The sequence below is a fragment of the Macaca nemestrina genome, chromosome 8, assembly GCF_043159975.1.
Source record: "Macaca nemestrina isolate mMacNem1 chromosome 8, mMacNem.hap1, whole genome shotgun sequence".
Taxonomy (NCBI): Eukaryota; Metazoa; Chordata; class Mammalia; order Primates; family Cercopithecidae; genus Macaca; species Macaca nemestrina.
The window spans coordinates 117,370,805-117,659,162 of NC_092132.1; the positions used below are offsets into that span (position 1 = coordinate 117,370,805).

At 38.2% G+C, this 288,358-nt stretch overlaps 1 protein-coding gene, 2 long non-coding RNA genes and 2 pseudogenes across 6 annotated transcripts; 3 read left to right on the plus strand and 2 right to left on the minus strand.

Moving 5' to 3' along the window:
- Positions 1-29,697: 29,697 nt before the first annotated feature.
- On the minus strand, positions 29,698-196,379 carry LOC105476597 (potassium calcium-activated channel subfamily U member 1). 4 transcript variants are annotated; one of them, XM_071068397.1, is made up of 27 exons: positions 196,119-196,379; positions 192,985-193,104; positions 174,663-174,724; positions 173,435-173,525; positions 172,321-172,432; positions 171,287-171,362; positions 169,946-170,021; positions 164,380-164,550; positions 162,719-162,810; positions 160,349-160,459; positions 143,077-143,182; positions 141,867-141,949; positions 140,335-140,404; positions 139,756-139,908; positions 136,115-136,227; positions 135,687-135,758; positions 131,001-131,090; positions 130,768-130,865; positions 111,452-111,569; positions 65,870-65,966; positions 62,142-62,189; positions 60,637-60,826; positions 47,062-47,136; positions 43,402-43,541; positions 34,650-34,844; positions 32,780-32,893; positions 29,698-30,301 (listed from the first exon to the last, which is right to left on the minus strand). In XM_071068397.1, the coding sequence occupies exons 1-27, from the start codon at positions 196,311-196,313 to the stop codon at positions 29,897-29,899; spliced, it is 3,273 nt and encodes a 1,090-aa protein (XP_070924498.1). In that variant the 5' UTR covers positions 196,314-196,379; the 3' UTR covers positions 29,698-29,896. The 4 variants fall into 4 exon arrangements, with proteins under 4 accessions (XP_070924498.1, XP_070924497.1, XP_070924495.1 ...); XM_071068396.1 differs by having other exon boundaries at positions 34,791-34,844; positions 62,142-62,366; XM_071068394.1 differs by having other exon boundaries at positions 62,142-62,366; positions 196,119-196,378.
- LOC105476596 (uncharacterized) lies at positions 47,796-63,898 on the plus strand. The gene is made up of 4 exons (XR_011607109.1): positions 47,796-48,207; positions 60,611-60,689; positions 62,372-62,485; positions 63,515-63,898. It is a non-coding gene; the product is annotated as an uncharacterized lncRNA (long non-coding RNA).
- LOC105476618 (large ribosomal subunit protein uL13 pseudogene) lies at positions 81,140-81,515 on the plus strand (annotated as a pseudogene).
- Positions 85,359-86,481, minus strand: LOC139355779 (translationally-controlled tumor protein-like; annotated as a pseudogene).
- A 4,857-nt stretch (positions 196,380-201,236) lies between the features above and the next one.
- On the plus strand, positions 201,237-222,269 carry LOC105476598 (uncharacterized). The gene is made up of 3 exons (XR_011606545.1): positions 201,237-201,769; positions 221,506-221,746; positions 221,983-222,269. It is a non-coding gene; the product is annotated as an uncharacterized lncRNA (long non-coding RNA).
- The last annotated feature ends 66,089 nt before the right edge of the window (positions 222,270-288,358 follow it).

Consider the following 288,358-nt stretch of genomic DNA (forward strand, 5'->3'; position numbering starts at 1 on the left):
CCCCATAGGCAGCTGGCAAAGTTTGGCAGCCATAGAAGGAAGGGAAAGTCATACTGAGAAAACCCTAACCATGATATCAAGTATGCAGTACCTGATTAAAACTGAGGTTGAAGCAAGAGAATCCAGAATCTCTGCTCCTTCCATACATATTATACCTATTAACCAGTAGTAGCATTGCTTGGGGGAAAGTACTGCTTGGGGGAAAGACAGCATAAAGAGAAATAATCTATGTAGTAGAGCGAAACAAGACCTACAAAAAAACTAAAATTGAAGTAGAAAAAAAGGCTTCAACACCCCATGCCCAACATTGACCACAAAATTACACCCCATGCCCAACATTGACCACAAAGTTACAATAGCTGCTGCTGGAGGAATTTGAGGTCCACAGGGCTTTCAGAGTAACTATTTCAACAACAAAACCCAAATACACTCAATTAACTAAACTCCAAACTCTTTACCTGAAAGAAAAATGTATGTGCTAATTTTCAACACAAAATTTTTGCAAATAATTTTCAACACAAACTTAGCACATAGGCCTCAGCCTCTGCTGTTCTACATACAATGTCTAGCATTCAGTCAATTACTTTGATTATTTTGAGACAGAAAATAATCAAAACAAAAGTAATTATCAAAAGATACAGCAGTCAAAGCAATTAGAGGTGGCCTAGATGTTGGAACTATCAGATGAGGACTTCAAAATTACAATGATATATATGTTAAAATAACTCATGGAAAAGATTAACATTGTACACAGATAGAAAATGTCAATAGAAAAAGGAAAGCCAAAGAAAGGAGTCAAATAAAAGTGCTAGAATTTAAAAAACCACAATATGAAAGATAAAAAAACTCAATGATTGGTTTATCAAAAGTTTGATACATGAATGGAAAGAATAAGGGAATTTAAAAAAGAGACCAAAGAGATGATTTGATCTGAAACATAAGGAGAAAAATAGTTAAATAAAAAATATACAAACAAATAAAAACTGAACAGAGTATCCAAAATCTGAGGGATAATATTAGATAAATAGCATATGTGTAATTGGATACTGAATGGAAAACAGAAAACGAGGCAAAAGGAATATTTGACGAGATAATGGCTGAAATTTTCCAACTTTAATGAAAGACAACAGACCATAAATTTAAGAGTTTCAGAGAACTGCAAGTAGGGTAAACACACACACACACACATACACACACACACATAGACACACACACATAAACCCCTAGTGACATCATAGTTAAACTGCTGAAAATCAAAAATAAAGAGAAAGTCATGAAGGCAGCCAGAGAATAAAGAAACTCCATATCCTGAGGAATACAAACAAAAATTACAGCAAACTTCCCGTAAGAAACTATGAAACTCTGAAGACAATGTCTTTAGAATACTGAAATTAAATAAATAAACATTATTTTTGCCTTCCAATATTTTATTGGATGTCCCAGACAATGCCTTCAAGAAAAAGGTGTAAACATTAGAGAGGAATAAGTAAACCAAGCTTCATTCAAAGATGACATAAATATTGATGTAAAAATACCCAAGGAATCTGGAAAATGTTAATATAACTAATAAGTGAGTATGACAACATCACAGATACAAAGTTAACATACAAGAATCAATAGTACTATATTCTAGCAACAAAAAACCTATAATTCAAACGTTAAAAGTACCCATTACCACTACATCAAAAATTATGAAATACATGGGGATATATATGGCCATGATTTATACTCTAAAAACTACAAAAAAATGTTGAGACAAATTAAGAGTGAAATAAATGAAGGGGTATATCATGGTAATAAAACTTCAACAGGTTTAATTATACATATAATCAAGGTCCCTGAAGGGAGGTAGAGAACAAAAAATTCAAGAAATAATGGTTAAAATTTTTCTAAATTGGAAAAAAAACTCTAAACTCACAGATATGAGAGACTCAATGAGTCATCAATTACAAGAAACAGGAAAAAAGCTATATTAAGACATTTCATAATAAAATTATTCAAAACCAGTGACGAATAGAAAATATTAAAAGCAGCCAGAGAGGAAGAAAATTTAAGGAAAAATATCATGTAATGATGGCCACTCACATATTCTACAATCCTGCTATAACATTTTTGATTTCTGGATATATATTCTTGTGATATTATTGCACATGTGTACCACATCAGTAAAAATGTATAAAACTGTTTACAATGATAAATAAAACAAAACAAAAATTTAAATGTCCATTGACATGAGAAGTGATTTTATTGTGATATATTCAGCCATTGGAATACTATACAGCCATTGGCATAAATGAATGAGAAATAACAAAACATCACAAATTAGTCTTAGAAACATAATGTTGAGAGAAAAAGGAAAGTGTTAAAACAACACAATAGAGTTTAAAACCCACCAAAACTAATTTTAAAAAACCATTTCAGATACACCTTTAAATGTGATAAAATTGTATAAAAGCTGTGCAGAAATAGATGCAAGTTATTAAAATTTTTTAATTCTTGGGTTGGTTGGGAGGCTCAAGGATACTGACTATATTTTGTGTTTCATAATACTCATATCACTTATACTACTTTAAATGTATTCAATATCTTTAAAACATGATACAATGTAGAGAAATAGACTAAATTTATATATGTCTCAATGAATAGATCTATAATATGCTTAATAAAAATAGTAAAATTCCATTTTTGCATATTAAAAACACTGACAAGTATACATAATTCACAAATATATATGTGTGTAAAAGTTAAAAATAAATTAGAAGGTAATACACTAAATTCATGATAATGGTTACCTTTATACACATTTATTAGGAGGACAGGTTGGGATTAGGTTCAGGATCCAATAAAATTTAAAATTTTTTCTGTAATATCTTCTTTTATTTAAAAAATTGAAGTACAACAAAATGCTGATAACAGTCACTTACAAATGATGGAAGCGTAAGTGTTTTCTGTACTATTTCTAAGATTTTATTCCTCAAAATTAAAATCATAATAAATTAAAGATTCTATGAAAACGGAAATCTCGAAGTGTGGTTCCTAAGCCTGGAGTCTTTTTATGTTCTTTTTGTTCTCTCTTTCTCTCTTTGATGGGCCTTCCTTTAAATGTTATTATTCCTTAAAAATCTCTAAATGTCTCCATTAATATGTAGGCTTATGTCACTATCTTTTTTAAACAAACATTAACACTGGATAGGAAGAGGCCATTTATTAAAATGATTGTACCCTGGGGAAAAGGAAATTTTCAGGCCTTTAAAAAATTACTAGCCTTTGCCCTTGCTTTGATTCTAGTTCCTAAGGCTCCAGAATGCCATTGTGGTCCCCTGGCCAACCTGGAGGCTTACAGTGATAAGGTAATAGCCAGAGTCCCTCTCTCATTGGCCCCAGTGGGCATGTGGACTCACCCCCACATGTAGTTCCTGTGTGTGTAGTTGGAACAGACATACTTGAGAATTGGCAGAATTTGCTCAATGGCACTCTGGACCCATGGGTGTGAATGCTATCATGGTAAAAAGTGCTAAGTGAAAGTCTCTGGAATTTCCTCTCCCTACCAAAGTAGTAAAGCGGGAATAATCCCTCATCTCTGAGAGAGCTGCAGAAGCTAATGCCACAATCAAAAGCTCGAATGAAGTAGGGATTAGCAATACCTATTTAACTCCCACTTAACTCAGAGGGTGGCTTCCTAGAAATTGTATCAGCCCCTCAGCAGGTGACATCCCAGGGAGTTGTGCTGGCACCCAAGTGGGTGACTTCCCAGAGAGTCACACTTCACCCAAGTAGGTTTGTTTCTAGTGATTTTCACCTGCACTCAAGGAGGTGGTTTTTGCTCACAAGTTCCACCCGTTGGCACCTTAACAACTTCTCTGGCACCCAGTGGGCCATAGCCACATCCAATGATGCCCACAGTTCAGCTTTGGGGGGCCTTGTGAACTTCTCCTCAGACCTATGAGACAGGTAATGCTTACTTCCTAAATATGCTGTTCTTCTATTTGTCAGACTTCTCTTTATCCCTCTTAACAGTTAATCCTTTGGTATCAGTTTATAATTTATTTTATTAAATCTCTTTTTAAGTTAGGGGTAAGACTTCCGTTCCCTATTGGACTCTGACTCATACAAGAAACCTCCAGATGTTTTGTTTATACTGAAAGCACAATTTCTGATAAATTACACTTTTCAGGGAATTTTTCCCAGTTCATCCATGTTGCCAAATTCATTATATAAACTTGTTCATAGCTCCTTAATATGTAAGATCTATACAATGTTTCCTTTCTGAGTTCTAATACTGATCATTTATGGCTTTGCTATGTTTTTCTTACTCAGTTTTGATAGAGTAAACCAATTCGACAAAGATATAACTTTTGGCTTTGAAAATTTCTTTGTTGTATTATTTTCATTTTATTACTTTCTATTCTTTATAATTTATTTACTATCAGTTTCTTTGGTTTTGAATACCTTTTCTTTTCATAACTTATTGAGAAAGATACTTAGACTCTTAATTTTTAATCTTTCTTTTGAACGTAGCTATTTAAAATGATAAATTTCCTAAGTATAGCTTTAGCAGCATTTCTTAAATTTTGCATATATTTCATTGTAATTCAATTCCCAATGTATTCTAATTTCTTCTTTTATCCTTGCGTTTGTGGATTTTTGGAAGCATATTGCTTGATTTCAAGGCATTTCAGAGGTTTTCTAGTTTTTTAAACATTGATTTTTAGTTTAATTTTACTGTGCTCAGAAAATATACTTTAAATAATTTCAGTCCTTAGAAATTCATTGAGATGTTCGTTATGATCCAAATATGATCAAATGGTAAATACCCCACATGCCCTTGGAGAAAATGTTTATTCAGCAGTTGTTGCATATCATGTTTTATATTTTTCCATTAGGTTGATTTATTCTATTTTGCTACTTAAATCTTACATATCTTTACTGATTTTTTCTCTTAAATCTATCAGTTACCAGGATATGTTTGTTAAAATGTTTTACCTTGTGTATTTATTTAGTTTTTCTGTCTCTGCTGTCATTTTTTGTTTTAAATATTTTAAGAACATATTATTAGGTAAATATCATTTAGAATTAGAATTTTTAAACATTCTCATTGGATTAACATATTATTACAAAATGTCCCTGAATATCTTTATTAATGTTTCTTACCTTCAAGTTTGTGTTATTTGCTATTACTATACTATGCCAACTTTCTTTCTATTATTTTTATGGTATAAGCTTTTCTATCCTTTTTTTCAATCTTTTTGTGCCATATATTTAAGCTGTGTCTCATCGGCATTACATACCTTGGGATTGTTTATTCAATCTGAAAATTTTTATTTTTTGAGTAAATCGTTTATTTTTATTTTTAAAGCCTACCATCTTGCTATTTGATTATTAGTAGCTTTTTTCTTTTTTCTTTTTGTCTTTTGCCTTCTTTTGACCAATCAGTTTTTTCCATTTTGTTTTTTATAGTTCATTATGTATTCTTTTTATTATTCTTTTAATGCTTACCCAGTGAATTATAATGAGTATCTTTCACTTAATAAAGTTACTATGAATTAGCATTTTCACCAGTGTTCAGTCATTTTCCAGCAATGCACAAACGTTAGATATCTTTACCTCCATTTAGCAACTCCTATTTTTTTTATTTTAAATCTTACAAGATAATTACTATCATTTATCTTGGTCAGTATTAATTTGTGTTTACCACTTTTTTGCTTTTCATTCAGTACTGTATTTCCATATTACCATTTATGGTCTCTTCTTTTGATTAAATAATTCCCTTTAGTGTTTTTTATAGTATAAGTCTGAAGGTGATGAATTATTTCACTTTCTGTATTTCTGGTAATGTTTGTATTTTGCCTTTATTTATAAAGGATATTTTCACTGGGTATAGGACGCTGGGCAGTTAGTTTTCTTCTTTTTCAAACCTTTAAATGTTTTATTCCACTGACCTATGACTTTCATTGTTTCAATTAAAAAGTCAGCTATACATTTTATCATAGCTTCTTTGAAGACAATGTGTATATTTTGTCTGGATGTCTTTAAGATGTTTTATTTTAGTTTAATACAAAGACATTTTACCACGATGTGTTTAGGAGTTTTTATTTTTCATGTTTGAGGTACAAAAAGATTCTTGAATGCAGGGGTCGACGTCTTCAGTTTAGAGTAATTCTTGGTTAGTATTTCCATAAAATTCTATCCCACTTGCTATCTCTTTTCTGCCTTTCTGGGGGCTCTAATTCCATTTCAGGCATTATCACCATGTCTCTTACGCATATTTATGCATGTTTTCTTTTTTTCTTCATGCTATCCTCTGATTTTATTCTGCTAACATATTTTGCAGTTCTCTAATTTTACCTTCTTTTTTACCCAGACAACTGTTAAATGTGTCTCTTACATTTATAAATTTACTTCTTGTATTTAAAATAGTTTTTGGATAAATGATCATTTTCTGGTAAATTTTTCCATCTTGTCATCCAATGTCTTGAACGTGGTAATTAGAGTGACTTTAAAGTCCATGTCTTATGTGTGATATCTAGATCGCCTGTGGTCCATCTCCATTATCTATTTTTTCTCGGTTTCTGGTTTATTATTTTTTTTTTGAGTTTATCTGCTGCTGCCATTCATGATAATTATTTACTTATTTATTTCTTGCAGGGGTAAAAAAGGAATAAGAGATGGTCAACATTTTTATAACTCAGAAAAGAAAAAAACAAAGCTTGCCTCCCTACCTAAAGGGTAAGTAAAGGCAGAGATAAGATTGAGACTAACCATTTTTATTGAGTGCTTGATACTGTGTATACAGAGCATAGAAAAGCTCTGAATAATGTTAACTTCTAGCAAAGAGAATTTATCTTATTTTTTTTTATCATAGGCAGTTACAGTAGGGATTGATCACCTTCACATAGTCAGGGAACAGGAGACATTGAACTGGATTTCGGATGTTGTGAGAACTGCTCCATTCCTAGTTTGATGTAGTCCTAAAGTAGGGCCTTTCAAGGACCCCAGTGAAAACAAGAGATGGTTTTGGGGGTCTATTCCCGTTTCCAGGATTTGAATGCCAATTTTCATCTTTCTAGCACTATGAGAAGGACAAAAGCTCTGCTTAGCTTTCTAGTTTTTTAGCTAATGCTTTCTTCTTAGGTCTCAGCCTCTCATTCTGAACATATTGGGAATAAATAAATTCCTCAAGGAGAAAAGCAGCACAGGACCTGCTTTCCAGTTCTCTTCTCCTGAATCTAGTCCCCTCAAAACCTGGCTACCTTGATAGCCCACTGTCCAATTGTTTTCTTTCTCCCACGACCACGAGTCCACTGAAAACTAAGAGCCTTACAGTTCAACCTGATCTCTTGTCCAGTACCACGTACTAATTGGCAGATACCCTAAGGAAAAAGAGGCAGAGAATGGTGCGCTCACCTGAAAGTTTTCTTTTTTCTTGGATCATAGCCTTTCAAGGTCTTACCAACTTCGTTGCTCTCTGATTACTTCAAATAGATAATTTTAAAAATGCTTATCTAGTTCTAATTTTTTTCTAGAAGTGAGGGTTGGTCTGCTACAGCTACTCTATCACAGCCATAATCTAAACTTTAAAAGGATAATGTTGTCATATAAATACCCGAATTGCCAGTTTCTCTTAAAAATTAAAAAAAAAAAAAATCTAGCAACACCGAGCCCGCATTCTTGCATGACAGCAATGGCTAGAGGCAAGTAGCCCCTGTCCTTTTCATTTCAGTTATATGCTCTCCAGTACTTTTTTTTTTTTTTTTGTCTGCCTAACTAAGGGATCCCTGAGAGTAAAAAAAGAAGAGGGTGCATGATCAAACTTTGAGTGATTCCAATACCTAATTGTGTTGTAGAAAAGGAGAATCAAAAGTAATGTGGGAATGCATAGCCAGAGAAGTGAAAGAAAAACTAGACAATTGTTATATCATGGAAGTCGAGGGAAGACAGTGTTTCAGGTTGGAAGAGGATCAACCGTATTGAGTCCTGCTAAGGCTTCAAGTCAGGCTAGCACTAAATATTCTAGTATCCTGAGTGACATAAATGTCATTGGTAATCCTAGGAACAGCATTCTTAGTAGATGTATAGCCAGGTTGGGTGGTTTGAGTAGTGAATCAGAGATGTTGAAACAAAGTAGTGAATGTAGACAACTAGTTACCAAGTTCGTGACGGGAAGGCAAGAGAAAGGATAGGGGCAGGAGAAAATACGTGTCACTGAGCAATAAATAGAAGAGTGGTCCTTCTTTACTGCCTCCTTAGCACATTAGCTGGCTTTTCCCACTTTTTTGCCAGATGAAATGCTGCAAAGACATTTTCTTGAAGGCAAAGAAGAGTAAAAGAGCTGGTCAGCATTTCCATAAAGGAGGAAGCAAGGCTCGCTGGGCTATCTGGTGGCTAATTTAGTTTGCTAGAGAAAAGAGTAAATTAAGGCAGAAAAAAGACTGACTCCCACCATCCACCTGACCCGAGGAGTCACTGCATCTGTGTTGTATGAAGTCATCTTTCCTGCCTTTAAAAAAGGCAGCACTCAGAAGATAGCAGCACAGGGACTGCCTTATTTTTTCTTTTCAAAAACAAGAGGAGGGCTGGGACATTTCCCCCCTAGCTTCAGGGATCTGTTAATTGGCTCCCCAGTAAAATTACAGAGGCAGCCTGCCTGATAATGATTGTAAATGACAGAGATGATCAGGTTTACCTTGGGACGTCCCCAGGGGACTTGCAGCTAGTTTAGTCTGAACTTAGCATCAGCTGCTCAGGTTCCTTTCTTCTCAGCATGCCGTGGCTGGCCTCATCCTGTAGTCTTTCAAACCTAATTAGTGTTAGGGCCTTTCCTCGCTGGCTCCCTCCTGTCCCCAGCAGCCCTTCATTCTTCTCACTCCCTCCTTTCCTTCTCACTGTTCAGAGCGCCCTGTGCATGCAAATCAAGGAACTGACTTGAGATGTCTTTTAGAGCTCCGGCTCTTGTGTTTCTTTGGCCTGGAAGAAACAACTCAAGTTTTGAGCTGTAAGTTGTTTTTCCTCCAGGAAAATATACATCAACCTGATTGAATTTTAACCTCCCTTAACTCCTTTATGGTTTGAAGGTGTGCAGCTTGAAAATTTAATAATTAATTGGAGGTGTTGGAAGCTATATGTCTTAGATAGAAGTTAACATGCCAAATAGCAGCATGTTGGTGGAAGTCGTTTCATTAAAACCAAACCTCCAGATCTTTTTAATTTTTCAGAAACCACTGTGTGTGTGTGTCTATATCTATATGTGTATGCATATTTGTGTATATTTGTGTATGTGTATGTGTACTATATGATACATATATATTGCATATACACATTCACATGTATATGTTACTATGATGAGGTAGTTTTCATTGAAACCAAACCTCCAGATCTCTTTAATTTTTCAGAAACCACTGTGTGTGTGTCTGTATTTATATATGTATGCATATTTGTGTATATATATTAGTATATGTATGTGTGCATGTGTATTATATGACACACATATGTTGCATATGTACATGCACATGTATATATCCCTTGAAAATATTACTTTTCAAACTTTAATGGATAAATCATTTATCAATCTTGTTAAAATCCAGATTCTGATTCAATAGGCCAGGGATGGGGCCCACTTTCAGGTAACATAGATGTTGCTGGTTGGGGGACCATATTTTGAACAGCACATCTTAAAGAGATTTTTACGTATTGCTTCCAGCTTCTTCATCTTACCGTAGTTGCCCTACTCTTCAGTTCTGTTCAAACGTTGCTCCGGTATTTCTCTAGGCTACTTAAACAATCCATTTGATAGAGGATGTTTTCCCTATTTCTCAAAATAACAAATGATTAGCTATTGAGCAAAGCGGAGTCTTGATTTGTGTTCTGGTTTCCGTTCCAGACAAGTATGTTGGGAAATGTGAAGACTGATGCAAAATTCCTGTAGACTTTTGTCAGTTTACTCTGCCATTCTTTCTCTAATTTACTATAATAAATTGAATGACTAGCTTATTAATTTTTAAGATTTCATCTATTCCTACATATGCATGTAAAGTTACAAATTCACTTCTTTCTACTAATTTATATATATGTAACAATTTATTTTATTGTGGTCAAAAACACATAACATAAAATTTACCACCTTAACCATTTTTAAGTTTACAGTAAAGTGTTATTAACTATATGCACATTGCTGTGCAACAGATCTTGGGAACATTTTCATCTTGCAAAACTAAAACTCTATACCCATTAAACAAACTCCCCTTTACCCCCTCCCCCAGTCACTTGCAACCATCGTTCTACTCTGTAAGAGTTTGACTTTTGATACCATATATTTGTGGAACCATGTAGTATTTGTCTTTTTGTAGCTGGTTTATTTCACTTAGCTTAATATCCTCAAGGTTTGTCTATGTTGTAGCATGGATACAGTATTTTCTTTCTTATTAAGGTTAAATAATATTTCATTGTATGCCTATACCACCTTTTCTTCATCCATTCATCTGCTGATGGACATTTAAGTTGCTTTCACCTCTTAGCTATTGTGAATAATGCTGCAATAAACATGGGCACATGCAATATCCCTTTGAGATACTGTTTTCATTTTTTTTTTTTTTTGGGGTAATCAGAAGTGGGACTACTGGATTATATGGTAATTCAAGTTTTAACTTTTTGAAGAACCTCCACACTGTTTTCCATAGTGGCTACAACATTTCACATTGCCACTAACAGTACACAAGGGTTCCAATTCCTCCATGTCCTTCCCAACACTTGTTATTTTCTATTTGTTGCTTGCTTGGTTTTTTAAAGACAGGGTCTCACTCTGTTGTGCAGGCTGGAGTACAGTGGTGCAATCATAGCTCACTGCAGCCTTGATCTGGGCTCAAGCAATCCTCCCACCTCAGCCTCCCAAGTAGCTGGGACCACACCAGGTGCACAACAGGTGCACACCACCACAGCTGGCTAATTTTTGTTTGTTTGTTTTGTAGAGACAGGGTCTTTCTTTGCTGCCTGGTCTAGTCTCAAACTCTTTGGCTCAAACGATCCTCCCACCTCAGCCTCCCAAAATGCTGGAATGAAAGGAGTGAGCCACCTTGCCTGTTGCACAATTCATGGTCTACAAAGTGATGTTTCAGTACATAAAATGTATAGTGATTAAATTAGGGTAATTAGCCCATCCATCATCTCAGACACTTATCATTTCTTTTTTGTATTGGGAACATTTAAAGTACTCTCTTATAGCTATTTGAAAGTATATAATAATGCACTGTTAACTATAGTCATCCTACAGTGCTATAAAACAATATAATTTATTCTTCCTATCTAGCTGTCATTTTGTACCTTTAACCAATTCCTTTCTACCCCACTCCCACCCCCTCCTTTTCTTACCCTGTGGTAACTTCTATTCTACTCTTTACTCCTGCATCTGAGTGAGAACATGAGGTATTTTTTTTTCATGGTTTATCTCACTTAAATTAACGCCCTCCAGGCTCAATCATGTTGCCATGAATGACAGGATTTTATTCTTTGTAAAAAAAATGGCTGAAGAGTACTTCATTATGTATATCTATCACATTTTCCTTACCTGTTCATCTGTTGATGGACACTTAGGTTGATTCCATATCTTGACTTTTGTGAACAGTGCTGCAAACAACATGGGAGTGCAGCCATCTCTTCAACATACTGATTTCCTTTCCTTTGGATATATAACCAGCAGTGGGATTGCTGAATCATATGGTTGTTGTACTAGTAATTTTCTGAGGAATCTCCATACTGTTCTACATAATACGTATGCTAGTTTATATTCCCACAAACAGTGTATAAGAGGTCCCTTTCTCCCTACATTCACCAGCATTTGTTGTTGTTGTTTGTGTTTTTGATAGTAGCCATTCTAAGTGGGTTGAGATGATATCTCATTGCGGTTTTGATTTACATTTCCCTGATAATTAGTGATGTTGAGCATTTTTTCATATATTTGTTAGCCATTTGCCTGTCTTCTTTTAAGAAATGTCTATTTGGATTATTTGCTGTATTTTTAACCTGATGACTTTTTTTTTCTCTTGAGTTTCTTATATACTCTGGATATGAATCTCCTGTCAAATAAATAGTTGGCAAATATTTTCTCCCATTCTGCAGGTTGTCTTTTCACTGTGTTGATTGTTCTCATTGCTGTGTAGACACTTTTAAGTTAGATATAATCTATCTAACTATAGATATAATCTATATTTTTGCTTTTGTTGCCTGTGCCTTTGAGGTCTTATTTATGTAATCATTTTTCATACCAATGTCCTGAAGCATTTATCCTTTGTTATTTTAGTTGTTTTATAGTTTTGGGTCTTACATTTAAGTCTTTACTCCATTTTGAGTTGATTTTTGTATAAGGTAAGAGATGGGAGTCTTGTTTCATTCTTAGGCGTATAGATATATAGTTTTCTCAACACCGCTTGTTGAAGATACTGTCCTTTCCCTCATGAATGTTCTTAGTGCCATTGCCAATAATCAATAAGCTGTAAATACATGTATTTGTTTCTGGGTTATATATTTCATTTTACTGATCTATGTATCCATTTTTATACCAATACAATGCTTTTTTTGTTTATCAGACATAGTTTTGTAGTATATTTTGAGGTCTGGTAGTATAATGCCTACAGCTTTGCTCCTTTTGCTCAGGATTGCTTTGGCTATTTGGGAACTTTTGTGGTTCCATACAAATTTTAGATTTTTTTTTTCTATTTCTGTGAAAAATGTCATTGGTATTTTGATAGAGATTGCATTAAATCCCTAGATTGTTTTGGGTAGTATGATCATTTTAACAAAATGAATTCTTCCGGTTCATGAACGTGGGATTTCCATTTGCTTACATCTTCAATTTCTGTTATCAGTGTATTATAGTTTTCCTGATAGACACCTTTCACCTCCTTGGTTAAACTTATTCCTAGGTTTTTCTTTTTTTAGCTACTGTCAATGGGATTGCTTTTTTGATTTATTTTTCAGCTAGTTTGTTGGTGTGTAAAAACACTACTGATTGTTAATGTTTTTGTGTCCTGTAAATTTACTGAATTTGTTTATCAGTTCTAAGAGTATTTTGGTGGAGTCTTCAGGTTTTTCTATATATATTATTATGTTGTCTGCAAACAGGAACAATTTTATTTCCTATTTTCCAATTTGGATGCTCTTTATTTATTTCTCTTGCCTAATTACTCTGGCTAGGACCTTTAGTACTATGTTGAATTAGAATGGTGAGAGTGAACATCCTTGTCCTAGTTTTTAGAGGAAAAGCTTTTATCTTTTCCCCTTTAAATATAATGTTAGCTGTGGGTTTGTACTATGTGGTCTTTATTGTGTTGAGGTACATTCTTCCTATACCTAATTTATTGAGAGTTTTTATCTTGAAAGAATGCTGAATTGTATCAAATATTTCCTTCATCTATTGAAACGATCGTATTGTTTTTGTTCTTCATTCTGTTGATGAGTTATATCACATTTATTGATTTGCATATGTTGAACCATTCTTGCATCCTGGAGATAAATCTCACTTGATTATCGTGTATAGTCTTTTTGACGTGCTGTGGAATTCAATCTGCTAGTATTTTTTTGAGAATTTTTGCATCTATGTTCATCAGAAATATTGGCCTGTAGTGTTGTTGTTGTGTCTTTATCTGATGTTAATATCAGGGTTAAGGTGGCCTTACAGAATGAGTTTGGAAGAATTAGCCTCCCTTCAATTTTTTGGAATAATTTAAGAAGAATTAGTGTCAGTTTTTTAAAAAAAGTTTGGTAGAATTCAGCAGTGAAGCCATTGGTCCTGGGTTTTCTCTTTTGGGGACTTTTTAAATTTTTTTTTTAGATGGTGTCTCACTCTGTAGCCCAGGCTGGAGTTCAGTGGCACTATCCCAGCTCATGGCAAACTCCACCTCCCGGGTTCGTGCCATTCTCCTGCCTCAGCCTCCCAAGTAGCTGGGACTACAGACGCCTGCCACCATGCCCGGCTAATTTTTTGTATTTTTAGTAGAGACGGGGTTTCACCACGCTAGCTAGGGTGGTCTGGATCTCCTGACCTCGTGATCCGCCTGCCTTGGCCTCCCAATGTGCTGGGACCATAGGCGTGAGCCTCTGTGCCTGGCCCCTTTGTGGACTTTTTATTACTGATTCAACTTTATTACTCATTATTGGTCTGTTTCAGTTTTCTATTTTTTCTTGGTTCAATTTTGGTAGGTTGTATGTGTCTGGGAATTTATCCATTTACTCTAGATTTTCAAATGTTTTGTTCTGTAGTTGCTCGTAATAGCCTCTAGTGATTCTTTCTATTTCTGTTGGTATCAGTTGCAACATTTTTCTTCATTTCTGATTTTATTAATTTGAGTTTTTTCTTAGTATAGCTAAAGATTTTTCAATTATTTTCAAAAAAAATTTTTTTAATTATTATTTTACACTTTTAAGTGCAGGGGTACATGTGCAGGTTTGCTGTATAGGTGACTTGCATGTCACTGGGGTTTGGTGTACAAATGATTTGGTCACCCAATAGTGAACATAGTTACCCAATAAGTAGTTTTTCCACCCTCATCCTCCTTCCACCCTCCCCACTCAAACAGGCTCTAGTGTCTATTGTTCCCATCTTAGTGTCCATGGGTACTCCGTGTTTAGCTCCCACTTATAAGTGAGGACATGCAGTATTTGGTGTTCTGTTCTTAAATTAATTCACTTAGGATAATGGCCATCAACTGCATCCATGTTGCTGCAAAATACATGAGTTTATTCTTTTATGGCTGCATAGTATTCTATGGTGCATATATACATTTTCTTTATCCATCCCACCATTGATGGGCATCTAGATTGACTCCATGTCTTTGCTATTGTAAATAGTGTTGCAATAAAGTATGTATTTATGATTTTTTTGGTAGAATGGTTTATATCCCGTTGGGCCTATAGCCAGTAATGGGATTACTGGGTCAAATAGCAGTTCTGATTTAAGTTCTTTGAGAAATCCCCAAACTTATTTCCTTAGTGCCTGAACTAATTTACATTCCCACAACAGTGCATAAGCATTCCTATTACTCTGCAATCTTGCCAGCATCTGCTATTTTTTGACTTTTAAATAATAGCCATCTGAGTGGTATGAGATGGTATCTCACTGTGGTTTTGATTTGCATTTCTCTAATGATTAGTGATGTTAAGCATTTTTTTTCATATGCTTGTTGTCCACATGTATGCCTTCTTTTGAGAAGTGTCTGTTCATTTTCTTTGCCCATTTTTAAATGGGCTTGTTTTTATCCTGTTGATTTAAGTTTCTTATGGATTCTAGATGTTAGGCCTTTGTCTAATACACAGTTTGCAAATGTTTTCTCTCATTCTGTAGGCTGTTTATTATGCTGATAATTTCTTTTGCTGTACAGAAGCTCTTTGGTTTAATTAGGTCCCACTTGTCCAGTTTTGTTTTTGCTGCAATTGCTTTTGGGGATTTCATTGTGAAATCTTTGCCAAGGCCTATGTCTAGAATGGTATTTCCTAGGTTTGCTTCCAGGATTTTTATAGTTTCAGGTCTTACATTTAAGTATTTAATCTGTCTTGCATTGATTTTTTGCATATGGTAAAAGGAAGGGGTCCATTACCAATATTCTGCATGTGGTGAGCCAGTGATTCTAGCACCATTTATTGAATAGGAAGTGTTTTCTCCATTGCTTGTTATTGTCATCTTTGTTCAGGATCAGATGATTGTAGGTGTGCAGCTTTATTTTTTGGCTTTTCTAACATGTTTCATTTGTCTATGTGTCCATTTTTGTATCAATACCATGCTGTTTTGTTTACTGTAGCCTTGTGGAATAGTTTGAAGTCAGGTATGTGATGCCTTTTACTTTGCTCTTTTATTTAGGATTGCTTTGCTATTCAAGCTCTTTTTTGGTTTCGTATGAATTTTAGAATAGTCTTTTCTAAATCTGTGAAAAAAATGATGTTGGTAGTTGAATAAAAATAGCATTGAGTCTGTAAATTGCCCTTGGCAGTGTAGCCATTTTAGCAATATTGATTATTCTTATCCATAAGCATGGAATGACTTTCTATTTGTTAGTGTCATCTATGATTTATTTCAGCAGTGTTTTGTAATTCTCCCTGGAGAGATCTTTTACCTCCCCGGTTAGCTGTATTCCTAGGTATTTAATCTTTTCGTGGCAATTGTGAATGGAATTGCATTCTTGATTTGGCTCTCAGCCTAAATGTTATTGATCTATAGAAATGCTACTGATTTTTGTAAGTTGATGTTGTATCCCAAAACTTTAATGAAGTTGTTTTTCAGTTCTAGGAGGCTTTGGGCAAATACTATGGGTATTTCTAGGTATAGAATGATAGCATCAGTGAAGAAAGATAGTTTGACTTCCCCTCTTCCTATTTGTATGCCTTTTATTCCTCTCTCTTACCCAATTGCTCTGGCTAGGACTTTCAATACTATGTTGAATAGGAGTGGTGAGACAGGGCATCCTTGTCTCAGTTCAGTTCTCAAGTGGAATGCTTCCAGCTTTTGCCCATTCAGTATGATGTTGGTTGTGTGTTTGTCATAGATGGCTCTTGTTATTTTGAGGTATGTTCCTTTTATACCTAGTTTGTTGAGGGTTTTTAACATGAAGGGTTGTTAAATTTTATTGAAAGTCTTTTCTGCATCTATTGAGATGATCATGTGGTTTTTATTCTTTGTTTTGTTTATGTAATGTGATAGTCTCAGTTTTGTTTATTTCTGCTGTGATCTTTATTACCTCTTTCCTTCTCTAATTTTGGGTTTGGTTTGTTATTATTGTCTAGTTCCTTGAAGTGCCTTCTTACATGGTTTATTTGAAATAGTTCTACTTTTCAATGTAGGCATTTATTTATTACTATAAACCTGTCTTTTAATACTGCTTTTTTGTGCCCCATAGGTTTTTGTATGTTGTATTTCTATGTCAATTTGTTTCTAGAAATTTTAAATTTTCTTCTTAATTTCCTCCTTGACTCATTGGTTACTCAGAAATATGGTGCTGAATTTTTATGTATTTGTATATTTTTGAATATTCTTGTTAATGATTTCTATTTTGTTTCCATTATGGTCAGAAAAAAATACACGGTATGATTTTAACTTTTTTTTAATTTTTGAGACTTGTTTTGTGTCATAACATATGGTTAATTTAGGAGAATATTAAAGAGAATGTGTATTCTGCAGCTATTGGGTGAAAAGATCTATAAATGTGTTAGGTCAATTTTGTTTATGGTGCACTTTAAATTTGGTGTTTTTATGTTCATTTTCTGTTTCAATGATCTGTCCAGTGCTGAGAGTGGGATGTTGAAGTCCCCAACTATTATTGTTCTGGAATCTCTCTTACTCTTTAGATCTAATAATATTTTGCTCTATATATCTGGGTGCTCTGGTGTTAATGCTTATAAATTTTCATTTGTTATATACTCTTGCTGAATTGATCCCTTTATTGTTATGTAATATTCTTCTTTGTTTCTTTTTACAGTTTTTGATGTAAAGTCTGTTTTATCTGACATAAATGTAGCTACTCCTGCTTGCTTTTGGTACCCATTTGATATTCCAAGAAATATCTTTTTTTATCACTCCACTTTCAGTCTATTCATGTTTGTATGGTGAATTGAGTTCTCATAGGCAGCATATAGTTATGCCTGTTTATTTTTTCAACCAATTTGGCTAGTCTACGTCTTTTAATTGGGAAATCAATTTACATCAAAGTTATTGATAGGGGAGGACTTACTCCTATCATTTTATTGTTTTCTGGTTGTTTTGTATATCCTTTTAAAATTTCCTCCTCTATTATTGTTTATCATTGTGGTTTGGTGGTTTTTCTATCACAATAAGGTTTGATTCCTTTTTCTTTTTTCTTGTATCTGCTTTGCAGGTGAGCTTTAGATTGTGTGTGTGTGTGTGTGTGTGTGTGTGTGTGTGTGTGTGTGTTTTCATGATGATTGCTATTGCCTTTTTACTTCCAAATGTAGGACTCTCTTAAGTGATTCTTGTAAGACTGGTCCAGTGGTGATAAATTCTCTCAGTCTTTGCTTGTCTGGGAAACACTACTTCATTTCTGAAGAATAGATTTGCTGGGTGCAGTGTTCTTGGTTGGCAGATTTACTTTCTTTCAGCACTTTGACTGTATAATCCCATTCTTGTTTGACCTGTAAGGTTTCTGATGAGAAAGCTGCACTAGTCTAATGGAGATTCCTTTATAAGTGACTTCACATTTTATCTTGCCATTTTTAGAATTCTTTGACTTTTGAAAATTTGACTAGAACATGCTTCAGAGAGGATCTGTCTGAGTTGAAGGTATTTGGAGATTTTTGCTGTTTCTCAGCAGATGTCTATCTCTCTCCCTAGACTTGGCAAGTTTTCAGCTATAATTTCATTATGTATGCTTCCTATGCCTTTTCCTGTCTATTCTCTTTCTGGAACTCATACAATATGAATATTTGTTTGCTTATTGGTGTTCCACAAATCTTATAGGCTTTCTTCATTCTTTTAAGTTTTTTTTTTTCTTTTTCTTTTACATCTGCCTGTGTTATTTCAAAAGATCTGTCTTCCAGGTCAGAAATTCTTTCTCTTGCTTGATTTAGCATTTCATATAAGCTCTGGACATTTTTATTTTATTCATTAAGTTCTTCTGCACTAAGATTTCTGCTTGGTTCTTTCTTATGGTATTTATCTCTGTTGAGTTTCTCATTTAGATCATGGATTTTTTTCCCTGATTCATCAAATTGTCCATCTTTATTCTCTGGTGTTTTACTGCATGTCTTTAAGTTTATTATTTTGATTTCCTTTTGTAGCATTTTGTATATTTCCTTTTATTTGTGATCTGTTACTGGATAATTATTTTGTTTCCTTGGTAGTGTCATGTTTCCTTGTTTTTTCATGTCGTTTCAAGAGTGTTACTCATTTGGAACTGGATTTTTCTTTATTACATTTCAGTTTCAAATTTCTGTCACACATGGCATAAATTTGAATATTACATCAGCACATGATATGAGCTTGGGGCTTCAATTTCTCATGACAGGTGTTTTTCATACCCAGATTCCAAAGCAAAGATAAATGTTCTTGGTCCTCTTTTGGCCAGTGGAAGGAGGCTTTCTATTGCTTCTTGCTCAGATGGGCTAGTCCTTCCCAGCTTAAAGTTATATTGGTTCTCAGTTCCCATCTCATCTTATGGCTCCTCCATGACATCATAATCCCAGCCACTGACTAAACAGTCTTACATATTAGTCCTGTATCTCCTACAGACACCCTCCCTGGCTATGACTTCCCTCTTGCTTCTGCCTGGGAGTTTTCTTTCTTTTTAAATAACTACCATAGACCAGGTGTGGTGGCTCATGCCTGTAATTTCAGCACTTTGGGAGGCTGAAGTGGGCAGATCACTTGAAGTCAGGAGTTCAAGACCACCCTGGCCAACATATGAAACACCATCTCTATTAAAAATACAAAAATTACCTGGGTGTGGTGACACGTGCCTGTAGTCTCAGCTACTCAGGAGGCTGAGGCAGGAGAATTGCTTGAAACTGGGAGGCAGAGGTTGCAGTGAGACGAGATTGTGACACTGCACTCCCCTCCAGTCTGGGTGACAGAGCAAGATGCTGTCTCAAAAGAAAAACAAACAAACAAACAAACAAACAAGGAACTGCTATATATATATATTTAAAAGTTATTATAGTTTACCTAGCATTTCTGAGTGTTTCTAGCAGACAGAAAATCCATTTGAATCCAGTTAGTTATACTTCTGAAACCCTAAATGCCACACTGGTCTTTGAAAAATATACAGTTGACCCTTGAACAACACAGGAGTTAGGAGCCCCAACCCGCCACACAGTCAAAAATTCACATATAAATTTTGACTCCCTTTAAACTTAACTATTAATAACCTACTCTGGACTGGAAGCCTTACCAAAAACATAAACAGTTCATTAACACACATTTTTATATGTTATATCTATTTTGTACTGCATTCTTACAATAAAGTAAGCTAGAGTAAAGAAAATATTATTAAGAAAATAATAAGGGGCCGGGCGCGGTGGCTCAAGCCTGTAATCCCAGCACTTTGGGAGGCCGAGGCGGGCGGATCACAAGGTCAGGAGATCGAGACCACAGTGAAACCCCGTCTCTACTAAAAATACAAAAAATTAGCCGGGCGCGGTGGCGGGCGCCTGTAGTCCCAGCTACTCAGGAGGCTGAGGCAGGAGAATGGCGTGAACCGAGGAGGCGGAGCTTGCAGTGAGCCGAGATCGCGCCACTGCACTCCAGCTTGGGCGACAGCGTGAGACTCCGTCTCAAAAAAAAAAAAAAAAAAAAAAAAGAAAATAATAAGGAAGAGAAAATACATTTACTACTATGTGGGAGTGGATCATCATAAAGGTCTCTTCCTTCTCATCTTCACGTTGAGTAGGTTGAGGAGGAGTAAGAAGAGGGATTGGTCTTGCTGTCTCAAGAGAGGATGAATAGCTGTATACAAGTGGACCCATGCAGTTCAAATTCGTATTGTTCATGGATCAGCTGTAAATCACATCACTCACTCCAGTACTTAAAATTGTTAAAGAGCTTCTCATCACACTTAGAATCAAACGTAGTCTTTTTTGTCTATAGAGTCTTTATTACTTAGGTCCTGCCTGTCTTTCCAGTCTCATCTCATGTAACATTTCCTCTGGTTTATTCACTGTGCTCTAACAATGCTATTTCTTTCTTATTTTCTGCCTCCTTCAACTAGAATGTATGCTTCATGGAGAAAGCAACTTTGTCTTGGTTACTGCTCTATCCTTGGCATCCAGCACAGTACCTGATACATAGTAAGTGAAAAAAAATGTGTTGAATAAACGAAGATGGAAGTAATGCTCAGCATCTTCTAGTTAAACTTTATCCTTTTGCAAACAGTAAAATGAGCTCAGGAAGGTTTTAAGACCTTGCCCAATATTAAAAACAAACAAACAAAAAATCTGTAATGAGATATCCAAAGCATGTACTCAGGTCTCTTGACTTCCCTCTCCTATGTTCTATCTGGTGACTACTCTGCTGATCATAAAAAGTCTGTATCAGGGATTTTGAAAGATAATAAATAGACTATAGAGTGATCCATGTCCTCCTTCCCACTTACATGAGGAATTTTGTGAAATATATGCATATATAAATTTTTCTGTGGAGGAAGTCTGTAGCTGTCATCCAATTTTGAAAGTATTAAAGTGCCAAAAAACTTAAGAACTTCTGGTCCACATATTGTTTGTGAACTAAATTCCTTGTATGTTTTCCCTTGTCTTCATGTCAGTTCTTCTATTAACAAGAATGAAACAATTATTATGAATTAAATATCCACCATATTGCCAAAGAACCTGGTGTTTGTGATTTGTATTATAAAAATGTTGTCACTTATAGGTGAAGAGTTGGGGTCTGGAGCTATAGAATTGTGTGGCACATAAATTTCAGGGTACTCTGCCAACTACATTTATCAAGGCTGACAATATGAATACTTACACACTGGCTGTAGTTGCAACAGATATTTCCTTAGCCAGATTTCCGGTACTCATTTCCCTAAAATACTGGATTTTGAATATCCATAGGGCCAAACCATACTTTCTTTCTCAGGAACATATTGTCTCTACTAAACCTGCTATGTGTACAGACTGGCCAGGGAAATAGGGAAAAGGGATTAATACTGTATTTGCAATAGATTCTGGTGGCACTTCACCCCAGGCCATGGACCCTCCTCCCTTCCCTGAGCACAGTCCTTCATTCAGAGACACCCTCATCCTCAGTCCTTGATAGTTGGAATGGAGTGGCCAAAGCTGAGCCCATCAAATACTTTTAAAAATTAGGATTGAGATTTAGAGACAGTCAGTTAAAAATTTGATATGCCTAGAACTCTACCTATAAATTTGGAATTGCAGGAAGATATATCTTGCCATATATATGGAAAAGCAAAGTCTATCTGAAAAAGGGGGAAGGATGAAGATGACTTTGGTAGACTTCAAAAAAATTGTTTTAATTTCCTTGGTTCCTGACAAGTTTCCTTACAATTACTCTATTTTCCACATAGATTGAGTTGATTTCCTTACAACTAAAGCTTAACTGATGCAAAATTGTCTTTCCTCTGGATGGATATTTTTGTGTTTCTTTAGTTTGTTTTACTTTCTTTATTAGTATATTTCAAAGTATAATGTTTACAAGTGCTGGAGTGAAATAAACCAGGTCTGGATGTTGATTCAATCACTTACTAGCTGAATGGAATAATTTGGACATACTTATACTAAATATATTATTTGTTCTTTTATCAGAAATTCATATTTAACTGGGCATGTTTATTTGATCTGGCAACACTATCTGTGACATAGTTTCTTGCCCTGTAAAACAGAAGCAATAATACCAAATCAGCAAATATATTGTTAAAAATGTCAAGGATGTTATAAATGTTATGTAAAACAATTTATGAGAAATGGTTAATTATTTTCTTTCTCCTCCCACCCCCCTTCTACCTGTGTTGTATTGATAATGCAAGGACCTTGCTTACAAATTTCATCATTGTAAGACAACCAATTGGGAGTGAATACATCCTAGATATCCTGAACTTTTATTTACAATGTAAACAGTAACCTCTAGGTGAAATGACTTAATTGTAAGATAAGGTTTATAGAGCAGTGGATAGGTTTGTTTTGGATTATGAAATAGGGAAATGTTTCAGACCTTTTATGCAATGATGTCTCTGTTCTTGAATTAGAGATTTTGGAAGGTTACATACTTTAATCTATCTTATTTCACTCAGGCATCCCATCCCAGGATACTCTACATTCATTTTTATGAAACCTCTACTATGTTCCAGGCATATGCCCAGGTTTTATAGACAAATTGTTTTCCAATTACAGTCACATGTCCCCATCTGGTGCTTCTTAGCTCCTATAAAAAGAAATGAAATAAAAATACAATGGAATGGGGGTGGAGCAAGATGGCCAAATAGGAACAGCTCCAGTCTCCAGCTCCCAGTGCGAGCGACACAGAAGACAGGTGATTTCTGCATTTTCAACTGAGGTACTGGGTTTATCTCACTAAGGAGTGCTGGACAATGGGTGCTGGTCAGCTGCTGCAGGCCGACCAGCGAGAGCTGAAGCAGGGCGAGGCATTGCCTCACCTGGGAAGTGCAAGAGGGAAGGGAATCCCTTTTCCTAGCCAGGGGAACTGAGACACACAACACCTGGAAAATCGGGTAACTCCCACCCCAATACTACGCTTTACCAAGGGTCTTAGCAAACGGGCACACTAGGAGATTATATCCCACACCTGGCCGGGAGGGTCCCACACCCATGGAGCCTGCCTCATTGCTAGCACAGCAGTCTGTGATCTCTTGGCAAGGCAGCAGCAAGGCTGGGGGAGGGGCGCCCGCCATTGCTGAGGCTTAAGTAGGTAAACAAAGTCGCTGGGAAGCTCAAACTGGGTGGAGCTCACAGCAGTTCAAGGAGGCCTGCCTGTCTCTGTAGATTTCACCTCTGGGGACAGGGCACAGCTAAACAACAACAACAACAAAAAGCAGCAGAAATCTCTGCAGATGCAAATGACTCTCTCTGACAGCTTTGAAGAGAGCAATGGATCTCCCAATGCAGAGGTTGAGATCTGAGAACGGACAGACTGCCTGCACAAGTGGGTCTCTGACCCCTGAGTAGCCTAACTGGGAGACATCCCCCACTAGGGGCAGACCGACACCCCACACCTCACACGGTGGAGTACACCCCTGAGAGGAAGCTTCCAAAGCAAGAATCAGACAGGTACACTCGCTGTTCAGCAATATTCTATCATCTGCAGCCTCTGCTGTTTATACCAGGCAAACAGGGTCTGGAGTGGAACTCAAGCAATCTCCAAAAGACCTATAGCTGAGGGTCCTGACTGTTAGAAGGAAAACTAACAAACAGGAAGGACACCCACACCAAAACCCCATCACTACGTCACCATCATCAAAGACCAGAGGCAGATAAAAACCACAAAGATGGGGAAAAAGCAGGGCAGAAAAGCTGGAAATTCAGAAAATAAGAGTGCATCTCCCCCTGCAAAGGAACGCAGCTCATCGCCAGCAATGGATCAAAGCTGGACAGAGAATGACTTTGATGAGATGAGAGAAGAAGGCTTCAGTCCATCAAACTTCTCAGAGCTAAGGAGGAATTATGTACCCAGCGCAAAGAAACTAAAAATCTTGAAACAAGAGTGGAAGAGTTGATAACTAGAATAATTAATGCAGAGAAGGCCATAAACGAACTGACAGAGATGAAAACCATGACATGAGAAATACGTGACAAATGCACAAGCTTCAGTAACTGACTCGATCAACTGGAAGAAAGAGTATCAGCGATTGAGGATCAAATGAATGAAATGAAGCGAGAAGAGAAATCTAAAGAAAAAAGAAGAAAAAGAAACGAACAAAGCCTGCAAGAAGTATGGGATTATGTAAAAAGACCAAATCTACATCTGATTGGGGTACCTGAAAGTGAGGGGGAAAATGGAACCAAGTTGGAAAACACTCTTCAGGATATCATCCAGGAGAACTTCCCCAACCTAGTAAGGCAGGCCAACATTCAAATTCAGAAAATACAGAGAATGCCACAAAGACACTCCTCGAGAAGAGCAACTCCAAGACACATAATTGCCAGATTCACCAAAGTTGAAATGAAGGAAAAAATCTTAAGGGCAGCCAGAGAGAAAGGTCGGGTTACCCACAAAGGGAAGCCCATCAGACTAACAGCAGATCTCTCGGCAGAAACTCTACAAGCCAGAGGAGAGTGGGGGACAATATTCAACATTCTTTTTTTTTTTTTTTTTTGAGACGGAGTCTCACGCTGTTGCCCAGGCTGGAGTGCAGTGGCACGATCTCGGCTCACTGCAAGCTCTGCCTCCCGGGTTCCCGCCATTCTCCTGCCTCAGCCTCCTGAGTAGCTGGGACTACAGGCGCCCGCCACCGCGCCCAGCTAATTTTTTGTATTTTTAGTAGAGACGGGGTTTCACTGTGGTCTCGATCTCCTGACCTTGTGATCCGCCCGCCTCGGCCTCCCAAAGTGCTGGGATTACAGGCTTGAGCCACCGCGCCCGGCCCCAACATTCTTAAAGAAAAGAATTTTCAACGCAGAATTTCATATCCAGCCAAACTAAGTCTCATAAGTGCAGGAGAAATAAAATCCTTTACAGACAAGCAAATGCTTAGAGATTTTGTCACCACCAGGCCTGCCTTACAAGAGACCCTGAAGGAAGCACTAAACATGGAAAGGAACAGCCGGTGCCACCCATTGCAAAAACATGCCAAAATGTAAAGACCATCGAAGCTAGGAAGAAACTGCATCAACTAACGAGCAAAATAACCAGTTAATATCATAATGGCAGGATCAAGTTCACACATAACAATATTAACCTTAAATGTAAATGGACTAAATGCTCCAATTAAAAGACACAGACTGGCAAACTGGATAAAGAGTCAAGACCCATCAGTTTGCTGTATTCAGCAGACCCATCTCACATGCAGAGACATACATAGACTCAAAATAAAGGGATGGAGGAAGATCTACCAAGCAAATGGAGAACAAAAAAAAGCAGGGGTTGCAATCCTAGTCTCTGATAAAACAGACTTTAAACCATCAAAGATCAAAAGAGACAAAGAAGGCCATTACATAATGGTAAAGGAAAAAATTCAACAGGAATAGCTAACTATCCTAAATATATATGCACCCAATACAGGAGCACCCAGATTCATAAAGCAAGTCCTTAGAGACTTACAAAGAGACTTAGACTCCCATACAATAATAATGGGAGACTTCAACACCCCACTGTCAACATTAGACAGATCAACGAGACAGAAAGTTAACAAGGATATCCAGGAATTGAACTCATCACTGCAGCAAGCAGACCTAATAGACATCTACAGAACTCTCCACCCCAAATCAACAGAATATACATTCTACACAGCACCACATCACACTTATTCCAAAATTCACCACATAATTGGAAGTAAAGCACTCCTTAGCAAATGTACAAGAACAGAAATTATGACAAACTGTCTCTCAGACCACAGTGCAATCAAACTAGAATTCAGGACTAAGAAACTCAATCAAAACCGCTCACCTACATGGAAACTGAACAATCTGCTCCTGAATGACTACTGGGTACATAACGAAATGAAAGCAGAAATAAAGATGTTCTTTGAAACCAATGAGAACAAAGATACAACATACCAGAATCTCTGGGACACATTTAAAGCAGTGTGTAGAGGGAAATTTATAGCACTAAATGCCCACAAGAGAAAGCTAGAGAGATCTAAAATTGACACTCTAACATCACAATTAAAAGAACTAGAGAAGCAAGAGCAAACACATTCAAAAACTAGCAGAAGGCAAGAAATAACTAAGATCAGAGCAGAACTGAAGGAGATAGAGACACAAAAAACCCTCCAAAAAATCAATGAATCCAGGTGTTGGTTTTTTGAAAAGATCAACAAAATTGATAGACCGCTAGCAAGACTAATAAAGAATAAAAGAGAGAAGAATCAAATAGATGCAATAAAAAATGATAAAGGGGATATCACCACCGACCCCACAGAAATACAAACTACCATCAGAGAGTACTATAAACACCTCTATGCAAATAAACTAGAACATCTAGAAGAAATGGATAATTTCCTGGACACTTACAATCTCCCAAGAATAAACCAGGAAGAAGCTGAATCCCTGAATAGACCAATAGCAGACTCTGAAATTGAGGCAATACTCAATTGCCTACCAACCAAAAAAAGTCCAGGACCAGATGGATTCACAGCTGAGTTCTACCAGAGGTACAAGGAGGAGCTGGTACCATTCCTTCTGAAACTATTCCAATCAATAGAAAAAGAGAGAATCCTCCCTAACTCATTTTATGAGGCCAACATCATCCTGATACCAAAGCCTGGCAGAGACACAACAAAAAAAGAGAATTTTAGACCCATATCCCTGATGAACATTGATGCAAAAATCCTCAATAAAATACTGGCAAACCGGATCCAGCAGCACATCACAAAGCTTATCCAGCATGATCAAGTGGGCTTCATCCCTGGGATGCAAGGCTGGTTCGACATACGCAAATCAATAAACATAATCCAGCATAGAAACAGAACCAAAGACAAAAACCACATGATTATCTCAATAGATGCAGAAATGGCCTTTGACAAAATTCAACAGCCCTTCATGCTAAAAACTCTCAATAAATTCGGTATTGATGGAATGTATCTCAAAATAATAACAGCTATTTATGACAAACCCACAGCCGATATCATACTGAATGGGCAAAAACTGGAAGCATTCCCTTTGAAAACTGGCACAAGACAGGGATGCCCTCTCTCACCACTCCTATTCAACATAGTGTTGGAAGTTCTGGCTAGGGCTATCAGGCAAGAGAAAGAAATTAAGGGTATTCAATTAGGAAAGAAGAAGTCAAATTGTCTCTGTTTGCAGATGACATGATTGCATATTTAGAAAACCCCATTGTCTCAGCCCAAAATCTCCTTAAGCTGATAAGCAACTTCAGCAAAGTCTCAGGATACAAAAATCAATGTGCAAAAATCACAAGCATTCTTATACACCAGTAACAGACAGAGAGCCAAATCACGAATGAACTTCCATTCACAATTGCTTCAAAGAGAATAAAATACCTAGCAATCCAACTTACAAGGGATGTAAAGGACCTCTTCAAGGAGTACTAAAACCACTGCTCAGTGAAATAAAAGAGGATACAAACAAATAGAAGAACATACCATGCTCATGGATAGGAAGAATCAGTATCGTGAAAATGGCCATACTGCCCAAGGTAATTTATAGATTCAATGCCATCCCCATCAAGCTACCAATGACTTTCTTCACAGAATTGGAAAAAACTGCTTTAAAGTTCATATAGAACCAAAAAAGAGCCCGCATTGCCAAGACAATCCTAAGTCAAAAGAACAAAGCTGTAGGCATCACGCTACCTGACTTCCAACTATCCTACAAGGCTACAGTAACCAAAACAGCATGGTACTGTTACCAAAACAGAGATATAGACCAATGGAACAGAACAGAGTCCTCAGAAATAATACCACACATCTACAGCCATCTGATCTTTGACAAACCTGAGAAAAACAAGAAATGGGGAAAGGATTCCCTATTTAATAAATGGTGATGGGAAAATTGGCTAGCCATAAGTAGAAAGCTGAAACTGAATCCTTTCCTTACTCCTTATACGAAAATTAATTCAAGATGGATTAGAGACTTAAATGTTAGACCTAATACCATAAAAACCCTAGAAGAAAACCTAGGTAATACCATTCAGGACATAGGCATGGGCAAGGACTTCATGTCTAAAACACCAAAAGCAACGGCAACAAAAGCCAAAATTGACAAATGGGATCTAATTAAACTAAAGAGCTTCTGCACAGCAAAAGAAACTACCATCAGAGTGAACAGGCAACTGACAGAATGGGAGAAAATTTTTGCAATCTACTCATCTGACAAAGGGCTAATATCCAGAACCTACAAAGAACTCAAACAAATTTACAAGAAAAAGCAACCCCATCAAAAAGTGGGCAAAGGATATGAACAGACAGTTCTCAAAAGAAGACATTCATACAGCCAACAGACACATGAAAAAATGCTCATCATCACTGGCCATCAGAGGAATGCAAATCAAAACCACAATGAGATACCATCTCACACCAGTTAGAATGGCAATCATTAAAAAGTCAGGAAACAACAGGTGCTGGAGAGGATGTGGAGAAATAGGAACACTTTTACACTGTTGGTGGGATTGTAAACTAGTTCAACCATTATAGAAAACAGTATGGCGATTCCTCAAGGATCTAGAACTAGAAGTACCATATGACCCAGCCATCCCATTACTGGGTATATACCGAAAGGATTATAAATCATGCTGCTATAAAGACACATGCACACGTATGTTTATTGCGGCACGATTCACAATAGCAAAGACTTGGAATCAACCCAAATGTCCATCAGTGACAGACTGGATTAAGAAAACGTGGCACATATACACCATGGAATAGTATGCAGCCATAAAAAAGGATGAGTTTGTGTCCTTTGTAGGGACATGGATGCATCTGGAAACCATCATTCTCAGCAAACTATCGCAAGAACAGAAAACCAAACACCGCATGTTCTCACTCATAGGTGGGAACTTAACAATGAGATCACTTGGACTCGGGAAGGGGAACATGACACTCTGGGGCCTATCATGGGGAGGGGGGAGGGGGAAGGGATTGCATTGGGAGTTATACCTGATGTAAATGATGAGTTGATGGGTGCTGACGAGTTGATGGGTGCAGCACGCCAACATGGCACACGTATAGATATGTAACAAACCTGCATGTTATGCACATGTACCCTAGAACTTAAAGTGTAATAATAAAATAAAATAATAAAAAACAAATATTTTAACAACCTTAAAAAAATACAATGGAATAACAAAAAATGTGATGGGGAGAGAAAGAGGGAAATATATACTAGTTTACTGTTTGCCTGTTCTGGGATAAAATAACATGTATGATTCTTGATTGAAGGGGGTCTCTTTACTTCTTTCCTACATCTGAGTAATTCTCATTTTTATCTTGATTGCCTGTATTTCCTCATCTGGGGAATCCAGCAAGAACTGGAGGACTTCCTTAATGCAGCACAAATTAACATATTTTCTACTCAAGGGAAACAGAGCAATGAACTTTCCTTACAGAAGCATTGATCATATATTTCTTTATTTATCACACAAGATCCAGTGGGATTAGACTTTTGTCTCATCTGAAACAGTGTGGCCTTCATGAACCACTAAGCAATGGGTAGAAAAATGACATGCTCCCATTTTTATTTTCTTTGTTCAAAGTTAGCATCTCGGGAGATGATTTGTAAGCAGCAAGTTAAGAGCACGTGAAGAATATGGGCAGGTCTATAGTGGCTCTGAATATGCAAAGGGGTCCTCATCAGAAATCTCATCTGAGATTTTCTTTCCATTTTTTTTTGCATTGTCACCTAAAGGTTTCTGGGATGTTATAGAACTGTTTGTTCTAATCTGATTCCGTGCTGTTTGCTTAGCAGAATAGACGGAGTTAGTTCTTGACGGGTAAGAATAGACTGGTGAATACGATGTCTCATCAACTGAATAAATGGTGGGAGGAAAATTTGTGTCTGAATGTGTCTCTGTTGTCTGTGATGCTTCTTTTATAATTTCATATGACTTTTGTGATGAGAACTCTTCATTCCTTTTATAACAAGCAGTGCTGAAGGGTATGGCACAAAACACAAGATCTGAGGGCAGCAGCTTGAACTCATTGGCTGGCCGGGTGATCACAAACCTGTAAGACAAGTCAAAGATAAATGCTGAGCCTCTGCAGCTGGCCAGTGTGGTGACAGGCAGTGACCCAAATAAAGAGGTCATTTTGCTGGGCGCAAAGAGGAAACGTTTTTGTTTTGCTTTGCTTCATGGGTTTCTGATTAATAGTAAATATCTATTTAGTACTTACTCCTGTAGCACAGTGCAAGAGGAGAGGTTCTGGAGTAGGAATGAGGGGGCTGGCTTTCATCCCTGCCTCTGAACCCAACCACTTCTGACTCTGGGCATGGTGTCCTCCCTCTCTGGGCCTTGCTGCACTCATCTTTTGTTCGAGTGGGAAGAGGGGGAAGACTGTGGTTTGGACTGACAGATGTCTAATGGCCTTAAAAACAGGTCTATTTGCTTTTAAAAGATACTATACTCATTAATTCAGCTGGCACAATATTGACCTCGTAGCCAAGCTTTGTCAACAGAAAGATGACATATATTTCAGGTATTTTCATCCTGACTTAGACCTACTCTAACCTAATGCTTATGCCACCAACTTTCACACAGAATGTAGCCTGGCCAATGGAGAAAAACATTAGAAAAAAACAGTTTCATTTGAAACCTGACTGGCAAGCAAATAGCGAATGTCAATGAACCCTAAAGAATACCCAGAAGCCTTAACACAGCATCAGGTACACAGCAAATGCCCAAAAATGTGAGTTGAAGTAATGAGTGCAACAGTGCTTATGTGGGAACATTGAGGCAGGGTAGCCTTGTATGACTTTCATCCCGCATTGCCTCACTAGTGCCTCAAATGATCACCTCTTTCCTAGCATAGATCTCAAGGTACCACTGAACTTCCTTCACTGAACGACCTACCTACTTTTATCTTTCCCACTGAGTCCTCTGTAACCTCAATTCTATTCTTTAAAAAAATGTGCTGAACAAGATCACATAATCTGTTTAAAACAAAAATATCAATTTTCCCCCTGAGGTCAAGTATTAATATAAGCTGTATATTTTCCCAGTTATCATGTTGCAAGGGCTATACGGAGGTGTTTCGGGGAGGAGTGGAGTTCAGGCAGAGAGGGAGAGAGAGAGCTATTTCCAGAACATCAATCCTCCCCCATTGTCTTGGTGGTGGGTGCTATAAAGCCATGGCACCTTCCTTCCCCATCCATCAGAGTCATCTGTAGACCTCCATGCTTATTTTGTCATTTGGCACTTGACATGCTCTTCCTTTCAAATTTTAGTGCAGCTATCTTTTTACATGCCTGCAGTGTCTATGTGGTTTACAACTCCAGCATTCAGACACGTTGCTATGACTTCCAGTACCCAATGATCTTTACCTCCAAACCACTTTCCTGGCCATGTCCTAGCTGTTTTAATTCCTAACATCGTTCCACTTCTAAAATGTTACATTTAAATAAATCACTGCTGACTACAACTTCTCATCATACTTTCTCTCTCACTCCCTTAACTCTGAGTACATCCACTATTCAATGCATTGAGATTTCCAATCTTTCTTCTTTTACTGTATGGTCTAGGATTTCTTCACAAATCCACAATAAGCTTCCTCTTCCACTCCTCTCAGCAGTTAATCTAAACATTGACTCCTTTCTCAACTCCTGACAATATTTCTTCCATCTTTCTCTCAGCAATGACTGTGCACTGAGAAATCCTAGTGCAAAATAAAAATTCCCATAAACACAGCCCTCACCTAGAGCTACATCTGCCTTGGCATCTCTTCTTTTCCTCCTTTTCTTCTGTGGGCCAAAAAAATCATTGCTGTTATTTTCTATTCAAGACCGCTCCACTTTGAGTAATTTGGCTTCCTTCTCCTTTCTCCTGGAACAGGTTCCATCGATCTATTTCCACTCTATTCCTTTCAGTTTCTACTTCCCTACTGAATCCTGTCCATTCCCACTGTGAAGATCTTAGTCTGGGCATACACGATTGTGTTGTCTCTAGACTGTAACCTCTCCTTTCCCTTTCCCCTCCACATACATTTCTATCTTACTCAGGGCTGTCAGAGTGGTCTTTCTTTAAATTGAAAGTCGAACATATCACCCCTATGATTTATATGTAAAAAGCATCATGGCTAGCAAAGTAGATCTCAATCAATATTTACCCAATGAATCCAGCAGAAAACAAGTACATCTTTCAAATGTGGATAGTGGCGTTCAGCTTTAGAAAGTTGTACAGACATGGATGAGGAGTAAGTTACAAAACTGAAATGAGCTGATTTAAAATCTAGCTCCACATTTCAATTTTCACTAGGGGACAGAGACTCCATTCTTCTTACATGGTCAATATTAATTGGACCCTAATTATTCAGGTCCCTCTTGTTTATACCCATTCCTTCTTATTCTTACATAGTTCTTTATTTCCCATGCACCCTTCCTTGCAACTATGGACCCTGAGCTCTGGAATTCTCTTTCACATTGAATAAAGTAGTTTTGGTTCTTATGCTTGAATGGGTGGATGGTGCTTTCTAATCTAGCACACTTCCCTTTTGTTTTCTGGGTTGAGCTCCTCTTCATCAATTATTCGGTATAAGCCAACACACAGGATTCCAAACAGATCTAATGAGCCACAGAACAGTTGTCCAAAGGTGTTTCTTGGCTGGAGAGAGAAGAGACAAAAATATGTCTGCTGGGCACTTTGATCAAGCAATTATAAGCACTCACTGGAGTGTCGTTTGCTTTACCTCGTAGTAGAAGCTTGGAAAGTCATTTCCTAATATCTTTGTGGCAGCACTGCCAGGTGGATAGGTAATTAAGAGAATGATTAGTTCTGAAACTCTAATCCCAGCGATTGTTTTTATCATTCTGGCTCTTTCAAGAGCTTCTGGTGTGACATACTGTTGTGCTTGTCCTTATTACCATTGCCATTCTGGTAACCACTATGAATTAACAATGAGCCACAGATTGGAAAATGGAGCTTTTGAGATATATAATGAGTTGGGATGTTAAATGACCTCTTGAGAGTCATCTTATCCTACTGTAAAACAGATCCCAGTCCCAAATACTCATCTGGACCTTATTCTCAGGCTATACCCAACAAGATCATTATGAATAGACAACAATTTCAAGCCCCTGCAGCAGTAAATGGGCTCAGCAAGGTCAAAAGGGATCAATCCATTCAGTTCTGTAATTCCTCAGGATAAAGAACAAAGGGAGGACATGGCATAAATGGAGAGAGGAGGGAGAGGAGTGGGGACAAGTCTACCATCCTCTTTGATGCCAAAAGGAAGTTGCTAGCAATAGTTTCCTGGGCTTATATACACTTACAAGTCCACGTGTAGGTGAGCAACCCAGGACTACGGAAATGTAAAGGACCAGACTACATCGAAGGAACTTCTGGAACGTAGTTCACACCTGAAATGCTAATGCACAGAACATGGGTCTTGCCCCTTTTGGCAGCACACATCGACATGCACCAGGTATAGTGTTCTACCCAGGGGTTTTGCTAATGTCCTCTGAATCAACAAAAGATGTTTCCTTGGAAAAGCCTGCCCCTAGCAGTTAACACTGGACAACTGAATGCAATGCCAATTAAAACCAAACCAGAAGGCACCACGTAGATTTCTCATTTCTTTGCTAGACCCTACTGTGATTCCCAAATGCCTGGATGCCCTGTTGGAATTTTCCAGAATTATTATCTTCTCCCTTGCTGTAATCTACTGTTTACCAGCTCCCTTGGCTAAGAAAATGCAAGTATTTTCCACTGGATAGCGCAGCCAGATTCTTAGACCCATGTACAAAGTCTTCTGCCTGATTTCAGCTGACCTTATCAGATTTCTTTAGCATTTTAAGTATGGGCAGAGTAGGCAGGCCCGGGGTCAAACTGCTGTAGCTGGGTCCCTGCTCTGACACTGATTGACAATGTGGTCTCTGGCAAGTCCTTGCTTCTCTGAGCTCCAGTTTCTTGATCTGTTAAACAGAATTAATAATAATGCCTACCATATAAATCCATGGACAGATTAAGTGGAAAAAATACTAAAAAAGACAAGCACAGATAAAATACTCAATAAACATTAGCTGTTATAATTATTATGAATACCCTTGTCAAGGTACAAAGTTGCCAGGCCTCTCTGATGCTCCCTGTAGATTCGGGTTATTTATCTAGAAGATGGGGATAATAACAACTGCATTATCTACTTCTCATAATTATTATAAAAAATAAATATAACATATGAACACACTGTGATTTGTAAAATACTCTATGAATAACATAAACTTGTATTCGTTTTTTGTTATTTTTATTGTTATTATTTCTGTGCTGTGGGACATCTATGAACCCAAATAGCCTGGACCATTTTCAGAAGCTCAGAGAGGAAAGGAAGTGAAAAACTGAATTCTGAGAAGAGTAGACTCACGTTAACGTCTGATAAAATGGTTTGGTGTAAGGACAGAAGCCCCATTTTACACCGGTTTCTTCCAGACAAGAGCGTCGTGCAGCTATCTGCCACACCATAGACTTTATCCTTATCTAAATGTTGTTCCAGCTGAGAACTTACTCCTCCTGTCACCAGCATCTGAAGCAATTCCAGGACATGATAATTGTAGAAGGCCTGGAAAACAAGGACAAGCCACATACAAAGTCAGAAGAGCCAATATGTAAACCGTGGAGGGGTATAGGCTTGGAGATTTAGCGGGCATTGCTGTTTAACATGGACCTGATGGTGTAGAACAGTGTTTCTCATTATCATTATCTAATGCAGCTGAAGGATGGCAGTTAAACCTAACTGTGCTAGGTTAGGCCAAGTGCAGAGAAAACAATACTGACCCAGTTCCTGTTCCTTGGAGATTACACAGCAGATGAAGAAGAAATTGGATAATGATACTGACACCAGGGATTCCCCTCTTCCCAAAATGACCAGAGGAGGTATATATGTCAGGCCACAGATACCCCAATCATCATCAATGTATATTTAAAAATACATATATTTACTGAGACATTCTGTAGATTTTCCAGTGGGGAACTAATGATATTATTGTCATCTACACTTGAGCCTTCTGGATGTGAATTTACTTTTAATCCTTTTGTTTGTGACCTACTTAAGGACACATATCGACATAGGTCTTAGTAGTATTTGGATTTCCCATAGCTCTCATTATACTTTAGAAATTATAGGTGTTTAATAATTAAATGGATAGGGTTTCAGAATCTTTGGCATCCAAATTAAACCAGAGGAAGACATGGCAAACTTCTTATTTTGAAATGAGCTTGAGTCTGAATAATCCCAGCCATTTTAATAAAGTCTCTTTCTCCAGGATTGCTACCACATTCAGTATGGATCAGGCATTAGCATACATGGAGAAGTCATTGGAATATATTACCCACTAGGCTTTATTTTTCATCCTTCATTTTATCTAAATTAGACTTTTGCTTTATTAAAAATGAGAATTTCCATTTATATATTATCTAAATGCAATCATTTTGTTTTTATAATAAACATCAGGAATAACTTCAATTGTTATTCATTTACCATTTATTTTCTCTACTTTCAAAATCAGGGATCCATCTTCTGAAACCTGGATTATCATAGGAACCTCTTTACTTCTTGTTCTGCCTTGATTTTCTTCTCATCTGCATCCCACTGTTTACAATGCTTCCACAGCAATTCCCAGAAACACAAATCAGATTATGACCTCCACTTCCTCAACCTTTTAGTATCCTCACATAAAACCAGGCCACCAAGCCCTCTGTCTCCACCGTGGCCTTCAAAACCTTCGGGATCTGATGTAGTCCTTCTTCCCAGGCTTGTTTCCTCCATGACATGTTCCCTCTGGGGCACGCTAGTCTATCTACAGGTACTTAAGCCGTTCTTTTACCGCTTCATGCCTTTGCTTTTGAACTCTGGTTCATCAGCTTCATGACTCTTTTCTGGGTCTTCAAAGCAGAATGAAATTTCTCTTTCTTTGGGATTCCCTGGGCATTGGGTTTTACTTAATTTCATTCTTCTATATTTCACAGTTTTTTAGTTAGTTAGAAACACTTGAGTTTGAATCTTGGACTGCCGTATTCCAGCTGGGTGCCTTTGGGCAATTCATGTGTTTTGTTTGTTTGTTTTTGTTTTTTGTTTGTTTGAGACAAGGTCTCACTCTGTTTGTTGTCTAGGGTAGAGCGCAGTGGCGCGATCTTGGCTCACTGCAACCTCTGCCACCTGGGTTCGAGCAATTCTCCTGCCTCAGCCTCCCAAGTAGCTGGGATTACAGGCATGCGCCACTCTACCTGGCTAATTTTTTTTTTTTTTTTTTGTATTTTTAGTAGAAACATGATTTTGCCATGTTGGCCATGCTGGTCTCAAACTCCTGACCTCGAGTGATCCACCTGCCTTGGCCTCCCAAAGTGCTGGGATTGCAAGCATGAGCTACTGTGTCTGGCTGATTGTTTTTTCAGCAACAGTTTTATAATCTCTAAAGCTGACATGGCAATACTTACCTTCTAGCATTGCTTGCAGGATTAAGTAAAATATAATGCACACATTGCTAAATTCTGTTTTCTTTATCATTGCTTCTTGTGTATCTGGATCATCTGAAGTGATATTAATGAGTGTAGATTTCTGGGATCCCAGATCTCCTGGATCAGAATATATGGACAGGAGTGGGAATCAGAATTTAAAGAGCACCCTGAGTGGTTCTGACACTGGTTGTCCTCAGATCAGACTGAGCAATAATTCCTGAAGATGATGTGCTCCTTCAGAAGATAGGCTATGTCTATATAACACTCATATCCTCAGTAGTGCACTGAACAAGGCATGTGTTTGAAAGCTGTAAGAATATTGACTTCAATGGATAGGTAATTTTAACAAATAAATATTGCTGGTAAAATGTAGACGTGATTGGGACAAGTTGACTTAAGGAATAATATAATCTATATGAATTAGAAGATAATAAAAATAACTTCTACAGTATTTTTTAGGTTAAAAGATGACTTCGCCCTAGTCCCCAGACTAAAGGAATTCCCTGAGTGATGTCTTCTTCCTTATGTTTCTTCTTTGCTACATCCCACTACCAGCTGGGAGGGTGCTTATGGAATAAAGTCCCCGACATCCGGGGGGTGGGGGGGGGGTAGTGGAGGACATAAATTCAGGTTGAACCACAATCCGTTTAAGAACATGTGGCCATAGTGTAGAGTGATCAAACATAATGTGTTAGAATAATTCTCCATTGATTAAAGAAAAGGTGTAAATTCTAGGGTTATCTTGGTGTCAGTAACTCTAGGGAAACATGTGCTTTACATATTTAACTGAGAGAGGCTTAGCTTTTGAATATATCATTTCTTCAGTTCTGACACCAAAAGGATTATAATTCTATACTGAGAAAAATAATGGGATTTACATGTCACCCATATTCTGTGAGCTCATCTCCTATTCTTATTATTTGGGGTTTCTGGCACAGACCTTTCTCAATATCTCTTTCTTTCTATCTTCCCTTCCCTTCTCCTCCCTCCCTCCCTCCCTCCCTTCCTTCCTCCCTGCCTCCCTCCCTCCCTTCCTTCCTTCTTTCCTCTCTCCCTTCCTCCTTCCCTCCCTCTAGTTCTCACTCCCCGTCTTGTTCTCTCTCCATCCCTCTTGTCTTTCACAAGAAAATCCGCAAGTTCAAGGGCACTTGAAATATCTCAGACTTTCAAATTTGGCCAATGTTTCTAATATCGTCTTGTTTACTGGAACCTGGACTTTCAATGTTAGAAAATGTTGATGCCCATAATGTTGTAACTTTTAGCTACTATGAATGCTATGGTCCCTGTCATAACCTGGAATATTACCTAATGGTGTAGATGCTAACATCCTAGCCAAATGCTGCTTTTCATTCTGAGAATTCTCAAAGACCTTAAGATCGAACATTCTTCGGGAAATAACTTCTAATCTAAGAGTGAGATTATAGGGTAGGAAAATTGCAACTAACAAGCCAAGTGACCTTAAGAATGTCAAATAATTTGTGTGGGCTTCAATTTCCTTACAAGTAAAGGAAAGTGCTCCCCAAGTTCACATCTAGTTTTGAAAGTCTTTGATTGTAGAACCAGATAGGAGTCCTGCATATGGGCCTGGCTGCTCCACCATATTTGAATTTTTATAGCATTGAACTGATAGAGGATTAAAAGCAAATCTGAATTACAACCTATAGGCATATTTCTTCAGCTAGTCAGGAGTTTAGGGTAGTATACCGGGGTACTTGAAGCCATTCTAATGTCAACTGTATCAGAAGGTGGCAGAGAAAAACCCATCATTTTACATTGAAAAAACTAGCACAGGTCTATCAAGGGATAGAATTTTTTAAATTGCATGAAAATTTAAACAAAACCTTAGTATTTCTAAGCAGTGACAAGTTCACAGCACATGACTGTGGGCTTTGTGGCCTTCTTGGGACTTGCACATTTATTCTTGGTGTTTATTAGGGGCAGTGGAGAGAGAAAGGTGGAACAGCACTATGGAGGTGTCTGAGTACACATGGGAAGGAAGAGGGCCCTTAATATCCGGTTGAAAATACAGTTCACTGGGATTGAAGTAATGGCTGGTGTTCTCATCTTGTTTCATAAACTGCTGAAGTATTAGCAGATACATTCAGGGAGCCTGTCCTGAATGCATCTGCTCTTAGCCTTGACCTTCTGTGTAGTATAGGTATCAGGGAAACCATCGTTGAGAGTCTAATTGTAATCTCTGTAACCTCTATGTTGCAATGGGACACAGATCTCTTGGTGCATTAAGCTGGGCTGCAGGTTGGAAGTGTCAAACCCAGAATACAGTCTTTGTGGAGGGATATTATGGATAAAAGGGACATGCAAAATGGGGCAAAATGACTGACTCCTGCCTCCCACACCAGACTTCTGGCTGGAAATTGGAAAACTGTCTCAGAATAGAGGAGAATAGGATTCTGTTTATGTTATGCCTCTCTGTTGGTCCTGCATCCTAACTTCAAGGGAATGAATTCCAAAATCTTCTTAACAACAGAAGTCTCTTGTGCAATTGAATCTTATGCAGGCACCTCTAATATACCACAGATGAAAGTGGAGTTGCTCTGATGGAGGGGAGAGGTATGGGTGGGCAAGGCAGGGTGGGCACATCTCCTTCTTTCTGCACAGAGCATTGTCAGGGAAGGAGCCCTCTAACCTAAACTTGAAAATCCCTGTGTTGCAAGGACACTGATCATTACAGAAATAGATCTCTGGAGGGGCAGTTGATTGTGGCAGCAAGGAATGACTCTGGGATCACATACACTTGGATCTGAAAACCAACTCGTTACTTGTAAATGATGCAGCCTTTGGCAGATTATTTACTCAGTTAAGCTTCCATATTTGACAGGAGAATTAAACCAGGTAATGGAGGTAATGCATTTAGTGAACTCCTTGGCTCTGGGTAAGGGCTTGAAAGATGTTACTCTTCTTTTTTTTTTTTTTTTTTTTTGAGACGGAGTCTCGCTCTTTCGCCCAGGCTGGAGTGCAGTGGCCGGATCTCAGCTCACTGCAAGCTCCGCCTCCCGGGTTTACGCCATTCTCCTGTCTCAGCCTCCCGAGTAGCTGGGACTACAGGTGCTGCCACCTCGCCCGGCTAGTTTTTTGTATTTTTTTTTAAGTAGAGACGGGGTTTCACAGCGTTAGCCAGGATGGTCTCCATCTCCTGACCTCGTGATCCGCCCGTCTCGGCCTCCCAAAGTGCTGGGATTACAGGCTTGAGCCACCGCGCCCGGCCCGATGTTACTCTTCTTAAGATCAATAGCTATTATTCTTGATATTATCTCAACAAGAAAACTCATCAAAATAAATTGCCTAGAGACCTATATAGAAAAAGGTATGATCTGGGGGAGGAGAACTGTGGTCATCAGCAATGTCTGCCTTGGGGGTCTGTGGAGGTCATAGCTCCAGGACCCACAACTGCCTTTCTAAGTTAATGGGGAGATCAAAGTCATTGCCTTCCTACCAACCCTCTGCCAGGAGATGCTCCAGCACATACAGAGAATAAGTGAAGTATTTGAGAATGTATTCAGGAGCCACTATAGTGACTCCAGATGTTGTTACTGGAAGGTGATAAATGTTCTCTTCCTCTCCGAGGGTATTTCCATGTGCCCAGGTGGTAAGATCCAGAGTCCACCCAAGATCAAATGGTCCCCAGAATAAAGGAGACAATGAGATTGGAGGCTCAGTCTTGATCCTTGGGTCTTTCTTTGGTGATGGAAAGCCACCCCCACACTGATAAGGGCACATAGAACCAGTAGAATCAGGTGCAGAGAGAAGGGAAACAAGAGAAGGAAAACAAAAATAATCAGCATTCACAATTATTTTCAATGGCCTAGTTCAACTCATCATTAAATAATGTTACAGTGTGTTCATTTTGCTGTGGCGTACATTATTAAAGATTCAAGAGCTGGGGCAGAAAACTGCTAGGTAGAGATTTAGAGGTTCAAGATTCAGTTGGCACCCTTGACATAGAAGATGCCTTCTTCCCTGATGCTCCATTGCCACCCCTGCCCAAATTCAGTTGAACAAATGCCAGTCCTAAAATAAGTACTTACCAAGAGTTCTGAAGGCAAAGCTGTTGATCCACTGTGTGTTGTGACCTCATGTGATGACCGCAGTTTCAGGTCACACTGTGTGGCCTTTATTCTCTATGTGGCACATTTTGTTTTCCAGCAAGAATCTTCCTCTTCCACCAAGTGAAGACCATTGACCCAATATCTGAAGGCAGCCTGGGAAGAAGCTGCACTCTTTAGACCACCCAAGGCCAATGTCACGATCAGGTGCTGAGTGGTGGGAGGAATTAGGCTCGTGACCAAATCTGTATTCCTCATACTGGCTTGTGCTTGTGTGTTCATTTGTTGTTGTCCCTACTCTTCCAGCCCTTCCCTGTCCATCCTGCCCTTCTGACCAATTCTAAATAGAATCTGTGGCTCTGTTCCTGCCTGCGTGAGCTGGTGGTGTTTAATTAAGTCTCAATTTTAATTTAAGGCATGAAGCTGCCTGACATCTAAGGATCTCTGAAGAGAACTGGGACCTGAAACCCATCTGAAATGTATCTGCAGACAGGTCAAGTTCATCGAAAGTCACCTCCTGCCTGACACTCCAGTCATTAATTCCAGGCGAGTTAATTGACGTATCAGTGACAGACAGTGATATAACACTTTCTCTGACAGAGCCACCTTCTCAGAAAAGTAACCTGACTTGACTTCCTCCAGTACCTCCCTGGCACAGTGAAGGCTGAGCTGCTTAACTCTTTAGGAGCTTTGCACTCTACTAATTTATTTAATGTTAAACTACCATTTAAGTGGTATTCTCTCTCTAAGAGCTTGATGGGGTGTATGAGACCCCTACCACGGCTTAGACAGGCAGAGTCCAGGGCAACACAATCTCATGCCAAATGGCACTGATGTTAGGAAGGGGATGGATATGCCCAGCCATGCTCCCTTACACTTGCAAACTATGCCTTGAGGCATTCCTGAAATTCAGGCGTGATGCCTCTTCATGTGGACCTCCAGAAGACACAAGTTCATCAACTGTGCTCAGATTCTTCTGCATATAAGCATCTGCATATTGACATCCAGCCACTCTGCAGCTCTTCCCTTGAAAATCCCAAGTAGGAGGAGTGTGGGAGGCAGTGGGTTATGTGGCTTTCCTTTGGAAGAGTTCTTGCAAGTCATTCACCAATGGCTACACACCGATCTCATGAGTCTCAGTCAATTTGAAACTCCTTTAACACCCTGGGGTGTACTCTGTAGAAAGTAGAAAAGTTCCTCTTCAAAGCTCATCTTGGTTTAAAAATAAAATAATAGACACTAGGAATAATAGCTCCTTACTCTAAATCCTCCTATCAACTATTACTTCTTACATTTTCCTCCAGTTAGTTGTTTTGGCTTACTCAGGCATGCCTGGACAGACCCAGGCAAGTCTTAGCTCATAGTTTCTGTACCTTCCTTATGTGAAAATGCTATTGCTTCCTTAAACCTGTCGTAAGCAACTTCCTCTTCTTCTTCGTTTTTCCTTGCACTTACTTATTTAGGAAAGTTTTAGGTTATCAGCAAATTGGGTATCAGTTTAAGACTGTGATGATAGTTCTGGCCAATGAATGCAGGACACAGCAGTAAGGATGACCCAAATGCGTAAGGGATAAATATGTCTGCTTTTCCTTTGTTCAACTGTGCTCTCACCATTGTTCCATCTGCCATTGAGCACCCTTTTTGCAGAAAGTAAAGATTGCCTTGCTGAGAGATCTTTTGTCTCCATGTTGACTTTTCTTCATGGCACTGATTATCTATTTCTAACAGCTCCCACCTCACTGCTTCTGAATCCTGTGTTCTCTTCTCTTCCCCAGAGCTGGGCTCACCTGCCACCTTCTCAGCATGTTATTGAATCTTGCAATTCCTTCCCCAAATTCCACATTTCCTATCTCACATCTCCTTAGCCCGTGTAACTGGCATCCCTCTGTGTTACTTATTTATGATGCATATGCCAATACCCTCCACTCAGAAGGCCCCATGTGGGTGAGGCTTTTGTCATTCTCAAGCTGCAGATTCCCCAGCACCACCCCCCAACAGTGCCCTGCACAGAGTAGGTGTTCAGTGGGCATTTGTAGGATGAATTAATTCCATCCAGGGGGAAAAAATTTGCCAGGTGGCTAAAGAGGTGCTGAAAACTAAAGAACAACCATGTAGTCAACAATGCTCCCCATGAGAGGAGGAACATGGAGGGAGATTTGACTTAGCTTTGAACAAAACTCATCAGCAAAGGCCAGAGCTTCTTCCTTGAAACTCTGGATCCCTTTATGGCCAATTTCCACATGAGCTGTTGGAAGGATTTTAGAGAGAAGGGAAAGTAGTATCTCCTGAGCTCTGATCCCAAGGGGCCTGGTCTGCAGTGATGCCTTCGAAGCTGAGAGGCCGGCACTCACTTTTCCTGGCATCAGGGGTTCTGGCTCCAAGAGCCTCATGTTTTTAATCTTGAAAATGTGAAAATGTTGCTTCCCACACCAAGTAGTTATCAGAAAAGATAAATTAATGTGTGGGAACCAGCTTGTTTTTGAAAATCAAAGAGAACTTAGAACTGAGAGGTGTTATCATCTACTCAGCTCTATGCCACCTGCTCACTTCTCTGCAGAGGGCTTGGTTTTGTGGGCTCCGTGGCTTAACTTTTCTTACCGTGGCCAGGAGAGAATCCAAGAAGCTGCCAGAAAAAACAGTGCCTGTAGAAAAGGCAGTGCTGAGATGCAGATTTGTTTCTTGGAGGGACCCTTCCAGTCCACCAAGCTGTTCAATAAAGTGAATGTTGGAAGGATTTTCTGCAAGGCAAGAGGCAAAAAGGAAAGATAATCAGATCAAGTTAAGAATATAAGAACTGCCATCCATGCAGGCCAAGGGGCGACCACTTGATCAAAAGATCTGATGTCTTCTTTGGGGTCTCTGTCGGATCTACCCCTATTTCAGTACATTTTTTTTTTCTTTCCTTTCCAAATATCTTCCTTCCCACAAAAGACATAGTTCTGTTGGGTACATTCACCATCAAGGGGACATTGCTGGAGCACAGGCTCAGTTTCTCAAGAAGTGTTCTGATTGTCATCCTCGTATAACTCATCTTTCAAACCAGGATATTTTGGGGGAGCAAAAGGGAGCATGCTCAAAAACTGCCCTGGTATCATAGGAATGAATAGGAACACATGGTCACCCGTCACTTAAGCCTAGTGCCTCTCAAAATTTAATGCACATATGAATCACTTGGAGATCTGGTTGCAATACAGATAGATTCTGATTCACTGAATCTAGGGTGAGGGCTGAAAGTCTACATGCCCAGCCAGCTCCCAGATGCTGCTGAGGTTGCCGATTCATGGATGGCACTCTGTGTGGCAAGGGCTTAGGGAATCATCCTAACTGAGGCCAGTATAGCAGTAGCCAAGTTATCTATCAGCATGTCTGTACTGGCCCCAGGCTCCAACTCAGACCCCCTGTAGGCAGCCTCTGAGGTGAATACAGACATCGTTGTGGTCCATGAGAGGAGAGGCACAGGCTGCCTTTGTTCCTAGACTCTTTTAAAAAAAATTTTTTTTTAGTAAGTCTCATTTCATCACCCAGGCTGCCCAATGGCACAATCACTGCAACCTCTGCCTCCCAGATTCAAGCAATTATCATGCCTCAGCCTCCCAAGTAGCTGGAATTACAGGCATGTACCACGATGTCCAGCTAATTTTTGTATTTTTAGTAGAGACAGGGTTTCACCATGTTAGCCAGGCTGGTCTCAAACTCTTGACTTCAAATGATCCACCCACCTCAGCCTCCCAAAGTTTGTTTTAGACTCTTGCTTCAAGAATGTTTGTCTCAAGAACAGCATTGGAAGATAGAGATGATGTCTCCCACAGGAGCAAAGGGAAGGCATGCTTACTGCCTGTTATAAAAGACTCTGGTTTCCTGAGCTCAGGTTCCTATCCTAAAGAGCAATCCACTGTGGGTACAGGTGTTACTCTTCAAGTCACCCGGTGGAAAGCAGGGCTTGGGCAACCAACACAAAAACGAGGATACTCTGGCTGCTGTTATTACTCTGAGTAATAAACTGATTGGTTTTGTTTTGTTCTCTGATCCAGGAGTCTTATATCTTCTGCCAGCATCCATGAGACTGGGGTAGGTGCACCTGTTGGTTTGCAAATAGGATAGCCTTAGACTTTCCACAGTTCTTGACATTACACTTCTTGAAATGACCAATCCAAACAAATATGCTGGACACACAACTCGGAATCCATTGCTTACTATGTCTGGATTATCCCCTAATGCCTTAAATTATTCCTCAGTATGTTTGGGGGAAGTGACATTAATGAATGAAGTAATATTAATGAATCATTTTCTTCTGAGAACAGCATTATTTTTATAAAAGATGAGCAAGGTATGACTAATATCAACCCCCATCTCCTGTGCACTTCTACGTTCCTCTTCTTGCATTGTGAACCCTCCACACACAAACACACACGCACACTCACAGGTGCGTGCGCGCGCACACACACACACACACAAATATCCCACGAGCCTTTGTCCAAATCCTGCTGTATCATCCTAAACTAGCGGCCTCAGCTTTCCTGGCCATTTCCTTCAGATTCCCATCCGTTCTGTAACAAAGTGGTACAGAACATCAGACCTGCAGCTCCCATGTCAATGTGACCATTTCCAGTCAGCTAGACAAGAACCTGGACAAGCTAGCAGGTGGGTTGTTAGGTTAACTTGATAAGGGCTACTTGCTGCCAGAAACAAAGCCTGTAAGTCCCCAGAGAGTGACCAGATGCACCTCTGGGTCAGTGAGAAACTGGCTGATTTCTTCCAACAACTCTAACTTACACTCTTCTTTGAATTAATGCATTTGATGTATACAGTTGGTCCTCCATTTCCACAGGTTTTGCATTCAAGGATTCAATTAACTGCAGATGGAAACCCATGGATACAGAGGGTTGACGGTACTACACCATTTTATATAAAGGATTTGAGCATCATGGATTTTGGTGTCTGCAGGAAGTAGGGCAAGGGGAGGAGTGGAGAGTGAGTTATGGAACCAATGCCTCACAGATACAGAGAACCAACTGTATACAGCTCAACAGTTAGAGATGGTTCAAAGGGGAGGAAAAAAGTAAAATATAATTAAAAACTGCAGCAGACAGCTTCAAGGTGGTTCCAAATAGGCAGGCAGGTGCTAGGATCCAGGGGTCTAGGATTTTCAGAGCTGAACTGCAACAGCCTCTGCTCCATAAAACGGCCAGGAAAGCTAGGTAGCAATGAAGCAGTGACTCACCTCTCACCTTCTACACTGTCACTCCCAGCTCACATGGCGGTGACACCTACTGATTCCTCTCTAAGTTCTCCCACTTTGCAGGACTAAGAGCTCTAGATGTTCATCTAATTTGGGATAAATCCCACTGGTTTTGGTAATCTTGCTCATAAAATGCCAATTATGCATTTTTCTGGTTAGTAAAATAGGTCAAATCACAGCTAGGAGCAGCTTTTAGTGATCATCTCTGAATTGGTTCAATCTGCACTAATGGCACCGTTCTCCTCTTGCCTGAGATTTTCTCCTTTTCTCTTCAACTATACTCAGTAGTAAATCTCAGTGTGTCCCCTGGTGCCCCAGCAATGCACCTTACCAAATGCACTTGGTTACCCTTCCCTGCCTTCCCTCCCTTGTCTTCTGTTCCCAGAGCTCCTTGTGCCTAGGGAAGTTTTGTACAGGTGCTGGTGACAGATAACAGCATATTCTGTTAATTCTTCAAGAGTTTTTCTTTTCTTTCTTTTTTTTTTTTTTTTGCCTATTTTAGGAAAGTATCACTCAGGGCTGGGATTAAGGTGACAGGGGGGAAATACAGGGGACACAAAATTTGGGTACACCAAGGGTGAGCACCTTCTCTAAGTCTGTACCCCACGTGCCTCTCCTGCATTACACTGTCCCAGTGCTGGTGTCACTGCTGGAAAGGAAGGCATCTGACCTAAAGTCCTGTGATGGGTTTGACTAGTCAGTACAGGGAGATTCTTTCTAGCAGTCTTCAAATCCGTGGCCCCTCCCTCTGAATAAGACTAAGCCAGTTGCTGGTCCCCCTCTCTCTCCTGGTAACTAGAAGAGTGGAAAAGGCAGATGTCATTTCTGAACCTTGACACCAGATACACTGACGTCCCCAGTTGGATCAAAGCCCAAATGTAACATCTGGGCAAGCACTTGAAGCTCTGAGTCCCATTCTGGTTCCTGAGTCCTTTGTGCATTCTAAAAAGATCCTTGGAACATCAGTTATATATCACAAAAATTTCTCCATTGAATTTTGCCCTCGAAACACCACTTACTCAGTTCTATAAGGATAGGGACTTTTCGGCAGTTTGATTTCTCATTATGTCCATTTGTGTAACTTGCAGTCTCCTCTGCAAAGAAGAAAAGAGGTGATAAATGCAAGCACAATGCCTTACGAAACGTCAAAAATGTAGAAGAATATCATGTAACTTTGTGCTTTATCTTAGCAAAGTTACTTTCATGTGCAAATCCCAAATCCTTTACTATGTTTAGACAAAAAATTATGATGTGGGTCTCCTCAGCATCTCCTTTTGATAAATGTGGGGAGGAGAGTGTGCGTGTGTGTGTGTGTGGGGGGGGATCTTTCTTTTCTTTTTTTCTTTTTTTGCATGTTTTGAAACAGGGTCTTGCTCCATCACCAAGACTGGACTACAGTGGTGCCATCAGAGTTCACTGTAGGCTCCAACTCCTGAACTCAAGTGATCCTGCTGCCCAGCCTCCTCCTGAGGAGTTAGGACTCTGGCACATGCCACCATACCCAGCTAATTTATTTTTATTTTTATCTTTGCAGAGATGGGGTCTTGCTATGCTGCCCAGGCTGGTCTCAAACTCCCAGCCTCAACTAATCCTCCTTTCCTGGTTTCCTGAAGTGCTGGGATTACAGGTATGAGCCATCATGCCTGGCTATGTCTGTTCTTTCTAAATGGCGCTTCATATGACTTACAAAAAAGGCAAAGTTCTCCCAGTAGTTGCTTATTGATGTCACAATTAAGATATGCTTACTCTCCACTGAGTGGCTGTGCTAGGTAACAATTCAGTCAGGCAGTAGCTCAAACCACATCAATTTGCCTGTAGTATTTTAAGGAAACTGCAAATATATGGGTGGTGCTGTCCCCATGAGTGCTTTAGGACACATTATGAGTGGCTGCTGACTCCGGGTATTCTCTGCTTCTTTAGCTCCTCCCTGGGCTGAGGCATTGCTTTGTCTCTGCAGAACTGGCTGCCTGCCTGTCTCCATATGGAAGGCTGTGGGGTTTCTTAAAGACTGGGCTGGGATGTCACTCAGAACCCTTGATCTCTGTGCTCAGGTTGTAGACACGGTTCCCTCCTGTCTTCGGAGATAAGGCACTGCAGTAGCCTCTGTGAGCTTCGACCCCAAAACAGGGATGCATGGCACTGGCCTGAAAGAGCTTTATCACACGGTGAGTTTCAGAAAGAAGTATGACATCAGAGGTTTAGTCTCCAACTTAAACTAAAAATGTAAGAGGAAAGAAACGGAATAGAAGGTTGGGTGCAGTGCCTCACACCTATAATCTCAACACTTTGGGAGGCTGACACGTGAGGATCGCTTGAGTCTAGGAGTTCAGGACAATCCTGAGCAACATAGAGAGACCCGTTCTCTAAAAAATTTTTTTTAAAAATCAGCTGGGTGTAGTGGTGCACAGCTGAAATCCCAGCTACATAGGAGGCTGGGGTGAGAGGGTTGCTTGAGCCCAGGAGTTCAGAGCTTACAGTGAGCCATCATCGTGCTACTGCACTCCAATCTGGGCGACAGACCGAGAACCTATCTCAAAAAAAAAAAAAAAAAAAAAGTTGGTGGGGAAAATGGGAAAATAGGGTGCCATTAAAAAATAATTAAAAGAAAAACAAAGAAAAACACTACAATGGCATTGTAAGTTGTGCTTACAACTGTTGGTTACTTTCTTAAAGTTTTCTGAGGATGTAAGAGGAAAAAAATATTGTAAACCTTCAAGATCTACTTGTAATTAAGATTCCTTGCTGCTAAGAAGAGAGCAAAATCTTTGGAAGGTCCTTTGTTCCCCGAATGGGGTAATTGGTAGGGGTAAGAAGTGGAATGAATGGAGGTGAGCTCTGTGCTTAGGCCCTCTGAGAAACAGACAATGGGAAGATGACAGGGAATGGAGTCACTGAGGTGGAGACCAGGAAAAGGGGAAACCCAAAGAGAGGTTTGTTTCCAGAGGAAATGCTACATACTACAATATTTCACACCTTTCCCATCTCGCTACTGAGATGGAAAAGAAGCACTTCTTGTTAATGCAGAGTAGAGCTGAATATATTTCTGATTTCTAGTAAATTTCTGAGTAATGTATGTAGGATAAAAACTGAAGCTCCTCATGAAGAACCCAAGACATTTGGTTTATGTCTAGAACCATCAGTGACCTCCAGGATTTCACAAAATTGTTCAGTTTTTGGTGAGGAAATGGAAGTGCAGAGGGCTAACTGGATTCACACAGCTATTAAAGAGGAAGGTTCACATGGCTGGTTAGAGATCCTAATTCACTGATAATTCTTACTCTTGATGGGATCTAAATACCTGAAATTATTTTTCCTTAAAAATATGTCTGAGATTTCCATAATGCAAGAAGACTTGGGGGAATTAAAGTTCTATTTTATTCTCAGATTAAGATGCCTTATCTGTTTCATGCACCCTCTTTCCCTTTTCTTCTCCCTTCTCTTCTCTTCCTTTCCCTCCTTTCCTTCCCTTTTTTCCTTTCTAATTTCGTTCTTTTCCTTTTATCCTTCCCTTCTTTCTCCCCTTCCTCATTCCCTCCCTCCTTCCCTCCCTCCCTCCCTCCCTCCCTTCCTTCCTTCCTTCCTTCCTTCCTTCCTTCCTTCCTTCCTTCCTTCCTTCCTTCCTTCCTTCCTTCCTTCCTTCTTTCCATTTCTTCCCTCTTTCCTTTCCCTTCCTTTCTCTTTCCTTCCCTTCCCTCCCACCTTTCCTTCCTTCCTTCCCTCCCTCCCTCCCTCCTTCCTTCCTTTCCTCTCCTCCTGTTCTTCTTTCTTCCCTTTCCCCCTTCTCCTTTCCTTTCTTTTGCCCTTCTTCCTTTCCTTCATTCTTTTCTTTTTCCTTTTTTCTTTTCCTCCTTCCTTTTTTCCTTCCTTCTTTCCTTTTCTTCTTTTCTCCTCTTTTCTTCCTCCCTCCCTTTCTTCCTTTATAAATATTTTGAAGTATCTACTCCATACTAGAACTATGTACACTTCTTGCCCCAGTCACATACCACATGTTGCAAATACAAAAGATTTTCAGATATTGATGAGTATGAGAAAACCCCAAATTTCAGAGGATAGTCATTGAGTTTGGAGACATGACTTTAGATAAGGCCCCAAAGGGGGGCTTCTCTGACATTGGGACAGAATCTGAGGAAAAAGGAAAAGTCATCCTGGCAGAAGGGTTATGATAAAGAACCCATGGTGGGTAATAGCCAGTGTGAACAGGATGAAGGAAGAGAGAATCAAAGCTCCCTGCTGGCTTGCAAGATCCTAGATTTTCCTTTAATTGCCATGGGTCAACATTGTAGAATTTAAAGTAAGGAAATGAGATTATCCGATGAATATGTGTAAAAGATCTCTGGCTGCTGTAAGCAGTAGACACTGTAAAGAGATAAGAATTACATGATTATTACATGTACTCTGTGAGTTAACTATAGTGAGATTACCTTTGAGAAAACTGCCACCAGGATTTACATACCATGCCCAAGATCACGTGGCTTGTAAATAATGGAGGAAGCTTCACAGCCTGATCAGTACCAACTTCAAAGCCCATACCCTTTTTCAGGGTACCTACTTAAGTTGTAGCCCTATTAAGATATACAAGGTTTGACTGGAATTTTCAATAAAATATTGAAATCAGTTTTCTACAAAGGGGAAACCTCTGTATGGGGAAATCCCCCTTTGAACCCCACTTTCTGATTCCAGTTCTCTGCTAATAAAGGACTTGAAATATCCTGATGTTTAGAATCCAGTGTTCTAACTGGGTACAGACACATTCACATCAGCTGAAGCAGCTGTATGAAAATCTGCTTCTGATGCCGGCTGAAGGACAGCAACTGAATTTCCACCTTAACTCCATCTCCTTTTCTAGCAATGGTTAATTTGAATGTGTCATATCATAGCCTGGGTACATTTTACTAATGTCAATATTTTTGCTACCTAATAGTACACAGTATTATACCTGAAATCTTCCAGCCTGGCAGGGTGCTATTACAAAAGATTGCTTAATTGTAGGTTACTTCTGTACATTTAAATTTCAGTAGCATATTAAGTTGTCAGGCTTAATTACCGTTGTATGTTTAGATTATGCCACAGATTATTCAGTTTAGTACCTAGGTTTGCCAGCCTGTTCTCCTTGTGATGTGACAGGCCAGTAATTCGTGTATTATGGAAAAACCTAAAATTTCCCATGGAGATGTCCAGGAGGCCTGGCATTCTCACTGATCCTTCAGAAAGTCCTCACTCTGCTGCTCCCCCAAACCTCCCTGCGCCATCCAATTTCCCTGGGTGAATTTCTGCAGGGAATAGCCTTGGTGGTCCTAGCTTGGCTTCACATTTATGTTTATCATGACTATGAAGATGTGGAAACGCCCACTGATCCCTCAAAGGGCTCACCAGATAGGTTAGGGCAGAGTTTCTCCACCTGATACCGTTGACATTTTCTAATTGTGTGAGGCCGTCCTTTGTATTGAAAGATGTTTAGCAGCATCTTTGACTTCTACCCACTAGATGGTGATAGCATTCCCACAGTGGTGAAAATCAAAACTGCCTCCAGACATCGTAAGGTGACCTCAGGAGACAAATTGCCACTGGTTGAGAAACACCCTATCCCCGAGTGAAAGTGATAGAAAACTTCCTACCAGCAAATCTTATTTTAGTGCTCATTGTGGACGATGCTTTCTGCCTCCTGGTAGAATCTCACAATCCTTTATAATTTCAGTTCTTGGGGGTGTGTGTTCCTGGTTCTACCTCTTACGTATGGTGGAAGAGGAGTATTATTATGGAATGAGAAGAATGATTAAGAAAGCCAAACAGGCTTCTGTGAAGATTGGGAATTTCTATATTATTAATACAAACTCCAGATAGAGACTTATGATGCCAGAGTAGTTGGGGAAGATTCTGGGTAAGAGCCCTTTGCTATTCACAGGTTGCTACAAAATGTTCTTAAAATGTGACCTCACTGATGTGACAGTGCCAGATAAGCAGACCTGACGCCTTCATTAGGTGGGTCCTTAGAGCCTATCTGGATCTATGTTTCCCCGTCACACAAATGGCTGTGATCCCATCCAAACAAGCCCAACTTAGCACATTCTTCCCTAACCTTGTCTTTTCATCTTTTTGCTTAAGCACACTCATACTCATAATGATTCAAATACTTTGAAATTCCTTCCATTTCTTTTCTCTTTGCCTTTCCAATTTTTATTCTTACTTTTCTCAACCTCCTTCCCCCAAAACCAGTTAGCTTCTCCTTTAAGGGCAACCTTCTTGCCTGTAACAAAGTACCTGACATATCATAAAAAATCAATTTTTTTTCCTGGAGTGGAGCAAGATGGCCGAATAAGAACAGCTCCAGTCTCCAACTCCCAGCACGAACGACACAGAAGACAGGTGATTTCTGCATTTTCAACTGAGGTACTGGGTTCATCTCACTAGGGAGTGCAGGATAGTTGGTGCTGGTCAGCTGCTGCAGCCCAACCAGCAAGAGTTGAAGCAGGGCAAGGCATCACTTCACCTGGGAAGCCCAAGAGGGAAGGGAATCCCTTTTCCTAGCCAGGGGAACTGAGACAAACAACACCTAGAAAACTGGGTAACTCCCACCCCAATACTGCACTCTACCAAGGATCTTAGCAAACGGGCACACTAGGAGATTATATCCCACACCTGGCCGGGAGGGTCCCACACCCACGGAGCCTCCCTCATTGCTAGCACAGCAGTCTGTGATCTCGTGGCAAGGCAACAGCGAGGCTAGGGGAGGGGCGCCCACCATTGCTGAGGCTTAAGTAGGTAAACAAAGTCGCTGGGAAGCTCGAACTGGGTGGAGCTCACAGCAGCTCAAGGAGTCCTGCCTGTCTCTGTAGACTTCACCTCTGGGGACAGGGCACACCTAAACAACAGCAACAACAACAACAACAAAAGCAGCTGAAACCTCTGCAGACGCAAATGACTCTGTCTGACAGCTTTGAAGAGAGCAGTGGATCTCCCAACATGGAGGTTGAGATCTGAGAATGGACAGACTGCCTGCTCAAGTGGGTCCCTGACCCCTGAGTAGCCTAACTGGGAGACATCCCCCACTAGGGGCAGACCGACACCCCACACCTCACACGGTGAAGTACACCCCTGAGAGGAAGCTTCCAAAGCAAGAATCAGACAGGTACACTTGCTGTTCAGCAATATTCTATCTTCTGCAGCCTCTGCTGCTGATACCCAGGCAAACAGGGTCTGGAGTGGACCTCAAGCAATCTCCAACAGACCTATAGCTGAGGGTCCTGATTGTTAGAAGGAAAACTAACAAACAGGAAGGACACCTACACCAAAACCCCATCAGTATGTCACCATCATCAAAGACCAGAGGCAGATAAAACCACAAAGATGGGGAAAAAGCAGGGCAGAAAAGCTGGAAATTCAAAAAATAAGAGCGCATTGCCCCCTGCAAAAGAACGCAGCTCATCGCCAGCAACGGATCAAAGCTGGATGGAGAATGACTTTGACGATATGAGAGAAGAAGGCTCCAGTCCGTCAAAATTCTCAGAGCTAAAGGAGGAATTACATATCCAGTGCTAAGAAACTAAAAATCTTGAAACAAGAGTGGAAGAGTTGATAACTAGAATAATTAATGCAGAGAAGGCCATAAACGAATGGACAAAGATGAAAACCATGACATGAGAAATACGTGACAAATGCACAAGCTTCAGTAACCGACTCGATCAACTGGAAGAAAGAGTATCAGCGATTGAGGATTAAATGAATGAAATGAAGTGAGAAGAGAAACTTAAAGAAAAAAGAAGAAAAAGAAATGAACAAAGCCTGCAAGAAGTATGGGATTATGTAAAAAGACCAAATCTACATCTGATTGGGGTGCCTGAAAGTGAGGGGGAAAATGGAACCAAGTTGGAAAACACTCTTCAGGATATCATCCAGGAGAACTTCCCCAACCTAGTAGGGCAGGCCAACATTCAAAATCAGGAAATACAGAGAATGCCACAAAGATACTCCTCAAGAAGAACAACTCCAAGACACATAATTGCCAGATTCACCAAAGTTGAAATGAAGGAAAAAATCTTAAGGGCAGCCAGAGAGAAAGGTCGGGTTACCCACAAAGGGAAGCCCATCAGACTAACAGCAGATCTCTCGGCAGAAACTCTACAAGCCAGAAGAGAGTGGGGGCCAATATTCAACATTCTTAAAGAAAAGAATTTTAAATCCAGATTTTCATATCCAGCCAAACTAAGTTTCATAAGTGAAGGAGAAATAAAATCCTTTACAGATAAGTAAATATCTAGAGATTTTGTCACCACCAGGCCTGCCTTACAAGAGACCCTGAAGGAAGCACTAAACATGGAAAGGAACAACTGGTACCAGCCATTGCAAAAACATGCCAAAATGTAAAGACCATCGAGGCTAGGAAGAAACTGCATCAACTAACGAGCAAAATAACCAGTTAATATCATAATGGCAGGATCAAGTTCACACATAACAATATTAACCTTAAATGTAAATGGACTAAATGCTCCAATTAAAAGACATAGACTGGCAAACTGGATAAAGAGTCAAGACCCATCAGTTTGCTGTATTCAGCAGACCCATCTCACATGCAGAGACATACATAGACTCAAAATAAAGGGATGGAGGAAGATCTACCAAGCAAATGGAGAACAAAAAAAAGCAGGGGTTGCAATCCTAGTCTCTGATAAAACAGACTTTAAACCATCAAAGATCAAAAGAGACAAAGAAGGCCATTACATAATGGTAAAGGGATCAATTCAACAGGAAGAGCTAACTATCCTAAATATATATGCACCCAATACAGGAGCACCCAGATTCATAAAGCAAGTCCTTAGAGACTTACAAAGAGACTTAGACTCCCATACAATAATAATGGGAGACTTCAACACTCCACTGTCAACATTAGACAGATCAACGAGACAGAAAGTTAACAAAGATATCCAGGAATTGAGCTCATCTCTGCAGCAAGCAGACCTAATAGATATCTACAGAACTCTCCACCCCAAATCAACAGAATATACATTCTACTCAGCAACACATCACACTTATTCCAAAATAGACCACGTAATTGGAAGTAAAGCACTCCTCAGCAAATGTACAAGAACAGAAATTATAACAAACTGTCTCTCAGACCACAGTGCAATCAAACTAGAATTCAGGACTAAGAAACTTAATCAAAACCGTTCAACTACATGGAAACTGAATAATTTGCTCCTGAATGACTACTGGGTACATAACGAAATGAAGGCAGAAATAAAGATGTTCTTTGAAACCAATGAGAACAAAGATACAACATACCAGAATCTCTGGGACACATTTAAAGTAGTGTGTAGAGGGAAATTTATAGCACTAAATGCCCACAAGAGAAAGCTGGAGAGATCTAAAATTGACACTCTAACATCACAATTAAAAGAAGTAGAGAAGCAAGAGCAAACACATTCAAAAACTAGCAGAAGGCAAGAAATAACTAAGATCAGAGCAGAACTGAAGGAGATAGAGACACAAAAAACCCTCCAAAAAATCAATGAATCCAGGTGTTGGTTTTTTGAAAAGATCAACAAAATTGATAGACCGCTAGCAAGACTAATAAAGAAGAAAAGAGAGAAGAATCAAATAGACACAATAAAAAATGATAAAGGGGATATCACCACTGACCCCACAGAAATACAAACTACCATCAGAGAGTACTATAAACACCTCTACACAAATAAACTAGAAAATCTAGAAGAAATGGATAATTTCCTGGACACTTACAATCTCCCAAGAATAAACCAGGAAGAAGCGGAATTCCTGAATAGACCAATAGCAGACTCTGAAATTGAAGCAATAATTAATAGCCTACCAACGAAAAAAAGTCCAGGACCAGATGGATTCACAGCTGAATTCTACCAGAGGTACAAGGAGGAGCTGGTACCATTCCTTCTGAAACTATTCCAATCAATAGAAAAAGAGAGAATCCTCCCTAACTCATTTTATGAGGCCAACATCATCCTGATACCAAAGCCTGGCAGAGACACAACAAAAAAAGAGAATTTTAGACCAATATCCCTGATGAACATTGATGCAAAAATCCTCAATAAAATACTGGCAAACCGGATCCAGCAGCACATCAAAAAGCTTATCCACCATGATCAAGTGGGCTTCATCCCTGGGATGCAAGGCTGGTTCGACATACACAAATCAATAAACGTAATCCAGCATAGAAACAGAACCAAAGACAAAAACCACATGATTATCTCAATAGATGCAGAAATGGCCTTTGACAAAATTCAACAGCCCTTCATGCTAAAAAAAACTCAATACATTCGGTATTGATGGAACGTATCTCAAAATCATAAGAGCTATTTATGACAAACCCACAGCCGATATCATACTGAATGGGCAAAAACTGGAAGCATTCCCTTTGAAAACTGGCACAAGACAGGGATGCCCTATTTCACCACTCCTATTCAACATAGTGTTGGAAGTTCTGGCTAGGGCAATCAGGCAAGAGAAAGAAATCCAGGGTATTCAGTTAGGAAAGAAGAAGTCAAATTGTCTCTGTTTGCAGATGACTTGATTGTATATTTAGAAAATCCCATTGTCTCAGCCCAAAATCTCCTTAAGCTGATAAGAAACTTCAGCAAAATCTCAGGGTACAAAATTAATGTGCAAAAATCACAGCATTTTTGTACACCAGTAACAGACAAACAGAGAGCCTAATCATGAATGAACTTCCATTCACAATTGCTTCAGAGGAATGAAATACCTAGGAATCCAACTTACAAAGGATGTAAAGGACCTCTTCAAGGAGAACGACAATGAAATAAAAGAGGACACAAACAAATAGAAGAACATACCATGCTCATGGATAAGAAGAATCAATCGTGAAAATGACCATACTGCCCAAGGTAATTTATAGATTCAATGCCATCCCCATCAAGCTACCAATGACTTTCTTCACAGAATTGGAAAAAACTGCTTAAAGTTCATATGGAACCAAAAAAGAGCCCGCATTGCCAAGACAATCCTAAGTGAAAAGAACAAAGCTGGAGGCATTACGCTACCTGACTTCAAACTATCCTACAAGGCTACAGTAACCAAAACAGCATGGTACAGGTACCAAAACAGAGATATAGACCAATGGAACAGAACAGAGTCCTCAGAAATAATACCACACATCTACAGCCATCTGATCTTTGACAAACCTGAGAGAAACAAGAAATGGGGAAAGGATTCCCTATTTAATAAATGGTGCTGGGAAAATTGGCTAGCCATAAAGTAGAAAGCTGAAACTGGATCCTTTCCTTACTCCTCATACGAAAATTAATTCAAGATGGATTAGAGACTTAAATGTTAGACCTAATACCATAAAAACCCTAGAAGAAAACCTAGGTAATACCATTCAGGACATAGGCATGGGCAAGGACTTCATGCCTAAAACACCAAAAGCAACGGCAACAAAAGCCAAAATTGGCAAATGGGATCTCATTAAACTAAGGAGCTTCTGCACAGCAAAAGAAACTACCATCAGAGTGAACAGGCAACCGACAGAATGGGAGAAAATTTTTGCAATCTACTCATCTGACAAAGGGCTAATATCCAGAACCTACAAAGAACTCAAACAAATTTACAAGAAAAAAACAAACAACTCCATCAAAAAGTGGGCAAAGGATATGAACAGACAGTTCTCAAAAGAAGACATTCATACAGCCAACAGACACATGAAAAAATGCTCATCATCACTGGCCATCAGAGAAATGCAAATCAAAACCACAATGAGATACCATCTCACACCAGTTAGAATGGCGATCATTAAAAAGTCAGGAAACAACAGGTGCTGGAGAGGATGTGGAGAAATAGGAACACTTTTACACTGTTGGTGGGATTGTAAACTAGTTCAACCATTGTAGAAAACAGTATGGCGATTCCTCAAGGATCTAGAACTAGAAGTACAATATGACCCAGCCATCCCATTACTTGGTATATACCCAAAGGATTATAAATCATGCTGCTATAAAGACACATGCACATGTATGTTTATTGCGGCACTATTCACAAGAGCAAAGACTTGGAATCAACCCAAATGTCCATCAGTGACAGGCTGGATTAAGAAAATGTGGCACATATATACCATGGAATACTATGCAGCCATAAAAAAGGATGAGTTTGTGTCCTTTGTAGGGAGATGGATGCAGCTGGAAACCATCATTCTCAGCAAACTATCACAAGAACAGAAAACCAAACACCGCATGTTCTCACTCATAGGTAGGAACTGAACAATGAGATCACTTGGACTTGGGAAGGGGAACATCATACACCGGGGCCTATCATGGGGAGGGGGGAGGGCGGAGCGGGGAGGGATTGCATTGGGAGTTATACCTGATGTAAATGACGAGTTGATGGGTGCTGACGAGTTGATGGGTGCAGCACGCCAACATGGCACAAGTATACATATGTAACAAACATGCACATGTACCGTAGAACTTGAAGTATTATAATAAAAAAAAATTTTTTAAAAATCAATTTTTTTGTTGATTTAACGAATAAAGTAGGAAAATCACTAGATATAAAGGATATAATTCTAAAATTAGAATCATAGGTTTATGTTTTTTCTAGTCCCTAAAGAAGGTGAAATTTCAATAATAGTAATAACAGGAAGAACTATTCACCTAGACCATCAACTAAATGACTTATGGTGTTGTCAGTTATCCTGGGCTTATATTGTGCATGCATTTTCATTGTATATGGATTTATAAACTTTTTTTTTTTTTTTTTTTTTTTTGCTCTGTCACCAGACTGGAGTTCAGTGGCATGATCTTGGCTCACTACAGCTTCTGCCTCCTGAGTTCAAGCAATTCTTATGCCTCAGCCTCCCGAGTTGCTGGGATTACAGGCAAGAGCCACCACACCAAACTAATTTTTGTATTTTTAGTAGAAACAGGGTTTCACCATGTTGGTCAAGATGGTCTCAATCTCCTGACCTTGTGATCCCCCCGCCTCGGCCTTCCAATGTGCTGGGATTACAGGCATGAGCCACAGCGCCCTGCCTATACTGCTTTTAAAGTGAATACTTGTTCTTTGTCCAATTATGGACAGTTACCAGCATGCACACACACAAACACACACACACACACACACACACACACACAGAAACAAATGATGAGTGAATCCAAGGAGTGACCCTAACTGCTAAGCTAAGGATTCCTATGGTAGAACAAAACAGCACTTTTATGGAACTTCAGATTTGCTCAGCAGAGGTAGGGTTCACCCCTCCTTAGCCTGGCTGTTCATGGCACTTTGATATTCATGAAGTGCCTTGTTATTAGCTCTGCTTTGGAAAACACCCTGAAAGCCTGGTCTCTGGGTTGGGATTGGTTGCTTAGTGAAGGTCTGTCTAACAGCTAGCTCAGTTTGCCCACCAAAGATTAGATTACTGTTTTATTCCTTTGTGCCAATAACCTTATATTTTCTTGCATAACAACAGTGTCTCAGAATCAGAGAGAGATTTTTGGTTTCCCAGTTTGAATCATGAACATTTTTATCCATAACCATTATTATGAAAAGCCTTGCAATGCCTTCAATGCTAACTTCTTCAAGTGCCATGCAAAGTGGGACAGCTGTGGTCAGAGGTTGCATGGCCCAAGGATTGAGTACCTGATCTTGATACAGAGAATCAATTGTCCCCAAGGAACAGAGTTGGATCCAGGGGATTCCAATCATGACTTACTTTTATTTCTTGAACTGGAAATCTATTTTAGATACAGAAAATTCTTTAGTAATAGTACTTTTAGATTAGGTTGAGGGGATGGTAGTCAATTTTTAGAAATAGACTAATGTATAAGCTTTTTCCCATTTTGAGGGAGAAGGAAAATCACAATTTTGTCACGGGGATTGACCATAGGCACATTTTGGGCATAGTGAAATGTGCAGAAGCACCTCAGGTGTCACAGGCTCATTTGCTGCAATTCAACGAGTATTTGTTAAACATCAACCAAATGACAGTAATTGCAATAGGCACTGAGAGAAATACAAAGGGAAAAAAGACACGATCCCCATCCTGGAAAGACCCTTGTATCTCCCTCACCATCTCTTTCTAGTCTGAAGTTGAAGTATGACAGTTTTAGTCTATAGATGTTAGAAAAGATCTTAGTCTTCTAAAATTCATATACTGAAACCATCTCAAAAAGGAAAAGAGAATCATGGTTCATTCTCTCAACCACAAAACTAACAATTTTAACTTGATTGCATTAGATCTATAAGATCCAATGAGAATTTCATAATAATAATAACTATAGTAGTACCTCATTAATTAAAATAATATCCCACATGCTATGTTCACTGATAAAAAAATGATAACACTTCAAAATTGTGTTTTTTCCTTAAAAATGAAAAAATAAAAAACCTGTGTTAAGTGCATTCCATTTAGAAGATGCATACCATTATCCATTTGACTTAGAATTCCAGAGCCCTGAACTGTAGGCTATTTCTACTATAGGATTCTCAGGATTGGAAGGGACCTCAGAGGACATCTGGCCCACCCTCCTGCTCCCCATAATTAAAATACTTCAAAGAGGAGTTAATTCTCTTTTCTTTCTCCATACGTCCTAGCTTCTTCTCAGGGGTGCTGTTCTCACCTGACACGAAGGGTGACGAGTCAGAGGAGGAGTCAATTTGCAAAGATCCAATGGTGAGGGTCGCCAGGATGGCTTCTGCGTCTACCAAAGTCTGGCTGCTTGATGGCTTGGATGCGGGGGACAAGACAACACACATGGAGCATTGCTCTATATTGGCCGCATGGAGGTCTCCAGAATAAAGTGCGCATCCCTAATGAGAGGCAAACAGAGAGAGGAGGCACTTGTCTGATGGAAGGATGCTATATCATGGCTCATGGTGGTAGCTCTTTGTGAGTGATGTAATTTTTCAGCATTGAGCTCCAACCTTCACTGATTTGATTTTAAAACTTAGTTACCTCATATCTGACACATTTAACCTTATCAAACATTAATATTTTAGTGTGAAAAAGTTTCATAGATTCTTTCCTGAAAGCAAGTTTGGATGAGACAGAGGAGAGTGGGGAGGGAGGAACAAAAGTCCATGCCACTGACTCAGGTGGAAGAAGAGAGTAGGGCCAGGGTAACAGTGATGAGGCCCTACTTGTACTCCCTGGGTTAACTAGCAAGGTGGCAGTTGCTTCTTTCTTTGGTGGGAAAACAGAGATCGATCTGGTACTGTCTTCCGGTAGGTTGGAGTCTAATATAGGGTAATTCCTAACACTAGCTGGATCAGATTTGCTCTTTTTTTTCTGCCTTTCAATGGACTTAAGCAGGAGAGGTAGTACAGGGAACCTTACAGTGGCTTTTTAAAAAAGCAAATGCAATTTGCTTCTTGAGAGAATCATTTTTGAAATTTGAAAAATATTTCTTACATTAGATTGGTGCAAAAGTAACCATGGTTTTTGCCATTACTTTCAAATATGTTGCTAGCATTATGAAAATGCTTTGGTGCATATCTCAAGAAAATGAAATGCTTTGGTGCATTTCACAGTGCACATAATGGACTCCTCAACGAGTGAAATGGTGGCATAGAGTGGGACATAGATATACGCAAGTTCTGGGAAAATATAGTTGCAACCACAATACCACATAAGCAAAATCCCTCCTCTCCATACAGCCATCAGGGACCACGTGGCATTATATGGTTCATATAAAATGTCTCCAGAAAAGATGAAAAAGTTAGAGCACAAAGGCTGGCCAGTATTAGTTTAGGTGTAGCGATTAAATTATAATCAGACTCAGAAATGCAGAGAAACTTATTTGTACAAAGACCATAAAACATGGTGATTCAAGCATTAACTCAAGAGCCACAACATCTGGATTTAAATCCTAATTTTGTTACTTACTTACTGGCTGTGCAATCTTGGTCAAGTCAGTTATTCTTCCCATGCTTAAAGTTCAATAAATTTAACATCTACTCATAGGGTGGTTTTGACATTAAATGAATTAATATAGGGAAAATATTTAGAACAGTTTCTGGCATCTGGCAAGCACTGTAGAACTGCAATATTATTATCATTATTAATTCTAGTCCCATTTATATTGAAATCCTTATAATTATTAACTATTCCTTATATGATACTTACAGGCAGAATGTATATCTGGGGAAAATTCCGGAGAAATCGCCATTCTCTCTGTAGATAGTCCAGAGACCCAATGAACACTATGTCCTTCAGCTCCTTCCTGGTATAGTTGCTGGCTCTCAAGGGCATTACAAAGTTCCGAAGCCCTATCAGGGCTGATTGGGCATCTCCAAATACACATGCTACAATGTGGTTCCGAAATGTATGTTTTAACTTGTGACTTCGTTTCTAAGGATAAGGATTCCAGAGTCTGGTCATTTTTATAAACAAGATGAGAATCCCACCAAATGGACCACCGCTCCTCCTCCCAATTCTTCTAGGTACATCCATAGCTCTACCTTCATAAGGTGAATAGAATTTTGCAAATTGTTTATAAAAAACAGAACTCATGCGTAAGTGGTGCAATTACACCTTTTACTTTTTTTGTGGAATTTCTTTTTTATTTCACTCTCTTTTTAGTTTTCTATTAGCTTGGAGTGCATCAACTAAAACTCAGATTAGCATCATTCTTCAGGGTGTGAAATCATTGGACCAAATGGAGAAAGTATTTCTTGATTTTTATTACATATTTTTAGCCTTGTATGTGCCACAGTAAAATTCGGTGAAAACCTAAGAATCCAAATTCAATGCTAAATTATGTCTTTTAGTGTTATACAGCAAGCTGTATAACATATTGCATATTCAGTGGGGTTTCATTCATTAATTTGAACCATATGAATTTACCTTTTTATGGGTCAAAAATGGTTGAACAGTGGCAATTTCATATGGTTCAGTTGAATACACTGAACTGGTTCTATAGACTCCTGCATCAAGGAAATTCATCAAACAAAATGTATAAAAGAAAAAGAAATATTATAAAAATTTCATTTCCCCATCCTGTGTCCAAGTGTTCTCATTGTTCAAGTCCCACCTATGAGTGAGAACATGCGGTGTCTGGTTTTCTGTCCTTGTGATAGTTTGCTCAGAATCATGGTTTCCAGCTTCATCCATGTCGTGGGGTTGGGGGAGTGGAGAGGGATAGATAGCATTAGGAGACATACGTAATGTAAAAGAAGAGTTAATGGGTGCAGCACACCAACATGGCACACGTGTACATATGTAACAAACCTGCACATTGTGCACATGTACCTAGAACTTAAAGTATAACAAAAATTTTCATTTGATCTCAAACATTTGAATATGTCTCATACTACTATCAGCATTGCCAATTGTTAACATTGTCCCTGTGTCTCTAAGTTGAAAACAAAAGAATATATATGGAATATATTTAGGTTTCTCCCACAGTTATAGAGACCCATAAAAACAATAAATGTAACTTTTAAAGAATGATATTCCTGTGGGAAACTTATCTTAAGCCTATGTGTGGTTTCTTTCAGAGTACGGCTAATGTCTCCTCTTAACAGCACTGAGATGTGACAGAGAGAACCCTGGACTCGGAGTCAGAAGATGTGATTTTGTATTCTGGTTCTATTGTTAGCTATATGACTGAGCAAATTACTTAACTTCTCTGGTTCTCAATTTCTTTGTGTTTAAAATGGAAAAAAAATAAAACAAAGAGTTAATTTTGTTGTAGGACATAATATATTGAATGTGTTTATTTCTTAACTCACTAAAAGTTGTTCAATAACTATCAATCAAATTTAAAAGTTATTGAATTTCTATATTTTCAAAGGAGGACACTTAGAAGCTGGTACAGAGTAAGTTAAGTGTATTTAAATTTCAGCATGAGCATTTCCTGTATTCCTAGACACATAAAGACTCAGAATACTTCAAATGGATATATCATTCTTCTTTATGCCAGTCCTTTGCTCGGTTAAATGGCAATCTTCTATGAAACAGGCACTGATGAAATTTAACAGGATAAACAAGTAGCATCTGACATTTCAACAATTAAAAGTTTACCAAATTAGCATATACTGGGAATACTGTACTGTACCCTCCTTCCAAGAGGGATCTCCCTGCGAGGGGAAATAAAGCTACTTGTCTGGAGAGCCTTCCTAGAGTGATATGAATCTTAACCAAATCTATTAAATAATTGTCTCTAGCTAATCCGATTAGTTTTAACTTGAATAATGAAGCCTCTAACTGTATTTAATGTAACATGTCTAAAGTCCAACAATTGCTCTTCTGAGTAGAACTAAACAATTAGAAACAAGATACATGGCAGAGCGCATTAATGGGCACAGCTAGAGAGGCAATTTCTCCGAGAAACTGTGGCACAAAACTATCTCCTGATTAAGAAAGATGGTGGCTATTGGAGGAAGGGGAGGATGTCCTATTTGTTCAAAGTAACTTAAATTGATCATTTCTACTTGACCCTTTTGCAGATGAAACCAAGTTTAAAGGCTCCTCAAATTTTGCAGTCCAGATATTTCTTTCCTAGGGGTACACATTTCAAATTTCTTAGCATTTTTAAAACTAGAAGGCATCCTAAAGTTAACAAAAGACCCAGTTGGTATTTTGAACTATATTCCATATCAAGTATCATAAGGGAAATATCAATCATGGCAACCTGTCTGCATTCTTAATAAATATGATCTAATATAACTTCTGCTATTTCCATCCTTTGGTCTCAAATGTCTCAATCTGCAACCAACTTCCTAACCTTTCTAAAGATTTGCCTCCCACTGAAAATATGTTTGTCTTCCTGCTCAACGGATGTTTATTTTGTATAGTTCAGAATAAGACGTAATTGCTAAAATGGTGAGTTTCAGCAACCCTAATAGTCTTCCAGTTGGTATGACAGCTCTGACAGTTTTGTGTTTCTGATCAAATGATGGATCATGCTTTTACAAAAGTTGAAATATATTCTGTCAGGACATTGGCACTGAGCCACAAAGATGTGTATGTATGCATGTGTGCATCTATCAAAAAAGTGAACTAAACTCTTTTGGAAAGCAAGAAAATATATCTAAGTATCAATTAGTCATATATAAAAAAATATATAGGGTTCATACAGCATGCAAACAATCATTTTTATTAGTTAAATTTATCAGCTACTACTTGTAAAGTAAACCACTAAGATTATACTTCAGTTTCCAACTCCAGAAAATTACAGTAGGGGGGCATCTGGAAAGCAGGTGCCAGACCCTGGGTTAGGATACAAGACTTTTTCCATCTTAGTTGCAGGTATTTCTGTGAGTTGAGTTAGTTTGTCTCTTTGAGAAGAGAGACAAGGATATGACTGTAATATCTACAAAGATTCACCCTGGTTGTATGGAGTGTTTAGGACGCATATTTGTGGCTAATGTGTTAAATCTAAGTAGAGCCAGCTTTAAGAAAAACCACTACAGAAAATCCAAATTTCAAAACCAATACATTAGAAAAATTCTTATTTACTTAAAAAAAAAAAGACTACAGAGTCCTTGTAAACAGTAGGTTTCCCTGGTGCATTTAAATTAATTAGATTTACTAGGAAAACAGCAAAATTTTGAGAACATTATTCTGAATAACTGAGTCAGCCAAACTGTTAAAGGAGAGAGGAAATAGTTGAAGACATATAATTGTTTGAAATTCCAGCATATTACTCATGTAGGCTTTGTCAAATGCCTCATGTGTTACTTTGTATATTATTCATATGGCTGGTGAGGGATATGGGTTTTTTTTTCTTTTTTTGACAAATTCATAGTTTACAAAGAGAAGTGACAGGTGCTTATGACTAACATAGGAACATCATTTACCCTAAGAAATGCTTTATCTTATTTGAGATTTGATGATGCAAGATCACCTACCAGAGTCACCTTGTCCAAAGAGATTGGTTTGCACCAGTGAAACATCCCACTGCTATCAAGCTGGTCAGAATCTTGTTCTACATCATGTGGAAAAGTCCTAAATAGGAAGAATTGAGAGTTAGTTTGAGACTATTTGGAGCTCCTCTGTAACAAAGCCGAGATGTAAAACTCATCAGAGCCTTGAGATCAAAGAGGAGAATAGCATAAGTAGAATGACCACAGGTCTGTAAGACTCTAGAATAAAGGCTTAGATGTGAAGAGCACAAAGAGCCCAGACTGTATCATAGCTGAAGATACACTTTGGGCAAAAGCTACATAGGGATTTTTTTTTTTTTTTGCCTTAGATTATATGTACCTTGAAGATAGTTATTTCTGGTTTTAATTTTGATACTGTATGATACTGTTATTCATTGGTAGATATCATGAGCAGTGTTTTGGGCACCTGAATATAGAATTTACATAGCTGTGAGAGATTCAATCATGGGTGATATTTCTCTCCTTAGCATATTTTCCTCCTGTCTCCTTTCCATATATTTTTCTGAATGGTTCCCTGTTGAAACATTCTGACTTAGTAAATACTTTTTGCATTCTTTAAAGCTTTCATCACTGGTCTGCATTTGCCTAGACTTTGCTTTGATCTTGATCTAAGTCTTGGCAATGCCATCCCCGTGGTCACCCCACACTGCAGTTAGACACAAGTTTGTTTCATAATATATTCAATCCATGACAGGGTTGGATGTTCTTTTGAAAAATCTCACTCTCATCCTAAGGAATGCATATTTGCTTGTGAGAGAATAAGAAAACCCTTGTCAAATTACAGAAAATCGAGGATTAGAAAGGCCTATATCAGCCAGGAAAATCTAGGCTTACACTGCAGAAACAACCTTAACATCCCCAGGGCCTAACACAACACAACTTACTTCTTCTCACCTACACGATATATTTTACTCAGGTGAAAATATGTCTCTGCTCCACACAGGCAGCCAGAACCTGGGGGACAGAGGTTCTACCATCTTATGGCCTCAACATCTGGAACATGCACACTCCTCAGTCACCAGGCAGGGGAGGAGAAAGGAACTGGAGAACCAAGCCTAGGCCTCTAACTGCTTTGGTCCAGGGTGACTCCCTTCATTTCTCCTCACATCTCATTGGCCAGAATTAGTCACGTGGCTTCTGCTGACTTTAAGAGGTCTGGAGAACATGGGAAGTAACTTAAATTGTTCAGTAAACATTTCTGTCTCTGCCAGAAACTTTAAAGACTACCCGCCCTTATTTTATGCATAAAAGTCAAAGAGCTAACAAAGTGCAAAACTGGCATTTGAATAGAGTGCTGAAGTTGAGGTTACCAACCTCACCATATCCAGCTGCTTTCCTTCCTGAGTGTAGGGACAGGTAGGTGGGGCCATGTGACTAGTTCTGTCCAATGAAATGTGAGAAGAGATGGGTCAGGCAGTGAGAAGCTCTCAGGTGAAGTTCTCAGGGTCTCTCCTAGCCTGGCTGCTCCAGTGGGCACCTTGAGCTGAGTGCCCTGGCTTGCTTGGCCTATGCTGGACATGTAATGTGAACAAGAAATAAACCTTTCTTGTGCTCAGCCACTGAGATTTCATAGTTGTTATCAGGGCATAAGTCCATCCCATTCTAACACCAATTCCTTTTGCAAAACACATGTTCCATGGTATATTAGTAACTGGAGACATCCTAGAAGTAACCAGAGTTTGAGAGCAATGGCCCCTCTTTGACAGTCACTGATATGGTCTGGCTGTGTCCCCACCCAAATCTCATCTTGAACAGTAGTTCCCATAATCCCCACGTGTCATGGGAGAAACCCAGTGGGAGGTAATTGAATCATGGGGATGGTTACCCTCATGCTGGTCTTATGATAGTGAGTGAGTTCTTAGGAGATTTGATGGTTTTATAAGGGGCTTCTCTCAAAATTCACTTTGCACTTCTTCCTGCCACCATGTGAAGAAGGACTTCCTTGCTTCCCCTTCCACCATGATGGTAAGTTTCTTGAGGCCTCCCCAGCCATGCTAAACTGTGAGTCAACCAAAACTGTTTCCTTATAAATTACTCAGTCTCAAATATTAGCAGTGTGAGAACAGAATAATGTAGTCACAGTGCACTTTGGCCTGTGAAAGGTTCTGACAACAGCATATAAAAGGATTTCTGCGATATAGAAATCCTTTAAAAATTGTATAACCCAATGTTTCACAACTTATCTGACCACAAAAGCTTTCACTATTTACTTACACGCTTACTTATTTTATTTATTTAAAAGTATCTGTTATTGTCCCCTAAAGTCTTTTGGAATATACTGTACTGTGTCACATTACAGATTCAGTCGTGCTCATCTCAGATGTAACTGATAACAATGTTCTCCCATGCAATTTTACTCTACATCTTGGGAGAAATACAATCTATTCCCCTTCATGCTGCAGGGTTATGGGGTTTCCTTGTGAATTAATACAGTTTATTATTCAACGCCTAGCCCCCAAACTCAGACCTCAACATAATGACAAGCAATTTTGCTTTCCTCAAGCAGTCTAGATTCTAAATTGATATCTTACACCTTATTTTTTTTTCAGACAAAAGAACTTGGCCGGGCGCGGTGGCTCAAGCCTGTAATCCCAGCACTTTGGGAGGCCGAGACGGGCGGATCACGAGGTCAGGAGATCGAGACCATCCTGGCTAACACGGTGAAACCCCATCTCTACTAAAAAATACAAAAAACTAGCCGAGTGAGGTGGCGGGCGCCTGTAGTCCCAGCTACTCGGGAGACTGAGGCAGGAGAATGGCGTGAACCCGGGAGGCGGAGCTTGCAGTGAGCTGAGATCCGGCCACTGCACTCCAGCCTGGGCGACAGAGCGAGACTCCGTCTCAAAAAAAAAAAAAAAAAAAAAAAAAAAAAGAACTTACTCCAACTTAGATTGAAGTGTCATACTTCAAAGTAATAGGACAGAGAGGACCTAGAAGGAGAAGCCAGGATGGGGGAATGGGATACTAGAAACAGGTTTGGAAAGTCAGAGAGGATAATTCCTAACAAGAGTGGCCAAGGTCTTGATGCAATCCTTAATCTCCTCTTGCACTTAAGAACTACCTATAAACTTAGTGGGTTTAGTGAATTCTAATCATTTGCCTAGTTAGACGATGTAACATATAGGCTTCAAGGTCAGCTTGACCAAAATGGGTTACCCTGTTCATTCAAATTAACATATCTTTTGGCAATTTAAATATCTATAAGCCATGAGCTCCAACACCAAGTTCCAAAAGACCCACAGGCTCTCTTAATTGCACCAGACAGGACCCTGATGACAGCCTTATGACAAGCTTCTTAATGGGACTCACCAGCAAACACAGCTAATACCTGAGTCTGGTCTTGATTTTCATCAGGATTTGGAGAATTGATGAATGGTATTATTCATCCATAGAACCTCTTTGTCTCTATGAGTCGCTTCCTAGACACTCTCCCTAGGATTCCTCAGAACATGTGTTTACATATCATGACCAAGTTGGTAGTGACTGTCTTTCAGGGACTCTTTGAGAACAATTTGGAAATAGCTATGTTGCCTTTTAGGAGGTGGTTCCCTGCTGTCTGCCCTCAGCACTCAAGTCTACAGCTGCTACTACTACTTTCCTTCTGGTCACTTTCTTCAGCTTTTCTCTACTTCCCCTCCTTCTCCACCCTCTCCACCCTCATGATAAATGAAGAGTCTTTGGTCTGGTAATTAAATGCCCTTTTGGCAAATTTAAGGTGATCTTCTCCCAAGCACATTTTAACATGACTCAGAATAGGGAATCAATCACTGTACATTTTTATCATAATAAAAGTGTGATATATGTATACAAGCTGTCACAGGCAACATTTTTCTTCATTCTAATGTTATGAAAAACAGACATGCCTTAAAGGAAACACCTGTTGGAGACCGATATTTAAAAAATTCTGGAGGAAACCCACTTCATCATAAAGGCATCCATCTGGTGTCCTTGCCAAAGCAAAACCGAATGCAATTTACATCACCATCCCTTAACTGAAGCTCCCTTCTGCCATATGCTTTGCAAATGTCATGATCCTCACAGAAACATACTCTCCTACAGAGACTAATAAATCATCTATGAGAATGTTCAGCACCAGCAGTCTTAGAACTTGGAAGCAAGGAATAGACCATAAAGGTTATGCTATAGGAGGAAAAGGTAGCCACGGGGTACCATTCAGGTCAAAAAAAGACCTGTCAAAGTCTGACCAAGGTCGAGGGGGCTTTGTATATAGGAGAGGCTGGCAAGAAATGTGGTGGGAGTTTTATGGGGTGGCCTTCAGCAGGATGTGTTTGGGATAATGGTGGGGTTGGTTCCCTTGGTCACATATCTTGCTTCTTACTGCCCAAGCAAAAGCGTGTTGTATTTTTGCCTGGGAGCATCCAGGAAGCAATGAACCTTGAAATGTCTGAGTCCCATCTCCAGCTTTCAGCTTTGGAAGCTGCTGGATAAGAACAGTTTTTGCAGCCTGTCCACTTGTGGCTGTGTAGAGCAGCACGCAAATCAGCGTTCCTTTCTGATGATTGCTTTTCTTTGGATTGCTTTGATATGCATGAAGACTGTGTCTCATGAGCAGAATGTGTTGCCTCATGAACAGAACGTGTCACTTGAACATGTTCCAGCAGGGAAAGGCAGCTCTGTTTTCTGTGACCATTCTGAATAGAACTTCTATTCTCTCATGTTCCTAGCAACTTATTCTGTATAAATCCTATCAGTTAAAGGAAAAAATAAATAAACCTTGTGCCTTTGGTTGCCAGTGGTGGCACCTGATGAAAGACAGACCAAACCATGTAAGAAAACTTCTATTAAGAAGGTAGACTAGGTTTCATTGTGCCAGGTCAGGAGGCATGGTTTCCAAGAATGTAAATTTGTTATCATTATTTTCTCCAACTTACAGATTTGACTCAGATGATTCTTGAAGGTGAGCTGCCAAAAAAATGAGATCTTCCACTGTTCACAATATTTATTAGAAAGTTCAAAAAGCCTCTACAATTCCTTTTTTTTTTTCTTTTGTAGACCTCATTTTCGGCTATGTTAGGAAATCCTGGCTTATGACCATTCTACTTGAAATTTCCTTAAAACCCTACAGATGGCTTGTAAATTCTTAAGAGAGAGTTTTCTGGCCTGGATGCAGAGTAATATATTTTTGGGGCAAGATTTGAGTTTTACAGAAATAACAACTTTCATGAAGTTCTAGCATAGAGAGAAGGAGGGAAGAGCATTTGTGTGTCCAGCAGTTTGAGTGGCTTTCTTGGTTCAATCTTTTGAAAACTCCATTGTGACTGTCTCTTGAACATAATAGTCAAGTTCTCGCCAAAACTCAAGAAAAAAATCCTGTGTCTCAGGATGCCTTTGATGGTTCTGAGATTTTTGTATATCAAAGGCCACATGTGCCCTCTCTCCAATGACTTTATATATAATATAGCAAGGCTATTCAGTTTACACCTGACTTGGAAACACTCACTTATTGTCAATTCTGATGAATTCTGCATGTTATGGGGAAAAAAATCACCAAAAATTGGGGAATGTAAGGACAGGTTACATAATCAGTGCTTCCCACCTGATCCTACTCACATACCCCCCTCCCACAGCGATACACATATTGTAGTCAAATATTAAAATCTGAGCCTAATCTTTATGGCCACATTATGATTTAATTTTTCTGGATTTCATCTCATTGCTGTTTATTCATTACGAGGCATTTTATTTTACCTTAGAGGGAAATTTAAGATTTAAAAAAGTTGATAATTTTATATAGTTCATTTCCCCAGGAACCTGTGTATGAGCAAGCTGAAAAGAGATCCTATGAGTGCCAAGAAACTTTCAGGACCAAGCAACTGGGGACATAATTCACCCTCCCTGTTAGAAAGGCCTCTGTGACTCCTTCCTTTCCTACGAGGAGTGAAATGGGCACCAGGCTCTGTGTCTTGCATCCGGCTTGGCCAGTTAATCCTTGCTGTTACTCCTTTACTGGGTAAAGTTTTATAAAGACCTGCCATGAAGTCTCAGGGGATGTGACATACATTGACAGCAGCCTGGTTACTTCCAAAGCACCAAGCCCCCTTGCTTGCCATCTGGGACAACCTTAGGAAACCATTTGAGAAGAGGAAAATAAACCCACTGTCTACCAGCCATTCTGCTTTGCTTGGGTTTCCCAGGACATGGAGACTTTCAGGACTAAAACTGGTCACTCTGTTGCCCAAATGGAGATACTTCTTTGTGCTAATTTGAAAAGCTCCCTGAGAGGAAGAAGAGGAAAGAAAGAATAAAACACTTGAAATATCATGCCTAGAAAGCCTTCCACGTTGTGCAGAAAACTTTCTACACCTCTGTGTTTATTGATGAGCTCTGTTGATGTTTAATGGAAGAGCAGGCAGAGAAGACAGTTAGGTGGCCAATAGCCCTGAAATGTTTTAAGATAAATAGGTTCTGTATTCTTCAACCTCTCTCCACTTCCTGGTCTCTCCTGATTCTTTGCATACACAGAGTCGTCATGAAGTCATTATTAAATTATAAACTTTAATAGTAGAGATAATAGGTATGATTTTAAAAACATCTGTAAATGGTATTTTTTAAAGGAGGTATATAAAAATTCAGGATATCTTTCTATTCAGTGTAATCTAATTTCAGTCTACGTAGGAGAATGTAAACTGTATTCTAAGGTAAACCAGATCAGCTGTGAGCGGAGCGTTCTGTTTGCCTTTAAATGCTGCTTTACAGATGGGCTCTATCAAACTTGTGGCCTCTGCTTTCAATGTTTACAATATAAAATCTCCACAAAGGCTTTTTTTTCCTATCTTCTAGCTTAGAAGTTAGATCCAAGGTCAGAGTGGCCCCAGCCCAGGTGAGGCAAGACCAGGATAGAGTTTCTGTTAGATAAACCCACATCTGAGCCGATATTTGAACTTCTCTGTGTTAAGCTTTGCTTTATTTCTGATGAGTAAAAACTGACAGCTTTTCCACAGAGCATTTTCTGTGAAAACACTTGTGTAGGCATCTCTGAGTATAAATTGTTACCAGACGAAAAGAGAAAGATAAAAAGACAATTTCCCTCTTTCTCACCCATTCTACAGATGAACCCTCATTTAAATCCCTTTACATTTCATGGATATTGCATTTGGGATTTTCTATAACATGAGGAGAAATGAGATATGACCCAGAGTAGGTTCCTTTAATAAAAGTCAGAGTCTGTGCCCTCGACAAGCCTCGGGCTCATGGCAACCCTCATAGGAGCCATTTCCTCAGCCAATTTTTTTCAGCATAAGGTTATAGTTTTAGGTGCTCTTTCCCACACTCTCCAACACTTTCTAAATATCAACTTGCATAGTAAGTGTAGAGGTTGACCTAAATAAAAAATACTTCCGCCGGGCGCGGTGGCTCACGCCTGTAATCCCAGCACTTTGGGAGGCCGAGGCGGGCGAATCACAAGGTCAGGAGATCGAGACCACGGTGAAACCCCGTCTCTACTAAAAAAACACAAAAAATTAGCCGGGCGCGGTTGTGGGCGCCTGTAGTCCCAGCTACTCGGGAGGCTGAGCCAGGAGAATGGCGTGAACTCGGGAGGCGGAGCTTGCAGTGAGCCGAGATCGCGCTACTGCACTCCAGCCTGGGCGACAGAGCGAGACTCCGTCTCAAAAAAAAAAAAAAATACTTCCCTCCCATAGACAGTTGTGGCATACAGTTTTCTTTGTGTATTGGACAATGAACTGAACAATGAAGTCAGTTACTCTGACACTTTCAATCCTAAAATGCATCACTGAAACAAATGCAAATTTCATACGCAAGACTGTATTTTTTTTTCTTTTTTCCATTTTAGTGGGGTATGGAGATGGGGAGTAGGAGCATGAGATATCTGAAAACTACTTCCCTTTTCATTGTATTGATTCACTTCCCAAGATTTTATGGGATTGAGTTCAGGTCAGGGTTCAACATGACATAAATGCTTTCTTTATGCAGTGGGTTGGGAGGCTTGGCCTGGAAAATTATTAACATTAATATCCCCCAAAAGGAATTGGAACTGGAAAAAGATAGCACCCATCAAAATCTTACTGGTGTGAGGTGCCCATGTGTTTATGTGTGTGAGAGAAGGATACAGGGGGTAGGTATCAAACTCTGCAGAGGAAATTAAAATAATTGCAGGGTATGTGGATATTTTAATGTATTTTCTCTACAAATGGGAAGTTATTTGTGAAGTATTCTTATCCATATTGCTTAGTTTCTCTGAAATCCCTGTGGCTGAAAGTTGAAATGGAGTCAACATAGTGTGCTGGTGATTATGGATTTTTGAAAACATTGGAAGGACCCAATGATGTGTTGAGGACCACAGACTTTAAAAATTTCCTCACATCTGGAAGCCATCACTGGAGGAAAGCCTGTGAATACAGGCATCCTGAGTGTTATAACATTTTACTTAGTACCAGCAACCTGTCAAGAAGCAATGGAGATAATGGAGATGGAGGCCATTTGGGATCACTCACGACATGGAGTCCTCCCGGTCTGTGTGTTACACAATGGCAATGTGGAGATAATGGAGATGGAGGCCATTTGGGATCACTCAAGACATGGAGTCCTCCCGGTCTGTGTGTTACACAATGGCTATTTTTAAAAGGAGGCACGCCTTGATTAAAGATGAAAAGTTAAAATTAGGAGTCTCTTGTGGGAGGGAAAAGGTTATGGACAGTGTTCTTTAACAAGAAGATGTGATTAGTGTAGGGCTGTGACTAGGGATGAAAGGTAAGCATCAGAGTTTTTTAGTGGGCCGTATAAGAAGTGCAGGATGAGATAGCCTCAGTAAGGCAGGGGCACTCATACTTAGATGTTTCCTATGCTTTAGTTTTTTAAATTAAAGGTGAATGAAAATGGAAGGGGGTAAGAAGGAGGATATTCACCCTGCTCTGTTCACCTCTAATTTGAAATGAAGTTTCTAAAGGTCAGTAAGTCCTCAGCTTTCCTGATGTGTGACTCTTGGTCACATTCATATTTGGATTCCTTGAAGCTAAGACCTGTTGCACCAAGAAACTATCTAGATGTTCCACTTCTTATTCTAAAGATCCAGAGGGAAATACTGGAAGTCATTTATTTCCTTGTAAATGTTTTTACTTAGTTGCAGCCATTTATGGGGGGAGAGAGGAAGACAGACAGAGAAAGAGAGAGAGAGAGAGATATTCTATAAATTTTATGGGAATTTCTCTACAATTTAAAAATCACCACCAAACATACACATACACACAGCTTTTGGCAATAAAATTCTGTCTTATGTCTAATCAAAATGTCTGCACAATGGAACCACTGTGCATGCTGATAAGTGAGTTTTGACTCAGACCCTTTTTGCTATTGTCCCATAGCAAGAACAAAATCACCTCATGGTTCACCACTAGTTATAACTCATGCAGAAGCACATGCATTTCTCTCTTTACTGATCTTGTGGAGTAAATGGAAGAGGCAAAATTGTGTACTGTTAAAGTTTTTTAGGTAAGCAACCTTGTCTTTTATAGACTAGAATAAACTGGCATATGTATGAAACTATCTTAATACAAATATAAATAATCTCACTTCCTGGTGATCAGTTTCTTGATTATTTTGCAAGAAAAAATGTTTTCCTATTATCTCTTTCTCTTTCATATCAAAAACTCCATTGAAATAAATTCCCAATCATGTCTCAGCTCTTTTTATTGTTTGAAAAAGAAAATAAACTGCATGTTCTCTGAAATCTTCCTCCAACCTCTTCTGTTTGATCATCTCAAAGGAGCAGACCTTCTTTCTCAGAGTTTCAGGGATAAAAGTCCAACAGTAACCACACCAAATTTTAGATGTCTTAATGATTATCACATTCTATTCTTTGATTCCTTTATCTGCTGTACTATTATTTTTTGTTTCCATGGAAAATTAAGCTTATATAATTGAGTCAATTTCTCTTTAAAAGTATTATTCACCCCTACCTTTTCCCAATTTTCCAACAACCTATTAATCTAAACTCAAAACATTTATTAGTAGTTTGGAATGAAAATTATTGCCTTTGTCAAATTATCATAAATCTAATCTTTATTGTTTCCAGACATCTGATGTGATACTGTTTATTTTAACTATCTAGAACAGAGTTGACAAATTTTATTTTGCAAAAGGCTAGATAATAAATATTTTAAGCTCTTCAGGTCAAGAGGCTACATTGGTATCATGTAGGTACTTACATAACAAGAAAGAAAAAAAGTTTTTATAAATATTCATTGATGGTATTTAAAATATAATAGTTTAGTAATTTAAATTTCTTAAATTATAGGTCTACTAATGAAAACAAAATAATTTTTAAGGAATTTTTAAAAATTGGCATTCATGTTAATATTCTCTATCATCAAAATTAATTGCAAATGTTCATATGTTAATGTTGACACCAACAAAATTTAACATATTTTATCTTTGAAAATGTCTTTTCACACAGATAGGTACTATCAAATACCAATAGTGCTCCAAGAGCATAATATTCTATAATAATTGAGCATATTTATTGCTTAGAAGTCATTTATAGAATTTTATTAGATTCTTCTTTTGATATTTGCCTTTTAGCATGTCATTATGTTGCAGATTAATCACTTGCAATGAAAGTTTAGGTAGAATCTTCTCAATTGCATTGTTAAGTAAACTTTGAAATATAGAATTTTTTTAGCACTTACATCAAGGTCTAAAACGACAATGCTGAAATTGAGATCAGAAAATATATCTACTGAAATTTGTGTGGAAATATTAATCTCGTTTTTTATTTTAACTTTTGACAGCATGGGAAGTATACAAAGAAGCATGATATTAGTTGTGATTCAAAGATTGATGATTGTCATTGTAATTATGATAGAGCAAGTTTCACATATTAGCTCTGCTTTGACTTTCAATTGGAGATGATGAAACCTGCAGTGAATAATAAGTTTTGAAGTTGTTTAGTGTTCTGAAATAGTGGTCGACAGTACAGTTCTTCTTATTCAGAAACATTTTAATCTTGATCCAGGTTTAAAAAATAACACAAAAGTCTAGGTACAGTGGCTCATGCTTGTAATTCCAGCACTTTGGGAGGCCAAGGCGGGCAGATCACTTAAGGCCAGGCGTTTGAGACCAGCCTGGCCAACATGGTGAAACCCCACCTCTACTAAAAATATAAAAATCATCTGGGTGTGGCAGTTAGTGCCTGTAGTCCCAGCTACTTGGAAGTCTGAGGCAGAAGACTCACTTGAACCAGTGCAGTGGGGAGGGCAGAGGTTGCAGTAAGCTGAGATTGTGCCACTGCACTCCAGCCTGGGTGACAGAGAGAGACTCTGTTTCAAAAAAAAACCCACAAACAACTTTACTATTGTTAAGTTCTTAAACTGATGTGTCGTAGGGTAAGTCAGGATATTCAGCTTTTATTTCTTACAAAACTTTATGGAACTAACAATGGCAAAGTTTATGAGAGCTAATGAAGTTTACCATCGACACTTCTGGTTCAATAACTCATGATAAATTCATATATTCTTCACAAAATACTTTGTGACGGATAACACAATAAGGACTATAGTCTTTATGCATTTTACATTTTATGAACTTTGTAAATTTGTCTAACTAGGACTGTTTCTGGTCCACGTGTATTTTTGTATCAGGTGTATTACATCTTAGCAGATTCTGCTTCAGATTATACTGAATTAATATTTTCTCAACTTCTTTGAATATATTTTCACAGGTAGTTGTGCCATGCAAACTATTAACAGAGGCCATTTAGGCACTTCAAACTCTGCACTGACTCCTTGAATAAACAATAACTAAGCTGTATCAGTAATGTATGTTAACATATTAAAAGCTGAGGGAAACCACTCACAACTATTTTCCTTATTTTTAAGTGATATTAATATTGCTTCTGATGTCTTCAATTCTTCTAGCAATGATTTTTGCTGAAAGGTTAATAGTGCTAGGCAGTTTTATTTTGTCTGGATACATCTTTTGGTCTTCTGCAATCAAACACAATTTAATTGACTCGCCATCAGTAAATGACTTCTCTTTCTTGGTTAACAAGTGAGTCACTCAGAAACAAACTCTGGTTGAAAATTCTGCTGTGCTAAGATGTTCTTTTAAAATTTTATAATTTTTCTAACCATGGCTTCACCGTGAATTGGGAATATTGTGTTAAGTGCCAAGTTTGATAATATCAGCATATATTGTATTCTTTTACCACAGTTATACTTTCATCACAAATGAAACACAATGCTTTGTATGGCAAATCATATAAAAACAGGTAGCGAAGTGGATTTTGACTTCTAATCTAGAAAGCAGACTGATACCATTTTAAAATAGCATTTGCATAGACCAAAGATATCACAAATACTCAGTGGCATTTGTTAATGGAAAATTTTTTTGTGAATTATCTATATTTCTAACATTTTTGGATTTTTGGCTTGCCAACTGAAAGTGTCAAGTTAGAGATGAAGAAAGGCATTGCTGCAAAGAGACGGTCTTAAACCAGCTTGAGAGACCATTACACGTTTAATAATAAGATGAAAAATAACTATAAAAAGTAACTACAAGGGACATTCTTCCAGAATGGCAGAGTTAGGGCCTTTGAATATTCACTATTCTACACAAGCAATGAGAATATTGACAAAAAAATTATCAAAATCAACATCTTCAGAGTTCTGGAAATAAACCAGAGACTTGAAGCAATATGAGGAGTATTTGTTTAAGAAAAAATGATGAGATCTTGGTAAGAACAATAAGTTTCATGGTGTATTTTTGAGAAGTGCTATTCCCATTATGCTCTCTTTAGTTCAACAGCAGCCTTCAAGATCAGAAGCCTTACAATAACAGTAGCTCTGAAAACCAGCAGTCTGGCAGCCACCAGAGAGAAAATAATAGATCTGAAGCTGTTAAATATGTTTATTCACAGAATATGTTACTATTTGAGCTTTCTAGCAGCTCCCTGGAAATGCCCACTTGCAGGGCTTATCTTTATTTGGCCTGGGAGCTTCCTCAGTGGAATTTTTTCCTGAGGCATTTTAAAAAAATAATCAGCAGTAATTTTTTAAAATTGCAAGTATCTGAGTTATAGTTAACAATGTGGCCAAAAAAGACTCATAAAAATATTCAAAAGAAAAAGCTGGAGAATTAGAAGTCTATAGAGAGGACCAGGTGTGGTGGCTCATGCCTGTAATCCCAGCACATTGGGAGGCTGAGGCAGGTGGATCACCAGAGGCCAGGAGTTCAAGACTAACCTGGGCAACATGGTGAAACCTCATCTCCACAAAAAAAAAAAAAAAAAAAAAAAAAAAAAGTAGCTAAGCATGGTGGCTCACATCTATAATAACAGCTACTCAAGAGGCTGAGTCAGGAGAATTGCCTGACCCCAGGAGGTGGAGGTTGCAGTGAGCTAAGATTGTGCCACTGCACTCTGTCCTGGGTGACAAAGCAAGACTCTTGTCTCAAACAAAACAAAAGAAAATAACCGACTTCTTATAGAGGGTATTAAAAGGTTTTGAAACATTCACTGTAGGAAACTAAATAAAAATAAAATCATGTGCATGTGCAGAGTTGTAAATACACCTAGGGAAAAAAACCTGAGATATTCCTAATCTCTTCTGGCTGATATTGAGACTGCACAAACCAAAAATGAAGGCTAAGGCAAAGATGTAAACTGCTAAAATGTCAAAGGAATTACCTCAATATGCACACAGAATCCCTTGGCAAATATAAGAAGACTTATCAGTTGAAGGCATTTAAGGAAATCTCAGTGCAATCATTAGCTGACCATAAAGCTAAGTGAGTAGAGATTTAAGTGTCAATGTACAACAAAGCCTAGCAAAATAGTTTTTAGAGTTGTCATATAATATTATTTAAAATGCCTGGCTTTCAACAAAAAAATTATGAGACACAAAGACAGAGGAAGTATGGGCTATACCTGGCAGGTGGGGTGGGGGATGGGAACACCAATAGATAGATTACAAGAAAAAAAAAACAAATGGAAATTCTGGAGTTAAAAACTACAATAACTGAAAAGAAAATTTTAGTGGAGGAGCTCAACAGCAGATCTGAGTTGACAGAAGGAATAAATGAGCTTAAATATAAGTCAGTGGAGATAATGCAGTCAGAAAAATAGAAATAAAAACCTATTGAAGAAATATACACAGAAATTTGACAAAACTGTAGGACACAATCAAGTGTATCAACATACACAAAATGGGAGTTCCAGAAATAGGGGAGAGAGAGAAAGAAGAAAGAATACTTAGATAATGGACATGAATTTTACATATTTAATGGAAACATTAACTTACATATATAAGCAGCTAAAGGAAGTTTATGTAGAGTAATCTCAAAGATATTCACACCTGGATATATCATAATCAAATTGTTCAGAGCCAAGGGCAAATAGGAATCTTGAAAGCAGCAAGCAAAAAGCAATTCGGCATCTACAAGGGACCCTTAATAAGATTAACAGCTAATTTCTCATCAGAAACCATGAAAACCAGAAGGCAGTGGAAGAGCATATATAAAGTTCTCAAAAAAAAGACATATCAATTAAGAATTCTATATCCAACAAAGTATTATTCAAAAATGATGAAGAAATGGAGGCATTTTCAGATAAAGAAAAATGGCCAGAATTGTTGTTTGCAAACTTTTATTATGAATAATACTAAAGAGTATTACAATTCCTTCAGGCTGAAGTGAAAGGATGACAAACATTAACTTGCATCCACATTAAGAAATAAAGAATATCAGTAAAAGTAATTACATAGGTAAATAGGAAAGATAGTATTATCTCTCTATGCATCCGTCCATTCATCCATCCATTATTCCATCCATCCATCCATCCATCCTTTTGTATTATCTTGTCTGACTTAAAATACAAGTTTGCAAAGCAATTATAGGATTGTGTTGATGAATCTATAATATTATCAAGATGTAATTTGTATGATAATCATAGCATAAAGGTGAGGCAAAGAATTAGAGCTACATAGAAGTAAAATAGTTGTGTACTAGTGAGTGTTGATGAACCTATAATATTATCAAAATGTAATTTGTATGATAATCATAGCATAAAGGTGAGGCAAAGAATTAGAGCTACATAGAAGTAAAATAGTTGTGTACTAGTGAAAATAAGATGGTATTAATATGAACTATGTGGCTATAAGTTGTTAATTGTAATCTCCGAGGCAACCACTAATAAAATAAATATATTCTAAAAGAAATCACAAGAGAATTAAAATGGTACAATAGAAAATATCTATTTCCCTTTCCCAGGCGGCTGCCAAAGATGGCGGAGGTGCAGGTCCTGGTGCTTGATGGTCGAGGCCATCTCCTGGGCCGCCTGGCGGCCATCGTGGCTAAACAGGTACTGCTGGGCCGGAAGGTGGTGGTCGTACGCTGCGAAGGCATCAACATTTCTGGCAATTTCTACAGAAACAAGTTGAAGTACCTGGCTTTCCTCCGCAAGCGGATGAACACCAACCCTTCCAGAGGCCCCTACCACTTCCGGGCCCCCAGCCGCACCTTCTGGCGGACCGTGCAAGGCATGCTGCCTCACAAGACCAAGCGAGGCCAGGCTGCCCTGGACCGCCTCAAGGTGTTTGATGGCATCCCACCGCCCTACGACAAGAAAAGTTCTGGCTAGGGCAATCAGGCAAGAGAAAGAAATCAAGGGTATTCAGTTAGGAAAAGAAGAAGTCAAATTGTCCCTGTTTGCAGATGACATGATTGTATATTTAGAAAACCCCATTGTCTCAGCCCAAAATCTCCTTAAGCTGATAAGCAACTTCAGCAAAGTCTCAGGATACAAAATTAATGTGCAAAAATCACAAGCCTTCTTATACACCAGTAACAGACAAACAGAGAGCCAAATCAGGAATGAACTTCCAATCACAATTGCTTCAAAGAGAATCAAATACCTAGGAATCCAACTTACAAGGGATGTAAAGGACCTCTTCAAGGAGAACTACAAACCACTGCTCAGTGAAATAAAAGAGGACACAAACAAATGGAAGAACATACCATGCTCATGGATAGGAAGAATCAATATCGTGAAAATGGCCATACTGCCCAAGGTAATTTATAGATTCAATGCCATCCCCATCAAGCTACCAATGACTTTCTTCACAGAATTGGAAAAAACTACTTTAAAGTTCATATGGAACCAAACAAGAGCCCGCATCTCCAAGACAATCCTAAGTCAAAAGAACAAAGCTGGAGGCATCACGCTACCTGACTTCAAACTATACTACAAGGCTACAGTAACCAAAACAGCATGGTACTGGTACCAAAACAGAGATATAGACCAATGGAACAGAACAGAGTCCTCAGAAATAATACCACACATCTACAGCCATTTGATCTTTGACAAACCTGAGAGAAACAAGAAATGGGGAAAGGATTCCCTATTTAATAAATGGTGCTGGGAAAATTGGCTAGCCATAAAGTAGAAAGCTGAAACTGGATCCTTTCCTTACTCCTTATACGAAAATTAATTCAAGATGGATTAGAGACTTAAATGTTAGACCTAATACCATAAAAATCCTAGAGGAAAACCTAGGTAGTACCATTCAGGACATAGGCATGGGCAAAGACTTCATGTCTAAAACACCAAAAGCAATGGCAGCAAAAGCCAAAATTGACAAATGGGATCTCATTAAACTAAAGAGCTTCTGCACAGCAAAAGACACTACCATCAGAGTGAACAGGCAACCTACAGAATGGGAGAAAATTTTTGCAATCTACTCATCTGACAAAGGGCTAATATCCAGAACCTACAAAGAACTCAAACAAATTTACAAGAAAAAAACAAACAACCCCATCAAAAAGTGGGCAAAGGATATGAACAGACAGTTCTCAAAAGAAGACATTCATACAGCCAACAGACACATGAAAAAATGCTCATCATCACTGGCCATCAGAGAAATGCAAATCAAAACCACAATGAGATACCATCTCACACCAGTTAGAATGGCGATCATTAAAAAGTCAGGAAACAACAGGTGCTGGAGAGGATGTGGAGAAATAGGAACACTTTTACACTGTTGGTGGGATTGTAAACTAGTTCAACCATTATGGAAAACAGTATGGCGATTCCTCAAGGATCTAGAACTAGATGTACCATATGACCCAGCCATCCCATTACTGGGTATATACCCAAAGGATTATAAATTATGCTGCTATAAAGACACATGCACACGTATGTTTATTGCGGCACTATTCACAATAGCAAAGACTTGGAATCAACCCAAATGTCCATCAGTAACAGATTGGATTAAGAAAATGTGGCACATATACACCATGGAATACTATGCAGCCATCAAAAAGGATGAGTTTGAGTCCTTTGTAGGGACATGGATGCAGCTGGAATCCATCATTCTTAGCAAACTATCACAAGAACAGAAAACCAAACACCGCATGTTCTCACTCATAGGTGGGAACTGAACAATGAGCTCACTCGGACTCAGGAAGGGGAACATCACACACCGGGGCCTATCATGGGGAGGGGGGAGGGGGGAGGGATTGCATTGGGAGTTATACCTGATGTAAATGACGAGTTGATGGGTGCAGCACAGCAACATGGCACAAGTATACATATGTAACAAACCTGCATGTTATGCACATGCACCCTACAACTTAAAGTATAATAATAATAAATAAAGTAAAAAAAAAAAAAAAAGAAAATATCTATTTAACAAAAAAATAAGGCAGTAATTGTAGAATAGATTAAAAATAGACAAGAGACATATATAAAAAATGCCAAAATGGCAGACTTAAATGCTTCATTATTCATAATCAATTTAGGTGTAAATAGATTACACTAATAAAAAGGCAGAGGTTGTAATAATATTCATAAAATATATATTTCATTTACAAGAGAAAGAATTTAGATTCAAAGCACAAATAGGTTGAAAGTAAAAGGATGGAAAATAACAGCATGAAAATAGTAATTAAAGGAGAACTGTAGTGGTCATACTAATAATAAACACAACAGACATCAAGAAAAAAGGTACTAAATACAAGTGTTAGCATGATTTATCTTTCTTCATTATTTTATTTTAATCTGTCCAAATATTTATATTAAAAGTAGATTTCTTATATACAGCACATGTTGAGTCTTGTTTCTTTATCAACTCTAACAATAGCGGTCTTTTAATTGTTGTATTTATGCCACTCATATTGAAAAGATTATTGATATGGTTGGATTAATGTCTACCACATTTGTAACTGTTTTCTAATTTGTTACATTTGTTCTTTCTTTCCTGTCTTCTCTGGTTTTGATTGAACATTTTATATGATTTCATTTTATCTCTTTTTGTAGCATAATACAACACTTATATTTATTTTTTTAAATTAGGAGTTGACCTCAAATTTGCAATATATATTTTTAACTGATTTAAGTTTCTCTTTGAATAACACTACACTGCCTGATGTGTAGTGCACATAGCTTATTTCTGACTCATCCTTTTCATCTCCTATGATGCTGCTGTCATTCATTTCAAGTATCTAGGTATAGTGGTCACCTCATACAATTTTACTATTAATACCTTAAAGAGTTATATTTTAAGTCAATTAAAAATAAGAAAAATAAAATATTTTAATTCATTTATTCTTGAATATTCTTTATATAGATCTCAGTTTCTGATCTATATAATTTTCCTTCTGCCTGAAGACTTTCTTATCATCTTTTGACATTTCTTGTAGGGTAAGCCTGCTGGTGATAAACTGCCTCAGTTTTTGTTTGAGGAAGTCTGACTGTTTCCTTCAATTTTGAAGAAAAATTTTACTGCAAATAGAATTTTAGGTTGATGGGTTTTTTTCTTTCAGTACTTTAATTCACTCCACTCTGTTCTTACTTATGGTTTCTGACAAAAAGACAACTATAATTATTTTCTATGCTTCTCCATGGGCAAGATGACTTCTTTTTCATTTGGGTTCTTTCATAATTTTCTCTATCTTTTTTTTCTTAGCAGTTTGAATATGATACGCATAGTTGTATATATTCTATTATGTATCCTACTTGTTTTCTGAACTTTCCAGGTCTGTGGGTTAGCATTATTAATTTTGGAAAGGTCTCAGCTATTACTACTTCAAACATTTCTTCTCCATTTTTTCTTTCTCCTCCTCATATTACAGTTATGCATATATTCACATTTTAAATTTGGCCCACTTTTCTTTTATATTGTTCTTATTTTTTACTCTTCTTTATGCCCTTTTATATGAGTTTGGAAAATTTCTGAAGATGTATCCTCAAGAGTACTTATTCTCTCTCTTTCTTAGTTTAAATGCATTTTATTTTTAGACAATCTACATAACAAGTTTTTTTCCTTAAAAGTAATGCCTCCATGCCAAATAAGTCAGAGTCAAAACAATTAAAGAGCTCAAGATGACATCAGTCTCATTTGTCTTAATCTCTGGTGTTGTGTCGATGACAAGTGGCAGCCAGTTATGATGACAGTTGATAGATCCAAAGTAACTACCAAATTTGTTAACATCCTTTAATTTCTAAACCATTCTTTAAAACATCATATATGGGGTCACACTGACCATCCTTATGGTAGTTCAGCAGAGCAACCATGCCAGGTGGATTTAGGTTTTCACCAATAAAGAATTGGTAGTCTTGCTGGGCATGTAGCTCATGCCTGTAATACAAGCACTTTGGAAGGCCAAGGCAGGTGGATCACTTGAGGCCAGGAGTTTGAGATCAGCCTGGTCAACATGGTGAAACCCTGTCTCTACTAAAAATACAATAATTAGCTGGGCATGGTGGTGCGTGCCTGTAATCTCAGCTACTGGGGAGACTGAGGCAAGAGAATCACTTGAACCCAGGAGGCAGAGATTAGAGTGACCTGTGATTGTGCCACTGCACTCCAGCTTGGGTGACAGAGTGAGACCCTGTCTCAAAAAGAAAAAAAAATGGAACTAGTAGTTTTTGAAATTAGCAAAGATGTGCTTGATTTGTTCTTCATTCCTGTTATAAAAGGTTTCACTCTTTCTGGTCTCTGTTCTTCAAGTTTTTCTTTGATTGATTTCATTTTTCTTTGATTGATTTCTTTGATTGATTTCATTGATTGATTACATGAAATCAAAGTAGACTTCTTTTGTGAAGTTGCTTCCTACAAGTGATGGTTTGTAACAATATCAACACTAGTGATTATCGTACTTGCAGTAACTTCACCCTCAGTACTTTCAGAGGAGGAATCTCTGTCAATGAGTGAGTCATCAGTGTTCCCTGTTGTCTTACTGACCATCTTCTGCTCCACTTCCAGGCACAGCCCATTTGTGATCTCCCAGATCTTGTAAATGTCAGAGAACATCTTATTGTGACTGATGAGGTCCTGGAAGGTAATCGTGATGGGGCTGAAGGGAGATGAAGGTGGCACTAGCTTAGCAGAAGCCTGGAGCTCAGAGCACAGTGCAGCCAGAATGGTGTTGTGGGGGAGGGAGGAGTGGGAGGAAAAGCTACTCTCCTTTTCGTGCTGTCCAGTCTACTGGTGAGCCAATCAAGGCATTTTCTATTTCTGTTACTGTAGTTTTGATTTCTAGTATTTCCTTTGATTATTTCTGAGGATTTCTACCTCTCTGCTTACATTGTCCATTTGTTGTTCCATGTTGTCTATGTTTTCTATCAGAGTCTTTAACATATTAATCCTACTTATTTCAAATTATGATAATTCCAAATTGGTATCATCTCTTAGATTGTTTCTGTTACTTGGTTTTTCTCCTCTATAAAATAAAAATAAAATCCTAAATCCCCCTTCCCCCTACCAACTGAACAGACTCCCTCTTGGCCAAAGGCACCACAGAAAAATCTTTAAAAACTGAGTTCCCAGCCATGACAGGAGAAGAGATCAGATGAGCCTCATGATACCTCCTCCCTTCTATCATTTCAACATGACTACTGACTAGTATTAATGTAAAAATAGAGATTATAAGACTGACAGAACAGACCCTTTGTGGCAATAAGATACCAAATTACAAACAGAACTTAAGGCCATTCTAGGCAAGGGTTATGTCATGTACCCTACCCTTAAGAAATAAATGACATTCGAACTGCCACAAAGCTTTTGGTTTGTTTCTCTAGTAGCTAAACAAGCACTGACCTTAAGATAAGCAATATTAAAACAATTTGTAGCTCACCACCACATTCTGACTAATTGATCCCTGTTCTACCAGCCATAACTACAGCTTTTATGGGACAAGAGACTGATTTCAGCACTTTCTACAGATAAGAAGACCGTCAACCATGGATTGGTTCTGGCCGATTTCCAGAAGCTACACTCTTACATGCATTCATGCCTTGAAAAGAAATTTTGATGTTTAAGGCCTAGTTGTGATACATTTAAATGTCTCATTTCTCCAAAAAAAATACAAATGGCCAATAAACAGATGAAAAAAATGCTCAACATTTTCAGAAAAACGCTCAACTAATCATCAGATAAACGCAAATTAAAACCACAACGAGATACCACCTTTACTCCAGCCAGAATGGCCATTATTAAAAGTCAAAAAACAATGGATGTGGTGAAAAGGGAGTGCTTCTACATGGTTGGTGGGAATGGAAATTAGTACAATCTGTATGGAAAACAGTATGGAGATTTCTCAGAGAATCACAAATAGATCTACCACTCAATTCAGCAATCCCACTACTGGGTATCTACCCAAAGGCAATATAAGTAATTATATCAAAAAGACACCTACACACATATGTTTATTGCAGCACAATTCACAATTGTAAAGATATGGAAACAACCTATGTGCTCATCAACTGATGAGTGGATAAAGAAAATGTGGCATATATACACCATGGAATACTACACAGCCGTTAAAAAGAACAAAATAATGTATTTTGTCGCAACTTGGATGAAAGTAGAGTCCATTATTCTAAGTGAAGTAACTCAGTAATGGAAAACCAAATACTGTATGTTCTGACTTATAAGTGGGAGCTAAGCTATGGGTATGCAAAGGCATACAGAGTGGTATAATGGCCATTGAAGACTCAGAAGGGGGACACTGGAAGGAGGATGAGAGATAAAAAACTACATATTGGGTACAATGTATACTGCTTTGGTGACAGGTACACTAAAATTTCAGACTTCACCACGATGCAATTCATCCATGTAACCAAAAAACCACTTGTCCCCCTAAAGCAGACGTTAAAAAATTATTAAGTCTCTACCCCAAGGTAAACATGGGTCTCATGTTGCACGCACATTCATAGCTTTTCCTGTAACCTGTTGAATACATATGTTTTGCCAACCTGTTCAACATAAAGCTCCTAGCTCAACCCCTTTTCCTTTGAAATTCCTGTCTCTGTTTTTTCCTGAAGGCTCACTTCCCAGCTTGTGGGATGGCCACCTTACAGGGTGTAACCTTTTACAAGAAATAAAGTCTCCTTTCCGAATTTATAAATTGTGTGATTTCAAACTGAACATCTCAGAGAGTGTTTTATTTTTGGCTTTTTGCATTCTTTGCAACTTTGTTTTACAATGGGATATGTTGTATTAGATAATAAGAACTGAGGTAAATAGGTGTTCAGTGTGAGATTTTATGTTAATCTAGCTGGGAATTGCACTATTGTTTGCTGTAGCTGTAGTTTTCAGTGGCTCCAAATTCCTCTAGTGTCATTGCTTTTGTCTACTTTGTTGTCTTTGGGTTTTCCTAAGAACTCCTTCTTGAATAATCTGTACCTTGCACCTCTTTCAACTATAATTCACTTTTGTGATACTGAAGCCCTATTGGTGTGGTGGTAATGTGTGGGATACAGGAAGATTATATGACTGTATGATGAAGTCTCAGATTTTTAGTGGGTCTGTTTTTGGAGGCTGTGACCATCAGCATGGATCTTAACTCCCCACATTTCTCCGTTCTTCTTCAGGTGATACAGGGGTAGAGTAGGAGACATGCCATTCCCTCAGCTGAGGCAAAGCCCTGGGAAAGTATTTTTTTTCCCCTGGAGAGCAGGCCCTTGTAATGGAGAATGTTCTGATTCTATTTCTTTTTACATTTTTTTTAGACAGAGTCTTGCTCTGTGGCCCAAGCTGGGGTGCAGTGGCGCAATCTTGATTCACCACAACCTCCGCCTCCTGGATTCAAGCGATTCTCCTGCCTCAGCCTCCAGAGTAGCTGGGATTACAGGCGACCACCACCTGATCAGCTAATTTTTGTATTTTTAGTAGAGATGGGGTTTCGCCATGTTGGCCAGACTAGTCTCGAACTCCTGACTTCAGGTTTTTTTAATTTTTTATTTGAGACAGAGTTTCACTCTGCCACTCAGGCTGGAGTGCAGTGGTGTGATCTCACACACTGCAACCTCCGCCTCCTGGCTTCAAGCGATTCTCCTGGCTCCAAGTGATTCTCCTGCCTCAACCTCCCCAGTAGCTGGAATTACGGGCACCCATCAACATGCCCAGCTAATTTTGGTATTTTTAGTAAAGACGTGGTTTCATCATGTTGGCCAGGCTGGTCTTCAACTCCTGACCTCAGGTGGATCCCTCCGCCTCGGCCTCCCAAAGTGCTAGGATTATAGGCGTGAGCCACCGTGCCTGGCCTCTGGCTGTATTTCACAATGGTTACTCTTTCTCTCACCCTGCCAGAGTCTCTGAGGGAATTTTTCTAGGCCTTTCACTGGAAAAATCCTGGAACTTGGTAGAATTCCTGAAGGCAAAACCCTCCAAAGTGTGCCCCCAGGAGTTTCTCATTCTATACCTTATCCACACTCAACCTGTAGTAATTTGGCCCAGTTATCATGTAAATATTCCCACTAGCTTACAGCTTCAGTGCTTCCCCCAGTGAACAGATCTCAGCTGTGATTCTGCACATTTTTGGATTTTGCCCTATAACTTCAGTTTCACTGATGGGCCATGAAAAGTCTCTAATTTCTCAGTTTGTTTAGTTTTTTGTTATTGTAAGGACAGGAGTAATGACTTCAAAGATCTTAACAAGTCAGAGTTAAAACTGGAACTTCAACCACAGCTTTCCTTATTCACTAAGACTGCTTCCCCTAGGCCACAGAAACAGAAGGCTTGGTTTTCTTCCTTTTTTTTCCCCCCGTTTTTTGTTGTTGTTGTTTGTTTTTTTCTGTTTTTTGGTTTTGTTTTGTTTTTTTTTTTTTCCTTTTTTTGAGATGGAACCTCACTCTTTTCCCCAGGCTGGAGTGCAGTGGCTCAATCTCGGCTCACTGCAACCTTCACCTCCCGGGTTCAAGCGATTCTACTGCCTCAGCCTCTGGAGTAGCTGGGAGTACAGGTTTGCCCCACCACACCTGGCTAATTTTTGTACTTTTAGTAGAGACATGGTTTCGCTATGTTGGCCAGAGTGGTCTGGAACTCTTGACCTCAGGTGATCCACCCGCCTCAGACTCCCAAAGTTCTGGGATTACAGGCATGAGCCACCGCGCCCGGGGATTGGTTTTCAAATGTGGATCACATCACGGCATACCTCCGCCACGCGTTTAACCTGAAAACTCCCCTTTCAGTAATTAAATACACTTTCTTCACGGGTCATTATGATGTGATTTATGACATATGTGTAATTGTCAGAATTACTGTGGGTAATTAAAATATGAAGTGAATGCTGCCAGAGGCTTCAGTCCCTCTCAATGTCCTCATTAAAAATCAGGAGCTGACCAAATTATAAATAGACTGGTTTGCACAAGTTCCCAGCAAAACCTAATTATGAAACTTATCCTTATTCTATCAGAACTCACTCCATTAGTCATGCAAATTCTGAAAATGATTAAGTTATTTTATGTGCCGGAATTGTGGAATTAATAATAAAGAGGTGGGTAGCAGTAATTAGCCATTACTATGAAACTTCATTATCTCAGGTCATTCTGGGTCAAAGTTGCATGTCTTCCCAACCCCACACCCAACACACTGAAGATGCATCCCTACCTTTAAGATAGTTTAATACATGATTTAATGGTTTTAGTGAATTTATGATAACTTTTTTAAATGAAAGCTAAGCTAGGAGAAGGAAGAGGATTTATGAACTCTGTATGAGGTAGTATTTTGCAACTGATTGGACACAGATATTTGGCAATCAGCAGAAGCCTTTTTTTTTTTTTTTAAACAGGGTCTGGCTCTGTCATCCAGGCTAGAGTGCAATGACATCATCTCAGCTCACTGCAGCCTCAACCTCCTGGGCTCAAATGATCCTCCCACTTCAGCCTCCCAAGTAGCTGGAACTACAGGCATGTGCCACCACACCTGGCTAATTTTTGCTTTTTTTTTTTTTTTTTTTTTTTGTAGAGACAGGGTTTCACCATGTTGCCCAGGCTGGTCTTGAACTCCTGGACTCAAGTGATCCTCCCACCTCTGCCTTCCCAAGTGCTGGGATTACAGGCGTGAGCCATGGTGCCCAGCCAGTGGAAGTCTTTCTTCCCAGAAAAGGCAAAGCACAACAAGGAGAAATTAGTTACCCTGAGGTTGTTTCTGGATATGGCAGCTGGAACAGGAGTAAATGATAAAGTTCAAAGCTTAGATGATTATGTCTCATTTTCTCTCTAATTTCACAGGTAGGGGATTTAGCTTGGAGAGAATAAATGACTGCCAGTTACTAAGAGAGCCAGATATCAAGCCTAGTGCTATGTGTCTCTTCTTTAAAGCGTGATAGGCAACCAACTGATGAGGAAATTGGTGAGCATCAACTTTCTCAGCATGTTGAGAGAACTTTGATGGCTGGTCACGCTAAATGTTCAGAGGAAAGAAAAAATAATTCACTGATTGTTCAGCTTGGTGAATTATAGCCTCTCATGAGACAAGAAAATAACTATGTGGAAACACAGATATCATGATGCTTATTCAGAAGATGCTAAGAACTTTGATGACTCATTCAATATATCTCTGCATAAGTAAGAGCAAATAAAATGCAAAAGATAAGGAAGGAAAAAAGAGATGGATAGAAAAGGAAGGGAAGGAGAAGAAAGAAAAAAAGAGAAATGCATATTTTATAGATTGATTCTATATATAAGAGTTAAACAAATGTGGCGGACCTGGTGGCTCACGCCTGTAATCCCAGCACTTTGGGAGGCCGAGGTGGGAGGATCACCTGAGGTCAGGAGTTTGAGACCAGCCTGACCAACATGGAGAAACCCCATCTCTACTAAAAATACAAAATTAACTGGACGTGGTGGCGCATGCCTGTAATCCCAGCTACTCAGGAGGCTGAGGCAGGAGAATCACTTGAACCTGGGAGGAGGTTGCAGTGACCGAGATCGTGCCATTGTACTCCAGCCTGGGCAACAAGAGCAAAACTCCATCTCAAAAAAAAAAAAAAAAAAAAACAAAAAAAAACCCAGTGAAATGTTTATGTATCAGTTAGCCTATGGGGGCTCAGTGCTGCCAATTTGGTGAGGACAATGGGGTTTATGCAAATGTCCCTTTGTAGAGGCAATGGGAGAAAAGAAGCAGAGAAGGGCCAAGAGGTATCTCTCACAGGAATACAGAAATTCTAGCTCTGCATACATAACTAATTGACTGCCTTTGTAAACTCAACTATCTGAAATTCACACTTTTACATACTCTCTCTCTGGGTTAAGGACAGAAAACTTTCTGTGCTACTCAAGAATGAGATCTCAAATGAGAAGGAGCAATGCCGTGAACTTTGCCTGGAAAGAAACAGTCCTCCACAGCCCTGCCGGTTTCAGGTGTGACTGGTAAATATGGACTTTTAAATGGGCTTATCCAAATGACATCCTCACATGAATGAGACAAACAGAGAGAAACCCATATGAAAGGTCCTTTTGGAAATGACATAAAAGAAGAAACGATTGAGACAAGGGAGTCAAGAGGTGTGGTAAAAGAGAATGGGTCTCTTTGTGGAAGGCTGTAGATGACTGTCTGCAAATCACTCCTAGTAAGGTAGCACTTTTAAGAGATGATGGCGAGGCCGGGCGCGGTGGCTCAAGCCTGTAATCCCAGCACTTTGGGAGGCGGAGACGGGCAGATCACGAGGTCAGGAGATCGAGACCATCCTGGCTAACACGGTGAAACCCCGTCTCTACTAAAAAATACAAAAAACTAGCCGGGCGAGGTGGCGGGCACCTGTAGTCCCAGCTACTCGGGAGGCTGAGGCAGGAGAATGGTCTAAACCCGGGAGGCGGAGCTTGCAGTGAGCTGAGATCCGGCCACTGCACCCCAGCCTGGGCGACAGAGCAAGACTCTGTCTCAAAAAAAAAAAAAAAAAAAAAAAAAAGAGATGATGGCGAAAGGACTGAATATTTAGGGATCTGGGGATGAGGAGATGAGTAACAGAGATTGATAAACTCGTGAAGATGCAGAGCTTTATAGGAGGGAAGGTAAGAATCTGGCTGTAACATGGTGACTCAAATACCTATCTTTGACAAATGTTGGGGCCAGTAAACTTGAGTGTGTGTGTGTGTGTGTGTGTGTGTGATTTGACTTCTCCCAGCAACATCACGAGGTAGGCAGGAAAAAATATTTTTATCCACATTTTATGATGAAGAGAAATTAAGTGACTCATTCAAAGTCCCAAGATGGTGAGCAATGAATTTGAATTCCAGACACTCAGGCTTTGGGTCTATTATATGTTCCTCTATAATATGCTAGTTCTTTGTACAACTACTCATAATGAATGTAGTAGTGTGTGTGGAGACTAGGTGAGGAAAATTTCATGTTTCCCCCATCCCCTTAAAAAAGTTGGTTGGCTTGACCAGGTGAAATGGCTCACTTCTGTAACTCCAGTGATTTGGGAAGTCAAGGTGGGAGGATCACTTGAAGCCAGGAGTTTGAAACCAAAGTGGGCAACACAGTGAGACCCTATCCCTACCAAAAATTTTAAAAATTAGCTGGGCATGGTGGTTCATGACTGTTGTACTAGTTACCCCAGAGGCTAAGGTGGGAGGATTGCTCAAGCCTGCTGTGATGGTGCCACTGCGTTCCAGCCTAGATGACAGAGCAAGACCCTCTCTCAAAAAAAAAAAAAAAAAAAAAAAAAAACCAGTTGGCTGGCCTTTTAGTGAGTTAACTTTCTCCCCTCCTCCAATGGTTGCAAAGCCTCAGAACTTTGCAGAAGGGCTCCCGAAAGGGTTGGTGGCTGCCTAGTCCTGTCAGTGGGGGCAGCTAATGACCCCTAAAGGCACACTGCCTTCAGTGTGTAGGAACTCTTGGAGCACCATGTTCCTGCCTCCTCTGTGAGATATTGAGAACCTCCAGGGTGCTCCTTTTATTTATTTTATATTGATGCCCAGGGCCCTGCAAAGCAATCCACATTACTCAGAATCCTTCATGCCCCACCCCCAAGCCCAACAACAGGATGTTTGCAGTATTAGTCACTTACTCAAAGAATATTCAAATATTTCTGTGCATCTTTCTTTTTGTTCTACCAGATTTTCTTTTTAAATTTCTCAGCTTTTTAGGAAAAAAGTAACATGACACATTTACCTCCAAATGTGGAGGTGGGTGTCTCAGCAAGAGGCGCTCAGGAAAAAAATGCATTTGAAAACTGCAATTTTTGGCTGCTGGTGCCAGATACAGCCACCTCATCTCTTGCTTGAAACCCAAACAGGGTGACTGCCAGTCAGGAATTCCAACCAGCTGGTGGGATTGGCCTAAAGCATCTGACAAAGGGATTCCTTTCCTCAACAGCAACCTCCCCACCTCTTTCTCGCTCCCTTTTGCTTGAGAATGCACAGTTTTGCACTTGTCCTTCATACCAATAACTGGAGGGTGGGAATTATTCAGGAAGCCTGTGTTCGACACCCCATCTGTTCATTTCTGACAGCAATATATAATGTAAGGCTATAAAAACTTGAAAAATAATGCAACATAAAAAGGGATTGACTCAGCTCCAAGAGGCCATAAATGGTAACAAATACCACTGGATGATTTATTTCATGCTGCAATCTTTACAGTAAGTCATCTTTCAGACATTTCCTTGTGACAGGTTTTAATAATATTAATGCCCAGAGCAATCCAAATCATCGCCAATAGACGTATTTATCAAGCTGCCAATCCGAGTAAATGAAATTCTATAAGCAATAATGTAACATGTTTAAAAGAAGCTAATAAAACAAGTCAGCAGAGAAATATTACTTCAAAGTATTCTCTCCCTCTAATCCAGTCCTGCATGTTATACAGCCAAAATGCAAATCTTTCCATACTTGATTTATTGCTCCAAAAATACCAATGACCTTTTCCCAAGCTTCTGTATATTCACTCTCATACATTCATAAAGCCTGCAGTACATCCTGCCAGAGTTGCTGCACACTGGAGTGCTTAGCATTTATTGTTATGTTTGTCCTGCTTTTACGCAAGTACTTGATTGGCGGCTGGAGTGAATAACATCTAAGTTTCCAAACCTTATTAAAATGTAACAAATACCCTAACCATAAACCAATCTTTTACAGTGCCCACTCGAGGCAGGCCTTCCAGAAGATCTGAGAAAGTGACTTGAGCAAAGTCCCAGTGATTTACTATTATAGTTGCCAGGTAAATTTCACCTGAGGGAAAGCCAATCTGCATTTTCCTTCAATCAGGTTTGCTTTGCTTTGTACTAATTTTTTTTCTTATTCCTGCAGATCACAGTACGCCAGCTGTTGAAGCATTCGGCATTTCAAATGCAGCTCAAGATCTGCCTCCTGCAGGAAGCCTTCCTTATTAATTTCACTATTTTTCTGATCTCTAGCACAATACCTGACCCATCCCTCAACACAGCTTTCTCATTCATAAATTCACGAAAGCACAATGCATATCAAAGGCACTCAACAAATATTAGATGGAAATATGCTCTGCATTAATTTATTCAATCGATTCTGCAATTAATTGATGGCTAATTTTGCTTGCATACCAGACACATACTTCTCAAGGTTAGATTTATACCACAAGTGTGTGTTATACCACTGTGTACCTAGTAGGTATAGCAAAAATATAATTTTATACAAAACTATAGCATATTATGTGTATATATGTAACATAAAAATATATTTTTATATATCTCATATATTTCATATATATATATACACGCACACGCACACACACACATGCCTGAATTGCACAAGTACTTGATTGGCAGCTGCAGTGAATAACATCTAAGTTTCCAAGCCTTATTAAAATGCAAGAAATACCCAAGCCATAAACCAATCTTTTACAGTGCCCACTCGATGTAGGCCTTCCAGAAGATCTGAGAAAGTGACTTCAGCAAAGTCCCAATGATTTACTATCATAGTTGCTAGGTAAATTTCACCTGGGGGAAAGCCAGTCTACATATCCCTATATATAAAATTGTTCACAAATAATATATAAAACATATATAATGTATTAAAATGTATTATATATTTATAGACATATACAATCTTATATAAAATATGTAAATACTTTTAAGCATTATACTGTCAATTAAGGCAGATATGCATGTATAATTATATTTTATATATATAAAATATACACATATGGCCTAATTGATGTGATAATGCTTAAAAGTATTTTTTTTTACTATGGCTATTGTTTTTGTGTTTATTTGGAATAAATCCTTCGGCGTTTCTTCCAAGTCCGTGTCTGCACTTCTTTACTTCTTTGAGAACTATTTCATCCCCTACCCAATGGTCAAGTTTGTTCCCAATGTCTCCCCTTCCTGATATAACACAGAAAGCTGACTTGACTTGAGTCAATCGGATACTCTCGTAATAAGAAACAGAGAAACTGAGAAGCTAGTCACCTAGTTTGTGAGCAGGGATATGACTTCAGTACAGGGACAACCACCTGCTGCTTTACAGAGGTAAAGAAAGTCTTTGTGCAGGGTGAGGTCTACACAACAGCTCACGTGGACCCACGGCAGAGTGCAGCTGAGAGGGCATCCTCCTTGGGTGGGGCACACAGATTTTCCATTCCTGGTTCCAGTCTCACCTGAAGGCCAACATCACTTTCTCCCTTAGAGTTTCTCTGATCTGAAATTCCTTATCAGAAATTTTCTTGTCTTTATTTTTAATTGGTTTATCTTACTTGCAACTAATTGGGCATTATTTAAAATATTTATATTTTATTGCTAAATTAGCTTTTTAAAATACCACATGAGAGGCACATTTTTTGTTTGAAAAGAGATCATTCCTTATAATGAGAAGCTAGATATTTTGGGGAATGTTAATAAAATACAAAATCCTTTTCATCTTGGTAATCTGGGGTATTTAGAATTGAGTTTTGGAATATCCTTGGAAGGCAGGGAGAATTTATTAGGCAAACATGGGAAGACAGAAACACATTCTATGTATACACACAGGACCAAGGCAGATAAGAAGTATAATGCATATTTGGACAAGTGAGAGGGTAGAATATAGTTTGAGTTAAGAGGGCTTTTGAGAGATAGAAACTATATAATAAAGGGCATTGTTAAGGATTTTGATCTCATTCTTAAGGGCATGGAAAAATCATTCCAGGGAAGCAGTATTTCACATTTTCATTTTTGCTGCATCCCTCAAGCTGTGATATAAAAACAGAGAAGAAGGGACAAGTATAGATATGGGAAGACCACACCAGAGGATATTTCAGTGTTTGTCTAGGAAGAGAAGATGGTAGCTTGATTTGGGATTAGAATTAAAAATGGAAAAACTAGGCCAGGTGTGGCGGCTCATGCCTGTAATCCCAGCACTTTGGGAGGCTGAGGCAGGAGGATCACCTGAGGTCAGAAGTTTGAGACTAGTCTGGCCAACACAGTGAAACTCCATCTCTACTAAAAATACAAAAATCAGCTGGGTGTGGTGGTGGGCACCTGTAATCTCAGCTACTTGGGAGGCTGAGGCATGAGAATCGCTTGAACCCAGGAGGCGGAGGTTGCAGTGAGCCAGGATCGCACCATTGCACTTCAGCCTGGGCGACAAGAGTGAAACTCTGTCTCAAACAAAAAACAAACAAAAAAAGGAAAAACTAGAGATTCAAGAAATTCTTAGGAATAAAATAGAGAAAGCAAGAGGGTTGACTGAACTGAGGAGAGAAACCCTTCTCACATCTTCCTCACTTGATTCTATGAACCCTTAACCCACCTGCTAGCCCAGGTGTGAACAATCTGCAGCCCCTTCTGGGTTCACATTGATCGTCTGCTTTGCCCTTTGTTGTTGCTTATTTTAGAGTGTGTTTCTAAGTGCAGGTAACAGAAAGTTAGAGAGAAATCAGGTGCTTGGGAAAAGTGTTGATTTTATAATTGTATTCTCTAATTTGGTATAGTAAATTATTTTTCCAGAATCCAGTTGCTCTTCCTACTTCTCTGTTTCTTCTCTTGTCTCCTCACCTCCTTTCTGCTTCAGTGCTCCCATCACCAACATCTGGCCTTGTATATGTGCTATGATTCTTAGGGTGGAAACAGACAAGCTAGGGGGTGTATTATTAGACAAGGTTTTGAAGAAGCCTCTTATCCCCTGACATTTTGATATCCATACCTACATACACACCCACCTTGGAAAGTACTGTTTCATCTCTTCTCTACTCTTATTTCTTGGCTTGAAAAAGTACTAGAACCAAATGTAGTGGGTGCAAGGTGAACTGAAGAAGAGGAAAGGAGGAAGAAGGGGAATGAGGAGGAGAACTTGAGGCAGCTCCACAGATCTGGAGGTAAGAATCTGGTGTAAGATTCTGGGTAAGAATGTCTGGTGACAGAGCACCTCATTAGGAATGCCTACCCTGCCCTGTCTCCAAGAAAGAAGATGGTTCTAGGTGGGAAGATAGACCTTGAAAGACTGTTGGAAGGAGGGATAGAATCAGGGTTGAAAGAGATGATCTGCTTGTATAATTATACAAAGATGTTTCTTCTGCGATCTTATTCCTGATTCCCTAAAGATTGAGAGTCCTCTGACATAGCTCTTGGACTTTGAAAAACAGAAAAATGTAAAAGCCACCCAGGATGGTTCCTTGTCTGTTTTCTTTTTCAATACATTCACTCAAATCTTTCCTGATTAGCTTTAAAGAAACCCAGATAGCATCTATGTAGAGAAGTCAAAGCCTTATGCCAGTGGGTTCATAGATTTTTTATTTTTATATATTTATTTATTTTTGCCTAGCTCTGAACTTGTCCTGGGTGGCCCTACGGGATGCATGATGGAAATTAATTAGTTTGAGTGGGACCTGGGTTGCTGTGGGAAGGAGATACTGGTACTGTTCCTGGAAGACTAAACTCACAAGCCAAGCAGATACCTGGCCCTGAAAATCCCTTCAAATTGTCTTTTGCCTCTGACTTATCTCTAAGTCTCTTAAAACTGGTTTCCAAGTTTTAAGATTCATTAAAGAATTCCTGAAAAGAATAAAACAGAAGTCAATTGACAAAAAAGAAGGCACGTTGTCCAAGGTCCTGGCAGCAGATAACTATGCTGTGGGCAACAGCTGAAACCAGGGATTTTTAGAAAGATCTCTGCATATTTATATTTATGCCTAAACAGTGTAAAATCCAGGCACCAGGCTTGACTGAGTATAAAATCAAACAATATTTCAGTTGAAGCAAAGCCAGCTAATATGCATGAAAATATTTTTCTTAAAAATATTGTTTTATGAACTAGAACAGTGTGGCGATTCCTCAAGGATCTAGAACTAGAAATACCATTTGACCCAGCCATTCCATTACTGGGTATATACCCAAAGGATTATAAGTCATGCTGCTATAAAGACACATGCACACATATGTTTATTGCGGCACTATTCACAATAGTAGTGACTTGGAATCAATCCAAACGTCCATCAGTGACAGACTGGATTAAGAAAATGTGGCACATATACACCATGGAATACTATGCAGCCATAAAAAAGTATGAGTTCATGTCCTTTGTAGAGACATGGATGCAGCTGGAAACCATCATTCTCAGCAAACTATCGCAAGAACAGAAAACCAAACACCGCATGTTCTCACTCATAGGTGGGAATTGAACAATGAGATCACTTGGACACAGGAAGGGGAACATCACACACTGGGTCCTATTGTGGGGAGAGGGGAGGGGGGAGGGATAGCATTAGGAGATATACCTAATGTAAATGACGAGTTAATGGGTGCAGCACACCAACATAGCACATGTATACATATGTAACAAACTTGCATGTTGTGCACATGTACCCTAGAACTTAAAGTATAATAAAAAAATTATTTTATGAACTAGAAATTTTAATGTGCTCTTTACTTGTAATAAAATGCGAATATAAAGGTATTAATCATAATTATTACATGCAATAAGTAAACAAAAACTGGACATTTTTATTTTGGAAGGTCACTTGCATTGTTGTCAATTACAAACTCATATCACTGGATTAAAAGGCTACTTTGAATCAAAGTCTGTAAATTTTGCCACTCCTTAGTTTTGGCTCTTCTAGATCTCCCAGTATATATATAATATATCTGTAATGTGTGTGTGTGTATATATCTGTAATGTATATGTTATATATAACATATATAATATATAACATAACCTATATAACATAGTATATGTTATTATGGATTATATATTATATATAACATAATATATAATAAAATATACAATACATTATATAGTATATCTGTAATATATATTATATATCTGTAATGTATATATGTAACACATGTAAGTATTGGTATGTATGAATAAGTCATACATATGTGTGTATATATATACACACATACATGTGATTTATTTTGATTGTTTCTTATGTGGCAACACGAAAATCTTCCCCTAAAGCGTAATATATCTGCAATATGTGCACTAGCAATTCTAAGAAAATGCATTAAAAGATTTCTTCCATTATCTAAACAGAACATTTTAGAAGTTTGGGACAGACTGAAAATGGCAGCTTCTTTCATACTTACACATGGCCTTGTGATTTTTTTTTAACTAGCTTTTTCCCCACTGGTACCTCAGATGTAAATGAGATATAATACCACCTACATTCATTAGGAGGAAACCAGGAAGCAGAAGGGCAGCAATCTGGCTGGGTTATGATTGGAACTGGGCTTAGAACCCCTCTGGGAGGAAGAGAGGGGTTCTAAGGAAGGAACAGAACCCCTCTGGGAGGAAGAGAGGGGTTCTAAGGAAGGAACAGAACCCCTCTGGGAGGAAGAGAGGGGTTCTAAGGAAGGAACAGAACCCCTCTGGGAGGAAGAGAGGGGTTCTAAGGAAGGAACAGAACCCCTCTGGTGGAACAGAGAGCAGGGAGGGAAAGGGACATTCGAGGAGAAGAATTTGTTAAAGGTGCCTTTTCTTAACCTTCTCTCGGCAAGAAAGATTTTCCCAATTAAATGGGGACTGTTACAGACTCCATACTCACTTGTTCTTGATGTTTATTTTAAAAGGTATAAATAATTGTGTGAAAGCCAATAATACATTGTGTTGGGTAAGCTAATAATCTATAGTGTTGGGTAAACAGCCTTTATATTTGATGCTAAGTTGAAGAGGACAATGATGGTTGTGTCCTCACCTGACACACAGATACCCCAACACCCCTCATGAGATGAAGCCCAGCTCAGGGATGATGCCACCAAGATCTCCTACCCAGGGAGGGCACGTGGTGGCACCTGTGCCTGGGACGTCACATGAATGTCCTGCCACTCTGTACCATCTTTCAGTGAGGATAGAGTGGCGCTCCCACTATCACCCTGTGAGCAGAGGAAACTCCAGATTTAAAAATGAAAATGAGGGCTTATTTCTTATCTTTACATAAGGACTGCCCCACAGAATTCTATATAATAATCTACTCATTTACAGTGTAAAACAGAACAGCATTTAGGAAAAAAAAATGCATTTCCACATGTTTTAAGGAACATGACTATTGCTTAAAGCGAGATGGGCTTATAAATAAAAAAGAATGGTGACTACTCGGCTTTTCCTGGGGCTTTGAAGAGAATTGAGTAGGTTTCCAGGGAATCAGGTTATTTGGTTTACTTCTTAGCACTATCTTCAGCAATATTTCAGAGTGAAATAAGTAAAATATCTGTTCCTTTTCATTTGGCAGCAGAAAAGATCCAGGGAAAAAAATAAATAAGAAATATGTAATCCCCACGGTGTAATCCCACGGTATGGAAACTTACTTCTCTTAAATACCTCCCTCTGGCATAATTGACTTTTCATGTGCATTTTAATAATGATATTTCAGCAGGTTGCAAGAGATTTTTTTTTCCTCCTGTTGTTGTTGTTGTAAATTATGGCTTGGAAAAAAAGTGTTATAAATCTAATTACATTTTCACTTATATTAACAAGTCAGCACAATCTTCCAGCATGTTTACCAAGCAATTCCAATATTTACAGCTGACCTAATTGGTTGTGGGGTAGAGGCAATGAACAATATTTTATTGTCCTGATCGTTGTGCATGTGCTGAAGAGAGCTGCCAAGTTGTAAAGCTGCCCAGCAACCCTGAAGTTCTGCCTGCCTTGTGCTTGCAGTCGTCAGCCAGCTGTGGAACAGAGAGCAAGGAGAGAAAAGGGCGTTCAAGGAGAAGAATTTGTTAAAGGTGCCTTTTCTTAACCCTCTCTCAGCAAGAAAGATTTTCCCAATTAAATGGGAACTATTACAGACTCCACACTCACTTGTTCTTGATGTTTATTTTAAAAGGTATAAATAATTGTATAAAAGTCTATAATATATTGTGTTGGATAAGCCAATAATCTATAGTGTTGGGTAAGCAGCCTTTATATTTGATGCTAAGTTGAGGAGGACAATTATGGTTGTGTCCTTGACTTTCACTATCAAAAGTGGTGTGGTCTTTAGGAGCCAAGCATGGGTCTAATACAGGTGGAGAATTCTTATTTCTCTTATCTTTAAAGAAAAGGTTGGGAGTGGGGGCTGGGGGAAGGAAAGAAAGAAAGAAATTATTCTTAGTAGGCAAGGACCACATTGCTCCCTGGGGAGAATGAGACAGGGTCTACTTCTCTTACTACTAAAAGTGAATTCTGCTGCCACTTTGCCACGCCCACAAGATGTAAATTGTTGGGGTTTTTTGTTGTTGTTGTTGTTTGTTTGTTTTTTGAAATGGAGTTTTGCTCTTGTTTTCCCGGCTGGAGTGCAATGGTGCAATCTAGGCTCACTACAACCTCCACCTCCCAGAGTCAAGCGATTTTCCTGCCTCAGCCTCCCGGGTAGCTAGGATGACAGGTGTGAGCCACCACACCCAGCTAATTTTTTGTATTTTTAGTAGAGACGGGGTTTCACCATGTTGGCCAGGCTAGCCTCAAACTCCTGACCTCAGGTGATTCACCCGCCTTGGCCTCCCAAAGTGCTGGGATTACAGGCATGAGCCACCGCACCCAGCCCAAGATGTTAATTGAAATAACATTTATCTCTAAGTCCTCTGTCTTACCTACTCAAACTGTTGGTGTTAGCACAAATGCAGAATTTTAATATAATTTTAGCAGAAAGCTGCTTTGCGGTGACTCTCCAGACCTTGGGTTCAATTATTTTATGGGACACTCCTGCCTCTTGCATAGCGATAATTGCTAGCATTTATTTAATGCTTACGATTCAATGCTGGGAACTTCTCTCAAAGTCTTATACTTAATCTTTTCATAATTTCTATGAGATTGGTATTACTTATTTTACTGAGTGGGGGATCTGAGCCACAGGACAGTAAGCGACTTGCTCATGGTCACAGAGCATGAGCATCACAGAGTTGTGATCTGACACTTCACAGTTTACTGCTGGAGCCCCCACCATAGTTACAGGGTGGGGCAGTGTCCCCCTTTATCCCTCATTCTGAAGCCAAAAAGCTAACATAGCATAGCATGCGATAGGCTTCGAGATGTGGTACTACTGGACATACACAGAAGACTCTTGTTGGAGGTCGTCTACAATTATACCTCCCCTTTATGGTGATACCTGAAATCTGTTAGGGCTTTGTTCCTTAGCTGAAGTCTCTGATCCATGATGAAAGGGAAGCTGCCCCAGAGGGGTTAATATTTTATTCTTCTGTTTTTGCAAATGAAGTTTTAGATAATAGATGTTGATGAGGACATTTAAGTGTCTGGGGACTGTGAGCCCCTGAGAAAGACGATGGTAAGGTGTTACTCGGAGGGCAAATAACACAAACTGAAAATCAGTGCCATTTCCCTACTTCACTTTTTTTTTCCCTTGGAAACTATGCAAGTCATGTCTCAAGGCCTTGAAGAGAGTTTTACTTAGAAACAGTGACTAAGCTTCACATAATCTTCACCTTGTCTTATAGAGTCGGTCTTTTATATCTGACCCTAAACAGACAAGGTCTCATTCCTGCCTTTTAGGAGATTATAAATGAGATGAAGAATAAAAGCATGCAAATACTAGTTAACTAATGCAAATAAATATATGCACTCAGTAAATGATCAGTCATCCCATCGTAATTTTTATTGCAATGATCTGAGGGCCACTTCCTCATCTTAGCAACCAGCCAAATCAATTTCCATACCCATAATTCCAGGAGAATTGGTTTTTAGTTTTTTAAAAGACCTGTCCACAGACTCACAAAGATATTTACAAAATGCCTTGTCCCTCCTTTATTATAGTCTGTTAAGCTAGGCAGGATGAGGGAGATGAGAGTAATGGAAGAGATATGCTGAGTTTTCCATGGTACAGTTCTGATGCTTTTATGAAGCCTAAAGCTATCCTTCTGCTATTTTTAAGCAATAACAATAAAATGTTGTTTGTTAATCTAAAGAATCAGTTTATTCAATACATACTTGATAAATTATTGCGTGCACGCTCTCTCTCTCTCTCTATATATATATGGTACTTTGCTAGGATTGTGGCACATTGCTTCTCAAAAATGGGATTTTTGCCTATGAATACAAAATAAGAACTAGAAAAGAGGTATTTAGAGGATCTGAAGGAAAATATCAAGTCATCTTTTCAAAATTCTTATTTCCTGCCACCCTAACTCTTTCATCTGTTTTTGGAACTCAGGCTCATTGTGATTAAAAGTATAGTTTCTATACGTATATGTGTATGTTTATTTTCAATCCTACCCCTAGAATATCCCCCATAATTATATGAGAATGTATTTTGTCCTGCTATCTTCTTTGGTCTTGCTATTGAGACCTGATGAAAATATTTATTAAACTTCATTGCAGACACATAGCCCTGCTAGGGATCCTTGTGGTCCCAAATTACACCATCAATTAAAATGAGAGAAAACATATTTTAGGGGTCCTAGAATCTCAGGTGGAAAACCATATAATGGGAAACATAAGTGCCAATTGGACTCTTAGGGAAAGGTAACTCTGGAAGATGAAATACTGGCCATATAGTGTTACGTGAATGTAGATTTCCAGAACATGATTTGAAATGCTACAGTAAAGGTACCACTCAATAGGCACATATGAATGAAAGAACCAGAGAATGCTTGTGATTTCCTAGTTATGGGCTATATTACACTCAAATAGGAAAGTCTATGCTTGTCTGGAGGGAAAGTAGTTTTAGAAGCTTAATATGAAATAAGAAGGGATAAAAGGAATTGCTCAGATAATCTCATCTGAACAGTTTCGGTCGAAAGCTCAGAAATGACATGAAAAGAGCCATGTACGGTGATTGGTATCCGATCTTCTGCCCCCCGCCCCCAGGTGGACCCAGAGCCTGGCTCTCAGTAGGAGTTCAGACATCACTGAGGCTAAAAGATGGGGATTCTCTTGCCTGAATAGTTTGGGACACAGAATTTGATAAAGTGTACAGAACTGAGAGTAAAAGGGGAGGAAGGGCTCAGCTTCTTTTCCTGAGACAACATGGTATGTATGGCAGAGGAGGCATGAAAGTGAGAGGTCATAGGAAAAGGTGTCTCAGGAGTCAGGCCTGGGCATAAATTATGTAGGGCTGGAAATAGATGTGCCAGAAAAGAAACAAACAACTTCTCCCAGTTGGATTGATCCTCTTATACCCTTACGGCCAGTGCACTACTTACTAGCAAGCTTCCAGCTTGGCAAAGGCTATCCTGGCAGTCCTTCTGGATGGACTACCGTTTGGTTGGAAATGAAAGACTGCCATGGGATGACTGGAAGGCACTGGAAAATAGCCAAGGAAGGAGCTGGAATTGCCATGGAAAAGAATGTTCTGGAGGGAGAATGGCAAGTTATAGGCAGACTTGGACATGGCAAAGTGACCTTACCAATGCGAACTACTGCAACATAGATCTTCACTGAAAACCCTGCTGATATGCTTGCCAGGCTGGTGGTCTATAGATGGTGATTGTGGACAGTGAATGAAATCTTGCGAGGTCTTGAACTCTGTAACCTCTCCTCTAAAATGTGAAAGAAAGTGGTAGCAAAAACGTAGAAGTCTAAGAACCAGAGACATGATGGCAGAGGGTGACAGGAAATACAATGACAACAACAGAATGAAACATTTTTCACTTGCTGTATTTTCACTATGTATATTAGGCACTACTTAAGAATTGAATCAGTCCTGTCTCAACCAATCCTTACAACATTTCAATTAGATTCTAATACCATGTCATTTTACAGATGAGAAAACTGAAGCTTACAGGCTAAGAAGATGGCAATCTGGAACTCACGTCTGCCATAGGTGCTATTGCTCATGGCTAATATTTGTGGACCACTTATCCTTGAAAGAACTAAGGCTGGCTTGGACACTGGCAAAGAGAGAAAAAAATAGCATTTATGGTCCCTGGTATCTGTAAAAGAACATAGAGAGGATGGAGATGATGTTGATATTATAAATGTGATCTCATTCATAGATACCATCAAGACATGGTGAGAAAGGATGTTATATGGAAAAATATTTAGATTTCAATATGGGCCATAAGGTGACGTAAGCAGACCCAGTGGGGAGAATTTCCAGAGAAAGACTGATAAGGCCAAACAAAACAAGTATTTCTGTTAAAAATGTTTCCCTCTCCTGGCTCAGGTCTGTTATACAATGCTTGGAAATTTCTGCCTTGTTTCACCAATTAAATATCTTTCACCATTCACTTGAGATTATTCACATCTACTTTTTAGAAACTTGGATAATTTATTGTGGTTATGGTGTTATTAGTCACAACATCATACAAATTAGTTGTATCTAAACCTTTTCTTTCTAATATCTAATTAAAATCAGTTTTACCAAAGAAGAGAGTTTTGATAGAGAAGAAGCAGAGAATAGTAAATAATTGTGTAATACATAGAATGGGCAAAACTGTCCTAACTCACCCAAAATGGAATGGCCAAGGTAAAGAAATTGGAAGCTAGGACCAGGGAGCTCCGGAAATGAATGAGATTCATGTTCACTTACAATGAAACACTGCACAGGTCTAACTTTATCTCCCTGAAAAGAAACAGGAAATACTTTCTCGCTCTTATATCATATGATCCCTTGATTTAAGGACATAAAATTCAAGTGAATAGAGCTAATGTTTGTTTACTTATTCATTCAACAAATATATATTTAACTACCATCTATTAAACAGTCTTTTGTGTGCTAGCCTGACAACATAGCTGCTATTTATAACACTGCTTATTCTATGGGAAAAGAAAGACACCAGGGATACCATAAAATATTCGACAATAACTTTTGTATAAGTTAGAGCTGTCTGTAGTGCTTTAAGTACTAAGAATAGAAAATAGTAGTTTCTGAACTTACTGGAAAACCCACTGGTGGCCTGAAGATTACATCTTTAAAAATATCAAGCTCATTGTCAGCAAAACTATAAATAATATTATGTTGCTTTTGATTTGTGAATGCAAGACTATTAACGCATAAAAAATGGATCACAAATAGCACATACCACATACTTCACATTTTTTTCCCCAAAATGCCTACTAATCTCTATTAAGCCATCCAGCTTATTCTACCACTCATTGTTGTTATGGCAAACATAGATCCACTAGACACATGTTGCCAGTTTGCTAGCTGGAACTCCCTTTGCCCTACAACATAAACACAAAACAAACACAAACTCTTTTCTATGGTACTAAGAGGGAGTACTATACCACTGACTCGTTAACATGGTATGTAAGTCACCTGAGCTAACCAACCCCATTGATAAAATATCACAGAGACTTACCCTCAAATGGAACATATTTGTTCAAGGATATACCACCATCTAAAAGATTATGCAGTGTGGCCTTTGTTTATTTATTTAAAGCTCTTTAACTCACGCAAACATACCTTGATTTTGAATTAAGAAGTGCAAGGGAATTAATCATCAGCTTTAGCAATCATCTGCATAGGTTACTATCACAGTCTCCGGTCTACTTGGGGTCAAAAGCATATTTAGGGATCCCCAACCAGAAACAGGGCTGACAGACCAGGTCTGCAGATGAACCAGGTTATCTGGATCCATTCTTCTTTTAGACGCCTGCTTTAAACCATTTTCTTGTTTATTACAGACAAGGGGAATTAAAACCAATGGGAAAAATTCTGATATGTTAAATTATTTTTGTTTTAACAGCTGTGCTAAAGAATAAAAAGAAAAGCCAGTGAAACTGAATGGGTAAAATTACATTTGAGAATTTTCTGTGGCGTTTGATTATCCATGGCTTGCCAACCCTTTACCATCACAGAGAAGACGTGGGAGAGAATAAACAAAAGCACAAACGTGATTGGAGCATTTTCTGTGTTATCACATATGTTGTGTTTATGTGTTCACAAACAATTTTCAAATTTGAATCATGTTTTTATGACAACTTTGCATTAACATAAACATAGTGTACACACACATGCATGCATGCACAATACCAAAATCCAAGACTGTGTTCTTGATAAATTTGAGACTTTCCCATGACACTGTACCGTGCATTCTCTCCTCTTGTCAGGCTGGCTAGCTGCTACATGGAAAATGCCACATTCCCCCCAGGCTTTATCCATGTCACACTATTCACAGGAGTTGAGATTCCCACTGTCTCCCACCTTTCCAATTCCCACCCCCCACAGAAAGCTTTCTAGAACAATCTTTCCAGCCCTCATTGACCTTGTCTTCCCCTACCTTCTGCCAGAACCACCAATGTAGCACTTGAAAGAGTACCACTTTATTTGGCCTCTGATTGATTGATTGATTGATTGGGTCTTATTATGTGTTTATTTTGAACTGCAAAAACTTTTTATTGTGAAAGTTTTCCAACTTTTTCCCTTGTACTTTCTAGGGAAGAAAATTAACCTATCTTTTCTGTATATTTGTACTGATGCATAATATTTGTACACATTTATGGTGTATATGTGATATTTTGATATGTGTGTAGAATGTGTAATGATCAAGCCAGGGTATTTAGAATACCCATCACCTCACGTGTGAACCCTTTCTTTGCACTGGGAGCATTTTACATCTTCTCTTTGAGTACTTTTTAAATATGCAATATATTGTTGTTAACTATAGTCAATTTACTGTGCTGTCAAAAACTAGCACTTATTCTTTCTTTGGCCTCTGATTCATTTTATGGGAATTCATCTTGTTTACCCATCTAGACAGCATGGAAGTTGAAACATGATTTCTATATTTACAAAAGCATCAAGCATGGTGCCTACTTAGCACGTACAGGCTACTCAATAAATGCCTATTCACCAACCACTTTTGGAGAAAAAGCATCTTCAGATTCCTGTGCTCATCTGTGACTGTTTTGTTGTTGGAAATAGCCAGGCAAAATCTAGGTCCCTGAAATGCCCCAAGACCTTTCCTTCAACTAGTTCTCAGTGCTTTCCCATAGGCTATCTCATCCACTTTATAAAATCTGGGAATGGAAGGCAGGAAGGGCACAAACTGTAATTCCTGGACTTTTATATTGCTCTTAGAAAGTGCATAAAAGGGAGGGAAAATTGGTGGCTCAGACGTTTGACTCCCACCCCACCTTTGGGAGGATACAGGAAAATTTCCATTAACCAGACCCAACAATCCAGAATCCTCAGGTAAACAGAAGAGAACTGTGTGTTAAAAGAAATAAGTAAATTGTATCAAAACCAAGTACAAGTAAAAGATTTATTGCGAAATCTACATCATTGGAAGGCTCTGCACTTATTACACTCTCGGCCCAATTTCAAACATCTTCCTGGCTATAAGAATTGATCATTGCAATAATAAGAAGCATTTAATGAGGACATACCAGCAGCCAGGAATCAAGCAAAGTGATTCCTTGGTACCCTTTGATCAACAGCTCCCCATTTCCCCCACCCACCACTTCTGAAAACTACCACTCCACTCTGTTCCTATGGGTTTGGCTATTTTAGAGTCCACATATAAGCGAGATCGTGCAGTATTTCTTTTTCTGTGTCTGGCTTACTTCACTTAGCATAATGTGCTTTAGGTTCACCCATGTTCCTGCAAATGGAAGAATTTCCTTCTTTATTAGGACTGAATAATATTCTGTGTGTGAGTGTATGACATTTCGTTTATCCATTCTACTTTTTTTTTTTTTAAATTGACAGGCTCTCGCTCTGTTACCCAGGCTAGAGTGCAGTGGCATGAACACAATTCACTGTAGAGTAGAACTCCCAGGCTCAAAAAATCTTCTCATTTCAGTAGCCCAAGTAGTTAGGACTACAGCTGTGTGCTACCATGCCTGACTCATTTAAAATTTTTTTTTTTTTTTTTTTTTTTTTTGCAGAGACAGGGTATTTCTATATTGCCCCAGGATGGTCTTGAACTCCTGGGCTCAAGCAATCCTCCCAGCTCAGCCTCTTAAAGCACTGGGATTATAGGTATGAGCTGCTATGCCCAGCCCTATTCCATTCATTTTCTGAATAACACTTAGGTTGTTTCTATATCTTGGCTATTGTGAATAGTGCTGCAATGAACATGGGAGTACAGAATTGTCTTCGAAATACTGATTTTGTTTTCTTTGAATAAATGCCCAGAAGTAGGATTGCTGGATCATATAGTAGTTTTATTCTTAATTTTTTGAAGAACTTGCATATTATTTTCCATACTGGCTGCAGCAGCAAAGTGCTTTAAATACCTAATCTCATTTAATCACTATAAAAAACCTACAAAATATTTATAACATCGTGTAATGCCAGGGTATAATGACTCTTTGATAATATATTTACCCTTAGATAATCACAGTTTTTAATCATCAAAGATCTTCCTGGTATATTATCCCTAATAAACTGAAATGTTGTCAAGATATTACAGAGTTATTTTCACTGAAGTTTGGAATGATAGAACATTTGGATTGCCCCTCTAATTAAAATCAACTAAGTAGATCACCCTCCTCCAACTCTGCTTTCTGGTTAGTGGAGGTTTCAGTGTACTAAAAAGCTGCAAGGAAAAGGGCAGGGAGGAGGGATTTATTGCCCATATTTTGCAGATGCAAAAACTAAGGCAATCACATCTTGAATGTATTGGAAATGGGGGACTGATTAACAACAGAAAAGCTATTTGGAGTTGCTAAAATTTGTCTCTAACTTACATTTCTAAAGTGCCTGAAAGGTGGTCTGAAAGAAAGTTGGGTATTTACCTTTTGGGTTATTATGGGTACGGATGATTTGAGCAATGGAAGAAAGAGGTATATCTGATTAGCTTAATGATATAGGCGAGGTGGAGATGATTTCACTTTGGGGAGGAACGATTCCTTTGGTCAGTATAGGAGTTTATAAATACAATATATTACAATGGTTTAAATACAATATATTACCCCATATATATATGTGTGTGTGTGTGTGTGTGTGTGTGTGTGTGTGTATATCCCACTGAGTCTCAGAAAAACTATAGGAGACCAGGGTTCTCTGCAGCTCTTACCTGGTGGTGAAGTCTGATATTCTTGAAGGGCTTGCATGTACCCTTGGAGGAGAATCCTGCCCTGCCATACGAGAGGAGAGCCCCTTCATACATTTTTTCACTATCTTTACCGCTGGCACTGCAATAGGATAGAAACCTCAGTGAGTTGGCACATCTCTTCACAAGGGATTTTTGGACTATTCCCCTTGGCTGAGTCATTTATAGACCCTTGACTAAGGAAAGGCTGGGGAGTCTCAGCTACAGCCTAGTTCTAAGAGGATGAATTGTAGCAAACTCTTTGGTTTCCTTCTACAGAATTAGGGAGTGCGAAAGGATTTCAATTCCATATGGTGTGTTTAAAATAAGTACCTACTGAGTAGCTGTTGCACCTTTCTAATCCATCACCCCTCCCATTTCACCCAAGTGCATTTGAGGAGCCTTCCTGCTACAGCATGTCTAGAGGCACCTTAGGATGCTAAGAAAGCATCACTCTACAAAAATCCTGTCTCCTTCCTGCAGATGCTGCCCAGGCTTGCAGTTCATTCTGCTTGGACATCACCTCCTTTTGCTTTATGTTTTCTTTGAGGCTTTCTTTATTATTAATTTTGACTTTTGAAGAATCTCGATCTTACAGTAGATGCATATCAAAGCCTTTGTATATTTCCAAATCTGGAAATAACACAAAAGGAAATAATTTTCTCTCCTGCAGTATAGGGATACTACCATGACTTTATGAAGGGTGATTATAAGGATACATGCAAGAATGTTGAAATTAATAGATTCAATGAGCACCATGAAGCCACTTTAATATGGGAAAATGTGACAGGTGAGCCAATACTTCTTCCTGTACCTATATGTTGATATGTAATCATGCCGTTCTTATCCTGGAACCCAGATTCAACCCAAGAATCATTTTCAACCATCTAGGCTAGGTAGGCATTGTCACACAATAAGAATTTGCACTTGCTGTTGTGACTTTTAAAAAACCTATTCTAAACAATGCTTTGCAAGTTAAATATTTCTCTTCAATTTTCAAAGAGCCTGTGTAATCCGCTTGCCAGAACCTGATTGCTTGGTGATCAGAGACGGAGAGATTGTCTGAGCAGAAGTTCCTAAGGAGGTGGACCACATCAAGGGGCAGTCATCACTGATACTCCTCTTCCCCTGCCCACCCAAGTGCAGAAAGCAGACGTGACCTTTTCCTACTGTCTCAACATAAGCATTATCTCTGTACTTAGACTAACCACAGTGGGGAGTTTGTGTGGGACAAGCCCTTAATCCCAGTTATCACCTCATTTTGATCAGTGGCAGACAGAAAAAGCCATGAAGATGTCTTGGCATCCCTCTTTCTTTTGATGTAATTCTTTTCTGAACCATTCTAATCCATAAAAACATCAACTGAGTCAAAACACACTTCTGAAAGAAGGACATCCTTTGGATATGTGATTTCTCAACTTAAATTGGCAGTGACTGCATCACCCAGGTGTGCTAAGAGATGGGTTTGGAATAAGTTTACCCTACCTGTAATCCTCAGAAGCCTTCACTTGACTGATGCTTCCTTATTTCAAGGTTACATTTTGCCCTGGGGGGAATGGCTTGGGAAGGGAACACCTGAAGTAAAATCTGAGGAAGGACTAGCTGTGTTACCAACTGTCAGTCTCTAAAGGCTGGCTGGTTGTGATGGAAACTGAATTATGGAATGTCTAAGACAACATGCCTGAACTGGCCTAGGAATTATAGAACTTTTAGGAAGTCTCTCCTTTTCTCAAAGCCTAATTCTCCAGCCAATACCATTTGTCAGCTGTTAAAAAATGAGGGTTGGGGGAAGGATAAGTGGGAGGGGTGAGTGCTCTCTGTAAAACTCTCAAAATCTTTGCTAAAGCTTTGAATCTTTCCTTGAATCATTCTTAAAACCTCATCTGAAAACGCATTAATGATTTTTATAATTTTGGAAGCTTTCGTAATTACGGAAGAATGTGCATGTGTGTGGGGCAGACAGAACAGCTTGTATGGAGATTGCTGACGTTTCTGATTGGTGTTGACCACCTGAAGATCAAGGACAAACTGGCCCAAGTCATCTCTTCTGATTCCTTCCAGGTCTAAGTTCTATAATTCTAATTGCGTTCAAAAAGGAAGTTGAAAATGGTTTATTTACAAGGTTGAAAGATAGGGCAGATAAAGAAATTGCAACAGTTTATCCTCAGTTTCAATATTGCTTCAAATATCTGAGGAAAAAATTTTCAGAAAAAAATAAGAAGACAAAGTCCCTTCCTCAAGGCAGCAGATAAGCAATGAAGTTTCTCTGATTTCATTGTTTGATCATTTTATTTATTTATATTTCTTCTATCTGTGTATCTGTGTATCTATCTATCTGTCTATCTATCTATCTATCTATCATCTATCTATCTATCTATCATCTATCTATCTACTTATCTATAGCTAATAGTGTGCAATATATTTTAAATCTATTTTAGGCAAGGAAAGTTGAAATAGATTTTTCCTAACACTTTAGCTAAACTGTTAATGTCATGACTTACCATGACTTCCTTATGGATACCTTACAGATTTCTAGATAAAGCATTGGATACCAAAATAAAATAAATAAATAAATAAATAAATAAATAAATAAATAAAAATTAAAAAATAAAATTAAAAAAAAAATGGGATCTGAGACCTGTAAATGACTAGAAAAAATGAAAGTTCTTCTAAATACATGGCCAACATTTTTGGTTATCTTTCTCTTTCAAAAGGTAATTCCTTTGAAAGCAACAAGCAAATCTTTCCTTTTCTGGAATACAGGATAGGACTGCATTTTAAGAAATGCCTCATATGGATAGCAATAATTCCACTTATTTCTATCTCCCTCAAGAAGTTTTATCACAGTTCAAATGAGTGAAAATAATGCCTATATTATTCAGATTATCCCAAATCTTCTCCAATTTACTAAATAGCTAAATTGTTGCAATTATTTATAAAATGTAGTACTTTACCACTCATTGTGACACGCCTAAAAAGTGATATTACATATTCTAGCTAAAAACCACTACTTTTAGAAGCTGAAAAAGCAACAGGGCAACAGAGCGAGCCCATGCCTTAGTCTTGCAGAAGTGGGGTAACAGTCACCCCTTTATTCCTTATTTATTTATGTATCCATTCATGATCAGAATGTCATAAAAATTATTACAGCTATGAAAAATGGCATGGATTGGCATGAAAGGAGACCAGAGCCAGGGAGGCCAAGTAGAAAGCTATTGTCGTCACTAGGATGAGAAAGAAGGCCTCAGCTGGGGCAGAAATAATGCTAACAACTGGAAATCACGGAAAGCCATACTCAACTGTACCATTAGAAGAATAACTGCAACTGACACAAATACAGGAGTGCAATATATCTGCGTAGGGTCTTTATAGGTTTGTTACCAAGTTGCTTTTCTTTTTATTGAAATTTGGTGGACATGTAGTCCTGAACTCTTAGAGAAGAAAATATGCAGCAACCATCTCCTATTCTTTCTCCTACCTAACCTAAGACCATTGGGATCTCTGACTGTTCTTCACTGCTGCTTAAATAAGCTAAACTGGGAAGATGAGCTGGTATATTCATTAGGGTAGCTAAATCTCTACCTTTTGAGTTTGGAGTTCTCCTCCCTAGGAAACGTTGGCTGGGGTCGTTCCTCCTTAAAAAGGTCAATTAATAGTCTGGAATGTTTATTAAAAAAAAAAAAGGTGACCCAGGGTCAAACCTGAAGAAAACTATAAAGTAAAATAAATCCGTATTTGGACCACCTACTCAGCCCATTTCTTGTCATTTTTTTTTCCTGTCCCTAACTTTTTTGCACCCTCTTTCCAATTTCCTTTTCAGAATTCTGCTTTCCATTAGATTTGACTGTATTGCAGAATATTAGCATTTTAATGCAGACTCTGAAACAGTTCTCAAGGGGTGAGGATCAGCAGAATTTGGGCACAACTTTCCTAAGGGCTACTTTCAAATTGCCCATTCCTTCTACTCTATCACATGTAAAGATTCTTATGTACCCCTCCTTGCCTTGGTTGGATACTACTATCCTAGGTGTTAGAAACTGCAATGAAGAAATAGCAGGTAGTGAACGGTAGAGTTGAGGCTAGGAAACTTCATGCCCAATAACTTATCTAATTCCATTAAGAAGAAGGTCGGAAAGACAATTATTCTTCCTACTCTGAAGGCTTAGCCCTACTTGTGTTTATGCTGTGAACGCAAAAATCATCAGGGAATGGGTCAAGTGTGGTAGCTCACACCTGTAATCCCAGCATTTTGGGAGGCTGAGGTGGGTGGATCAACAGGTCAGGAGATCGAGACCATCCTGGCTAACATGGTGAAACCCCATCTCTACTAAAAATACAAAAAATTAGCCGGGCATGGTGGCAGGCGGGCACCTGTAGTCCCAGCTACTCAGGAGGCTGAAGCAGGAGAATCGCTTGAACCTGGAAGGTAGAGACTGCAGTGAGCTGAGATCGCACTACTGCACTCCAGCCTGGGCAATGGAGAGAGAATCCATCTCAAAAAAAAAAAAAAAAAAAACCAGAAAAGAAAAAAAATCAGGTAATGGGTTAAAATAAGTATAATCTACTAGGAATTCTCTTTCAATTCTTATTTTATCTGTATTTCATTGATTGAAAAAAATAAAAAGATTCCTTTTGAGTTTGTGCTCCCATGGGTGGCATAATAATTATTATATATGCAGAACTTACTAGCTTAATGCTTTTTATATTAATATAATCAATTTGTATCTTCTTTATATACTGATATTCCCACTTAACTTTCTGAGATATGCAATGTTATTGTCAACATTTCAAAAAACTCTGAAGCACCTTGAAAATTTTAATAATTTGCCTGAAGTCACACAGTTAGTAAATGGCCAATCCAGAATTCATGTTCTTAACCAGCACTCTATTCTGCCTCTGTAAAATATTTGATTTTGAATTTAATTGGAGAACTTCTAGTGTGGTTCTAGTTTAGAAAAATGGACATAATTAAAAAAAGAGGGATTCAGAATTATAGAGCACCAGAGTTGAAAAGGGCATAGAGAGTGAGAATTCCCCTCCTTGGAGGTGATTACACTGAGACCCCAAAAGCTAACATGTTTTTCACCAACCACAGTAATCAGTGGAATAGCTGTGATCACAACTCAAGTCTTCTGAGTTCTCACTGAGTATGGTAGCGGGGAGAAACTGGTGGGACCAAGGAAGTTTAATGAACTCATTAAAGAGATAACTATTTGAAAGGAGTAGACTGAGGATACTCTTAACTGGCTCTAAACCCATAAAGTATTCAACGTGATAATTGTCCTAATTCAGTCAGTGTAAGGTTTCTATGTTGTCATTTATTGATAAGTTCCTAAGCTCTTTTTGAAAGTCAATTCTCTAAGAGAATGCCCAGATATTATCATGACATTTAAAACTATATGGTCAAGCAACACCTTTCTAAAATGATGTTCTCTTTTGGCACATTTTAGTTAGAACCAGGATCTGCAGATTCAAATTCACACACCAATCTAGTGACCTGTGAGCATTTCATGGTACTCTGCTGCCATCATCTGGCAAATTGAAGTCAGTAACACTTGATCGTTGCCTGCTTATTACTTCAGAATCTCCGTACCAGATTAATAGAGTTCTGGCTGGAGTGGAATGGACTTGGTAATACTGGTGATTGAGGATCCGTATAGGGTAGGAAAAAGAAATTATTCTAAGAGTAATGAAAGATTCTGAAGAGTATGAAGACTACATCGAAGCTAAGAAATTAGATTGTAAATTGAAAGTCTCATTAACTTATCCCTAGACATCATAAAATACATGTCATAGAAGTGGGCAAAATTTGTCAGGTCTACAAATATGAAGGCAGAATCTTCCTTTTTATATAGAAATATTTTAACATTTATAGTAAAGTCACAAAAGTCAGCTAAAAAGGGATGATTATTTATTTTTATAAAGCATTTTTGTTTGCAGAATGACAGAAATATACGCATGTGTGTGCTGGTATGTGTAATTTCTTTTCAGAAAGTTTGGTTTGTACAGTGTTTAAAGGCATATGTATACTGCATGAAACTATACTAAATTTACATATAATAGGATGACATGTGTAATGAGATTATATTTTTTAGGGTATTATCTTGTTCTTTTTTTTGGGCCCTTCCTTTAATGGGACTTTCTTCCTATTTAGTCAGACTCACCCATTGCTTCAAAAAGATTCACATTTTTATTGAATGTAAGGAGTCCATGTTTAAATTTCCAGTCCCAAAATAAAGTCTTGAAGAAACTTTAAGAAACAATATTCTTCAGACTCAAGCATTCAGTTGCATTACCCTGTAGACAATAGGGATTTCAGGATGTAGATAATAGGGATTTCAGGAAATTACATAGGAACAGTTTATTTATTTATTTATTTATTTTTGGCCATCCTAGAAATTGTCTTAAGACTTTCAAGGGGAAGTAGAAAGATTCACAGAAAATCTTACGTTAAGATAACGTTAAGACAGAGCCTTTAGTTTTGGGTGTGGAATAGCAGCAGAAGAAGCTTCATAAACTTGCTCCTCAGTGAAACAGCCCTAACTAGTGAAATTATCAAAACATAAACACACACACATTGAAAATCTCTAGAAATTGTTCTGTGAACATATAGCAAACGAAGACAACTTGTGGCCGCGTGCAGTGGCTCATGCCTGCAATCCCAGCACTTTGGGAGGCTGAGGTGGGTAGATCACCTGAGGTCAGGAGTTTGAGAGCAGCCTGGCCAACCTGATGAAACCCCATCTCTACTAAAAATACAAAAATTAGCTGGGTGTGGTGGCAGGCACCTGTAATCCCAGATACTTGGGACGCTGAGGCAAGAGAATCACTTTAACCTGGGAAGTGGAGCTTGCAATGAGCTGAGATCACGCCATTCCACTCCAGGATCGGGGACAGAGTGAGACTCCATCTCAATAACAACAACAGCAACACAAAAACTTGTATTCAGTAAAATATACTAAATCTTAATAAGGGCATCAAGAATCTTTGGCACTTGAACCACAAACTGCTTCCTTTCCTCCAAACCCAGCTAGCTGTGATAAAAGCTTCATTCTGGACAAGTGTGCTCAAGAATGCAGTTTCCCCTCCCTCCAGCTCCCAGTCAAAGGCTGTGCTATGTCCCTGTGAGGGACACAGCGTCAGTATTTCTCATCCCCTTCCCACTCTGTGTTGCAGAAACTAAGTTTCAGGTGAGTGCAGCCTAGAGGATAGAGACTCTCTTAGTCCTCACAGCTCTCATTTATAGGTGAGGCTCTGTTTAGGTATCACAGGATGAAAACAATGAAGTATTAATCTTCCTTACCTCAGCTCACCCTCAAGGCAGAGGTTTCATAGTGGGAGAAGCAAACAAAGAAGGCCAGGCTACTACTGCTAGCAGACACTACTACTAGTGTCCTACTCATAAAACAGGTGTGTCACTTCAACAGAAGCAGACTTCTTTTCCAACACCACCCACCATTCTGCAAGCTTGGGAGCAATGGCTCAGAGATTTTGCCCAGGAGGAGAGGCAGGGCATAAGAACAAAGAGCTCTGAAGCTCTGCCCAAAGGAATTGACTTTACTTGGAACAGAGTATCAAGAATTTCAAGCCCAAGGGTGCTTTTTGACAACAGTGATTTTGGTGTTAAACAATTAATTGGAGGCTGGTATCTCCTTGAGAACAACAAGACAAACAATAAGTCAGAGTTTACCATAGTGAACCAGAAAAAATACAGCTAATAACTGTTCTCTTAGGGACAGAACAAACTGCAAAGACTGGTCTTAGAAACCACTCTTGCAAAGGGGCCCAAATTTAATTGCATAATACCGTGGAGCGACAGATGCCTCAGGCATAGTAAGAAACAATAATAGGCAGCCTGCTAGTGTAGTCTAGGAACTGGGTGTGATACCAACAGAGGCAGAGAGCTTACCATAGAGATCAGGGAAAGAGATAATTAAAATGAGCCTGCTAAAACCACCATCAGCCCAATGGTTATTAACCACTGTAGTCCAAGGCTGCACTCTCCAATGTGCAACATCAAAGGCTTCACACTTAGGGGAAACTGATTTTATAAAACAGTTCAGCCAAGTCACTAACCAATTAATTACTCAACCAGTGACAACAATAAGCCTTGGTTTCAGAGCTGCTATAATTATCTACAATATCCATTTTTCAACACAAAATATGAGACATGCAAAGTAACAGGAAAGCATGAGACATGCAAATTAACAGGCAAGCATGAGCTATACACAGGGTGGGGAAAGCAAGCAAAAGAAACTTTCTGTGCAAGAGTCCATGTCAGAGTTAGCAAAACAAATTAAAAGTCAATATTCTAAATATGTTGAAAGAAATGAAGGAAATCCTGATTAAATAAAGGCATGATGACAATGTCTCCCTAAAGAAACATTATCGGCCGGGCGCGGTGGCTCAAGCCTGTAATCCCAGCACTTTGGGAGGCCGAGACGGGCGGATCACGAGGTCAGGAGATCGAGACCATCCTGGCTAACACCGTGAAACCCCGTCTCTACTAAAAATACAAAAAACTAGCCGGGCGAGGTGGCGGGCGCCTGTAGTCCCAGCTACTCCGGAGGCTGAGGCAGGAGAATGGCATAAACGGAGCTTGCAGTGAGCTGAGATCTGGCCACTGCACTCCAGCCCGGGCTACAGAGCAAGACTCCGTCTCAAAAAAAAAAAAAAAAAAAGAAACATTATCAATAAACAAATAAAAATTTTAAGAAGAACCAAATAGAAGTTTTATAGTTGAAAAGTACATTAACTGATGTTAATTATTCACTAGAGGGGTTAATAAATTGGAGATTGTCTCCCCAAATATTAATACATGTCTACCCAGAACCTCAAAATGTGACTGTTGTGGACTAAATTGTGCGCTACATCACGAAAAATCTTGAAACCAGCACGAGAAAAATGTGGTTTTCATGTGAAATAGCTGACTTCTTATCAGAAACAAATGGACGTTACAAGGCAATAAGATGTTATAAAAAAGTACTGAAATAAACTGCCAACCAGGAATTTTATACCCAGGAAAACTACCTTTAAAAAATGAAGACAAGGCCGGGCGCGGTGGCTCACGCCTGTAATCCCAGCACTTTGGGAGGCCAAGGAGGGTGGATCATGAGGTCAGGAGATCGAGACCATCCTGGCTAACATGGTGAAACCCCGTCTCTATTAAAAATACAAAAAATTAGCCGGGCGTGGTGGTGGGCGCCTGTATTCCCAGCGACTCGGGAGGCTGAGGCAGGAGAATGGCGTGAAACCGGGAGGCAGAGCTTGCAGTGAGCCGAGATTGCGCCACTGCACTCCGGCCTGGGCGACAGAGTGAGACTCCATCTCAAAAACAAAAACAAAAACAAAACAAAAAAATTAAGACAAGATACCAGAATAAAAAGGTAGAGGAGGGACCTGAGACAGGCTGCCCCTGCATAAAAATAGAATAAAGTGGCAAAACTTGTGAGAATTATTTTATTTTGCAGAACTCTGGAAACTAACCAACAGGAGCCATGGAAACATTTAGTTAAGATAAATAAATAGATAGCAGTAAGAGATACAAGATTTGTGTTGTTTTAATTTACACTAGTTTCATCTCTAGCTCCACAGCTCATCAATAGCTTTCAAAATGTAATACTCCATATTCTTGACACTAGAGGGATTACAGCAGAAATACAGTTCTTCAAAAGCCTTATTTCCAAAGAACAGTCATTATTGGACTTGTCTGGTGGTTCCCTGGATAACCTTACTTGAATGGCTTGTCTTTTGCAACCTCATTTGCATTTGTCTAGTGTTATAAGCCTATCCCCAGGGAGTGTTATCAAATATATTAACGTCACATGTGCCTGAGGCAACACATAGCAGGGCAAATTGAAGACCAAATAAAAGCATAAAAGGAAAACTGAAGAATAAAATGTCTTCTTATTTATAAGGGACTTTGAAAAACTCTGGAATGTTAGTGGAAATCTAAATGGCAATGAAGATGCCCAGAACTTTGCAAAACAGTATGCAAAAGCGGAAAGGACTGAGAAGCTCCAAAGCTCTCATCTCTGACTGACCTTGAGGTTTCATAAAAGCAGAAAATGAAGGTTAAACAGAGTTGTCAACTTTTCAGCTGAATATTGAAGGCATGCCCCAACACAAACACAGAATCCCTTGACAAAGACTGAGAAACTTCTTGGTTCCAGGTGTTTAACAAAAATCATTGTCCAATTATAAGCTTACCACTAAACTAACAGAGTAGAAAATCCAATGGCCACAAATGACAGAGATGTAGACTTTGGGAAAGTCTACTGGAGAATCTGATTTCCATAAATAACACATTACAACCTGTGTAATGTCCAATTTTCAACAAAACGTTATAAGACTTGGAAAGAAACAAAAAGATAAAAATACACAGGGAAAGGCTCTCAATAGACACTGTCCTTGAGAGAAGCTCAGACATTGTACTTACCAGTCAAATACTTTTAAAATCAGCTAATTTAAACATATTTGAAGAGCTTTAAAAGCCTATATATAAAGAACCAAAAGGAATATGAGAATCATGTCTCACAAAATAGAGACTATCATTAAATAGCTACAATTTTTTTAAAGTAGAAATCTTGGAGTTCAAAGTACAATAACTGAAATAAAAACTTTACAAGAAGAACTAAAGATCAGAGTTGAGCATGCAGAAAAAAAAAAGAATCAGCATACTCAAAGATAGGTGAATGAAGATTATCCAGTTTGAGGGACAGAAGAAAAAAGGAATTAAGAAAAATGAGGACAGCCTAAAGGACTGCTGGGACATTGGGACATCATCAAGTGTACCAAAGGATTTAATGATAGATACAGGAGGAGAGTAAAGAAAGGGGTAGAGTGAATATTTGAAGAAATAATGGCCAATAACTTCTCAAAGGGGTTGAAAAACATTAATCTGCACAACTAAAAAGCTTAATAAACTCCTAGTAGGATCAATTTAAAGAGATCGACACGTGGAGACACATCATAATCAAAAATGTGAAACTCAAAGACAGAGAATCTTCAAATCGGCAAGACAGAAGTGACTCATCGTGTACAAAGGATGACCAATCAAATTGAAAGCTATTTCTAATCAGAAACAATAGAGGCCAGAAAGAAGTAGGATGAAATATTTAAAGTGCTGAATGAGAAACAACTACCAACAAAGAATTTAATAGTTAGCAAAACTATCCTCCAAAAATAAAGGATAAATTAAGACATTTTTAAGATTAACAAGAACTTAGATCTTGTTGATATATGACAAACCCTACAATAAATACTAACAGGATTCCTTGAGGTTGAAATAAAAGGACATTAGGCAGTAATTCAAATCCACAAGAAGAAATAAAAATCACACACACACACACACAAACACACACACACCCCAACCTATACTTAACCGACCCTATAAACCAACTATACTTAACAGACATTCATATAACATTCCATCCAACAACAGAATAATACATGATCTTTCCAAGTATACATTGAATAGTCTCCAAGATAGACCATGTATTAGACAACAGAGCAAGTCTTAAAATATTATAAGAATTTATCATATAAAGTATGCTTTCCAACTACAATGGAATTAAATAAGAATACAATAAAAGAGAAAATTAGGAAAATTCACAAATATGTGAAAGTAAAAACAACACATTTCTAAATAATGGGTCAAAACCATACAAAAAAAAAAAAGAAAACAGATAACACAGGAAATTATAAAGTATTTTAAATCAATGAAAATAAAAACATAACACATTAAAAATACACCATGCTCCTAAAGGTGCTTAGAGGGAAATTTTTAGATATAAATGCCTATTTATTTATTTATTTATTTATTGAGAGAAGTCTTGCTCTGTCAACTAGCTTGGAATGCAGTGGCATGATCTTGGCTCACGGCAACCTCTGCCTCCCAGGTTCAAGTGACTCTGCTGCCTTAGCCTCCCGAGTAGCTGGGACTGCAAGCATGTGCCACCACACCTGGCTGATTTTTGTATTTTTAGTAGAGAAGGGGTTTTGCCATGTGGACCAGTCTGGTCTCGAACTCCTGATCTCAGGTGATCCGCCAGCCTTGGCCTCTCATAATGCTGGCATTACAAGTGTGAGCCACCGCAGCTGGCAGCCTAATTTTTTTCCTATTTTAAAGAAAGGAAAAATCTGAAATCAATTACTTCACTTAATGTTTCACCTTAGGTGATACTGAACAAAGGAAGGCAAGTTAACTCAAATCTAGAAGAAAGGAGGAAATAATAAAAATTAGAATGAAAATAAATAAATTATAGAATAGAAAAAATTAGAAAAACATCCATTAGGAAAGTTGTTCTTTTTGAAAAGATCAACAAAATAGATAAACATTGTAGCAAGTTTGGCTGCAAAAAAAGAGAACACTCATGTTACCAAAGTAAAAAACGAAGGACAGATTATTACTACCATTCTGAAAAAATAAAAGAAATATAAAGCAATACTTAAGTATATCATATGTACACATAAGTATACAACATGTATACTTATATGATCAGATGTATACTCATATGAATAGATGTATACAAGTCAATAAATTTGATAATGTAGATTAAATGAACAAACTGGCAGAAAGATGAAACTACCAAAACTGTCTTAGGAAGAAGTAGAAAACCTGAAAAACTTATAACATATAAAGAGTTTGATTAATAATAAAAGATGTTAAGTTAGGCCCTGATTGCTTCACAAGTAAAATTCTATTAGATGCTTAAAGAAGAATTAACACAAATCCTTCACAAATCCTTTCAAAAAATAAAAGAGGAGGGAATTTCCAATTCATTCTATGGAGCCAGTTTTAACATGATGGCAAAAGCAGACAAAGACATACAAGAAAAGGAACCTAAAGACCAAAATTTGTATTGAATACAGATTAAAAATTCCTCAACAAAACGCTAGCAAATCAAACCCAACAATGTATAAAAAAGATTCTATACTATGACCAAGTGAGATTTCTCTCAGAAATACAAGGTGGGTTTAACATTTGGATATCAATTAACCCAATATGTCACATTAATATTATAAAATACAAAAAACACACCATTATCTCAATAAAGCAAAAAAAAATTGACAAATATCAGAGCCCTTCATGAGAAAAAAATCTCAACAATTTAGGAATAGACCAGAACCTCCACAACCAAATAAAGAGCATCTATGAAAAATTCACCGCCAACATCATAACTAATGGTGAAAGATTGAATGCCTTCCCCCTATGGTCAGGAACAAAGTAAAAATATAAGCTCTCACCACTTCTATTTAACAATGTACTGATGGTTCTGTCAGGGCAATTAGGCAAGAAATGAAATAAGAGACAATCAAAAAACTATTACAACTAATAAACACATTTAGTAAGGTTGCAGGATATAAGATCAATATACAAAAATCAATTGTACCCTTATATACTACAAATGAACCATCTGAAAATAAAGCTAAGAAAACAATTTTATTTACAATAGCAATAAAAATACTTACTAATCAAATTAACAAAAGTAGTACAAAACCTATGATCTGAAAACTATATAACACTGTTCAACGAAATTAAAGAGGATATAAACCTTGCCATAATCAATCGCCTCTTATCAGGTTCTTCCTTTGACTCATGGGGATTACAATTCAAGATGAGATTTGGGTGGGGACACAGATCCAAACCATATCAATAGATCAGAATATTTAATATAATTAAGATTTTCCAAAATTGATCTATAGATTCAATAGGTTAACAGTTAAAATCCCAGCTAGCTTCCTTGCAGAAATTAACACATTGATCCTGATTCATATGGAAATGCAGAAATCCAGATTAAAAAAATAATCTTGAAAAAGAATAACAGTCGGCCGGGCGCGGTGGCTCAAGCCTGTAATCCCAGCACTTTGGGAGGCCGAGACGGGCGGATCACAAGGTCAGGAGATCGAGACCATCCTGGCTAACATGGTGAAACCCCGTCTCTACTAAAAATACAAAAAACTAGCCGGGCGAGATGGCGGGCGCCTGTAGTCCCAGCTACTTGGGAGGCTGAGGCAGGAGAATGGCGTAAACCCGGGAGGCGGAGCTTGCAGTGAGCTGAGATCCGGCCACTGCACTCCAGCCTGGGCGACAGAGCGAGACTCTGTCTCAAAAAAAAAAAAAAAAAAAAAAAAAAAAAAAAAAGAAAAAGAATAACAAAGTTGCAGGACTCATTGTTCCCAGTGTCAAACTTACTACAAAACTATAGTAATGAAGACAGTGTGGTACTTGCACAAGGTTACACATATGGATTAATAGAATACAATTGAGACCCAGAAATAAACTCAGATATTTAAAGTCAATTGTTTTTTTGACAAGAATAGTTTTTGAATAAATGAATTTTGGGACAACTGGATAGCCACAATGAAAAGAGTAAAGTTAGATCCTTTTCTTATTCCATAAACGAAAATCACTCAGAATAGATCATAGAGGCTGTGCACATTGGCTCGTGCCTGTAATCCCAGCACTTTTGGAGACTGAGGCAGGTGGCTCACTTAAGCCTAAGAGCTCCAGACCAGCCTGAGAAATATGATAAAGCCCCATCTCTACAAAAAATGCAGGGCTGGGCATGGTTGTGTGCACCTGTGGTCCCAGTTACTTTGGAGGCTGAGGCAGGAGGATCTCCTGAACCCAGGAGGTCGAGGCTGCAGTCAGCCATGACTGTACTACTGCACTCCAGTCTGGGTGATGGAGTGAATCCTTGTCTCAAAGGAAAAAAAAAAAAATCACAGATCTAAATGTAAGAGCCAAAAATACAGAATTTTTAGAAGAAAGTTTTGGAGTAAATATTGCTGACCTTAGGTTGGTCAAAAGCTTCCTAGATATTGCACAAAAGCACAAGTGACAAAATAAAAAATACATCATTGAACATCATCAAAACTAAACAATTTTGTGATTCAAAGTATGTAACAAAAATGAAAAGCAAAACCACAGAATGGGAGAAAATATTTGCCAATCATACATCTGATAAGGGCCTATATATTCAGAATATATAAAGACCTTATACAACTCAATAGTAGAAAGACAATAATCAAATTTAAAAATAGGATCTAAGTAGTTATTTCTATAAAGAAGATATGTAAATGGTCAATGAGATCCTCATGAAAAAATTTTAGGAAAATTTAGATCAAAACCATAATGAGATACCACTTTACAACCATTAGGATGACCACTATTTTCTAAAATGAAAAATAAGTGTAGGTGAGAATGTAGAAAAATTGGAACCTTTCTGCATTTCTGGTGGGAATATAAAATGGTGTAACTGCTGTGGACAATAGTGTGGTGATTCTGCAAATAATGAAACATAGAATTTGCATTTGATTTAGTAATTCTACTTCTGGGTGTATACATTAAAAAAATGGAAAGCAGGAATTTGAACAGATATTTTTGTCCCAATGTGCATAGCAGCATTATATACAATATGGAAAGGGCGGAAACCACCCAAATGTCCATCAATAGATAAATGTAGATAAATGTATAACAAAATGAGGTATAGATCTATACAACAGAATATTATTCATCAATAAAAACACAACAGAATAATATTCAGCAAGAAAGGAAATGAGGTTTTTGGTGGTTTTTTTTTTTGAGACAAGAGTCTTGCTCTGTCACCCAGGCTGGAGTGCAGTGGCACAATCTTGGCTCACTGCAACCTGCACCTCCTGGGTTCAAGAGATTCTCCTGCCTCAACCTCCCAAGTAGCTGGGATTACAGGCATGCACCACCACACCCAGCTAATTTTTGCATTTTTAGTACAGACGGGGTTTCAACGTGCTGGCCAGGTTGGTCTTAAACTCCTGACTTCAAGTGATTGGCCCACCTTGGCTTCCCAAAGTGCTAGGATTAAAGGCATGAGCCACTGTACCCAGCTGAAATGAGGTACTGATACATGCTACAGCATGGCTGAATAAAAGGAGCCAGACACAACAAGCCACAAACTATAGCATCTTGTGTGTGTGTGTATATGTGTGTGTGTGTGTGTGTGTGTGTGTGTGTGTGTGTGTGTGTGAAATGGCCAGAATAGGAAAATCTACAGTGACAGAAAATAGACTAGTGTTTTTTTCCAGGGCTGTGGGTTGAGAAGGAGGAGTGACTTCTATTGGTTATGGGGTTTCTTTTTGAGGTGAGGAAAATGTTCTAAAATTTATTGTAGTGATGACTACACAACTCTATTTGTATAAAGAAACTCATTGAATTGTACACTGTAAATGGATATGTATTTATTTCATGGTATTTGAGATATATCTGAATAAAGATGTTATAAAGATAGGACAGAGCCTGATCTCTGAGAAAGAACCCAGTTTTCCACCCCCTCCCCACAGTGCTTCAGGTTGATAAGGGGTGACTAGGCCAGGAAAATATGATATTTGTGTGATGTGCAAGCAGAAAAATGAGAGAAATGCTTCCCTTTTCATATGGATTCTCGGTGGGGTGCTCCTGAAACAGTGTCTAGCAACAACGCAAGAGGATCACAGAAGAAGAAACATGATAGTGTCTGTAAGCAGGGAGAAATGTGGAGAGAAACCCACGGAGGTTCCCACATCCTGACATACAAATGCATATACAGGAGGAGAGTTAAAAATCCTAAACAGCAGAGAGACTAAAATGACATTAGGCCAATGAAGGTGCCACAAACACACCAAGCAGAATGGATTATCTTCAGTAACGGTGCTGGGGAAACTGGATATCCATATGCAGAAGAATGAAACTGGGCCCCTTTCTTTCACCCCATACAAAAATTAACTCGAAATGGATTAAATATTTAAATGGAATACCCAAAACTACAAAACCGCTAGAAGAAAAGAATGGTTCAAGATTTTAAACTAGGCAAATATTTTTATTGCTAAGACTTCAAAAGCACAGGGAACAAAACCAAAAATAAACAAATGGTGCTATATTAAACCAAAACCTGCACAGTCAAGAAAACAATCAACAGACAGAAGAGACACTTGTAGAATGGGAGAAAATATTTGCAAACTATTCATCTGACATGAGACTAATATCCAGAATATACAAGGAACTCGATGGCAAAAAAAAAAAAAATCTGATTAAAATAGGAAAAAGATCTGAATAAACATTTTGCAAAAGACATACAAATGGTATATAAGTATGTTTAACATCATTAATTATCAGAGAAATGCAAATCAAAACTACAATGAGTTATCATTTTACTCCAGTTACAATGACTATTATGAAAAAGACAAAAAATAAAACAAAACAATAGATGCTGACAAGGATGTGGAGAACAGGGAACTCATACGCTGTTGGTAGAAACGTGAATTAGTATAGCTGCTATGGAAAACTGTATGGGAATTCATCAAAAAAAACTAAAAGTAGAACTATCATATGATCCAGCAATTCTACCACTGTGTATCTATAAAAAAAAAATCAGTGTATCAAAAAAGTATCTGCACTTCCATGTTTATTGTAGGACTATACACAATAGCTAAGTTATGGAAGCAACCTAAATGTACACCAAAAGATAAATAGATAAAGAAAATGTGATATGTATGAACAATGAAATACTATACAGTCATTAAAAAAGATGAAATCCTGTTATTAGCAGCAACATGAATGAGACTAGAGGACATTAGGTTCACCACATGTTCACCCATACATGGGAGCTAAAAACAATTGAGCTCACGGAAGTAGAGAATCGACTTGTGATTATTAAAGGATGAGAAGGGAAGAGGGAAGGGAAGATGGGGAGAGACTGGTTAAAGAATGCAATGTTACAGCTGGACAGGAGCAATAATTTCTAGTGTCCTTCATGGTTAACTACAATTTATTGTGTATTTTCAAAAGATTAACAGAGAGGAATCTGAATGTTCACAACACGAAAATGACAAAAGTTTGAGGTGATGGATGGACATGCTAATTACCCTGATTTGATCATTATACATTGTATATCTATATTAAAATATCACTCTGTATTTCAAAAATATATGCAATTATTACATGTAAACTAAAAGTAACAGAAAAAAAATTTAAAAAGGAATGAAAAGACAAGGATTACTGAAAAGAGTTTTTACAGACTTCAAGACTAGGAGAATGGATTTCAGTAACAAGTGATAGAGCCTGACCCAAAGCTGGGAGGAGCAGATTCATTGGTTGTTGACTCAGAGGTGACAGAAGGTGACAACTACAGACCAAAGTTAATGAGGAACCTCAGGAGGAATCAGTGAAGCCTTGCAGTTCACTGCAAGAACACTCATGATGCTAAGCCAGCTTACTCTTGCATTTAGATAGCTTTCTGAGAAGAAGGAGAGAATAAGAACCTTAGGGATGAAAATAGTCCTGATAGAAAATTCATATTTTGAATGGACTAAGTTTAAATTCTGAAACACTGGGGTTTTACACAGAGTCTGAATGTACCTGGACGAAGCTAAGTTTTTTTTTTTTTTTTTTTTCGCTCTGCCACCCAGGCTGGAGTGCAGTGGTATGATCTCGGCTCACTGCAACCTCCGCCTCCCGGGCTCAAGCAATTCTCTGCCTCAGCCTCCCAAGTAGCTGGGATTACAGGTGCACACTGTCACACCCAGCTAATGTTTGTATTTTTAGTAGAGACGGGGTTTCACCATCTTGGCCAGGCTGGTCTTGAATTCCTGACCTTGTGATCCATCCCCCTTGGCCTCCCAAAGTGCTGGGTTTACAGGCGTGAGCCACCGTGCCCGGCCAAGACTAAATTTTAAACCAGAAGGGACTAAGTGATTATGAATGCTTGAGATTAATTTTTCCATTTCTGCCATTAAATGGAAAAGGGTGTTGGTAAACTGCTGAGTTCAGTTAGAGAAAATAGAGAAAAATTACATTCCCTCGGCACCATGTCAGGATGAGTAAACTTTAAACTTCTTACTATCCATTAAGGAAACAGAGTACTCAAGGTATGGTCATGAAGTAGATCCTCATGGCCAACCAAGTGGTCAGATATAGGCTGAATTTTCAGTCTGAAGTTGTGAAAAACTGTGAAATCATGAAAAAGCAATGGGCTGAAAGTCAGCATGCCTGGGATTGAGTTTGGTGATGCCACTAACTGGCTATGTGACTTTGGAATAAAGTGACTGGATCTCTTAAAACACATTTGCCTGCCTTTAAAGGAATTGAATTAGATAACTAGTTAGGTTTCTTCCAGCTCTAAAACACTGATTCTCACCTCTCATGTGGCCAGTGAGGAAATGTCTGCCACTTCCTGGCCAAGTTTAAATGGACATTGCCTTTTAAGAGATGGAACCCTCTTCTCTTTCCTCAGGCAGCTCCCTAGAGGCTGGGCTAAGGACGGCCAGAAATAAAGTGCAATTACCTGTGACGTGCTGCCGGCTTCTGCTTTTGCAGCCACAGCTTGTAATTAGCTCAGGAATAAACACATCATCGTGACAGACCGAACAGTAAAACAAGGCTCTGGACAATGAAAGAAAACCAAGAATGACTTATGTGAGTCTTAACACAAAGGAGGCATGGTGCTGACTCAGTGGGCCTCCCACTAAGCTGTAGTTGCTTTAGTGCTTTTCCCCCATAAAGTAATAAAAAAATTACCTTTTGACTTCCTTTGGTGTTTCAGCAATAAAGAACCCTAGTGTGTTCTTATGTATCCTAACTTGTGCAGGTGGATTTAGTATCAGACCACTGGAAACGAAAAATAAACACACAGTAATGTTTCCCTCTGATTTCAGTGGCAATAGTTGGTGCCTCTTTCTGTTACGATCAATGGATTCTCTAAGTTGCTAAGTTAATCGTATTCAACCTCCTCTTACTGCCAAACACAGTGGAGAGTGTGAATTTGACATTTGTGATTCTTTGTTTGATTGGGGCTGACTATGCAGAGGGCAGCCAGGGAACAACTTGATCAATGAGCTGAACACACAGTGGACCTGCGGGGAAGCCTCTCCTGGATTCTGTCACGCATCTGAGATGATCCGACCACTCAGGTGCACGATATCTTTTTGATTTAAGCTATCAAATGACAAATATGCTGAGACCACACAGTTTCCAGGATTAGCATCATACTAGTAGTGCTCATCTTTAGGCCACTTGCCATTTAAAATTAATGTTTAACTAACCAGCTGGATTCAAAAGTTTCTTGTATTCAACTATGCAGCTTTTGAGGTTATGCATTTCTTTTGACTTCGGTTTTGTTTATTTTGATTGCCAGATTTCTGAGAGCAGGAACCATGTGAACTATTTCTATTATTATCTTACTTGAACCTTTTGATTTTCTATTTTCTTGTGGTTTATGTGTTTGAAAATATTGTATTATAATTTTCTGTCCATGATACTCTTTGATGCAGTATTCTGCCATGCTTTTCAAATTACCCACATTTCTCCCTGTTCATCAGGATCTCCTGCCTTTATTTCCTTCATTTCAGATGTCTATGGTGAGGTCTTACAACCCTATAATTCCTCTCACTTTTTGCAGAATGGAAGTTCTTCTTTCCTCCTTTAAAAATCATCCCTCCTCTTGTATTCACATTGGAATGAGGTGAAGTTTTAATTCTGGCAAAGCTTATTCTGTTGTTGCGATACTCACACCTTTCAAGTGTTAGAGAACCCTCACAAAAGTAAATGAGCTTGCACAGCCAAAGTTCTTCAGTCTCAGGCCAAGAACAGACCCAGGCTGTATAGCTGTGTTCAGGTAGATTACTACCTAAGACAATGGATGGCCTTTTCTGCGTATTTACTGACTTATATTAATGAGTGAAATAATTGGTCTTAACTTTGGAAGGAAAAGAAAATACAACTGTGGCCCCTTAAATATTATTGGCTGATGCTCACTAAGTAGCAGCTGCATGCTTAGTTGTGCCTTACACAGCCTTGGTTTGTTTTTTTTTTTTTTTTGAGATGGAGTTTCACTCTTGTTGACCAGGCTGGAGTACAATGGCACGATCTCGGCTCACTGCAACCTCTGCCTTCCTGGTTCATGTGATTCTCCTGCCTCAGCCTCCTGAGTAGCTGGAATTACAGGTGCATGCCACCACACCCGGCTGATTTTTCGTATTTTTAGTAGAGACAGAGTTTCACCATGTTGGACAGGCTGATCTCAAACCCCTGATCTCAGGTGATCCACCTGCCTCGGCCTCCCAAAGTGTTGAGATTACAGGCGTGAGCAACTGCACCCGGCCGCTCCTATTTTTCTTTTTCTTTTTTTTTAAGGAGAGAGGTTTCTCTGAACTCATATTAAATATCTAGCTACGAAGATACTGTCACAATAAAACATATATTTGACTGTATTTGAGAAAAGAGGTGAGCCTCTCTTAAACACTTTCCTAATGTGTTTTTAGTTGATTCCCTCTTTATGATTTGGCCAGTTGCTCTATCAGAGAATGTTTGTTCCTGAAACAAAATCATTACAGTATGTGACTGGGGTCAGATCCAGCTTCATCTGTTAGCAGGTGACAAATAATTCCCTAAGAAAAATTCTTATAATTCTCGAAGCCTTTTGCAAGTCTTACAGTCTCTTCAAACTTGCCAATTAGAAGAGGAATTAAAAGGTGAGAAAAGATAGGTTTTCTCCTCAGAATTGCAATATATTTGTTTAAAGTCCAACTATTTAAACGTTCTGTCTTCCTTCTACCAATAATGGCAGCAGTGAATTTACTACAGGATGGTTACAGAAGTACAGCCCTGGAGCCAGAGGACCTGAGTTCAGATCCTGGCTCTGCCACTTGGCTGTTGTGTGAGGTTGGGAAAATCATTTAGCTTTCTGGGGTTCAGCTTCCTCCTCTGTAAAATGAGACTAATAATGATAGTACCCATCTCACAGCACTGTTGTGAGGATTATTCAAGAGTTAACATATGTAACAGGTCTATAGCAGTGTTGGTCACAAAGTATCAATCATGTAAGGGAATGTTCTTATCAATACATTTGCCAAATAAGAACTTAATCCCTTTGATTCACCAGACTTCCAAGTGAGAAGGTAAAGTTAAATCTCTGTTTCCGTAAATCCCCTTTCCATTGGGGTATATGTGTGTTAGGTAGTAAACAGGACCTCTTAAATCTACGTGGGATTAGTTACTAAATAAATATTCATGTTTCTGGTCTGTAATGTCCTAACCATCATCTTAATAAAGTTTACAGAAATCTAGAATGTTAAGAGGTGAAAAGGATCTTAAGGGCATGTGGTTGTAGTTTCCAGATTCCAGTGAATAAACCAAATATATCATGGAGACTTGAGAAAGAATTCTCAGGCTCACCCTTGGTTTTGCAGTCAAAAGTAGGGTTTTGGAATCTATAAGTCTTTAAAACTTATGCAAACAGGCCAGGCACAGTAGCTCACACCTGTAATCCCAGCACTCTGGGAGGCTGAGGTGGGTGAATCACCTGAGGTCAGGAGTTTGAGACTAGCCTGACCAACATGGTGAAACCCCATCTCTACTAAAAATACAAAAATTAACCGGGCGTGGTGCACATGCCTGTAATCTCAGCTACTCAGGAGGCTGAGGCAGGAGAATCGCTTGAACCTGGGAGGTGGAAGTTGCAGTGAGCTGAAATTGTGCCATTGCACTCCAGCCTGGGCGACAAAAGTGAAACTCCATCTCAAAAACAAAAACAAAAAAACTTATACAAGTAATTCTGACATATAAGCCAGGTGGTTGAAAGCCAAAGTTGTTACTAAAACTTGATAAAATTTTGGGCCAGTCTGAAACCCAAACTACCTGGCTTATGATTCCGAGTCTACCCATTTTACTATGACCTGTTTCTAGTAGGAGGCCCATTTATGCAGATGTTTACATTCAGAGGTTTTGATTGTGAGATTTTCTTGAGCACAGCAGGATTTTAAAACACAACTTAGGCAGACAGACAATACTACTTGTTATTCTCTTATTAATTACTTGCTTTTTACAATATCCCACTGACGTCTTCTACCCAGAGGCCTTCTACAACCTCTCAACTCAGACAGGTCTTTGCTTCTTTCCAAACTTTTCACATATAATTCCTTTATAGTCCATCTGATATAATTGAAAATTATTTCATTTTGAATGTTTTCCTATAATTTTACAATTTCTGGTAATGTCAATTTTAGAACAGCAAGGTGTGTTAGAGTTTCATTAACTCTATTTCCTCATTCTACAAATGATGAATCCTTCTCCACGGCCACAGGGCCAGCAAATGAGTCAGGATCAGAATCTAGTCTGTTAATTCTTATTTAGCACAAGTTAATTTTTCGCTAAAAAGTACACATGAGCCAACACACAGTCTTTCTTGCCCTCATCCCATTTAAGCCCCACCCCTTTTCCTTTTTTTTTTTAACAGATCTTTCTCTCTATATTATAGTATGTATTTGTCTTTCTTTTCCCCCTTTTCTCCCATTTGTTCATGTGTATTTCATTTGCTCTGAATTTTATTTTGCATTACGTGATAACTTCTCTTACTTTCATATTTATTCACTTATGGGTTTTTGGGAAATGCTGATGTCTGGTGATGTAACATCTCCTTTATCTACTCTATCAACAAAAGCCTTTGTCCAGTCAGCAGGTCAGATTCCCATTTTGGCATATTTTGTGCTTTCCTTTTTTAAAAATTATTTTTTGGAGATAGAGTCTTGCTCTGTCACCTAGGCTGAAGTGCAGTGGCATGATATCGGCTCACGGCAACCTCTGCCTCCCAGGTTCAAGCAATTCTCATGCCTCAGCCTTCCAAGCAGCCGGGATTACTGGCCTAGGTGCACCACCATGCCTTGCTAATTTTTATATTTTTAGCAGAGACTGGGTTTCACCATGTTGGCCAGGATGCTCTCGAACTTCTGGCCTTAAGTGATCCACCCACCTCGGACTCTCAAAATGCTGGCATTACAGGCATGAGCCACCATGCCCAGCACTGTCCTTGACTTTTCATGGCCAGTGTTTGTGGGAACATTTTTATTACAAATAATTCAATTTTGTGGTATTATTTCATGGTCAAGATCTGGCAATATTGAAAGAAACAGTTCTGAGAAGGTGACCATTTCTTCTCCTCTCTGCTCCTGAGAGAGGACTGGGGTAGGGTCTGAGGAACAAAAGGGAAGTGTTTATCCAAGAGGGTCACCACCCTAACCCGTGCCATCAGAGACAGCACAGCAGAGGAGCCAGGGACCCCCAGAGGCTTCCTCTCAGCCAATCCACCAAAGGGAAAAAGCTTAGTTATAGCTGCATCTTTGGAAAAAGTCTTAATCACAAAGATTCTCCAGAAAAAAAAAAAAAAAAAGAAAGAAACAAAACTGAAGAGATGAGCAGACTTATTGGTACCAGAAACCATCTGTAAAGAGGGACTTGTATTCGATGGCTATCAACAGGAGGTGCATCTTCAGAAAGCAGAGCCTGGGAAAGAAGACGAGGAGTCATAAGGAGAGCAAGGGGTCAGTGAACAAAAAAATAACTAACACTCTGTGCCCTGGGCCTAGGAGGAAACCAACATCTTAGAGGAAATAACTCCCAATATGGAATGATCCCTTGTAAGTGAAACTACCTAAAGTAACCAACAGCCACTGCACCAACTGGGACAGAGATGAAATTGCCCCACCCCAACTGTGAACTGCTAAGTTGCAGGGACCCTGGGCTGTCCCTTCTTAGATCTTCAGTTTGTAATGGAGCCTGGCCTATAGTGGGCCCTCAGTGAACGTTGTTGAAAGAATGTTGTTGTCTGAAGAATGAGGGAAGAATTTCACTTCACTTACCGGGCAACTTCAGGAAAGCTCATTCCAGCAAAGTCATCAGAGAGACGTTGGGTCAGAATATTGTTTTTCATGCTATTCAAGAAGTGTTTCTGCCAGGTCTGTTTAGGTGTAACCTGGAATACATAATCATGCCACATGAAGCAAAATGACAAGGAATGTGGAACGTTAGAATTCACATTGCATATTCTGCTAAGCACAAATGAGTCTTTATTGCATGTAAGTCATAAAAAGGAGATTTATCACAGTGCCTAACTAGAGAATGTTAAAGGAATAACTAAAAAGCTAACTCCATCTTAACTATTTTCACCAGAGTTCAGGATGAGGCAGACACATCATTATTTATTTTCTTTCCAGATGGCGTTCAAGTTTCCTTGCTGGCAGTGAGAATTCTCCATTGCCAAGTCCTGATTTCAGCTTTTGAGTTAGTAAAAATCAGATGGGAAAGTTAATGTGGAATCTAAATTATCTCTCTCTGGATATGACTATTCAAGATTGGTTTAAAATATTTTAGTTTTCTACTAACCATATACCTCAATGAAGAAAATACTCATGGCTTCTGTCTAGTATCAGAACCCTTCATAAGTTCAAATGAACTTGAAGGACCATCCTGATGCATGGAAGAGAGAATGGAGAAATCAAGGCAAACAGTAGGTTTCCAGAAAAATGGGAGATGTAAAAAAAGGAGAAAGATATCTCAAAACGGCTAAATGCACTTAACCCAACAGAAAGGCTGTTAGGAACTTGTGGCTGACGTTTGTGTAAGACCCTCTCCTCATCCTTCTCCACCTACTGCCAAGAGAATCACCACCACACTGTTCTGATATAGCAAGACAGTCTTCTTAAAGCCCAGAATCTCAGATGAAAATCTTGAATTTCTAAACGTTTAGGAGCACTGTTGCTGTGGAGAGTTATGACTGGTTCAGAAATTCTCTTCAGATGGTCATCATGCAGTTTGGGAAAAAAAGCAAAGCAAAACCAAACACATAGACAAACAATTCTGCCCTACTAAAAAGGACAGACTATTTCAGGCAATCCAGTGCCTACTTCCACCACCAAGATTCAGCTGAATGAATCTTTTGCCTTTTCCTACTTTTACAGTCCTCTCATGAGGAGGGCTCTGATCATTAGGTGGTTCATACCACTAATTTCCAATAACTAAAGAAATTGGCTTAGTGTTTCTAATCTAAATGTTTTGATGTTTGAAAGAAGGTAAAAAACGATAGCATGGGGATGGAGAAGACTTCCTGAGATAGATTTAAAAAGATCAGAAAGGAAAACAGGAGGATTTTGGATAGAAGAATCTGGGTGCTCAAGTAAGCCAGTTGGATCAGATCTAATGTAAATTTAAGTTTAAGGCCATGCTCTGAACCGAGGACCAACCGGAAATGTTCTTCGAGCTACAATTTCTCACAATATGATCAATATAATTAAAACACATGGCACTGATTCAAGGCCTTTAGTCTGAGTTCTCAGAAGTTTTACAAATATTAACTCAATATTTGGAAAAACCCAGTTATGAGATTAATAACTTTAATTTTATAGGTAGAGAAACTGACAGTCAGAGAAAGTAAGGGCCTACTCTGAGAGAAATCGGTCATAAAACTCTGGAGTCCCAGCCATTAAACCAAAGTCGATAGTTTGTTTTAGAACCTAAAGCACCAAAGAATAATGCAGCTTTCACACATCTTGCCTGATGCTGTTCAGTAAGGATTCCTGAAAGTAGGTTTCAGACTTCACTCAAAAAATCATTAAGTAGACCACAAATATCTCTCAATTCCTGTAAGCTAAAATCCATCTTGTATAAATAATGACAGGTGATCATCCTCAGTGGGGAGGTTACAACTCTAGATCTTATTTTTATTTTATTTATTTATTTTTTTGAGACAGAGTCTCACTCTGTTGCCCAGGCTGGAGTGGAGTGGCATGATCTCAGCTCACTGCAATCTCCACCTCCTGGGTTCAAGCAACTCCCCTGCCTCAGCCTCCCCAGTTGCTGGGTCTACAGGCTCATGCCACCATGCCTGGCTAACTTTTTTTTTTTTTTTAATATTTTTAGTAGATACGGGGTTTCACTATGTTGACAAGGTTGGTCTCAAACTCCTGAGCTCAAGTGATTTGCCAGCCTCAGCCTCACAAACTGTTGGGATTACAGGCATGAGCCACCATACCTGGCCACAACTCTTTAAATAAGAAAAATACAATAGTATGTTTTTATATCTCTATCTTCTATAGTTTCATGAAGGAGAATAAGTCTTCATATAGAGTTCACATTCCATTTATTTCCATTTACTTTCTCCAGCCATGGAGATTGAAAGCGCAATAATCACAAGAAATACTGAAGTTCTCTGCTACTTTCTAAATATGCAACACAAAGACAATGTCCTTATAAACCATTTTCTAGGTTGTATACAGTGAACACTACATGAAAGTGAAAACTTGTGTGTTGTAGCTGCATGAAGGCTCATTCCCTCCACCCTCACTGCTATTTCTTTACATCTGTATATTATATCTCTTTACATTCACAGAAGGAATTACAGAAGCTTTCCATTTGTTGCAGTTAGCATACAGCTGGCCAGAGCACCTCTTACTTCTTTTGCTTTTCCTTAAATAGCACCAGGGAAGAAACAGAAAAAGATGCAAACATTTGTACTGAACACGGGAAAAAGAGAACAGAGGAAAGAGCAAGCAAAGAGAGGTCAGGAGGGAAGTCAAGTGTATGAAAGGCAAGCATGGACTCAGAATTAAACAGACAGTAAGGTCATTCTCTGCAAGAGCTTTAGAAAAGGAAGACCAGGACCAGCCAAGGGCTTGCATGCCTTGGCTGGAGCATTTCATGGAAATGATATTTGGAAGACCACCTTTTGTGCTACAAAAATTTATCCCAAGAGTCACTTTTAGCCCCTTACTTTGTCTCAGACAAAAACATCAAAAATCTTGATGTGAGACATTGTGTGGAAATAACACCAGAGACATAGAGCACTATGGTAACAACACTGTGCACCAGACAGTCCTAGCTCTGTGGCTCACTAACTTACTGTATGATCAAGTTAGTTAGCTTCACCAACTCACTGCTGGGTTACTAACTGAACATATTATTGAGGGGAAACACAAGACAGTAGGCACTTATTATGTGGTTACTGTTATTATTCCTGCATGGAATTCTCCCTAAAACAACCTGGAAAAATTAGATTTGAATTACTATTTGATCATTATTTCTATTTGATGAATATAATTATTATTATACAAATTATTTTGGATTTAATTTGTATTGAAATATGTGAATCCTTCATTAATAATATAACCTTTATTTATATTTTCGCTTTCAATAACTCAATGCTTCTACCTTGATGAATGTACTTTGATTGAAAACATACTGGACTGTAGGTAGGAAGCAGAGTTATAATTTTTCTGTTTTGTAGATAAATATTCTTAGGCAGGAATAAAATAAATGATTTCTTCAAGGTCAGTGTGGTACCTGGGACTTTTAAATCCAGATCTTCTAATCCTTTCCCAGCTCAAGCAGAAGTCAAATCTCATTTCTTGGGGCCTTGATGCTTTTCTCAAATTTTTTTTCTATTTCTGATCTTAATATGTAGGACATGGGGACAGAGCCAAGAATTGACATTAATTTACAAGGTTACCTTTCTGTTTTGCTCCACAAATAGAGATGTTAGGAAGGTACACAAGCCTGGCACCAAACAGCCTTGGGCGATAAACCCAAGCTTTAATTCAGCAAAGCAAATGATGTTGTCTCCGGCATCCCAGTCCCAGCTGGGAATCTTTGGCAGATAAACCTGTTCCATAGTACAAAGCAGGTCAAGTATTAGGAATAAACACACCTCAAGAAAGCTCTTGTGGATGGATGTCTTTCTTTTTAAAATTTTCTTGCAATCATATATTCTTTATTTTTGCACATAAAAGTGGTGCCCAGGTCAATGAAAATGATAAGAACAAATTCAGCATTTGAAAGTGGTTAGTGGTCAATGGCTCTCATTTTTTGAAACAAAAATAGCTAGAATTGCAAAATTAGGTCAAATGGCTTAAACCTCTAATTCTGCCCCCAGTTTACATTGTTGAGTGATTATCCATCTTAATGAAATTCCAAATTTTACCTGTGATTAGCAAAAACTTTTTATTTACACATCCATTAGAAAATAAAAAAGTTAGTCTAGCTATACAGATAAAAGGAGCAGACTGAATACGCTAGAATGTTACTATACCTTGTTATGGGATTGCAGTATCTGTATGATGATTCTGGTGGTAGAGTCATAGTTCTTGATAGAGAGCACCCTATATAAACCCCAAACACTCTCATTAGTCATGTGTCATAGCCCAAGGGCTTTGTAATATAATTTAATTCAGAGTTAAACTGATATGTAGGTAAGCGTAGAAAAACTTGGCATACAATAAAGTTTATTGTTATGTTGTTTTCGAAAAATGTTTTTAGTAGCCTACACAGAAAAGCGTCATTGTTTTCATAACTTTGCCAACCAAATCTATGGAATGATTATCTCTTGGTATTAGAAGACTGCGTTCTTCAGAGACCAATTCTTGAGGAGGAAATCAACAGTTTCATGTTTTAGCCTTCAAACCCAAACCTTATTATTACAGGTAAAAATAGAAATTTGATAGTTGTCTATAGCTTGAAATAGCTCATAGACTGTCTAATTCAACTTCCTCATTTTACAAATTAAGAAACTAAGATCTACCTCATATTTACTGTATTATGCATGGTACAAATTTTCAGCTGTTTCTTGCTATATATAATGTCACCTTCAGCTATGTGTATTTATTTTACTCTGGAGATTGGAAGTTCATCTGGATTAGCCAAAATGCCATTGCCATCATAATCACAGTTAGAGCTTTGTTATCACAAGTTACATTCTTGCTCGGAGTTCACAGTTTAATATGATAACATCTTGAAAATACTCACCGATGGTCAGGCCAGGCGTGGTGGCTCAGCCTGTAATCCGAGCACTCTGGGAGGTTGAGGTGTGTGGATCACCTGAGCTCAGGAGTTCGAGACCAGCCTGACCAACATGGTAAAACTCCATCTCTACTAAAAATACAGAATTAGCCTGGTGTGATGGCACATGCCTGTAATCCCAGCTACTTGGGAGGCTGAGGCAGGAGAACTGCTTGCACCCGGGAGGTGGAAGTTGCAGTGAGCCGAGATCACACCACTGCCCTCCAGCATGGGCAACTGGGCAACAAAGAGTGAGACTCTGTCTCAAAAAAAAAAAAAAAAAAAAAAAAAAAAGACAGAAAAGAAAAAAAAAAATGAAGGAAAATACTTACTGATGGTCAAAAAGTACATCATATCGGACCATACATAATCTTTCACCATAGCTACTAGAGAAAAATCCCAATAAATAAAGTGTACTAACAGGGATAAAATTGCATCTTTATTTTTGAGGAGAGGATATTAGTTATAATGGTGCTATCTGAACAATAATCAGTTATTTGTATGCTTGCTTCTTAAATTCAGATGGCTACTATACATATGAAACTTCAGGGAATTATATGGAGAAGCACATTCACACTCAGGATGCTCTATTTTCATTTTCCTTTGCAACTGTCTGCACAGTCTTGGGGAGGGGGCAAAAAGTAGGCAGAACCTTGGAATACGATGAATCTAGTGATATGATAGATGGCATTTTCTCCTGTTTATGCTTATGTACCAGGCATTAATTTAAGAGAGATAGAAAAAAATAATCATTACAGCATACACAATACAATACCAGATTCTTACCTCATAATGTTGGAAATATCTTCAGCATGGGAATCACTGCACAAAGGGTTGGCTATAATCAGGCATGCCTCTGCAGATTCCACCTACCCTTCAAGATTGGACAGGAGCCATGGTGTTAATTATGTGGGAAATGCTCTGGTCTTCCCCTTTTGGGTGTTCTTAGAATTTTGTAATAAAATTGCTAACAAAAAAGAGGACACACTTGGGAATGAGTTGTAATGAGGATGTCTTTTACATCAGGATTGCTGTCCTGCAAATGCCGCAAAAGGCAAGGGTTGCAGCTGATGGGCCAGGGCACAGGGTCTCTGACATAGGTAAAAGATTGCTTTCAAGTGGGTAAAATAAAAAGTTATATTTTTCCTACCATCCATCATCATTGTTTGATGCCTAGTGATAAGCCATAAGACCTTTATAAGCAACTGCCTGTGTATTTATTTGTCTTTCAGCACAGTAAAGAACAGAGGAACTGGGAGTCCACTTGGCTCAAAGTAAACAGTTATTCAATATTGGTGGCGTGTGAATTTCAAAGTTCTAGAAAATTACTGAAGTGGCTCTTACAGTACTAAATTACAGGAAAGAGAAAGATTTTTCTGGGTCTGTCAATTCTTCATGTTTACTCTATAGATCTTGGCTTTAAACAGAAACTTTTCTGTTTGTTGATTCTCCGAGACTAAGAACATGACAGGAAGCTGCCTTTGATCTTAAGCCAAACCTGTCTAGAGGGTTGGCTGTTGCTCATTATTTTTAGTCACAACTTTAATGAGATTTCTACTATTTTTCTTTATGTTTTTCCTATTGGAAAGCATATTCATGCATTTAGGAGGAGAAGTTGATTAAAGCTGACAGACTCAGAGATCTGCCTTCTGGTAAGAATTCTATTTGTGTGGTAAGATCAAACACACCTTGCTATCCATACCTTTTACAGACCTCTTAGGCTGATAAAATAAAACTGATTTAGATAGAGAATTTTGTGAAATAAATAATTTAAATATAAGTGTTGGCAAACAGTGAGGTCTGCTTGACATTTGTGAAATCAGATTTGGAGGTCAATTACTACACTTCCTTTACAATTGTTTCTAAAGCTGAGGAAGTTATATTTTCCTCCAGTTAAAGAAACTGAAATAATATCTTTTCCAAAAGCAATATATCTTGTAATTTTAATTGTTGCAACTTAGGAAAACTACAAGGAACTAAAACAACTAGATCTTACCGCAACTCGCCTCAGATCCTCCCACTTCATTGCAGATCCAGAAATGAATGTTGTGTAGGCCAAGTAGCATTTAAATATGGTTTCAAGTTCCAAAGAAGGAGGGCTCCTTGACAAAAAAGAATGTGGCAGCAATGAGGTAAAAAAGATGACTGATTCTGCGTTTAGAGGTTTTTATAACTTATTTGGTGCATTTAGTAGAATCCCTCATAGTGATATGAAAAAATACAAATCAAGTTAATGCTATTTTTTTTAAAAAATGTAATTACTAAGGATGGAGAGGTTCACTATTTAGTTTAAAAAATTGAATTACTGAAACAGGCATAACATTTTAAACAACTATACATTTAATAAAATGACTTTTAAATTTAGGAAGCAAATATGAAGAAAACTAGAAAGAGAAATTGATGAATCTGCCACTGTCATGAGAGATTTTGACATATCTTTTTAAACTATTGATAGAGCAAGCAGAAAACAATCATCATGGATTTTGAACACACATGTTTAATATTTATAAATTCTGCAAATAACATTTAGAGGAACTAATTTTTATAAAGAACACACAAATATTTATCAAAATGATACTTTACTTGACAGAAAATGAAAGCCTCAACACATTACAAAAACATAGTTATTATATATAATGATCTTTGATCACAATACAATGAGCTTAGAAGTTAACCAAAACACAAATAAAAATAGTTTTTAGATTTAGGAATTAAAAAAAATAGACTGCTAAAAATTTTTTGGGCTTAGAATAAATTGCAACAATTCTTTATCATTATTCTTAGAAATATGTTGAAAATATTAAATATATATGCTTTGGGATACAACAACAGCAATGCTTTAGGAATAATTTATAGTTTTGGAGACATATTACAATAGGATCAAGGAAATAAGAATAAAAGAAATGATAAAAACAAGAATAAGAAACAACGAAAAAGGAACAAAAAGATAAAATAGAGAAGATAAACCACATCAAAAGTTAGTTCTTTGAAAAATAACCTAGCATAATAGGCAAAAGTTTTGTAAAGTTAATGGAGAAAAAATAAAAGAGAAAAATGATGCAAATATTGAATAAAGAAGATATAATACATAAAGTAGATCTAAAAAATAAAAGTAGACAGCAAATAACTAAATGTCAACAGCTCTGAAAACTTAGACAAAATGAACAAATTACTTGAAAGTATATCTTACCAGAAATAACCCTAGAAGAAATAAAAAGCCTAAATAGCTCTATAGCTGTTAAAGAAATTGAAACTGTGGCTTAAAATCTCTCAAAACACAACAAACACATGCACACACACACACACACATAAACCTACACACCCAAACACACACACACCCCCATCAAATAAAATGTGGAAAACCATTAGTTCTACATGGTTTCCACATTTAACTTCTACCATACTTTAAAGCAACACATAATCTCATTTTTATACAAAGCCTTTTAAAGTAAAAATAGGAAATAGTTCCTAACCAATACTAAAAAAGACAAAATAATTATGTTATCAAAAATATCAGTGAGATCACCACATTAACAAATTAAAAAACAACAATTATATAATCACCTCAGATGCAGAAACAAATTGACAGAAATAGTTCTTCAGAGTTAAGAAATACAATTCGTGGTATATTAGAAATAGAAGATAATATTTTTAACCCAACAAATATCTTTAAAATAAAAAAGATATCTTTAATGAAAAAATATTAAAGGTGCTTTTAAAAAAGAGAAGTAGAGATATCATCACTGCTCTTTTTCAACATTGCATTTGATGTCTCAGCAATAATTATATTATTTCAGACAAATAGTTTATTTCCTTCTTTCCAATCCTTATGTGTACAATTTATGTTTATTTTATTATAAATAATTATTTTATTTATAAATCTGGATTAATATTTATTTTATTTTATTAAAAGATAAAATAAAAATAAATTGTTTTAATGTAAATAATTATAAGTATACTTATACAAATATAAATAATATAAATATAACTATTTACATGGAAACCCCTAATATTACTACAGAAAAAAATAAAATTTATGTGGTTAGATATAAGACTAATATACAAAATTTAATTGTTTTTCCTGTACTAAGAGCAAACAACTAGTAAACCCAACTGGAAGATATTACTTTAACTAATATCAGAAAATACCAAGTACCTAGAAATAAAAGTTAGTAAGCTCTCTACCTGGGCAACTATACCGTATTATTAAGGGGTACTAAATGAGAACTAAATAAATGAATAACCCCAGTATAGTAAAAGTTGGAAAAAGTTTGTAGCATAAAGCAGTCAATGCTGCATCTAAAGTTTCAATTAGATTCACATTACATTTCTGCAGTTTTTCATAATAAAATAATATACGTGATAAAATAATTTAAAAATTTATATAAAATATAAAGGGCCAGGTAAAGCTTGTCTACTATAAAAAAACAAAATAAAAGGTTAAAAGACTTGCTCTAGGGATAGATAGAACTAGTTATAAAGATTTAGTAATTAAAAGAGTGTAGTATTAATGCAGTAATAGAAAAATTGATAAAGATTTATACAGATTTATAAATCTTGATTTAAATTTATTTTATTATAAAGATAATAAACATAAATTGGTTTAATGCAAATAATTATAATTACACAAATATAAATAATTATACAATTAATTATATATATAATTATTTACATGGAAATCCCTAATATTACTACAGAAAAAAATAAAATTTATGTGATTAGATATGATTAACATACAAAATTAATTACAAGATTAATATATAAAATTTCTCTTTAAAATAGAAAGTACATTACTCACAGTGGTCACATGCCAGATCAGTGAGGAGAGGGAAGGGTTTGTTCAATAACCAGCACTGGTAAAATAGTTATATCCATATGGAATAAGGTAAAAACTTTCTACATGTATCTTACTCTATTAAAAATTCTAAATGAATTAGAGACATAAATGACAAAAACAAAAATTTTAAATTATTGGTAGGAAATGTAGTTCAACATATTTTAAGCAATGTAATAGGGAGTTTCTAAACAAAAAAACAGTAAGTGCTTTAACGTAATAGAAAACATTCAATATTTGACTATAATAATATTAAAAACTTTTAAGCATCAGAAGATATGTAATATTCAGTAATAAGGCAAATTATAAACTGAAAGAAGAAATTGCAGTTCCCACAACTGATGAAGAATTATTGCAAATAATATATTACACATTCCTAAAATTAAATATCAAAAACCACACAAAATAGTTAAGTAAAAAAAGTAAATAGGCAAAACACATGAATGAGTATGTCACGGAAAGAGAAAAGATGTGTGGCTAGTAAACATGGTGAAGCTCCACATCTGTAGAGCTAAAGGGCATAGAAATCAAAACCACAAGAAGGTTCCATTTTACATTGATTTTACTGCAAAGATTAAAACATATAACCATATCAGTTGTTGGAAAGAATGTGTATATATGTGTGTGTGTGTATATATATGAAGAATGTATATATACACGTATATATGAGAAGAATGTGTGTGTGTGTGTGTGTGTGTGTGTATATATATATGAAATCTCTTACACATTCCTGATAGGCTTGCAAAATGGTTCGAAGACTTGGAAAAAATGATTAATGGCCTAAAAATGAATATTCACATACTTGACACTATTAAGCACACACATGTACAAGCACAAATGCACACAAACATGCACACAGAGACACTATTTCATGTGTCCACCAGGAGCCATATACAAGCATGTTAATAACAAAACTATTTCCAATTGCAAAATATAGAAATAACCCCAATCACACCAAAAGAAGAGTGGAACTGAGGGAAATGAATATCACTAACAAGAACAACCAATTAATTACAGCAACACTCAAAAATATGAAAGCATCTTACTAACATAATATAAACTGAATAAAACCCCAAAGATTACATTGGTATGGTGTTCCTTCTATAAAGTTAAACATGTCTAAAGTAATATGCACATTTTAGATGTGAATATAGATGTAATAAAACATAGGAGAAAGAAAGAATGGTAGTGATATTTTAAAAAACTAGCCATAGGTTGAAATATGGGGAAGATTATACGATATAGATTATTGTCCTACGTTTCACCTTGGCAGTGAGTTCACACATTGGTGCTTACAACATTATTAAAAAGAACTAGTAACATAAATAACCAAAATGGGCTTATGTGTAAACCAATTATGAATGTTATGACTAAGAATTATAATAAATCTAATCCTGATTTTCTAACACTCAAAGAAGAAAACTAAATCTTAGTAGGAAATGTAGTTCAACATGTTTTAAACACTGGGATAGGGAAAGATTTTCTAAACAAAAAACAAGAGGTGATTTAATATAATATAAATTATTCTATCTTTGAGATAATATTAAAAACTTTTAAATACGAAAAACACACAGTATTCAGTAAAAAGGCAAATTACAAACCTGAAGAAGAAATTTGCAGTTCTCATAATTGATGAAGAATCATGTCATCCCTCTACTCAAAGTACTCCAACAATCAGAACTGACACAGAGAAAATTACCTTCCTTAAAGCCAAGTCTCTACAATGGTACAATGGACTCAATACAACTTTATTATCAGGCCCACTATCAATTACAATATTTTTCAAATACTCTGAAATTATCAGTCCTTATGAGTGAAACTTCCCCCTTTTCCTTAGAACACTTTGGATTCAATATGTGACAAATGACCATCAACATATGTGGAAAAGTGAGAGCTCTGCTTATGTTTGCATACATTACGATATTAGCAGAACTGAGAGCTTCTACTTTCAAGAATAATAAGTTAGGTAACTTCAGCCAACTCCCTTCTGAGGATATATAAAAAAATTGGATGACATATTAAAAATGTCTGCTAAGAAGTCATCAATGATATAAGCAAACAATGAAGAGTTATCAGGCCAAAACCTGAGAGAAATCAATAACTAGGGGGTTAGGTCCAATTTTCTTCCCCTGAAGGCATTTTATAATTCAGAAGAAGCAGCTATCAATCTGAGATAACATTTGGTGGTCACACAAGTCAAAGGACAAAAAAGTGCAGTTCACCTGACATACAAAATGAAGGGTTTGATATCTTTTCCAAAATAAAAACTGGCATAACAAAAGCACAGAAGCAAAGAAGAAGGGTAAAATTGAATAGACTCGCTTATAAACAGGCTGTCATCCTGAGTTTGTCACCTGGGAAGTACAGAGAGTTTCAAGCGTTGAGCTTGGATTAAGATGGTCCTGAGGCAGAAGTGCCCTGTTGTGTTTCAAAGAAGTAAAGAAATATACTCTCTTGAGGAAGGTAACATCATCTTTCTAAGTTAACAATGTTTCCATGTGTAATTGTGCAATACAGGAATCAGTGCGTAATGTAAGACAATAGGCACACAAACAACAAAGAAAGAAAACAAGACAGTGTGTGTAACATGCAGCAGAAGCCACAGTCAGTAAAATCAAAGATGTGAGGCATTCAATTATTGGACACTAGCTACAGCATATTTATGCTTATTTTGTTGAAATACACAAAAGGTCAGGTAGAAATGCAAGAAGTAAAAATAAAAACAGGACAGTTTGATAAATAATCAAAAATAACTAATGGGTACTGGGGTTAATACCTGGGTGATGAAATAATCTGTACAACAAACCCTCATGACACAAGTTTACCTATATAACAAACCTTCACATGTGCCCCTGAAATCAAAATAAAAGTTAATTTTTTAAAAAAAGAATCAAATGTAAATTCTAGAACTGAATAATATAATAACTGAAATTGAAAACTTAATGGATGGGTTTATAAGTAGATTAAACACACAAAAAGAGCTAAGGTTCTGGAATCTAGGTCAAAACAAATTATCCAGAAAGCAACACAGAGATATAAAAAGGGAGGAGATAAGTTCAAAAGAGGGTAAGAAATTCAGGTCATATGGCCTAGCACAGTGGCTCACACCTGTACTCCCAGCACTTTGGGAGGCCAATGTGGGCAGGTCACTTGAGGTCAGGAGTTGGAGACCAGCCTGGCCAACATGGTGAAACCCCATCTCTACTAACAATATAAAAATTAGCCAGGTGTGGTGGCGGGCACCTATTATCCCAGCTTCTTGGGAGGCTGAGGCAGGAGAATTGCTTGAACCCGGGAGGCAGAGGCTGCAGTTAGCCAAGATCACACCAGTGCACTCCAGCCTGGGCAACAGAGCAAGACCCTGTCTCAAAAAAAAAAAAAAAAAATCAGGACATATAACTGGAACAATAAAAAAGAAAAAGGCTAGCAGAGTTAACTGTAATTGGAATCCTGGAAGAAAAGGAGAAACAAAAAGGTGACACAAGCAACATTTGAAGATATAATTAAAGTAATTGAGAATCCTCCAGAAATGATCAAAGACACCAATCCAGAGACTCAGGGAGATCTATGCATCCTAACTGTGGTAAATTGATAGAAATTCAAACCTATACACATCACAGGAAAAGTATAACATACATCCATATTAAGTAAAATGTATGACCTTTAAAAAAGATAGCTCTTTTAACAAGGTAATTCAACAGACTTCTTAATAGTAACAACAGAAGTCAGAAATAAGTGGAATAAGATTTCGAGGTTCTTAAGTAAATAAACTGCCAGCTTGTAACTCTGTATCAGTGAAATTGTCCTTCAAGAATGAAAAAAAAAGACATCTTTACACTTAAAAAAAACCAAACAACACCCAACAGAGTTAGTCACTGGTAGATCTGCATTTAAGGAAAATTTAAAAATTTGGGGGTTGGGAGATGAAAAATTACTTAATGGGTACAATGTAAATTATTCAGGCGATGGTTACACTAAAAGCCCAGACTTCTCCACTGCACATCTTTCCACGTAACAAAACTGCACTCGTACCCCTTAAACTCATACCAATTTTTTTTTTTACTTTTTGGCATGAAGAAAATCATTACAATAGGAAGGAAGAGCAGAGGTGCAAGAAGAGATAAATATAACAAAAGGTTAAATGTTAGGGCAAATTTAATGAAATTTGTCATAAAACTTTAAGTTTGTAGATTTTTTTTAACATGAAATAAGCTTAATCATGCATATACCCGACAAAGGCTTGAATCACATATTACCTCATGCAAATAAAAAAGGACTAACGATTCAGCATAAAAATGGTCAAGACAAATGGATCATCATTTAATATGAGGCAGTCCAGTTGGCTTATGGATATGAAAAGATGCTTGGCCTCACTAGTAGTGAGAAAAATGTTAGTTAAAACCACAAGAAAGACCACCATCTTGATAAAGTACTACCCAATGGCTACAATTAAAAAGACTGCTGTTTCTAAGTGTGGAGTTACACTTTCAGTGTTAGTAGGATGTAGGGCACCAGGAACTCTCAGGGCTACTGGTACGGTGCAGATTGTTCAAATCATTTTGTACAACTGACAGTTCTACCTAAGAAAAATATTTAAACTTTATTACCCTACAATTACATTTTTGGGCATCAAGATACATATACAAAAATTTGCACCGCACCATTCTTTATAATAGCCAAAGTATAGGGGAGAAATGCCACCAATGGTTGAATGGATTAAGAAAAATCATGGTGTATTCATAGAATACTGTCTACACAGCAATAAAAATAAGTATTATACAACTATTTCCAGTTGCAATATGGATAAATCTCACAAACATAACAATGAGGTAAAGAAATTTATATTCCATTTAAAAAGTTTAAGAAAACAGGAAAAGGCAAATAATATTCTAAATAAACATAGAAGATAAACAAAAAATAATAAGATATAATGTTCGAACTGTAGTTACTTCTAGGAAGTAAAGATGGAGCTTCGGTTGCAGAGGGTTATGTTGGTGTGCTACCTATGGAATATAGTAATCCATTCTTATCCGAGGGGGATACATTCCAAGATCCCCAGGGGATGCCTGAAACCACAGATAGTACCAAACCCTGTATATACAGTACTGTTTTTCCTATATACACATACCTATAATAACATTTAATTTATAAATTAGGTACAGTACGGCATTAACAATAACAAGTAATAATGAAATAGAATAATTATAACAATATGCTGTAACAAAATGTATGTGAAAGCCGTCTCTCTTTCAAAATACCATATTGTACTGTACTCACTAAGTTTTAGAACACGACTGACCATATATAACTGAAATTGTGCTAAATGAAACTGCAGATAAGGAGGCACTACTTTATTTAATGACTTGAGTGGTAGTTACATGGGTGTTCATTTTATAATCATTTTAATTCTAAGTGAGTTTTTGAATTACATTTTGGTCTAAAAAAGTTTAAACAGGCACTGGGTGTGGTGGCTCACACCTGTAATCCCAGCACTTTGGGAGGCAGAGGCCGGTGGATCACCTGAGGTCAGGAGTTCGAGACCAGTCCAGCCAACATGGTGAAATTCTGTCTGTACTAAAAATACAAAATTAGCTGGGTCTGGTGGTGCACACCTGTAATCCCAGCTACTTGGGAGGCTGAGGCAGGAGAATCACTTGAATCTGGGAGGCGGAGGTTGCAGTGAACTGAGATCGCACCATTGCACTACAGCCTGGGCAATAAGAGCAAAACTCCTTCTCAAAAAAACAACAAGGTTTAAACAAGGAGATTAATTATTTCCTTGCTATTTTAGAAGTGAATAAACGTTCTGGCATATTTTTTTCTATAGTCCAATGACCCATGTGCAACTCTTAGAAATTTCTCAGTCAACTTTTCTCCTATTGTATTATTACATATTGGAGAAATTGGAAAATATTTATTGCCACTCATATGGTACCTCTATTATATATACTTACTATATATGATATATATGATAAACATATTATAAAATGAAACAATCATTGAGGATTGAAAATAAAATTTTGAGGAAATATACTGTTATCTTTATACACTTTTACTTGAATCTGCAAGGAACAATATTTATTTGCCACAATGATATAAACACTAATCATGTAACTACAGATTTAAGATCATAATACTGAAACAACAGAAGTGATGCACAGTGCTGACAATTCTCATCTGCAAATCTGATGGTTAATAAATACCATCTATAACCGAGGAATCAAAAAAGTGGTAACATTTAGACTTAAAATTTGAAGAAATATTAAGTCTGAAAGAACTGAAAGCAGTTGTCTCTGAGCAGTAGGACTGGGGAAAGGGAAGAAGGGATAAGCACTTCATGGTAAGTATTTTACTTTTGATGTGTAACTTATGGTTATATACTGTTTTTGCATTACTCTTAATGGCAAAACCACAATTACTTTTGCACCAACCAAATACTTTCTTAATGGTACTTTCTTCGGAATGCATACTCTGGTCTGCCCCATCCCCTAACAATTGCTGAATTAGCTGCCCCCTCTGTTATGACAACACTCACATGCATGCCTCTCTTTATCCCTATGTTTTGATTTTCACATTTCAAGTATATGGAAGTATACATGATTTATTGTACCTTCTCATCTGAGAACTGATTTCTTTTGTCAAACCTAGAAAGCTCTCATCTTTTAAATTTTGTAAAAAATAGTACATATGCAGTCAGCATAAAGAATGACAAGGAAGTCAACATTTATGTGCCCACTCATAAAACAAATTACTCAAGGAAAGAGGTATCACATTATCACTGCTCCTTGCTATGTAGCCTCTAAGCCTAGTTATCTGGCTTTTGGTGGTTTTAAGAGCTGTGTAATATCTATTTATATATTCTTTTCTGCTTAATTTAACTATAGTTTTTCTTGCGTGCAACTAAGCAGTCTGACTTATGGAAATATAAGTTAATATTTTATTTTCATAATATTTCATAGAATAATATGTTAGATACTGCTTTGTTCAAGCAATAAATAAGTAACCAAAGAAATAAAATGATAATATGGTATCATTTATGTATTCTTGTGTAGAATCTCATAAGAACTTTGTAGCTTAAAATAAGAAGTTATTATTTTTTGTATTCCTTGTTTTGACTGGGCTCAGCGGGGTGACACTCCTGTTCCCTGTGGTTTTGTTAGAGTCCTTTATAGGACTGACTTTCTTTATAGGAGAGCTTTAGTGGTCTAGAACATCCAAGATGGCATCATTTATATGTCTGCTGCCTCGACTGAGCTAGCTGGAAAGACTGGCAGTGGGATGGGCCTTATTCTCCAACATACATACACATATATATATGTATGTATATATGTGTATGTATAGATGTATCATACATATATTATATATGTATATATGTAGCATACATATATGTATGTATTTATTTATCAATATATTATATATGTATGTATATATGTATCATACATACATATATATGTATGATGCATATATATACATACATAGATACGTGTGCATTTATTTATTTATAGTTATATTTCAAGATGCCAAGATACTGAAAGCAGATGTTATCAGGAGTCTTAAGGGCTGGCATAACTGGCATACTGTCACTTGTCGATATCTTACGGTTGAAATGAGTTAAAAGGCTAGCCCAGATTCAAGAGAAGGGAGAAAGGACTCCACTTTTGGTAGGAGGAGCAGAATGCAGACACTCCTGAACTTATGATGGAGCTACATCCCTATAAACTCATCATAAATTGAAAACGTGGTAAGTTGAAAATGCTTTGAACACAGCTAACCTATCAAACATCATTGCTTAGCCTGGCCTACCTCAAACATGCTCAGAACACTCACATTAGCCTACATTTGGTCAAAATATCTAACACAAAGCCTATTTATAATAAAGCGTTGAGTATCTCATATTATTTACTGAATACTGTACTGAAAGTGAAAAACCAAATGGTTGTATGAGTATACAAAGTATGGTTTCTACTGAATGCATATGGCTTTTGCACCATCATAAAGTAAAACAAAATTGTTTTAAGTCAAAGCATCATGAACCAGGGACTATCTGTATGTATAAAGAGGAATTGCTATTAGCCATCATTAAACTACCACAGTCTGCATCCTGGCTACAAGAATTCACATCTCTCCCTTGTACAAAATATTCTCACATTTCCTCCCAAAGTCTCATCTCTTTACAGAATCAGCTCAAAGTCCTGGATCTTGTCATCTAAATTAGGCCCAGACCTGGTTGGGGGCTCCTGAACACATCTGGTCCTGATGTGAACACCTGTGACCTGAATGCAGAAGTGCATACCCTGACTCCAACAGCCAACTCACCATGATGACACCAACAGGGATAGGAAAATTGCAATAGACAAGCCCCATCAAAAGTGGTGGAGGTTGTAATGGAGGGCACTGAGAAATCACGAGTCCACAGAAATTCTGAAATCTGAGCATGTATTATTAGGGGTAGAGAATGTTTCTCAATTATGGCCCAGTTCTGTGGTCACGAGTTAATCTATTGTCCATAATTCTTTTCTCTGTCCTCCGATCCTGAGTCATCTTGCTTCCCTTTCTTTAATAGAAGGTCTATGTTTATACTTCAGTAGCTTTCTCTGCCTGATTCTTGTGTGTGCTAAATTGGGCTCAGAAGCACTTTTTTTTTTTTTTTCATTTTGAACTATTTCTTTCCCTTTTACTTCAAGTTGGGAGGGCTGCTATCAGAAAAATTCTGTTTAAAGCAGAATTCTATTGAGTAGTTTCTATAAACCTAATTCAGGTTCATGTCATGCTTTAAAAGTCAGATCCATGATTCCTTGCAGACAGATCTCTCTCCACTTTGACAATGTCAGGCTTCCAGGACAGATGTCTGTAAGCTTCTTTGCAGCCCCTTTGCCTGACTGAGAGCCTTTGTAAGTCACCACCTTAAATCTTTCTGAGATCTTAACAAATGATCTTACAGTTGCATCCTTGATTCAATTTTTGACCTTGAGGTCAAATGTTATAGATTGCATCCTAAATTTGATTTTTTTCTCTTTGAGGTCATTTTCCCCTTTTTTGTCCATCTGGAGAGATTGTTCTGGGCCTTCTGTATTTCTTCTAAGTTCTGCTCAAAAACTAAAGAATTTCTTTTTTTTTCTTCAATTTTTTTTTTTATAATACCTTAGCATGCATGATTAAACTAGAGTAAATGACCTTCCTTTGGGAAATCTTCTTAGCTTCACAATTTCATTAGGTACATTTCCTGTCTTCCACATTATTGCTGGTGACAGTGTTACCAAAATTCTGACATAATACCATGCATGGGCTTTTCTTCCTCCAGCACCCTACAGCAATTTCCTCATTGCTTTTCCAGCCTTTACTGAATCTCCATGAAACTCTTCTGGCCTCTGTCTCCACCAGTTCCAAGGAAAAGCCCACATTTTGGCTCTCAATATGATAGCACCCCACTTCTAGTACCACTTGTTGTATCAATTATCTATTTCTGCAAAACAAACCATCCTAGAAATTATTGACCTTAAGCAACAATAATATACTATGTTCATGATTTTGTAGGTTGGCTGGTCTTAGCCAGATTGTTCTTCATTTATTTATTTATTTATTTATTTATTTATTTATTTATTTTTTATTATATTTTATGTTCTATGGTACATGTGCACAACACGCAGGTTTGTTACATATGTATACATGTGCCATGTTGGTGTGCTGCACCCATTAACTTGTCATTTACATTAGGTATATCTCCCAATGCTATCCCTCCCCCCTCCCCCAACCCCACGACAGGCCCCAGTGTGTGATGTTCCCCTTCCTGTGTTGTGTTCTCATTGTTCAGTTCCCACCTATGAGTGAGAACATGTGGTGTTTGGTTTTCTGTTCTTGCGATAGTTTGCTGAGAATGACGGTTTCCAGCTGCATCCATGTCCCTACAAAGGACATGATCTCATCCTTTTTTAAGGCTGCATAGTATTCCATGGTATATATGTGTCACATTTTCCTAATCCAGTCTGTCATTGATGGACATTTGGGTTGGTTCCAAGTCTTTGCTATTGTGAATAGTGCCGCAATAAGCATACGTGTGCATGTGTCTTTATAGCAGCATGATTTATAATCCTTTGGGTGTATACCCAGTAATGGGATGGCTGGGTCAAATGGTATTTCTAGTTCTAGATCCTTGACAGATCATCACACTGTCTTCCACAATGGTTGAACTAGTTTACAGTCCCATCAACAGTGTAAAAGTGTTCCATTTCTTCACATCCTCTCCAGCACCTGTTGTTTCCTGACCTTTTAATGATTGCCATTCTAACTGGTGTGAGATGGTATCTCATTGTGGTTTTGATTTCCATTTCTCTGATGGCTAGCAATGATGAGCATGTCTTCATGTTTCTGTTGGCTGCATAAATGCCTTCTTTTGAGAAGTGTCTGTTCATATCCTTTGCCCACTTATTGATGGGGTTGTTTGTTTTTTTCTTGTAAATTTGTTTGAGTTTTTTGTAGCTTCTGCGTATTAGCCCTTTGTCAGATGAGTAGATTGCCAAAATTTTCTCCCATTCTGTAGGTTGCTTGTTCACTCTGATGGTAGTTTCTTTTGCTGTGCAGAAGCTCTTTAGTTTAATTAGGTCCCATTTGTCAATTTTGGCTTTTGTTGCCATTGCTTTTGGTGTTTTAGACATGAAGTCCTTGCCCATGCCTATGTCCTGAATGGTATTGCCTAGGTTTTCTTCTAGGGTTTTTATGGTTTTAGGTCTAACATTTAAGTCTCTAACCCATCTTGAATTAATTTTTGTATAAGATGTAAGGAAGGGATCCAGTTTCAGCTTTCTACTTATGGTTATCTAGTTTTCCTAGCACCATTTATTAAATAGGGAATCCTTTCCCCATTTCTTGTTTCTGTCAGGTTTGTCAAAGATCAGATGGTTGTAGATGTGTGGTATTATTTCTGAGGGCTCTGTTCTGTTCCATTGGTCTATATCTCTGTTTTAGCACTAGTACCCTGCTGTTTTGGTTACTGTAGCCTTGTAGTATAGTTTGAAGTCAGGTAGCGTGATGCCTCCAGCTTTGTTGTTTTGGCTTAGGATTGTCTTGGCAATGCGGGCTCTTTTTTGGTTCCATATGAACGTTAAAGTAGTTTTTTCCAATTCTGTGAAGAAAGTCATTGGTAGCTTCACAAGTATGGCATTGAATCTATAAATTGCCTTGGGCAGTATGGCCATTTTCACGATATTGATTCTTTCTATCCATGAGCATGGTATGTTCTTCCATTTGTTTGTGTCCTCTTTTATTTCACTGTAGTTCTCCTTGAAGAGGTCCTTCACATCACTTGTAAGTTGGATTCCTAGGTATTTTATTCTCTTTGAAGCAATTGTGAATGGGAGTTCACTCATGATTTGGCTCTCTGTTTGTCTGTTATTGGTGTATAAGAATGCTTGTGATTTTTGCACATTGATTTTGTAACCTGAGACTTTGCTGAAGTTGCTTATCAGCTTAAGGAGATTTTGGACTGAAACGAAGGGGTTTTCTAAATAGATAATCATGTCATCTGCACACAGGGATAATTTGACTTCCTCTTTTCCTAATTGAATAGCGTTTATTTCTTTCTCTTGCCTCATTGCCCTGGCAAGAACTTCCAACAATATGTTGAATAGGAGTGGTGAGAGAGGGCATCCCTGTCTTTTGCCAGTTTTCAAGGGGAATGCTTCCAGTTTTGCCCATTCAGTATGATATTGGCTGTGGGTTTGTCATAAATAACTCTTATTATTTTGAGATACGTTCCATCAATACCGAATTTATTGAGAGTTTTTAGCATGAAGGGCTGTTGAACTTTGTCAAAGGCCTTTTCTGCATCTATTGAGATAATCATGTGGTTTTTGTCTTTAGTTCTGTTTATATGCTGGATTACATTTATTGATTTGTGTATATTGAACCAGCCTTGCATCCCAGGGATGAAGCCCACTTGATCATGGTCCATAAGCTTTTAGATGTGCTGCTGAATTTGGTTTGCCAGTATTTTATTGAGGAATTTGCATTGATGTTCATCAGGGGTATTGGTCTAAAATTCTTTTTTGTTGTGTCTCTAGCCAGATTGTTGTGTTCCATGCATTGTTGACTAGCGGCTTCCACATAGGTACATTCACAGGGAGCTGGAATGTCCAAAGTGGCTATACACACGATTGTTGCTTTAGCTATATGACTAGAGTAGCTGACAGCTGACTGGGTCTTCTCTCCAGCAAGGTAGTATGGCTTTTTACATGATGACTCAGAGCTCCAAGTGGAAGCTGGAACTGTCAATCCTCCTAAATGCTAGGCCTGAAGTAGCAAAGTATCACATCTTCTGTGTTCTATTTATCAAATTAAGCCACAAGTCAGCCCAGATTCAAAGGAAGAAGAAAGAGAATTCACATTTAAATGGGAGAAGGGGCAGGAGTATATCATAAAAGAAAGAAATGTTAACAGCTGTGTTTTATAGATTGTGATAATTGTTTTAAAGGAAACAAAACAGAGTAATGAGATAGAAGGAAATTAGAGGACACCAATTTAGACAGAATGGACAGGGACTGTCTCTCTGAGTGGGAAGGATGTGAATAAATTGGTTATATAAAGGGAGAAGAAGAGCTTTGGAGCACAAAGAACAAACAAATAAAGTGGCCTTTAGAGAAATTTTGGGAAGACAAGATTTAACTATGAATAGGGTTGTGATAGTGGAGAAGAAATGGTAGAAATAGAATTAGTATTTACATGTGAGAGAAAATTAATGGTATTGATGAAAACGTATATAGGGATTGAGGGGAACAGGAGTACCAGAGATAATACTCAGTTTTCTGTTTTAAGGAAGTATATTAATCAGGTCTCATTCACTAGGATACAAAATGTTGTTTGCTTTCCTTCTTTTATTTTTGTTTGTTTGCCTTTGAGTTGGAAAGGAGAACACAAGATCATGAGTTCACTTTTGAGAATGTTGAGCTTGAGGGGCTTCATAACACTAAAAATATCCAGGAGGCAATTAGTTGTGTAAATACAAAGCCACAGAGAATGTCTAAGGGAAGATGTAAATTTTTGGAGTCATCGGAGTATAGATGAAATTAACAAAATTCTATATAGATATTTTCCACATTTTTCTCCATTAAAAAATATTATTCATTATCTTGGGAAGTACATACAACAACACACATTAGTCCATAAAAATGCAACGGCAGGTAAAACATGTCACACATCTATTGATTTCCTCTCTATCTCAACTGGATCATAATAATTAGCTTTTAATCCCTAGTTTTAGTACTCTTTGTTTCTACTATTTTCTAACAAAAGATTTAAATAATGCACAAATTGCTAGAAAGATGGACATGGTGATGCTACTTAAACAAAATTCTTGGCTGTCAGTAACATCGTAGAGTGCTTCAAACTGCTATCGGGTTATTCCATATATGAGGGCCCAGATTTATGGTGAATTGAACATGTCATAATGTAAAAGCAGAGTGCTCAACTACACAGTGCCCAAAGATAGAGGCGATGCTATATACAATCCCATGTAAGATCAAAATGTCATTTCAAAATCTGGCTGACTTATTTAGTGAATGATATTTGTGTAACTGATGAATCATTTGAGAAAAATAAAGAAGTTAATTCTCTACACATCAGGCAAAACAATTCCATGGATCTTAAACACTAAAAGAATGAGCTGACTGGAGTGCATGCAAATCAAACACTTCTGTATGAAAATAAAAGTACGAAAAAAATTAAAAGGTGAAAGTAGGAAGAAAAACATGTATAACATGTAACACAAAATGACCAGTATCAACATATATTGAGTAGAAAAGTCAGTAAAGCAACAGGTAATCAATCCACCTAATAGAAGGGGATGAAAGACAGAAAAATTTCAAAAAGAAAAGCCAACAGTCAAAACATAGAAAATTAGTCAATCTTACCAAATTGAAAATTATAAAATTAAAATATAAGAAATCATTTTGTATACCTAAGCTATGCTTAAAATCTTTCTGTACTAAATATGTATTTCCCAGTGCTCGACAAAATATTTGACTTAGGCTCTGCTAGTGGAAAGATAGACTGCATAGGACAAAAACGGCATCAAGAACAATCATTTCTGTATTGATTTGAACTTCCCATTTCTAATTCTCAGAATTAACAGAATAATAGTTACCAAGTGCACCAGGCTTTTGCATAAGATTACAGTCATATATGATAATAATGTGTAGTGTAACCTAAATGTCAAATAGTAATCACTTAAATCATATTAGTACCTATGCAGAAAAACATCTGACAAGACATATTCCAAAATATTTGCAGAGATTAGCGTGGTCAAAGATTTCTTTTTTGTTTTGTTTATGATCAATATCTAATTTTTCTATAAATATTGTGAAGGTGATTTTCTTGCATTAAAAATATTCACTCATATTTTAAGTATTCATTTAGAACCCATGAGCCATACAGATATACTTACTCTCCCAGGAAAACAATTTCGGTATTGATCTCTCCTGACTTGCGACGGAGGAAATTCCTCAGGAAAGCGGTCACACTGTCCACGGTGATGTTTCCACAGACCACAATAAACCTAGGCAGCAAGAACAGGTGAGGTGGATCATCCGAGGAACACAAGCACCTTCCTGTCAGCATTTAGAGATGAATAATTAGCTTAAACTTAGTTTTCAATAAATATGGTATTTGCATCACCCATTTTTTTTTTTTTTTGAGACAGAGCTTTGCTCTTGTTGCCCAGGCTGGAGAGCAATGGCGTGATCTCGGCTCACTCCAACATCCACCTCCTGGGTTCAAGTGATTCTCCTGCCTCAGTCTCCCAAGTAGCTGGGATTACAGGCATGCGCCACCATGCCCAGCTAATTTTGTATTTTTTTTAGTAGAGATGGGGTTAATCCATGTTGGTCAGGCTGTTCTTGAACTCCCAACCTCAGGTGATCTGCCCACCTCAGTCTCCCAAAGTGCTGGGATTACAGGCATGAGCCACCATGCCTGGCCTACCTTACCCAGATTTTAAACGTTGAAACACTAAGGACTGCATTTCTAATACAAAAGAAGCATCAGATATCCACAGTCTTCTATCTCATCTCAAGTAGAATATGACTCCAAACATTTAAATTGCACCTAGCTTTTCAAGAATACAAGAGCAACTATTATTATTGCTAGATTTTTCACATTTATTTATAACTTATAATACATTTTTCACTTCATTTTTCCGCTTGATTCCTAGTTGTCTGATATACGGTTTTTTTTGTTGTTGTTTGTTTTTTTCTTGAGGAGCAGAAAAGTTCATCAATTTTTCCAGAGCCAAATATCATGGCTGAGAAAGCACCACATTCCAGATTGTTTCAGCTTATCTTCCACATTTACAAATATCTAGGAGTTACAAAAACATGAGCCCAGTGGAGGGACATCGAAGACAGGTGCAGAACTCCATGCACGTAGTTTTTGTCGTGAAAAATTTTTTTAGGTTTAATGTATTTAAAGGAACTATTTTCCTCCTATTACTCATTGAAGAAAACTGAAAACATAATTTTAGCCTAAGTTAACGTTAACATTCTCAGACCTATTGACTGATTTCGTATGTGCCCCAAAGGCTTTTCCTGAGACAAATGAGGCCTGATTTTGGCTTATCTAGTTAAATTCATTGCTTCTCACTATTTATTTTTTGTTCATTTCATCATATTTTTCCTTTCCTCTTCATAGTCCTAGGTCAATTATAGTTTTCATACAACTATATTAAGAGACTGCTTTGAGGGGGTCTATCTCCATTATGCGTCTTTCATTACAGCAGACAGGGACTAAGATTTTAAAAGGATCACATCTAATTTAAGATCTCCAATTCAGGCGGGGCGCAGTGGTTCACGCCTGTAACCCCAGCACTTTGGGAGGCCAAGGCGGGCGGATCACGAGGCCAGGAGATCGAGACCATCCTGGCTAACACGATGAAACCCCTTCTCTACTAAAAATGCAAAAATTAGCCGGGCGTGGTGGCGGGCGCCTGTAGTCCCAGCCACTCGGGAGGCTGAGGCAGGAGAATGGCATGAACCCGGGAGGTGGAGCTTGCAGTGAGCCGAGATCGCGCCACTGCACTCCAGCCTGGGCAACAGAGGCAGACTCTTGTCTCAAAAACAAACAAACAAACAAACAAACAAAACCCTCCATTTCATTTTTTTTGTCTTAGAAAGGAAAAAAACCTAATGGAAGCTAAGGTAACATGAATCCAAGAAGAAATAATATAAAAACAACTCCACTCCATTTTCCTCCTGGGAACACATGGCTGTGGTATGGAAAAAAAATCAGTCATCTAGGAGGCGCTACAGAAGACAGGGTAGAAACTTCTCAGGCGGGCAAATCCTCACCATAAATGAGCCCCAGATGGTTTAGGGGAGCTTTGGCTAAGACAACTGAATTAAACTAATTATTTTAAATTGGAGTCATGGCTTTAATCTTATCCATTATGTAAAATTAGCCATAAGCTACCCACACAAGGAAAATGAGTCAGACAATTGATAATGACTATAGGAGAAGTTAGTGAAAAGGAATGTACAAATAGTGCCATAATCAATAATATTTATTGACAGTGAATTACAACATTATCTGTCATTTTAGTTGATTTAGTATTCTTATGGGCATCTATGTAGCAATTTGTGTCAAGTAGCAAATATCATTTTCTTATGGTATTTAGTTTAGCACAATCTTTTTTAGTGAATGCAGGATGTTACTGATATATTCACCTTGGCTTCTACAGCTAAGCCAGACAACAGATGTCTAGAACGAGATACGTGGCTAATAGAATTTCTTAAACTGTAGAAATACTTAAAACACTACTTACTTCTTTCCTTTGAGTGCTTCATAGGAACTGGTGTATTTCCTCTTGTTAGCAAACAGTTCCACCATTTCAGGTATATAGTTTGCAAACAATATCTAAAATTGATCAGCAAATAAAATCTTAGTTCCAATTATATTGATGAATACTCCAAAAATTTCAAGATTAGAAAGGAAAAGGAGGGTACATAAAACTTTCTGTCATCTAAGAGTACATGATAGCATGTTAAAAGGGACCCCGTTTTTCTTCCTTATTTCAGCCTTTGAATTTTGTTAAAATTTAACATAAGGCTTTTCTGTATTCAAAATGATGAAAACAAAGGAAAGCAGCAAGGTGACTTCTCCACATGTCTTATCATTTCATCACTTTTGTTTTTGTTTTTGTTTCTGTTTTTGAGGCGGAGTCTCTTGTCTGTCTCCCGGGCTGGAGTGCAGTGGCGAGATCTTAGCTCGTTGCAACCTCCACTTCCCAGGTTCAAGCGATTCTCCTGCCTCAGCCTCCCAAGTGGCTGGGGCTACAGGTGCCTGCCACCAGGCCTGACTGATTTTTGTATTTTTAGTAGAGATGGGGTGCCTCCATGTTGGCCAGGCTGGTCTCGAACAGGTCTGGAACTCCTGACCTCAGGTAATCCGCCTGTCTTGGACTCACAAAATGCTGGGATTACAGGCCTGAGCCACTGTGCCCAGCCCTGCTTTTAATTAATTAATTACTTTTTTTTGAGATGGAGTCTCGCTTTGTCGCCCAGGCTGGAGTGCAGTGGCGTGATCTCGGCTCACTGCAAGCTCCGCCTCCCAGGTTCACGCCATTCTCCTGCCTCAGCCTCAGTAGCTGGGACTACAGGCGCCCGCCACCACGCCTGGCTAATTTTTTATATTTTTAGTAGAGACGGGGTTTCACTGTGTTATCCAAGATGGTTTCGATCTCCTGACCTCGTGATCCGCCCGCCTTGGCCTCCCATAGTGCTGGGATTACAGGCATGAGCCACCGCGCCCGGCCGCCCTCCTTTTATCACTTAAAACTTCCCTTCTCACTGACTTTATTCTATTTGGAGCTTGGAAAAATGAAAGCATATGGGACAGAGGAGGGTTAAGAGACAATGACTGAAAAAAAGGCATGTGAGACCGTGGATGCGTAGGTATCAAATAAGTGGAGTGGAGAACTCTGTTGTGGAATTTAAGGAATTGAAATGAAAGTCACTAAAAGAAAAGAAGGCTTTTGCCTTTGCTACACCCGTAAGCCAGGCACAGATGTTCACATCTCTAAAGTTAAACGCTGTTTTAGTGAAAGGTTACTCATTTGAGCTGGGAGGAATGGAATTTTCTTCAGATCAAATCTCAAATAGCCTTCCTCTAGAAGAAAGACTTTAGTTTGATGGGCAAACTATGAAGGAAGATAGGTTTGCTCAAATCAATGTAGAGCTTAATCAGGAAAGTCTGCTTCTTTTGTCTACCATCCTTCATCCCTGGAAACCGAGCAATTTTATCCTGAGCTCCAGGTGATGCAGTTTGGAAAATACGGGATCTGTGCATGTTTTCATTTGCCCTTGACACGTGCCCCAAGTAATGCAACATTCACTCTTAAACCTATATTGCTTCATTGATTACCACTAACCAAATATTTTCTGGTTTATGTAACTATATTCAAAATATATTAAAAATACTCTTCACCAAACTCCCCAGTGTGAAGAATATGATGAATGTCCGTCCTAAGGATGTCTTGGCTACCACATCTCCAAAGCCAACAGTTGACGTTGTTGCCATGACCAGGTAAACTGAATCAAAATATGATATATTCTGTGAATTTCTACCTTTGAGCCAGGGATCACCAGAATTTTCCACCTGTCCAAAGAGAGAAGACTCAGGAAACGTCTCTGAATAGAATCCAAGAGAAGAGTTTTAAAGAATAGGCAAAACACGAGATTAATTGCACTTCATTCAATCCAAATGAAATACCAAATGGCTTTCAGGTTGCTATGAAGAGTTTACATAAATGGAAGAGTTTGTAAATCACGGGTAGTGAGTGTAAAGTCTTGGTTTCCTTAATTGTGATCATTGCCGAAATCTGAGGGGGCTTGTAGCTGCAGGACAGCATTTGAAAAGCTCCACAGGGCACAGATGCCTCTGTGCTCTCTTTTCAAGTAGGTGCAAGCATTGCATCCTGGAGCCAGGGGACTCCAAAGGCTCTCAGACTGAGCAATTATAACATATTCTCACTTTTAAACCAGATTAGGATTATCATTAAAGAAAGAAGCGCTTAAATGAGCACTTCATTTCAGTAAGCTTAAGCATATAGAATGCTGTTGTCTATGGAAAAACAAACCAATTTTCCAAGTTGTTTATCTCTTTGCACAATGGTCTTTTTGTTGATTAAAAAAAAAAAAACCTTTAAAAATATTTTCTTCTGATTTTTTCTTTGAGTCTTCACCTTTCAAGAAAACTAAATGTATCAGCTTTTTTTATATTAGATAAATGAAGTAACTTAGACATTTATATCATATATAAATTTATTATAAATATGTGTAAAATATTATGTAACATATATATAACATACATTTATACATATATAGCTTATAATAAAATTTTTTTTTGTTTTTTCTTTTTAGACCTTTTTTCCTCCTCACCTCACATATTTTCTAGATGTTTACATTTCTATTTAGCACAAAAGATGATAAAATCTTAGAGATGTCTAACTGGGGGAAGTGGGCTTTTTGTTTTGTTTTCAAGAACTAGGATGGAAATTAGAAACCATGCAGTTTGCTCAGATATTTGTTCCCTTTTTAAAAGTGATGTGCCAAGTGCTGACCCTTTCTTAAATTTAATGAATAGGTTAAGAGTGTGGACCCCTATAATACTCCACTCCAAAGTAAGAATGGGATTATATGTCTGTTCTTAAGTCTTATGGCTGATAGTGGATACTGTTGCAAAGTCACTGACTTCTGGAGTCTTCACTATTTTCCAAGACGTACATTACAAGAAAACCAAATTTAAGTCACACAGATTTAAATCATTCATATTTATTTGCAGAGTTCCCTTTAAGCTAAAATCCCATAGTGTCTCTTACAACTCGTAGTACAGGGATTCAATATTATCCCTGCACAATATGTACAAAGTAAAACTAAATTTATTTTAATCTGGAAATATCCTTTACAATTTTTTAAAGAAGGCTTTAAAATTTAACTCATTGTCCTTGGGAGTAATAATTTGGTGTTTCAAATCCCTTTCCACTTCCTCAGTATCTCTTTAGTTTATGGAGGAAGGGAGTTGGCAGCCTTCTGTGGGTCTACTTATTCACATTGTTCTTCCTCTTAACCATGTTAGCGTTGACCCATCAGTCCAAGGTGGGAAATACAGTTAAGGTAAAGTATTACGGACTAATGTTATCAGACTGAATCATTATCTACTTTAACCACATATTTCAAAACTGAATTCTTATTATTTTAAACTTTGTTTCAACTTTAGATGAGATACATTAGGAAGAAGAATATGAGGACATTCTCTCATCTTCTCTTACCTGCCCATCAACATTTATATTAGCTATATTACTTTTACTTTGTGCATCTACATTCTATTCTGTAGTGATAATTACCTTGATTATGTCTTAGCTCTATTTTATATCCATTCAGTAATCACTACCACTACTTTTTTGTTTTGTTTTTGAGAGAAGTCTTGCTCTGTCACTCAGGCTGGAGTGCAGTGGCATGATCTCGGCTCACTGCAACCTCCACTTCCTGGGCTCAAGCAATTCTCTTGCCTCGGCCTCCCAAGTAGCTAGGATTACAGGTGCCTGCCACCACACCTGATTAATTTATCGATTTTTAGTAGAGACAGGGTTTCCTCATGTTGGCCAGGCTGGTCTTGAATTCCCAACCTCACGTGATCCGCCCCTCCTTGGCCTCCCAAAGCTCTGGGATTACAGTCATGAGCCAAGCAGCCTGACCAAAATATCATGGTTTTTTTTTTGTTGTTGTTTGTTTGTTTTTTGAGATCGATTCTCACTCTGTCACCCAGGCTGGAGTGCAGTGGCATGATCTCAGCTCACTGCAGCCTCCATCTCTCAGATTCAAGTGATTCTCCTGCCTCAGTCTCTCGAGTAGCTGGGATTACAGGTGCATGCCACCATGCACAGCTAATTTTTTTGTATGTTTAGTAGAGATGAGGCTTCATTAGCCAGGCTGGTGTCGAACTCCTGCCCCCCAGTGATGCACCTGCCTCAGCCTCACAAGTAGCTGGGATTATAGGCACCTGCCATCATACCCAACTAATTTTTGTATTTTTAGTAGAGATGAGGTTTCACCATGTTGGCCAAGCTGGTCTCGAACCCCTGACCTCCAATGATGTGCCTGCCGTGGCCTCCCAAAGTGCTGAGATTAAAAGGGTGAGCCACCGTGCCCAGCCACTACCACTACTTCTTACCATGCCTTCCCCATTCTTGAATTCTCTTTTCATTCATCTCCTATGTGGCTGAATTTTATCATTAAGCTATTAATACAGATTCAAAAGAAGCTCACTGGTGCGTTACCCCTTGCATGCTTAAAATGACAAGACAGGTTACACTTTCTTTTATGCAAACTTTATAGACACTGCTGTATCATCTTCTGGTATTGATCTATATTGCCAAGAAACCTGAAGCTGGTCTCATTGGTTCCCCCCCTGTATAAATCTTGTTTTGTTCTGCTTGGATTATCTTTTTATCCCTGAATGTCTGTAACTGCTCCAATATATGATTAGAATTAATATCTTAGAATTATCTTTCTTGGAATACAGTCTATCCTTTAATCTCCAGATTCAACACCTTATTCTAAAACACTTTTCTGGCACCATTTATTATTTTCTGTAATACTCTAATGATACTTACAGTAGGTTGAATCAATATTGTCCCACTTTCACGTTTCTTTTTTACAACCATTTGAGTATCTCTGTTATTTTCCATGTCAAGATTTTTGCTCCAGTCCTGTCCATCATGTTTCTGAATGTGATTTTGTCAAATGTATTACATTTTGGTTCCCTCTAATGTGGTTTTTAGCTCTGTAATACTCTTCTTGTTATTTTTCTCTGATGTCTTTTGGCCCACTTTCAATTACTTCTATTGTTTAATAATCCCTCAGTTAAAACCGTATAAATATTCTGTGAAGGATCATTTTCAGTTTTTCTAAAAAAATTATTTATTTTTTTAAATACAAATGGCTTTTTTCCTTAGCTTTTCCTTTGTTCCCTTGGGCAAATTATCTTAATTGTTGCTCTCATAACTGTTTTATTTTGTAACTTCTATTATGCTAATGTTTCTCTCGCTTTCCAATACACCTTCTTGTTGTTTTTAGCAAAATTTAGGCACAGGTGCCATATTGATTCATTTCTAGTTAATATTAATCTTTGAATGATATCATCTTTTAGCTGAAGGATAGTATGAGAATGGGAAGATGGTGAGTTAGGACAACCATAGCTTTTATTTTGGCTTGTCATTTCAAATATCCCCTCAATAAAATCTGCTATCCTCTTTGCTCTGGGATATAGTTCTTCTAGGTTTTTAATGTTCTAGAAATTGGTATGGCTCAAAGTGGCACCATTTAATTCACATGTCATCTGATTGCTTCTCCTCTTTTCTGTGCTTACTTCCTTGCTGGAGGTCTCCTTTCCTGGGAGACCAGATGTCCAGCAGGGAAACATGCTCACATCCTTAGAGAAGTGGAGCAAAACTACAATGATTCAAGTAGGCCTGGCAGAGACTGTGTTAAACCCAAGAGCACCTGCTGTACATAGGGAGAAGATTTTTTTTTTTTTTTGATGGAGTCTCGCTCTGCTGCCAGGCTGGAGTGCAGTGGCACGATCTCGGCTCACTGCAACCTGTGCCTCCTGGGTTCAATCAATTCTCCTGCCTCTACCTCCTGAGTAGCTGGAACTATAGATGCATGCCACCACGCCTGGCTAATTTTTGTATTTTTAGTAGAGATGGGGTTTCACTATGTTGGCCAGGATGGCCTCGATCTCTTGACCTTGTGATATGAAGCTATTCTTCAGCTATAGCTGTTGGTGGCCTTGGGAGAGTGGGATTATTAGAACCTTATATTTTCCTGAAGAATTCAGAAATTCTGATTTTTATCTGAGCTCTTCATAAAAGTCAGCAAGTGACAAAAAATAGCAAACAAAAAATTGAAACATAATTAGGTCAAATATAATAATATGCTTGTAGGCCACATTTAGGCTTCGAGCTTCTCATTGAAACAGCTATTAAAGGAAAAAGAAAAAAGCCCTAATGACTTTTCCTTTAGCATCCTGTGGTGGCCATGAGGTTTCTAAAGGGACACTAATGTCTACTTGTCCCCTGGTGGGTCCAGGACTCGAAGGTTCAATTCTCTAAATCCAGGAATCAGCCTTTACTGCTGTGACACTTCAGGACAATCTCTTTCCTTCCTGAGTGCTGTCGAGGACGTAGAGAGCTTCAGATTTCTTGAAGGTTCATATCCTTGTTTGCATTTGACATTTTTCTTGTTGAATTGAACAATGGTAACTTTTTAGTGTATTTTTAAATTGTTATTGTCTTACATTAATTTTGAGAGAAGGGCTCAGATAAAAAAAGACCTGTTATGAATTCTGTTTTGTTTATCTCAAAGGCTTTTGCAGGCTTTTAACATTTCCCATCAATTTCTGTATTTGCTAATGACTGCTCCTCAACTGTCCTCAAAAAGTAAGGTCCAGGAGTTCCTTTCCTATGGTTGAGATCCATTTCCTAGATTTCTTATTACGTGGGATAAGAACCAGCCTTTCCTATAGGCAAAGGAGGCAGCTAGGTTTACAGATTGATTTCAGGAGGATCAAAAAAGCCCCCAAACTTCCCTTTGCAACAGTAACTCCTCCCTCATATGTCTCCAGCATTTATAAGTCTGAAATCCTGTAACTGGCTTCATTTCCTTCACTTTTTAATTTTTTTTAATGCTAGAACTCTTATGAAGATACAGTGATACATTTTACTTATTGCTGATACTTTTGGAGCTTACTGGGTCTTTCCCTAAGAGTAGGTTTTGAAAGTTGGAAGAGGAAACAGAGACACCTTGATTGTAGGATATGCATAGTTGTGAGAATATGAGGGTAAAGAAAACCTGAAAATGGGAAGTAGAAAGACACACCTCTAACTGGCTTACAGTGGTGGAGACAGGGGCTCAGCAGGTTCCCTTCCATTTTTCAAAAAACGGATGCTGGTAACAACAGACACCACTAGGAATTGTGATGAGATGCTTACCAGGTGAATGAATCCTGCAGCTGTGAACCAGGTACTGAGAACTATTGACAATAGTTTGGAAAACTTCACTGAGTTACTAGAGGAAGAAAGACAAAGAGCTGTTGGGTCTAACAGATTCCAGAACAACATAAACACCTCATCCTCTAAGATGTTGCTACACAAAGTGTGGCTCATGGACCAGAAGGAATGGCGTTACCCGAGAACGTATTCGAAATGCAGCATCCCAGTCCCTGCCCCGATCTCTCAATCTGCGTTGGTACAAGATTCTCTGCTTGATTCACATACACATTAGAGGTTGAGAAACACAGCTTTAAAACTCGCCCAGTTACATATACTTGTTTGGAAAGTCTGAATTTTGCTGCGATATCCACTAGCCTCGTATCACTTTTAAAATATGCTACATGTGGATCATAGAGATTGTTGTATTGTCCAACATAATAATATGCAATGCATTATGCCAGGAATCCAGGGAGTAGAAATCCAGGGAGCACGTTTGCAAAATAAAATTCTGAACAGAACACAAAAATATAAAGTCACTCAGGCTGCTGAACTGATAACAGGGTCTTCAAGTGAAGAAGGATGAGAGGGGCCCTTGTCACCTAAGGAGAGTCCTAGAGTTTAGCTGAGATCTCTCTGGTTTTCAGGCAGGACCACCTGTCACACAGGAGCAGCCTTTCCTCCTCCAGCTTCTCCATAATTCATAAACACATAGAAATGAAATCCACCTGGCCTCTAATATTTGATGCTTCTAGTTTGACTGTCAAGGCATGGAGATTTTGAGTGGGTAACAGATCAAACTGCTCAAAACTTTACAAGTATTGCTGCTCAAAGGCAGTTTGGATTGTGTTCTTGTTGTCTGGAAATACTTAGGTGGCTATATTTCTGCAAGCAATAGTTCACTGCTGGCTGCTACTGGGTAACATATGCTTCAAGGAATTGTTTTATACTTTAACGCCTGAAGAATTATTTCTTTTTCTTTACCTAGCCAGGAGAGACATGCGTTGTTAAAGCAAATATATGGAACCAATGCCTCTGAATTGTTTTGACTTTTTTTTTTTTTTGGTGGAGGGACCTAGAATTAAAACCTAAATAAACTTATACACCATAGCTTTACAAAACAAAGACTAAACCAGCTATTTAAAATGATTGCAAAGTTTTCAGCTAGTTTAAGATGCAATATAATGGGAGAATGTGAACAAATAATATTTTGGCAGCTGAGAGATTTCATGATCTTTGCACTGAAATTCTGATAAGAAATGCATTGAGTTTAAGGTCCAGTTAATACATTCATTTTCTAATCCAAACTAGTAAGTAAGCAGTACTTCGGTCAGGGCTATTTACCTGGTCTTGATGGCTCGTAGAATTTGCAAGATTCGAGGGAGTTCTAGCAGCCGCAATGCTCTTAGGAACCTTAAACCTACAAACCAGTGGAAAGAAGAAAGCTGCCAAAATCAGAGGGTCACCCCAGAGGGAGCCTACGTTATAACATCATTGGAATTGCTTACATTCTTTTTCTTCTTGACATGTTCCAAATCTGTTCTGTTATAGGTGTAACAGCTTAAGCTGTAGTTCAAATACTAGCCCTGACACTGTTGTAACCTAAGGCAATCCCCTCACCGTCTCTAGTTCCTTATCTGTAAGATGGGAATGTAAAATGTAAAATGTTACTATTATAATAGTACCAACCTCACAGAGTTGTAGCATCCCTATCAAGCATGTAGAAGCATGCCTGACATATTATGGGGACTATTCATTTTACTCTATTTAACCCTTCTTTAGAACAGAGAGCAAATTTTCCCTTAACCACTTAAACTCCTGACATTACAGTCTCTATGATATGCTTCACAATGTTTGTATAATACTTTACTTTAGGTGGTATGATAATGTTAGCAAGGAATGGAATTCATATTTATTTTATGAAACTGATAAAAGCTACATAATGTCCATGCACTGTCAACACATTCACCTTAAAGACAAAACAATTAATTAAATAATTCTCTAAAATGCCATAGTACATATGGAGGTGATGATTAGCTTTTAAAGACAAAGGGAGGTTTTTCACCTCCCCCAGGTCCTGTGGGATCCCAGCATAAAGGTGTCATGAGGGGAATGAGATGTTGGTACCTTGCCTCTCACATGACAAATGCAGTCAATTCCATCAACACCTATTGAACACCTACTGTGTGCCTGCTGCATTGCAAAGTGTTAAAGTTAAAAGGTTTCTGCAAGTGTATTGCAAAACCATACTATTAAGGTGAGGGGTTTTTAAAATGACAGTCAGGCATTAAGCAAAAATGAAAAATAGATACTTATAAATGAATGTTGAGTTTTTATTTTTTCATAGATATTGCTACCAGTTCCCACAGCACACTTACCTAGCCAATTGCTCTTCAAATAGTAAGAAATAAAGGTTGGTGGGATGGTAAAGATGTCTACGATAGAATTCATCTCCAGCCAGAACTTGATCTTGTCATCAGCTGCCATAAACTATGAAACGGAAACAGAATAACACAAATTCTGTTACCCTCAAGAATTTTAAAGGAACACAAGAGACAGCATTATTCAGCTACATTTTACTTATCAGCTGAAGCCTTGATCTCCTTCTGTTTTACATATACACGGACACGTATATTTATATGCTATGTGGATGCTTTGGGAGGCCAAGGCAGGCAGATAGCTTGAGGTCAGGAGTTTGAGACCAGCCTGACCAACATGGTGAAACCCTGTCTCTACCAAAAATACAAAGATTAGCTGGACATGGTTGCAGGCACCTGTAATCCCATCTACCCAGGAGGCTGAAGCAGGAGAACCATTAGAACCTGGGAGGTATAGGTTGCAGTGAGCGAAGAATGCATCATTGTACTCCAGCCTAGGTGACAAAGCAAGATCCTGTCTTAAAAAAAAAAAAAAAAGATATGTTTTTATATATAGCATGCCTATATATACATACATATATGTGTATATTTTATATACACACATTAGTCTCCCACAAACAAGGAATGAATAAAGAGATTGAAATCTAGATCTAGAAAAGGTCTTAATAAATACCTCTAGAGAGAGAGAAATATTTAACAAATGAGTGTAACAAAATGAAATAAAGATACAAAGTTATTTTCCACAGTTGTATTGCAGGCATGCCACCAGTGGAGCCAAGGACATCTCCAGAGACTTGCTACTCAAGTTCTGCTCGTTTGACTTTATTAGTAAAGATGGGAAGCCAGTAAGGAGGCCATGGGAACACGATGATGGCATTTAACAAAAGAATCACTTTCATGCTGTATTGGAACTTTTAACCTGGTTTAGGGTTTCACGTGCAAGAGAAAGAGTTTTTAGGGATCAGTATATATTTAGCAAGTTAGGGCACAGATGATCTATCTTTAGAGTTTGAAAACTCAGGCAGATTGTAGGACTAACTGAGACACAGTTAGTTCTCTGTATGTTGTGCCTGCGGTGTTTGGATATTCACTCCCACTTTCAGTAGGTACTTACTCTCAATCCAAAATAGAAACTGAAGAAAGCATTGAAAACCAAATCAACAGGAATGGTTTTATCTTCGTATGATGAACAGCTTCCAACAGGGCTGGGAAAGAAAGAAGGACAGTTTGTGAAGATGAACATTTTAAAAGTGATGTCTATATAAGATCAACTAAAGGGAAAGAATAGGAAAATTTTTCTTTATTCACCGTGAATCCAGATACTTAAGTTCAGATCTCAAGGAAATTAACTTTTCTTTTGGGAGTAGAGGAATGCATGAACAAAACCAGTGGACTGCCCATGGCACTGGAAATAACAGAAAAATTACCCACAATTTCTTTCGTAGGATGTATTGGTTCTATTTCCATTTTAACAATGGGGATTCAGAGCCAGAGAGATGAGGGAGCTCTTCCTGGTTTGCAAGATCATCTATCTAGTCAGTATATTTCGACTTTATTCTCTTCTGATACAGAGATACTCTAGGTCAAATGGATTGATTTGAACCAATTTCAAAGAAAATCTCCTAAAAGATCTCTTAGGAATGTACAATGCAAAGACAACCAGTTTCCCTAGGTTCTCTAAAGTTGTCTGGCTTTCTGCGGCCCTGCAATCCCAAGTCCATTTTAGCTAGAAATCCAATATAATTCCCAGGTGATTGACATGGAATTCAGAGTAGAGTGGGCTTTGTCCAAAATAGCTGCCCTAACCCTGAGCAATAAGAAGGGGATGCTTTCAGAGACAGCAGGCAACAATTCGCTTCTTTGTCGCAGGTGAGGGCTGGCATTTTCCTTTCTTAATACCATCCGAAGTTGCCTGAAACCTATGAGAAACCCTGAAACTACAACAGAGTTTCTGCTCCAACACCCAAGGAAACCAAAAGTTTCTGCTCCAACACCCAAGGAAACCAAAGACATATAAAATCTTTATGAGTGGCCTAAGTGAGGGAAAGAAAGCTGAAGGCTGGTGTCCCAGAGACTCCAGAATAAATCTGGGGTGGGGGTTGCAGACCACCCTGACCCCTAGCAGTGGAAGGTGGCAGGATACAAGGAAACTCTTGTATATTTTGCAGAGCTGGGCTTAGTGCTTACTGGGAGAGGCCAAACACATCATTCTTTATAAGCTTGTGTGTGTGCGTGCATGTGTGTGTGAAAGTATATTAAGCATTATTCCTGAGGAGAAAATTCCAAATTAGCCGAGCAATGTACTGATATAGCAGACAAGCATGGCTGGACATTGTACTCACTCAGCAGAATTGATGAAATAGATAATAAGAGACCCAATGCTTAGTACAAAGACAAGGATCACCTGAAAATGAAAAACAGGAACAAATGTCTAAATCCACTTTATTTGCATTAAACAACATCGACAAAAGCTTGTTTTCTCTTTTTACTGTGCCTGTGCATGTACAGCCATTTATTCACATATTCACTTATGTTAGTATTCATTCATTCATTCATTCATTTATCGATTCAAGAAAAGTTTTTTTTTTGAGACGGAGTCTGGCTCTATTGCCCAGTCTGGAGTGCAGTGATGCGATCTCAGCTCACTGCAACCTCCGCCTCCCGGACTCACGCCATTCTCCTGCCTCAGCCTCCTGAGCAGCTGGGACTACAGGCGCCCACCACCACGCCTGGCTAGTTTTTTTGTATTTTTAGTAGAGACAGGGTTTCACCGTGTTTGCCAGGATAGTCTCGATCTCCTGACCTAGTGATCCGCCTGCCTCTGCCTCCCAAAGTGTTGGGATTACAGGCTTGAGCCACCACGCCTGGCTGATTCAAGAAAACATGATTGGACCTTTCCTGACTATTAAAAAAATGAATATGCACCCATTTTACTTACTTAATTTTCACTTGCATACATTTCAGAATACACAGTTTGTTCTTCTTGCACTTCTAGAGGCTTTTAATCTTTGATCTCAAGAGGCCCTATCTTGTGATCACTTATTCACTCATCAAACATCTATTAAGTGCTTAATAGGCATTATGCAACTTATCACACGCTAGAAAAGAAGGGGTTATGGGAAATAGACCCTGGATTTGAATTGCTGGTTATACTATAGAAAAAATTACAGACATGTATTCCCTAAAGTATAGCCAGAATTTTCCCAGTAGCGAAAATGCTGCAAGTGAGAAGAAGGGGGTTTTTTCCTATGCCAGTGCCTCGGTAAAACAGGGATAACTCGGGGAATGCAATTAGAAACTGTCCATTCAAAGCCCTGAGGGTGTTTGGATGAAACCGTTGGCGGCCTTAATGCATTTCAGGTTAATTTTAGGTAATTTAACATTCCTCCAGTTATTTCTTGTTTCCAAATGATCCAGCTCTTGAACATGTTCAGTCCAGTGTAATTCTAATAATGAAACTCTGGATTTTTATTTAGGATTAAATCTTCTCTTAATTTTAGCTCAGATATTCCTTGGGTGGGCTATGTATATTGTGAAAGGACTCGGTTTCATCTCTATTAACCATTTCTAGGTTGTTATTCCTGGATTCTGCTGACTAGGCCAGCACTGACCTCTCCAGAATTGTAGCTCCATCTGGGGAGGGATCAGAAAAGGGAGATGAGAGAAAGAACTTGCTTCTCTGACTGGTGTTAGATCATGGTGCTCACACCCTGGGGCTCTCTGGCCATGAAAGGTCTTTAATGTTTACTTTCATGGTGGTCCCATTGTTCTTTGGAGATTCCAACTGAATTCATGTTCAAATTCCACAAAGATTTCTCTCGCTCCTCTTGTGACCCAAGTACTCTTCTGTTCATCAGTGAGCAACATACACAAAGATCCCTGCCCCCTCATGGACATCACAGCCTGGATGACAAATGAAGATAATTAATATGCAAATCATCTGATATGTTAGAAGTGAAATTCTTTGAAAATAAAACAAAGCAAAATAAAGGGGGAAAATGCAAGGGGAAGAAGGGGAAGAGGGAAGACAATCTTTTTGATTTGTGGTTCCCTTATTTCTGTGAAGCCTGTTCTCTCACAGCCACTCTTCTCTCGCTACTTCCTACCCTCCTATTTTCCGCAGGAACCCTTATCCTCCCAGATCCCCCGTTCAGCTGGTTATAGAAGTCTCTCCCCTGTGATTCATGTTTGGCCCATGGAAACTCTTAAGTTTTCTTTGCTCCAACAAACACTGGAAGGGACAGATTATGTCCTGGGTGGCAACTCGTCTGACACAAAGCAGCTAGCCAACAGTGAGCCACAGAGGAGGCACAGACCTGTCCTCTGTGCTCCCAAAGTTCCAAGGAAGGCAAATTGAGATTTCTGAGTGGTCCCTCTTCAGCTTCCTGTCCTACGTTTGAGATGAGAGGAAAGTACCCTCACATTTCTCCAACAGCAGAGTCCCTTCCAAAAATGCTCTTCTATTTCAAATTTACCCTAGTTTACAAGTGATTGGGTAAGAGGTTAGGAGCTTCAACTGGTTTTCTTTCAAGAGCTTTGTATGTGGTAGTGCTGGCGTCTCAGCTCTTATTGTAAGTTCCATTTTTGTTTTGTTTTTGGTTTTTTTGAGACGGAGTTTTTCTCTTTTGCCCAGGCTGGAGTGCAGTGGCGCAATCTCGGCTCATTTTAACTGCCGCCTTCCTATTTCAAGCAATTCCCCTGCCTCAGTCTCCTGAGTAGCTGTGATTACAGGCACCTGCCACCACACCTAGTTAATTTTCTATTTGTAGTAGAGATGGGGTTTCACCATGTTGGCTAGGCTGGTCTTAAACTCCTGACCTCAAGTGATCTGCCTGCCTTGGCCTCCCAGGTGCTGGGATTACAGGCGTGAGCCATGGCGCTTGGCCCTGTGAGTTCCATTTAAAAAATCTAGGTTAAGTGTTGATGAAGATAGTACTAAGTTTGATGGTCTCATGCAGATATTCAGTTGCAACTGTGGTCTGAAGCTCAGAAGAGTTGTTGGGAGTGGAGATATATATGTGTTTGTGTGTATTTATACACACATATATACATTTAACCACAGCATATTGATAATTATTAATAATTTTAATGAAATCCTTTTACTTTTATTTACATATGATTATGTACATTTTTTCTCTTATGAAATCCCATAGAAGGTTCAAGTAAAAATCATATATTGACAGATTTCTGGAAAGATGATGGCATACATGCCTTACTTTTACAACCCCCCAACCCATGGAAATGAACAAAAACAGGTAAGTAAATTTAAAAAGAAAAAAAAATTGTCAAAACTAAGAATTGAATACCACAAACCCAAAGAACATTACCCAGAAATCATAGGAAACAAACAGCAAAATATATATTAAAACCAAAAGAAGGCACTGGGAGCTGACAGCTTTGTGGACACTAAGGAGAGGAAAGATCACCTGATGCCCATCAAGCAGACCCTCCAGAGACAAAACTCCTTACCCGAGGAATTACAAGTAATTGGGCTTTCCTATTACCTAAAGCAGGCATCTGGTTCCATGTTTCTTTCTCCCAAATTTACAAGTAACCAGAATTTCTATACATCTCTGGATTGCATGCATGTCAAAACTCATTGCGCAACCCTTGTTGACATCAAGGCACCACGATGTCTACAAATGTAATCATTTATGCAGACCTATGGGCTAATATGGTTCAAATTTCCCATAAGCTCCTGCTTGAAGGTCCAAAACACCCCTAAGGAAAAATCCATCTCAGCATAATCAGTCCTCTTTTGCTGAAGCACCCTGCTGCACACTCAGTCCTGTTTTGTCAAAGCACCTTGGTGCCCACTCAGTCCTGTTGCTACACACTCAGTCCTGCTTTGCTGAAGCACCCTGCTGCCCACTCAGTCCTGTTTTGCTGAAGAACATTGCTGAACTCTCCTGCAGTTTTCTTTCCTTCCGATAACACTTTCCTTTTTCAAACCTGTTATACTGTTGTCAATCATTCTTACCAACTCTCAAGATGAGTACTTTCCGATGCTAGGGCTCTGACTGACACTGTTCAGTGAGTCGGGTAGAAATGATAGATAATTCTGAGAAGAGCTGTACATTTTTCACTGGGTTGGAGGAGCAAAATCCGGAAGAGCTGACTGTTCAGAGACGGGTAGAAAGCCCTCTACCTGAGCCATGGAGACCATGGATTGGAGATGGGGCCACCCAGCTGAAAGTGGCGGAGAGGAGACACCCTGAGGCTGAGCAGTCCCGGAGAAGGAACCTCTTGGCTAGTGGCAACAGTTCTTTTTCTAGGAAGCACATTAGAAAGAAATCAAAGAAAAATTAACTGAAAGAGTGGAGACCTCATCCGGACAGAGCCTTGTTTGTAGAGTTGCTGGCCTCAGCCTTATTTCCCACGCTTATCTTTATGAGGAAACGCATAGAAACCTGGGACTTTGATTTTCACAACTGGATTTAAAAACCCCTGTTTAGTTAGCGGATAGTTGTGGGGTCTTCAGATAAGAAACAAAATGCAATGCTTTTTAAAAAGGGCACCAGGAGTACTCTAAACCTTGGGAATAGTAACATACCATGGAGGAGTGCCTGTTTCATGAGAAGTAGAGGAAAACAGGAGGATCAGGCAAAGAAAGTACATGGAGTGACTTTCATGAAAGAGTTAACACAGAATCTGTTACGATTTAACATTTTAAAGTTACAATTAGAGTTTCTAGTGAGACTTGAGAGGATATTATACTGATGAAATAAATGCAGCCTACAATCAGAAGGAACAATAAGAGAATGAGAGAAGTCTTAGGGCAGGAGGGAATGTGACTGACAAAATTGATATCTCAATGGAGGTACTGAATAGCAGAATGGCTACTGATGAAAGTGAACTAGAATAAAGGAATTCTCCAAAACCACCAAGCAAAAAAACCGAGATAAAAATTATAATTAAAAGGGCAGGGGCCTGGCACAGTGGCTCATGCTTGTAATCCCAGCACTTTGGGAGGCCAAGGTGGGAGGATCCCCTGAGGTCAGGGGTTCAAGACAGGCCTGACCAATATGGTGAAACCCCATCTCCACTAAAAATACAAAAAAAAAAAAAAAAAAAATAGCCAAGTGTGGTGGCATGCGCCTGTAGTCCCAGCTACTCAGAAGGCTGAAACAGGAGAATTGCTTGAACCCGGGAGGCGGAGGTTGCAATGAGCCGAGATTGCACCACTGCACTACAGCCTGGGTGACAGAGTGATACGCCATAAAATAAATAAATAAATAAATAAAAATAAAAGGCAGGGAGGTTAAATGCAAGAGAAACAACTATAATGGGCATTCTAGAAGGATAAGACAAACACTTCTACCCACCCCCCCAAGGAAAAAAAAAAAAAAAGAATAGCTAAAGAAAAAAGCAAAAGGTGATTCCCTGAACTGAAAACTAACCTGAGTCTAGATTGAAAAGGCCCACCAAAACTTGTCAGGGAGGAAACATTGAAAGAAGACACACACACAGCCATATCATGGGGAAATTTCAGATTTTGAAGATAGTCTATACTTTTCTATATTGGAAAATATAAAAATACAGGTTATCTGCAAACTAAAGAGAGTAAGACTGACTTTGTAATTCTCCTTTCTAATCTGTATCAATCAGGATCCGAAAGGGAAAGCAGAAGTCATACCAGTCATTTTAAGAGAATTGAATTTTAAAAGTTTATTAAGTAGGATTGGAGGATCAGAAAGGCAAAAAGAGGAATATGGGCGTAACTCACTGTGAGCTTCTGCACCCCAGTGCCTGCGGGATCAACAAAAAAGAGATTGGAATTCTCAAAATTTAGTAGTTTAAAAGAGGTGCTCTTTGGAGTTGGGATTCAGACTATCGACGATAAGAGTCAAACTCTGTAAAATATTTGAAGTGATTTATTCTGAGCCAAATATGAGTGACCATGGCCCATGACACAGCCCTCAGGGGATCCTGAGAACCTGTGCCCAAGGTGGTCAGCGTGCAGCTTGGTTTTATACATTTTAGGGAGGCATGAGACAGCAATCAAATACATTTAAGAAATACATTGGTTTAGTACGGAAAGGCAGGACTCAAAGCAGTGGTGGGGAGCTTCCAGGATATAGGTAAATTTAAACATTTTCTGGTTGACAATTGGTTGAGTTTGTCTGGAGACCTGGGATTGATAGAAAGGAAATGTTCAGGTTAAGGTAAAAGACTGTGGAGACCAAGGTTCTTCTGAAGTCTTATGATAGCTGCCCTTAGAGACAATAGATGACAAATGTTTCCTATCCAGATCTTTAAAACTTGCTGGACTCTTAGTTAAGCTCTTTAGGACTGGGAGGGCCTGGAAGAAAAAGATCTAGCTATGTTAATAGAGATTCTTTACACATGCAAATATTCCCCCACAAAGGACAGCTTTGCAGGGCCATTCAAAATATGGCAAAGAAACATGTTTTGAGGTAAAAATATTTTGACTTTCTTCTTCTGGCATAGTGTTATGCCAGTCAGATTGGAAAGTAACTCACAATATATAGGGTTAAATAAAACCTATCGATGAGAATTTACGGTTTGTAGGGCATGACTCCCTACATCCCTTAGATAGGAATTTGGGCAAGATAAAATAATCAGAATTTAGTCCTCAAGATCTAAGAGGAAGGATCCCAGCACAGATGGTAATTGTGCCTCTGCAGTGATGCTGTGAGCTGCTTGTGGCAATGTTGGAAGAAAAAAAAAAGGAAACAAGAATCAAGTACGACAATTGGATTAAAAATCTGTTGAGTAGGTGGGACTGAAAGGAACAGACACAAAACATAGAAGCAACAAACAGCTCCCTTTTCTGACCTCTAGGCTTCCTGCCTCGTCTTATACTCTCTATTGGCAGAGTCTAGGAGCAAGCTTACAGAAGAGACACACTTGCTGAGTTCTGGCCCCGCCTCACAAAACAGAGGAGAGAGGCTATATTGGGAGCTGCTAGACAATAGCTTAGTACCTGGCATGTGGCCCTAAGTGCTAGAAAACACTGGAGCAGCTTTTACAGAGTTTTAGGAAAAACAGATTGCAAGCCAAGAATTCTAAACTCAACCACATTGTTGTTTACTTGTAAGAGCAAAAAAAAAAAAAAAAAAAAAAAACACATTTTTGGACACTCAAAGATTCAGAAAGTATACTACCCACACTTCCCCATGGCAAATGAATATGGGCACTTCTTTAAAAAAAAAAAAAAAAAAAAAAGAAGAAAAATTCAGAAAGAAATGGTATGTTATGTAAGAAAAACTGGTACATAATAAAACTGATAAAATTAGGTTTTAGTGTAATTTTAGACTTTAAAGTAAACGTTAAGAAGGAATCATACTACATGTATAATGCTACCTGACCTCCCCTGCAATTATTCTCATACAAAAGGAGCATATAGATACAATAAACACACAAAGATACACAGAGAAATATAGGGCAGATAGTTTGTTCTGCATTTGATTTACATAATGTGTATAATAGTCTATTAAAATTAAATTAGCCACATTAGAGGATGCCAAAAAATAAATTAAAGTAATAAAAAAAATAAAGTAAAAATGTAAATATCAGCCAATGGTCAGTGCTTACTCTGCCTTGAGTGGTTTACATGTATTATGATAGAATTCTCCTTGCAACACTCTAATGGGTGTTATTATAACCTTCTTTATATTCATATTATGTGAATGAATTCCAATTTAGAAAAATTAACTCACTCAAGATTACATACTAGGAAGTGGAGGCGTGAGTGTTTGAACCGAAATCTCCTGAAATTCACAATCACCATGTAGTTCTGCCTCTCTGGTGAGATAGGAAATTCAGACCCTAGCAGAGCTCCTAGTGTGTATCCAATACCTGTTCTCTCTTTCTTTGCTAACAGATCTCCCATTTGTTTGTTTAAGCCACTAATATTTAGATATTCTATTATGCAGTACATTTAATCTCTAAATATTATAATATAAAGACCAATAAAATAGATCACCATAAAGGAAAATGATCACATTCTCCTGGCAAATTAAAAAATAAATGTATTTTTAAATCAACACAAGAACAAAAATCCAGCTATATGACACTTCCAAGAGACATACTTAAGAGGAAATAAGAAAGAAAGATTGAAAGAGAGCTTGGCAAAGATATCCCAGTAGGAATAAAATGAAAACAGGAGGATCAATGTTACATGCTAATATTGCATTCTAAAATATTCCAGCAAAAGCAAAACAAAGCCAAAAATAATACAAAATTTGGCAAAAATGGATATTTCATATTGATAAAAGGCACTATCAACCAAGAAGATGCAATAGGTGACTTTGTATATCAGTGGATATCATATAAGAATATATCATTCAAAGTCTGCTGGAAATACATGACTGTCAATAAAACTAAAAAATTATAAATGAAGCTTTCTAACATGTCCCTTTCAATCATTCAGCAAATAATTAAGGATATGGAAAACACATATAACATAATTAGTATTGCTTATACATCAAACAGATAATATATAGTCTTTCAAAATTCCATTACATGGTAATAAAAATTGATCATGTACTAGGCAACAAAGAATTTCTCCATAAATTCTGTGAAGTAGAAATCATAAAAGCTTTGACATTCTTGGACCATAAATTTCTACCAAAGTAGAAAAGATAGCCACTCTATCCCCAATTGAAAACCCCTCCATCCAAGGAAAGTGAAAGCACACAACATTTCTCTAAATAGATCATGAATCAAACAAGAAATCAAAATTAAAATTTAAACAACTTAAAAGATGAATTATGCATCAATAAAAATAAAAGCATTACTTGCCAGAGTCTCTGAGATATAGCCAAAGAAGTACTCCGAGGAAAAATTCTGATACAATTAATTTCAACTCAAGAAACTGGAAAATGTGGCCAGCCCAGATGGCTGTTTCCACGGTGAAGGCTGTGCAAGATAGTGGGACCTAACCTGGGCTTGTGGTGCTGTCCTGCGCCTCTGGGCTAAGTTGAGGGAGATGATGAATCTCTGGTCCTGAATACGGGGATACCCAGACTGACAACGAATATTACCCAAGCCCACGGCCAAGCTCATCCAGAGGGCAAAGGATGAGCTGGATCTCAGAAAGACACTTATCAAAGCTGCCCCAGTCAAGAACACAAACTGTGTTGGAAGATCCAGTGGTCCAGTGAATTCATCAACACGATGATGAATTCATCATCATGGAAGGAGGAAGTCAAGTACAGCCAGAGCCTTTAGGGCACAGACTCAGGGAACTATGGACAGAATAAGTTTGGAAAGTATCACGCTGCTTCTGCAAAGGAAGGGGTAAGTGTCCAGCCCAACCCCCACACCACCTTCCACCAACCACTGAGGAATTTTCCTCAAGTGCCAGCCTGGGATGGATCAGGTACATACCCTCCAGGGGCCATTTCTACCAAGCCCCTGTGCCCCTCATTGATCAGCCACTTCCTGGCTTTGAAGTGGATGATTACTGACAGCATGGACAAGGCATGAATGTGGATGCCAGACGTGAGGGGGGTTACTGCTAGAGCTGCTGGGTATCTGCAATCAGGGTCAGTGATTAAGAGTAAGTGCCAAGTACATGAGACGTCCAAGACTAGTCACTGCTGGTAACAGAGGCAGGTAGAGGCTCCAGGGGGAAGGAGCCCAGGCCCCTCTGCCAAAGCCAACAGTGTGAGCCACTGCCACTGAAAACCTGTGCTGAGGATGTTATTTTTAAATGGCAAGCTTCACAAGAACCATTGAGCAATGTGTTTATTACCCATTAATCCTTTTTGCCCTGTGGGCTAGAATTAGCTCTCCCTGCCCCACCTCCTTGCAAAGAGGAAATGTGGATTTGGGGATTCCTCTCAAGAAACTTAGGGCCCAACCAGACTTCCCTTTCCTCAGCTTGGGATGGACTTTTGTTTTTTATGGTTTTGTTTTTGTTGAGACAGGGTTTTGCTCTGTTGCCCAGGCTGGAGTGGGTGGTGCAGTCTCAGCTCACTGTAGCCTCAGCCTCCTGGGCTCAGGTAATCCTCCTACCTCAGCCTCTCAATTAAATAGATGGGACCACAGGTGTGCGTCACCATGCCTGGGTAATTATATTTTTATTTTTTGTACAAATGAGGTCTCACTATGTTGCCAGGCTGGTCTCAGGCTCCTTGGCTCAAGTGATTCTACTGCCTCAGCCTCCCAAAGTCCTGGGATTATAGGAATGAACCATCATGCCTGGACAGGATGGACTTTTGGATGGTAAGAGGAAGCAGTTTGGGTATCAGAAAAAGTTTATGAGAAAATGCTCATCCTGAACTGGTGGTGTAGCATGTGATACATTCACATAACTGACTAGAGGGGGAGAAAAGGAAAATTAAGGTAAAATGGAAAAAACCATATTAAAATTAAGAAGGCTAAGGAAGATATTAATTACACATATATGTGTGTGTATAAATTGTACACACACACTGAAGTATATATATATACACATACATCTATGTAGAATTAATGAATAAAGCTACTTTTCTTCATGAGACTAATGAAACATATACATCTCCAAAAAGGCTAAATGAGACCAAAAGGAAGGAACATGACCCATGAGGAAAGGGGAAGAAGGGTGCAAATTAGAGAAAAAGAGGCATACCAAACAAAAGCAAAGAAAAAAGGTTCTTTCTAATCAAAGCTGTAATTTAATCTGTGGGGCCATCAAGGAGACAAAATTGTCTTCTCTCTGTTGGCTCCTCTTCTTTGGAAAATGACCTGTAACTTGCTTTCATTTAAAACCAAGGTGACTATATTATTTATTGTCCAAATATATAGACTCTTTTTTTTTTTTTTTTTTAAAGAGACAGAGTCTCGCTCTGTCACCCAGGCTGGAGTACAGTGGCACAATCTCAACTCACTGCAACCTCTGCCTCCCAAGTTGAAGTGATACTTCTGCCTCAGTCTCCTGAGTAGCTGGGATTACAGGCGAGCGCTACCACGCCTGGCTAATTTTTGCATATTTAGTAGAGACGGGGTTTCACCATGTTGGTCTCAAACTCCTGACCTCATGATCCGCCTGCCTTGGCCTCCCAGAGTGCTGGGATTACAGGCATGAACCACTGCACCTGGCCATACATAGATTTTTAAGAATAAAAGAGGCTCTATTAACAATTATACTAGGACAACTAGCAGAAATCTGTGTTTATGATCATCCTAGTTACAACATAAAATGTCATGTTGATTAGTAATTACTGCTTAATGCCTCTAACAAATATTATTTCCAGTAATAAACAAATGGAAAAATGGGACAGCAGGTTTGAAATCTCAAGATAGGTGCAAGAAACTCAAAGGGAATCTAAATTTCCTGACATCTGCCTCAAAATATTATTTTGTATATTTTTTTCTGTATTGAATTGTCATGATAATTTTTATTAAACAACATAAGCTGATCATTGCAAAACATAAAAAGTAAAATTTTATAAAACATTCACCCATGAGATGGACTTTTCAAATTAATGTTGGTATTTATAGATATCACTTATTGTTAGAATGAGACAGGGTTCAACATCAATATTAGTCATTGTTTATGTTTATAGATATAAGTCCTGAGATATTTTCTTTATAAAAATATTAATAACAATACCTATATATGCTTATTATATGCACAACCTATGTATATTTTACACTTATTAACTCATGTAATAATGACAACACTACAGTAATGATTATAATGTTAACTCATTCTTATGTTTTAGCTTGTTTATTGAAATCTATAGATAGCATTTTTCATCCCCACTGTATAATTTTTACATTATATTTCTATGAGATATGTGTCAATTTCCTCATTTAAAAAGGAGGTAATGATAGTGCCTCTCTTGAAAAACGGATTGTGAAATGGTAGTGGGGGAAAGGAAAGTGAGCATGTGGAGTTCGCAGCTTCATCAATGTTAGGAAGTAGAACCAAGGAAAGCTGGAGAACCGTTCCACCTGCTGACCCCTCAGAAACCTGTTGGCATCCCTCCCTTTCTCGCGGGGTGTATCCCTATTTGAAGACAGGATCTATGGACTAACCTGAATTCAGATCTAATTTTACCTCCACTGGCTTCACTGGCCATTCACTTTACTACTCTCCACAAAGAAGTGCCACAAGAAGTAACACATTATTTCAAAATTTATATTTGTAGATACAATTATGGGAGGACAAGAGTATCCCAAGTGGCCTGAACACCTAAATAAAATAAATCTGACAATGTTGCTGAGAATTTGCAGAGCTTTGAAGGAAGAAACTCATGGCAGTAGGTACTTGCTTCTGGGGATAGGGGTAAGGAAGGAACTTAGTTTTTACTTTGTACTTTTAAAATACTGTATCATGTGCATGAAAAGATAAACAATAATATCCATAAATGATCAGTGCAGAAAAAAACATAAACAAGGTAATCATCTGCCAAAAACATTTCTAGGACGGTAGTGTAGTGTTTCCTGCCAGTGTTTTCTTTGTTCATATGATAGTGATCTCTAAACTGTATTCTCATCATATATATGTCAAAGTACATTCTTGATGCTTGATGGTATATTCAATATAAAATATGGAATAAGGAAAGGAAGAAAACAAAGATAAAGATACAGCTTATCTCAAGGTGGTGGAAAAGGTTTATTTTATTTTCACATAAACAATGCATATAAAATATGAAGAAACTGATCTTTTCCAGTATGTTTTATGTTTTTCTTATTTTTTTCCCTAGAGGTTGCATTACATTAGGAAAATGAGCAAAAATAGCAAAATAAGTTATTTAGTCATTCCAAACACCATTTTTGAAATATTCTTTCCCATTTCGAAATGAATTATGATGCTTTATTTGTGCATTTAGTTCTTCTTTATACTAAGGTTGACAACTGTTGTTGTTGCTAGGGGCTTAATTTATCTACAGAGAGGATTACATGTTCATAGAAAAAGTTATGCATTTACAGAAAGGATTTAAGGCAGAATATAAAAACACAAATGCTAGATTACCTGGAAAAAAAAAAAAAAAGAGAGATGCCAGAGAAGCCAGAAAAACAGAATGTGAACGTACAGTAGTGCTTAGGATGATGCTAAAAATAGATACACTTGCTAAAAATAAGCCGTAATTTTGGTTTTACATTTTCTAGCCACAAAGCAATAGAGAATTACAGTCAGTTACATAATTAACTACAACACAAAATCTCAAAAAGGAATAAGATAATTGTTTGAGAATAGGATCATATTTGGAACTAAATTTAGAAGAAAAATTTTTTTCTGCAGGTAGTTGGTATAACATACCTAACCCATAAATGCACTAAACATCAAACCCATAGATGCTACAGAGTTGATCAACACCTTGTCATTCCATTAATATTAATAATATAGGAAGACTTCTAGAGGGCATGCTTGTTTGAAGGGAATCTTTTTATTTTACTGTTGGAGTTTCCTTCTCACGTTCCTTCTTTCTCTTTTCCTCTTTCTCGTTTTCCTTTTTTTTCCCCATCTTCCTAGTTTCCTCTTCCTCCTTCTTCCTTTTCTTAGACTTCTATTGAGTGGTTGCCCATGTATTCTCCCTCAAAGTGTTAAGGGCATTAGTTTTTAGGGTATATAAAATTTGCTATTTGGGGGGATTTTCATGTAAGTACTGTGTCTTCATTGGAAAAGAAAATGTAATGCTTTCTTTTCCATGACCTGGAGCTGTTTAATTAGCATTAGAGAGATCTACTCCTTGATGGTTTTATAGACTAGTCCTTGAAATCATCCAAGTCTCTCCTCAAAGGGGCAAAAAGGGAGGGTGATGATGATTATGGGTCTTTGACAACTTTGTTTTTTCCAGATACTGGTCTGTTTGAATTTCTCCTTTTATGGACAGTTTTGGTAATTCATATTATCATAAGAAATCATCTAGTTTTCAAAATTAATTGCATATATATTTTTTTCAATTTCCTTTTTATCTGTACTTATTTTCTCATTTAAATGTCTTATTTCATATATTTGTTCTTTTTCCTTTTTTTCCCTTGTTTATAGACTAGCTATTGATTTCTCTATTTCATTGCTTGAAGTAATCAACTGTTTTATAATTCATTATTTTCTAACTATCTTTTAAATTTATTCTGCTTAGATTTAATGTTTTTATTCCCTAACTTTTTGCATTTGATACTTAGTTCACTTATTTTAATTACTTTTTCATTTATCAAAATAACTTTTTAATGTTTTACATATCGTTGGGGTTATATTTTTGGTGCAGTGATGTTAATGATGTTATATCTTCTTTGTGGTTTGTTACATTTATCATTTCAAAGGTTATGGTTGAATTTTGTTGAATTTAAAGTTATGTGATATTAAAATTGTACTCCTAATTTCTTTTTTTTGTGTGTGAATATTTTATTTATTTATTTATTTATTATTATTATTATTATTATTATACTTTAAGTTCTAGGGTACATGTGCATAATGTGCAGGTTTGTTACATATGTATACTTGTGCCATGTTGGTGTGCTGCACCCATCAACTCGTCAGCACCCATCAACTCGTCATTTACATCAGTTATAACTCCCAATGCCATCCCTTCCCCCTCCCCCCTCCCCATGATAGGCCCCGGTATGTGATGTTCCCCTTCCTGAGTCCAAGTGATCTCATTGTTCAGTTCCCACCTATGAGTGAGAACATGTGGTGTTTGGTTTTCTGTTCTTGTGATAGTTTGCTAAGAATGATGGTTTCCAGCTGCATCCATGTCCCTACTGTACTCCTAATTTCTACCATCATTTTCCTGGCTTACTTTTAACAATTCCTCTATTTTCAGCCTTTAGTGCCTGTTGAACCTTAAAATATAATCAGACCATGTCAACTCATGCTTTAAGATCTCAGATATCCCTTTACTTTAGAATAGAGTGATTCCCTTTGAGTCTTTTAGCTCCTCCCTATGAATCTTAAGACATTGAGCCATTTTACAGTCTCTTGTAAGACCTCGCTGTCCCCTGCCCTCCATGTCCCTAGCATAGGAGCCTCCTTCTGGTACTTGCAGTAAACTCTTGTGGCACTCTTTGACTCCACAATTCTATTCTCTCAATCTGGAACTCTATTCCCTTAATTCTTCAATTGCTTTATTCTTTGTCATCATGCTTCAGCTCAAATCTTACCTTTTTAGAGATTTTTTCTATCATCACTGTGATCTAACTCTGTAACAACCATATCTCACAAACACTTCACTCACATTTCCCTCATGGCACTCCTTATCTGAATTTATTTATTTACATATGTATGTAATTTTCATATCTACCCTCACTAGAATTTAAGTTTCTTAAATGCAAGTTTCTTGCGTGAATTCTCCACTATACCTAGAGTGTTTGCCTAGCATGTACTTGGCAAACAATAAATATTTGCTGAAAGAAGTAAAAGAACTTCCAACACTATGTTGAATAGGAGTGGTGAGAGAGGGCATCCCTGTCTTGTGTCAGTTTTCAAAGGGAATGCTTCCAGTTTTTGCCCAATCAGTATGATATTGGCTATGGGTTTGTCATAAATAGCTCTTATTATTTTGAGATACGTTCCATCAATACCGAATTTGTTGAGCGTTTTTAGCATGAAGGGCTGTTGAATTTTGTCAAAGGCCTTTTCTGCATCTATTGAGATAATCATGTGGTTTTTGTCTTTGGTCCTGTTTATATGCTAGATTACGTTTATTGATTTGTGTATGTTGAACCAGCCTTGCATTTCAGGGATGAAGCCCACTTGATCATGGTGGATAAGCTTTTTGATGTGCTGCTGGATTCGGTTTGCCAGTATTTTATTGAGGATTTTTGCATCGATGTTCATCAGAGCTATTGGTCTAAAACTCTCTTTTTTTGTTGTATCTCTGTCAGGCTTTGGTATCAGGATGATGTTGGCCTCGTAAAATGAGTTAGGGAGTATTCCCTCTTTTCTATTGATTGGAATAGTTTCAGAAGGAATGGTACCAACTCCTCCTTGTACCTCCGGTAGAATTCGGCTGTGAATTCGTCTGGTCCTGGATGTTTTTTGGTTGGTAGGCTATTAATTATTGCCTCAATTTCAGAGCCTGCTATTGGTCTATTCAGGGATTCAGCTTCTTTCTGGTTTAGTCTTGGAACTAGAAATACCATTTGACCCAGCCATCCCATTACTGGGGATATACCCAAAGGATTATAAGTCATGCTGCTATAAAGACACATGCACATGTATGTTTATTGCAGCACTATTCACAATAGCAAAGACTTGGAATCAACCCAAATGTCCATCAATGACAGACTGGATTAAGAATATGTGGCACATATATACCATGGAATACTAGGCAACCATAAAAAAGGATGAGTTTGTGTCCTTTGTAGGGACATAGATGCAGCTGGAAACCATCATTCTCAGCAAACTATCGCAAGAACAGAAAACCAAATACCGCATATTCTCACTCACAGGTGGGAATTGAACATTGAGATCACTTGGACACAGGAAGGGGAACATCACACACCGGGTCCTATTGTGGGGAGTGGGTGGGGGGGCGGATAGCATTAGGAGATATACCTAATATAAATGACGAGTTAATGGGTGCAGCACACCAACATGGCACGTGTGTGTGTATATATATATATATATGTATATATATGTAACAAACCTGCACATTGTACACATGTACCCTAGAACTTAAAGTATTAAAATAAAAAAAGAAGTAAAAGAATTACAAAGGAAGGAAAGAAGGATAGAAGGAAGGAAGCCTTCCTTTTAAGCCGTTTTATTCTCTTAAAACTGTACTTGGGATCTCTAAGAGGCTCAGTTTTGGCTTTCGATGCTAGAGTATTTTTTTTTAGATGGGGTCTCTCTCTGTCGCCCAGGCTGGAGTGCAGTGGCATGATCACAGCTCACTGCAGCACTGCAGCCTTGACCACTTGGGCTCAAGTGATCCTCCTATCTCAGCCTCCTGAGTAGCTGGGACCACAGGTGCAGGCCAATATACTGAGTTAACTTTTAAATTACTTGTGGAGGTGAGGTCTTGCTATGCTGCTCAGGCTGGTCTTGATCTCCTGGGCTCAAGCAATCCTCCTGCTTTGCCTCTCAAAGTGCTAGATTACAGGCATGAGCCAGCGCACCCGGCCTGAAGTATTTATTCTAATCTAAGCTTTACTCCTTGCCTCCTGCTGTTCCAACTAGATAATCACCAGCTGTTATAGGTTAAAATAATACAGTTTCCCTTTGTTAAATAAGTAATTTTTATTGGTATGGTAATTTTTCATCATTCCTTTCCCACCCACTTCCCATATGCAATGCTCATATGATGGATGTTGTAAGTTCCCTTCTCCCTCACCCTAGTGACCTTTAATATATTATTCCCAAAGTTTCTCACACAAACATGACTTGAACGTTTGAAGAACATTGAATCCTAACCAAGAAATCCTTGATATCATCAGAGAGAATTACAAAATCCTTCTGCAATGGGTCATACCCACAGAGATTTCAGGAAAAGAGATAAAAAACTTTAGAAGACAGAAAAAGGAGAGGCACATTTCCAGATGACTCAACATTCCCTGCAGCTTTTATGAAAGCAGTTTTACTTAATACTTCCAACCAAGCGTTAGCAATGTATGAGATCAGAATTAAACAGTAACTGGAAAAGGGCCATGTTTTTGCTAGTTATAAGAAACAGAGGATAATCTTTAGCTCACACGAACCTACTTCCATTATAAGACCATCTGATGGCAGCAGACCCCTAATTATGAATTTCATCTTTTCATATTTTAGATCAAACCACACTACTGAAAGGATGATCAGCGCAATCTTCATTTACAGGGCATCTGCTATATCCAGATAATGGGAAATAAACAGTTCCATGACATAGTATGGACAGGAGCTCACTGTACTCTGAGAGAGAGAGGCATGTGCACAGATAATTTTAATAGCAATGCTCAACAAATATTAAAGAAGCTAGAGGAGGAGCTCTTAATAAAGAGGTAAGGTTAGGATGCCCCAAAGAGATGATGCCCAAAGTGAGATTTAATATGTTCAAATTACCGAGATTAAAATAGGAAGTAGAGGGATAAATATCATAGAGGGACACTAAAGGCTACTTTGCATAATGATATAAAGAGGTCTATTGAAATCAAAGGAGAGGAAAGTAGCTATATATTTCAGGTCTGATTCGTTTACTAAACATTTTTTGAAAATATCTATGTGCACACCCATCTGCATATATAAGGAGAACCAAACGCTCACAACCATTGCCCTAACAAAGCTTTCTTCCTTGTGGAAAGACTGACAATAAATATAAAATATAATTATAATACATAATTAGTAATTATATAATTATAAATATATATCATTAATTAGTAAATATATAATATTACAATTACTATTTATAAATATATGATTAGTAATTAACTATAATTAGGAAGATTATAATTATTAATAATTATATAATTATTCCATATAATTACATGTTATTACAGATAATGTATTATATACTATTAATTATATAACATTAATAATATATATGATTTACATTAATATATAATAATATAATACAATTATTAGTAATTATATTCACTCCAGATATAAAGCAAGATAATGGGTAAAGAGTGGTAGACACAGGGAGGTGGGGACGGGGAGGTGGTGATATTATAGATAAGACGACCAAAGGAACATCAGTTGTTTACCTAGAGAATCAATTGATTTATACTGACTATAATCACACCTATGGCTAAAGTTTGTTAGCAAGCTAACACTGAAAATGTACTTACCAACACTTGCCCCACAAAGGTCTGGGCCGAAAGCAACATTTCTATACGATCACGAAATCGTCCGTGGAAGTGGAGGCTTCTTACATGGTTCCTACGGATGCTACCTGATGTGAACAGTTCCTACAATCGAGAGAAAGAAATTGACAATGCGAGCTGGATCTGAGAGAAAGAAATCTGTTTTACTTATGTTGATAGAGCCTCTTGTGATGGTATCAGTCGAAAACCACTCTACCTTGTCCAAACCAGGGAACCCTGAAGTTGCTTATTCAATATTTCATAATACGGATTTTACTGGATTTGCATTTTCCTGGTTTTCTGCACAGCTTTTTCTATGCTGAAATTCTGCAATCTTCCTCTATGTCTTTCTCATGTATACTCAGTCCCAGACCCTTCATACTGACATCATTGCAACGATCAGAATTGGGAGCATCATGCTTTCTTCTGCTCTGGGTATAAGTGTAACAGTTTTCATCAAGATATGTGGACAAAGAAAAAAGATTACAAATTGATTTTTTAGGTGATTACTTAAGTGTCTGCATTTTGTGAGACAAGGGAGAAGTTTTCAGCAATTTTGTGTTGCTTTTAGTTTTTTTGGCTGGTATTATATTCTGAAATTATAATCCTTCCTCACATTTATAGAATGTCTTTTTTTTTTTTTTTTTTTTTTTAAGACGGAGTCTCGCTCTGTCACCCAGGCCGGAGTGCAGTGGCCGGATCTCAGCTCACTGCAAGCTCCGCCTCCCGGGTTTACGCCATTCTCCTGCTTCAGCCTCCCGAGTAGCTGGGACTACAGGCGCCCGCCACCTCGCCCGGCTAGTTTTTTTGTATTTTTAGTAGAGACAGGGTTTCACCGTGTTAGCCAGGATGGTCTCCATCTCCTGACCTTGTGATCCGCCCATCTCGGCCTCCCAAAGTGCTGGGATTACAGGCGTGAGCCACCGCGCCCGGCCAGAATGTCTTCACTTATTATATTTAAATGTTACAGTAATCTCATATGATAAAGTTAGGCATGACTAAATAAATTTTATATTGATGTGGAAACCAAGGTATAGAGAAATTAAATGACTTTCCTAATATCAGGCAATGAGGAAAGGCTGGGGCCTGAGCTGGCATTCATTGTTTGCTGATAATATTTTAGAACCACCACAAAGAAATACACAAACCACCTAGGACTACCCACACCAAGCTAAATGACTCCCTCTGACTTTCAAAAAAGCTCATTTTACATGAAACCAAGATTTCCAAAATCAGTTAATGTTTCTACTCATATTTTCTGAATGATAAGAAGAGAAGTCTCATTTAAAAACTCTTTGATAAAAGTTTACATCCTGATCAATTTTTTGTCCTCTAATACACACGACTCATATCTGTTTCTAAATGTTGTCTGAGAATTAATTTAAAAAAATACTAGGTATGACATTAATATAGAATACTCATTTGAATTCCATCATAAAATGGAGCTACCTTCTGTGGAAAAACAAATTGGTCCTAAGATATAATAAAATCATATTTATAGATGTAATAAATGTTTTAAATGCACATTTAAGGAGAGAAATTATAACTCTCCAAATAATTTTTAAAATAACTCTTCACAGTACACCTAGATTTCTGACTTTTTTTTTTTTTTTGCATTTGTCCAACTTCTCCAAAGGCTTAGAGAAAAACAGGTCACTCTTAATTTGATGAAACAAAACAAATTATTGAAAACTAACTCAACTTGATCAAACTCTTTCCTCAAGATTCAAAAGCAGAACGGTACAGCATTCTGGTTGCTCAGGCTCACTTCTTAACATTTCGTAACATTTGCTAAATATTTGTAATTAAAGGATACACCTGGATTGAAGTGTAGACATAAATTACACCCAAAGCAAGAAATGAAAAATATAGGAAATTGACAAATGTACTCTCACATTTTTGTAATCACAGAAAATGAACATAATGGAGAAGAACACTGCCTAGAGCAGAAGACTAAGAAGATTTAAAAATCCTACAAATTCAGTTGTGCATTAACAACAACAAAACAAGGTAGAAAACAGGAGGCAGATTCATCAAGGCTATTTACCCATAAGTCAGTATCCCAGTATTCTTTCTCCAATTATTGTGCCACTGCTTAAAATCCATAATGTACAAATAATCAATAGAATAAACTTGTTTAGGAACAAAATCTATAAGCTTCAATATTGGCTAATTTTCAAATATGGAAAACAAAATTCTATATTACCAATAACCTTAAAAATTATCAATTTATAAATTATATTTTCTGTAGGTTTTAGTACTAAAAGAAATGTTTTAAGCAAATTTTCAATATTATAATGCACAGGTGAAATGTGTTGTGTTATGGAAATTGCTATAATCTATCAGAGAAAGAAAGTTTGGGAAGCAAAAATGGAAACAAACTACACAGGGTATAATAAAACTCTTCGTCTTTGACCTCTGGTAATAGAACATCCATTACACAGCATTTGAGAGCTTTATTTCAAGCTCTTAAGCAATGCCTTATCTGTATAATACATCAGTTATCCTCATCATCATCATTTGCCAGCTGTTATTCAACAACATCAACTCCTGCTAAGGTTGTTTGGTTATAAGAAATGTCCTTGCATCTATGCCTGGATAGCACAGGCATGTATGCATGAGCTTCTCTGTGTATGTGCAACTCAATGTGTTGTCTTCACATAGCATACAAAAGACAATGTACACATGTCAGTACATATGCATTATGCATGAACAATTTATGAAAGCAAGGTTGACGTTGATGTCTTGTTCCCTTTCACCTCCTTTCTACAACCTAGCACAATTGTCTTGTTAAAATTCAAGATAGAGTCATGGACATAATGTTTATGAACCTTTTTTTCAGAACAGTGACCTCCCTTTCCAGAGCTAACATTAATCATTAACCATACAAGACATTGCTTTTTCCAGTGATGGGAGAAAAAAGAGGCCTGACCCTGTCTCTTCAGGCTTCAGAATGTGGCCTGAGGTCTGGCTTACTACCCTTTCTGAGGCACCAGGCCAGAGAAGCTGACTGTGTTAGCCTGAAAAACTGAATGAAGCTTAGATCTTTTGCTGAACACAAAACTACCCCAAACTCATCTGTAACTTCACACAAAGGGATCCCTAATAAGGAAACTGACCAAGATAATTCCTGTTCCCTTGATGATTTGCCATTTTTTAACAGTTCTCCAAATCAGCCTGAAGATCAGCAGGATGATGAGTCCACTGATGAAGGTCATAAAGGAGGAGAGAATGAATGCTACTTGGATCTCAGTTGTGCAGGACATTTTCTGCAAGTCTTCCCAACTTTCATTTCGTAGCTTAGTCTGAAACATGTTTGAAACATCAGTAGAAGGAATGGCCAGACCATTTGATGACGTCGTGGTCACCTGGTAACAATTCCAGGAATCAGAGTTCACTGTACCACAGTGTTCCAACGTTAGGTGTGATAACCAGTGGGAGGTTCCAGGAACAAGGGTCTGCCAATCCCCCGGTGCCAGCTCATGGGTTGTGGACGAATACACAACTGGAGATGGCTGGGGCCTACAATATGAATAGTCAAAAAATCATAATTCTAGATCTGATTGTTACTGACTTTCTCTATGCCTTGAAGAAATCCCTTTATCTATAGCAATGATCAGCTGGTTATCAGTTCAGTTAATGCAGTCAGATAATTTCAAATCAACTCCTTTTGAGTGAAACAACAGCCAACTATGTGTGTGAATGAGTTGGTTCTCCATCTGGGAGGATGCCACGTGCTTAGTAGGCTTGGAAGGACAGAAGAGAGAAGTATTTTAAAGTTTTTGTTTATCCTTTATACAAAGGAGCAGATATGCAGAATGAATAAGTCTAAAAGATTCAGTGTACAGAACAAAGAACATAATTAATAAAATTATTTTATATTCAGGATTTTTGCTAAAAGAGTAGATTTTAAGGGCTCTTGTTACATGCACACACAAAAAAGATTAACTCCGTGAGATGACAGATATGTGAATTTGCTTGACTACAGTCACTGTTTCACTACGCATAAGTATATTAAAAGAGCATTTTGCATTTATACTCATATGTGGAAGCTAAAACAGTGGATCTCATAAAGAAAGAGAGTAGATTTGTGGTTACCAGAGGTCGGGAAGGGTGGCCAAAGAAAGAAGTGGGATAAAGAGAAGTTGATTAATGGGTACAAATATTTGGTTTGATAGAAGAAATAACATATAATGTTCTAAAGATCAGTGAGGTGACTAAAGCTTATGATAATCTATTGTACATTTAAAAATAGCTAGAAGAGAAAAATTTGAATGTTTCTAGCATAAAGAAAATACAAATATGTAAGTTGATTGATATCCCAAGTACACTGACTTGATCTGTACAAATTATGTGAACATATTATCCCACGTGACTTGAAAATATGTGTATCTATTGTGCATCAATCCAAAGAATATCACATTGTACTCCTTAATTACACACAATGAAAATCAAGATTATCTTGAAACAGAAAAAAAAGGGGGTTTGTTTACTCTTTACATAAGAAAGGCATAGTATAGAGTGCAGGTATTGAAGAAGGCAATTTAACTAGTGTGGTCATTGGTTGATTGTTATTTCAGCCCATAAATCTGTTCCACTTATCTCTTCTTTATGGAACTCTCTCCTTTCTTGCTTTTATTATTGCCCTGGTAGCAAACCTTTTGGCCCAGCAGAGGTAAAGTTCAGAATGAGAGAAATTTCTTTGATTTTCCCTGATGTTTTCAAAGGTGTAAGAAATGTCATGCCTTTCAGTGTGCACAAGTGGCAGGTGAAATGTCAGAGCCCAGTGGAGGGCCTAGTTCACCCCAGTTATTATGAAGATAACCTAACACCAGGTGAAGAGGCCCAAGAGAAATCTTCACACTGTCCTTGGGAGCCCGCCATGACTCCGAGCTGTTTGGCAGGCTGCTTCAGAAGATAACGGTAGCATTTCCTAGAACTGCTGCCACAGTTACGTTTCCTGCCTTTAAGCTTACCTATCATTTCTACAAAATCCTGTCATTGAGCTAGCTAATAATAAAGGGCGGTGTTTAAAAGAACACTGGTCGAGGAGTTAGGAGCCCTGCGTTCCAGCCTAGTCCTTTTGTTAAGTTACTGTGTGATGTCTAACAAGTCATTTTAATTTTCATAGTCTTTTGATTTTATGTGGAAGATAATACCTACTTGGTAGAATTATTGTGGGGATTCAAGAAGGTAGTGTGAACATATTTTGAAAAGCATAAAACTCAATATAAGATGCCATTAGCCATTTCAGTTCCTTTTTTGAATGGCATTAATTATAAAGAGAGGAGGAGGAAGAAAGTAAAGGAAAGGAGGGAGAGAAAGAGGGAAGGAGAGAGGGAGGGAGGGAAGAAGGAAGGAAGGAAGGAAGGGAAGGAAGGAAGAAAGGAAAGAAGGGAGAGAGGGAGGAAGGAAACAAGGAAGAGAGGGAGAAAGGAAAGAAAGAAGGGAGGGAGGGAGGAAGGAAGGAAGAGAAGGAGGGAGGAAGGAAAGAAGGGAGGGAGGAAGGAAGGGAGGGAGGGAGGAAGGAAGGGAGGGAGGGAGGAAGGAAGGGAGGGAGGGAAGAAAGAAGGAAGAGAGGGAGGGAGGGAAGAAACAAGGAAGGAAGGGAGGGAGGGAGGGAGGAAGGAAGAAAGGGAGAAATCACTTATCTCTTTCACATGTGTGTGTGTGCATGCACACACACACATACACTTACAGCTATGTGGACAAGATCAGAGTTTCTAAGCCAAAATTCCTCCACATCCTTTACTTAGTATTCTCCCTCTTAAGTAATGATTAATCTATCATTATCACTTTAATTTTCTCATTTTCTTCACTTTTGCTATTTACTATTTGTTAGAATGAAGAAAAGAAACAGAGACAGCGGTGGGGAGGGTTGCTCATCAGCAACACAGATTTACTGGACAAAGATTTGCAGAGGGGGAACACCAGACAGCGCTGGAGCCCAGGCCCTGCTTACTGACTGGAGCAGTTGTAGGTCTGGACAGGAGAGATTCAAAATCAGTCTCTTCAAACCCATCTTGAACCTAGAGTGACGAATGGTCCGTTCAGAACTGTCCCAGGTTCAAAACTGAAAGTCCAGTGTCTTGAGAAACCACCTTGTCCTAGCAAACTGCAGCGACTAGTCACCCCGCATCCCGCAACACGTCATCTATGCTGCACTCCAATCCTGCTGCCTCCTCTTAGCTATGAGGACATACAAACCTTTTCCTGGCCCAGGCCCTTACAGCACAATGCCTCTGTTCCCTCTGCCCAGAGCACTCACTTCAGTAGTGGTTGCTATTTTGTTGTTCTTCAGATCTCCCTTGGTCTCTCTTACGGCTTTCTGACCCTTTCTTTTATAGCACTTCATAGTACTCAAGATGTGTTGTTATGTGATTTACTTGTTGCCTGGTTTATTTTCTGTCTCCTTTCACAAGACTGTAAGCTTCACAAGCACGGGATGTCATTTCTGCTTTACTCGTCACCGATTACTGTGTCTAGTGTTGTACCTGGCACGTGCCTGGGAATATGTACGGACTTTGTAAATATTTGGCGATTGAACAAATGCATGTTGATCCTCAAAAATATTTGTTAGGTGAATGAAATACTGAATCTACATCAACCTTAACCCAAGTTATCCAGACTTCTCTGCTCCATATTCTCCACCTCTGACTGCAAACTGTTCTTGTGACGAAAGCATCACCCATAGTGTGTAATGCATGGTTCATACTGTGTGTGTATGTGCGTGTGTGTGTGTAGTGAAAAGGGCACCTGATTTGGATCAAGTGTCAAAGTGTCACCATCTTTGCAAATTTAAATTTGGTAATTATGGCCGGATGCGGTGGCTCACGCCTGTAATCCCAGCACTTCAGGAGGCCAAGGCGGGCAGATCACCTTAAGTCAGTAGTTTGAGACCAGCCTGACCAACATGGTGAAACCCCCCTCTACTAAAAATACAAAAAAAATTAGCCATGTGGGATGGTGGATGCCTGTAATCCCAGCTACTCAGGAGGCTGAGGCAGGAGAATCACTTGAACCTGGGAGGTGGAGGTTGCAGTGAGCCGAGATGGTGTCGCTGCACTCCAGCCTGGGCGACAGAGCAAGACTCCGTCTCAAAATTTAAAAAAAAAAAAAAAATTGGTAATTATTCTCGGTTAGTGAGTTATTTGGTGATGGGTGGACATGTGACTAGGCATAGCCCTTTATAGCTTGGTAGCAGTTCAGGGTTCAGAACTTGGAAGGTAGAGAACTTTGAAGCAATGATACCCTTCACAGTAATGAAAGATAGTATTCTCCTTGTACTTGATGGTTTGATAAGAATAAAACACAATAGGCCGGGCGCGGTGGCTCAAGCCTGTAATCCCAGCACTTTGGGAGGCCGAGGCGAGCGGATCACAAGGTCAGGAGATCGAGACCACAGTGAAACCCCGTCTCTACTAAAAATACAAAAAATTAGCCGGGCGCGGTGGCGGGTGCCTGTAGTCCCAGCTACTCAGGAGGCTGAGGCAGGAGAATGGCGGGAACCCGGGAGGCGGAGCTTGCAGTGAGCTGAGATCGCGCCACTGCACTCCAGCCTGGGCAACAGCGTGAGACTCCGTTTCAAAAAAAAAAAAAAAAAAAAAAAGAATAAAACACAATAACTATTTTTTTGACTACCAACTGCAAGCTAGAATCTTTGTTGTCTAAGTGTGTGTGTGTTTGTGTGTATTGAACAACTACCTTATACCAAGGACTGGCAGCACCAGGGTCACCAAAACAAATCTAGTTCATTCCCTCACAGAAGATAGAGTCAACTGAGGAAGATATTTACAATGACAAACTGCAAAACGTGTTTAGAAAATAAACTAATCTAGTAAGGAGCCAGGGGGTCAGGAAAGCTACCTCAAATACATCATGCTTCAGAAGCTGAGGTCTGAAGGATGAGAAGCTTCCCAGGCCAGGACCACAGAAGGGGGTTAAGGAGGCTGGGGTAAAGCATGATTAGGCTGGGAAGGAGAATGCACCTTTTTTTTTTTTTTTTTTTGAGACAGAGTCTTGCTCTGTTGCCCAGGCTGGAGTGCAGTGGCGCAATCTCGGCTCACTGCAAGCTCCGCCTCCCGGGTTCACGCCATTCTCCTGCCTCAGCCTCCCCAGTAGCTGGGACTACAGGCGCCCGCCACAACCCCCTGCTAATTTTTTGTATTTTTAATAGAGACGGGGTTTCACCGTGTTAGCCAGTAGGGTCTCGATTTCCTGACCTCGTGATCCGCCCGCCTCGGCCTCCCAAAGTGCTGAAGGGCATTCTTCATCGGCCAGATGAAACGCCGTGACCCAAAAGAAGGCTGGGCGTGTATAAACGTGTTGCAGGACTTTTCCTTGGTTCGGCTAAAGACGGGGTACTCGTCCGTCCCATGGCCATGAAAATTTAGGCTCGCAGGTGGTTTGAATGGTGAGTAGGAGAGAGTTGTAGTGGGTGAAGAGGAAGAAAAGGGGGAAACGAACTCTCGCAAGGCGAGTCCCTGCTAGGGCGCTTCCCGCCTGCAGCTTGAATCCCTGGTTCCACACAGGAAGAGGAGGGGCCAGGCTCCTCCCTGCTCCAAAGGGCACGAACTTCTGTGTCTCCACCCCGGTGCGCGTTATTCCTAATGCGCAGGTTGGTTGGAAGTTTTCCGGGATCGCTTCCAACCTGGCTGTCTAAAAGGGAACCAGATTATGCAAGGCTTTGTGTTCCAGCTTAGGCTAAAAACCAAGAACAACTTTATCCTAAGGTCAAGAGGAAATATTTGATAGGTTCTAAAGAAGGGAGGTAAGTGATTGCATTTCCATTGTGAAAGCGTCACACTGGTTTCCATGCAGAGACAGCTGGTCCCGACCCTGACAGAACGCTAGTCCTGGTGGGATGGGGCTGGTGGGAAGAGACACAAGTGCGCAGATGTGAGTGATGTCTGGGGAAAAGTCAGCATTTGGGGCGTGAGGGCCAGGAAGCATCAAAGCTGATCCTGGGTCTCTGAGTGATACCTCTGGGTGGTTCCGGGGGCTTTTCACTGCTATGCCTTTAATAGTAAATCTAAGAAATGAAGACTGTGCTACGGAATCTATTTTTTTTTCTTTTTTTAAATTTCAGATGAATTTTTTAACATGTCAGTGATTTGATTAGAAAAATTGCTTCATTTTGTACACATTTCTGCAATTTGCCTCTGGGCACTCAAATATTCTGGAAAATTATACTTTGTAATGGGATTGAATAAATGTTTAATTTTTAAAAATTTACTCTCTTCAAGAAACATGCCATATCTGGGAAAGGAAAGTAAGAATTACATTTTTTAAGTGTAGATAACAGCACTCATGAATATGTGTGTGTGTGTGTGTGTGTGTGTGTTTGCAATGCGTCCGGAAGTAATAAATTATATTGTAATGTTGCCTTTTAAGTGCCTATCCATTGCACTTAATGCTATACCCCCACATTTCTCTATTTCTACAAGCAGAGTTTTTCTTTTTATATCCTCAGAGCACATTCATACCATTGGGAAATTGCAATGTTGAGAAATGCTAAGCCTCAATCTTCAATTCGTGTGGCCAGTCAATGGCAGAAGCAGGTCTGAAGTTGGGGATGGAAATGGCTGTAATGCCACAGAGCACTAGAGTCATGGCGAAAGCCCATCACAACCAGCTACTTCTGGGGAACTCTCTCCTTGCTGAGTTTTTATATATATCACTAAGGAAATTGACTTAAAGATTAGAGCTTCAGTTTCTCAAGATGTGTATGTGGAGTTATTTAAGTCACCACGTCTTTACCTTAAACCTCCTTAAGGATTCACTTTTGGTTTGACCCCTCTTTTTACATTTCACCAATAGGGTACATAACATATTAATTACTTTTAGAGAAGTTCCCTCAAAGGGAACATTTTTTTTTTTCTCTACAGAATCTTGCTCTGTCACCCAGGCTAGAGTGCAGTGGTGCGATCTCAGTTCACTGTAACCTCCGCCTCCCAGGTTCAAGTGATTCTCCTGCTTCAGCCTCCTGAGTAGCTGGGATTATAGGCACATAACACCACGCCCAGCTAATGAGGGAACATAATTCAATCCGTATTTTATTTAGCCCCATGACCTACTGAGACTTACCCTTTGAAAAAGGCACTGTATTTTCTCTGCAGTCTGTTGTTCCCTGTGTATTCTAAATGGACAAACCGCAGCAAGACGTTCCACTGTGATGTGAATATTAACCCAATAACAGGATGTCTGTGATGCTCTGTTGTGCATATGGATCTGCTTTTAGAAACTAACAACTCTTGAAAGAATATTACAAACAATATAATGCATTTAACATCCATATGGAAACCCTGAGTTTTATTTGTATTTTTTGTTGAATTTGTTAATACACTTCTGAAATATAAGACTCAGAACAAGTTTCTTATGCTCCCTGAAGCATAGTTTTCTCATCAGTGTAAAGGAGAGTCTGAACTGATCTCTGAGATCCCTTCTGGCATTGACATACTACCAATCTTTTATTCTATAATCTTAGATTATTTCTGTAATAGACTAAACACCTTACCATATTTCTAGAATCTGACCTCATTCTCCAAATGGACTCTTTTAAAAAATGAACACAGAGGAAGAAGTATCATTTCTGAATGGCTTTTTATTGAAGGCATCCTCTTTAATAACATAACTTGAAATCCAATTTGGTTTCTTTTTAGATCTCACAGAATTACTTTTCTTCATAAAGAGAATGTGGTTACCTTGGCCACTGTCTCTGATTTCATCTCTAATGCTACGGCCTTGTTCCCTATGTGGTCTGATTTAAAATATCCTGACTAACTTGACAGAAAGATCATCTCTTAAAAGATCATCTCTTACCATTGCTCTCCCTAGTCTCTCAATTCCTTTTTTCTCACCAATTTGCTTTCTGCAGTACTGCAGATCTGTGCCTCATTTTGGGTGTTTGCAAAGTGCATTTGAATGTTCATGCCTATATCAAATACTTGGGGGTATTCCTTGGGTCTATTGCTAAATATAAAGTAAAACATTGCTCAGTTTCTTTAATTTTTGGATTTGCGATTCCTATTTTTTTGTATTAAATACTTGAAGAGTGGTGTTCATAAATTGTGGTACAAATTCAACAACAAAAGCTAAAACATGAGTCTTCTCCATTCAGCCAGTAGATGGAAGTATTTCATAGGGAATTAGCAAGCAGCAAGCTTTTGTTGTTTTGGGACTTTTTTTGGTGTGTTTTTTTTTTTTTTTTTTTGGTGGAGGGGGTGTTGTTTACTTTTTGTTTATTTATTTTTAAAAAAAGTTAGAGGAACCTGTCTGGAATAAAAGTGGAAAGGGGAAATGAAAAAGAAAAAAGAAAAGACTAAGAGAGGGGCACCCAATCCCATAACATGCAGGGCTTCCAAACTGATTCAACCTCAGCAAAAACCTGTTTTCTGTTCAGGCTCTGTCTATTGTCTTCTGTGATTTTGTTCCTTTTGAGAGAATAGGAGGATAAATTAAACTGTTGATAACTCTGGAGTTTTTTTTTTTATTTTTAATGTAATCTCTATAGATCCTTGAGAGTCCTAAAAATCTTTTCATGAGAATGAATAATGCAATCAGTCTCTTCAGCAATCAGGCCAGCTGAGCATCAAGCTGGTGATTTTATTGGAATGCTTAATGTCCACCACAAAGCAGAGTGAAGGAGACAGCAGTGGAGGCTCACTGTTGGCAGTTCTGACTAGCAACTCTGGCCAAACTTCTGATGCCAGCCCTTTGCCCATCCTCTCCACCACTCCTGTTTGGAATTAGTGGTCTGTCATTAAAAGACTAAAGCAAATCACCAGGCATTGGCCCAGTGGCTGGTTGCATTATTTCCGTGGGTGCTGTGTGAACGTGTTTCCGAAATCCTAATTACCATGAACTGTGTATTTGTTTGAGTCCCAACATGAGGCTTAGGTTAAAAAACAGTTGTCACCCCACAACAGCATAGGAGATGAAAGCCATCTTTTCTGTATCAGATCTTATTGAATTGGCACGTTCATGCAAAAATACTCCTTTCCACAGCCTTCTGTCTCCTTGTGAGCTCTGGCAGGAGTTGAAAGGAGTGGCCATTAGATCCATCTTTGGTTTGAGGATAGCCCAGTAGTTTTTCAATTAAGGGAGAAACTAAAACGCCATAGATAAAATAGCTCTCCATAATAAAATTCATTTTAATTCACATATTTACAAGAAAATACAAACAAATGCTATAAGATGCATGCACGAGGCAAATGAAATACCCTGAAACTGATTAACATATTCTTATGCAGAGCTTTACTTATTCACCCAGCTTTGTTCTTTCTACCATCAAAGGGTAATGTTGCCCTCCTTATTGGTATTTCTAACTTTCTTCATCAGTATTGTGATTTTAATTGCATTTGTCTAAAAACTGCCTTTCTATGCAATGCCCTTGATGTGGAGCTGTTTGCATTAATACATTTATTTTCTTTTTTCAGCATGTCCTTGAAGTATGGGTCTTTGGAATATAAAATGCAAAAACTATATAGATAAATATTGGGGTACAAGAATTATTGAGCTTTAAATCTGTTTAGCACTTATTCCTGTTCATTCTTTTTAGAAAGGAGGAAACTGATACCCAGGCAGAAGAATTTGTTCTTCAAACTATGAATGCAGAGCTACCCCAATTCATCCACACGCATAGTATTTCGCAGAAAAAAAGAAAACCCTATGATGTCAAGCTGTCATAAGGACTAATGATAAGCTTATTTGGCAAAACCTTTGATTTGGCAAATCCTCTGAGTTTTAAAATATCTTCTAATCTTATTTCTAACAAGCATTGAACTGATGGGAGAAAAGGGAGTACTACAGATGAGATAAAGATCAAATCCTTTGTGGCCAAGAGAGATAGTGAAAGGAGAGAGCATAGCAATTTGGTGGCAAGATTTTATTTGCTTGTCAAGGTAGCAACTCTCTATGGAATGGCCATCTCTGAGCAAGTGACCTCTTCCTCTCCGCATGTATGCTGTGTCCCGAGCGCCCTGTGTCCAGTCCCTGACGAGCCAGTGTCATTGCAGTTTCTTCAAAGCAAAGGTCACTGTTGGGAAATTTTGCCACCAGAGGGCAACACTGTCTAACTTTTGCTCTTAGGGACCTGCCAACACCCCCACCAACTTCCACAACTTCCACCCCCTTTTTAAGGAAAAGTGTGTGTGTGTGTTTTCCCCAGGAGTATGCCAAATAAACCCTTCAGAAATCACATCTTTGCAGTCCCTGATCAGAATGGGGAGAAAGAAATGCAGTCCTGATTAACAATGAGATACAGGAGAGCCCTTGGCAACTTTCCTGGCAATTACCTTGGTGCTCACCTCGATGAAACTGGAAGGACAAGTGTTTAGGGCTATAGATGTGAATCTCACTAGTATAGCTAGGCAGTGTGGTTGCATGTAACACAGGTAACTCTGTTCATTTTTTAAAAGAGTCCATTTGGAGAATGAGGTCAGATTCTAGAAATATGGTAAGGTGTTTACAGTCTATTACAGAAATAATCTAAGATTACAGAATAAAAGATTGGTAGTATGTCAATGCCAGAAGGGATCTCAGAGATCAGTTCAGACTCTTCTTTACACTGATGAGAAAACTATGCTTCAGGGAACATAAGAAACTTGTTCTGAGTCTTATATTTAAGAAGTATATTAACATCTGAAAATCCAGAGAGGATTTAGGTTTGCAAAGTTCATTCTTGTCCTGGATCACCATCCTTGGATTAGTTAACTTAGTGAAAGAACTAAAAAGTAAACTCGTTTATTGCATCTCCACTCAAAATGTCTTCCTGAGCATGGACTTTTCTTGCAGCAAAGACCACGTTACAAGATGATCTCAGCCATAGATTATCAAGGTCTAACACAGAAATCAAGATGTAAGTGGGAGAGTCTTAACCATTTTCCCCATTTAATGTGCCCATACAAAATAAAAACGCAGAAAGGTAGAAGGTAATTAACTAATTTTCCCCAGAAAGATCGTGGTGATGTTAGAAGGATCATCCAGGACTTTCTTTCTTGGCTTTGTGAGTTATCCCTAACCCCTTCTGCAGCTAGAAAATAAGATTCTGGGAGCTCTTTTGGTTTCTGGAGTCTTCTTCTCAACCTGTCTGTCACACACTGGCTGTCATTTTCCCTCCCTGACCCATCTCATATCCTTCTCACTGCTGGGTAAGTTAACACTTGGCAGTGGATATACTCAGAGTCTAGTACCTGGCCTGACCACACAACACCCAGATAACCACACCGTTATCCTTCCCACCCAAGCTCAGCCTAAGGACAGTGGCTCCCAGGGAGGCAGATCAGCCGGCTCTGCTTCTCTGTTTGCTGAGAGTTTCCAGTTTGAAAAACACACATCCCCATTTAATGGATCATCTAATGGAAATCACCTGCTCCTCGAATAATCGTTGAACAAATTGATAGCACACAGTAGTGAGGCTTCTGGGCTTCAATACTACCTGACTGATTCCAGTAGATGGAATGAAAACAACCCAAACAAACCCCTGTTCATTGTTTAGAAGCTCATTATTCACAGGGGAATCATGGCCTCTACAAATTAGAGCTCCTCTACCGGAAAGGCAAGAGGGTCCGTGGCCAGGGGAAAAGTGCCCTGAATCCTCTAGGGAGGGCTTTGAGTGCTGGCTTTGCTACTTATCAGATCCGGGGAAAAAAAGAAAAAAAAAAACCCTGCGGAATCCATGGAGATAAAATACCTACCCTACCCTGAAGCCTCGTAGACAGTATGAGGTCAAGTTAGGCATCATGAGGAAAGCTCTTTCGTGTGACAACACTCAGGCACTCAATAATAATACAGCAGTCCCATTATCCACAGCTTCACTTTCCATGGTTTTAGCCACCCATGGTCAACTGTAATCTGAAAATATTAAACATGAAATTTCAGAAATAAAAGATGTCTATGTTTTAAATTGTACACCATTCTGAGTAGTGTGATAAAATTTTACATTATCCTGCTCCACCTCCACGAAGGACATGAATCCTTTTAACCAGGGGACCCACACTGTCTCTACTCCCGGCCCACTAGTCACTTAGGAGCCCTCCTGGTTATTAAACCGACTGTCGTGGAATTGTAGTGCTTGAGTTCAAGTCACCCTTATGATACAGAAGCTAAAAAGAAATTATTTAGGCAGATAGTGAGGGTAAGAGAGTCCTCAGTGGAATTTCCCTTTTAATAAAAAGCAGTCCCCAAATTATTTCTTTTCTCACAAACAGCAGCCTGAAAAATGGAGCTACAGACATAAGCAAGCTGGAAGATTGCACAGGTGACTGCCAGCAGCTGTGCAAATAGAAAAGGGCTACCTGAAAGCCAGTTATGTTCAACATGGAGGCTCCATTTTCCCTTTTCTTTGTTGCCACGTGTACAATAAAGAAGCAGGCAACATGGCACCCGCCAGGTAGCGAACCCATCTGCATAATAACAGATTAGACTGGGGCAGCCAGTCTCTTTGCACACTATGTAAATGGCATATCTGGTCCAAACAATTCTTTGTCCCCTATGTAAATCAGATACCACCTCCTCAAGGTAATCTATAAAACTCTGTGCATTTCACCAAGGAACTGGCAGCTCATTTTCTTTGGGACCCCTCTCTGCAGTTAAAGAGCTTTTCTCTTTCTTTTGCCTATTGAACTTCTGCTCTGAACCTCACCCTGGTGTATCCAAATCCTAGTTTTCCATGACTGTGGGACAAGCAACCGCAGGTATTACCCCAGACAAATGACACGGCTTCACTTATTCATAATGGCCCCCAAATGCAACCTTAGTGATGCTGGCAATTCAGATCTGCCAAAGAGAAGCCATCAAGTGCTTTTTTTAAGTGAAAAAGTGAAAATTCTCCATGAGGAAAGAAAAGAAATTGTATGCTGAGGTTGCTAGGAGATATAGTAAGAGCAAATCTTATATCGGTGAAATTGTGAACCAGATATTGCTATAATTGTTCTATTTTGTTATTAGTTATTGTCGTTAATATCTGATAAATTAAACTTTATTGTAGCTCTGCATGTGTAGGAAAAATCGTTGTACTGTATGCACGTATTGGGTTTCAGGCATCCACTGAGAGTCTTGGAACATATGCCCTGTGGGTAAAGGGGGACTACTATAATAATAGCTGTTATTTATTGAGCACAGAGTTCTATATTAAACAGTTTTTGCAGACTGCCTCACTAAATCATCTCAACAGTAAGTGCATAGTAGTGTGAAAGGAAAACAAATCTTGGGACCCCAAAATCACTAAGTTAAAGGGAAAAATCAAGCTGGGCACTGTTGGGGCAAACCGGCCTCCCATTCTATTCAAAGTCATCCCTCTGTTCACTGAGATAAATGCATATCTGATTACTTCCTTTGGAAAGGCTAATCAGAAATCAAAAGAATGCAGCCTTTTGTGTCTTATTTACCTGTTACCTGGAAGCTCCCTCTCTGCATCCAGTTGTCCTGCCTTTCTGGACCAAACTAATGTACATCCTCATATATCGATTGAGGTCTCCTGTCTCCCTAAAATGTATAAAACCAAGATGTACCCTGGCCACCTTGGGCACATGTCCTCAGGACCTTCTGAGGCTGTGTCACAGACGCGCGTCCTTAATTTTGGCAAAATAAACTTCCTAAATTGACCGGAGACCTGAGTTAGATATTTGGGGTTCACCGTAGACATACATTGATCCACTTTAGAGATTAAAAATTTCAGGGGCAGAGACACTCATTGATTTGCCCATGGTCTCTGAGCCAGTAAGTGGTGGTTTTGACTCACAGCTCAGTCAAGCAGGCTTCAAAATCGTTGCTCTCACTATTAAGCTTTACAGACAGATCTGTTGCAAGCTGCTGTCTGTATCTGGGACAGTGAAACCTTCAGCATCTGAGGCTGCTTCTCTGTAAAGAGGTTAAACCTCCTTCCTCTTTCTGACCACATGGGTCATTACAAAGGGGCACTCCATGTTAATGAAGGATCTTTAATGGCTTTAGGTAACTCCTGATTGCCTCCACTACTCTGATTTGGAAATCATGCTCTATCTAAGGAGACCTCTTCAGTCTAACGAGAAAGAAAAGGGGGTGGAAGTGGGAGAAAAGGGAAAAATACAGGAAAGGCTGAAGCCAGTCACCACACCTAATTAGCTGCATTTGCAGCCTGCACAGACAAGAGCTCTCCTGAGGAGCAGCCAGATGACGAGGGTGTGTTTCTTTGCAGGAAATGTTGTCCCCTAGGAGACAGGAAGAAGTGGCCTCTAGCAGGTGGAACCAAGGTCATCTAGAAGTATTTCAGTTTGAGGTCTGAACTATGGAGACTGGGAATAGCTCCAGAGTTCTGAAATGCATCAGGAAGAGGGTATAACCTATGATACATCATTCGCCATTCCTTGCTTGGTGTACATGTCTGGGATTAGTTTGTCCCTTCTCTTAATATTTTAAAAGTACTATCTCCTTGGTTTGGGTAGGGTAGGAAGCCGAGAGTTTCAGATCTTCTTTTGCAGCCTCCACAACATCTTGCAAAATCTGTTCATATTTTAAACAATGAGCTTGCTGGAAGAGAGAGCTATGCGATGAGAGTGAACACACACGTGTAATGAAAAACTATGAAAAATAAATTTAGTACTTTATTATAACCTCAAGAGTGCAACCCGAAGGAGGGATGTGAGATCTGGTACTGTTTTTAAGGAAGAGACGGTAATAATGACCAGGTAGAATTTAGAGGATAAAGGAGACAGAGTCATTCCAGATGAGAAAATGTCAGGAACTGTAAGAATGAACGTATGTGAAAAGGGAAGGAGGAAGAAATAACATTTTTGGGATCTAGCCATTTTACACTTCCTTTACAATAACAGTCCTAGATAATGAGTGTTATGATACCCAATTAACTCTAGGATCTGAGTTGATGTGCCTAAGATCACAGACTTAATTAGGAATAGAAGGCCCAATCTTGTGATCCCAAAGCCTGGATTTTTTTCCCTTATATGATGTCTCCTCTTAATTTTAGAGTGTGATTTACTAATAAATGTCTTTCAAAAAGAAAAAAAAAATTAAAGCCAGAAAAAAAAATCCAGTTACTATTTATATGATATGGTAGGGGAAAGGACTTTCTAAGCATAAAAAGAATGAAAAAAGTAACCAAAAATAGATTTCTTAGCTTATATGACAATTGAATTCTTTATAGTTCATAAACATCATAAAATTAAAGCCAAGCAATACATTTTTACAACAAATAATTGGTACAAAATTTGGTACCTCTTATAAATAACTCATAAAATTTGTAAGCAATACTGAACAGTACTGGAAAAATGAAAAGAAACATTAACATTCAGTGATGAAGACTACAGCTAATATTTGATAACGATGTGAATACTTATATAAAAGAAAGTCTTCTTTGTCATGAGCACAAAAATGTTACCTCATATACAGCTGTTAAAAATGTAAATATTGCAGAAGTATCAAAATATTTATTTTGTTAACTGAGTAACTTATTTATTTATTTATTTTTGAGATGGAGTCTCACTCTGTCGCCTAGGCTGGAGTCTGGAGTGCAGTGGTGTAATCTTGGCTCATGGCAGTCTCTGTCTCTCAGGTTCAATTGATTCTCCTGTCTCAGCCTCCAGAGTAGCTGGGATTACAGGCATGCACCACCACACCTGGCTAATTGTTTTTGCATTTTTAGTAGAAACAGGGTTTCACCATGTTGGCCAGGCTGGTCTCAAACTTCTGACTGTAAGTGATCCACCCACCTCGGCCTCTCAAAGTGCTGGGATTACATGGATGAGCCACTGAGCTTGGCCTAGTAACTCATTTTTAAGGTATCTATCCTCAAGAAGTAATTAGAACTTCAAAGTAAACTTCAAAAGAATAATTTTTGTTTTTAATGGAAAAATAATAGCAAGTACCTAATTATTAAATGAAAAGAAAATAAATAAAGACATCCATTGGTGGATTATCTTGCCATTCATAGTATGGAAAATTATGACAAAAGAATATTAAGTTTTTTTTAAAGTAGCAACATTAAATGTACAATATTATCTTTATAATATTGAAATTTGTATGCTTAGAAAAAAGACCAGAAGGAAATGTAATATAGGGTCATTTACTATCTTTTAGTGTGAAAATATAGGGATTTAAAAAATATATATATTTTTGGCGAGCCGCAGTGGCTTATGCTAGTAATTCCATTATTTTGGGAAGCTGAAGTGAGAGATTTACTTCAGCCCAAAAGTTTGAGACCAGCCTGGACAACATAATGGGAATCCCTTGTGTACAAAAACTAAAAAAATTAGCTGGACATGGTGGCGTGTGCCTGTGGTCCCAGCTACTCCGGAGATGGAGGTGGGAGGATCACTTGAGCCCAGGAGTTCTTGAGGCTACAGTGAGCTGTGAGCATATTAGTAAGCTCCAGCCTGGGTGAGAGTGAGACCCTGTCTCAAAAAAGAAAAGAAAAAAAAAAGTAAAAAAAAATTGTTAAAATACACTTTTTATTGTCTTTAAAATGAAAATGCACTGTATTATGGTACATACTTTAAGTAAAATAATCAACTAGCTTTCCATTGTTCCTTTATTCATTCATTCATTGAACAAGTCATTACAGAGAAGCTTCTATGTGGTGGCAGGCACTTGCCCACTATGCTGCACAGAGTCCCTGCTCCCAAGGAACTTTCAAGTGTATGATCCAGTGTAAAATTACAAATGAAAATAAGTATTATGAATGAAGAGGATACGTTTCTATAAGAATTCAGAGGCTGGGCACAGTGGCTCACGACTGTAATCCCAGCACTTTGGGAGGCTAAGGCCGGTGGATCACCTGATGTGAGGAGTTTGAGACCAGCCTGGCCATCTAAAAATAACAAAAATTAGCGGGGTATGGTGGCACATGCCTGTAATCCCAGCTACTTGGGAGGCTGAGGTAGGAGAATCGCTTGAAACCGGGAGGCAGAGGCTGCAGTGAGCCAAGATTGTGCCACTGCACTCCAGCTTGGGAGACAGAGTGAGACTCCATCACAAAAAAAAAAAAAAAAAGAATTCAGAGTAAAGTAACCTGCTCCAAACTACTTGACAGGAATAGTTCTCAACTCTGATATTGGAATCACCTGGGACACTTAACAGACGACAATCCCTAGCTTGCTCCCCACCCTTCTCTCCTCTGTCCCAGGTCTTACTCTCCAGGTGACATACCCTTCAACCCGGTGGTTGGAGCACAACTGGGCTGAGGTGAGGAGAAGATGCAGACAATGGAACTGGACATGGCTAGAGTCAGACAAAGTGTGCGAGGCTTCTGGGTCCTGGATTTTTAACCTGTGCATTTATTTTCCTGAAAGCACTGGAAAACCTTTGAAGCATTTAAGCCTAGATTTGACAACAGATTTACATTTTCTAAATCTTTCCTCTCTCTGCAATGAGAAGAAGAGATTGCTGGGGAACCAGAATGAAAAAGGGTGGTCAGTGCACTATCATAGGACAGTGTGGAAGTGGATGAGGGTCAAACAGAGGAGGGTGGGTGGAATTGACAGATATTTATGAGTAAAATAGTGATGACTTGTTTATGACTGCATATGGGAATGGTCGTAAGACACACTAGTATTTATCATGTGAAATCTAATTGAGATTTATTTCCTAGATGCAAAGAGTCGCTAACAGCTGGTGAGCTTTATCATAATTATGGGAAAAACGCCCTTTATAATGTTCCCTTAACCAAAGTGAATTTGTAACAGAAAGATATTCCAAGATTAAGTATAAATAAAAAATAATTGAATTGTTCAAAGTCCCAAATATGTATGTAATAATGAACAGGGCCTGTCCCTAGGTCACCGGTGAGAAGTCTGGGCTTCCAGCACATTAGGCCACATTCTAGACCCTTCATGGTTGTCAGCATGATGAGGCCAGACTTTGTCTTGACACACTTATCCAATAATTCTGAGATGACTGGTATTTTCTAGGTAAGGAAAGAAGAACATGACTATTAGAATGTCCATCTGTATTTTATTTCATGCAAGGGTCAGTGAAATTTGATTCCTCAACCATACATTTACGATGCAGTTTCCCCCTTTCATTTGCTGTATTAACTGATATATTTCTCATTCTACTTTCATTAAAGAAAAGACTGGATAGGTCATGGCAGATTTTAATCTGTTTTAATAGAGCAAAGCATTTGCTTTGGGATAATGTAGGAAATCAAAGACTGGGCTGTATGAGACCATAGGGGTATCCCAAGAGCATGCATTTTAGACTTTTTCTGCTTCCATCCTATCAACAATCTGGGACTGAAGTGTTTGCAGATCTTTTGTCAGACAAACAGGTAAGTATTGAGCAACTGGTAAAGTGTTTATCGCTGGGCTATAGACGAGGTTAGAAACACACAATAGCCACCTCAGCTAATTGGAAGTGGGATAGGTAGGCAAAGGAAAATATTAAAAAATAAACTCGAGGTGATAAAGTGTCTTACTAGGAATGAAACGCTATAGGAAAACAAAACTTGGCATTTTGGGATAACCTTTAAAATTTCAATTATTTTGGAACATAGTAATTAATAATTTTGCGGGCATCATGAATTTTTGTCGTCGTTGTTGTTTATTATTTTTTGAGACAGAGTGGCTTGATCTCGGCTCACTGCAACCTTCACCTCCTGGGTTCAAGCAGTTCTCCCTGCCTAGCCTCCCGAGTAGCTGGGATTATAGGCACCCAATACCACAACAGCGTTATGAATTCGAATTTAGTATTTTAGAGTGATCTTAATAGGTGGGAACATAATTGGCTTCCCTGTATCTAAATCTAGACGTAACTCTGTTCTCTGCTCAGCACTGTCTCTTGGCTGTAGGTAGTGATTGAATTAAACAAAACAACAACAACAAAAAACCAAACACGAAAACACACATTTATTTCTTTTGAAAAAATGACCTGGAAAAGGAAGTCCATAGCTAAGTTTGGGATAAAAGTTAAGTGGTTCTGAAGGTTATACTTCTTAGACAGAAAAGAAAAAAAAAAATAGAGTCAAATGCTGAGTTCAACTCAGCATGCCCTCTACAGAGAAACGAGAGTGAGCAATCTGTGGAACTATTTCTGCCAGAATTTATTTTAATAGCTGTGTAAAGCCTTCAGTATTGAATTTATAGAATCATTAATTGTCTAAGGGGGTCACTTAAAATTTTAAGTTATACTTTATATAGCATTTTATGGAAAAATGATGTGTAATAGGGGTATTTTCAGATTTGCAAATTTGAGAAGGCCTAGGGACATTCCCCTCATGAATGTATATTTCTCCCATCCAAGTACTGCTTGGCTTCTGAGGTCCGATGAGATCGGGTGTGTTCAGTGTGGTATGGCCGTAGACATCAATGTATGTTTCTTAAAGTGTTAATGATCTGATGAAAAGAACAAAAAAGAATTCCCTTTACCTAGTCAGATAAGGATTTGGAGATAAGGCAGTTTTAGTAGCCAGAGTCATAATAGATTGATAAGAGTAATAATAATGGAAAAAAAGGGGGTGGGAGGCAGAGAGAGAGAGAGAGAGAGAGAAATGTAGTGATATAGGTAGGAGGTTGGAAGCCCTTTTTTAAAAAAAATGCATAAATGCATATTATGGTTAAGAAAAATTTTTGTGAGCCAGTTTCAGAAACATTCAGTGGAGATTTCAGGGACTTCAGAATTCTAGTCCTGGTTCTGCTCCAAACTAACTCTGTGACTTTGAGGAAGTCGTTTATCCTCTCCGATCTTTAATTTTTTTTCTGAACCTTAATTTCTTCATCCATAAAATGATCGCAGTGGCCTGGGTAATGCCTGAGGTACAGTTCAGTGATTTTATGGCTTGTAGGTAATCATACTATATCGTTTTGCATCTTTTTTTTCTTCCATTGAACATTATATATTGAATATTTTCCATGTCAGTAACATTACTTTAAGACATCGTTTGAATGACTGCATAATGCTTATTACATTATCTTAATTATTTAGCCATCTCCTACATATTTAAGCTCTTTCCAATGTTTTTATGATTAAAAATGCTGCATAAGCATCTTTGTAAATATTTGTCTCCATCTCCAGTGAGCTCCTTGGGTTGAGTCCTAAAAATGAAATTACTATTTTAAAGACAATGAGCTCCTTTAAAGTGTTTGATATTTGTTGCCAAATCTCTTCTTAGAAAGCTTGAAATATTTTTATGCCTACTGGAACTCCTAGGTCTTCTCCATTTCACCCATATTATTATATTTAACATTTGAAAAGTATAGGCTGGGTGCAGTGGCTCTCGCCTGTAATCCCAGCACTTTGGGAGGCTGAGGCGGTGGATCACCTGAGTTCAGGAGTTCGAGACCAGCCTGACCAACATGAAGAAACCCTGTCTTTACTAAAAATACAAAATTAGCTGGGCACGGTGGCGCATGCCTGTAATCCCAGCTACTTGGGAGGCTGAGGCAGGTGAATTGCTTGAACCCTGGAGTTGGAGGTTGTGGTGAGCCGAGATTGTGCCATTGCACTGAGGCCTGGGCAACAAAGCAAAACTCTGTCTCAAAACATATATATGTGTGTGTGTGTGTGTGTGTGTGTGTTTATGTATGTATTTGACTTTTTTTTTCCATTGGAAAGCCAGTCCTGTCTTTATTTGAGTTAAGAACATCTTTTCCATTGAGGATAATATTAACCCTTTGGTTCTCTTATTTATAGCTCATAGGTGTCTTGACCTCACCTACCAGTGATTACAAATATTTAGCAATTCCAAATTCCACAAATTAGAGTCTTCACCTCCTAATCAAACTCTACTAGGGTTCCCCTCACCCCATTATTCCCTAGAACTTGGTTAGGGAAAGGGGAGGAACTGGCAGGAAAATCAGGCATCTGTTCCTTTCCGTGATGGCTCCTCTTTCTGTCTCATCATCCTTGGCCATCAGCCTGATGTTGTTCTCTACATTCCTGAACCAACAAGGGGATCTTCTGTGTGACTGACTGGCAGGACCAGCTCTTCAGAAAGGGCTTTCTGCAGCAGTTCACTGGGTTCTTAGAAACAGAATTCCATCTGCTCCTTCCTGCCTTAGGTTTTTCCTTATCAGATAGCAGAGGACTCCAAGAATAGAGGGGCTGCAACAGGCATGACCAGGCCAGCTTCACACACTCCTTTTCACTGATCTTTAGGCTCTGACACTTTTGAAACTGTGCCCCAAAGAGGTCAAGAAATGAGTGGCCAATTCTTGAGGTCAAGAAACGAGTGGCCAATTATTGAGTTTACATGATGACATTATAAAAAATAAAATCAGCTTGCTGAAATGCTAAAACTCCCTCTGCTTATAAAATAACAAAACTGGCTGAAATTGGTTGGAACCAATATGGCCAACTGAAGTTTGCACAGAACAATCTGGTTCAAATGTTGGTTGCATGCTTCATACTAACTCCCTGTGAATTTATGCATACAACCCAGGAGTAGGCATGAAGAGACAACTACACAGGTCCGAGGATTTTCCAGACCTCCCTTTCCTTCCACCAGTCACCTACTAATCCCCAGATCCACCCCCTAAACCTTTTCTAATAAAAATACCAGGCCAGCCCTGGGAGAGAGTTGGAGCTTGACTCCACTCACCTTGTTGGTTGCTCTAAAATAAAAAGCTTTTTTTTTTTTTGCTCAGAAATCCAAGGCCATGATGTTGGCTTCTAATGCATCAAGCAGCAAGCCCTTTCTTCCAGACACACTCCTCCATTTCCTGCTTTCTGTCCAGTCCATCTGTCAGATCTGTGGACACATTTAAATCCTGATTATGCTGAGGGTTGCTGTTCTCTCTTTCTTACTGGCTCCCAGATATTTCCAAGTGATTGGCTGTGTGCAGCCTCCCTTCCCTGTCCCTGAGCATTCTGTGGTGGTGGGGCCTTTGGGAGTTTGATGGCAGGTTGAGGCTGGTCCTGAGGATGGTATGACCTGATTCCTTAAGAGGACTCATAGCCTCTGTCAAACCCCAACACAAATACTGCTACATATTGTTTAACTATTCCCAAGTTTGGTTCTGGTGTTTTGCAACATGCTAAAGTTCTTTCTGTGATTTGTTTTGTTTGTTTATTTATTTATTTATTTATTTTTAGGTAGTCTTACTCTGTCTTCCAGGCTGGAATGCAGTGGCACAATCTTGGCTCACTGCAACCTTCACCTCCCAGGTTCAGGTGATTCTCCTGCCTCAGCCTCCCGAGTAGCTGGGATTACAGACGTGCACCACCACCCCTGGCTAATTTTTGTATTTTTAGTAGAGACAGGGTTTCACCTTGTTGGCCAGGCTGGTCTTGAACTCCTGACTTCAGATGATCTGCCTGTCTTGGCCTCCCAAAGTGTTTGTATTTTTATATAATCAAATTTAAGTTTTTTTTTTCACTCATGATTTACTCCATTGTCATTGTACATTGAAAGTACCCTAATAAGTTGAACTCTAACATCCATATAAAAGAGACTTCCTCTGAAAAGCTTAAAAGGGGAAAAGATCAAGCCTGTAATCCCAGCACTTTGGGAGGTCGAGGCGGGCGGATCTCGAGGTCAGGAGATCAGGACCATCCTTGCTAACACGGTGAAACCCTGTCTCTACTAAAAGTAAAAAAAAAAAAAAAAAAAAAAAAAAAAAAAAAAAAAAAAAAAAAAAAGAATTAGCTGGGCGTGGTGGCGGGCACCTGTAGTGAGGCAGGAGAATGACGTGAACCCAGGAGCTGGAGATTGCAGTGAGCTGAGATCGTGCCACTGCACTCCAGCTTAGGCGACAGAGCCACACTCTGTCAAAAAAAAAAAAAGGGGGGCGGGGAGAAACTTGTCCTATTAGTATTACCAAGTTTATCAAGTCACAGTAATTAAAACAGTTTGGCTTTGCCAGAAAAATCAGACAAATGCATTCAAATGAGAGAGTAGAAAATCATGAAAGAGACCCAATATTGCTATGTAATATATCACAAAACATTGCATGTTAGCAGGAGCAAAGCTTACTATTCTATCAATAGCAGTAGGAAAATTGTCTCTTTGGATAAAACATGAAAGTAGAACTTCATGTAACTATGACTTAATTTCAGGTAGGTAATTTTTCTTAAAAGTGTCAGACACTATTCTAGGTACTGAGGTTATATCTGTGAAATAGAAAGATGAGGACCTTGCTTATTCTAATGAGGATAAACATACACTAAACAAATGAATAAAGTAATTTAAAAAACTTCAGAATATACATGCTCTGAAGGAAATGAGCAGGTTGATGGGCTAGAGAAGAAATGAGGTGGAGGTAAAGTGACTTCAGATGGGGTGGCATGGAAGTCTCCTTTAAGAAGTTGGAATCTGAGCAGAGACCACAAGAATTGTGTATTAGTCTGTTCTCATGGTGCTAATGAAGACATACCCGAGACTGGGTAATTTAGAAGAAAAAGAGATTTAATGGACTCACAGTTACATATGGCTGGGGAGGTCTCAGAAGGCAAAGGAGGAGCAAAGTCACATCTTACATGGCAGCAGGCAGAAGAATAAGAGCCAAGCAAAAAGGGAAACCTGTTATAAAACGATCAGATCTCGTGAGACTTATTCACTACCACAAGGCTTATTCACTACCATAGGGGAGAAACTGCCCCCAAGATTGAATGATCTCCTGCTAGGTCCCTCCTACAATCTGTGGGGATTATGGGAGCTACAAATCAAGATGAGAGTTGGGTGGAATACAGCCAAACTATATTGAATTGAAACTGTGCCCAAAATAGTTAAAGAAACTAATGACTAAGATATTCATGAGTTTGTAGGATGGCAGATTAAACAACAACAAAAGACTTGCTGAAATGCTGAAGCTCCCCCCACTCATGAGATTTCAAAGACTGCCAAACATTGATTACAATTGATTGGAACAAATATGACCAACTGGAGTCTATGCAGAATGGGCTTGCTGATGTCACAGCCCAAATTTCGATCACATGTTTCATACTAATAATGCCCATCAAATGTGCACACGTGACTGACTCATGAGAAGGCAGTGAAGAGATACCTGTGCATGCCTGAGAACTTTTTAGTCCTCCTCTTTCCTCCCACCAATCACCCACTAATCTCAGAATTCACCCCCTAAACCTTTTCTAATAAAATGACTGCCTTAGAGCCAGTACAGGGAGACAGATTTGAGCTAGACTCTAGTCTCCTTGTTGGTTGACTTGCAATAAAAAATGCTTTTCTTTTCTCAAAAACCCAGGGATATAATATTGGCTTCCTGTGCATCTAGGAGTAAGCCATTTTACTTGGTAACCTCTTCAGTTAAGAGATGAGAATGAGATGTCTACAGATGATAGCAAGGAGGGAGCAGCATCTCTGGTATATTCTGGTGGCTTCAGTATCGGAGGAGCTGGGATATTGCAGGAGGAAGGAGAAAGGGTATGGAAGAGGCAAGAGGGAGCACAGAGAACACTTATGCTGCCTCATGGCCCTGCGGTGTGGGGAAATGAGAGAGGGAGATAAAAGGCCTCCAACTGGGGGAGTTTTGGAGAAATGGGAAAACCAGCTTTCAGTAAAGGCACAATCAGCAACTGTTGAAGATGGACTTGCTGTTTCCAGGTGAGGCCATCTAATGTGCATAGTGTAGACTTTGCATGGGCAGGAAGGGGAAGGCAATGGACCAGACTATGAGGGGTTCCAAGCAGGAAGGGGACAAGAGTGCAGGTGGTACCTAAGGCCAGCAGGGATGCAAGACATTGTGGGGTTACCTCTGATGGCTTCCAGAGGAAGGGGAACAATTAGTTCAAAGTACAGTTGCAAGAAGTTAAATGATATGGAGTGATTGCTTCCTCTGCAATTTCAGATGATGTCTGTGTAATAACCTTGACTGAGAATAAGACTGAGGGAGGCGAGAGTAGGATGGAAGATTCTTACTGGGAGTGAGAGGTAAGGTGTTTGTCTTTGGGTGGCTACTTTCTCAATTGTTTTCTCTAATAATGGTCAGTCGAGAATGAGGAATTATTTCATAAGACAGTTACAGACATTGATAGCACAAGCCCCAGAGGGGACTGTCTCAAAAAAGAAAAGGAAGCTTTTTATGCCAAGATGTCATTGTTATTAGAAAGTCGTAAAGGATATATTTGTAAGCCAGTCTATGGGCTATGATCATTTGGCAAAAATTTTTAAGCCCTAAGAAATGTCATCCAATATTTGTCAACAGTGCTAAAAATGATGTGGATCGGTATCAGTTAGAATTTTACTTGCAAGAAATAAAAGTTGACTCTGACAAGCAGGAGAGGGATTTATAGAGGAATATTGAGTAGCTCACAGTAGCCTGAGTAGCTGGAAGTGCTGTAGAACCAAGCTTGAAAGCCATCTAGGCATAGCAAGACTCAAAATTGTGCCGTAAATCTGGTCTGATGAGATGCCAACATCATTTCCAATTTTAATTGGCAGAATGTATCCCAAAAGATATCCACACCATAATTCCAGAGCCTGTGACATTGTTATTTTACATGACAAGAGGGACTTTGCAAATGTAATTAAGTTTATGAACCTTAAAATAGGGAAACTATCCCATATTACCAGGTGGGGCCAATGTTATAATATGAACCTTAAAACAGAACTTTTTCTGAAAGGAGAAAGAAGAGATCTGATGGAGAAGTTGGAGAGATTTGAAGAATGAGATTTGCACCACTGCTGGTGTGAAAATGGAGGCGGCAACATGATGAGGGTTGACTGGAGCCTAATGAGATAAGAACCATTCCCAGCAGACAGTCAGCAAAAATGGGAGACTCAGCCCACATCCACAAAAAAACCGAATTCTGCCAACAACTTGAATGAGCTTGGAAGCAGGTCTCCAAGCCCACCCAAGACAAGGCAAGTCTCATTTACTGTTTAGTAAAAATACAACAAGCCACTTTTTAGATTCAAACAGCTGATTTACTTACATAGACAGCAAGAGGGAGATTAACCAAGGGCTGCAGTTCCCAATGGTCCTCATCCCTCACACCAGAAAGAATTATACAGAAACAAAAGGGGGCTATAATATGGATTGTGGGCTATGGTGTTCCTGGGGAGCTAACTCTATAGCTAAGCAGTCTTATATCCTACAGCTCCATTTTCAGGGGAGCAGAGAAGACATTCCCATGCCTCATCACAACCTGGGAAGCTGCAGTAAACCATATCATCTCATGAAAGCCTCTTGGGAGAGGTAGGTTCAGTGGGAGATGGCCTCACAGAAGCTCCTCATCATGCTCCTAGCCTCTCCTGTTCTGGAAGGATCACAAAGCATTCTTCTAAGGCTCAGGTAAGCTGTGGTTCAAGCCTTTGCATGCATGAGCTACATAAATACATGAAAAGTCACCAGGAAACCATGAAAGAGCTACTCTTCTGCACAGATTCTCCCCAGAGCCTGTAGATATTAGCTCAGACTGGCCACTACCTTGATATCTTCCTTATAAAACCTGGAATGGAGAAGTCAGTCATACCCACCTGGACTTCTGCCATACAGAATGGTGAGAAAATCAGTGTGTGTTGTTTTTCGGACTAAGATGGTGATAATTTTTTATATAGCAATAGAAAATTAGTATGATCCCTGAGCACCATAGTAGGCATGGGGCTCATTGTGACACTCATCACTGGATGCTATTGCTGGCATTTCATGGCTTGGTTACCTGGGAAGCTAGATGCACCTGTCATCTGCTTGCAGAGAAGTTTCCTCCTATCTTAATTCTTTGTTTCATCAGTTTCTCACTCAAATTCCAGAATGAGTGCTTGTTATTAGCTATGCTTAGACCATGTGCCATGCACTAACTACAAAAGAGGCTTGAAACGTGGCTACCTGTAATAATCAGCTTCTATAGTTGGGGCGGGGTGGGGTATGCTGTGCTTCTCATCAATAATTCCCCAAACATTGAAAGGAGATTCAAATAATGGTATTTTCACACTGCTGATAAAGACATGCCTGAGACTGGGTGATTTATAAAGACAAAGGTTTAATGGACTCACAGTTCCATGTGGCTGGAGAGGCCTCACGATCATGGTGGAGGAAAGGCACGTCTTAACATGGCAGCAGAATGAGAGAGCCAAGCGAAAAGGGAAACCGCTTATAAAATCATCAATCTCGTGGGACTTATTTACTACCACAAGAATAGTATGGGGAAAACTGCCTCCATGATTCAATTATCTCCGACCCGGTCCTTCCCACAACCCATGGGAATTATGGGAGCTACAGTTCAAGATGAGATTTGGGTGGGGACACAGCCAAACCATATTCAGTGATCAAGCAACAAGTGTTACTACTGCCACATACCACTCTTTTCATTGTCCAATACAAGATAAACCTTAGGCTCCCATGGTTTTAAGATTTTAATATTTCAGGAGAATACTGGTGCTTCCAGCAGGAGAATAAACAATGCTTCCATTGTATATGAAGCTGAGACATCCGCTTGATAAATGTGGGCTTCTCCAGCCACTAAGTCAACAGGAGGAAAGGAGGTTTATAATATTGGGATATTGGCCAATAAAAGTGATCTTGCTTATCAAGGAGGTATATATTTGCTGATGCACAAGGTGAAATTTTGTGAGAAGACCATTATGTGCATAAAAATAAGAGGGACTCCTTTCACTTCAACCAGTTGTATTCTGTGCCTGTGTATCCAGGGGGAAAGAGCCCCTTGTTGGTTGCTGTTTAGAGGGGATACCAAGCCTGTGAGCAACACCTCTGTCTCATGTGGTATTTTCTCCTTATTAATATTGTGCCAGAGTCTTCATATACCATTCTATTTTACAGAGCCAGCTGCTTCTAGACAATTGAATAGAGAGTAAGATCAGTGAAACCCACCAGCTTGATCTCCTTTACTGTAATGTTAATTCACTATAAAGTAGGTTCCTTGTGCAAAAAATAGTGTTCTGTGGGATATTATTTTATTATCTAAAAATATCTGGAGAGTGTGAGGTGTGGATGTGTGTGCAAGTTAACATGAATCTGTACTGCAGGGATGATCACATAAGTAAAGAATGTTACCCAGTAATTTCCATTTCAGGATGCTTCAGAGGTGGTTGTTTAGAATTTAGAAAACTTTATACCACAGTTCACACTTCACAGAAGTAGCTACACACAATGTGTTTCACATATCACAGTCTGATTCAGTACTGGAGGGTTTATTAACTGACATAAGGAATATTAAAAATATATTGTTGGAGAAATAAATAGCATTCAATAGATGCTGTCTGGAAAGGTTTGTACAGAAAAATCTACTCTTGCATGATCAATCCTCTATGATCCCAGCAGGCTAATATTTTTTGAGTAGCACCTCAGCTCTAAAACTCCCCTTATTCCCAACTTTCTCACCTGATGGAGAATTATTTGCTCTATGAGACTAGAAACATTGCTTTTCTGCCATCAGAGTATTTGTAGGGTTGTCTCAGTGTGAGCTATTAGTGGCCTTGTGGTGTGCAAAAAGAAGAGTGGGAAGGGTGGAGAGCTAGCAGTTCCTCAAGTTTGCAAGACCTCATTGTTTGCATGTTTTGATGCCTGCTCATTGATACATATTGGTACTTGTTTCAGAATTTGTATTTTTTTAAACATAGCATCTAGCAATAACATTGTAGAGAAATCAACTGACTGCAGCCATCACTAGTCACTGGAGGCAACCAATATTTACCAAGGAGAACCTGATGACTCTGAATGGCTAAATTGGCTTAGGTCTATCCTTAACAGAAATTATTAGGGTGAATAAGACATTCAGTACAGCCATGGCTTGTGATGGTGGTAGGTATGTGGTGGGGAGGCATCAATTTTCTGGGAGTTGCCTGCATAGTTTCATTGAGATACAGGAACAAATTGGCTTATATCAACTGTGATCCCTTTGTAGGTGGTGCCTGCTCACAAGTGACTCAAAGTCGATCATTTGGCACTGTCAGGGCTGCCACTCCAAATGATGCTGAAGCCCTGACCCCACCTCCATAAAGGCTGCAGCATCCCAGGTGACACCAAATGAAGCTATATTATCCTTCAGCCCTCCAGGTGCTGGAGCTGTAGAGTAACCAGAAAGAAGTAGAGAATACCAATCTCTTGGCTTGTGTTGACTTTCTCACCCAGGCCCCCAAGCTGCACTTGTACTCAGAGTCCCATAAAGACTCAAGGAAACAGCTATTTTATCCTGTGGTTTTAACATCTTTCTCCACAAGGAGTCAAAAGCCACAGCTCAGGAAGCACTGACAGTAGTAGTAGTTGTTTCATTATCTCATTATCCCAAGTCTCCCTGAATAAGGTGCCCTCCTCCAGCCTAAAACAAACACCTGGTGTGTATAACATCATACAGATAGACCCTGGTAGATAATATCTGTGTGTGTTCGAGTTTGTATTTGGGGAGGGGGTGCTGCTGAGCACCATACAAGTTTGTGTTTAGAATGATGTCTATCCTACCCTCATGCATGCCAAGTGGAAAAATTATATTTGGTAAAGATTAGTCATTACTCAATTTGGGGTAATTTTTTGTTGTGCTTAAAATCTTTTGATACTTGGAATACTTCAGAATGTTTATTATAGATTGAAGTTGTACCAAGGTAACAACTTATTTGCAGATACCTAAAGGGAGCTGGCAATCACATTCAGACCCACAGAAGCATCCAGTTAGGCATTAAAACAGTATTTTAAGTTTTTAAAACTAAGTTGTTATGATTTTAAAATTAAGAAATTTCACTTTAAAATATCTTAATGTTCATATGTATTTGAACAATCACACTGTGCCCTCATTTCTAAATGGCAGTAATGGATTATGACTTTTAGAGAGGGCTTTAGTCTCTGGCTTTGGCACTTTCTACTTGCCTGTTTATTCTGTAGGTATTTATATTTGTGTTGTCTACTTTAGAGTCTCACTCAAATGGCATACTTATGGAGGTGTCTAAAGTAATTCTATAGAAGTCAACTAACTCTACTAAAACCTCTATAAATATCACATCATAATATCTTGATCTTAATTTCATCTTCTCCAGTGATTTCCAAAATTTTATCCATGAACCAGCATCTGAATGGCTGCAGGAAAATTAACTGGGATAGTTTTCTGAATTTGAATTAGTAGGCCCCCATCCTTAAACACGTTGATTTCAGTGTGGGTCAGGGATGGAGCCTGTCTACCTTTTTCACTAAAATATCTGGGCAATTCTCTTGCATAGTGTATTGGGAGCCATTGGTTCCCTGTCCTTCTCACCCTAGGTGGGGAGGGATGAGAGGGCCACCGAAGTACATTAACTACTGCAGCTGAACTGCTGGACAGGTCCATTAATTAAATTTATTGGCATTAATCCCTTTATTTCAATCTGTCAGAGCATCTCACTGAATGAGAAGGTCAGGACCCAAGAGAAGGGTAGCTGAAGCCAATATTACAGAAGCAGAAGTGGATCAGATGTCTCTTCTGCTTCTTCTGTTTTAATCCAACTTATTCTCTGATGAACATAAGCTTCTCTGCCCTGCTCAGCCTCCAAATTCCCCAGACGTCTTACAATTTTTCAAAACCTTTGACGGAGCGGAGGAAAACGTGAGGAGGAGTGAGAAGGGTAGGCACTTGAGTGATTCTTTAGTTTGATATTTCTCTTAACTTCTACTTTTTCTTTAATCTCCTCTATCCACAGATATTCTTTGAGATCCTTACACAGTATCAAGACAGCACACTGACATTCTGATTGTGAATAAATATTTCAAATACATATCTTTAGTGTAGACTTTGATATTGATCTTTTTTTTAGGTCTTTGTCAGTATTTTTTACTGGATAAGATTCATCACGTATTTCCGGGTATATTGTCTTATACTCAGAGGTGGTGTATGGTAGAGGTAGAGGAAGAAATTAGGAGCTTCAAATTGGGGACCAGAATCCTTGTGTCTTCTGGAATCTAGTCCATGTCTGAGGTGTCACCTCACTCAGCACTCTATTAACAGCTTTAAAAAAATATAGCAGTTAAAAAGGTAAAGTCGTAACACACAGGAAAGCAACAATGTTCTGGTTTGTGGGATTAATCAAAGGAAAAACTGATAGGTGAGACTAAGTAGCTACCCATTGCTGGAAGACAGATGCTGCTTCTGTAGATATGAACTAATGGCAAATGAGATAAACTCTCTTGAATTATAATGAGTTCTTTTGTCTGTAAAAATATTTCAAATCCCATGCATGAGAAAATAGAAGTAATGCAACATAACTTTTGTGTTTTTGCTGAATGCTCCCAATGCAACAGAAACTATGATTAAATAAAATGTAGGTTTAAGAGATCCATGAAAAGAAGTCATACATATGCTCAGGAGCTCTTTTATTTTTTTCTTCCTTCTCTCTTTCTTTTTAAAAATCATCCCCCTTCATCTTTAGCATCATCTATCTTTCTCTATGCAAAGCACCACTGGAATACACTGAGGAGTATTCCAACCATTGTGAACTGTGTTTAGCTACTTCAGCTCCCTGTTTGTTTGCACCACAAGTTTCTGCTCTTATAAGTGCTTTAATCCTGTTCTACTCTACTTAGACCTCTTAAATTTTGAGCATTTTATTTTTAATAGTTTCAAATATCTTCTAAGGCAGGAAGAATAGTACAATTACTACCCATATATCCTCTACCTAAATCAAACAATCGGAACATTTTCCCATATTTGTCATATAAATAATCATGGCACATTCAAAGGAAGAAAATACATCTCCAGAAGTTATCCTTAAAAAACACAGGCATCGTGTTTACTAGAAAAATACTTTAAAATAACTGTCTTAAATATTCCCAGAGCTAAATAAAAACATGACAGATAACTAAAGAAACGTAGGAAAGTAATAAATGAATACTATGAGAAGAGCAACAAAGCGCTAGAAGTTATTTAATAAAAATAACCAAACAGAAGTCCCACAGCTGAAAGATGTAATCATTGAATTAAAAAACTTACTACAGTTATACAACAAGAGACTCAAGCAGACAGAAGAAAGAATCAGAAAATTTGAAAACAGGACATTTGAAATTATCTAGTGTGAGGAACAAAAAGAATTAAGAAAAGTGAACAGAACCTAAGGAACTTATAAGGTACCATTAAACAGACAAATGCATACACTATATGAGTTCAGAAGGAGAAGAAAGAGAGAAAAGGGTAGAGAGACTACTTGAAAAACATAATTGCTGTAAACTTTCAAAATTTGAGGAAAGGTATGGTTCTACAAGTGGAAGAAGCTCAATGATCTACAAACTTGAAGAGACCCACAGTGAGACACATTATAATCAAATTGCTAAGTCAAAGACAAAGCAAGAATCTGGAGAAGAACAACAGCAGAATGACTATTCATGTCATGAGTAAATCACAGAATTTCCCAATATTATCAGTGTGTCCCCAGATTATCAGTGGATTTCTCAGGAGAAACATCGAAGGCCAGAAGTCAGTGGATTGATACATATACAAAGCGGAAAAAAATAAATAAAACAAAACCATCAACCAAGAATTCTATATGTGGCAAAACTGTTCTTCAAAAAACAGGGAGAAATTGAGACTTTCTCAGATAAACAAAAATCTGTGAAAGTTCATAACCACTGAATCTGCTCTACAAAAATTCCAAATGTAGTCCTTCAAGTTGAAATGAAGGGATGCTGGATAGTAGCTCAAAAGCCATACAAAAATATAGAGTTCTCTGATAAAGGGAAGTACAAAGACATTTTTAAAAATTGTTATTGTAATTTTGGTTTTTAATTCAATGTTTTATTTTTGATAAGGTTTAAAAGACAAATGCATAAAATTGATTATAAATCTGTTAACAGGCACACATATATAAAGGGGTAATTTATGACATAAATAACATAAAGGGGGCAGAGCTACAAAGGAGTAGGGTTTTTGTATGCAATTGAAATTGAGTTGGTATTCATTTAAGATAGATTATTATAACTTCAGGAGGTTAAATATAATCCCCATGTTAACCAAAAAGAAAATATCTGTAGAATATACACAAATAAAATGAGAAGGTAATTAGAATGTCACTATAAAAAATTAAATAAGATGTATGAAAAATAAATAACAGAATGTCAAAAGTAAGTGCTGCTCTTTCAGTAATTAATTATAAATGGGTTAAAGTCGCCAACAAAAGGCTTAGATTGATGGAGTGAATTTTTGTTTTAACAGATCTAGCTATGTGCTATCTACCACATAGTCACTTTAGATCTAAGGATATGCATAGGTTGAAAGTGAAAAATAAAGGGTGGGAAATTCCACGTAAACATTAACTAAAAGAAAGCAGAGGTTCCTATGCTAATATCAGACAAAATAGACTAAGTCAAAAACCATTACAAGATATATTGAAAGACCTTGTATAATAATAAAAGTGTCAGTTAATCAAAGATATAACAATTATAAATTTGTATGCACCAGACATCAGAGCTCTAAATATATGAAGCAAATATTGACAGAATTGAAGGGACAAATAGGCAGATCTACAATAACAGCAGGAGAGACACCATATAATTCCAATTACCACGCATTAGGATGGCTATTGTCAAACAAACGAACAAAACCAGAAAAAGTAATTTTTGGCCAGAATGTGGAGAGATTGGAACCCTTTTGTCTTGCTGATAAGAATGTAAAATAATGCAATTGCTGTGGGAAACAGTAAAGCAATTCCTCAAAGAACTAAACATAGAATTACTATATGACTCAGCAATTCCACTCCTGGGTATAAACCCCCAAAAATTGAAGTCAGTGAGTAGAACAGATCTTTATACACTCATGATCATAGCACCATTATTTATGGTAGCCAAAAGGTGAACACTACCTAAGTGTCCATCAATGGCTGCATGAATAAACAAATTTGTTATATAATATATACACATTTGTTATATAACATATAACAAATTTTTATAATATATATATATCACCCAATATAAGAAAGATAGTTGAATATTCTTGCAACTATTAAAGAAATTGAATTGTTATGTAGGGGCCAAGGGAAATCCTTCCCCTCCCCTCTAAAGATTCACTAAAAATGAACTGATAATAAGGCAGATTAATAAGAGAAAAAAGCATACAAATAAATTTAATGTGCATAAGCACTGAAGAATTTCAGGATAGTTATCCAATGACCCAATGAGGTACACATAGTTGTATATCCATCTTAATAGGGGAAGGGAGTATTGGAGAAATGTGGCCATTTTGAGGGTTCATAAATGATAATTTTAGGAGGAATAAATAGGCCCAATGCTCAGACAACGGTCAGTATAATATACACAATGTAATATTATTCATCCTTATAAAGAAGAAAATTCTGACATGCTACAACATTGAAGCATTGGTAAGTGAAACAAGCCAGTCACAAAGAACAAATATTGTATAATTCCACATATATAAGGTACTTACAGTAGTCAAATTCTTAGAGACAGGAAGTAGGATGATGGTCACCACAACTTTGAAGAGAAGGTAAGAAGTTAGTGTTTAATGGGTGGTAAGTTTAGTTTAGGAAGATAAAAAGTTCTGGAGATAGATGGTGGTGATATTTGCATATCAATATGAATGCACTTAATGCCACTGAACTGTTCACTTAAAAACAGTTAAAATAGTACATTTTATATTGTTTATATTTAACCACAATTTAACAAAGTAAGTTATTGGTGATGGTAGGTACTTCATGTTCCGTCATATCAGGAGGCACAAAATGATTGGTTGATTCATTTTTCATGATAGTAGCAATCAGATTTGTCCATTGTAAAGTTATCTTTTTCCCTTTACAATTAGGAGATTATCTGTGTGGCAGTATTTTTAGCACCATCAATTTGTCAGTTAATGATTTTAGCATTCATTCCTGATCCTTGTTGAATCAAATACCTATTAGGAGCTATTAAATGGTGGTGTTATTTCCCCTGTTATTCCATCTATAATTGTTAGTCGATGTTTTTCTATAATAAAAGTTGTCTCTCATCAATTAGGACTATTTGGTGACATTTTATGGTCAATAAAATAAAAATATAATCGTTTAATTCATTAATTTACTAATTTCCACAGAAGGACTTGGTATAATTGTCATCTCTAATGGGAGCTTTTTTTTATTTATGTGAGTGTGTAGGGGTATGTGTGCATCATTGTAGTCTGAAATTGTTTATATTCGATATGCTTAAATCAAATACCTTTATCTTTATTTTGTCACTCAGATTGTTTCAATTTTGATTGGTAGAATCCCTTTTGACTGGGCCCTGGGTCCTTTTGACAGAACTCCATTGGTCTTGGAATGCTTTTTGCTTTCTGGGACCAAAAAATGTCCCAACACTGTATTTTCCCTATTAGATCTGGAAACAGCTATTTTCAGAAACAAAGACAGTCTCCTTTAGAGACGAATGGTGTATAGAAAGCAAATTTTGGACATAAGTGGTGCCCAATACTACTTAGGTATTATTGCTCTTCAGCCCTTTCATGGATAGATTTTTTAAACTCATGAATTTATCATTTTGTTTTTATTTTAACTTGAACAAGAGATTTACTTAACTTCTTGAACTTTAGATTTGTATCTCTGTTCCCTTACAAATGAAATCTTGATATATAATAACAAACAACTATCTATTTGTAGCATAATACAATATTCACAAAAATGATTCAAAACAAGGAAATAAATATTACCACTGAGGAAAACAAAACAAAATTTCTGGATAAAGTTTTAAATTTATTTTCGTAATTTTTTTTTTTTGTCTTAGAATATATCCCAGTGTTACATCAGTGCTGTTTTTAATGGCACTAAAATAATTATTTGCTCCATGTGGCCAATATTATAAGGTTCATTTGTTTCAGATGGTTTTCACTTTAAAATTTTTATTCCTTTGTTTTTCTGCTTTTATTATTATTTACTTTTAGGCATTGTATGATGTTTACATGGTTTAAAAGTCAAAACAACAATTTCAGAGACATTTAATTTCTATCTCTGTCCCCTCACCCCATAGCTCTCTACCAGCTATAGCTGAACATTTAAAAAATGTTTGGTTATTTTTTCTGATGATTCTCATTTTAAGGGTGTGTATAATATATAAAATCATATACATATATGTTCTTATTTCCTCTCGCTTCTCACATAAATATTAACCCTTTTTACAGTGTTCTTGGTCTTAGTTTTTTAATTAACTTTTTCTAAAGATTATTCCATGTAAGTTTATATTTTCTTCATCCTTTTTATCTGGCCACATAGCAATTTAATGTATAATTGCATTGTTTCTTATTTAACCTCTCCCTTATTAGGATACATTTAGTGTTCTTTTCTGACTTTTACTAATACAAATAATGCAGCAGTCAATAAGCTTGTGAATTATATTTTGGACTTCTGCAGGTATCTTTTCAAAGTAAATTACTCCAGGTAGAATGGTTAGGTGAAAGCATGGATGCATTTGTAATTTAGCTAACTTAATTTTATTTACTGTCCAATGCCTACTGCCTCCTCCACATAAACAGTATAATGCAGTGGGAAATGCATGGGCTTTGGAGTCACACTGGCCTCGACTTGAACCTGGTGCTATAACTTAACTAATAAACTATGTGAACATAAAGATTCATAATTCCTACTTCATAAGGTCTGTGTTAAGACGAAAATAAATGATGTCTGCCAAAAGCATCGAGTACCTTGTCTTGTTGCAGCGGCAATGCGCTCCATAGATCAGTTCCTTTTTCAGTCCTCAGGTTAATAAAATCTGAATGACCTTGACACCTAGATGTTTTCAGAATCTGGATTCCTTGTTACAGATTCTGTTGTGACAGCTCTAATTAAACTTAATACAGCCTTAATTTAGCCAAGAGTATCCTTATGTTTTCTATAGAAAACTTTAGCCTTTGTTATGTTAACCTAGAGTGCCTATCGCTGACCACTTACAAAACTGTATGACATCATTCCTCTCTGTGTCAAAGTTAACCACAGATTTTCAATAACATGCTTTACTGGCCAACCCGTGGAAAGAAGGGCTTATCAGTCTGTACCCGAAATCCTCTGCTACATCTGTTTTTAGGAATCCAGAACTGAAATCTATGTGATCAATTTCTATCTTAAACTATCTCACCATTTTGAATTCTAAAAATTTTCTGAGCTTTAGTTTATCAAACTCTCTCTGTTCTTTCACTACTAATTGCCAGGACACTTCTCATGAATACTGATTGAGCCCAAACAGCCTAGGCCTGTGGATAAAGGAGATTTTTTAAGGTTGCTTGGATCATCCTGGCTTAGCAACACTCATGCATAAAGGTATAAGTCTATACCAAATGAATCAGAGACTAACTTGCTGAGGTAATTAGTGTTTCTAATTTGAGAAAGCAATCATATATGGATTATTCCTATAAATTATATGCTTCAATACAGTAGGGTCCTAGGCTTTTTAAAATCTATTTTCAATTTAAAACATAAATATTTAATGTTTTAATTGTTAAGTGGAGAATATCTATAGAAAATGCTCTTTTTTTTGTATTTCTAATTAAAAGTTGTTTTGGTCACGAATGGGGGTTTCTACTTCTTATTAACAAGAATCACTTCTTACTAGGGACTGCTCATGATTTGAGAAACAGATGAGCTAGCTTCACAAGGTCAGGTGGTCCCGCCCACCTGGTGACTGGACAAATTTGATTAACATGAAAATGAACTCTGGGTCTGGACAAACAGCAAACTCAGAAAATGTCAGGTGATAGGAAAACCCAGAACTGCCTCCTAATTTGGCAGCTGTTCTGAGATTATGATTTCTTCTGGATTGGGCAACATCTTAAATAAACCAGAAATCTCACTTAGTATGAAAACCCAACTCTTGCCTTGGTCTTCAGTGTCCTTTGTTTTGCACCTAAGTCAGAAAACGAAATGAGGATTAAAACCCTTCAAAGTATACGAAGAGCACAGACCATTTTCTCCTGGTGCATTTTTTAAAGAGGATAAGACACATTAAGGGTGATTTATATTCTGTCAGCTTTATTTGAGAGGAATGATAGTCAACATTTCAACCCACTTTTACTAACATTTCTGAAGAGAAATATTTTCTTCCCCTTTAACATACTGAACTAATCTTGGTTTAAAATCTTATAATGATGCCTCAGATATCTGATGGAATTTTAGACTAAGTTAAACAAAGGAAAGAACCATTTCTTAAAAAGGATTATATACAGTGATGTGACTGAATATATTATTCTAGTATTTTAAATTTTACTTGATGCTTCTGATATGCCACATAATTTTTTTGCTACCCATGCAGTCTTGAATTACAGAATAAAAGAGATCTTCTAGAATCCATGAGGTGAAAGTCACAGCTGTAGACATTTCTCCCAATTACAAAAGCACCTTTTTTTCAAACCATTCTCAATCTCTGGATTTTTGCAGTGCCCACAGAAACCAGTGGCACTTTAGAGGACAAAGGATATGACTACTTCCCACATATTTCCTTCAAGTCAGAAGCCTGCCAGGAAGCTCCTAATTCGACCCTTGGGAGCAGGTTGATCCGGGCAGAAGTCTCTAGGGACTGACCGAACGTTCCAACATCCCTACCTATTTTCTCCATAGTGTTGTATTCACAGGCAAGTGTTACCTTAGCATTAGGAGATTTTCTTTTCCAGTTTCCTCTGTTAACTTTAACATCTCTCTTAAGAATTGATACAGCAACCCAGTGCTAACAAGTTGCTAATGAATTAAAAACTATTTTATTGAGAATTCTAGAAGAGAGATAAAGGGCAAGTTAGAGAAATGGGTACTGAATGGAGGAACACACATCCCCATTTCAAGAGTGCCCTGGGACAAGTGGCCTCACACTGAGAGCACTTGGCCAATAGAAGTGAGTGGGTCAGAGAGGGAGAGACAAACTGCAGTGACCAACTGGGCAATTGTTGCCTTCTCATACAATTGCATGCAATCTTACAATAAATGAAGTAGAGTTGGGTGCAGAATGGCTTTTTCCTGCCAACCTTATAAATCAGAGTAAGAAATCATCAGCCTAGAGGGGAAAGGGCCTTTAACTTCATTTTCCTCTAAGGTCAAGTGATGTGGTCATTTTTGTTTAATCCTTTGCACAGTTTCCTCCTAACTGACCACCAGAGGCACTTGGTGTGGCTGAAGGTAGAAAAGAATTGGAGAGTTATGAACTGGATAATACAGGAATATCACATTTTCAAAAAATGAGTAATAAGTATAAGAAACATGAGGACCCTTAGCTAAGTGGATGGCAGAAGGTGATGTCGGGATTCATGAACCCTGGGGAACCCCGGCACCAGGTCACTCCTGCTCTCAGCTGTTCTCTAGTATGGCTTGGCTGTTGCACTTTGCGTCACTGCTATTCATGCCTATGGTGTCCCTATACCTGGACAGTAGCATGTATTTTGCAGGTAGAAGTTTGTATCAGTTTGAGTTCTGACTCTGACTCCTCCTAAATGTGTAACCTTTGGAGAATATTTTCATCTCTCTGAGAGGTAAGACTGTACGCTTAGCTCTTGGATTGTGGTAATGCCAGAATCCTCTTCCTAATATCTGGTTAGTGTTTTCCAGTTGACAAGGTCATTTCAAGTGTTATGTCTTTCTTTTTTTCACGTGCTCTTCCAAGTTGAGGTATATGAGAATATTTTCTGAATTAACCTACAAAAAGATATATTAATATCTGTAAATCAGGTGAATGAAATATATTTGCGTATAAATATATCAAAGGTATGTAAATATAAAAATTTACATACACATACATTTATATAAAATATATAAAGCAATGAAAACTAAAATATGAAAAGCAATGAAGAAAGCATTGAAAACTAAAAAGACAAACAGGTGTGTTTTATTTCATGTGTGCTTTATATTTTTTCTGTGATTTTATTTGTTTGATTATTTTTAGCCTTTGAAAAAACACACATTTTTCTGTTGCAGATGCATGGCTTTTTTTTGCCCTTTTCCTTGAAGATTTAATACAATTCTGCCTTTCAGCCCTTGGATTGGGGCTGTTGTCCTGTTATTGCATTGGGTTGGGCCATGCCAGAAAAACTCTTGACCTTGTTCAAAATTGCTACAATAAGGGGCTCTGTCCCTCCTTCTTAAATAGGTATGCTGCTCTAGGACTGACGAGCTGCCTAAGAAAACTTTATATCCACCCCATAAAGCTGTCAGCAGTGAAAACAGAGAGTTTAACAGCAGGAAGTGTGAACATATTGATACCATCCACAGCATCCCGAATGCTGAGGAGAACTTGCCTCTTAAATGTCCAGAGCAATGGGATTGATATTGGGAAATAAAAACATACACTTTGTTTCAGCGAACAGGACATATTGCCCTTTGGATCAAAAATAGCATCCATTCACATTGACCAGGAGGATATGTGAGAACTTCCAAGTCAGCCCCAGGAAGTGGGTGGACAGGAACTGTGAGTGTTGATGTTTTCCAGCAGTGCTCAGTGTGCATGTACCTTGAGGTCTTGCATTTATACTTACTGCTTTTGACTTTGCTTTTCCCCCCAAAGAAGATTATTCCTATTTACCAACATTTACAGCATCGTGAGATATACAGCAATTGGGCCAGTCTCTTTCAGACTTTGGACACTTACCAAGTGGCATATGTATGGCAGAGATTGCTAATTCCCTTCCTCCAACATTTGATCTCTTCTTCCTCGAATAGATAACCCTAATTCTTAGCTGATATATTGCAGCTCAGAAATGAAGAATATATTCAACCCTCGTGTTTAGCTAGAAGAGGCAAAAGAATGTCTTTACCAGGGAAATGTGAATGGAAATGTGTAGAATTTGTGGAAAGGCTACTTGAAAAATGCTGCCTCAGCTGAACATAAGTCCATTTGTACTCTCCAGCCATTCTTCCTCCTTCTGGCCTCGACTAGCCGTGAATACCACAAGGTGACCTTGAAAAAGAGTCCATAGGCTAAAGACGGTGAAATAGACAGGAAGAAGCCCAAATTCCTGATAAAGCCATGGAGCATCTCCTAGCCCGAAGCTGCGGATTCAGGACTTCCTCTCTGCAACAACAGCAACAATAAAAAAAACATTCCTCTCTTGTTTAAGCCATTGGTTGTTGTTTTCTTCGCTAAAGGAAGGCCAATTCTAAATGTTAAATATAGGCAAGATCAATAGCGGTGCTGCACGAGGCCACACTGGAGGCTCAGAGAAGAGGAAACTTTTGTAATACTGATTCTGCCTTTACAGTTTTGATGTTTTATTCATCATGCATTTTTTTGCATTAATTTCGATTTTTTAAATTATTACACTGGGACTTGTGCTCCTGAAAAGATAAATTACAAATACTTTCACCTATTCCTCATACTAAGTACAACTAAAAATCTTGGACATACGTTCTATATGTGATGACAGCAGAAGGCAGAAGGCTTCCTCAGAACCAGAGGAGTGACACAGCAGTGAACTCCCTTGATTATCTTTTCACCTCGTGTCACTTGCACATGTAACTGAAGAAGCAGGCAACCCATAAATGCCAATTAGAGCAGAGACAACAAGTCCCAGCAGCAAACAGTTGCTTTCACTACTCAAAGGATCAGGAAAGGGGCAGTCTACTAAGACAGGAAACTTAGAAAATAGCTACTCTGCTTTATCCAAATACTACAGAAAAAGTGTGGCTCCTCTCCACCCAAGCCAGCAAAGATTAAATGGGTAACTGAGGGGGGACACTTGTGAAGATGAAACAAGGCCCAAGACCCTCACAGGAATTGTATCAGAGAAGGCCAATATGGAGTCAGGTTTAAAAAAAAATCGATTTCATTTTTTACAGTAGTTTTACAGCAACAATTATTGCAAGGTATGCAGAGTTCCCATATGCTTCCTGCCCCCACAGACAGCACAGCCTCCCCTGTTACCTACATCCCTACCAGAGTGGTACGTTTGTTACCGTTGATGAACCTGCATTGACACATCATTGATACCTAAAGCCCATAGTTTACAATAGAATTTTTTCTTGAGGTTGTATCTTTTATGGGTTTGACAAATGCTAATGACTTGGATCCACCGTTCTAGTATCATAGAGTAGTTTCACTGACCTAAAAATCTTCTGTGTTCTCCCTATTCTTCTCTTCCTCCCCCTAATCCCTGGTAACCACTAGTTCTATTACTGTATTCATAGTTTTGCCCTTTTCCACAATGTCATAGTGGGAAACATGTAGTATATGGTCTTTCCAGATTGGCTTCTTCTACTTGGTAATGTGAATTTCAGTTTCCTGTATGTCTTTTTATGGCTTGAGAGCTCATTCCTATTTAGTCCTGAATATTATTCCACCGTGGAATATTATTCAGGACTAAATATTCCACTGTATGGATATATACATACATATATATATATGTAACAGTTATGAACATCTTGGTTGCTTTTAAGTTTTGACAATTGTGAATAAAGCTGCTGTAAACATTGATGTGTAGGTTTTTGTGTGGATGTAAATTTTCAACTCATTTGGATAAACACCAAAGAGCACTATTGCCGAATTGTATAGTAAAAGTATGTTTAGGGTTATAAGAAACTGCCAAACTGTCTTCCAAAATGGCTATATCATTCATCATTCTGACCAGCAATGAATGGGAATGCCCATTGCTCCACATCCAAACCAGCATTCGGCATTGTCAGTGTTCTGGATTTTGACCGTTCTAGTAGTGGTGTGAGAATAACTTAATGTTGTTTTAATTTCCCATTCCCTAATGTCATATGATATTGAGTATCTTTTTAAATACTATTTGTTTTTTGCCATCCATGTATCTTTTTTAGTGAGGTATCTATTCAGATCTTTTGGCTGTTTTTTAAATTGGGTTGTATTTTTATTATTGTCGAGTTTTAAGAATTCTTTGTATATTTTGGTTAACAGTACTTTACCATATGTGATTTGCAAATATCCTTTTTCCCAGTTTGTGGCTTGTCTTCTCATACTTTTGACAGTGTTTTTCACAGAGAAGATATTTTTAATTTTAACAAAGTCAAATTTATGAATGATTTCTTTCACAGATCAGGCTGTTGGTGTTGTATCTAAAAAGTCATTACCATACCTAGTGTCATCTAGGTTCTCTCCTATGTTATTGTCTAGGAAAGTTTTAGTTTTGCATTTTACATTTACATTTAGGTTCATGATATATTTAATGTTTATATTTGTAAGGGTATAAGTTCTGTGTCTAGATTCTTTTTATGTAAATGTCCAGTTGTTCACACCATTTGTTGAAAAGATCTTTTGCTTTATTGTATTGCCTTTGCTCATTTGTCAAAGATCAAGTTGCCTATATTTATGTGGGTCTATTTCTAGGCTTTGTCTTCTGTTCCATTGAACACTTTTTCTGCCTTTTTTTTTTTTTTTGGCCAATACCATGCTGCCTTGACTACCGTAACATTTTAGTAGATCTAAAGTAGGGTAGTATCAGTCCTCTGACTTTGTTCTTCTCCTTCAATATTGCATTGTCGATTCTAGGTCACCTGCCTCCCTCTCTAAACATTGGAATCAGTTTGTTCACATCCACAAAATAGCCTTCTGGGATTTAAATTGAGATTGTGTTAAATCTATAGATAGAGTTGAGAAAAACTGACATCATACAATATTAGTCTTCCTATCCATGAACATAGAATATTTCTCCATTTATTTATTTCTTTGATTTCTTTCATGAGAGTTTTGTGATATTCCTTATATATATCTTATAAAAATTTTATTTGATTTATACCAAAGTATTTCATTTTTGTGGGGGTTAATATAAATGGTTTTGTATTTTTAGTTTCAAATTGTACTTATTCATTGCTGGTATATAGAAAAGAAACTGAGTTTTATAAATATTAACTTTGTATTATCGTGCCCCTTGCTATAATCACTTATTGGTTACAAGCAAAGTTTTTGTCAGTTCTTTAATTGTCATTTGTGAACAAAGCCAATTTTATTTCTTCCTCCTTAATCTATGTACCTTTTAATTTTTTTCTTCTCTTAGTTGCATTAGCTAGGAATTCCAGAGTAATATCAACAAGAAGTGGTGGGAGAAGATATCCTTGCCTTGTTTCTAATCTTATCAGAAAGGCTTCCAGTTTTTTTTTTGTTTGTTTTGCTTTGTTTTTTTTTTTTTTTTGAGATGGAGTCTTGCCCTGTTGCCAAGCTGGAGTGTAATGGTGCAATCTGGGCTCACTGCAACCTCCGTCTCCCTGGTTCAAGTAATTCTCCTGCCTCAGCCTCCCGAGTAGCTGGAAATACATGTTTGTGCCACCATACCCAGCTAATTTTGTGTGTGTGTGTGTGTATGTGTTTTTAGTAGAGACTGGGTTTCACCATGTTTTCCAGGTTGGTCTCAGTCTCCTGACCTCGTGATCTGCCTGCCTTGGCCTCCCACAGTGCTGTGATTACAGATTACAGGAGTGAGCCACTGTGTCTGGCTGGCTTCTAGTTTGTTATGATTATGGGTTATGTTTTTTTTTTTTTTTTTTGAGACGGAGTCTCGCTCTGTCACCCAGGCTGGAGTGCTGTGGCCGGATCTCAGCTCACTGCAAGCTCCGCCTCCCGGGTTCACGCCATTCTCCTGCCTCAGCCTCCTGAGTAGCTGGGACTACAGGCACCTGCCACCTCACCCGGCTAGTTTTTTGTATTTTTTAGTAGAGACAGGGTTTCACCGTGTTAGCCAGGATGGTCTCGATCTCCTGACCTCGTGATCCGCCCGTCTCGGCCTCCCAAAGTGCTGGGATTACAGGCTTGAGCCACCGCGCCCGGCCGATTATGGGTTATGTTAATTGTAGGTTTTGTGTAGATTTTTTAAAAAAGTCAAATTTACAAACTTTTTCTCTATTCATAATTTGCTAAGAGGTTTTTTTTTTTTTAATCATGAATGGTTGTTGAATTTTGTTAAATCATTTTTCTGCATCTACTGATATAAAAATGCGATTTTTCTTCTTTAGAGTTTTGATGCGATGGATTCTATTAATTGCTTTCTGAATGTTGTATCAGCCTTGCATACCTGAGATATATCTCACTTGTTGTGGCGTAGAATTCTTTTTATACATTGTTTGATTTGATTTGTTAATATTTTGTTGAAAAGAAAAGTTTTGCATCTGTGTTCATGAGAGCTATTGGTCTGTAGTTTTCTCTTTCTGTAATGTCTTTGATTTTGATATTAAGGTAATCCTGACCTCATAGAATGAATTAGGATGTATTTCCTCTGCTTCTGTATTCTGAAAGAAATTAGAGAGAATTGGTATAATTTCTTCATTAAGTATTTAGTAGAATTCACCAGTGAACCCATCTGTGTCTGTTGCTTTCTCTTTTGGAAGGTTGTTAATTACTGATTTAATTTCTGTAATAGATATAGGCCTATTGTGATTGTCTACTTCCTCTTGTGTGAACTTTGGAAGATTGTGTCTTTTAAGAAGTTGGTCCATTTCATCTAAGTTATCAAGTTTGGGAGAATATAGTTGTTCATAGTATTTATTTATTTTTCTTTTAATGTCCATGGTATCTGTAGTGATGCCTCCATTTTCATTTTTCACATTTGTAATTTATGTCCTCTCTCTTTTTTTCCTTATTTTTCAGGGTGGGGGCGTGTGGGAGACAGAGTCTCTGTCTGTTGTCCAGGCTGGAGTGCAGTGGCGCAATCTCAGCTCACTGCAACCTCCGCATCCTGGGTTCAAGTGATTCTTCTACCCTAGGTGGGACTACAGGCACTTGCTACCACGCTCAGCTAATTTTTGTAATTTTAGTAGAGATGGGGTTTCACCATATTGGTCAGGCTAGTCTCGAACTCCTGACCTCAAGTGATCCACCTGCCTCGGCCCCCCCACAAAGTGTTGGGATTACAGACATTAGCCACTACATCTTTCTCTTTTTTTCTTAGTTAATCTAGTTGGAGGTTTATTGATTTTGTTGGTCTTTTTTTAAAAAAGCAACTGTTAGCTTTGTTGATTTTCATATTAGTTCCCTGTTTTCAATTCATTGATTTTTGCTCTAATTTCTATTTTCTTATGTTTACTTTGGATTTCACTTGCTATTTTTTCCTAGTTAAAATAGAAGTTTAGATTATTTATCTTAGATCTTTCTTTTTCCTAATATATGTATGCAGTGCTATACATTTCCATCTAATGACTGCTTTTACTGAATCCCATAAATTTTGATGTTATATTTTCATTTTCATTTAGTTCAAAATATTTTTTATGTGTCTTGAGATTTTTCCTTTGACTTATGTGTTATTGAAATATATGTTGTTGAATCTCCATTTATTTTGAGATTTCCCAGCTGTCCTTCTGTTACTGGTTTTTAATTTACTTATATTATGGTCTGAGAGTAGGCATTGCTTGATTTCTATTCTTTAAAATTTGTTAATATGTGTTTTATGGACATAAATGTGATGTATTTTGGTGACTGTTCCATGTAGGCTTGAAAAGAATGTACATTCTGCTGTTGTTGGATGAAGTAGTCTATAGATGTCAATTATATTCAATTGATTGATGGTGCTGTTGAGTCCAACTATGTTCTTAGTGACTTTCTGCCCACTGGGTCTGTTCATTTCTCATACAGGGATGTTGAAGTCTCTAAGAGTGAATTTACCAATTTCTCCTTGTTCTATTAGTATTTGTCTTATGTATTTTGATGCATAGTTGCTGGATGCATAAACATTAGGAATTGTTATGTCTTCTTGGAGAATTAAACCCTTTATCATTATGTAATGCTTTTGTTTATCCCTGATCACTTTCCTTTCTCTACAGTCTGCTGTTTGAAATTAATATAGCTATTTATAATTTCTTTTGTTAGCATGTTTCTTCTTCCCTTTACTTTTAATCTACCTGAGTCTTTATATTTAAATATTTCTTACCTATGACATCGTTGAGTCTTATTTTTCTATCCACTCTAAAATTTGTGTCTTTAATTGTTGTACTTAAACCATTTATGTGTAAAGTAATTATTGATATAGTTAACATCTGCCATATTTGTTGCTGTTTTCTATTTGTTGCCCTTGATTTTTGTTTCTATTTTTGTCTTCTACTTTTTCTACTTTCAGTGGTTTCAGCTGGACATTTTATATGATTCATTTTCTACCTTTCTTAGAAATATTATTCTTCCTTTTAAATTTATATTTATTTATTTATTTATTTATTTTTTGAGACAGAGTCTTGCTCTGTGGCCCAGGCTGGAGTGCAGCAGTGGAATCTCAGCTCACTGCAACCTCCACCTCCTGCATTCAAGGAATTCTCCTGTCTCAGACTTCCGAGTAGCTGGGATTACAGACATGTACTATGAAGCCTGGCTAATTTTTTGTATTTTAGTAGAGATGGGATTTCACCATGTTGCCCTCAGGGTGTTCTTGAACTCCTGAGCTCAGGCAGTCCGCCTGCCTTGGCCTCCCAAAGTGCTAGGATTAGAGGCGTAAGCCACCGCTCCTGGCCATCTTTTACTTTGTTGATGGTTGCCCTAGAATATGCAATACACATTTACAAGTAATCCATGTCCACTTACAAATATTATGCAACTTTATGGGTCATGAAAGTGTCTTTTAATAACAAAATAATTCTAATTCTTTCCTCTTGTTCCTTGTGTCATTGTTTGTAGTGATTTCATTTATATATAAGCATACAGAATTCTGTGTGTGTGTGTGTGTGTATTCAAATATACTGTTGTTATAATTTTTAAGAAACCTATTATCTGTCAGATCAATTAAGAATAAGTTCTAGGAGAAAGTGGCAAAAAATAGATCAACTAATAATAAGAAAAATAAAATTTTATATTTTACCTTTACTTATTCCTACTCTGGAGTTCTTTATGCATGTCTAAGCTTTTGGCTTACATAACTTTACTTCTCGAAAAACATCTTTTAAAATTTCTGCAAGAAAGGTATACTGACAGCAAATTCCTCCAATTTTTGTTTTCCAAAAATGTATTTGTATTTCCTTCACTTTTTAAGGTTAATTTTTTCAAGGTACACAATTCTAGGTTGGTGTTTTTTTTCTTTCAAAACCTTAAAGAATTTATCCATCCTCTTCTTGCTTTTATTACTTTTGAGTAGATGTCAGATATAATTCTTATAGTTGCTTCTCTTTAGGTAAGATTTATTTATTTATGTTTTATTCTCAGGCTTCTTACAAGGTTTTTTCTTTATCTTTTATTTTCTGTAGCTTGAATATAATATGCCCAGGTATAGCTATCTTTGGCTTTTATCCTGATGGATGTCTTCTGAACCTTGTGGATTTTTTGTTTGGTATTTGACACTAATTTGAGAAAATTATCAGTCATCATTGCTTCAAATATGGCATCTCTTTCTTACTTCTGCTCTGGCAATGTTACACCTTTTATAGTTGATTCACAGTTCTTGGACATTATAAGTCTTTTCTGGTGTGTATGTGTCTTTTATCTCTTTGTCTTTCAGTTTTGGAAGTTTCTATTGAGATAGTTCAAAGTGCAGATATTTTTCCTCAGCTGTGTACAGTCAACTAATAAGCTCATTCAAGGTATTATTTATGTTTTTACTGTATTTTTGATCTCTAGCATTTCTTTTTGATTTCAGAATTTCCATCTCTCTGATTACATTGCGCATCTGTTCTTGCATATTGTTCTATTCATTAAAGTTCTTAGCATGTTAATCAGTTGCTTTACATTTCTGGTCTGATAACTTCAACATCTTTGCCATATTCAAGTGTGGTGTGATGCTTGTGCGGTCTCTTTAAACTGTGTTTGCTTTTGCCTTTTAGTATGCCTTGTGATTTATTCTTGATAGTTGGATATGATACTTGGTAAAAGAAAATGTAATAAATAGACCTTTGGGAATGTGGTGGTAAAGACTGGGTATTGGGAATCATTCTATAGTTTTAAAATTAGGTCTCAGTCATTTAGTAAGCCTATGCCTTTGGACTGTGTACTTCACATGTGTTTCTCAGTAGCCCCTTCCTCTCTTCACAGATAGAATAGGATGGTGAGGGTGAGCTGGAATTGGGTACTTTTCAGTTTGTTCAGTTTTTTATTTGTTGTTAGGACAGAGTGATGTCTTCTAAGCTTCTTAAATGTCAGATTTACCCAAAGCCAGGATTCTTATTCCCACTGATTAGTATTGAGTCTCATTCTATGATAGTGTCATTGAAGACCATAATGGAAACCTGAATTCCCATTCCCCACTGACAGTAACACAGTTTTTCTCTCCTCTCCTGGGGCAATGTCAGAAGAGGGCTAAAGAGGTCAGGGTTTTACTATTGCCCAACAGTAATGAATCCTCAACAAATGTGGGATCAGTAGAGCCTACATGATAAACCAGCGCTATACTCTTCATCAGCAGTAACAAAAAGTCCTTTCAACTTCCAATGTCAAAGGTATACTAGTAAGAAACTTTGACTTCTACCTACAATTAACAGTAATGAGACAGTGTTCTCCCTTCTCTTGCTGCAGTGGTGTCAATCAAAGCCAGTTAAAAAAGAAGATTTTTTTTTTTTTTTTTTTTTGAGACGGAGTCTCGCTCAGTCACCCAGGCTGGAGTGCAGTGGTCGGATCTCGGCTCACTGCAAGCTCCGCCTCCCGGGTTCACGCCATTCTCCTGCCTCAGCCTCCCGAGTAGCTGGGACTACAGGCGCCCACCACCTCGCCCGGCTAGATTTTTTGTATTTTTTAGTAGAGACGGGGTTTCACCGTGTTAGCCAGGATGGTCTCGATCTCCTGACCTTGTGATCCGCCCGTCCCGGCCTCCCAAAGTGCTGGGATTACAGGCTTGAGCCACCGCGCCCGGCAAAAAAGAAGATTTAAGTAAGATCCAGAATCCCATAACATAATGCAAAGCTATCCAGGGTAGCACCTCTCATCATACTAAGAACCAGGAAAACCTCAAAGTGTATAAAAATAGACCTAATGAATGCTAATATCAAGATGACAGAGGTATTAGAATTCTGAGAATAATTTTAAAGCAGCCATTATAAAATGATACAGTGCACAATTACAAACATGCTTAAAACAAAAATATAAAAAAGCCTCAGCAAAAAAGTAGAATGTCTCAGTAAAAAAATAAGAGATATGCAGAATTACCAAGTGGAAATTTCAGAAATAAAATTTGTCTGAAAACTACAATAACCAAAATAAAAGCTCAGTATTTACTCTCAATAGCAGAATGAAAAGGACAGATAAAGAATCAGTAAACTGGGAGGTAGAATACTGGAAATTACCCATAGGAACAGCAGAGAGTAAATAAACTGAATTTAAATATGGACAGCACTTTATGAACTTTTAAAATATTATAAAATTCTTAAAAGAAGAGTAGAAAGAAAGGGGCTTAAAAGAACTTGAAGAAATGACTGCAAACTTCCCTAATTTGGCACAATACATAAACTTACACATTCAAAAATCTGAATGTACTCTAAAAAGAATAAACTAAAATAAATCCACTAAGAACACATCACGACATGCTGTGAAATATCAAGACAGAATAAAATCTTGAAAGCAGTCAAAGTAAATGATCCCTTACGTATGGGAGAAAACAATTTCAATGACAACAGATTTCTCATTAGAAAACATGGAGTCCAGAAAAAAGTAGCACAACATTTTTCAAGCTCTGAAGGAAAAGAACTATCAAGCCAGAATTCAATAGTCAGCAAAAATATTACTCAAAAATAAGGGGGAAATGAATCCATTTTCAAATAGAAGAAAACTAAAATAATTTGTTGCCAGTACATTTACCTTAAGAAATGTCTACAAGAAACTCCTCAAACAGAATGAAAATGATAGAATAAGAAATCCTAGAATATCAGGAAGGGAGAAAGAACACAGTAAACAAAAATACAGGTAAGTAGTATAGTTTTTCCTTCTCTTTGTTGGTGTTCTAAATTATTTTTGGTGATCGAAGCAAAAATTATAACACTATCTGATGTAATTCTAAATGCATATAGGAGGAAATATTTAATCCAACTCTATGATATATAAGGAAGGGTAGAAGGACTTAAAGGAATATAAGCTTTCTATGTGTCACTTAGATGGACACCAGTAATTTATATATAAATAAAGTGATACCTAGAGCAACCACTAAAAAAAAAGCTATCTGTAGAGATATACTAAAAATAAATCCAAATGTAATTCTAAAAAATGTTAAAGTAGCCCCCCAACATGGCAGGAAAAGCAAAACAGATAAAGAAAGAAAGAAAAAAAAAACAGCAAATGAAATAAAATAGTACAATAACTACACTAAATATAAGTGGTATAAATATAAGATAGAGATTGGCATAATGGATTAAAAAATGTAATCAAACTTTATGCTGTTTACAAGAAACTCACTTTAGACATGACATATGGAGATTAAAAATAAAATAATGCAAAAAGATATATTATGCAAACATGAATAAAATAAAGCAAAAGTAGCTATATTAACATTACATAAATTAGAATTTATTTTTTTCACTTAAGAAACTTTTTAATTATTATGGATACATAATAGTTGTACATATTTTGGGGACACATGTGATATTTTGATACAAATATAAAGTATACAAATAAATTTGACTTTAGAGGAAAGAAAATCACCAGAGAGGGATATATTGTATAATAAAAGGATCAATTCACCAAGAAGTTATATAAATGTATATATATCAAACATCAGAATTGCAAAATATGTGAAGTAAAAACTGATAGAACTAAAAGGAGAAACAGACAAAACTACAGTTATAATTGGAGATATCAACACTCCTTTCTCAATAATTAATAGAAAAATTAAACAGAAAATCAGTAAGAATGTGGAAGAGAACTCACAGCACCATCAACTAATAGTATCTAATCTACATTTATAGAACATTCCACCCAACAACAGCAGAATACACTTTCTTTTCCAAGTGCCCAAAGGATATATAGTATGAAGACAAACCACATACTGGCTCATAAATTCAACCTCAACAAACTTACAGAAAAATGAGCTTATGTTGAATTGTTGTCTAACAACTGAATTCAAGTAGAAATCAGTAACAAAGATAACAGGAGAATCTTTAAACTTTGGGAAAGTGAACAACACACTTTTAAGTAATCCACAGGCCAAAGAAAAGTCTGAAAAGAAATCAAACTATATATTAAACTACATGAAAATGCAGCATATAAGAAATATGTGGGGCACAGCTAAAACAGTGCTGAGAGGGACATTTGTAACACTAAATGCATTGATTAGAAAAGAGGCAAAGGGCTGGGCATGGCAGCTCATGCCTGTAATCCCAGCACTTTGGGAAACTGAGGTGGGTGGATTATTCTAGCCCAGTAGCTCAAACCTGGGTAACATGGAGAAACCTCATCTCTACAGAAATAAAAATTAAAATTAAGCAGGAGTGGTGGTGCATGCCTGCAGTCCCAGGTACTTGGGAGGCTGAAGTGGGGGGATCAATTGAGCCTGGGAAGTCAAGGCTGCAGTGAGCTGTGATTTTGGCACTGCATTTCAGGCTGAATGATAGAGCAAGACTTGTCTCAAATAATAAAATAAAATAAAATAAAAGGAAAGGAGAAAAAGTTTCCTATCAATAATCCATGCTCCCACTTTAAGAATATAAATACTAAAGAGCAAAATAAACCCCAAACAAGGAGAACAAAAGAAACAATACCAATAAAAACAGAAATAAAATTAAAATGGAAAAGCAATAGAGAAAAACAAGAAATAAGACAAAGAACTGGCGCTTTGAAAATATCAATAAAAGTCACAAAGATCTCTAGCAAGACTGATGAGAGAGAGAGAGAAACACATAAATTACCAAAATCAGAAATGAAATAGGGGATGTCATTAGAGACCTCACTGACATTAGGATGATAATAAGGGAATATTACAAATAGCTCTATATATGTAAACTTAACAACTTAGATGAAAAGAACCAATTTGTCAGAAAAGATTATGACAACTCCACAAATGGGAAATAGAAAATTTTAATAGCTCTATAACTGTTAAAAAATTGATCTCATAATTTTAAAATTCCCCCAAAAGCAATCTCCACACCCGGATGGTTTCACCAGATAATTCTACTGAACTTTTAAAAAGAAATTAACACCAATTCAAAAGACATTTTTCCAGAATATTGAAGAGAAAGGAACGTTTTCCATTTTATGAAACCAGCATCAATCTGACAACAGCACAAAAACAAAAAACCCTCAGATCAAAATAGTTCTTAGTACAATTTGTAAATGAATATCAACAAATATAAATCAGCAACATATAATAGGAATTATACCTATGACCAAGTGGGGTTTATTTCAGGGATGGAAGTCTGATTCAGTATTCAAAAGTCAATTAGGCCGGGCGCGGTGGCTCACGCCTATAATCCCAGCACTTTGGGAGTCCGAGGTGGGTGGATCACGAGGTCAGGAGATCGAGACCACGGTGAAACCCCGTCTGTATTAAAAATCCAAAAATTGGTCGGGCGCAGTGGTGGGTGCCTGTAGTCCCAGCTACCCGGGAGGCTGAGGCAGGAGAATGGCATGAACCCGGGAGGCGGAGCTTGCGGTGAGCTGAGATTGCGCTACTGCACTCCAGCCTGGGCAACAGAGCGAGACTCCGTCTCAAAAAAAAAAAAAAAAAAAAAGTAATGCAATCCACTACATTAAAATGCTAAAACCAAAAATCATATAATCATATCAATCAATGTAGGAAAAGCATTTGACATGATTCAACTGACTTAAAAAATGCCCTCTCAGCAAAATAGAAATAGAGGGTATCTTCTTAACTTGACAAAGAACATCTACCCAAAGCCTACAGGGGACCCCAAAGTTAGTGGTGAAAGACAAAATTGTTTCCCCCTAAGATCAGGAACAAGGCAAGTGTGTTTCTTGCCTTGCAAACTGATTTCAATATTTATGTATCTATAGTAATGAAGACAGTAGGTGATTGGCACATGCATCAATGGAACAAACTAGAGAACCAAGAAAGAGACCCATTCAATATGCCCAACTAATTTTTCACAAAGATGTAAAAATAATTTAATGGAGGAAACATAGCCTTTCAGAGAAAGTGGACATCCATAGACAAAAAAATTGATCTCAGCCTGTCTCACATCTTATAGAAACATTAGCTCAAAATGGATTACTGACTTAAACGTAAAACAGAAAATATATAAAAGTTTTAGAAAAGAAAATGTAAAAGAAACTCTTTGGGATTTAGCAATGGGCAAAAGTTCTTAAATTCAACACAAAAGCAGAGTCTATAAAAGAAAAAGATTAATAAATTGGACTTAGTGAAAATTAAAAACTTTTTAAAAAACGATCTTTTAAGAGGATGAAAAGATTTGCAAGTCATAAATCTGACAAATGACTAATATCTAGACTAATAAAAATGCTTAAAATTCGGCATTAAAGAAAGAAACACAAAATCCAATTAGAACAAGACAAAAGATATAAACAGATATTTCACTAAAGAGGATAAACTGATGACAAGTGAGCATACAAAAAGCTATTTACATCATTATCCATTAGGGAAGTGCAAGTTAAAAGAACAATGAGCTATCCCTTAATATGTCAGAATGGCTAAAATTAAAAATGCTGGTTAGGAAGTGAAGAAACTGGATTGCGTACACGTTTCTTGTAGGAAAGTAAAATGATATAGCCATTCTACAAAACAGTTCCGTAGTTTCTTAACAAACTAAACATTCAACTCCCATCATACTTGGGTATTTATCCCAGAGAAATGAGGAGTTACGACACAAAGCCCTGCACTATATTATTAGTCAATTATATCTCAATAAAGCTAGGAAAAAAATTTAAAAAGGAAAATAAAAACAAAATCTTCTGACAAAACGAAACAAACCATCCTGTATACAATGTTTATAATAGCTTTACTCTTAAAAACCCTAAACTAAAGTATCTCGGTGTCCTTCAATGAGCGAGTGGCTAAACTGTGGTAGATCCATACCATGGAACACTGCTCAGCAATAAAAAGGAACAAACCACTGAGACTCACAACAGCCTGGCTGACTCTCCAGAGAATTACGCTGTATGAAAAAAGCCAACCCCAAAAGCTTACTTACTATGTGGTTTCATTTGTTTCACAATCTTGAAATGACAAAATCATAGAAATAGAGAACAGGTTAGTCCTTTTCAGAAGTCGGTGAGGGAGTGGGGATGGGGAAAGCGGTTGTGGCTACAAAAGGGCAACACGAGGGGTCTTTGTGGTGATGGAAATGTTATGTATCTGACTGTATCAAGATTAATACTGTCGTATAATATTGTAGTATAATTTTGGAAGATGTTATCCTTCAGGAAAACTGAGAATAGGGTACATGAAGGGTCTGGGTAATATTTTTTATAATAGCATGTGAATCTATAATTATCCCCAAAACAAGTTGAATGTAAAATATATTGCATTGAGCCATTTATTGTTTTGGTTTTGTTTTGTGTTTTGAGATGGAGTTTTGTTCTTGTAGCCCAGGCTGGAGTGCAATGGCATGATTTCAGCTCACTGCAACTTCTGCCTCCTGTGTTCAAGCGATTCTCTTGCCTCAGCCTTCCAAGTAGCTGAGATTACAGGCATGCGCCATCACACAAAGCTAATTTTTTTTTTTTTTTGAATTTTTAGTAGACACGGAGTTTCACTATGTTGGTCAGGCTGGTCTCGAACTCCTGACCTCAGGTAGATGGCCGCCTTGGCCTCCCAAACTGTTGGGATTACAGGCGTGAGCCGCTACGCCAGACCCATTTATCTTTATTGACGAATATTTTGTCATCCCTTAAAATTTGAGCTTGAGGCAAGTGCTTCACCAGCCTTGACTTGGTCTGAACCCTGATCCTAAAGATTCAATGAGATCTCCAGCATTTAGGACACTGTAAAAATACAAGCCAGTGTACCTAATTTTTCTAACCCCAGCTTCTGAATTTGTAAAATGAGGATATTGTCTACTACACAGGGTTATGGTTAAAATATATATAATAAATGAAAGCCCCTGTATTAGTTTGCTAGGGCTGCCATAATAAACGATAGACAGCCTGGTTGGCTTAAACAGAAATATATTTCCTTACAGCTCTGGAAGCTAGAAGCCAACATCAAGGTGGTATTGCGCCAAACCCCACTAACCTCAGTTGGGAAGAAACCAGGTTTGAGAGGCCTAAGAAGAGACCCATTATCCCGCAAACAAGACATGGGGTTTTACTGGGTCTTACATACGGAGGAGTCCAGTGCCTGCAGGCCAGACAGGAGAACCAACTTACTTATAGAAATGGTCCATTGGTGGCAGGCTGAACAACGTTACCACATGCCCCAGTGGCAGCAAGCTGGACAGGAAAACACAATCACCTCCAAATGTCATGCACTTTATATAGCATTTTCACTTAACACCCTTCCCCTAATGATCTCCACCTGGGAACCTCACTTAACCCCAAACTCAGGGCCTCCCTCAATCCCCTGTATGGCTTATGTTCCATGGGACAGGATGTGGGGCTAGGATGTTTATTATAGACAAGGAATGAATCTTCAGGTTGGCCACTCCCAGATTCAATAGCTCAGAACACACATTAAAGTGTGTCTGCCATACAGGGTCATTCTAAGGGTATGCTTAAATTATTGGTGTCAGGCACATTTACTCTACGGGTGTCAGCAGGGTTGGTTTCTTCTGAGATCTTTCTCCTGGACTTGTAGATGGCTGTCTACTGGTGTCTTCACATTGTTCATGAGATCTGTCTTACGTGTCTGTGTCCTAATCTCCTTTTCTTATAAGGAAATCAGACATATTATATTAGCCCCCACTTCCTTTGACTGGATTTTACCGTAATTCTTCTTTAAAGGCCCTGAATTTAAAAAAAAAAAAAAGCCATGTTCTGCAGTACTAGGAGTTAAAACTTAAACATATGAATTTGGAGGGTGGGAGTGGGGACACAATTCAGCCATACAGCTGCTAACATAATATTTATTAAAATAATTTTACTTCTCATTTTCAAAATTATTTCCAAAGATAACCAGAACTCAAGGGCATGCCTTTTGGAACCAATCTAAGAATTAACTAATGAGCAAATATTACTCAATAAGAATGCCACATATAATTTATTAAATGTTTACTATATTCTGGACAATATACATTTTAATTACTTGACTTTTAAGATTTTTTTTAAACAAGCCTTTATAAAGGACATTTTTCATTGAAGGCGGTGCTTTCTTAGGAGATACTAAAATTCAGTGTTGTATTTCATAAGTTACTCTATCTAGTTAAAGCAAATGGAAGACATGACCTTTGAATGACCCCAGTACTCTAGACTCTTACTGGACATAACTGAAAAAGCTCTTCTAACCCATGAACAACAGGACTCATTTCAACCAATTGCTCTGGACCCATGGACTCATTCTATCCATAGTGCCAGACTTCAAAGCTTAACTAGCATAACCACCATTAACTCCTCCTTTCCAGCACTTAAACTCCCCTGATTTCTTTTTCTGTAGCTAGTAAACAACTAAGTGAATTTCTTCAATGGCATGTTTCCTTGTTGGCAAATTGACATACTGTGTTTATTGTCATAGCTGTGTTTATTTTTTAAAAAAACTTTGTGATTTAATTTTATTCTTTGGTACTTGAAAGGCGAGTGCCATAGTTCTCATTTTAGATATAAGGAAAATGAGTTTGACTATGTTGGCTCTTAGAGTTAAACCAAGGTCTGCAGCTTCTAAGCCTAAAACTCTTGCATTCACTCTGCAATGCCTCTATGTGTCCACCACTTTTAGGTGCTATGAATAAGACACACATTTTTCAAACAAATCCCTGATTTCTCAAGAAATGATTTTTCTTTTTGGGTACATAGGGATTAAAATAATAGCATGAGAGATTAGTTCAAGAGAAACACATTGCTAAAGAAAGGGATGGATCAAAAGTACTGGGGTCTTTTAGGTAGGAGAATCAGGGTAAAGATAGACATCTCAGGCAGGGATATGGAAGGTTAGTCGACAACAGAGTGCGCTAATGCTCCTTCATCAGAGATTCATAAGACTGAACAGAAAAGGGAAGTCAGGCATAGCTGCAGTTAGTGTAAGGATTCGTGTTTTATTCTCCATTCTAATAGACATGGGGACTGGGCCGTACTCATCTCAATAACAGGAGCTGATACCACAGTGGTCCTCAAAAACGGCAGAGAGAGGAGGTTTATAAATGTCAGTAGATTCTCTGCTATAAGCCATGGGGAGCTATTGGAGATTTTTGAACAGGGAGTGGCATATAGTGACACCGATGCTTTTAAAACATTAATATGGAAGATGAGTAGAAGAGGACAATAGGAGGAGGGATGGGAAAAGTGATCGCATATTTTAATCAAGCTCAAAATTTGTTGTTTGTTTGGATTGTTTAAAGAATGAGAGGCTGAAGTTAGAAGTGCTGAACTGAGTTGAAAGAAGGAAGTCCTCTGATCGAATGTCAGCACTAAGAATGGAGAAACTGGGGCTACTTATGCCCAGCTTTATCCTCAGAGCCCAGGTCAGTGCCTGGGACACAACAGATATGCAATAAATATTTATTGCATGAATGGACATTGAAATGATCAAGCTAAAACAATACTAGAGAAATGGGTTGCAATTGTAATATGAGGACTTGGCAGATGCAGGGAAGTTGAGATGTCCCTTGTAGGACTTTCTTTAATGTCAATGTCATTGGACATTTGAGTGGGAGCTAAACTTGGGAAATTGATTTTTTAAGTTTAAATTGAATTTCTTTTTATTATTATTATACTTTAAGTTCCAGGGTACATGTGCACAACGTGCAGGTTTGTTACATAGGTGTACATGTCCCATGTTGGTTTGCTGCACCCATCAACTCGTCATTTACATTAAGTATTTTCTCCTAATGCTATCCCTCCCCCAACCCTCCACCTGATGACAGGCCCCAGTGTGTGATGTTCCCCGCCCTGTGTCCAAGTGTTCTCATTGTTCAATTCCCACCTGTGAGTGAGAACATGCAGTGTTTGGTTTTCTGTCCCTGTGATAGTTTGCTTAGAATAATGGTTTCTATCTTCATCCATGTCTCTGCAAAGGACACGAACTCATCCTTTGTTATGGCTGCATAGTATTCCATGGTGTATATGTGCCACATTTTCGTAATCCAGTCTATCAATGAGGGACATTTGGGTTGGTTCCAAGTCTTTGCTATTGTGAATAGTGCCACAATAAACATACGTCTTTGTAGTAGCATGATTTATAATCCTTTGGATATACACCCAGTAATAGGATCATTGCGTCAAATGGTGTTTCTAGTTCTAGATCCTTGAGGAATTGCCACAGTGTCTTCCACAATGGTTGAACTAACTTACACTCCCACCAACAGTGTAAAAGGTTCCTATTTCTCCACATCCTCTCCAGCATCTGCTTTTTCCTCACTTTTTAATGATTGCCATTGTGACTGGTGTGAGATGGTATCTCATTGTGGTTTTGATTTGCATTTCTTTCATGACCAGTGATGATTAGAATTTTTTCATGTGTCTGTTGGCTGCATAAATGTCTTCTTTTAAGAAGTGTCTGTTCATATCATTTGCCCACTTTTTGATGGGTTTGTTTGTTTTTTTCTTGGAAATTTGTTTCAGTTCTTTGTAGATTCTGAATATTAGCCCTTTGTCAGATGGGTAGATTGTAAAGATTTTCTCCCATTCTATAGGTTGCCTGTTCACTCTGATGATAGTTTCTTTTGCTGTACAGAAGCTCTTCGGTTTAATTAGATCCCATTTGTCTCTTTTGGCTTTTGTTGCCATTGCTTTTGGTGTTTTAGTCATGAAGTCTTTGCCCATGCCTATGTCTTGAATGGTGTTGCCTAGGTTTTCTTCTAGGGTTTTTATAGTTTTAGGTCTAACATTTAAGTCTTTAATCTATCTCGAGTTAATTTTTGCATATGGTGTAAGGAAGGGATCCAGCTTCAGCTTTTGACATATGGCTAGCCAGTTTTCCCAGCACCATTTATTAAATAGGGAATCCTTTCCCCATTTCTTGTTGTTGTCAGGTTTGTCAAAGATCAGATGGTTGTAGATGTGTGGTGTTATTTCTGAGGCCTCTGTTCTGTTCCATTGGTCTATATATCTGTTTTGGTACCAGTACCGTGCTGTTCTGGTTACTGTAGCCTTGTAGTATAGTGTGAAGTCAGGTAGCATGATGCCCCCAGCTTTGTTCTTTTTGCTTAGAATGGTCTTGGTTATGTGGGCTATTTTTGGTTCCCTGTGAACTTTAAAGTAGTTTTTCCAATTCTGTGAAGAAAGTCAGTGGTAGCTTGATGGGGATAGAATTGAATTTATAAATAACCTTGGGCAGTATGGCCATTTTCACAATACTGATTCTTCCTATCCATGAGCATGGTATGTTCTTCCATTTGTTTGTGTCCTCTTTTATTTTGTTGAGCAGTGGTTTGTAGTTCTCTTTGAAGTGGTCCGTCACATCCCTTGTAAGTTGGAATCCTAAGTATTTTATTCTTTTTGAAGTGACTGTGAATGAGAGTTCACTCATGATTTGGGTCTCTGTTTGTTTATTATTGGTGTATGGAAATGCTTGTGATGTTTGCACATTGATTTTGTATCCCGAGGCTTTGCTGAAGTTGCTTATCAGCTTAATGAGATTTTGGTCTGAGGTGATGGTGTTTTCTAAATATACAGTCATGTCATCTGCAAACAGAGACAATTTGGCTTCCTCTTTTCCTAACTGAATACCTTTATTTCTTTCTCTTGCCTGATTGCCCTAGCCAGAACTTCCAACACTATGTAGAATAGGAGTGGTGAGAGAGGACAACCTTCCTTGTCTTGTGCCGGTTTTCAAAGGGAATGCTTCCAGTTTTTGCCCATTCAGTATGATATTGGGTGTGGGTTTGTCATAAATAACTCTTATTATTTTGAGATACATTCCAGTTTATTGAAAATTTTTAGCATGAAGGGCTGTTGAACTTTGTTGAAGGCCTTTTCTGTCTGTATTGAGATAATCATGTGGTTTTTGTCGTTGGTTCTGTTTGCATGGTGGATTACATTTATTGATTTGTGTATGCCTGTCTTCCATCCCAGGGATGAAGCCAACTTGATCATGGTGGATGAACTTTTTGATGTGCTGCTGGACTTGGTTTGCCAGTATTTTACTGAGAATTTTTGCATTGATGTTCATCAGGGATATTGTTCTAAAATTCTCGTTTTTTGTTGTGTCTCTAGTAGGCTTTGGTACCACAATGATGCTAACCCCATAGAATGAGGTTCTTTTTTATTGATTGGAAAAGTTTCAGAAGGAATGGTACCAGCTCCTCTTTGTATCTCTGGTAGAATTTGACTGTGAATCCGTCTGGTCCTGGAATTTTTTTGGTTGGTAGGCTATTAATTATTGCCACAATTTCAGAACCTTTTACTGGTCTATTTAGAGATTCAACTTTTTCCTGGTTTAGTCTTGGGAGGGTGTATGTGTCCAGGAATTTATCCATTTCTTCTAGATTTTCTAGCTTATTTGCATAGAGGTGTTTATATTATTCTTTGACGGTAGTTTGCATTTCTATGGGATCAGTGGTGATATTCCCTTTATTCTTCTCTCTTTTCTTCTTTATTAGTCTTGCTAGTGGTCTATCCATTTTGTTAATCTTTTCAAAAAGCAGTTCCTGGATTCATTGATGTTTTGAAGGGTTATTTTTGTCTCTATCTCCTTCAGTTCTGCTCTGATCTTAGTTATTTCTTGCCTTCTGCTAGTTTTTGAATGTGTTTGCTCTTGCTTCTCTAGTTCTTTTAATTGTGATGTTAGGGTGTGTCAATTTTAGATCTTTCCTGTTTTCTCTTGTGGGCATTTAGTGCTATAAATTTCCCTCTACACACTGCTTTAAATGTGTCCCAGAGATTCTGGTACATTGTGTCTTTGTTCATATTGGTTTCAAAGACCATCTTTATTTCTGCCTTCATTTCGTTATTTACCCAGTAGTCATTCAGGAGCAGGTTGTTCAGTTTCCATGTAATTGTGTGGTTTTGAGTGAGATTATTATTCCTGAGTTCTAATTTGATTGCACTGTGGTCTGAGAGACAGTTTTTTATGGTTTCTATTCTTTTACATTTCCTGAGGAGTGTTTTACCACCAATTACGTGGTCAATTTTTGAATAAATGCGATGTGGTGTTGAGAAGAATGTATATTCTGTTGATTTGGGGTGAAGAGTTCTGTAGATGTCTATTAGGTCTGCTTGGACCAGAGCTGAGTTCAAGTCCTGGATATCTTTGTTAACCTTCTGTCTTGTTGATCTGTCTAATATTGACAGTAGTGTGTTAAGGTCTCCTATTATTATTATGTGGGAGTCTAAGTCTCTTTGTAGGTCTCTATGGACTTGCTTTATGAATCTGGGTGCTCCTGTATTGGGTGCATATATATTTAGCATAGTTAGCTCTTCTTGTTGAATTGATCTTTTTACCATTATATAGTGGCCTTCTCTGTCTCTTTCAATTTTTGTTGGCTTAAAGTCTGTTTTATCAGTGACTAGGAAAGCAACCCCTGCTTTTTTTTTTTTTTTTTGGCTTTCCATTTGCTTGGTAGATCTTCCTCCATCCCTTTATTTTGAGCCTGTGTGTGTCTCTGCATGTGAGATGGGTCTCCTGAATACAGCACACTGCTGGGTCTTGACTCTTCATCCAGTTTGCCAGTCTGTGTCTTTTAATTGGGGCATTTAGTCCATTTACATTTAAGGTTAATATTGTTATATTTTAATTTGATCCTGTCATTATGATGTTAGCTGGTTATTTTGCCTGTTAGTTGATGCAGTTTCTTCATAGCATTGATGGTCTTTACAATTTGGCATGTTTTTGCAGTGGCTGGTACCGGTTGTTCCTTTTCATGTTTAGTGATTCCTTCAGGAGCTCTTGTAAGGCAGGCCTGGTGGTGGCAAAATCTCTCAGCATTTGCTTGTCTGTAAAGGATTGTATTTCTCTTTCACTTATGAAGCTTAGTTTAGCTGGATATGAGATTCTGGGTTGAAAATTCTTTTATTTAAGAATGTTGAATATTGGTCCCTACTCTCTTCTGGCTTGTAGGGTTTCTGTCGAGAGATCTGCTATTAATCTGATGGGCTTCCCTGCGTGGATAACCCGACCTTTCTCTCTGCCTGCCCTTAACATTTTTTCCTTCATTTCCACCTTGGTGAATCTGACAATTATGTGTCTTGGGGTTGCTCTTCTTGAGGAGCATCTTTGTGGTGTTCTCTGTATTTTCTGAATTTGAATGTTGGCCTGCCTTTCTATGTTAGGGAAGTTCTCCTGGATAATATCCTGAAGAATGTTTTCTAACTTGGTTACATTCTCCCTGTCACTTTCAGGTACACCAATCAAATGTATAATTGGTCTTATCCCATAGTCCTATATTTCTTGGAGGCTTTGTTTGTTTGTTTTCACTCTTTTTCCTCTAATCTTGTCTCCTCACTTTATTTCATTAATTTGATCTTCAATCACTGATATCCTTTCTTCCACTTGATTGAATCGGCTATTGAAGCTTGTGCATGCATCACAAAGCTCTTGTGCCCTGGTTTTCCATTCCATGAGGTCATTTAAGATCTTCTCTACACTCTTTATTCTTGTTAGCCATTCATCTAACCTTTTTTCAAGGTTTTTAACTTCCTTATGATAGGTTAGAACATGCTCCTTTAGCTCAGAGAAGTTTGTTATTACTGACCTTCTGAAGCCTGCTTCTGTCAACTTATCAAACTCATTCTCTGCCCAGTTTTGTTCCCTTGCTGGTGAGGAGCTACAATCCTTTGGAGGAGAATAGGCACTCTGGTTTTTTGGAATTTTCAGCTTTTCTGCTCTGGTTTCTCCCCATCTTTGTGGTTTTATCTACCTTTGGTCTTTGATGTTGGTGACCCATAGATGAAGTTTTGTTGTGGATGTTCTTTTTGTTGATGTTGATGCTATTCCTTTCTGTTTGTTAGTTTTCCTTCTAACAATCAGGCCCCTCAGCTGCAGGTCTGTTGGAGTTTGCTGGGGGTCCACTCCAGATTGTTTGCCTGGATACCACCAGCAGAGGCTGCGGAAAAGAAAATATTGCTGCCTGATCCTTCCTTTGGAAACTTTGTCCCAGAGGGGCACCCACATGTTTGAGTTGTCTGTTGGCCCCTACTGGGAGGTGTTTCCCAGTCAGGCTACATGGGGGTTAGACTCGCTTGAGGAGATAGTCTGTCCATTCTTGGAGCTCAAATGCCATGCTGATAGAACCACTGTTCTCTTCAGAGCTGTCAGACAGGGACATTTAAGTCTGCAGAAGCTGTCTGCTGCCTTTTGTTCTACTATGCCCCATCCCCAGAGGTGGAATCTATAGAGGCAGTAGGCCTTGCTGAGCTGCGGTGGGCTTCGCCCAGTTCGTGCTTCCTGGCTGCTTTGTTTACATTGTAAGCTACTCAAGCCTCAGCAATAGCTGATGCCCCTCCCCGCATCAAGCTGTTGCAGGTCTATCTTAGACTGCTGCACTAGCAGTGAGCAAGGCTCTGTGGGTGTGGGACCCACTGAGCCAGGCATGGGAATGTATCTCCTGCTCTGTTGGTTGCTAAGACTGTTGGAAAAGTGTAGTGTTTGGTTAGTGGTGTACCATTTCTCCAGGTATAGTCTGTCATGGCTTCCCTTGGCTAGGAAAGGGAAATCCCCCAATCCCTTGCACTTCCCAGGTGAGACAACGCCCCACACTGCTTCATCTCACCCACCGTGGGCTGCACCCACTGTCCAAACAGTCCCAATGACATGAACAAGGTACCTCAGTTGGAAATGCAGCAATCACCCATCTTCTGATTCTATCTTGCTGGCAGCTGCTGACCAGCACTGTTCCTATTCAGCCCTCTTGGAAGCAAGCCTAAATTGAGTTTCTTACCTTGACTCTGATGTTTACCTTCTTACAGAGCATTAGAAACTACCTTAACTAAAACTAATAATTGAAGCAAGAGCTAGGTTCTTGTCATCAGATAAATTTGTTGTCTTTTCATTGGGACCAATTCTTAGAAGTTAAAAAAGTCATTTAATATTAAGAATCTGATCCTGCATTGATCCATATAATAGTTTACTTAAAATCTTTTTTTCCATAGTAAGCTTGTCTTAATTCCCTGATATTCAATTTTTCACATAAGAATCACCTGGGAAACTTTTAGAATGTCCATGCCTGCAGCCACTACCAGATGTCCAGGTATAATTGGTCTGGAAGTGGGGCCTTGGACATCAGGAGTTTTAGAAAGTTTTCTGATGATTCTAATAGCCACAGCTGAGAATCACATCCTAGTAACTTAAACTCCTGTTATCACACCTCTCTGCTGCACACATCACAACTACCCACATTCTTCACCCCTCTCTAAAGGCATCAAGCCCTTCTAAATGTTTTTGCCATTGTTCGCACTGTTTCTTGCCACTCCAGTTTCATTCAGTGAATTCACACTTACTATCTTCGTGACCCCCATCAAATCCATTTTATGTTTGTTTTTTTTTTTTTTCTTTTTTTTTTTTGGCGACATCAACCATCTCTTCCCATGGAGTTTATTCCTCCCTGTTTGATGTCTCCACAGCCCACAGCTGACTTGTTTACCATTGCTCATTGCATTTTTCCATTGTATTGTGTGTTTGTTGAGGGCAAGAAAGAGTTCATTTCTTTTAGCAACTTGATTGCTTGGCACTTAGAAAGCAATTAATAAACATGTGTTTGAACTAACATTATGTGAGAAAAATACAGAATGATTTCTAAGCTGTATGAAGAAGTCACATTCAAAAAATGTTTAAAAAGCATCCTTTGTATGTGCTGTGTATATAAATTAAGGCACAGAACTGAAGTCTAAAAGTCGTATTTTCCTACTTTCTGATCTGGGCAGTCATTGGATTTATCTGAGAGATAGTTTCATCACCTTTTAATTGAGGGAGTTGTTTAAGATGATGTTTAAGTTCTCATTGATTTTGAAAGCAATTCATAGCTCATAGAATGTAGAATGTTCAAATAGCCTAGTGGAGTGTGAAGAAGACTTGTAACTTCGTGTTTGCAAACTATGTATATAGTAAATACATGTTAACCACCTTGGCGCATATTTTCATGGACTAAAATTTTCTCTGAAGCCCAGAAAATCAAGAAATTTGCTGACCTACCTGCCAGTCCTTCAGTAAGCATCTGTCACTGAGTGGATGACCACCAAATGTCACACAGCAATGATAGTGTTATAGGTGACTACCTCTTTTATCGATCATTCATCCTTAAGCTGCAATAGCACTAACATATGCTGTATTCATGCTAATAGTGTTTGTTCAACAAGCAATATTGATTTATCCTTCATGACTCTAAAAAGATGAGTGGTAGGTGAAGTGAAATTAATTTTAGAGAACCACATTGTTTATTCCAAGTGAATACACAATCTTTACCCTAGAATAAAAAATTCCCAGTTTGGGGATCAAATTATATATCACTTATTGAACAACTTTTATGTGCCATGCATTATACTTTACGTTGTCTCATGTGTACCTTTTAATATTTGTTAACATGGCAAGATAGGTTTATTTATTACATATCTTTAAATTTTGTTATGAAAAAGTTTAAATATCTAAAAAATTTTGGGGCATAGTGCAATAAGTATCCATATATCTATTACCTAGCTGTAACATTTTGACATTAACTTTAAGTTTTTAAAAATAAATCATAGATATCATTGTGTTTACCCCAAATTCTTTGGTATGCATCTCTAAAAAATAAGCAATTTCAAAATAACAATTCCCAATACCATTATAGCACCAAATGATAGCAACAATTTTGTAATATACCTAATACCATTTTCACATTAAAATGTTCCCAATTGAACACAGATTATGTGGCATATAAAAAATACGTATTGTCCAAACTAAGATCCAATACAGTAACCTACATTTCAGTTGGTAGGATTTATGAGGTTTTTTGTTTGTTTGTTTTGTTTTGTTTGTTTGTTTTTGAGAAAGAGTTTCACTCCATGTGGAGTGCAGTGGCAGAATCTCAGATCCCTGCATCCTCCTCCTCCCAGGCTCAAGCAATCCTCCCACCTCAGCCTTCTGAGTAGCTGGGACTACAAGCATGCACCACCACATCCAGATAATTTCTGTATTTTTTGTAGAGACGGAGTTTCATCATGTTGTCCAGGCTGGTCTTGAACTCCTGGACTCAAGAAATCCACCCACCTCAGCCCCAGAAAGTGCTGGGATTACAGGTGTGAGCCACTGCACCCAGCTGGTAGCATCTATGTTAACACACTTTTCCCGTAGCACAGTCCTGCTTTTACCTTTTCTTTTTCATGGCATTAAGTTTTCAAAGAGACCAGGAGGCTTCTAGTTTTGGCTCTGACATTTAAAGGTTTGGAAATCATAACTCCTGTCCTTGCAACATGAAAAAGGCTGAATAAACTGATAATTACTTACTGGCTTTGGACCTATCAGAGAGTTGAAGTCTCAGAAAAAACTACCATTCCAAATTTGGAGACTTAAGCAAATCCAGAGAGCATCAGCCAAGATCTGTTCACATGGAATAGTAGTTGCTGGAGCAATACAGTGGTAGGAACACTTAAAGGGTAATTTTGATAAATTGGTGGAGGCTGAATAGAAATAAGAATGAAAGTTAGAAACTCTTGGAGGCCAGAGTCTTAAAGGGACCCCAAAACTTTATTAAGTTTTACTTCCAAGAACCCTACCAGGTTCTCACATTGAAGAACTGAGAAAGATCTCATGGTTCTGGCTGAGGAAGCAGAGATGTAACCATTATGATCATTCTCCTAAAGCCCATCTCTCTAAAGGGAAAGACTGCCTGTGACTTACCCCAGCTGAAGAAAGGGCATCTGCTCTGCTGCAGTCCTTTCTAGGCTTCCTGTCTTACCTAAGGTGAGTGAAGAGATGGGAGGCAGAAAGAAACACATGTGAAAGTTACAGCTCAGGAACACAGGCTCATTTAAAGATCAAGGTTTAATCATAAGGTTATAGAATGTTTTCCTTCATCCAAACTCTACCGCCACATCCACAGGGTCCAGTATAATGTTGGATTATGGCTGAAAGAGCTCTGAGATAAAGACTCTATATAAGCATTCCTACACAACAAGGAAGACTAAAGTAAGAGGAATTTGAAGACTCTGGAACCTACAACTGCATCAAGCATTAAATGCAGCTCTGGCTAGAAAGATTTTATAAAAACAAAACCAAAAACAAACACAGTCCAACGATATGCCAGATTAATATTTTAAAAAATACGCACAAAAGGTACTCGCCTCAGTTCTTATTACTTGACATATCATGGAAGGCTTTCAACAAGAATTACAGCGTGTTAGAACAAAAGCAAAAGCAAAGCTGGCATTAGAGGCAAAGCTGGCATTAGAACCATACTCAGATATGACACACGTTAGGATATTAATATTATTAGGATATAACCAAATACCTGTGGTTAATGTATTAAGGGCTCGAATGGAAAAAAAATTGGGCAGCATGCAAGAAAGTTGGGTAATGTACCTGGAAAAATGAAATCTCTAAGAAGGAAATCAGAGGAATATGCTAGAAAGGAAAAACTCTGTAACAGAAATGGAGAATGTCTTTGTTGGGTTCTTCAGAAGAATGTACACAGCCAAGGAAGGAGTCAATGAACTTGATGATGTCGACAGAACTTACCAAAATGGAATTCAAAGAGGAAAGGAACAAGAAACAACAGTAACATCAATGAACTGTAGGGCAAAATCAAAGATATAACCTATACATTATCAAAATATGAGAGGAAGAAAGCAGGAATGGAGTGAAAGAAATATTTGAAATAATCATGGAGCATTTTCTAAAATTAATGGCAAACGATAAATAACAGATCAAAGACACTCCAAGAACACCAAGCAGTATAAATGCAAAAAATCCACACCTCGGCACATCATATTAAAAGGGGTAGGAAAAATGATGGGAAAAAAAACCTATAAGAAGCCAGAGAATAAAACACCTTATCTATTGTAGAATGATAATTACACTGAACTTCTTGTCAGAAACCATGTAAACAAGAAGAGAGTGTACTGAAATATTCAAAGGGTTGGGGAAAAAAAGCAGCCAATGTGGAATTGTATTTCCAGAAAAATTATCCTTGAAGAGTAGAAAAGAAATAAAGACTTTCTTAGACAAATAAAAAGTGAGGGAATTCCCCACTGGCAGAAAATCATATAAGAAATGTTTAAATTCTTCAGGGTGAAGGAAAATGACAAAGATTAGAAACTTGAATCCATATAAAGAAAGAAAAAGCATACGAGAAGAATTAAATAAATACAAATAAATCTTTTATTTTTCTTATTTTTAGTTGATCTAAAACATAACTGTTTACAATAATAACAGTAAAATATATTAGGTGATTATAGCATATTTTATAAGTGAAATGAATGACTGCAATGTAATAAGTTATGGCAGGGAGAAATTAGGAACACTGTGTTATAGGGTGGAAGCGGTGTAATGTCTTGAAGGTGGATATAGTAAATTGCAAAGACAATGAAAACCACTACAATTTTTAAAAAGAAGTATAATTGTTATCCAAATATAATGGAATCATAAAATACCCAATTACAATCAGATAAGAAAGAAATAGAGGGAAACATGAGATAAGCAAATATAAAGGAGTTACACAAGGCCAATATTAATATAATTATACCAATAAGCAATTTTTGTGTAAATTGTCTAAAGCACCAATTAAAAGACAGAGATTTTCAGAGTGAATTAAAGAAAACAAGACACAATTATATATTGTCTGTAAAATACATTTTAAATATAAAGATTCTGATAAGTTAAATGTAAAGAAACAGAGAAAGATATACTATACTAACATTAGTACAGAGAAAACTGGAGTAGCTATATTAATTTCTTATGGCACCAACTTCAGAACAGGGAAAATTATCAAGAATAAAGAAGTGCGAAGATGGCCGAATAGGAACAACTCCAGTCTCCAACTCCCAGCGCGAGCGACACAGAAGACCGGTGATTTCTGCATTTTCAACTGAGGTACTGGGTTGATCTCACTGGGGAGTGCCAAACGATCGGTGCTGGTCAGCTGCTGCAGCCCGACCAGCGAGAGCTGAAGCAGGGCAAGGCATTGCCTCACCTGGGAAGCGCAAGGGGGAAGGGAATCCCTTTTCCTAGCCAGGGGAACTGAGACACACAACACCTGGAAAATCGGGTAACTCCCACCCCAATACTGCGCTTTAATCAAACAGGCACACCAGGAGATCGTATCCCACACCTGGCCAAGAGGGTCCCACACCTATGGAGCCTCCCTCATTGCTAGCACAGCAGTCTGTGATCTACCAGCAAGGCAGCAGCGAGGCTGGGGGAGGGGCGCCCGCCATTGCTGAGGCTTAAGTAGGTAAACAAAGCCGCTGGGAAGCTCGAACTGGGTGGAGCTCACAGCAGCTCAAGGAAACCTGCCTGTCTCTGTAGACTCCACCTCTGGGGAAAGGGCACAGATAACAACAAAAGCAGCAGAGACCTCTGCAGACACAAACGACTCTGTCTGACAGCTTTGAAGAGAGCAGTGGATCTCCCAACACGGAGGTTGAGATCTGAGAAGGGACAGACTCCCTGCTCAAGTGGGTCCCTGACCCCTGAGTAGCCTAACTGGGAGACATCCCCCACTAGGGGCAGTCTGACACCCCACACCTCACAGGGTGGAGTACACCCCTGAGAGGAAGCTTCCAAAGCAAGAATCAGACAGGTACACTCGCTCTTCAGCAATATTCTATCTTCTGCAGCCTCTGCTGCTGATACCCAGGCAAACAGGGTCTGGAGTGGACCTCAAGCAATCTCCAACAGACCTACAGCTGAGGGTCCTGACTGTTAGAAGGAAAACTATCAAGCAGGAAGGACACCTACACCAAAACCCCATCAGTACATCACCATCATCAAAGACCAGAGGCAGATAAAACCACAAAGATGGGGAAAAAGCAGGGCAGAAAAACTGGAAATTCAAAAAATAAGAGTGCATCTCCCCCGGCAAAGGAGCGCAGCTCATCGCCAGCAACGGATCAAAGCTGGACGGAGAATGACTTTGACGATATGAGAGAAGAAGGCTTCAGTCCATCAAACTTCTCAGAGCTAAAGGAGGAATTACGTACCCAGTGCAAAGAAACTAAAAATCTTGAAAAAAAAGTGGAAGAATTGATGGCTAGAGTAATTAATACAGAGAAGGTCCTAAACGAAATGAAAGAGATGAAAACCATGACACGAGAAATACGTGACAAATGCACAAGCTTCAGTAACCGACTCGATCAACTGGAAGAAAGAGTATCAGCGATTGAGGATCAAATGAATGAAATGAAGCGAGAAGAGAAACCAAAAGAAAAAAGAAGAAAAAGAAATGAACAAAGCCTGCAAGAAGTATGGGATTATGTAAAAAGACCAAATCTACGTCTGATTGGGGTGCCTGAAAGTGAGGGGGAAAATGGAACCAAGTTGGAAAACACTCTTCAGGATATCATCCAGGAGAACTTCCCCAACCTAGTAGGGCAGGCCAACATTCAAATCCAGGAAATACAGAGAAGGCCACAAAGATACTCCTCGAGAAGAGCAACTCCAAGACACATAATTGCCAGATTCACCAAAGTTGAAATGAAGGAAAAAATCTTAAGGGCAGCCAGAGAGAAAGGTCGGGTTACCCACAAAGGGAAGCCCATCAGACTAACAGCAGATCTCTCGGCAGAAACTCTCCAAGCCAGAAGAGAGTGGGGGCCAATATTCAACATTCTTAAAGAAAAGAATTTTCAACCCAGAATTTCATATCCAGCCAAACTAAGTTTCATAAGTGAAGGAGAAATAAAATCCTTTACAGATAAGCAAATGCTTAGAGATTTTGTCACCACCAGGCCTGCCTTACAAGAGACCCTGAAGGAAGCACTAAACATGGAAAGGAATAACCGGTACCAGCCATTGCAAAAACATGCCAAAATGTAAAGACCATCGAGGCTAGGAAGAAACTGCATCAACTAACGAGCAAAATAACCAGTTAATATCATAATGGCAGGATCAAGTTCACACATAACAATATTAACCTTAAATGTAAATGGACTAAATGCTCCAATTAAAAGACACAGACTGGCAAACTGGATAAAGAGTCAAGACCCATCAGTCTGCTGTATTCAGGAGACCCATCTCACACGCAGAGACATACATAGGCTCAAAATAAAGGGATGGAGGAAGATTTACCAAGCAAATGGAGAACAAAAAAAAGCAGGGGTTGCAATACTAGTCTCTGATAAAACAGACTTTAAACCATCAAAGATCAAAAGAGACAAAGAAGGCCATTACATAATGGTAAAGGGATCAATTCAACAGGAAGAGCTAACTATCCTAAATATATATGCACCCAATACAGGAGCACCCAGATTCATAAAGCAAGTCCTTAGAGACTTACAAAGAGACTTAGACTCCCATACAATAATAATGGGAGACTTCAACACTCCACTGTCAACATTAGACAGATCAACGAGACAGAAAGTTAACAAGGATATCCAGGAATTGAACTCATCTCTGCAGCAAGCAGACCTAATAGACATCTATAGAACTCTCCACCCCAAATCAACAGAATATACATTCTTCTCAGCACCACATCGTACTTACTCCAAAATTGACCACGTAATTGGAAGTAAAGCACTCCTCAGCAAATGTACAAGAACAGAAATTATAACAAACTGTCTCTCAGACCACAGTGCAATCAAACTAGAACTCAGGACTAAGAAACTCAATCAAAACCGCTCAACTACATGGAAACTGAACAACCTACTCCTGAATGACTACTGGGTACATAACAAAATGAAGGCAGAAATAAAGATGTTCTTTGAAACCAATGAGAACAAAGATACAACATAACAGAATCTCTGGGACACATTTAAAGCAGTGTGTAGAGGGAAATTTATAGCACTAAATGCCCACAAGAGAAAGCAGGAAAGATCTAAAATTGACACTCTAACATCACAATTAAAAGAACTAGAGAAGCAAGAGCAAACACATTCGTAAGCTAGCAGAAGGCAAGAAATAACTAAGATCAGAGCAGAACTGAAGGAGATAGAGACACAAAAAACCCTCCAAAAAATCAATGAATCCAGGAGTTGGTTTTTTGAAAAGATCAACAAAATTGACAGACCACTAGCAAGACTAATAAAGAAGAAAAGAGAGAAGAATCAAATCGACGCAATTAAAAATGAAAAAGGGGATATCACCACCGACCCCACAGAAATACAAACTACCATCAGATAATACTATAAACACCTCTACGCAAATAAACTGGAAAATCTAGAAGAAATGGATAATTTCCTGGACACTTACACTCTTCCAAGACTAAACCAGGAAGAAGTTGAATCCCTGAATAGACCAATAGCAGGCTCTGAAATTGAGGCAATAATTAATAGCCTACCAACCAAAAAAAGTCCAGGACCAGATGAATTCACAGCTGAATTCTACCAGAGGTACAAGGAGGAGTTGGTACCATTCCTTCTGAAACTATTCCAATCAATAGAAAAAGAGGGAATCCTCCCTAACTCATTTTATGAGGCCAACATCATCCTGATACCAAAGCCTGGCAGAGTCACAACAAAAAAAGAGAATTTTAGACCAATATCCCTGATGAACATCGATGCAAAAATCCTCAATAAAATACTGTCAAACTGGATTCAGCAACACATCAAAAAGCTTATCCACCATGATCAAGTGGGCTTCATCCCTGGGATGCAAGGCTAGTTCAACATTCGCAAATCAATAAACATAATCCAGCATATAAACAGATCCAAAGACAAGAACCACATGATTATCTCAATAGATGCAGAAAAGGCTTTTGACAAAATTCAACAGCCCTTCATGCTAAAAACTCTCAATAAATTCGGTATTGATGGAACCTATCTCAAAATAATAAGAGCTATTTATGACAAACCCACAGCCAATATCATACTGAATGGGCAAAAACTGGAAAAATTCCCTTTGAAAACTGGCACAAGACAGGGATGCCCTCTCTCACCACTCCTATTCAACATAGTGTTGGAAGTTCTGGCTAGGGCAATTAGGCAAGAGAAAGAAATCAAGGGTATTCAGTTAGGAAAAGAAGAATCAAATTGTCCCTGTTTGCAGATGACATGATTGTATATTTAGAAAACCCCATTGTCTCAGCCCAAAATCTCCTTAAGCTGATAAGCAACTTCAGCAAAGTCTCAGGATACAAAATTAATGTGCAAAAATCACAAGCCTTCTTATACACCAGTAACAGACAAACAGAGAGCCAAATCAGGAATGAACTTCCATTCACAATTGCTTCAAAGAGAATAAAATACGTAGGAATCCAACTTACAAGGGATGTAAAGGACCTCTTCAAGGAGAACTACAAACCACTGCTCAGTGAAATAAAAGAGGACACAAACAAATGGAAGAACATACCATGCTCATGGATAGGAAGAATCAATATCGTGAAAATGGCCATACTGCCCAAGGTAATTTATAGATTCAATGCCATCCCCATCAAGCTACCAATGACTTTCTTCACAGAATTGGAAAAACTGCTTTAAAGTTCATATGGAACCAAAAAAGAGCCCGCATCTCCAAGACAATCCTAAGTCAAAAGAACAAAGCTGGAGGCATCACGCTACCAGACTTCAAACTATCCTACAAGGCTACAGTAACGAAAACAGCATGGTACTGGTACCAAAACAGAGATATAGACCAATGGAACAGAACAGAGTCCTCAGAAATAGTACTACACATATACAGACATCTGATCTTTGACAAACCTGACAAAAACAAGAAATGGGGAAAGGATTCCCTATTTAATAAATGGTGCTGGGAAAATTGGCTAGCCATAAGTAGAAAGCTGAAACTGGATCCTTTCCTTACTCCTTATACGAAAATTAATTCAAGATGGATTAGAGACTTAACTGTTAGACCTAACACCATAAAAATCCTAGAGGAAAACCTAGGTAGTACCATTCAGGACATAGGCATGGGCAAAGACTTCATGTCTAAAACAGCAAAAGCTACAGCAGCAAAAGCCAAAATTGACAAATGGGATCTAATTAAACTAAAGAGCTTCTGCACAGCAAAAGAAACTACCATCAGAGTGAACAGGCAACCTACAGAATGGGAGAAAATGTTTGCAATCTACTCATCTGACAAAGGGTTAATATCCAGAACCTACAAAGCACTCAAACAAATTTACAAGAAAAAAACAAACAACCCCATCAAAAAGTGGGCAAAGGATATGAACAGACATTTCTCAAAAGAAGACATTCATACAGCCAACAGACACATGAAAAAATGCTCATCATCACTGGCCATCAGAGAAATGCAAATCAAAACCACAATGAGATACCATCTCACACCAGTTAGAATGGCGATCATTAAAAAGTCAGGAAACAACAGGTGCTGGAGAGGATGTGGAGAAATAGGAACACTTTTACACTGTTGGTGGGATTGTAAACTAGTGCAACCATTATGGAAAACAGTATGGCAATTCCTCAAGGATCTAGAACTAGATGTACCATATGACCCAGCCATCCCATTACTGGGTATATACCCAAAGGACTATAAATTATGCTGCTATAAAGACACATGCACACATGTGTTTATTGCAGCACTATTCACAATAGCTAAGACTTGGAATCAACCCAAATGTCCATCAGTGACAGATTGGATTAAGAAAATGTGGCACATATACACCATGGAATACTATGCAGCCATAAAAAAGGATGAGTTTGTGTCCTTTGTAGGGACATGGATGCAGCTGGAAACCATCATTCTTAGCAAACTATCACAAGAACAGAAAACCAAACACCGCATGTTCTCACTCATAGGTGGGAACTGAACAATGAGATCACTTGGACTCAGGAAGGGGAACATCACACACCAGGGCCTATCATGGGGAGGGGGGACGGGGGAGGGATTGCACTGAGAGTTATACATGATGTAAATGACGAGTTGATGGGTGCAGCACACCAACATGGCACAAGTATACATATGAAACAAACCTGCACGTTATGCACATGTACCCTACAACTTAAAGTATAATAATAATAAATAAATTAAAAAAAAAGAATAAAGTGCATTATAGAATGACAAAGGAGTTAATCATTCAAGAAGACATAACAGTATTTAACAAGTATGCGTATAACAACAGAGCATAAAAATATGCACAGCAGAAATGAATAGAACTGCAAGAAGAAATAGATCCATTATTGTACTTGGAGACTTCAACATATTCTTTCTACAATTGACAGATGAAGCAGGCAGGAAGTCAGTAAGAATGTAATTGGCCTGAACAACCCTATCAATCAGCTTGATTGAACTGACATTTGTACAATACGCTATCCAATACAAGCAGAATATACTTTCTTGTCAAGCTCTCAGGGAACATTGACTAAGATGCATCACATTGTGGGCCACAAACAACACGTGAACAAATTTAAAGGTATTGAATTCATATGAAGTATGTTCTCATTCCACAGTGGAGGTAAACTGTAAATTAGTAACAGAAAAAAGCTAGAAAATCAAAAATATTTGAACATTAAACAACATACTTCTAATAACATTAGTCGAAAATAAGTCTTGAGAGAGATTTAAAAACTCTTTGAACTAAATACAAATGGAAATATTACTTAACACACTGAGATTCAGTAGAAGCATTGCTTAGATGGAAATTTATAGCATTGAATACATTATTAGAAAGAAAGATTGGAAAATAAATCTGAGTTTCTCTTACATAGGACTAGAAAGAAAAAGCAATTTAAGCCAAAAGCAAGTAGAATAAAACAAAATTAGAGCACAAATCAATGAAATTGAAAATAGGAATACAGTAAAGATACTCAAAAAAACCAGAAGCTGGTTATTTGAAAATATTAGTAAAATTGATAAATTTGTAGACAGTCTCATGAAAAAAAAAAAAGAAGAGAGATAAATAATCAGTTTCAGAAATGAAACGGGTCATTATTACTAATTTTATGAGTACTCAGAGGCTAATAAAAAACTACTACAAACAACTTTGTGCCCACAGGTTTGATAACCTAAATGACACAGACCAAAGCCTTGAAAGACATAAACTACCAAACTCATACAAGGAGAAGTAGATAATTTGAATACACCTATATCTATTAAGGAAATACAATCAATAATGTGAAAAGTTCCCAAAAGGAAAGCACCAGGCCCAGATGAGCTCCCTGGTGAATCTACAAAACATTTGTGAGAAATTATATCAATTGTCTACAGTCTTTTCCAGAAAATGGAAGCAGACATGTTTTCTAACAAATTTTATAAAACTAGTATTACTCTAATACCAAAATCAAAGACATTATAATAAAAATTGGCAAATATCTTCCATAAACACAAATGAAAAAATTATCAACATGTAAGGTATAGTGATAAAGGTATATGGGAGCTGTTGTTCCATGTGTATAAAGTTACAGTTATCCAAAGGGAATGAGTTCCTGAGACCTGGTGAACAACACATGCCTATAGTTAGTAATAGGTATTGTGTAGTTAAAATTTTCAGACAGTGGATCCAGGTTAAGTGTTCTTACTATAAAAAAGAAAGGAAGAAAGGGAGAAAGGAAGGATGGAAGGAAGGAAGGAGGGAAGGAAGGAAGGAAGAGAGAGAGAGAGAGAAAGAAAGAAAAGAAAGAGAAAGAAAGAAAAAAGGAAGGAGGGAGGGAAGGAAGGAAGGAAAAAAGGAAGGGAGGGAAAAGAAAGAAAAAGAGAAAGAAAGGAAGGAAGGAACAAAAATCTTTTAGAGGCGAGGGATAAAATGCCAAATGATATACATCAGTTACATGTCATATATTGGTGTACCAACTTTACCTCAATAAAGTTAGAAACAAATTAGCAATTGAATGCAACATGTAAAAGATGGATACGTTATGACCAAGTAAAATTAATTTCATCTATGGAAGGCTGGTTCAGCATTTGAAAATCAATCAGTGTAATGCATTGTATAAACAGACTAAATAAGAAAAAAAATTATCATATCAATTTGCATAAAAAATACTTGGCAGTATTCAACACTAATTCATCATAAAAAATCTCAGCCAACTAGAAGTATAGGGATTTTTTCAAGTTGATAAAGGATATCTATGGTAATATCATACTTAATAGTGAGAAACTGAATGCTTCCCTGTAATTTCAGGAAAAATACAAGGATGTCCTCTCCCACCACTTTTGCTCAATATAACAGTGCAACAAAACAAGAAATGAAAAGAAAAATTATACAGATTGGGAAGGAGGAAATAACATTGTCTTTGTTCATAGATATCATGACTGTGTAGAAAATTCCCAAAGAATTGACCAAAACAACCTCCTGAAATTAATAACTGAGTATAACAAGATTACAAGATACAAGGTTAATATTCAAAGGTCGTTTGCTTTCCTATATACCAGCAATGAACATCTGATATTTAAAATTAGAACCATAATACTATTTACAATAGTATCTAAGAGGTGAAATAAGATGAACCTCACAAAATATACACAAAATCTGTACGTTAAAAGTTACAAAATGCTAATGAAAGAAATTAAAGAAAACCTAAATAACAACAGATATATTCTATGTTCATGAACTGGAAGACCATTTTTGTTGAGATATCAATTCTTCCCAACTTAATCTATACAATCAACACAGTAACAATGAAATTAACAGCAAATTATTTTGTAGATATTGACAAAATAGTCCTAAAGTTTACCTGGAAAGAAAAAGACCTAGAAGAGATATCACAGTACTGAGGAGTAACAAAGTGGTAAGATTCACACTATCCAATTTCAAGACTTTACTATCAAGCTATAATAATTGATATTAGCAAAAGAATGGTTACATTGAACAATAAAACAAAATATAGAGTTCAGAAATCGAAATCCATAAATATAGTTAATTGATGTTTGAAAAAGAAATAAAGAAAATTCAATGAAGGAAATACAGTCTTTTCAATAAGCGATGATAGAACTATTGAAGAAATAATGAACCTAAATACAGACATTGTACCTTTCACAAAATTAACTCAAAATGGAACATAGGTCTGAATTTAAAATGCAAAACTATAAAACTTCTTAAAGACAATATAGGAGAAGATCTAGATGACATTGGGCTTGGTGATGAGTTTTTAGATAAAGCATTAAATGCATAATTTATGTATTAAAATATAAAAGATTGATAAATTGAACTCTGTTAAAATCATTAATGAAAACCTTGCAGTATAACAGACATTATTTAGAAAATGAAAAAAAAAAGACACAAACTAAGAGACAGTATTTGCAAAATGCACATCTCATAAAGAACTGTACCCAAAATATACAAAGAACTCATGAAATTCAACAATAGGAAAACAAATAACCCAAATAAAATGGGCAAAATTATGGACACTTCAACAAAGCAGATATAGAGATGGCAAATAAGCATATAATAAGATGTTCAATGACATTATTTGTCATTTGACAATTGCAAATTGAAATAGTACACCACTACCATGTACTTATTATTTAATAGAATGGCTAAACCCCAAAACACTACCACCACCAAGTCCTGGCAAGATTGCAGAGTGAAATGATCTCTTATTCATTGATTGTGGCAATGCAAAATGGTGCAGCTACTTTGGAAGACATTTTGGCAGTCCTTATGAAGCTAAATGTAATCTCACCATGTGATTGAGCAAGTGCAGTCCTAGAATTTACCCAATTGTTCACACTGAAACTTGCATATGGTTCTTTTAGCAGCTTTTTTCCTAATCACTAAAAGGTGGAAGCAACCAAGATGTTCTTCAATAGGCGAATGACTGAACAAACTGTGGAAGCGCCATGCAGTGGAATATTATTCAGTAATAAAAATAAATGAGTTTTCAATTCACAAAAGACATAGATGACCCTTCAATGAGTGTTGCTAAGGTAGAAAAGCCAATCTTAAAAGTCTACATACAATGTGATTCCAATTACATGACATTCTAGAAAGGCAACACTATGGAGCCAATGAAAACATCTCTGGTTGCCAGTGATTGAGGAGGAGGAGAAAAGTTTGAATAGAGGAAGCTCAGAATAATTTGTAGGGTAGTGAAATTATTCTGTAATACCATAATGCAGATAACATGACAACACTGTGCATTTGTTGAAACCCATAGAACTTTATAGCACAAGCAGTAAACCTTAAGGTATGCAAATTTAAAAAAATCATTTGAGAGATCGGGGGTCCCAGGATGGAAAGCACAGTGAGAAAAAGAAAATCTAACTATATCACAAATGTATGAAGCAATCCTCGTTGACGTGGGTGGGGGAAAAGGTGATGACCCAAGTAATTTTTGGAAATGGGTGGAGCCTGTAAGACTAATGACAAAAGGAACTGTATATAGGTAATGCAATCCAGTTGATAAAGTTGTTTCCCATGGGAATATGGGTTGACAATCTGGATACTGCCATACATTGAAGAAATTTAACAATGAAGGAAAGGGATGGTGAATGGCTGGAGCCAGGTTTCTCACTGTTGGAATGGGTCTTTACAGACATCCAGGAAAGGAAGCTAGAATAATCCATCCAGTAATGGATTAGAGTTAGAGATATCAGTTTGAATTTGTGTTTAGCTTAATATAAATACAGATATTTATAGAAAAGAATATAGAGAGGTGTATATACATAGATTAAAAAACATACATGCATTTCCTTGCTGTCAGCTAAGTGGGCCTAGAAGAATGACATACCTCTGGCAACAAGCACACTAACAGCCCAAACCTTGATTTTTAATGCCATTCCCCAAGGGTCTTTAGATAAATGCTGATTTTAAGACTGGGACAGGAAATATACAGGATAAACTTACAGCATCTTGTAATGCCAGAAATGAAAGAAATGCTTAAAAAAATTCCCACACAGATAGAGATATGTCAGAGGGAAACAAGGATCAAATAAAAGAGTTCTCAATGGCCAAAGCTAGAACAATTTGAGCAACAAAATAAAGTAGTATTGGATCATAACCACCAGTATAAATTAAATATCTGTGAATCCATGATGATATAAATTATTAAATTAAAAAAATAAATGGGATAGGATAGATAAATATCCCATGCAGAAGAAATGCAAATAATTTATGTAAATACTCTGCTGTCAAGGAGATGAAGAATAACTCCCTAGTCCTTCAGCATCATCTGTACATAGTGACTTCTTTCCAAATAATACAGTATAGAAAGAGGAAGAAAGAACAACTTTACAAGGAAGGACTCTGACAAATACTACTTTATCCAGATGATCAAGGTTAACATCAATAGTGATGTTTATGTTCATCACATGGACTCAATGTGTTGTGATGAAAATGGGACTTTACCTCTGAGAATTTCCTCTCCAAAACCCATAAACCCAGCCTGGTCATTAGAGAAACATCAAATAAATTATAAAAAGGGACATTCTACAAAATACCTGATCAGTACTCCTCAAAACCGTCAAAGTCATCAAATCAAAGAAAATCTGAAACAGTCTACAGTCAAGATGAATCTAAGAAAATGTGATGACTAAATGCAATGTGGTATCCTGATGGGATCCTGGAACAGCAGAAACGCATTAGGTAAAAACTAAGGAAATCTGAATGCAATAGGTAACTTACTTAACAATAGCATCATGTTACTGGCTCATTAAGTATAATAATTGTACTAAACTAGCATAAGCTACTAATAATAAGGGAAACTGCATATGGGGTATGTGGGAGCTGTCTATTACCTTTGCAAGTTTTCTCTAAATAAAACAAAAATAAAATACAAGGTTTGCTTAAAAAGAAAGAAAAAGAGAAGCATAGTTACTTCACAGAATGTTGCAAATTCTAATTTTTTTCTAATTATTTCCTTTACATGTTGTTTAACATATTCCTCTATTTCCTATGTTCTTAAGTGGAAGTTAGTTCTAAAGGCTGGATTAGATTCAGGTTAGATGTTTCTTGGTGAAAATTATTCATAGGTGGTGGTGTAAAAAGCACAGTGCAATACATCGGGATGCAGGTCAGTGGCTTGTTATCCCTGTATTCCTGATGTTAAAATTACTCATTGCATTGGTGGCCATCATTATTATCGTTTGACAGTGTGAAGTAACTGAGTCCCAAAGAGCTTAATTTACTTTCTCAAGTTATTAGAGCTCATAGATAATAAATGATGGAGTTAAAATTTAAACCTAGGTTAGTGTGCCTCAAAATCCTTCATCCTAACTGCCTAATACCATACTGCTTCTGAAATCATGTATGAGACAATATTTATCCCAAGAATCCATTAATGACTGAACCTTGACACTTTCTCAGTCTGACTATTCAGGACATAATGGTATATTCAGTGCTGTTTGTGTTAAGAAAAGAGAAAAATGTGACTTGAAACAGTTAGGGAAAGGCTTCTTTGAGAATTTGAACTGCATCTTTAACCTACATGTAATATGGTAGGTAGAAAGGAAGATTATGAATTCATGCATCAATTTGGAATAAATAGTGTCATTAAAGAAAGATTTCTTGAATATTCTGCTGAGGAATTTGTTACTTACCTCTGAAGGGCATATTACTCCATCTGTCAAGATACACCTTCTCTTGGTGGCATTACAACTCAAAGGCAAGCTGATGGGAAATGTAATCCTGTTCCCAGGCGTAGTGTTAGAGTAGAGGACAAATGCTAGAATTATAGCGGAGCAGAATACGAATTGATTTGATGTTAGAAAATTTGGATAAGAGGCCTGACTCTTCCAACTCCCACCTGGGACCCTGACAAGCATCACTTCCGTATGAATGAGAATGGGAGTAATAACTGCTCTAAACTGGGTTCCCTGAAATAATCTGTAAGACAGACAGTTAAATGCTGAAGAGTTACAGGAAAGAAATTCTCGGAATATATGCCTTCTAGGAAGTAAAAAGTGCATTGCTGGGCAGAAAGAGAAACTACCTGCTATGTGGTTGCAACTAAGAGCTCAGCTGGTCCAACAGGGAACTGTGGAACTGGGTTGACCCTTCAAACACATGCCAAATCAAGGCCAGTGATCTCTATGGACTCAAGTGAAGGCAAGTGACCAATTCTTTATATCCTCATCTCAGCCAGCCATTAGCTGAGGACACTTCCTGGGAAGGGGCAAAACCTTGAGCAAAGAAGATCCCTCGGTGAAGGGCAATTTTCAGTGATGGACTCGGCCCTGCCCTGTCACCAGCTCATATCCTTGGTTGTGGGGAGTAGGTGATTTGGCCTAAAAAGGAGATCCAGACAAAATCATCAATAGTCTACATCCTATGTGAATCAGATCTACTTGCTTCACATAGTAAGTTTACCTCTAAAGGAACACCTTCTTTAGGATTCTTATTGGTCTCATTCTTAAAGACACTTACAAGGGAGGAGTAAGTGACCCACATCATAGTCACTCCTGCTGCAAGGGATCCTGAGGTTGTGACTGATACTCACTAGCTCCTTCCTGCTCTGCCCAATCTAGAGTTACCTCCTGCTTGACTGGCACCTTGGCCAGTCTAGGTAGTTGGCTTGATGGGATGATTCAGATCCTTATCCCTGAGGGATGTAAAGTGAGGGCCACTGTAGTAGATTCTGTGGGTATACAGACCAGATTGCCTTTTTAGAACTGAAGCACTCATTCACCCAGTTGTCAGAACTGTGTGTTGCTGATCCTCAAATTTGAGTTCCTTCCTTGGAATTACCCTTTGTCAAAGGGGCCTTGTCTTACCCAAAGTATGCCCCCTCTCCAGTGGCACCATCAAATCCAATGCCTAGTTAATATAGGGGTATAAAGGCCCAGCCCCTTACTGTGATTTGAGACAATTCTGAAGAGGCAACTTAGTTCCAGGGCTATCTGTAGGATTAGTTAATGTCTCTGATGCAATTAATCACAGTTCAACATCTCAGTCTGTCCCATCATGCTTCCTTCATTTCCACTTCCCAGCAAACCTCCTAAAGGAAAATCTCCATCTCATAGTCCGTTTACTGGATAACCTGACTTAAGATAGTTTGCTTCAAGTTTGTCCTGGGAAGCAAGCTTTAAAATGAGATTTTGGAGGAGCTGGACCAGGAGCAGGCTGGCTGGAAAAAAAGAACCTGCCACTAATGGTAGGTTGAGTGCTGAGAGCTCAGTGATGCTGTAGCATTGTGAATATTATAGCTTCCAGTGGTGGTATACAAGTATGAGATACCGGTTGGAAGGGAGCACACTGGCAGGTGAGTGTCTCAGGCATTTGAGAAAATACAGGGAAGATAGTAATTACAATTATAAGAGCTTTAGAGTAAGATGTCTGTGGCTGGGAGCTATTGATGCTTCAGGGAAAGACAATGAAAGGATGGTTAATCATCAATTTAACATGAAGGGCATATGCTGGAGATCATCTTTATAGCACATAAAGAAATCCCCAAGCTGGAGGCCAGAAAAAGCTGAGGATCAGGAAAAAGACTCAACTATAAGGGTAGCAAAATTCCAGAAAGGGTTGGCCTCTAAGCCTTGGCCAGGCTTGGTAAAGTCAGGGTTGTGATTGGGAAGAAGTAAGACCTTGACACCTGGGTTGGCAGACCTGAGTTCATGCAATTGAAAATCTTGACTCTTCAGACTGCCTCAAATTCTCTGGGGATGCTGGAATGATTCATGTCTCCCTGCTGACAGACTAGTGCTCCCATTTGTTTGAAGTCTGTGCAGAGATATTTACCATGTACGGCAATACGTTTTCAGAATCTATGCCCCCCACCCTCGTAGCCCTCACTGGTCAAGTAACTAGAGTCAAGTCTCAACACAGTCTTGACTAGGAAATGCTGGATCTGCAAAGGAAGGAAAGGGCCCTATAAATTGACAGAACTCAGCATTTAGTTGGCAAGAGCCAGAAGCATGCGTACGGGACTGAAACCTCAGTATGCAAATCAAAAGGAGCAGAGCACAAGATTATCTAACTTTAAAGAATATATCAATATGGAGGGTGCAATATTTAATACCCTGGCAAGGATCACAGGAGATGGTGCAAAAATGCTGATGGGATGCTACTAGAAGCTTGGGGAAGCTAAGACCCAAACTAAGTTAAGTGAAAATGCCAGAACTTCCAAGGCATACAGCAGAAGGAGGGATCAGAAGGCCCAGAGGATGAGCATGCTAGAGGGAGGCCAGAAAACCCACCTCTCAACTGTGTTCTGGAGGGTTCAAGAGGACACTGTGATTACCAAAGCAATAAGAAATGGCCTGGAGAACTGGACAAAAATATCACTCAGAGGCTAAGTGGTACTCCCCTTCTGAAGGCCAGGAGACTCAACGAGGCCTCCTGAATAACAATAGGATGATATGATGTGAAATTATAGGGTTCAAGTGGCTGCACTTGGAGTGAAGTCACGTAGGCACAATGATTACAAGTGTGAAGGTCTGAGCAGAAGCTGAGAGGTCTGGCTTGCAGAAAGCTATGGAAACACTAGCACACTATATTTCTGGGGGCAAGATAAATGGGCAGAATAATTTTTATTTTATACAACAAATAAATTGAGAATTGATGACTACGGGGCCAAGGAAAGAAACCTTAATACATGGGCAGCATCCCTCTTCAGTTTCCAGGCAAGAGCCAGTTCTCAGAGCCAGAATCTATTTAATGGAGGAAGAGGGCTCTGCAATACCCTGGCAAGAATACACAGTAGTGATTCCCTCAGTACTCCCCAGAAGTAATCACCATCATTCACTCAGCAAATGTTTGCTAGGGAAAGACAAGTACTTGGCCCTTTCAAGGACTGTTGCATACATGGTCCAAGCTGACATTGATACTCTGGTACGCAAAGTTGTCACCCAAATAGAGTAGGGTATATGGCATTCAGGAAACACGTCAAATCTTGACCTAGACCTGGCTCACAGTGAGTCCATGGGATCCTCATTATGGCTAAGTGCAATATTCCCAAGTGGGAAAACACTGACATTGCGTTTCTTTCTTAGTGATGGGGGGTGCCAGACACAATGTGTGCTTTACTTTACAGAGGATATCCTAGTACACCGAGACCACCAAACCCATAACATGATGTTACTAACATAGCAGGTCTTAGAGTCTTCATAGGTTTTATCTTCCATCCTCTGAAGCATGTTCTTCCAAGTCCTCCAATATACTTGCCATTTTATTTTTTTGCTCACTCGATCAATTAGTGTTATATCATCAAAATAGTGGGCCAAAGTAATAAGCCGTGAGAAAGCCAGACAGTCCAGGGCCCTGGGAAGAGCAGAATAAATAACAGGTGAGAATGCGGAAGTACATTGTGGTCCATCAGTCCAGGTGAGGGGAGTGGCTTCTGAACCACCCCGAACCTTTTCCTATGCAGAGGAAAAAGAATGCATTTATCAGATCAATAGTGTAAATTCTTGGAGGTGGCCACAGGTGACATCTTGGAAGGAGGCAAAATCTTAGGTATGAACATCCTCTGAGGCTGAAGACAATTACTCAGGAGGAAGGGGGCTGTGAGAAGCCGGAGCTGATATTTCCTTGCAGATGCTGAAAGGTGTCCTGCCAAAACACCCGTGTGGAGACAACAGTAGCTATCCCAATAACTAATTCCTACAGTTTTATTGAGAATTAGGTTATATAAGATATATAAGAACCAGAAAGAAGTCTTAAAATTTCATTTATTTATTTAATTTAATTTTTTTGGAGACAGGGTTTCACTTTTTCACTCAGGCTAGAGTACAGTAGTGCAACTGAGCTCAAATAATCTTCCTGTCTCAGCCTCCTGAGTAGCTGGGACTACAGGTGCACACTATCATATTCAGTTATTTATTTATATATTTATTATTATTTTCTAGAGATGGGGTTTCAGTATATTTCCCAGGCTGATCTTGAATTCCTGGCCTCAAGCAGTCTTCCCACCTCTGCCTCCCAAAGTGCTGGGATTGCAGGTGTGAGCTACTGCACCTGACCCTAAGATTTTAATATTATTATATTGAGCTACTGGGGTGGAAGGAAATCTAAATTTATTAAGTAATTTTTTGAACGTTCTGGTATTTCCGTCAGTGACTTCTTCCTTACTGAAGATCTTCTTTATATTTCTTTTCTAGTCACTATACTCTCAGTGTGTATGCTATAAGTTAATTTGACTGTGTCACTTTAAGAGGGTTCTCACTTGGGTCTTGGAATCAATTTATAGTTGTGAATAGCTTGTCCATTCACAGAATACTGATGTTTTGCACTTTGGGGAAAGGCTCTTACCAATAAGAATTCAACAGAAGGGACCTAGCAGACTTGCAGTTACAAAGAGCAGAAACCGGAATTAAGGCTTGTCTGCGATAGTGTTCCAGCCAGCACTAAATGCAATAACACACGTATTGATTGACCTCTCTTCTTTAGCCTTGTGGTTTGTGTAATGAAGGTTAGAAACAGTTTGATTTCTTTGTCCCTGCCTTCATAATGCAGGCAAGGTCCCTTGGTCCTTGGACAGCATACTGAGTGGGGAGAAGAGCTCATCTTAAAGAAGGCTTATCACACACTTGGCCTTTAGTGAAAGAATGGAATCTCCTTCTGCCCCTCTTTCCCACATGCTTGTGTTCTGAGTGTTGGAGAAGCAGCTCAGTCCCTTTGGGTCTCAGTTCCACAGTTTTAAAATGAAAGTATTGAAATCAATGATAATTGTGAACACTCTCAACTTTGAAATTGTTCTCTAGAACTTGAGATCACCTGTCTGTACTTAGATTATCCTAAAATTGACTTTCAGTAGCATCAGTCAATGCATCTCACATGAAACTGTGTTTTAAACAAAACCATATTATTTATATTGTTTTTTAAATTTATTAAAATAATACATTCCTTTCAGAAATGAACTATGAATCCAAACCCTTCACAGTGATAGGTCCCTGTTGTGGTGACTCATGCCTGTCACTGCAGGAACTTGGGAGGCAGAGGCAGGATGATCAGAGACAATTATTTGAGGTCAGGAGTTTGAGACCAGCCTAATCAACATAGTTTTTATTGAAAACTTGTAAACATTAACCAGTGAGGTGGTATGTGCCCATAGTCCTAGCTCCTTGGGAGATGGAGGAGGGAGAATCCTGAGCCCATGAGCTCTAGGCTACAGTGAGCTATGATCATGCCACTGCCCTCCAGCCTGGGTGACAAAGTGAGAACATGTCTCAAAAATGGTAACAACAACAACAAAACAACACCCAAAAAAGAAACAGGTAAAAGTCAAAATTATAGATTGAAACTAGGGACCAGGGAGGTACCCCCTTCTCCCAACTTATTTGTGAAAGGAAGCTGTAAATGCTTCTCTTGAGTTACCAGAATCTATGACTGTCATGAAGCTGCATCTCAGGCATTTGAGAAAGTACAGGGAGAGTCATAATAATAATTATAGGAGCTTTAGAATGAGATGAGGGAGGGAAACGAGAAGACATGAACTTTAAGACCAGACCTGGACTGGGCACTGTGGATCACGCCTGTAATCCCAGCACTTTGGGAGACTGAGGTGGGCGGATCATGAGGTCAAGAATAAAGACTAGACCTGAGCCAAACCACCCACGGGCTCTGCAACTGGATCTATGCTGTCTTCAGATTATCAGTATAAGACTAGGTTCTGGGCTGGGAGCATAGAAGAGACTGAATAAAGACATACCACAACCAGAAAGTAGTTATAAATGAAGAGATATAGGAGAAATAACCCCCACCATATATGGCTGCAAAGCAAAAATCCAAAACACAAGTAGAAAACTCGTGCTAAGAAAGACTGCAAAAATGTCAACCAGAACATCATTTTTTTCTAGATGATATTAAATTAATAAAACATTCTGAGAAAATTCTGTAACATATTTGTATCATCAAGGACATACATGTATAACAACTACTAATATAAAAGAAAGATGCAGCTGGAAACCATCATTCTCAGCAAACTATCGCAAGAACAGAAAACCAAATACCGCATGTTCTCACTCATAGGTGGGAATTGAACAATGAGATCACTTGGACACAGGAAGGGGAACATCACACACTGGGTCCTATTGTGGGGAGGGGGGAGGGAGGGATAGCATTAGGAGATATACCTAATGTAAATGACGAGTTAATGGGTGCAGCACACCAACATGGCACATGTATACACATGTAATAAACTTGCACGTTGTGCACATGTACCCTAGAACTTAAAGTATAATAACAAAAAAAAGAAAGATATAGAAATGAAACAAAAACAGGTAGAAAATAAAAGAGAATCAATTAGAAATATTGGAAATAAAAATATAATCACTGGAATAAATATTTATTTGAAAGCATATACACTCTAAACTGAACACAGCCATAAAACTAGTCAATCGAATGATTCTACCAAGGAAATACATAGAACAGTGGAGAAAGAGATTTTGAAAACTATGTAGGCCGGGCGCGGTGGCTCAAGCCTGTAATCCCAGCACTTTGGGAGGCCGAGACGGGCGGATCACGAGGTCAGGAGATCGAGACCATCCTGGCTAACACGGTGAAACCCCGTCTCTACTAAAAAATACAAAAAACTAGCCGGGCGAGGTGGCGGGCGCCTGTAGTCCCAACTACTCAGGAGGCTGAGGCAGGAGAATGGCGTAAACCCGGGAGGCGGAGCTTGCAGTGAGCCGAGATCGCGCCAATGCACTCCAGCCTGGGTGACAGAGCCAGACTCCGTCTCAAAAAAAAAAAAAAAAAAAAAAAAGAAAACTATGTGAGCGGGTAATTAAAAGGCATGAAGCACAGATTTTGAGAACCAACGTACATCTAAAAGAAGTTTAATAATAAACGGATAGGGGAGCTTTCCAAGAAACCGTGTTTGAAGGCATAATGGATAAGCATTTTCCAGATTGAAATGAGTTTCAAATTGAATTTCCACTGTGTATAATGAGAAAGATAAATAAAAATAATTTGTAGGCACATTGCAGTGAAACTGCAGATGACCAAGGAAAGAGGACATCTCAAAAAGCTGCCAAAATGCTGAATGAAAGGAAAGAAAATTGTTCTGTCTTTACTGGGAATAGTAAGAGGTCTTGGTCTGTTTTAGTGCATTTAGTAAATTTTCATAAGCAGGTAAACTCTACTGTATTGTTTAGAGATACAGATAAAAGAATTAAACTCTACTTAAAAAAATCAGAACACACCTATCATAAAGGCAAAGATACTGGTTACTTCTAGAGGGAAGAGAAAACATTGCAATTGAGAAGGGGCACATTGTAAATATAGGACGCTGGTGATATTCTGTGTCTTGACACAGACAGTACTTATTTGAGTGTTTACATTACAATTATTATTTAAACAGTATATAAATGCTTGGTGCATTCATATGTGTAAGGCTTAGTGTTGTCTATACATGTGATATATCTGTGATATATCTGAAATTTTTTAAATTTGGAAATACAAACGTTGCTACCAGAAATGACAGATTTCTAAGAAGAAAAAAAGTAGACTGGCAGTTGGATTTCATCAGTAATAATAAATGGCAGAAGACAATGAAGTATTATCTTTATAGTTTAAAGGGAACATAACTGACAACTTAGAATTCTGTCCTCCTATAAACTATCATTTAAAAAATAAGGGGCAAAGTAAAGACATTTTCAGATCGACAAATATTTAAAAACTTAACCGTTGATAAACTCTTACTGAAGGTTATTTTTAAAACACTTCAGCATGAAGAAAAGTGAATGCTGAGGGAAAAAGCAAGATGCAAGGAACAGCAGTAGCAAAGACATTCATAAAGACCAGTCCTACCTTTAGTTAGCTGGTGAAAATTACTACTTTTTATTAAAAATCACCAATCAAATGTAAACAACTAGAAAGATAGAAATGGGAAACTTATAACTTTAGGTTTTGTTAGGAACACTATATGTATACTAAAATAATAAATATGTAGTGTAGAAATTTGGAAAATAAGGAAGTAGAGGAAGATAGAAATGAAAAAATTCTCATATGACATTAGCATCCAGAGAGACAAAACACTATCAGTGTTTGATATAATCCCTTTATAAATAGGGAAATCCTTCACATATACACATATGCACACATATGTACAAAGTCCTGTGGCCCTCACCTGGAGACTGACTCAGCGCACAGGACCATTTTCTACATCCCTATAATTTAATCCCCAACCAATCAACATTCCCCATTCTCTCATCTTCTGCCCACCAAATTATTCTTAAAAACCCTTCACCTCCAGGCTCTCAGGGAAGTTGATTTGTGTCATAACTCTGTCTCCCTTTTGGTGTGGCTGGCGTCATGTCAATTAAACTCCTTCTGTACTGCAAAACAAAACAAAATTTTAAAATCCCAGAAAGTTGTACATATAACGTTGTCCTACTGTAAATATGTGGCCAATGTCAGCTGCACCCTATCTTGCCACCACTCACAGATCTGTGAAACAGCTGAAATTCCCATTGCAGGGCTGGCTGCTATGTGATGACTTCTTCCAGTGTTTATTGGAAGGCTTTCTATGTCTCTCCATTTTCTCTCTCTTTGGTTCTGAGCTCTAACATTTTGTTGTTCTTGTTTTGAGACAGAGTCTCACTCTGTCACCCAGGCTGGAGTGCAGTGGTAAGATCTCATGGCACTGCAACCACTGTCTCCTGGGTTCAAGCGATTCTCCTGGCTCAGCCTCCCGAATAGCTGGGATTATGGGCAACTGTCACCCAGTTAATTTTTGTATTTTTAGTAGAGACAGGGTTCCACCATGTTGGCCGGGCTGGTCTTGAACTCCTGGCCTCAAGTGATCCAACTGCCTCAGCCTCCCAAAGTGCTGAGATTACAGGTGCGAACCACCATGCCCAGCCCTGACCTCTAACATTTTTGCCTCTAATCTTTGAGAGACTTAGGGACTCTCTGAATGCCGAGCCCAGTTTATTACTTGATTTTTATGGGTTGGTATGAAAGTAATTACAGTTTTTGCCATTAAAAGTAATTGCAAAAACCGCAATTACTTTTGCACCAACCTAAATACAAGGCATTTCCTTCAGGTTTTGTGATCTTTCATTATAGATAAAAGTAAAAGGTGGGTGGTCAAGAAGATGCCACAGTGTAGGATGCAAGACCTTCTGTCACCTCCTGGCCCATGACATGCTTGCTCTTTCTCTCTCTGTGTCTCTCTCTGTCTCTCTTACCTTTTCCTTCCCCTGCCTGTGTTACAGCCTGATCTCTCCCTGTCATGCAACACAATGAGATCACCACTTAGCTTCCTCAGGATTGGTCTTTATAATGCCAAGAATGTCAAAATGTATTTTTCAGCAAATTCATTGACTTTTCTAACATGCAGTATTTTCTTTCGTCCTTATAGTTTTCCATATCCTCACCAGGACTAATTTTTTTTTTACTTAAGATGGTAGAGAGAGAATTATTTTATAATATGATTTATGTCATTGACCACATTATATTAAATAAATATGCCACTTTTTATTTTGTCCCTGAACAGTAAACACAGACCTTTCTCAAGTTCCTTAGGATGTGATGTCTCTGTCATTAACTTTCGTTTTTTAAATAAGGACTTGTAAACATCGAATTTAGCTGTGAGTAAATGCATAACTGCATTTCTTAAAAGCATTGGCCTCATGGTAAAAATGAGCAGCTTTCTAAAAGTTCAGTAGTACACCTGCTCAAGTTACGAATACAGGGAGAAAAAAGATAATTTAAAACATCTCCTATGTCTACTTGAAATGCTAGAATTCACTTCATGCGGGAAGACTAGGAGCTTCCGTATCATCTTAAGTCTTAAAACTCCTCAGTTCATTATTGTCACTGCACACCTTCAAACTCACCTGCACCTATGTGTTGCACTAACTTTATAAGAAATATGAG

What these genes read in the sequence shown, in the direction of transcription:
- LOC105476597 (XM_071068394.1), bottom strand. Translation starts at nt 196,313, where the DNA reads ATGTTTCAGACTAAGCTACGAAATGAAAGTTGGGAAGACTTGCAGAAA. An exon ending in AGGGAACAGGAATTATCTTG is followed by an intron (nt 193,105 to 196,118) that starts GTCAGTTTCCTT and finishes TCTCGATTGTAG; the next exon opens with GAACTGTTCACATCAGGTAG. An exon ending in GATATTTCCAACATTATGAG is followed by an intron (nt 140,405 to 141,866) that starts GTAAGAATCTGG and finishes GGGTTTATATAG; the next exon opens with GGTGCTCTCTATCAAGAACT.